Source organism: Neurospora tetraspora (genome assembly GCF_033439725.1).
Source record: "Neurospora tetraspora strain CBS 560.94 chromosome Unknown B0H65scaffold_4, whole genome shotgun sequence".
NCBI lineage: Eukaryota > Fungi > Ascomycota > Sordariomycetes > Sordariales > Sordariaceae > Neurospora > Neurospora tetraspora.
The window spans coordinates 976,208-1,208,305 of record NW_026944386.1 but is presented as its reverse complement, the minus strand read 5'-3'; the positions used below and the strand labels follow the sequence as shown (position 1 = coordinate 1,208,305).

The 232,098-nt window shown below is 44.0% G+C and overlaps 47 protein-coding genes and 3 non-coding genes across 50 annotated transcripts; 20 read left to right on the top strand and 30 right to left on the bottom strand.

The window, feature by feature from the left end:
* Positions 1 to 16,174: 16,174 nt before the first annotated feature.
* On the top strand, positions 16,175 to 17,148 carry B0H65DRAFT_573271 (uncharacterized protein; the record flags this gene model as incomplete). Its single annotated transcript, XM_062830543.1, has 2 exons — positions 16,175 to 16,258; positions 16,322 to 17,148. The coding sequence occupies 2 exons, from the start codon at positions 16,175 to 16,177 to the stop codon at positions 16,814 to 16,816; spliced, it is 579 nt and encodes a 192-aa protein (XP_062681443.1). The 3' UTR covers positions 16,817 to 17,148.
* A 22,507-nt stretch (positions 17,149 to 39,655) lies between these two features.
* B0H65DRAFT_186711 (RmlC-like cupin domain-containing protein) lies at positions 39,656 to 41,219 on the top strand. Its single transcript, XM_062821583.1, has one exon. It carries the CDS (start codon positions 39,828 to 39,830, stop codon positions 40,974 to 40,976), a length of 1,149 nt encoding a protein of 382 aa, XP_062681442.1. The 5' UTR covers positions 39,656 to 39,827; the 3' UTR covers positions 40,977 to 41,219.
* Positions 41,220 to 41,813: 594 nt separating this feature from the next.
* Positions 41,814 to 42,235, bottom strand: B0H65DRAFT_548590 (uncharacterized protein; the record flags this gene model as incomplete). Its single annotated transcript, XM_062829587.1, has 2 exons — positions 41,814 to 42,022; positions 42,130 to 42,235. 2 exons carry the CDS (start codon positions 42,233 to 42,235, stop codon positions 41,814 to 41,816), a joined length of 315 nt encoding a protein of 104 aa, XP_062681441.1.
* Positions 42,236 to 57,805: 15,570 nt separating this feature from the next.
* B0H65DRAFT_464619 (transcriptional repressor TCF25-domain-containing protein) lies at positions 57,806 to 60,443 on the bottom strand. Its single transcript, XM_062826764.1, has one exon. The coding sequence runs from the start codon at positions 60,150 to 60,152 to the stop codon at positions 57,957 to 57,959; it is 2,196 nt and encodes a 731-aa protein (XP_062681440.1). The 5' UTR covers positions 60,153 to 60,443; the 3' UTR covers positions 57,806 to 57,956.
* Positions 60,444 to 61,361: 918 nt separating this feature from the next.
* On the top strand, positions 61,362 to 63,946 carry B0H65DRAFT_186684 (Scd6-like Sm domain-containing protein). Its single transcript, XM_062821582.1, has 3 exons — positions 61,362 to 61,773; positions 61,832 to 62,072; positions 62,278 to 63,946. Exons 1-3 carry the CDS (start codon positions 61,631 to 61,633, stop codon positions 63,736 to 63,738), a joined length of 1,845 nt encoding a protein of 614 aa, XP_062681439.1. The 5' UTR covers positions 61,362 to 61,630; the 3' UTR covers positions 63,739 to 63,946.
* Positions 63,947 to 68,221: 4,275 nt separating this feature from the next.
* B0H65DRAFT_186634 (putative RasGEF group protein) lies at positions 68,222 to 73,985 on the bottom strand. The gene is made up of 2 exons (XM_062821581.1): positions 73,370 to 73,985; positions 68,222 to 73,309 (listed from the first exon to the last, which is right to left on the bottom strand). Exons 1-2 carry the CDS (start codon positions 73,849 to 73,851, stop codon positions 68,305 to 68,307), a joined length of 5,487 nt encoding a protein of 1,828 aa, XP_062681438.1. The 5' UTR covers positions 73,852 to 73,985; the 3' UTR covers positions 68,222 to 68,304.
* A 2,814-nt stretch (positions 73,986 to 76,799) lies between these two features.
* B0H65DRAFT_573265 (uncharacterized protein) lies at positions 76,800 to 77,929 on the top strand (the record flags this gene model as incomplete). The annotated part of the gene is made up of 2 exons (XM_062830542.1): positions 76,800 to 76,890; positions 77,033 to 77,929. The coding sequence occupies 2 exons, from the start codon at positions 76,800 to 76,802 to the stop codon at positions 77,578 to 77,580; spliced, it is 639 nt and encodes a 212-aa protein (XP_062681437.1). The 3' UTR covers positions 77,581 to 77,929.
* Positions 77,930 to 78,164: 235 nt separating this feature from the next.
* B0H65DRAFT_t272 lies at positions 78,165 to 78,260 on the top strand. The gene has a single exon. It is a non-coding gene; the product is annotated as a tRNA-Glu (tRNA).
* Positions 78,261 to 78,857: 597 nt separating this feature from the next.
* B0H65DRAFT_524108 (P-loop containing nucleoside triphosphate hydrolase protein) lies at positions 78,858 to 82,028 on the bottom strand. Its single transcript, XM_062828816.1, has 2 exons — positions 81,355 to 82,028; positions 78,858 to 81,297 (listed from the first exon to the last, which is right to left on the bottom strand). Exons 1-2 carry the CDS (start codon positions 81,717 to 81,719, stop codon positions 79,095 to 79,097), a joined length of 2,568 nt encoding a protein of 855 aa, XP_062681436.1. The 5' UTR covers positions 81,720 to 82,028; the 3' UTR covers positions 78,858 to 79,094.
* Positions 82,029 to 82,245: 217 nt separating this feature from the next.
* B0H65DRAFT_524105 (uncharacterized protein) lies at positions 82,246 to 83,728 on the top strand (the record flags this gene model as incomplete). Its single annotated transcript, XM_062828815.1, has 3 exons — positions 82,246 to 82,396; positions 82,449 to 83,299; positions 83,340 to 83,728. Exons 1-3 carry the CDS (start codon positions 82,389 to 82,391, stop codon positions 83,726 to 83,728), a joined length of 1,248 nt encoding a protein of 415 aa, XP_062681435.1. The 5' UTR covers positions 82,246 to 82,388.
* A 103-nt stretch (positions 83,729 to 83,831) lies between these two features.
* B0H65DRAFT_464600 (uncharacterized protein) lies at positions 83,832 to 84,837 on the bottom strand. The gene has a single exon (XM_062826763.1). The coding sequence runs from the start codon at positions 84,520 to 84,522 to the stop codon at positions 83,845 to 83,847; it is 678 nt and encodes a 225-aa protein (XP_062681434.1). The 5' UTR covers positions 84,523 to 84,837; the 3' UTR covers positions 83,832 to 83,844.
* Positions 84,838 to 85,592: 755 nt separating this feature from the next.
* Positions 85,593 to 86,818, top strand: B0H65DRAFT_186572 (uncharacterized protein). The gene has a single exon (XM_062821579.1). The coding sequence runs from the start codon at positions 85,705 to 85,707 to the stop codon at positions 86,518 to 86,520; it is 816 nt and encodes a 271-aa protein (XP_062681433.1). The 5' UTR covers positions 85,593 to 85,704; the 3' UTR covers positions 86,521 to 86,818.
* Positions 86,819 to 88,383: 1,565 nt separating this feature from the next.
* On the bottom strand, positions 88,384 to 89,508 carry B0H65DRAFT_186557 (uncharacterized protein). The gene is made up of 3 exons (XM_062821578.1): positions 88,980 to 89,508; positions 88,760 to 88,912; positions 88,384 to 88,695 (listed from the first exon to the last, which is right to left on the bottom strand). The coding sequence occupies exons 1-3, from the start codon at positions 89,321 to 89,323 to the stop codon at positions 88,611 to 88,613; spliced, it is 582 nt and encodes a 193-aa protein (XP_062681432.1). The 5' UTR covers positions 89,324 to 89,508; the 3' UTR covers positions 88,384 to 88,610.
* Positions 89,509 to 90,089: 581 nt separating this feature from the next.
* Positions 90,090 to 91,295, bottom strand: B0H65DRAFT_186579 (uncharacterized protein). The gene is made up of 2 exons (XM_062821580.1): positions 90,889 to 91,295; positions 90,090 to 90,673 (listed from the first exon to the last, which is right to left on the bottom strand). The coding sequence occupies exons 1-2, from the start codon at positions 91,182 to 91,184 to the stop codon at positions 90,193 to 90,195; spliced, it is 777 nt and encodes a 258-aa protein (XP_062681431.1). The 5' UTR covers positions 91,185 to 91,295; the 3' UTR covers positions 90,090 to 90,192.
* A 949-nt stretch (positions 91,296 to 92,244) lies between these two features.
* B0H65DRAFT_425488 (uncharacterized protein) lies at positions 92,245 to 92,641 on the top strand (the record flags this gene model as incomplete). The annotated part of the gene is made up of 2 exons (XM_062824580.1): positions 92,245 to 92,452; positions 92,493 to 92,641. 2 exons carry the CDS (start codon positions 92,245 to 92,247, stop codon positions 92,639 to 92,641), a joined length of 357 nt encoding a protein of 118 aa, XP_062681430.1.
* A 13,500-nt stretch (positions 92,642 to 106,141) lies between these two features.
* Positions 106,142 to 107,941, bottom strand: B0H65DRAFT_186528 (uncharacterized protein). The gene has a single exon (XM_062821577.1). The coding sequence runs from the start codon at positions 107,707 to 107,709 to the stop codon at positions 106,513 to 106,515; it is 1,197 nt and encodes a 398-aa protein (XP_062681429.1). The 5' UTR covers positions 107,710 to 107,941; the 3' UTR covers positions 106,142 to 106,512.
* Positions 107,942 to 109,305: 1,364 nt separating this feature from the next.
* B0H65DRAFT_508637 (P-loop containing nucleoside triphosphate hydrolase protein) lies at positions 109,306 to 111,335 on the top strand (the record flags this gene model as incomplete). Its single annotated transcript, XM_062828244.1, has 2 exons — positions 109,306 to 109,536; positions 109,602 to 111,335. 2 exons carry the CDS (start codon positions 109,306 to 109,308, stop codon positions 111,333 to 111,335), a joined length of 1,965 nt encoding a protein of 654 aa, XP_062681428.1.
* A 4,587-nt stretch (positions 111,336 to 115,922) lies between these two features.
* On the top strand, positions 115,923 to 116,961 carry B0H65DRAFT_573259 (uncharacterized protein; the record flags this gene model as incomplete). The annotated part of the gene is made up of 2 exons (XM_062830541.1): positions 115,923 to 116,377; positions 116,445 to 116,961. 2 exons carry the CDS (start codon positions 115,923 to 115,925, stop codon positions 116,764 to 116,766), a joined length of 777 nt encoding a protein of 258 aa, XP_062681427.1. The 3' UTR covers positions 116,767 to 116,961.
* A 2,493-nt stretch (positions 116,962 to 119,454) lies between these two features.
* B0H65DRAFT_186254 (uncharacterized protein) lies at positions 119,455 to 121,041 on the bottom strand. The gene is made up of 2 exons (XM_062821575.1): positions 120,865 to 121,041; positions 119,455 to 120,770 (listed from the first exon to the last, which is right to left on the bottom strand). The coding sequence occupies exon 2, from the start codon at positions 120,687 to 120,689 to the stop codon at positions 119,580 to 119,582; it is 1,110 nt and encodes a 369-aa protein (XP_062681426.1). The 5' UTR covers positions 120,690 to 120,770; positions 120,865 to 121,041; the 3' UTR covers positions 119,455 to 119,579.
* A 2,086-nt stretch (positions 121,042 to 123,127) lies between these two features.
* B0H65DRAFT_186409 (uncharacterized protein) lies at positions 123,128 to 125,732 on the bottom strand. The gene is made up of 2 exons (XM_062821576.1): positions 124,794 to 125,732; positions 123,128 to 124,266 (listed from the first exon to the last, which is right to left on the bottom strand). The coding sequence occupies exons 1-2, from the start codon at positions 125,328 to 125,330 to the stop codon at positions 123,250 to 123,252; spliced, it is 1,554 nt and encodes a 517-aa protein (XP_062681425.1). The 5' UTR covers positions 125,331 to 125,732; the 3' UTR covers positions 123,128 to 123,249.
* A 998-nt stretch (positions 125,733 to 126,730) lies between these two features.
* B0H65DRAFT_493161 (uncharacterized protein) lies at positions 126,731 to 128,482 on the bottom strand. Its single transcript, XM_062827762.1, has 3 exons — positions 128,120 to 128,482; positions 126,974 to 128,045; positions 126,731 to 126,860 (listed from the first exon to the last, which is right to left on the bottom strand). Exons 1-3 carry the CDS (start codon positions 128,390 to 128,392, stop codon positions 126,745 to 126,747), a joined length of 1,461 nt encoding a protein of 486 aa, XP_062681424.1. The 5' UTR covers positions 128,393 to 128,482; the 3' UTR covers positions 126,731 to 126,744.
* Positions 128,483 to 130,574: 2,092 nt separating this feature from the next.
* B0H65DRAFT_573246 (uncharacterized protein) lies at positions 130,575 to 131,814 on the bottom strand (the record flags this gene model as incomplete). Its single annotated transcript, XM_062830540.1, has 2 exons — positions 130,575 to 130,624; positions 130,782 to 131,814. The coding sequence occupies 2 exons, from the start codon at positions 131,812 to 131,814 to the stop codon at positions 130,575 to 130,577; spliced, it is 1,083 nt and encodes a 360-aa protein (XP_062681423.1).
* Positions 131,815 to 132,400: 586 nt separating this feature from the next.
* Positions 132,401 to 134,259, bottom strand: B0H65DRAFT_524083 (uncharacterized protein). The gene is made up of 3 exons (XM_062828814.1): positions 134,057 to 134,259; positions 132,786 to 133,713; positions 132,401 to 132,695 (listed from the first exon to the last, which is right to left on the bottom strand). Exons 1-3 carry the CDS (start codon positions 134,090 to 134,092, stop codon positions 132,595 to 132,597), a joined length of 1,065 nt encoding a protein of 354 aa, XP_062681422.1. The 5' UTR covers positions 134,093 to 134,259; the 3' UTR covers positions 132,401 to 132,594.
* Positions 134,260 to 134,851: 592 nt separating this feature from the next.
* On the bottom strand, positions 134,852 to 136,609 carry B0H65DRAFT_464564 (ribosome-associated protein (Rap-1)). The gene is made up of 5 exons (XM_062826762.1): positions 136,366 to 136,609; positions 136,261 to 136,280; positions 136,122 to 136,179; positions 135,560 to 136,008; positions 134,852 to 135,495 (listed from the first exon to the last, which is right to left on the bottom strand). The coding sequence occupies exons 1-5, from the start codon at positions 136,455 to 136,457 to the stop codon at positions 135,242 to 135,244; spliced, it is 873 nt and encodes a 290-aa protein (XP_062681421.1). The 5' UTR covers positions 136,458 to 136,609; the 3' UTR covers positions 134,852 to 135,241.
* Positions 136,610 to 136,860: 251 nt separating this feature from the next.
* On the top strand, positions 136,861 to 138,403 carry B0H65DRAFT_186164 (uncharacterized protein). The gene is made up of 2 exons (XM_062821574.1): positions 136,861 to 137,153; positions 137,265 to 138,403. The coding sequence occupies exons 1-2, from the start codon at positions 137,108 to 137,110 to the stop codon at positions 138,179 to 138,181; spliced, it is 963 nt and encodes a 320-aa protein (XP_062681420.1). The 5' UTR covers positions 136,861 to 137,107; the 3' UTR covers positions 138,182 to 138,403.
* Positions 138,380 to 140,007, bottom strand: B0H65DRAFT_186160 (V0 complex, c/d subunit of ATPase). The gene is made up of 4 exons (XM_062821573.1): positions 139,827 to 140,007; positions 139,686 to 139,774; positions 138,722 to 139,611; positions 138,380 to 138,662 (listed from the first exon to the last, which is right to left on the bottom strand). Exons 1-4 carry the CDS (start codon positions 139,856 to 139,858, stop codon positions 138,579 to 138,581), a joined length of 1,095 nt encoding a protein of 364 aa, XP_062681419.1. The 5' UTR covers positions 139,859 to 140,007; the 3' UTR covers positions 138,380 to 138,578.
* Positions 140,008 to 140,282: 275 nt separating this feature from the next.
* On the top strand, positions 140,283 to 142,782 carry B0H65DRAFT_464560 (nucleolar protein 58). The gene is made up of 3 exons (XM_062826761.1): positions 140,283 to 140,418; positions 140,571 to 140,660; positions 140,739 to 142,782. Exons 1-3 carry the CDS (start codon positions 140,384 to 140,386, stop codon positions 142,405 to 142,407), a joined length of 1,794 nt encoding a protein of 597 aa, XP_062681418.1. The 5' UTR covers positions 140,283 to 140,383; the 3' UTR covers positions 142,408 to 142,782.
* A 184-nt stretch (positions 142,783 to 142,966) lies between these two features.
* On the top strand, positions 142,967 to 143,869 carry B0H65DRAFT_588540 (putative ubiquitin-like protein). Its single transcript, XM_062831009.1, has one exon. The coding sequence runs from the start codon at positions 143,059 to 143,061 to the stop codon at positions 143,812 to 143,814; it is 756 nt and encodes a 251-aa protein (XP_062681417.1). The 5' UTR covers positions 142,967 to 143,058; the 3' UTR covers positions 143,815 to 143,869.
* Positions 143,860 to 147,029, bottom strand: B0H65DRAFT_573224 (uncharacterized protein; the record flags this gene model as incomplete). Its single annotated transcript, XM_062830539.1, has 12 exons — positions 143,860 to 145,053; positions 145,143 to 145,202; positions 145,270 to 145,332; positions 145,391 to 145,471; positions 145,547 to 145,672; positions 145,755 to 145,838; positions 145,928 to 145,990; positions 146,068 to 146,133; positions 146,213 to 146,278; positions 146,341 to 146,460; positions 146,575 to 146,630; positions 146,815 to 147,029. 12 exons carry the CDS (start codon positions 147,027 to 147,029, stop codon positions 144,212 to 144,214), a joined length of 1,842 nt encoding a protein of 613 aa, XP_062681416.1. The 3' UTR covers positions 143,860 to 144,211.
* A 2,203-nt stretch (positions 147,030 to 149,232) lies between these two features.
* Positions 149,233 to 150,857, bottom strand: B0H65DRAFT_548566 (uncharacterized protein; the record flags this gene model as incomplete). The annotated part of the gene is made up of 4 exons (XM_062829586.1): positions 149,233 to 149,900; positions 149,967 to 150,483; positions 150,552 to 150,579; positions 150,661 to 150,857. 4 exons carry the CDS (start codon positions 150,855 to 150,857, stop codon positions 149,233 to 149,235), a joined length of 1,410 nt encoding a protein of 469 aa, XP_062681415.1.
* Positions 150,858 to 150,923: 66 nt separating this feature from the next.
* On the bottom strand, positions 150,924 to 151,982 carry B0H65DRAFT_185948 (uncharacterized protein). Its single transcript, XM_062821572.1, has one exon. It carries the CDS (start codon positions 151,610 to 151,612, stop codon positions 150,959 to 150,961), a length of 654 nt encoding a protein of 217 aa, XP_062681414.1. The 5' UTR covers positions 151,613 to 151,982; the 3' UTR covers positions 150,924 to 150,958.
* On the bottom strand, positions 151,498 to 152,273 carry B0H65DRAFT_464550 (uncharacterized protein). Its single transcript, XM_062826760.1, has 4 exons — positions 152,097 to 152,273; positions 151,990 to 152,021; positions 151,858 to 151,939; positions 151,498 to 151,796 (listed from the first exon to the last, which is right to left on the bottom strand). The coding sequence occupies exons 1-4, from the start codon at positions 152,187 to 152,189 to the stop codon at positions 151,770 to 151,772; spliced, it is 234 nt and encodes a 77-aa protein (XP_062681413.1). The 5' UTR covers positions 152,190 to 152,273; the 3' UTR covers positions 151,498 to 151,769.
* A 224-nt stretch (positions 152,274 to 152,497) lies between these two features.
* B0H65DRAFT_508626 (Prefoldin subunit-domain-containing protein) lies at positions 152,498 to 153,043 on the top strand (the record flags this gene model as incomplete). The annotated part of the gene is made up of 3 exons (XM_062828243.1): positions 152,498 to 152,512; positions 152,591 to 152,793; positions 152,851 to 153,043. 3 exons carry the CDS (start codon positions 152,498 to 152,500, stop codon positions 153,041 to 153,043), a joined length of 411 nt encoding a protein of 136 aa, XP_062681412.1.
* Positions 153,044 to 154,503: 1,460 nt separating this feature from the next.
* On the top strand, positions 154,504 to 157,402 carry B0H65DRAFT_427142 (major facilitator superfamily domain-containing protein; the record flags this gene model as incomplete). Its single annotated transcript, XM_062824666.1, has 5 exons — positions 154,504 to 154,855; positions 154,913 to 155,308; positions 155,360 to 155,620; positions 155,709 to 156,849; positions 156,964 to 157,402. 5 exons carry the CDS (start codon positions 154,504 to 154,506, stop codon positions 157,400 to 157,402), a joined length of 2,589 nt encoding a protein of 862 aa, XP_062681411.1.
* Positions 157,403 to 157,840: 438 nt separating this feature from the next.
* B0H65DRAFT_185900 (uncharacterized protein) lies at positions 157,841 to 162,099 on the bottom strand. The gene is made up of 2 exons (XM_062821571.1): positions 160,089 to 162,099; positions 157,841 to 160,038 (listed from the first exon to the last, which is right to left on the bottom strand). Exons 1-2 carry the CDS (start codon positions 161,707 to 161,709, stop codon positions 158,165 to 158,167), a joined length of 3,495 nt encoding a protein of 1,164 aa, XP_062681410.1. The 5' UTR covers positions 161,710 to 162,099; the 3' UTR covers positions 157,841 to 158,164.
* On the bottom strand, positions 162,100 to 163,888 carry B0H65DRAFT_185899 (putative acid phosphatase Pho610). The gene is made up of 3 exons (XM_062821570.1): positions 163,669 to 163,888; positions 163,300 to 163,613; positions 162,100 to 163,213 (listed from the first exon to the last, which is right to left on the bottom strand). Exons 1-3 carry the CDS (start codon positions 163,786 to 163,788, stop codon positions 162,490 to 162,492), a joined length of 1,158 nt encoding a protein of 385 aa, XP_062681409.1. The 5' UTR covers positions 163,789 to 163,888; the 3' UTR covers positions 162,100 to 162,489.
* A 576-nt stretch (positions 163,889 to 164,464) lies between these two features.
* On the top strand, positions 164,465 to 165,513 carry B0H65DRAFT_464534 (DASH complex subunit Dad1-domain-containing protein). Its single transcript, XM_062826759.1, has 2 exons — positions 164,465 to 164,802; positions 164,909 to 165,513. The coding sequence occupies exons 1-2, from the start codon at positions 164,638 to 164,640 to the stop codon at positions 165,179 to 165,181; spliced, it is 438 nt and encodes a 145-aa protein (XP_062681408.1). The 5' UTR covers positions 164,465 to 164,637; the 3' UTR covers positions 165,182 to 165,513.
* A 661-nt stretch (positions 165,514 to 166,174) lies between these two features.
* On the bottom strand, positions 166,175 to 167,128 carry B0H65DRAFT_185870 (POZ domain-containing protein). Its single transcript, XM_062821569.1, has 2 exons — positions 166,601 to 167,128; positions 166,175 to 166,343 (listed from the first exon to the last, which is right to left on the bottom strand). The coding sequence occupies exons 1-2, from the start codon at positions 166,774 to 166,776 to the stop codon at positions 166,190 to 166,192; spliced, it is 330 nt and encodes a 109-aa protein (XP_062681407.1). The 5' UTR covers positions 166,777 to 167,128; the 3' UTR covers positions 166,175 to 166,189.
* Positions 167,129 to 168,492: 1,364 nt separating this feature from the next.
* Positions 168,493 to 170,192, top strand: B0H65DRAFT_185840 (putative RHO4 protein). Its single transcript, XM_062821568.1, has 3 exons — positions 168,493 to 169,196; positions 169,259 to 169,462; positions 169,526 to 170,192. Exons 1-3 carry the CDS (start codon positions 168,834 to 168,836, stop codon positions 169,970 to 169,972), a joined length of 1,014 nt encoding a protein of 337 aa, XP_062681406.1. The 5' UTR covers positions 168,493 to 168,833; the 3' UTR covers positions 169,973 to 170,192.
* A 557-nt stretch (positions 170,193 to 170,749) lies between these two features.
* On the bottom strand, positions 170,750 to 172,803 carry B0H65DRAFT_508619 (Alpha/Beta hydrolase protein; the record flags this gene model as incomplete). The annotated part of the gene is given in 4 exon segments (XM_062828242.1): positions 170,750 to 170,919; positions 171,335 to 171,525; positions 171,544 to 171,927; positions 172,154 to 172,803. The coding sequence occupies 4 exon segments, from the start codon at positions 172,801 to 172,803 to the stop codon at positions 170,750 to 170,752; spliced, it is 1,395 nt and encodes a 464-aa protein (XP_062681405.1).
* A 732-nt stretch (positions 172,804 to 173,535) lies between these two features.
* B0H65DRAFT_493118 (lariat debranching enzyme, C-terminal domain-containing protein) lies at positions 173,536 to 175,621 on the top strand (the record flags this gene model as incomplete). The annotated part of the gene is made up of 2 exons (XM_062827761.1): positions 173,536 to 173,769; positions 173,828 to 175,621. Exons 1-2 carry the CDS (start codon positions 173,710 to 173,712, stop codon positions 175,619 to 175,621), a joined length of 1,854 nt encoding a protein of 617 aa, XP_062681404.1. The 5' UTR covers positions 173,536 to 173,709.
* B0H65DRAFT_464524 (uncharacterized protein) lies at positions 175,622 to 177,243 on the bottom strand. The gene has a single exon (XM_062826758.1). It carries the CDS (start codon positions 176,882 to 176,884, stop codon positions 176,039 to 176,041), a length of 846 nt encoding a protein of 281 aa, XP_062681403.1. The 5' UTR covers positions 176,885 to 177,243; the 3' UTR covers positions 175,622 to 176,038.
* Positions 177,244 to 177,450: 207 nt separating this feature from the next.
* B0H65DRAFT_426812 (uncharacterized protein) lies at positions 177,451 to 178,446 on the bottom strand (the record flags this gene model as incomplete). The annotated part of the gene is made up of 1 exon (XM_062824652.1): positions 177,451 to 178,446. One exon carries the CDS (start codon positions 178,444 to 178,446, stop codon positions 177,451 to 177,453), a length of 996 nt encoding a protein of 331 aa, XP_062681402.1.
* A 2,103-nt stretch (positions 178,447 to 180,549) lies between these two features.
* On the bottom strand, positions 180,550 to 185,528 carry B0H65DRAFT_442274 (uncharacterized protein; the record flags this gene model as incomplete). Its single annotated transcript, XM_062825570.1, has 8 exons — positions 180,550 to 180,631; positions 180,715 to 181,108; positions 181,444 to 182,058; positions 182,302 to 182,730; positions 182,819 to 182,858; positions 183,450 to 184,280; positions 184,720 to 184,822; positions 184,894 to 185,528. 8 exons carry the CDS (start codon positions 185,526 to 185,528, stop codon positions 180,550 to 180,552), a joined length of 3,129 nt encoding a protein of 1,042 aa, XP_062681401.1.
* Positions 185,529 to 186,153: 625 nt separating this feature from the next.
* On the bottom strand, positions 186,154 to 187,100 carry B0H65DRAFT_508615 (uncharacterized protein; the record flags this gene model as incomplete). The annotated part of the gene is made up of 2 exons (XM_062828241.1): positions 186,154 to 186,985; positions 187,018 to 187,100. 2 exons carry the CDS (start codon positions 187,098 to 187,100, stop codon positions 186,154 to 186,156), a joined length of 915 nt encoding a protein of 304 aa, XP_062681400.1.
* A 2,937-nt stretch (positions 187,101 to 190,037) lies between these two features.
* Positions 190,038 to 192,272, bottom strand: B0H65DRAFT_539236 (putative aldehyde dehydrogenase). Its single transcript, XM_062829113.1, has 3 exons — positions 191,809 to 192,272; positions 190,444 to 191,735; positions 190,038 to 190,375 (listed from the first exon to the last, which is right to left on the bottom strand). The coding sequence occupies exons 1-3, from the start codon at positions 191,874 to 191,876 to the stop codon at positions 190,251 to 190,253; spliced, it is 1,485 nt and encodes a 494-aa protein (XP_062681399.1). The 5' UTR covers positions 191,877 to 192,272; the 3' UTR covers positions 190,038 to 190,250.
* Positions 192,273 to 198,542: 6,270 nt separating this feature from the next.
* On the top strand, positions 198,543 to 202,575 carry B0H65DRAFT_185548 (telomere repeat binding factor-domain-containing protein). The gene is made up of 3 exons (XM_062821567.1): positions 198,543 to 200,035; positions 200,087 to 200,605; positions 200,660 to 202,575. The coding sequence occupies exons 1-3, from the start codon at positions 198,637 to 198,639 to the stop codon at positions 202,177 to 202,179; spliced, it is 3,438 nt and encodes a 1,145-aa protein (XP_062681398.1). The 5' UTR covers positions 198,543 to 198,636; the 3' UTR covers positions 202,180 to 202,575.
* Positions 202,576 to 203,325: 750 nt separating this feature from the next.
* B0H65DRAFT_185539 (uncharacterized protein) lies at positions 203,326 to 206,685 on the top strand. The gene is made up of 4 exons (XM_062821566.1): positions 203,326 to 204,225; positions 204,289 to 206,070; positions 206,134 to 206,316; positions 206,421 to 206,685. The coding sequence occupies exons 1-4, from the start codon at positions 203,512 to 203,514 to the stop codon at positions 206,508 to 206,510; spliced, it is 2,769 nt and encodes a 922-aa protein (XP_062681397.1). The 5' UTR covers positions 203,326 to 203,511; the 3' UTR covers positions 206,511 to 206,685.
* Positions 206,686 to 207,198: 513 nt separating this feature from the next.
* B0H65DRAFT_t234 lies at positions 207,199 to 207,291 on the bottom strand. Its single transcript has one exon. It is a non-coding gene; the product is annotated as a tRNA-Asp (tRNA).
* Positions 207,292 to 208,394: 1,103 nt separating this feature from the next.
* Positions 208,395 to 208,479, bottom strand: B0H65DRAFT_t233. The gene has a single exon. It is a non-coding gene; the product is annotated as a tRNA-Ala (tRNA).
* Between the last annotated feature and the right edge of the window lie 23,619 nt (positions 208,480 to 232,098).

Below are 232,098 nucleotides of genomic sequence, written 5' to 3'. Positions count from 1 at the left end.
ACTGAATAGGAAGAATTTAAAAACATATAAAATCCGGCGGATAAGCTCGCGGATATTTAGTTTCACTTTTCAATAATTTCCGCGGAATTAATCCTATTTAGCGAATTCCGAAATTTTTTTTGTAAAGTTATAACAAGGATTCTAAATTTGCCTGGATTATTAAAGTGTTGAAATATATTAAATTGGTAACAGGAGAGCGAAAATTAAAAAAGAGGCTTAATTTATCAGTAGGGCCGTTCGATTTATAGGAAGGTCTACTATACTATATCGACTATTATAATAAAAGAAAATTGTATATTCCGAAATCCTATATAAAAGAGTTCTTAAAATTAGTGTATAGTAAAAAGTATTACTTTAGCGTTAATAGAATAATAGAAATCTTATTTAATTTTTATTTATATAATAAAATTCGGATGGTTAAACCTTACGTTAATTATTACAAAATATATAAATAGAATTAAACGTTTAAATAATTTACCCTTAGTAAATTATAACCTATCCGGCCCATACTCTGTCCGTTTTATATAATTATTATAAATTTAATTATTAATATACTAAAAATAAATATAATTGAATCCTTTTAGGCGCTACTTAGATTTCTTAAATTAAATACTATATATACGGTAATATATAAATGTATTAAAAGGGTATTACTCTTAATTAATTATAAAACATATTGAACGAAGGAATAGGCGGAAATTTTATTAAAAATATTGTAATATTACGATTAGAAATACTTTACGAGAATTATTAGTAATAAGGATTATAAATTTATATCCGTACTATAAAAGGTAATATTCGAATTCACTAGTATTAAACTCTTTTCTTTTACTACCTATTATTTATAAACAAACGGTTAATCAGAATATGCTAATTAGATCGTAGAAATCATTATTCGGATATAGTATACTACTTCGGATAAACTATAAACGCGGACTTTACTAATGATATAATACAATTTAAATAATACGTTCTAATCTATAATTAGTATATTTCCTAACGAATTAATCTATAGATTTAAACTTTAAGCCTTATATAATATAATTTAGGGTAGAAAAATTAACTAAGTGGAATATTAAGCCTTAGAAATTATACGGAAAGGTTTATAGTAAAATATAATAGCCCTAATCAATTTTATTATAATATAAACGAAATTAAAGTATAATAAGAATTATACCCCAATCGAGATTAAGGTAGGTAATACTATTTACTTCTATTTTAGTTCTAATTATTCCCTTCTTAATAAATTGAAAATAAAGTAGTTTTTTTAAAGGTTAGGACCGTATAAAATATTACATGAAGTTGGCCCGCTAGTGATAGAACTGAATTTTTTGCCGAATTTAAAGGTCTACCCTATTATTTCGGTTATTTAATTATAGAAGCTAACGTAGGGTAAAGATCCATTTAAATGTAATATAATTAAACTTAATCCTATTATAGTAAATAGCTAGGAAGAATATAAAATTAAAAGAATTCGAAATAGGATCATCGATAACTACTCCGAAGTACTATTATTAGAATTAGAAATAAACAATAAAGTATAGTATTTAATAAAATAAAAAGGTTAGGAACCCCAATACAATAATTTTATAGTTCGGAAGAATTTAAAGAATTCGCCCGAATTATTAAGGGCGTACAAGAGGAAGAACCCGCTGCCTATAATATAGAAAAGAAGTTAATTTAATATTACATTCTTTCCTTTATATATTTTCGTTATTCCTTTCTCTATACTTATTTATTCTATTTATTTTCTTCGAAGGAGGAGGAAATTCGTATTATATTATTCTCGTTTCTATTTAGTTTCTTACTATACAATATTCTAAATTATTACGTTTGTTTAAAATTCTTATATTATTATTATAAATTTTACAATTAATATAGAGGTATTATCGTATTAGGAATTATAAAGGGTATCCGCTAAGCCTAACGTTAGAAGCGAATTGGTAAGTAAATATTAATAAAAAAGAAAGTTTAAGTAGATCCTAGAAGGCGGTAACGGGTATATTAAGATAATTTAATATATAAAATTTCAGAACCTTTATTATTTCTCCCTTACTCTTTCCCCTACTTCTCTATTTTTAATATTACTTTCCTTAATTCAATAAACTACCCTAATATATCAATTAAGAAGGATAGTAAAATAGCCAATAAAGAAGAAACCCTTTAAAATACGCTCGAAACTTTTAATAAAATCCTTTGCAATTTAGTTAATAATAGTAACGAAATTACCGTCGGCTTTAACGAGTACGAATTCAATCTAAGTCTATTCGTACTTAGAATTATCGAATAGGATGATGAAGATTACTAAAATACTCTTTCCCTGGGCGGAGTCAAAATCCAGGGGAGATAGTGAAGCGCCTACGAATCTATATCCCAGTAGAGAAAAGCTGAATCCACATCTCCGGGAAGACCTACGCTCATTACTCCCAATGCTTTATTACTCCCAATGCCTCAATACTCTTAATGCCTCCCAATACTCTCAATATCTCCTAATACTTTCAATGCCTCAATACTTTCAATCCCCTTATCATTCTCAAACTTAATCATTTTAGAGACTTAATCATTTTAGGGACTTAGTCATTTTGGAGACTTAATCATTTTAGGGACTTAATTATTTTCGAAGATTTAATTATTTTTAAAGTTAAGGGATTTAGTTATTAAAAGTCTTAATTATTTTTAAGGATTTAGGGACTTGATCATTTTAGGAACTTAGTTATTTAGAATAACAATCGTATTTAGGTAATATATTAATAACTAAAACTACCAAAAACTATCTTTATCCACGACTATTACACTAAATTATTCGTATAAAGTATCAAAATACTCAGGATCTTAAGGCGAAACTTTTATACTTCGTTACATTTTAATATATATATTAATTAAAGAGCCGTATTGATTATAAAATGTTTCGTAGCTTGTTTTAAACTTAATCATTTTAGGGATTTAATTATCTAGAATAAAGGTCACATTCGGGAATAGAAAACCAAAAATTATTAAAAAGCCCTATTTCTCAACGACCATTAGACTACACCAATAGCTAGAAGTATCAAAATAATTAGAAAAAAGAGGCGAACATTTTGCGCCTTATTGCATTTTGATACACTCAATTATTAGAAAACAGTATCAATTGCAAGATATTTCGTAGCTTTTTTGAACTACTATTGAAACCGTATCCTACTTGGCGCTAGAATTTCCTTTTTAGGTCTGCCAAGACGGCTATTTTTTTTACATTTTGGACTATAATAGACAGAATCGCCGCTCCTTCCAATTTCGTTGCAATGTAGGCCCATGGACCACGACCTTTAGTATTCAACCATGACACTTTAGGCCCACGATCGCATCTCAACTTCTAGAAGGATGGGCGCTTCAATTATTATACTTTTAATAATAAGATTAAATACGCTTTAATCTTTCTAATATTCCCTATTAATATGATTAAAATTATAAATAAATTCAAAGCGTTTCTATTCTACTATTACGCCCGCTATAGCGTTTAAACTCATTATATCAATTAGGATTTATTCTAACTAAATGATAAATATCGCCCGTTTCCCTATTATATTCCTAAATTTAAATATATTATTAATAATAAAACCAGTCTAATCGCCTACATAAGAATTAGCCCCAATAAACCTTCCCGCCGCTAAGTACCAGCTTTATATATCTACTTTACGCTTTTCATTATAGAAGATAAATATTTACTTTCGATTTTATATTCTACGCTCCTAGGTTCTAATATCCAAATTAACTTTAATTATACTATTACTAATTCTCCTATAAAAATTATTTATAATACAATCGGTATATATACCCTTCCTTATTCTTTCCGGTTATTTCCTTATTCGTTCGTTAACTCTACATTATATTTAATAGAATCGAATCTTTTTTAAATATTTTTAGCGTTAATATTAGATTAATTACTTTAGGAATTATTTTTAATTATTATTTTACGTTAATAGACCAAATAATTCTATTAATTACGAAGGTAGGATATATTATTAAATTGGCGTTTTTTATTATTATAATTAATATTCCGGAAGGTAGTATAGGGCTTGCAATTAATTCCGCCGTTACCTTATTTACTATTTTGAAATGGTTATATATTTTAATAGTGGAATTTAAAATTAGAAATTCGGTTATTATAGAATTAAATAAGAAGATTGAATAGTTATAGATCCGACCTAATTATAGAGGTAATATTATATTATTTATTATTGTTAATAATAATAGATAGAAATTAGCGGATTGTATTATCTTTTAGTTTAACCCTCTTATTAACCGAACGGATAAGAGTTCTATCTTTATAGAAGGAAGGACGTAATATTATAAGAACTAAAAATTATAATTAGATTATATCCGTAAATAGGCTTGTACTAATGTAGATAGGCGCAATATAATCGCTATAGGATTTTCTAACTTATTGAGAGGTAATGCTTTATATTAGTAATTAATATTCCTCTTTATAGAAGAGAAATAAAGGATATATAGTAATTTAGAGGAATTCCTTAATTATATAAATTAGGAATTCGATATTAAATTTAATAAGGTTGGTATTTAATTAGTTAAGAATACTTTTACTAAAATTATAAATAGGAAAGATTCTAATTCTTTTAAATTCTTCGCTAACGAATTTTTTAATTACGTATATATTTAGGGTAATATTACCGAATTATACTTATTAAACCCACTTTAGAATTAGTTATACTCGGAATTCTAATTTAATTATATTTACCCTACTATTACTACCGTTAGAAGAAAGTAATTAACTTATATTTACGAAAAGGTTAAAGGTCTTTATAAAGTATATAATAAAATTAAAGATAGCGTAGCTTTTAATATTAACTTAATTTATAATAGTTATAACGAAGTTAGCAAAACCGAGGATACTAATTAGGGAGAACGTAAAAACGGACGCGTTTAATCTTGTAATTTCTAAAATAATAATAGTTTCGGCTAACATTATTATAATTTTTCCTATAATAAGTATAAAAATAGGAGATTTAGCGGTTAGTATAATAATAGCGGCCATTAGGATTTTTTTTATTACTTTAGTAAATTTAATATTAATTTTAATAATAACCGCCGCTTTAAGGATACGTAATTTTATACTCGCTTCAATTTCTATCGCCGCTAATTTAACGGCCCGGGTTGCTATTTTAATATTAGGGATATAGTTTATATCCTTAAAGATAATTTAAATATATTAATAAAAATGATTTATTTATTTAGGCAAGGACGAGGAATTTATTAAAATAAAAGACTCTACTAATTATATTAATAATATATACGTATACATTTACTTGACGGTTCTAATTTCTTATAATATATTATATATATTATTATTTAAAATTCTAATTATCGAAGCTATTCTAGTACAGAATAATTAGTTTAGGATTTTACTTACCGATGGAACGGTTTTTAATTATAAAAAGATTATTTATTAAAATTAGTATATACTATTCACCCTATAGCCCAAATGAATTATTAAAGTAATATTTAATATAATATTCTATAAGAAATAATAGCGTTACCGGAAAAGAACATTATATTTATAATTAAATATTAAAGCTAACCTTAGTAATAAGATTATATTGATTTATATAAATACCGGAACGTCCTACTCCTTTATAGATAGGAAATTTATTAAATTATTTTCGAAGAATGTGAAATGTAGTACTACTGAAGGAATATAGGTTAGAGGTATTAATTCTACTATTAAAATTAATATATAGATCGAATTTAATTTTTATATATTCGGTAAAGTTAATAGAATCCTTATGGATAGCTATTTTTACGTTAAAGTTAACGTTATCGATGGATTGTCGGTACGGTTGCTATTGGGAATTGAATTTTTCTTAGAATATAGGATTAAGATTAATTTTAATTCGAATATATATTTTTTTAAATTGGTTTTTAGTATAAAAGTTAAAGTATATCTATATTCGGTAGGATATTAAGGAAGTAAATACGTTAGCGATAGTATTAAAAGTATTTATATATAATAATTATATTTTATAATCTAAATAGAGTAGAATAATATTTATTAAATATAGATGTTTATTAAACTATATTAGTCCGGTTGTTAACTTCTCCTTCGAAATAAATATACTAGGCTTATTAAACAGTATTATTAATACTAATACGTTTAAAATAGTCCTGTTTTGTAATAATATTAATTATTCTATATTTATTAAAAAGGGCGCTAAGGTCGGAGAAATTCAAATACCAACGTTAAGGGAGGTCGTAGTATTAATAGACGCTAATAAAATTAAGTTCTTATAGCCCGTAGTTGAAGTAAGGATAATAGTAAAATAATATATAAATTCTATCAATTAAAAGGCGGAGGACGATATTAAAGATATTTTTATAGTAGTATAGGAAAGAAAAGAAGTATTATTGATTAAATAAAAAGAAAGGAAGGAAATAGTATATAAAGAAGTTTATAATATACTATTATAGGGATTTAATAAATTAAGCGACCTATTATTTATATTTTCTAGCGTTGGAATAAATATTTATAATAAGGACGAAGAATTCGCTAAAAAGTCAATAAACTTCTTACATAAATATAGTAATATTTTTTTGCGATTAAAGAATCGTTCCTACAATTAAGAAAAATAAAATGCGAGTTAATTTCGTTAAAGGATAATAGAAGTAACAGCGCGTCGTTAAAATTTACTTATTAAGTATTAAAGATAGGGAATTTTTAAATAAGGAATATAAAAAATATACGTTTAGGGTAAAATAGCTTTTATATCCTAACCGACGCTTATTGCGTACCTAGTCTTTATTATTTAAAAGAAGGTCAATAGTATCGATAAAGACTATATAATTATAGACTTGCGACCTTTTAATAATATTACCATATTAAGTATATATCCCCTTCTTAATTAAAAAATATATTATTAACGTAATAGTAGGTAAGAAATATTTTATAATTTTCGATATAATAACATTCTTCTATTAACTATTAATTTTTATATAGTATTATAATAGGATAGTAGTTATTAGTCCTCGAAGGTGAGAAATGTCTAATATAATGCTTATAAGTTTTAAAAATTCGCTAACGTTCGTATAATAGTTTCTAAATAGGCTTTTCTTCGATTACTAATACTTTATCCGCACTTATATTGATAATATTATTATTTTTAGCGAGAATTAAGAGGAATATTTAAAATATATTATTATAGTATTTAATATCCTAAATAAGATTCGTATTTATATTAGAATTAATAAATCCTTTATAATATACCCTACAGTCTAACTATTAGCTTAAATGATTAATAGTAAAAGTAATACCTATACGGACAATTATATTTAGGTTTTTTAAAAATTAAAATTCCCTAATATATTTAGTAATTTAAAAATTTATTTTAAGATAGTAGGATGATTACGGAAGAGTATAGTATAATTTGAAATAAAGGCAGTTTTATTTAAATATTAGAAATTTAAATTATTGTAGTACGTTCGCAAATCCAGAGAATTTTAATTAGTATTAATCAGAATATATAAATAGTATATATATTGAAAATTAAATTTAACTCGATTAAAGAAGAATTAGAAGCATTTAAAGTAATATAGGAGAATTTATACTAATAGAAAGTTATATACTATTATATTAAAAGTAAATATTTATTTATTAAAATAAATATTAGTAAAGAAGCGTAGGGTACAATATTTTTTTAATTAGCGGGAAATTAAGATAGCGTATTGATACTAAGGATGGATAATATTCCCTTTAACGATATCCGGCTTATTTATTTTTTATTAAAAATAATTACTACGGCGGAGAAAAAAAATAATTCGATAGAGGTAGAGGTCGCAATAATCGTATAGGCGTTAAAAGAAATAAAGAAAATAGTCTAATTTAATGAATATTTAATTAATATTTCAACCGACTATATTTTAATAATAGGGATTATTAAATATAGTTTATTATAAACTATAGATTAGAATAAAGTTGATTTTAAATTTATTAACGCTATTATTTAAGCGTCTTAATTTAGGTTATAAATATTCTATATCCCGGGACCCCTAAATAATATATTAAATACACTATTTAGATTTCTAATAACCGAATAGGATGAATTTAAGGATGTATAAAATCCGGCGGATAAATTCGTAGATATTTAATTTTATTTTTTAATAATTTTTGCAAAATTAATCATATTTAGCGAATTCTAAGAAAAGATCCTAAAAGGCTATAATAAGGATTCTAAATTTGCTTAAATTATTAAGGCGTTAAAGTACGCTAAACCGGTAACGGGAAAATAAAAATTAAAAAAAACAGTCTAATTTGCTGGTAAGGCCGTTCGATTTATAGGAAGGTTTATTATACTACGTTAATTATTATAATAAAAGAAGGTGATATGTTCCAAAATTTTATATAAAAGAATTTTTAGAATTCATTTACGATAAAAAATACTATTTTAATATTAATAAAATAATAGAAACTCTATTTATTTTTGACTTATATAATAAAATTCGGACAATTAGAATTTATATTAATTATTACAAAGTATATAGATAGAATTAAACGTTTAAATAACCTACCTTCAACGAATTATAATTTATTTAATTTATACCCCGTCCGTTCCATATAATGATTATAGATTTCGTTATTAATATATTAGAAGCAAATACTATTAAATCCTTTTGGGTGTTACTTGGCGTTCCTAAATTGAATATTGTATATACGGTAACGTATAAATTTGATAAAAGGGTATTACTTTTAATTAGGTATAAAATATATAGAGTAAAGGAATAGGCAGAAATTTTATTAAGAATATTATAATATTATAATTAGGGATATTCTATAAAGATTATTAATAATAGGGATTATAAATTTATATCCGCGCTATAGAAAGTAATATTCGAATTTACCGGTATTAAACTCCTTTTCTCTACTATTAATTACTTATAGACGGATAGTCAATTAGAACATATTGATTAGACCGTAGAAATCGTTATTCGAATACAATATATTACTTCGGATAAACTATAAACGTAGATTCTACTAACGATATAAAACAATTTAAATAATATATTCTAATGTATAATTGGTATATTTCCTAACGAATTAATTTACGGATTTAAACCCTAGGCTTTATATAATATAATTTAGGGTAAAGAAATTAAATAAGTAGAATATTAGCCTTTAAAAATTGTATAGAAAGGTTTTCAATAAAATATAGTAATTTTAATCGATTTTGTTATAGTAAAGACGAAGTTAAAATATAATAAGAATTATACCCCGGTCTAAATTAAAGTAAGTAATATTATTTATTTACGCCTTAATTCTAATTATTCTTTTTTTAATAAATTAAAGATAAAGTAATCTCTTTAAAAAGTAGGATTATATAAAATATTACGTAAAGTTGGTCCGTTGGTAGTAGAATTGAATTTTTTATTATACTTGAGAGTTTATTTTATTATTTTGGTCGTTTAATTATATAAATTAGTATAGGTCAAAGATCCGTTTAAGTGTAATATAATTGAATTTAGTTTTATTATAGTAGACGGTTAGAAGGAATATAAGATCGAAAGAATTTAAAATAAGATTATTAATAATTACCCTAAAGTATTATTATTAGAGTTAAACGTAGACGATAAAGTATAGTATTTAGTAAAATAGAAAGGTTGGGAGCTTTAATATAATAATTTTATAGTTTAGAAGGATTTAAAAGATTTATCCGAATTATTGAAGGCGTACGAGAGGAGGAACCTACTATTTATAATATAAAAAAGAAATTAGCCTAGTATTATATTCTTTCCTTTATATATTTTTATTGTTTTTATCTTTATACTTATTTATTTCATTTATTTATTTTCGAAAGAGGAGGAAATTCGTATTATATTATTTACGCTTTTATTTAGTTTCTTACTATACCGTATTTTGAATCATCGTATTTATTTAAAATTTTTATATTATTACTATTATAGAATTTTACATTTAATATAGAAGTATTATTATATTACAAATTATAGAGGGTATCCATTAGATTTACTATTAGAAGTAAGGCGGTAAATAATTACTAATAGAAAAGAGAATTTAAGTAGATCTTAGAAAGGCCGTAATAAATATATTGAAATATTTTAGTATATAAGATTTTAAAACCCTTATTATTCTTCCCTTCTTCTTTCCCCTATTTCTCTATTTCTAATACTATTTTCTTTAATTCAATAAAATACCCTAATATATTAACTAAGAAAAACAGTAAAATAGTTAGCAAAACTTTTTAAAATACGTTCGAAGTTTTCGATAAAGTTTTCTATAATTTAATTAATAATAGTAATAAGGTTACTATTAATTTTATCGAATACGGATTCGATTTAAATTTATTCGTATTTAGATTTATCGAACAAGATAATGATGATTATTATTATTATATTTTTAATAATAAAATTGAATACGCCTTAGTCCTTCTAATATCTTTTATTAATAAAATTAAAGTTATAAATAAATCCGAAGAGTTTTTATTCTACTATTACGTCCGTTATAGCGCTTAGGCTCGTTATATTAATTAGGATTTACCTTAATTAAGTAATAAATATTACCTATTTCTTTATTAAATTCCCAAATTTAGATATATTATTAATAATAAAACCGGTTTAGTTATTTATATAAGAATTAGCCCCAATAAATCTTTTCGCCATTAAGTACCGGCTTTATATATCCGTTATACATTTTTCATTATAGAAAATAAATATTTACTGTTAATCTTACATTCTATATTCCTGGGTTTTAATATTTAAAATTAATTTCATTTATACTATTATTAATTCTTTCGGAAAAGTCGTTTATAATATAACTAATATATATACCCTTCCTACAATAAAAGATATTAAATTTATTAGTTATAGATTTTAGTAAAATTAAATTAAATCAATAACCCTAATATTCTGGCTATTAGAATTTTTTTAAACCTTACCACTATTATTTCTCGCGAATGTATTATTAATACTTTAAATAATATTAATTTATTATTTAATATAAAGTTAGTATTAGTATATAATTAAATTAATTAAGTATTTACTACTATTAAATAAATCTTCGAAAATAATTTCGATATAATTATATTTAAATTTATTAAAAAGTTATTTATTTTACTTATTTTCGGCTAGGGCTTTGACGTCGGTCCTAATTAAATTTAATATAACTTTAATATCGAAGATAAAGTATATTAAATTTCATTTTTCATAATTAACCCCTTTAATATTAAAAGGGAAATTAAGTTAACCTTAAAATACCCTCAAATTAATAAGGATAAATCGTTTTACCTTTCGTTTAATAAATATTTTAAAATTTTTAAAAACAAAGCTACGAAATTTAATATTAATAAAATATTCCTGAAATAATCACCCTAAAATAAAACTTCTATAATAAGTTTAATATTTATTTCGCATCTCTTCTTAAAAATATTAATATTAGCGATATTTTATAAATCTTTAAATTTAATTAATCGTTCACTTAATTAAATTATATTCGTAAAATTAAAAATAATTTTAATACTATATTTACAACCTTCCGTCGCGCTATACTTAAAATAATTCGTATTACTAATTAAATTAGGGAAATACTTTCATATATATATATTTTAATTTTATATATTATTAATATTAATAATAAATTTAATAATATAATCGTTAATACTTTTATAATAATAAAATTTACTAATTGGGCCTAATTGTTTAGCCTTATTAATATTTATAGTATTAGTATAGTATTATTTACTCCCGTTAATATCCCCGCTAGTATTTTTCGTAATAAAATAAATAAAATAATTAAAGAGGAGCGTACAAGGATTTAGAAGTAAGTATAAATTAAAATTAACAAGGTTATAACTTCTGTTCTTCATTAAGTTATCCTTCGTCCGTAGTTACCTATATCCTAATCTTTCTATAATAATTCTCTATTAACTAATTCTATTATTTATTTTTTACTCTATTATTAAGAGCTGTCGTTTTTAAACCGTCCTAAAAATTAAATTATTACCTCTATAAAGCATCGTCCGCTACCGTCTGTCCTTAGTAAAGAAGTATTTAATCCTAACCGTTAATAAATATATTAATCCTATTAAATAGATTTTAATATAGACGATAATAAATTTAAGGAGAATTAGTATATAAGTATATAAGTATTAAATAGGAGACTATACGGTAATAGGGATTTTAATAAAGGATATAAGGTTAACGTATATTACCGTTTCTTCTTTAATGTAATAATTTATTATATTTATATATAGTTTTCGATAATTAAATAGTTAGTCTTCTTTGTGGGCGAGGAGGAGATACTATAATTCGTTTTGGATTATAGTTGACCTACCTTATTAGAGTTGGCTATAATAGAGTTAATCCTACTCCTTATTAAATTAGGTACTTATTATATTAGTATAAGAGGTTTTACTTTATTATTGCTTCCGGCGTTAGCTTTGGCTAGTAATTAATTATTTACTTACTATATTTTGTATAGTTACTTGTAATCGCTGTATAAGGTTCTAGGTAGAGGCTCCTAGCAGTATTAATTATTATCATTAGTCCTGCTGTCATCACGGTTACGCTATATATCATCACGTAATAGGTCGCTGTTAGCTAATCCCTTCACTCGTATCCCCTTCACCTGCAAGACAAACCTTACACGTACTAGGATCCACCCTATAATCAGTCTTAGCATGGCCAATTGAATAGCTTGTATCCCCTGGACCGTACTATAACTAGAATCCTCTATATACCTCATTCTAGTAGCCGCCTCGTACATGGCATCTAGACCCAGTCTGCTAGGGCTGTCATAGAAAGGATGGTCCGATAGGGAAATAGAAAGAGGTAATATAGTAGGGAGATAGAGGGATTAAATAAAGGGGTTGAATGAAATTAAGACTAATGGTATGTAAATATAAGTATAATTATTAATATTTTTAATTCGAATAAATAATTTAAGAAGTAAGTGGTTGAGTGTAAATGGCTGGTGTACATTTAGAGTGTTGGGTAGTGCGGGGAATTGGGCTTTATACATTTAAAAAAATATGCTGTTGAATAGATCTATATTAATTGACTAGCAAAATAGCGGTGTAGGGAGGTACCCCCAGTTTCAAGTACGAATCGCTGGCCTTAACTAGGGGGTTTCCCGCTAGTCAGCCGCCGATTTTGTAGGCCTGACGAGTAACGACTTCACCCGACGTTGTTGAAAGAGTTTGAATTTTGAGACAATTGGCATCCCGTGACCGTGACGTGAGTGTGCTTTGTCCCTGGTCTCATAACTGACACTATCAGTTTCGTGGTACTCGTGCATATCAGCCTCATGGCAGCTGCTGGAATGGAGACCTGCAGGCTTCCACCAGTCTGGCGGATATGCCCTTGCTAAGACACATCGTAGAGTGATATCTGCATCCAATTGTTTGGTATCTTCACAATCCTCGTCTCACTCAATATAACGGGCACTCGACTTGTGGATGTATGAAGCCGTCTTGAGCAAGGACGATATCTGCTCGGTCAACAGTCGGACATGGATGTTGTGAGACCGCGGAAAACGGAAGATGTAGGAGGTTTGTTTGAGTAACGTCAGCCCCTATTTCCACTTGGCGTGTATCACCTTTGCAACTCTGTGATGCTCTACAGTCGACACAGTCAACGACGAGGGGAGATTCACCTTGTTGTTGTAAAATATTGAGTCGCAAACCGGAGATACACGGCTTCAAGCTGGATATTTCTTTCTGATTTCTGTGGCTTGCATATGTATAAGGTCGAGCCAACAACAGAGCGCGGAGCCGGATGCCAAAGTCTCCCTCGCGGGCAAAAAGAGAGAAAAAACTGTGGATGTTGGTCGTCTCGTCGCTTCCGTGGTCTGACATGTGAAAGTGGTATGACACAGGCCATCCCTGACAACCAATCACGCCAATCCTCTTAAGGGGTTAGCGCTTGCTTTGGTGGTGGACCTTTCAAGTTTGGATCCACGCGGAAGGTACACAGTACACCCGCAACCCAAAAATGTCAGCCCCTGACCGTCTCGGGCTATAAAATGTTTCCGAAACTGAAATCTTCCACGATTTTTCAACGGGGTCGACTTTGACTCTTCAATTGGACCTCATGGTGCACGTGCCGGCGCCTTCGATGCGAGTCAATGTCCAAAGTTGAAGCTCGTTCGTCTGGGCTCTGCAAGGCCTTTGTGAAGGAGCCAACTGAAAAGCTTACCACAGTCGCCTCGACCACAGTTGGTGCTGCGAGGCAACACTGCAGTGCGTGCTGCATTACTTGCATTGCTGGCTGTAGTCGAGCCTGACGCCCCGCTGAGCGAGGCAACCTTGGTAGAATCGGTTGGATGTCGAGCTCTTGGTCTGTTGTGAGCGTGAAATTGCTTCCGGTGCAGCCGAGGAAGTTGATATTTTTGAATTGTTCATCTTTGAAGTGAAGATCATCAACCGTTGAAAATGCGAAATTGAAGTTTTGCAACCGAGAACGTCATCCTCCAAACTTGGCGCTGGAATCTGGAATCTGGGTTACAGTCTCATACGGATGATGAACCGGCGGCAACGGGTAGAGATGGAGTGGCGTGGGGGGTCGGTGTGAGGGTCATTCCTCCCATTCGTTCCGAGCCTCACCGGTTGTCACACAAGATAATTGCTTGTGTACGAGTCCATGATGGGACAACGAAGACAAAAACGGCTCAGCGGGGGAAGCTGCGTCCGAAACCTCAGAATCGGAGCAACAACCCCGCCTGGGATATGCATGTCATTTATTTCGTCGTTCCTGAAAATCTCCCTTATCTTCCACCACCACGACGAGCTAGTGGCGTTATAAGAGCCTCTTCTGAGAGAATGATGTCACGGAGTGATAAGGGATTTCACGTGAAGGATTGTTTCACTGAATCGAGTCGTCAAACTGTCAAGTCTCCTGTTCAGCATTTTCCAACATCTCACCTCCATCTTATCGAGTTTGTCTGTGACGGCCTCGGTCGCCTCCGTGACTCCTTCACTGGTGTACGACACCAGGCAATTCCATCGGCTGTTTTCCTCCAAGGTGACTGAAATGGATCAATCAAACCCCGGTGGTGATCCTGACATGCGGGTGATGTTTACATTTATTATACCAGGGATGTGCATGCTATGGCTTTCAATGTTTTGGCTTGTGAGCTTTCACATGTCAGAAGGAGGGGTTGCCACTTTCTCCCTCCCTTCGTTTGACTGGCTGGCAGCGCTTGCTTGACAGTCTGGGCAGGCCGGGGGTGTTGGCGCGACGCATGCAGCCTTGAAAGCGAGGGGCCCCACTAGACTCTTATCAGGGCACTTCGATTGTTCGGTTCATCGAAGAAAGAACAGGGGTCGAGAGGCCTGTTCAATGTGTTCAAGCCCACTTTGGGCATCCACACCACCTTGGACTTCACTTCGTGTTTTGACGCACCAAGATTTGGATTCGGTCATGGAAGACGAGAGCGGTTCTGTGTCACTAGTACCTGCCGTGTATCGCTCAAAGATACCGGCGGGGAGGCAAACTCGCTCGGCTTCCACGCCGTAGCTGGGCCTTAACATCGGAGATGCCATCTCTATCAGCTTCCCGCATGGACTCTCGCAGCTGGAGACAGGTACAAAGACTGTTACAGTAGTGATTTGCGTCAAGATCATGGCAGGTTTTGACAAAGCTCAGGTCTCTTTCATGTGCGTCTACCAAGTCTCAGCAAGGTACAAGCAATGACACCCATGACGAGGGAGGGGTGCCCTGAGGGTTCCTCTAGCAAACGGCTCAGCTTCTCCCATCGCGAGTCCCCAAGCTTCCGACTTGTGTTCTGATAGTGCTCCTAACTACTCGCAATAGCCCCATACTAGTGGCGTGCATCGGCTGGGCTACCAATCTGTGAGGTTTCACCGGAGTGGAAAGACGTCTTCCACCCCTCCACCCCGTCTCCTTCCTCTTGACCCAGGCAGTTGCCATTTTCAAATTCCGTCTCCTTCCAAACCACCTTCCATTCCTCTGCTTGCATCATTTTCTCCTACCTTCTGCTCGACGGTCCCGAACTCCGATACCACCTCGTCTTGTTTTAAAAGACCCTTCCGATCTCACGCTCGGTCCCACCCTTCTATCCTCTCTGGAAATCATACAAATTGTAGAGTCCGCCTGTCTCACCTGTTCTCAACTCCTGATCCTTCATTCTTCCTTCGTGGCACTATACTCTCCAGCATCTAACATGACTCACCAGAAGAAGACCAAGATGTCCAACAGCAGCAGGCAGGTTAACGGCGATGTTGCCCACAACTCCGCGGTCATCGAGGTAAGCTCATGATGTCCCCGTCATCCCTTGTGTGCTTCATGACCAAAGCTAACATGTCGACAGCACTTGCTTGGATACCCCATCGTCGAGTCCAGCATCTCGACTGTCAAGGCCAACCCCTACGGCCAAAGACTCCTCGAGGTTACCGAGAAGGTGTACCAGACCTTTGGAGCTCCCTTCCTCGGCTACCTCCAGGGCCCATACCAATACGTCTCCCCATACGTCCAGAAGGCCGACGACTTGGGCGACAAGACGCTGTCGAAGCTCGATGAGAAGTTCCCCATTGTCAAGAAGCCGACAGATGAGCTCGTCCACGATGCTCAGTCCATCATTCAGTTCCCCATCCGCCTTGGCCAGAGCGGCAAGGAGCATGTCCTCAGCACCTACAACACCGAGCTCGAGAAGGTTGGCGGCCAGGGCTTGACTGCTTACTACAAGGCTGCTCTCACCACCGCCCTCACCCTCGGCACCGAAACCTACGCTACTGCCGCCAGCTTCCTCAACACCCAGAAGGAGAACGCCAAGCAGCAGACGGCTAACGGTCAGGCCAACAACTAGAGGCTGGTCAAGACACCGTTGCTAGCGGACCAAGGCTCGACTTCGTTACACCATTCGGATATGGTCACTCCCCAACAGATGGTCGACCCAGCTGGCAATGATATCACACCCGGGGCAGTTGACGAGAGATCACCAGTTCCCGTCTCGCTTTGGGGCATGGCCTTTAGTTCTTGCGACTGATGCGACTGCGAAGACGTTCCTTTGGATTGAAAACGCAGTCATACTACACAAATCTCTTCTCACCTCTACACCGACGTCGTAGGCGAGACTGAGGGCTCGCTGAGGGTGTGAGCATGGGGTTGAAGCATACGAAAAGCATGCTTATCAAACATACATACAGGAATAACGGATGATATCACTTTCGGGAGGGTAAATGGGTGCAATTGGGTTTCTTATCTTTTCATCATGGCCATTGTTTAGACGTCGAGTTATCTTTGCTCTTCGTAATTTTTGCGTTGTCGGCTTGCGTGGGTTGCGTACTGGTGGATAAAAGAAGAAGAAGGAAAGATGATGCTGATACCAGGGAGGTGCAACTTGCAAGTGCGTGGTTCTGAGCGCTTGATACCTTCCTAGCTGATACCACAAGCCAGGTGTTACTATTTGCGCTACCGCGGCTGGCAATAAAGAAGTCAAAACCATTGCTCAATCTTTCACGCACCTGTGCCTTGTTTACTCATGCATTTTGATCGAGGCGATGTCCACAGATGAGTACGGTTATGCATTGCTGGGTGGTTGTGAACTTGACATCATTGAGCATGCGAGCACGCAACCATGGAACGAAGCCAAGTATAATCATTTTGTACTTCAGTCAACCCTGAGAGATCACCGCCTTTCTCATCCTGGCAACAACATTGGGCCTCGCCCGTAATACTCGTCAGGGCTAAAAACGCCTCAGTCTGACCCTGTGCTTGCATAGGGTCAGGTGCATGGATTCGCGAAAGTGAATAGATTCGCGAAAGTTTTAGTACTTTCCTCCCTATATAAATTAGCGCTGTAACTATATTATACCGCCTTTTTAAAAAATACTACATTTATGCATGTAATATCTGTGAACTTAGTAAATATTCTTATATTAGATTAGCTACTCTATAAAACAAGGTCCATATTTTTATTAGGAATTTTAATAATTTTAATATCGCCACTTTCTAGTATAATACTATTATAGAATCTTCTACTATAGAATTTAACTATATACTAAAATCTTACTCTTCAATTAAATCAAAATTAGGAAGTTCCTAACTATAGCTTAGTCTATACGTAATCGTATCAATATTAGCTTTGCGTAATACTTTTATATATCTTTCCTATATTAGTTTATAAAACTATAATTCTTTTTCTTCTTCTTCGAATAGAGGAAGCTAATCTTCTTCAATCTTAATAATTAATTCTTTATTAGAAACGAAAACGGTAATAACCTCCTCGACGATAATTTAGATAAGTATATTATAAATCTACAACGTTATAAGTTTCGAGTGGTTATTTAACAATACTTAATAAAGAAGGAGAATTATATCTGTCACGCACGTAGATCTCGAAGCGGGAGTGCACACGAATAATTTGACGTTATCGATAAATAACTAAAGGTGAGGAAAAAAGAAGAAAGAGGAAGAAATGCAACCTCGAAGAGAGTACGGTTAAATACATTAATGTAGCCAATAGTATTACACGGAGGGATGCAACCAATCAGAGGGAGCCTTGGCGTGAGCATGGACCAAGCTATGATCTTGTAAGGGGGACAGCAGAGTGCTGTACAGCTGTTGGGCTAAAAAGAGATCGATAAGGTTCTATAAAGAGGAAAGAGGGGAAAGTCAGGTTGTAAAGTAGAACTATAGACTATAGCTTTTTAAAGGGGGCTATAAGTACGTATACGGTACTATAAAGGCGTAGTGCCGTACTATAGGGTATAAATTATAAGTAGTTAGGTTATAGAGTTTAATATAAATTTCTAAGCGGTAGTTTTATAATATTAGCCCCCCTCTCATAATCCGGGTTATTCTAATAACGAATAATATTATAATTTATATACAGGTTATATACGTCCCTTTTAATAGTATGCGTCCTCCTACCTTCATTTAAATTAATTTATTTTATAATTGTCGCCCCGCTCCAAAATATAAAAAGTTTTCCTCCCGCACTTCCCTTTTCTCTTCCCTTCTTTCCCTCTTTAACGAAATTTTAATAGCCTTTTATACGTTCCCCCCTTTTTTCTGTAGTACTATAATAATTAATTTATTTTATAAATACGGATAAAAATTTTTTCTATACCTTCTTTGAATAAAAGAAGAGAGAGAATGAGGAAAAAGAAAAATAAGAGCGCGTTCGTATTTAATTTTCGATTCCCCGTATTTCTAAGGCTTTTTCTAATTATTATAATATTCGTTCTACTATTACTATTACTACTATTCCTATCGTCGCCCCTTTAACTCCTTTAATTTTCTGTATTTTTACTGGTACCCTTTTTCTAATTATTTTTATTACCCTTCCCTCTTATACTATTCCCGCTATTCCTAATGTCCGTTTTATTCTTCCGCCCTTTACCCCCTCTATTCCCGGTAATTTTGTATCTTTTTTAACCGAAGCCTCTAATTTTTTAAAAGATAAATTGGTTCTATAGCGTTATAGCCCTGTAATTTCTACGGTTAAAGTAGTTTCCGTCGAATTCTGTAATATTCTCCCTTCTCTACGCGCTAACGACTTTAAAAATTCCTTTACTAACCCTAAAGAAATTTAAGAGGTTATAGCGACTTATAATATTTATATAAATCAATATTAGCTTTACCTTATTCGTAAGTTTATATATTATTATAATTAGGATAGTTCGAATTATCATATCGCTTACTAATTCAATTTAGCGAAAATTTATACGGCCTCCCCTCTTAAAGTTTAGGAAATATATTTGGAATAGAACCGCTAAGAATACCCTAATATTAAGGATAAATTCGAACCCGCTACTACCTTTGCTCATAATAATGTAATTTCTATAAATAAAAATTTAAAATACTTTCCTAAATTCTAAAAGATTAATATTTTTAACCTTAACGCCTTCGATTTATTATTCGCTAATTTTAATTCCTCTTTAGGCGCTACAATTTATATTAATATTTATATAACCCCTCCCCTCGCCGTTTCGGCTTCCTATATTTTCGCTCCCGTTATCGAAATTCCTGCTACTATTAATTTTACTAATACCGATTTTACTATTATTTCCGATACGGCCCTTTTTATTAAATACTTAGAATTTATTTAAGTGGGCGTAAACGGTTTAAAAATTAAAGTAATTAAATTTTTAAATAAATTCGCCGTACTAGAGAAGAACGTAAGAATTTTATTAATTTAAAAGGCTTAGAACAATATTATTTACTATAAGCGTACTTTAACTCTTACTTATGGTAAGAAGTACAAAACTTTCCCCCTCCCGAAATTTATATATAAACGCCCTTTTATTTATATTATTACGGCTATAATCATTTAAATTAATTTTATCCCTATTACCCCTGTTACCTCTACTACTCTTATAGCCGCTAAAAATATTTTATCAAATATCTTTAATATTATTAGAAGAAATAAAAAATTGAGCGAATTTAAGGAGGCTATTATTATAGCTAGGCCTTCTAGTATTAGTACTAAAAGTTTAGAGGATAGTAAAGAGAATTTGAAGCTTTAAACGGGCTATTTATATTTTCTATTCTCTTTTTTTGATAATTTTATATAATAATTTTTATATAGGGGGTTAGCCTCTACAGGTCCCTTTATTTCTTCGGGGAAAGGGACCCTCTAATTTCTAATTTATTTAATACTATTTTTACCTACCTAAACGCATTTATCTCCTATTTTACCATTATTCTATAGGTCTTATATTAATATCTATAAGCTTATATTATTATTTAAATTTTTTTAGGGTAATAGTATTTTAAAATTCTTCTAAAGGCTCTTATATGATTTTTCTATACCCTTTCTATTTAATAAAAATATAGCCGGTTATAACGTTTTTCTTATTTATAAAATTATTTATATAAAAAATATAATCTATTTCCTATTCCTTTTCTCCTTTAATTATAATAGCTAGGGGTTAGGGGTCTATAGTAATTGAATTTAATAAAGGGTCTTTTATAGCTCTCTGGAGGAAATTAATATAAAAAACGTTATAAACTATAATAGGTAGGCCTTCTAATTCTACTATATATAGGGAAAGGACTTTAGAAATTATATACTTTATATATATAACGTTTAAATTTTTTTAGAGCGTTTAGAACTGTAATTCTCAAGGTTTAACTAAATTTTATCTCCGACCTAGAAGTATTTTACTAAATACCTCGAGTAGTTAGTAAATCCTTCTTACTATTAAATAACGGTCATTATAATAATTTAATATAAATTTAAAATTTATTATAGTTTTTTAATAAATTCGTAGGCCTTCCGTTCTAGGGTACAAGAAATAAAGAAATTTATAAATAATTTTTTTGCCGTAGGAATAATAAAATTAATTTTATACTTATAAATTATAAAGAAAGGGGTTATACTAATAAAGGTATTAATTCTATTATTAATAGTTAATTATATTATAGGGGTCTAATAGTCCTAATTGTTTTATAAATAATTAATATAAGTTTTAAAGAAGGCGTAGATTTTTCAATTTATTCTTTCCGGGCCGCCGTTAATCTAGGGATAATATACTGTATTAAGGAGCTATTCTATATATATTAATTTATAAAAACGTTTGTAGAACCTACCTATTTAATTAGTACCCTTATTACTAATTATAGAATATAGCTAACCGTAGTAGTAGACGAAATATTAGAAAAAACGTTCTACGTAAAGGTTTATATCTATTAAAGGTATAGGTTCTAAAATAATATTTTTATTAAGCCGGTCTTTAATAATTTAAAAATAAATATTATTATTTACTTTTAGGAAGTTAGTGATAAAATTTATTTATATAGCCTTATACTATTATTGTAGAATTAGCAGTAATTATAAAAGGCCTTTCTTTCTTTCCTTCTAAACTTTTATAATTTGTAAACGTAGTAATTATATAGGAAGCGCCGTATATAAGAGTTAAGGAGTAGTTAATAATATTTTTTTATAAGGGTAAAGATTATTCCTTTTTTTTAAAGTAGTTAAATATTAAAATTTTATATATTTGTTAGATTATAGTAATAAATAGGGCGTCGAATTACTAATCCTATTTAATTATCGTTAATATTATAACTTCTAAGGAGGCTAGGGCTCCCGGGATCTAAAGCTGCCCTGTATGGTGTAAGTACCCTAATTTATCTATAAAATAACTAACGATTTATATTTTTAATTAGAAAGAGGGTTCGAAGGAGTGGGAATTTTCCTTAATTATACGTAGGATAGCTTAGTATATAGGATTTCGGTAGATTACCTAATCTTAAAATTATTATAAATCTAGATTTTTAAAGATTTATACGCCCTCCCCCGAGGAAATAAAGGAGGTAGAAATTCGTATATATTTCTATAGAATTATTTAGGGAATAAATTATATATTTCGGGTTTTGAAGTCTTTTCTAAATGGCTAATCTTAATTTTTATAGGATAGGGTATCGGGGATTACGGCGTTTTTACCCGGGCGGTAAATGAAATTGAAATTAAAGCGGGAAAAGTATTTTACTTAATAGGCTTACTATTTAGAAAGCTTATAGCGCTCTATAAAATATTTTAAATTATGATAGTCTCTTAATATAATAAAAGCTTTATAATTACGGAACTCTATAGACTATTTTTCGAAGTAAGAAAGAATCGCTAATATTTCTTTATTATAAATAAAATAATTACGCTCAATTATAGAGAGTTTCCGAAAGTAGAAACTTATAATATAATGGGTACCATCTTCTATTTTTTAAATCAAGATTCCGCTTAAAGTGTAGCTACTATAATTAATTTTCAAAAGGGTTTTATAATTAGGGTCGAATTCTATAAGTATAGGCGCGCGGGTAAAGAAGTATTTAAGTATTTGTAAAATTAAATTGTATTCCTTTATTTATTCGAAAGCGATTCCCTTACTTATAAATTTCGTTAAGGGTATAGTTATTTTTAAGAATTATAATATAAATATCCGGTAATAATTTATACAACTGAAGAAGCTATATACGCCTTTTTATAAAATAAGAACGAATTATTCCAAAATTATTTTAATCTTCTCAAGGTCTGCCTATACGCCTATACCCATATAGATTATAAATTTAAGATATTTAATCACCTTAATTAAAGATTCGTATTTATTTAAGTCTAAATATAAATTATATTATTTAAATCTCTTTAAGATTTATATAATCTTCTTCTTATAATTTTCTTCAAAACCCTAAGAATAAATAAGAATATTGTTTATATAAGCGGAATAGAAATTATTTAAAAATTCTTACAAAATAGAATTAATATACTATTAGAAGGAGGCTAGGGCCCTAAATAAATTAAAGGGGACTATTAACTATTCGAATAAACCGTAGCGTATATAGAAAATTATCTTCCTTTTGTTTCCTATAATTATATAGACTTTATAGAAGGCTTGTATGATATTAATTTTAATATACTATTTTATTCCTTTTAAAATTCTAAACGTTTTACGGATAAAAGGAAGGGGGTAGCGGTTTATGCGAATAATAGCGTTAAAAGCCTTATGATTATAATAGAAATATAAATCGCCGTTAGGTTTACATATAAATAAGACGGGGGCTCTAATTTCTAAATTATTTTCATAGATATATCCTTTATTTAAAAAGTGTTTTAACGGTTTTTTTTAAAAAATTAAAAACTTTTTTCGAAATATATTATATAAGGGATCGAAGGGGAGCGGGCGGTTTTAGTTGTTTAAACCTCTTTTAAAAAGAATTTTATAATTGACGCTGGGTTTATTAGAATTAAATTTATTAGTTTCCTCCTTTATTTATAAGGGTAAGAGGTAATAAAAATGTTTAAGGATTTTCGAACGGAGTTAGGCCTTTATATAAATTTTCTTAAAGAATAAAATCTTTTTAATATTTTTTAAATTAATTATAAAAATATAATCTTCTATTATAGCCCTACTATATTCTTTACGTATATAATTAATAGTTCTTACGAAGTTAATTATTATAATGTATATTATAGATTTAACCTCTTTAATAAATAAGGTATTTTCTTTTTCTTCCCTTCTAACGTAAAGGATTTAATTGCCCGCTATTCCTATATAGAGGCATTTTTTATAGGGGATCAAATAGGCTTAGTGTGTAGCTAATTAAGGCTTTCCTAGAATTAGGGGGTATTCGAATTTTAGAATGATATAGGCTACTATAGGTTTAATATAACCGTTTACTTATATTATAAGTTAAGTAAGGTTCTTAATAGAAGTACCTTCCATAGTTATCAATACGCTTTTAATTTAGCATATAAAAATCGGGATTGTAAGAATTTTAAAATCCTATATAACTTTTTTTTTAATTGCGGTATAATATTAGTAACCTTGGTCGATAAAGATGTACAATAAATCGTAATTATTAACGATAAATAGAATTAAAGTAGGCTTAATTTCTATTTTATTTTTTAATTTAAAATTTTCTACTTTATTATTTAATACTTCTAGAGACTTTAATACCTAATTATATATTAAGATTATTTTTTCTCTAATCCTCTAGGATTAAATCGTATTATTTATCCTTATCCTCTAATATGGGAAGGTTTGTAACTATTTTAGTTAAATTAATTCCGACTTTATTATTAAAGCTTATTATAAGGAGGTATAAATATTATATTGCGTAGTAATCCGAAGTACCGTACTTTATATAGAAGTTATTTTTATAGCGCCTTTAGCGTTCTTCGTTAGAGACCTATTTAGTACGACGAGTAAGGCCGTTACTATAATTTCTGCAGTTACTGCTTCGCTTATAGGCGGGGCCGGCTATAATCCTATTTATAAATATATTAGTATTATTATTAATATCCTTTGTACCCGGCTTATTAGAAGTAGGGTTAGGGCTACTTATATTATTATTTTATAGAATAACGGCTTAGGAATGTAGGGCCCGGGAAATAGAAAATTAATTAGAAGGGGCTTAATTAAATTTTTAATTCTTCCCCCTACTCTAATAATAATTATTCTATTACTTAAAGAGTTTAAATATCTCGGTATTTTTATAGCGAGTAGTATTAACTTAAAATACTTCGATATAATCATTGTATTCGTTAAGGAGGATAATTATAAAAATAGCGTTTATAAATTTAATATTAAAGGTATTATATAGAATACCCAATTTAGATTCGTTATTTTACGTAGCGCTTTTAACTTTAAAGAATTTATCGTCTTAATTAACGTAGAAGCAGGAAAAGGTCTAGTTATTATACTATTTTATAGCGTATAGTTGGGCGAAGGCTATATTGTAGAGGTAATAGGCGCTAAAAAAGCGGTTAATTTATTCTAATAGGAATTGAAAGTTTATATTATTATCGATAATATATATAATCCAAAATCCCTCCAACTTCTTTCTCTTATTATCGGAGAGGGTATTAAGGATTTTAATTTAAGTAGCGATTCTATTTACGTAAAGACCCGCTTTATTATCGGTATTATATATTTTAACAAATAGAATATAATAGAATAAAGAATTAATTACTAATTATCTTAAATAAATAGGATTAGAAATTTCCGTATATGTATATATCCGTTATTATTATTATTGTTACTAGCTACGGAGTTAGCACTAACTATAACTGGGGAGAAATTAAAATTAGGCTCTAAAACCGGGGAACAATTCGAAGTAAAGTTCGTAACTATAAAATAAAGGACTCGTATAAAGTCCAAATTATTAATATTAAAGGTATTAATAATAGCCGTAATAAGGCCGGTCGTCGTCTTTTTAAGGTCGTATTTAGGGGTAATACCGGTAATTTCTATAGTTCCTATAAGACCTTCTACAAAGCCCAAAGGGGTATTCTAAAAAGAGGAAATAAATATTATTTCTTTATTGATATTTATAAGCAATTTAAATTTAATTATTCCAATAACTAATATCTAATATCGCCGCGTACGAAACTATAGGTTTTCTCTTACAAAAGGAAGATAGAATCTAATATAAGGAGGATAGTAGAGTGCTATATAATTGTTAGGCTAAAAAGAGATCGATAAGGTTCTATAAAGAGGAAAGGGGGAAAAGTTAAGCTATAAAGTAGAACTATAGATTATAGCCTTTTAAAAGGGGCTACAAGTATATATACGGTATTATAGAGGCGCAGCGCCGTACTATAAGGCATAAGCTACAGGCAGTCAGGCTGTAGAGCCTAATATAAACCTCTGAGCGGCAGCCCCGTGACAAATATTACCCCCCCCCCCCCCTCCCCCCCCCGGGAAAAAAAACTCAGTCCCAAAATTGACTATATCTATCATCCATCCATTTATCCATGTAAAAATTGTCTATTAAGGTCCTCAATCCCTAAAACTTTATTTAGAACGTTATTATCTTTTATCTTAATATCCTAACCTATTATTATAATATTGGCGTTCTAAAGTCTTTTCAAGATCTTTAAATAAATAAGAAGCGCGTAAATTATAATTCTCATCCGAATCGTTACCGTTACCTAAATCGTCGTCCAATACTAAAATAGTATTAAGGTAAGTATGTGAAGTCGATCCTAAACCCGAGGCCTTAATAATAATATTAATATCTATCTCATCTTTATTTTTGGCTTTAGATAATGATAATAGAAAACTATACTTATCCTCTTTTTAATATCCGGTAGCCTCCTTAAACTTTTGCAAATATTCGTTGTACGTCTTCGGGATAGGCTAAATTAACTGCGTTCGTTTATAGGTTTAGTCGTTGAAAATTCGACGAAATAGAGAGATTTTTACTATTTTTAATTAAATATTTGCCTTTACTTTATAAAGTAAACTCTCGAATTTAGTTAAGAAAATGGAAAAAATATTATCTCCTTAAGTAATTTTTTTATAAGGCATCTTCGGCTTCTTAGACTTTATTTGGATTATTAAAGACTTTAGTAAAGTAATTAAAAAGGTTTGAAAGGTTCCAATTATTTATATCCGTAGTTGTAGCTAGTTAGGATATTACCAAAGCCTAAACTTTACTATTAAGACGGGAATAAACGTAGTAAAACTAAGCCTTAGCGTTACTAATTGCGGCTTTGTCAATACGGAGCTTAGCTTCAATTGCCGGAAACTATATCTTAAAAGAAAAGGGTACTCTAACGAATTTTTTAAGATTTGGAAAAGAAGCCTTAGGTTTCGAAGAGCCTTTGTTTTGAGTAACTAAAATAGCTACTTAGCTTATAAAATTATAATGTTCATTTCGTAAGATCGTTACAATTGTTTAGAGTATAGAAATTTGGTTCTATAGAACCGTTGCAGGTCTTTAGCTATAGTAGAAAAGGTTAGATAAAGTTTGCGAGATGAAAAGGAGAGAATTGGAGTTAGAAGGGGTTGAAAGTCGGAACGATTTGAATTGAAATTTATAAAATAAAAAGAAGGAAAGAAAGTATTGAATTTTAATATAAAAAGGGGAAAGTTAGAAAGGTTATATATAAAAGTTAGGAAAGGCGGTATATATATATATATAGATCTAAGAAATTGAGGCTCGGTTGGACCCGAGCTGGCGGTTTGGTTTTTTAATGCCGAGATGAGATTGCTTCCGTTATTCTAACGTTACTATAATTGGTAGTACTCTGCAAATTTAATTGTAAATTAGTCGCTCCTTCTAATTAGGGTTCAAGCCTTATCGTCCGGACTATAAATTTGGTTTTACCCGTCGGTATAAAAACGATTAGATAAAAATCCGGGTTCCTAAAGCAGTTGGAAGAAGGTTGAATTGAGTTACGACTTTTAAAAGAAAAATGAGATGAAACCCAAATTGAGTTTAGCTTTAATCTTTGAATGAAAGAAGGATTTTTAATTAAGTATTACGCATATAAATTTCGAAGCGGGAGTATATACGAATAATTTAACGTTATCGATAAATAACTAAATATAAGGAAGAAAGAAGAAAGAGGAAGAGATGCAACCTCGAAGAGGGCACGGTTAAATATATTAATGTAGCCAATAGTATTATACAAAGTGATGTAGCCAATTAGAGGGAGCCTTGGCGTGAGCATAGACCAAGTTATGATAATATCCTTTTTTAATTTACCTAACTATAAAGCTTTTATTTATATAGTTTTTCTCTTCGCTTTTAAATAATAACCCTAATGTACTTATTAAATAGATTAATACTATTTAAGAAGCTACTTCTAATCTTTAATATTATTTAAAATTAAATTAATTCTTATATTTTATTCTATACGTAATTTATTAACAAATCGTAATTCTACCCTTTTATTTTAGGTTTTATTCCATTACTCGGTTTTATACATATTAAGCTACTTTTATAAAATAATCCGTTCAATATCGAAATTCTTCTTATATTAATAATATTTTTTTTAATATTTAATTTAATTGTATAATATTCGTCTACTACTATATAAAGACGAATATTATTAATTTGAATAGGATTAATACGAATAATAAAATGGTTAATTGTACGGCTTTCCCTTGTAATTACCTCCTTAAGCTATTAACTCTTTTTATATTACTATACTTTAATATTAAGAACCCTTATTAATGGGATTACTTTTAAGAATTTATCCTTTTTAAATATTATATACTTTATAATAAGATTGAAAGGTATTTTCTTAATAATTAATTTAAATAACCCCTCTTAAACGTATATATTATACCTTAAAATCGTAATTATATTAAGAAGAATGGTTATAACTGCTACCTAATCCTTTTTAATACGAAGTATTCGTAGGAATATTATTATACTATAACTTTTATAAGAATTAGTAATATTAAAGGTTTCGAATTATTAATTTAACACGGGATTTATAAATTCCTTCTCCTTCTCTTATATTTTTAAAAGAAATTCAATTATTTATAATCTACTTTAATTTAAACTAACCGGTTGAAAATTCTATACGAAGGGAAGGTAGAATTTTAAATAAGGTTGACGAATACCAGGGTAAGGTGAAATTATTAGGGATTTAATTTTTTGTATCCTTTATAATTATTATTAGAATTGAATTTTAATATAGATTTATTAGGATAATGGCGGCGTAATAGATATCCTTCGTAGGCTTTTTATTCTTAATAAGATTATTTGCCTCGATGCGGAAAAGGAATTTTCTTCATTGCTAATCGATTTTGGGGTTAAAATTATATAATTATAAGTAATTAAGAATAATATTAACATTAAGAGAATTAATAATTATAAATATTACTCGTTATTACCGCTTAATATTGAAGGAATTACGTAGTTTAAAAAACTAAATAATCGAATTATATACGAGAATAAGTTTAAGAGAGAAATTAAGGAAATGGTAATTTATAGGATTAATTTAAGTACTTTTAGTAAATAAATCCCGACTGATGAGGTTTAATTCCAATTTGGAATTTATTAATCTATAAACCGCCTATTAATTCTAAGGCTTCCTTGTTTTTAATTTTGTATTTAAATACAACTTTGATTTACTTACAACTTTTTTAAGCTAATATAGCGGTTATCCTTACTAATATGATCGGTTCAACGTTCGCTTCTTAATTAGAATTAATTCTTAAGGAAGTATATTAATGTCACAGGATTACCTGTGACTGCCTTGCACATACACGGCTCCCGCTATAAGCAATTGAGCCTCGTGCTATACTATTACTACCATTGGCTAATAGTACGTTACGTATATATGTATGTATTCTAGTCCCGGCTCTAAGTATAATCTTCGTACTCTACTTTATATTATTAAATTTATATATACTTCTCTCCTTCTCTCCTCATATAACTACATATATCCAACCTACCCCTTAACCGCTGCTTTGCCCCGTAATAATTAATTGTATTTATTATTATGTTACGAGCGTATAATTTTATTTAAATTAATTGCTGCCGTTGTAAAATTTTCTGGCGTGCCTACGATCGTCGTATTACGATAGGAGTCCGATTTCGAGTCCGATAAATACTATAATTGTATTGTAATTCTCCTAGAATACTATAATTATATTGCGATTCTCCTAGAGCGTTTATAAGGTAGTACGCTATTCCCTTAGTTATAAAGTAGCCTTCCCCTTTTAGTTTATTAATTGAATTAATTAATATCGTCTATTATTAAGATTAATATTCCGATTTCTATTATTGGTTTAATTATTAACCCTTTGTATAAGTAGTTATTTAAGAATATTATTAAAACCCTTAACGGTAATTACAACTTGGGTAACCTAATTAAGTAATCCGTTTTCAATTTCGCTTTATAGTTTATTGGCTACGCTGCTTTCCTTTATGTAATCGTTGCGCTTATTTAATTTATTTACGAGGACGTAGTTAAAATTAATACTTTTACCGCCGCCGTAGAAGACGTATTTATGAATAAGAATATTATAATTACTAACTTTAATAATAAAGTCGCTTACTTCAACAAGTAATTTATAATTATTTAGAATAATTTTATTAATACTAATACTTCCTTTAACGACGTTAAGAATACGTATAATAAATTTAAAAAAGACGTTACTTCTAAAATCAGGGAGAAGAACGATATTATTAAAAGTTTTAAGAAAGTTATCCGCTTAAAGGTCGTCCCCCTTAAATTTAACCTTTTATTCAATAATAATAACGATATATTTACCGCCGCCCCTAAATTGGGGATTAGTAAGGACCTCGAAGCATTTATTAGCGAGGGTAGTATTGTAATTAAATGCGTTGAATCCTATTGTATTTAGCGTACTAAAATTGAATTTTATTAGTTCTAGGACTTATAGTACTTTAATACCGACGAGCGCTTTAAATTTATTTAAATTATATAATATTTAAATAGCGCCGCTTTTTACGCCTTATTCTCCTATATTATATTATTATTAAAGGAGGTTAATATAGATAAGAGGAAGTAGAAGATTAGCGAAGACTTCCTTGTTTGTTTAAATATTAAGTACCACCGTATAGATTTAATTTTAAAATTGCGTTATAAATTCGAGCATTTAAAAATACGATACGGATAAAAATAGTTTAATTTTAAAGATAAATTTATTACCTTAATCGATTGATATAATTTAAATAATACTATAAAGACTTATTATTTAAAGATAAAGGTTACCGACGATATTTATAATATAATTGTGTACTAATAAAATCTTCCCGCTTTTAATATTTATGAAAAATAATTTACTCTCTATTATACATTCGGTATTAATTTCGAAGATTATAACTAGCGTAATTAGAATGTTACCCCTTTCTATAAAAATAATTCTAATAGTGGAAGAGGAGGTAGTAATACCTTTACCGCCGAATATACTACTATTTAAAGTAGTAATGCTATAAATATCGACGCTATAACTATTTTTAATATTTTATTAGTTAAAATAATCGATAAGGCTATTTCCGATTATTATTTCTAAAATAACTTTTATAAACGCTATAGTAAGGAAGGTTACTAGGCTATCGATTATTATAATAATATTAGTACTAGCATCCTATGTATTAAAAGGAATAAGAACTATTATAATAATTATAATTATAGTAATAATAATAGTAATGCTAGTGCCGTTAGATCTACTATAGGTTAGGTTAGTTATAGTAACGCCGCTTACGTTAACGCTATAGGCGTTAGAAAGGCCGCTCCCGCCGCTCCCGCTGCCGTAATTATAGTTACTCTAGCCCTGGCTACTTATATTACCAAATATGATGTAGGAAATATAATACCTCCCTACTAAATTACGTAGAGAGGCCATCGTTTATAACGATAATAAAAGAGGAGGATATGGATTTAATAAACTTAGAAGTAATTTAATTAAAGAATTCAATTTTAATAATTATAATAATAATTCTATTCTCCTTTCTATTTATATCGTTTATAGATTATATAATACTAAAGTAAATATATTGCTCTCATCAATAGTAAGTACTTTACGTTCGCTTTTATCAACTGCTCTTTTACTATATAATTAACTATACCGCTTATAAAATTCCTTAAGCTAAAGGCGTTATATTTTGTTAATAGAGTATTAAAAGGATTAATTACTAAGTATTATTTAATTTAATTAAAAATTGAATATGATATAAAGATAATTTTAATATTAGTTTATAATTTTATAATAGATTACCCTATTATTCTCGGTATACTTTAGTTAAAATATTATAACCCCGCGGTTTTATAGCCGGAGGGTTTAATTACTTTTATAAAAGAGTATGCCGGCCGATATTTGTTAATAAATTTACTAATTACCTTTCGGCGAGTATTTAAGGTATAGGATTATAGTAGATATTATAATGAAATTATTAACCGAGTAATAGTTTTAATTCCGCCTACGGAAATAAGTAGCCTTAAGTCTTAGCCTGAACCCGAGCCCGAACCTATTATTATTGAAGACTTCGACTTTATGACTATTGGCTGCCTTATATCCGCTTAACGAGTAAGGAGAGCTGTAAAATAATAGTTAGCGAAATTAGAGACGCGCCGGATATATTCTAGTACCCTAACGCCCGCTTTAATACCCTTTACTATTTTAGAGCCTACTACCTAACCGGTTATTAAATTTGTAATTTGCCACCTAGTCGTTGGAGCGTAGAGGTCTAATGCGGATTACTATATTTTAGTTTACCAAATTTATTATTCGAGCGACCCTGTTAATTCGGGCGATATTAAGGATTTTAATGCGGCGAGTTTTAGTTAGTTTTACGAAATATATAAATTAAGAGTATTTTGGATTTTATATACGGAAATTAAGGAAATTATTAAAGAGGTTAGGGCGGAAGAGGAGGTTTAGACTAAAGAGAAAGAGGGGAGCGCCTTAGACTTTAAGGGAGGAAATAATAAAAGTATTATTAATAGATGGGTAAGGATAGGATGGATAAGTTCGTTAACGGATTTATTAATAGAGGAAATAGCGAAGGAGATTATAGTTAGTAAGGGCGCGAAATATAAAATATTATTAAGGAAGCGCTTCTATAGATAAATTAACGCTTATATTGGTAAGGGTCCTAGGGTCGTTGTACGCGCTACTAAAATCGTTAATAAAATATATTTAAACGGTAGGGAAAGATATTTCGAACAATACGAAAAAGCTATTAAAATCGTTAAAATTATTGAAGAAGACGTTATTAAATTCTATAAGAAGGCTGATAAATTTCTTAAGACTAATTAAAGAATTAAAGAGAAATTCCCTAATTAATATTAGAAATATATTAACGTTTTTAGGCTAGAGAAGGTTACGGTTATATTTTTATATTGCGCTTACGATTTAAAGATCGAATTTAAACTGGGCGAATAACTGCTATATTTTTAGTTCCGCTTATTTAACCTAAACGAGCTAAATATTATGAAGAAATAGATTAATAATAATTTTAAAAGTAATTTTATTCAGCCTTCCTAATTAGAGGCCGCTTCCTTTATCTTCCTTATAAAGAAATTAAGTGGAAGAATATATATTTATATTAACTACTAAGGGATTAATAATATTATTTTTAAGAGTAAATATTCTTTTTTATTAATTAAAGAAACCTTGAACGCTATTTATAAAGTAAAGATTTTTACCAAGTTCGATATTATCGCTGCTTTTAACAGTATCTGTATTACGGAAGGGTACGAATGGTTAATAATATTTATAATACGCTTTAAGCTTTTCGAATCCTTAATATATCCCTTTGGATTTTAGGGCGCCCCCGGGACTTTCTAGAATTATGTAAACGATATTTTATATAATATTTTCGATATATATATAACGGCGTATTTAGATAATATTTTAATCTTTTCTAATAACGAAATAAAGTACGAAAGGTATATTAATAATATTCTAAAATGGCTAATTATGGTTGGCCTATAAATAGATATCGATAAGTGCGAATTTTATATTAAGAAGATTGAATATTTTAGGCTAATTATTATACTTAGAAATATTAAAATAGATTTAAAGAAGGTTAAGGCTATTACGGACTAGTAACCCCCTACTTTTAAAAAAAATTTATAAAATTTCCTAAGCTTTACTAATTTTTACTATCGTTTTATTAAGGGATTTTCGTCAATAGCGGTACCGTTCTACAATTTTATAAAGAAGGATATAGAATAGAATTAGACTCTAACTTAATAAATTACTTTCAAAATTTTAAAAATAGTTTTTAATAGCGGACCTACTTTGTATATATATAATTAAATAAAGAAAATAATTATTAAAACCGACGTTTCCAATTAAGCTTCTAGTAGCACCCTATTATAATACGGCGATAATAAAATTTTATACCTAGTAACCTACTTTTTATTATAGTGTACTATTTAAAAATATAATTATAATATTTATAATAAAGAATTATTAATTATTATTAAAATATTAGAAGAGTAGAGGTTAAAATTCGAAGGTACGTAATAATTATTCGATATTTTAACGGATTATAAGAATTTAAAAATTTTTACTACGAATAAATAACTAACTCCGCGTTATATATAATAGTTATAATTCTTATTCCGTTTCGATTTCTTAATTTACTATACTCTTAATTTTAAAAATCTACGCCCTAATATTTTAAATAGGAAGCCCGAAGACGTTCCTTTAAATATAGAGGACTACTACCTAAAAGTACGCAACCGCAACCTAATCATCCTAACTAAATTCGAAAATGGATACTTAAAGTCCAATATAGAGTTGGAGCCCAATATAGAATTAGAACCCGATATAGAATTAGAGACTTTATTTAATATTTCCGTTAAAACTTTAAATTTTGAAGAAGGCGTTTTCTTATTCGCCTTCGATACCTTAGAGGAGTTAGAAAAGTCGATTAACGATATTATTAATAATACTTATATAAAATTAATATTTATATAAGAGATAATAACTTACCTATAGGACCCTAACTAATTAAAGTAACGGTTATATATTAAACAGAGGTTAAAAGTAGCCTTCGTAGAGTCTTTTATAATAGGAAGTAAAGTTTATTATAAAGGAAGAATATTTATTAACCCCAACGATATTGCGATTTATTTATAATTAATTTATTGCGCTTATTCTTCGCTAATAGTAGGATACTTTAGTAGGGATAAAATTTAGGTATAAATAAACAAATATTAATATTAGTTAGTATAGTAAAAGCCGTTAGGGTTTATTGTAAAGGATACCTTGCTTATTCGAAGACGAAGGTATTACGATAAATTAAAATTAATTATTTAAAGTTAATATTAGCCGCCTTCGTACTTTGATATAATATTAATATCGACTACCTTTTACCCCTCTTAGAGAATTTTTATTTAGGCTAGAGGTTTAAATATATTTTTATTATAGCAGATCGCGTTATTAAAATATAATATTATATCGCTATTAAAACTATGGAAGTAGAGGACTTTACCGATTGTTTTATCGACTATATATATATTCTCTATAACCTTCTCGATACTATAATATTAAATAAAGGCTCCTAATTTATATTAATATTCTAGGCTACAATTTATAAAAGGCTAGCTATAAAGAGACTATTAAATTCTACTTTCTACTCCTAAACGAATATTTAAATAGAGTGTATTAATATAGTAACAGAATAATATTTACAAATATTTATAAATTAAGTATAAACGGATTAGGTTCGTTAATTCCCTTTAATAGAATTTATAAGTAATAATATAATATTAAAGATTATAAGAGTAACGTTGTTCTTTATTAATTACGGTTTCCACCCTCGGATAGGTATTAAACTATTTTTAATTATAATATTACAGTTATCCCTAATTTTAATAGAAGGAATACCTGAAAGCTAACGAGCTATTAGTCCGCTTCGAAGCCATTTAGGACTATATTCAAATTTTAATTAAGAAGGTATAAAACTGCTATAAATTTAATATTAACGAAAAACGTTCGGATATACTTAAATACTGAATTAGAAACTTAATTATATTAAACATAATTAATCTCGCTAACGGCCGCCTTTATAATAAATTGTATTTTTAGCGGAAAGGCCCCTTCAAAATCAATTAAGTTAAATTATATAATATTAAATTAATATTACTTAATAATATAAAGTATTTATTAATATTTTATATATTAATAGTCAAACCTTTTAAAGAAGGCTTACCCGGTTAGGCCGATATATAGAAGGATGTAAGAGTTAACGAAGGTTGGATAATAACGAGAACCGATAATTACGAAGAGGTTGCTAAATAGGAATTCGATGAGCTTTTAGTATACTAATAGAATGGAGGTAATTATTATTAGTTCTATATAATTATATAGACTTATGATAATCTAACTGAAGGACTATTAGCTAATATAATTAATACGAAGGAGGCTATTAAAACCTTCTATAATAATTAATTTAATATATTAATCTTACCCGAAGTAAAATAGTAGTTAAAAATTTAAGCTATATTATAAGAGAGGGCGCTATCCACTCTAATACTCCGCCTTATTATTACCGTCACTCTAGTACCCTAGCTACCGGCCTTAGTACTATAACCCGCCCTAGTACCTATAATACCTACGGTATCGAAACGCTTTAGGCGTATCATAGATTTGAAGGAGTAGATTAATTCGATTGCGGAGAGTATTACGACCAGTCTACCGATTAGCTAATTAGTAAGGGAGGACCCCGGCGAATTAATAGAAGGATTATTAGTAGAGGATATAAGAAAGATAAATAATATTTTTAAATAGATTTTTAATAAATTATTAGAGATATATTAGAAGAGGAGGCTCCTTACGAGGAATGTAGTAAATAAATTAGAAGTAGGGATATATTAGTAGGGAAACGATGATTAGGGATTGGGTAAAATTAGGGATATAAGGAGAGTCTGGAGATTACGAGCGGAGGAGTTTGAATTACGGGTAGAGGAGTTGGAGGATAGGGATTGAGAGATAATTTATTATTTTATATATATATATATTTTGAAATTTTAGAATTTCTTTTGTAAGGAAGTAGTATTATAGGATTATTTGTAATTGCTTTGTATATGCACGGCTCCCGCTATAGGCAATCGAGCCTCGTACTATATTATTACTACCATTGGCCAATGGTACGTTACGTATATATATACGTGTTTTGGTCCCAGCTTTAGGCATAACCTTCGTACCCTACCCTATATCGCCAGACTTGTGCACACCTCTCTTCTTCTCTCCTCGTATAATTACGTATATCCAACCTACCTCCTAACTGCCGCCTTGCCCCGTGATAATTAATACGCCTTATACTTTTTATTATTGTATTTATAATAGATTTTATTAGAGTAAATAAATATTAAATATCCGATTTAACTATATGTAAAATAAGTACCCCTCGCCTTCTCCTCCCGGTATTAGCTGTAAATATAATTGCTTTAATAGTAATTACTATAAATAATAATCGATTATATCGATATAAAATTCAAAATAGGCAGGATAGGCAGGATATTAAAAGAAATAAAATTAGGGATAGGAATAGGATTAGGGGATAATAATTAGGAGCGAAGTATTTAAGGATAACGGGATTACTATTATTATTATATGAAGAATTAACTTTTAAATCCCTAGATTCTCTTTATATATATTATAACTTTTTATAATATATTAATATTATAAGCCGATAGGATTCTTTGGTTAAAGTAAAGTTATAATTGGTTTATTTATTACGAAATATATTAAAATTCTGGTTAGGTATACGATAAGTTGACTTCTTTAGTACGGAATTATTAATAGAATTTGTATATAATCTTAGTCGGACTTTATTATATATTTTCGAAATTGGATAAAGTAGTACGTTTATTAGCTTAGGTATCGCTATTATATTTTCGTTCGAAGAATAAGGGAAGTTCTTTTTGAGTAGGGTCGTTACGAATATAGTTGTAATTAGGTTACTATATAATATATTAACGATAATTAATTTAGGAGTTCTTAGGATTTCCTTCGAAGTAAAATTTGGCGAAGTAGACGTATAATTATTCGTTAACGTCCGAATCTAATTTAAAGAAAATATTTTCTATATTATAGAGGAATTCCTTTAAGCGAGCTAAATTTTTACTTTTATAGGAAGGGCCGTTAATTTTAAAGCAATTAAATAAGGAGGACGAAGATTTGTTAGAAGGCGCCGGTTAAGTAGAAATAGGAGAGAATAGTTATATAATTTGGGGGGTAACGGGGATAATGTTAGTACGGGGTTAATTATTAAAAAATTAATTTTAATAAAGAAAATTATAAAGAATAAGGAATAATTACCGAATTAATTATAAGTAGAGAATTCTATAAAATTATTTTATTGTTAAAGAGAAAGGTATAAGGGGAGGGTAAATATAAGGAATTTAATAGTTTTAATACGAGATTTATAATAGGTTTCTTTAAATTTTATTTGAAAGTTTTTAAAAAGGGGGTTATAATATATACGGGAGGGGTAGGAATACTAATTATCGTTAGAGCTGTCGTTATTTACTTTTTTAATAGACGGTTAGTAATATTAAAATGAGAGGAGAGGTAAATAAATAGTATTAAATTCTATAGCTATATAAATAGTAGGTACGTTAGAAGGAAGTTCTTTTTACGGAGGTTATTTTAAGGGAGTATTATTAATAGCCTAAGAGACGGAATATCTGTTATATATTTATATCCTATTAGTAATAGTTTAATTCTCGGAGGGTAGAGATATTAATATATTAGAGCTAGTAGAAGAAGGTAGGTTAAGGTATTTACGGACGGAGTATTTATATAGGGAGCGATTGCGAATTAGGGGTATAATAAAGGGTACTTTAATATTTAAACTGTTCTTTTAAAGGAAGAAGCTTTGATAGCTATTTATTTATATATTAAGACCCGTTTTGTAGTGACGTAGCCCGCAAGATCTCTGAGCCGTTCCGACGCTATACAATGCTAATGCTTAGCGTTCCTATTGGAGCTCGTTGGAATCCTTCGGTTTAAGTGCCTGCCGGTACGGTGTCAGCCCTTTTAGAGCCTAATATATAGTAGTAAATGGAGGTTGAAATGTAGTTTCGTTGAAGGTTATTACGTAACGAAAAAAGATGGATTTCTAGGAGATTCTAGTTTATTTTCAGACCTCTAAAGGATAGAAACTAAATTAGAGTATTTATAGTCGCTTATACACATATAATTAGCCATTTGGGTAATATAGGTCAGAAAATTTACTAGAACGGTTTTTACAGTAATTTATTAGCAAATCAATTATTAGTCATATCGTACACAACCTAGAAAGAACGGCTAATAACATTTACTAGAGGCACTTATTACTGCATCAGACACGCCCTTATATAGTCGTGTAAGTTAAGATTGCTTATAGTAGGTATATAAAAACACAGATATATATTAATTTGCTAATAAATTGTATAGTTGGCCATGTACCTGGATTTTTTCGCGAATTTATTCACTTTCGCGAATCCATGCACCAGACCCATTGCTGCGCAATGGGTCTGAGAGGCGTTTCTAGCCCTGACGAGTAGCCTTATTCAGGACTTAGGGAGTGACCGAGTGAAGCGGCCAACGCACTCTGATGACATGGTCAAAGCTTTTCCAATTCCACGGTAATTGGCATTTGGGAATGATGACCGACTTTGACGTAAGCTATTGCGCTAACCTCATCAGGAAAGGCGCGTCTTTGTGCTTCCCTTCGAGCCCCACCACAGCTCTCTGCTGTTTCCAGCTTTGTAATCATTCGTCGTCGAGGGGCATCATTTCAGTTGTTTTTGCAAAGTGACTGCGACAGTGTGGATGGGCGCATTGTCGAGTCCATGTCCAAGAGATCAGTGGCGGGAAGCGAATGAGCAAGCAATTGGAGAGAACTGACCGATCTGGCATGGGCGGAAGTTTCGTGATAGTTCTATATGATATTGGGCAATTCCAGATCCTTTTCCTGGTTACCTACTGACTACTCTTCTCACCGTGATTTCCAGTTGCTTACGTTGACCTTGATAATCTCTTAGACCATCGTTTTGTGAGCAACCAAGTCATAAGTGGACGCAAAGTTTTAAAGTCGAAGAGCCAGACCCAGCATATGGATTCGATCCTATAAGTATCCTCCTTACTTCCAACTCCTAGGTCATGAAGAACTTCTTTCTTGTCACTATCATCTCCATCTTTGTTGGAATCTGTTCCATCTTCCTACTGCGCATCGACCTCCTTCTACAAGTCACAGACCTCAATACACTCACAAACCAACTACTCAACTACACCAAAACCAACATCATCAACACCTACTTCGCAACTCAACAACCCTCAGATATCTCTACATCAAACCCAACCACAACAATTATCACAACCCCAACCGCAAACATGTCCGTCCCCCGCCTAATCCGCAAAATCTTCCTCGCCACCGAACAGGCGGAAGGCGCCGGCGCCCGCGTCCGCCGCTCCATCGGCACCCCCCAGCTCCGGAACTTCTCCCCCTTCCTCATGCTCGACCACTTCTCCATCCGTCCCGGCTCCGGCTTCCCGGACCATCCTCACCGTGGTCAAGAAACCATCACCTACCTCTTACAGGGAGGCGTCGACCACGAGGACTTCGCCGGCAACAAGGGCACCATTGAGGCTGGCGACCTGCAATTCATGACGGCCGGAAAGGGGATCATGCACGCGGAGATGCCGCGCCAAAACCCGGATGGGAGCGCGAACGTGGGACTGCAGCTTTGGGTGGACTTGCCCAAGGAGCTGAAATCGTGTGAGCCGCGGTATAGGGATCTGAAGGCTGAGGAGGTTCCCACGGTGGAGGCTGATGAGGGGCGGGTGAAGATCAAGGTGATCAGTGGCAAAAGTCATGGGGTGGATAGTGTCAAGAATCTGGCGTATACGCCCGTGTGGATTTTGGATGTGGAGGTGAAGCCGGGCGGCAAAGTGGTGCAGGAGGTGCCGGAGGGGTGGAATGCTTTTGCTTATACTTTGGAGGGTACCACCATCTTCGGTTCTGGGAAGGAAGGAGGAGAAAAGAGGACGGTGGAGCAATACCATAATGTGGTGTTTGAACCGCAGGGTGAGGCAGTTTATGCGGAGGTGGATGCGGGCGCGGAGAAGAGCGCAAGGTTTGTGCTGGTTGCGGGAACACCGCTCGATCAGAAGGTGGTGCAGTATGGCCCGTTTGTGCTGAATAGTCAGGAGGAGGTGTATCAGGCTTTTGAGGATTATAGGACGCATTCCAATGGGTTTGAGAAGGCGCTGGGGTGGCAGAGCGAGATTGGAAAGTCGATGAGGCATTGAGGGGGGAAAACGGGGAGTTGAGAGACCAGTTTGTTTTTCGTTTGTTATAGAGATGGGTCTTGAAGAGTAGGGTTAGCTGGGAAGAATAGGTTATGATGCGTTTTCTGACCTTTGTTTGGTCTAGTTGCTGTGATGCTATATCCGAGGTGTTCGACGAGGTTCATACTCTAAATGTTAACGACTTCGACGAGGCTCTAAATGGGAACATCGAGCTTGGCCACAACATAGCCACTCGAGACCGGTCCTTCACCGTTCCCGGCAGGGAAACCGGTCGGCGGGGGACAGCCGCCGGCGGACAAAACCTGCCGCTCCGTTCCCTGACTGCCCGCAGGCAGCCAGCTCCCAAGTTTCCAATCGTAGCGGTTCTCACCCACCGCCTCGATGAACAAACGCTGACAACACTGAACATGGCCATGGCCTCCGCTCCTCTCATCCCTACTCTCCTTCCGTGCCTTCCAACACCACCAACTTCCACCGCCATCCCGTTATACTATCGCCGCCTCTCCTCCCATCTTCCACCGCTCATTGTCAACCCATACCATCCCTTCTTGGCTCGTCTGGAAGCTTCCTGAATGACGAGGCCGACAAATCTCAATAGTTATCCAAAAAGTTGACGCACAAACAACTTTATTGTAAATGTAAATAGGTATCCCAAACCAAGCCAAGCCATGCTCAACCGAGCAACCCAAATTCGTTCGTATGCAGCCGAATGCAATCCCTCCACCGCCTGCTTTCTCTTGTTCTATTTCATATCGTATGTTCTTCCGCCCACCATTTTGGGCGTGGTGTTGCCCCCAATGTCTTCCCCATGCGTGTATCGTTCCCGTCTGCATCCCCTTACTCGTCCTTAACAGGCATGTCACGAACCTTGTTCCCATTTTTGTCGAATTCCACGCAGGAGTTGACCGCCTTGCCAGTCTTTTTGATTGTCTGGAGGATCTTTTGGTAGAGGAGAGGGGACTCGTCATCGGTGGTGACGTTGGCCTCGTGGATATCCTTTTCGATATCGAGGAGGACTGTGTAGGATTTGACCTGTGTTTCGTTTTCTGGTTATTGTCAGTTATGCATGCTTCTTTGGGATTGGGCGGCGGACCGGACAATTGGGTTATGTTTAGAAGGAGAGCTTGGGTGGACATGGACGAAGACAACAAACCTTCGAGTCTCTTGAGGACCTTGTTAACAGCGTTGGAGCAGCCGCCGCACATCATGCTGACGTCGAACTTGTAGGTGAAGGGGGCGCCTTCGACGGAGCCGGACATTTTGGCGGTTTAGTTTCGTTTGTTATTAAGGTTCAGGTGTAGGTAGTCGAAGATGTTCAGATAGCAGTTGTCAAGGTGCAAGTTGCGACGATGGTATGCGATGCGATGCGGGGCAGTTGTAGGTGTTCGCGGATCGCGGGAATGGGGGAGGGGACTCGGAGTTGGGAGGGGCAGCACTTTAAATGAGCTCCGCGACAGCAATGAGCCAAAACGGGAGAAGCGGAACTTGGAACTACCTCAGAAACGACTTCAGGGATATGTACGGGCAAAAAAAAGAGAACAGATTGCAATTAAAACGCAATCACCGATAGGGAAGGAAAGGAACAGAAACAGGAGCATTATTAATCTGCTCACTATATAACCTCGTGCTCACTGTCAGGCACGCCAGCCAGGTACCGCTACGCCGCTCTGTTCTCAGATGATCCCGCGATGGTGTCAGGGGCTCCGTGTCGACCGCAGATCTCCCAAGGAGGGATTCATGTGTGTGTGTGTGTTTGAATTTTACGTCTACTTCCGCCTCCCGAGGGGCATAAGACGTACTTAATAATAAAGTCTAGCGTATAAAAACCAGGCGCTTTAACGCCTCGGGCGCCCGTAGGCGCCCGCTACAACGTTTTTCTATAGGCATTTTTTCAACTACGTTTTTATAACCTTATAATCTAGTAAATAAGTAAATAAAGACCTAAAAAAATCCAAACGTCAAACGCGAACCCTCGTATATAAAAGGCGGAAATCCATATAGGAAAAAAGTTAAATAGCTACCCCTTAAATAAAATAAAAGAAAAGATAAAAAGAAAAATAAAAAAATATTAATCTACTTCTATTACTTCCCGTCCCTTTATACCAACCTCCTTACTCTATATCCTAACTATCCTCCTATCCAATTCGTCTATTACTACCTAAATTTTACGATCCGGGCCTACTTCTACGCCCCATTAATATAAAAAAGTAAAGAAATTATCGATAATACTATTAAATACTTAATATTATTATTAGAAAGGTTATTTCTGTAGTTTATAAAGGTAAATCTACAAAAAAAATCTAAATATTTATTTTAAGCGATAAATAATTATTAATTAATTCCTAATATAAACAATAAGGTATTACGCCTAGCCGCCTTATTAATTACCGGCCGAATACTATATATTTTATGGTAAAAGAAAGGGTAGACTAGGGTCTTCTACTTATTATAAGAATAAATAAATAGGGTATCCTCGTACTAAAAACGTTCGTAATAGTCCTTAAAGTCCCCGTACCTATTATAAGTAATAAAAAGGTAATAAAGTAACCGTTTATTTAATCCTATTAATTCGTTTATCGGAATAAATTAGGCTTTAAAGATATACCTTTAATAGGGTTCTAAATAATTAAAGGTCTACTAATCCTTAAAGGTTACTTTCGCTTCCTTCTTAGCGACCCTTTTAAAGTACGCTAAGGTCGCTATATCTTTTTTTATTAATTTGCTACCTTTTACCCTCGCTTTAATTATAGTATTAATAATTTCGTTATTAAAAATATCTTTATAGCCGGGAACCTATTTAATATTTACTTCCGCTATATATATATATTCCGTAAATTAAAAGTCTAGGAAAATAATTTGCAAAGACGGGGAAGGAATACCCTATAACCCTTTAATAATAGTTGTATTATTTAAATAAATTATAATATAAGAGAAAGGAAGGTTTTAAAAGAGTATAATAGTAGCGTAGAGTTTAACCCTAATTCCCTCCCCTTTTATATTAAAGATGTTTATTTATTCTAATTAATTATAACCCCGGGCAAATTCGATTTAACTTTGAAAAATAATATAATTAAAAATAATATATTTATTAAAGAGAAACTCCATCTGTACGTAGGAAAAACTCTATCTGCACGTAGATCCACTTTTTCCTGTATATATTGTCCTAACCCTGCCCTTCTCTAATTAATTATATATACCTTTGATACAAGAAACCTCTAGTTTCCTCTAGAACCTTATAGAGTAGTCTAGCTAGTTTTTGGAGGTCCGTGAATGCCAGGCTTAGGACAAAGGTTCTTGGAACCTTTATACCTAGCTTAGTACTTAAACTGGGCCTTGGGCTCTGGATTCCAGACCTTCCTCTTCTTCTTATCATCATCATTACTTAGAATACAACAGATACACTGGCTTCATCCCATGGCGCCCCGTATCCAGTATTCTTCGTAGATCCCCGTGTCAACCTTTTAATTCCGATAGCGCATTTCCAATACCGAACAGCGCATTCGCTCCCTAATATAGCTCCCGACAACGCTATTCGCTCGCGTGATAAAATATTCGCATTATATTTATATCGTATATTAATTACAATCGCTATCGTATATCATTCCCTTTCGTTAATCAATTTCTTCTATTATTTTGATCGCTCTAAAGGAAAATATATATTATTAAGTATTAAAATTACAAATATAATATTAGAGGCCGTATTAGGGAGTAAATACGCTATTAGAGGCCGTATTGGGGAACGAATATACTATTAGGAGCTATATCAGGGAGCGAATATACTATTGGAGGCTTTATTAGAGTACGAAATGCGCTATTAAGAAATCGAATGCGCTAAGGTACTTTGGCGGAAAGTATTGGGTAGTAGGGTTAGGGATTTTTATATGGAAAAAAGTAGATCCACGTGCAAATAGAGTTTTATCCACGTACAAATGGAGTTTCTCTTATTAAAGGGCTTATTATTTACGTCTGGGTCCTTTAAAGGAAGGCTTATTTACTTATTGAATATAAAATTATTAATATAAATAATAATTTTCAAAGGATTTAACTATTCTAATTAATTCTAAAATTCTTAAATAGCCTGTTTCTTAAATAAGTGGACGGCGTCTAAATATATATTTCCGTTATATATTAGTAAATATAATATAGAGTAAAGGAAAAAGAGAATTAAGCCCTTAATAGTTTAGAAGGAGGTAAATCGGTATTAGATTCTACGCGGTATTTCCTAAATTTAGAAAAAACGAACTATAAATAAATAAATCAGGTTAAAAGTAAATAAGTAGATTAAATATTTGATGCGGGAAACCCCGCTCAGGCCGATATGTACTATAGCGCTACGTTAACGTAGTAGGTAGTCGCTGCCTACTTGACGCAGGAGGGTATATAAGAGACCCCAGATTAACGCAAATTATCTAGGAGAACTCTCTCCTCATTATCATCATCACGAGAGTTAATCAATCAAATTATTATATTAACGCTAAATTCTATACATCAATATTAGCGTTGGATAGCTTCGAAAATCTAATTAATAGGGGGTAAGTAAGCCTCGTAATAAAGGGTAACTAAGTGGGTAATTCGCTATATAAGTAAGTAGACGTATATAATATTATTAAAAATAATTTAAATTTTATCTATTTATTCGTAAAGACTATTATTAACGAAAATATAGTCCCTGCCCTTTTTAACGTTCGAACACCGTTTAAATCCTAATTATTAAATTTTAAAATTAAAGAGGGCCTTAAGGATAATAACCGCTTTTATTACTTTAATTATTTATTTTAAGAGAGCGTTGTAATATATTTAATTAAATTTATAAATATAATTAATAATTACCTTAGTAACCGCTACCTGTTCTTCGATATATTATTTAAAATTTAGCTGTTTAATTAATTAAACCCCGAATTATTATATTACTAATTACGTAATAACGATAATATTACTATATTAAAAGGTAAAGAGGATAAGAGGGCAGCTACTCTTATAAAAGAATTATATTTCCGTTTTATTTAGTAAAAATTTAATACTGTTTTCGCCTCCCTAATTAATTATGTTATTTAATTCCGTTTGTATAATAGCTGCAATCTCCTTTAAAATCCATTTAATCGTTGGAATAATATAATTATTAATATACTTAAAATATTTAATTTCTTCTCTTAAAAATATATATAGTATTAATATAAAGGAAGTAAAAGATAAAAGAAATTAAAGATCCTTATACTAGGCTATAGAGAATTTTATTTATTAGTATTTTACTCCTTAAGTATTTAGTGTAGGCTTTCTGTAAAGATATAAAGGAAAAGACCTATTTAATTAAGAAAATTAGTTAACTTTACTCCTTTATACAAAAGATAAATTAATAGCGAAATATAATATTAAATATACCTTTCGCGTTTATAATTATTCAAATAGTTATAAATCCGTAATCGAATACATTTTTAATATTATAAAAAAGATTATTTATAATATTAATTATAAATTGTTTTAATAAGATACCAGCTATTTACAGGTAAATACCGCCGAATTAAATAACTATTTAAACGACCCTATAGGCTATTAAATGCTCTAAACTTTTACTAAAGTATAAAAGAAAGGAAATAGGCCTCTAGCCTTTAATTATAATTTAATCTTTGCCCAGCTTAAGGATAAGAATTACTTTTATATACTGAAAAGGGCGAAAATAATATCCGAAACGGAAATAATTATAATAGAGCTTATAAATTAATTCTTTTATAACTTCCCAAATAACTTTTTTTATTTTAATTATAATACTATCCATTCCGGGGGAAATACTACCTATTCCGTATAAATATTAGTAAACCTTATTAATTTTAATATTTATAAATTAGGGGAGAATCCGCTATAAGACTATTAAATATTATGGGTCTTTAATATCGTCGCCCTATAAAGAGCGTTCTAGAGGTGTTTTATATAAAGTTAGGGCCTTCTTCTATAAATTATTTATATAGATACTATCTATTACGAAAGCGGGGGCCTCTATCTAGTTCTTAAATTTATATTAATTAATAATACGAAAAATATTTTTATCGGAAGAAGTATAAGAAATAATATCCCCTTAAAAGTTGCGCTTAGTTCATTAAATAGCTTTCTTAAATTCTGTTATAGAATTCCTTTAAACGGCCGCAATTAGGAAAGGGGGTCCTACAAAAAGCTTGGAAAGCTTTAACGAATTTTTTTAACCTATAAATTCTATTATTTAATATATTTATTAGGTCGGGAAGGTCTAATTATCGTTTTAAGGGCTTTATTTAATAATTACGTAAATACCTCTACTAGAATATTTAATTTTAATTCAATCTAATAAATTAAATCGATTGAATTTATTAAATATATAATAATTTCGGCATATTCTTTAATAATTTCAAATTTGTCTCCTAAATAAAGCCGGCGCTAAGGGGACTAGAAGGAAGATGTTAAGATTTTAAAAATAAATATATAGTAATTTCTTTCCAAATTTAGGTCCGTAATTATTCTAATAAGTGTAAGAAGGATGTTAATAAAAATAAAGTTAATAATATTATTTTTATCGTAAATAAGGACCCCTAAAAAATTTAATAGCATAAGGCTAGTATTATCTATATAACTTATGATATCGTTAATACTTTTAGAAATATCTATACTAGATTACTATATATAATACCGGGCATTACAATTATTATTTACGAAAGAATATAAGGTAAATAACTATATCTAAAAGAAATTAAAAGATATTCAATTAGAAATTTAATGGTAAATATTAACGAAAATATATCCCTTTCCTTTAGTTAAAGAAAATTTTTAAAATATTAACGACGGTTATTCCCGTCCTGTAAAAAATTAATTTCGGCCATTAATAGACTTTAATGGATATAAATAATTATTTATAATTCTAATAAAAATTCTTCTATTATCACAGGCAAAAGGTGGGTATAGATATGAATATATATAATTGTACGAAGGAGAAAGGGAATAGTCGCAAGGCTAGGCCCAGAGATTAGCCTTATGTAGGCGCCCGAGGGTGGGGCGCTGCATTAGCTAGTTAGCTAATAGACTATAGCAATCTTAGAAGCGGCTACAGTTTGGTACAACGTATATAAATAGTAATTGGCCAATTACATACAATAATAATTATAAAATTAACCCTATAATACTACCTTGGACTAAAGAAGTTATATAGCTAATTAATAATATATAAAATAATTAAAAACCCTATCAATCGATTAATTTAATCCCTAATCCTTTATAGAAAATTACCCTAAATACCTCTCTAGCTATAACCGGTCTTATCCCCTAGGGCGACCTCCTTAGAATTCTATATTCTCTTTTCGGCACTTCCGCTCCTACGCCCGGCCTTTCAGGCCCCTAGACTTCGAACATCCTCTTTCTCTGCTTTTTAACGGTCGCTTAGTCCGGTAATATTAGAGCTTCCAGGTATACTTCGTAAAAATTTCGTACCGCGTCCGGGCATATTATTACGTTTAATTTCTTTTACCATAAAAGGTTATACGGTAGTACTTATTTAACGTAATATTCCTATTATCCTTTATCGTTCTTCTAATAACTAATAAATTTTTCAAATTCTTATTCTACTAAATCCTTCCTATTATTAATACATTTTATTACTCTATTATAGTTAGTACAGATATTTTTAATAGCTTCCTACCCTAGAATACCCACTTCGTTCTATAGCTTAATTATACTAATATAAAAGGTTAGATTATATTTTATATTAATTAGAAATTTGAAAGTGATTCTATAGCTGTCCGCCTTTGAAATTTTAAAAGGTTTTTCAAATAGCAGTGTAAATTTAGTATATAGACGACCAGTTTCGAAGTTTTTAATATTAAATAATACCTTGTCCCCTACTTTATACTTCGGAGCGTGCGACCATTTAATATTAATATTTTCTTTATATTACCGTTATATTTACTTTATTTATATTATAATATAATCTAATACCTTTCTAAATTGCTCTACAATTTTATTAGCCTTAAAATGTTTATTTATTAAGCTTCAAAAACTTCTAGGGGGTATAATCTAACTGGTTCAACTCCTATACATAAATAATAATTATAATTAATAAAAAAGGAAAAAACGTTAATTATTTTAAATATTAAATTATTATTAGCGAACTCTACGATTACCAATTAGTCTACCAAATCATCTTATACCTAATTAATATAAGTACGGAAATATCATTCTATTTTTATATTAATATATTCAATTTATCCGTTCGTAGCGGGGTAAAAAGCGGAGAAAGGCTTAAGGGCTACTTCTAAACGTAAAGATAGCGCTCTCTAAAACTATAAAATAAATTAAGAATTATAATTAAAGATAATAAAATCGGGAAGACCGTAAATATTATAAATACGTTCAATAAATTAGTTCGCTAATTCTTCGGCCATTAAATTAATTATTAAAATAAAGTAATATATCTTAATTAATTTATCTACGACAATAGTAATATATTTAAAGTCTTATCTCCTTTAGAGGTAGGGCGTAGATAGGGTAATATAATCTACGAAAATACCCTTCTATAGAGCGAAAGGTATTAGTAATAGTTTTAATAAATTATAAGGAGAGTAATATAATAATTTGGTCTTTGTGTATTGAAAATAAGTTTTATAATATATTTTAATTGCGTTATATATTCCCGGCTAATAGAAAGATTAGAATAAGAAAAAAAAAGATTTCCTTGCCTAAGTATTCCGCCGACGGCGAATCGTAAATATAATAAAATAATTGTAATTAGAATTCTATATTAGTAGGGTTTAAAAGGATAATGTTACAATAGTAAGCCTAGCCCTAGAGCGTTCTATATTTTATAAAAGAGACCTTCTTTATATATTTTTTAATTTCTTTAGATTATACCTTCCTTATTGGATTTAATAAATAAGTGATAATATCTTATAACAGGACCGACTTCCTATAGTTTTCTATTACTAAATTATCTATTGATTTCTTATTTATAATTTCTAATTTGTAAATATATTCAGTTCCGATAAAAACTCCTCCCTCTACTTCCTTATTTTTTAGAACGAAAGCCTTATTAATAGGGATATTATAATTTAATGAAATCTTATTCTTTATTAGTAGTTTTTCGTTAGTTTCGTCCTTAAGAATATCTTTTAATTTCCTATTTAGTACGTTGGGGCGTACTTATAGTAACCCCGGCCGGTATTAAATTATAAAATTAAAATATAATAAAAATTAGAATTATTGTATATAATAGAGGGTAAATTGTTTATTAATTATAAAAGATTTTAAGCCTTTGTGGTCCGTTAAGACTTTAAATAATTATTATACCCTTTCCAATTCGGGGCGTTACTCTTTTAGTACTTTAATAATTACTAATAACTCTTTATTATAAATATTATAATTATACTCTACTAACACTTGGACGATGGAGAGCAGGCCGACCGCCTCCTCGGTTGGGTATTGAGATTGGGACGGCTCCGAGAATACCGTCTAGCAGTTAAGTTGGAGGAGGAAGGAGTCGGCGAAGCCGACCCTCAGGGATAACACATCAGTCGATGGTAAGATATCGGCGATGCGTTAACGTCATTATTCACCGAGCGGTGGGTGAGCACCGCTAGGGTAGGAAACGCAGGTGCCGGCCTCGCGGCCGGGCAAGGGGCGGGGGTTTTTATCTGGCAGACGGAAGTATGTACGGTTTTCCCTCCGAAAATAGGTGAAGGACCCCATGCTCATCGGGCGCTTAGTATATAGTTACTAGCATAGGGAATAAGACTACTACTACTATACTCTACTAACGAATATTATTAATTAAAGTAAATAGTAGGCTAAAGGATACCCTCCTTATCGTATTATAATAATATTTTATTATAGATTTAATTAGAAATATCCATTTCGATTACGGTTTATTTAGACAAATTATAAATACAAAGGACGGGTCTATTATTAAAAGCCTTCTTTAGGACTTTAAACGATTTTTAGTATTAGCTATCCTAATATTAATCCTCTATCTTCTTAATTAATTTATGGAAGGCATTTATAATAATAAAAAAATATTTAATAAAATAACGATAGAAGTTAACGAAATTTAGGAAGCGTTATAGCAACCTCTTGGAATTTAAAACCTCCTATAATATTATAACGGATATTTTCTTAAGGTTTATTTTGATACCGCCCGGGGTAATAATTAACCTTAAGTATTTTATTCGTTTTATATAAAATTTGTATTTATTAATATCGATTTATAAATTAATTTTAATTATATAATTTAAATTTTCCTTAATATAATTAATATATTCTTCCTTATTTTCTAAATAAATAAGAATATTATTAAAGTACGCAATTATATAAATATTGAGAATATTGTATGGTATATTATTAATATAGTTTTAAAAGGTTCCTAGCGCGTCTTATAAATTAAAAGGATATATTAAGGATTCGAAAAGGCCGAAACGTATAATGAATATAATAAATTATTTATAGCCTTCTTTTATACAGATCTTATTGCATATAGCGATAACGTTTATTTTAGTAAAGATTTTTATTTTATAAATAGTATCGACAATCTTTTTAATAAGCGGTAATAAATATTATATTTTTATAATAACGCTATTAATTCTACAATAATTTATATAAATATAGATTCCGCTATTTAATTTTTGAATTAATAGAATAAGTGAAGCGGCTTCGGATTAGGAAAGCCGGATAAATTTCCTTTTTAAATTATTATCGATCTATTTTTTTATTAATAATTGTTTTAATAGGAGATATAGGGTATAAATAAATATTAAGGGGTTATTCGCCCAGTTTGAATTTAATTTTATAACTATGAGAGTAAATTAGGGGTATTATATTAGCGAAGTGCGATTAAAAAGTAGCGATTCTTATATAGTATTCTTCAAGGAATCTAATTTTAATTTTTTTATTGGTTCGATTAGGGCGGTCTACCTTATCGAAAAGTTTCTTTGCATCCTCGTTAATAATCTTAAATAAATAAACGCGTCGAATAATCTCTTTGTAAATAGGCGCGTCTATAGCTAAGTTTCTAATAAAAATTATAATTTTTATAATAAGGGTGGCCTCCTATTCTTCCTATAAAGCGGATTGGCTAATTAGATTATTAATAAAATTATAAAGATTTTTAGGAAGATTATCCTTATATTACCCTCTATTACCTTTTATAATATTATTAATTATTTCCTTAATTAAATTTAAATTTAATTCTACTATGCCGGTTAACCTTTTTAATTAGGTATAATTCGTAAAGTATAATTATAAACTCCGTTTTTTATAGAAGTAATTAAAGGTAGCGGCGTTTAATTCGTAAATATTATTAAAATTAAATTTGTTGTTGATTTAGTTAAAATAGTACATTAGGGTATAATATATATTAGTAGATATTTATTTACTATTAATACGAATATAGGGTTCGTAAACCGCGGGGTTTTTAATCTTAATAAGTATAGTTATTGTTCTGGAGATGCTTTGGACTTTGGTACTTGCCTAGCGGGCTACGAGTGCTTTAATAAGTACGTTTACGGTTTGGGTAGGTATTAGAGAGTCGGCGGATATTAGAGAGTTAGCGGGTATTAGAAAGGGCAATTCTTCGGTCTCCTCCTTCTAGAAGTTAAAAATATCTTCCACTTCCTTTTAAAGGGTAATTTATTGTTGAAAGCCCTCTACCCCTCTAGAACTAATATTAGCCTTAGAAAAGTTATTAGGGGAAAGAAGAAATGGAGGGGAAGGTTAGGGAATAGCCTTCTTATATAAACGAACTATAATTATGGAGATTTGACTAGTAAGGGTATAAAGTATTGCCGTTTATTCGTTTATTAGATTAGAAGGTAAATAACGGTTATAGTAAATAGAGTAATTAAAGTATATATTATACTTTTTATAATTAATTTCAGGTTAATGGAATTGTATTTAGGGGAAGCTTAAAATAATAGGATAGTTTTTAGAAATATTATAAATTAGAAAAGTTATTATCTCTTTATAAAAATCAATGTAAAACCTTGTTTTTACCTCCTTAGAGAAAATGTTTTTAATAACATTATTAATTAAAATGAATTTTTTGGGACGAAGTAAATAAAAATATAGAAGGTTGTATTTTTAGATAAAGAAATAATTAATAAAAATAAAAGTAGAATATATATTATCGACGAAAAAAAACATAATAATTTTTATATAAATTAGTTATAATATAGGAAAATAAGAGTATTAAATTTAAAGATAAATTATTTAATAATTCAATTTATACCTTTTCTAAATCCTTTAACTCTAAAGAAGAGTTTGAAATTCGTTTCTACAATATTAATAATAACCGGTTAGGCCTTTGTACGCGATTGAATATAAAAGCTAGTCGTTTTCTAGGTCGTTATAGTATTTACCGCTGGTAGCGGCCTTAGTAGGGGCGTTGGCGTTTACGGCTACGGTAAGCGCAGTATTGGCGGCGCGGATTTAAATTTATTAATTACCTTTATAACTACTACTTCTATATTTTCTACAATTATTCTTACCCTTATTCTTTCCCTTATTCTTTCTTTTTTTCGTCTTAATAGTTTTTAAAACCGTAATTAACCGAAATTAGACAATTATAGGTAATATAATTAGGTTAACTATAACGTTGGTATAATCCGTTACATTAACGCTAATTTAAAACCTCTTAGTAAATAATATTAATAGAACTGAAAGTATTGAAATTTATTTAATTACCTCCTTAATTAACGGAGCGTTCATTAAAGTTACTACTTCTATTGCTATTAATATTATTATTAGTGTCGGCCTTATAGAAATAACTGGCTATTTTATTACAATAATTAGCATCGTTGAAGTTCTTAGAAATAGAATAGTAAAAATTGAGCTATTTAACGAATTCGGTCTCTCCGGGGGGGTTATAGTAAATTAAAGCGCCGTAAAAAGATTTATTAATTTTATTATGAAAATAATAAACTTTTATAGTGTCGTCAAATTTATATTAATTTATAAGGTTAGTAAATTCGAATTCGAATTTAAAAAACCATTTATTCTTCTAATAAAGGTTCATTAAGCGGCGAATAGCGTCGAATTTAAAATTAATATTATCGAAGCATTCGTTGAAGTATTTTATAAAATTAATACCAATCTTTTAACATTATTTTTATTATTAAGCTTTATTAATACTGTATTAAAATTTAATTGGAGGCCAAATAGTAATTTAGGGCCTAATAATATAGCGGCGCAAAAGATTTTAATATCCTCTTTGTAAAAATAGAATTTATTGATTTTCTAAGCGGTAACAATATAAAATTTCTAAATATAGAAAATTCTATAACGGCGAGCAGGGTTCTTTTCTTTACTATTAAAAATAGGAGGGTTTTCGAAGGTACGTTTAGGTAGAATATTGGATACGGATATAATTATTTATAAATCCTTAAATTTTTATTTAAATTAGACGTATTTAAGGTTTAAGATATTAAAATTAATTTAATTATCGTTAGCGATTTAGCGGGCAATAAAGAATTCATCTTCGGAGTAAACGAAATTTGTAGCGATATCGTCGTTATTTTTAAAAATGGAGAAGAAAATACGATTAAAAAATTCAATAATAAATTAAAAAGTAGGGTCGCTAGCAATTTGGACAGCGGCTGCGAAAGAGTTGTAAAGGATAAACCTAGGTTTATTATCGTTATTAAAACCTCTAAAGAGATTCTAGACGTTATAAATAGGCTCGGCCTCGATTAAAGCGGTATAATTAACATTAATATTAGGAATATAGTCTTCTGTGAGGACGTTAAGGAAGTGGCTGAGATTGAAGGGATTGTTGATAAGTTTATTATATTTTGAATTAGAATTAGGGTTAGCCGTAACGAAATTGGATAAAGTAGCGTTGTTATTACTATTGCTAGAAAAAGAAGGGTAGTTGCTAATATTAAAATTATTATTATTATCGTTATTATTAATAAATAACATAGGGAATATAATAATAATTTATCCTTATACTTAATAAAGGAAAAATCTCTTATCCATTAAATAAAGAGAGTAGCCTTTTATTTATTAAATAAAGAGGGGAGAGAGTTAGAACGCTATAATACGAAGGCGCGATTTGGTTTAATTGACGGTATTGGATTTTACGACTCGATAATAATGACGCGATTTTTATACGGGTAAATTGTATTATTAATTAATAAACGTACGATTCTACAAATTTTAGAGTTTGCGCTGTGAATATAATAGTTAAAAGGTATAATTAATTATTACGGGCAAAGTGTAGGTATAAATATGAATATAGGTAATTATATGAAGGAGAAAGGGAATAGTCGCAAAGTTATACTTAGAAATTGGCCTTATATAGGCGCCCGAGGGTGGAGCGCTACATTGGCTAATTAGCTGATAGATTGTAATAGTTTTAGAAGCCGCTATAGTCTGGCATAATATATGTGAATGGCAATTGGCCAATCACGTACGATAACGATTACAAGGCTAACCCTATAACATCCGTCTAATTTTGTAAGGGATAAAAAAGGGAGAAGGAAATATATATATAAATCCTACCTTAGCCGGTATATTTAATTATTTAAATATTAAAGTCTTATAATAGAATAATATTTATATTTACTATTATAGTAATAATTAAAGCAATATTATAAACGTCTAATAAACGTACTATATTAATTTAAAAGATAATAATTTATTATTAGGACGTATTTAAGCCCGCGCTAGAAAGAAGGAAGCTATTTATTAAGAAGCGGCCTTCTTAAAAAGCTTCCTATTTCTTATAAAGTAGTATTTACCTTTACTATTAATAAATAAATTAATTATTGTATTATTAATTATGATATTATTAATAGAGGGTTAAATTTAGGCAGGGCTATTAGAATTTTTGGGGCCGGAAGGTACTGACGATAAGGGGTCGGAAGAAAAAAGGCGGTAAATAAGGCCCGTAAAATAAATATCCTTCCTACTTTCTATAGGGGAATCTTTTCTATAGGCCTTCTAGAAAGCCTTTTTACTTTCTTTATACTTTTCTTAGCGGCGGTCGTATATAAAGCGGGTATAAATACTACTATAGAGCGTAGGCCGTACCGGGCAAATATTATCTTTAAAATTGTAAGGGCTAAAATAATTAATATATTAAATATAATAGTTATAAACTTCGCCGTTATTAATATAAGAAAAATAGCCGCAACGGTAGTAGGCTTCTATACGGACGTAAAGCCTATAACTATATTAATTAAAATAAAGGGTATATTATCGGAAGGTCTAAGGCTTAGAAATAAAGTAATTATATTTATTAATATCGAAGAAATGGAAAGTAAAAATTAGATAATTGAAAATGATTAATTAAATAACGTAAAATAGGCTGGGGACGTAATATTTAAAGATTTTTATTTCCTTTAAGAAAACGTCAGTTTGTATGAGGATTTCTTTATTAATAGCTTCGGTAATGAAATTAGGGGTTTAATTAAAAAAATATATTTATAAGGACCCAGGGGACTATATATTAAATCTATTTAATAGAAGGTTCAACCTTTTTAATACCGAATAAGTAAGAAATTTTAACTTTAGCAATTAGGAATTTATTTCGTATTTTATTATTTTTAAAGACGAAGGTAAAATTAGATTTAACTTTATAATATTTAATAATATTATTTAATTTGAATTTAATTTATTTTACATTTTCTTTCCGATAAAAAATTTAAAAGAATTCTAAAAGGGATTAAGGTCGTCGTAGGGGATACAAATAAAAACGCAAGAATTATATTTAAAGAGGGTGAAAATTAAAGAATTATAAATCCAGGGTTATTAAATTTAGAATAAGGCAGGTATAGTTGAGTAATTAATATAAATACGGGAAATAATAGTAAATCGATTAGTAAATAGATTAATATACAGGGTAAATTAATCGGTTTAGAAGGTAAGTAGGGTAATAACGAAAATAAGTAGGGTAATAAGAGGGGTAAGTAATAAAATCGAAGAAATTTTTCTACCAGTTTCGGGATTAGTAATAATAGTTGTAATAATACGAGTGGCGAATTCGCGGGCAACGGTATTATAATCGGCGGAAATAATTGTAAAGTAGGATATTTCGGTTTAAAGGATGGAACTTATACTCCGGGTAACCTCCGCGCAAGTAATAGCAGCGGTGGTAAAGCGTTCAGTAGCGGCGGTAAGTTCGGGGAACGCAATTTTGGGAAGGGGGCGGCTTTCTTCTATAACCCAGGGCCGTTTCGTAATTTCTAGGGGCTATACCGTTTATAATAAACTAATTAATATAAATGGCAAAGTTTGCGATAAATTTAGCGTAGGCGTAGCACTAGGAGGAGGTATTGAAATACGAAAATATTAAATTAATTAACCATAAAAACAGCGTTTTTGAATAGTATTAACAATTTGGCTAAGGCCGAGTATAGTGCACTAATATTTGACGCCAAGACTTTTAGATATAAGAGGAAAATGAGGAGGGATTCATGTTGCTTGGTGAGACGTTGCGCGGTGGCGTCAATCAGCTTTCGCACTGTCCTGTTCTTGCTGCAAGTTCCACGTTAAAGGAAGCTTGTACAGTGCGGCGCAGACTGTAGCGCTCAATTCGATGTCTCCGCCACGCGCGTTTAGCAACTCTCGGTGTAAGCGACGGACTGGCTGCCGCACCTTGGAAGCTTGAAACTTGCTCACCGAGACTGTCTCATGTCTTCTTATCCTGGATATTCTCGATCGGCTCAAACCGAACGAAAAGACACAACCTGTGCTGCTCCTTTGGTTGTCCGTTGACCGTTCATGCGCCGTAGAATATTGGAGGTTCAGGGGTTCAGGGGTTTCGGTCTAATGCCATGCGAGACAGGTACATAGTGGTTCACGACATGTTTTGAGGTGGTCCTGCACTGAATGTGAAAAGCTGATAGTTCTATCAGCATTTGCCTCATAGAGACACCCACTCCGCTCTAGCTATTCCTTGCTACACTGTCCAAGATGGTAGTCTCCCGAAACCCCATTTTCACATTCTCCCAATGATAATAGCATCCGGGGGAACATCTACCTCCGAGCAGTCTCCTCATCATCGCTATCCTCCGCATCCTCAACCGTCGCCCTCCTGTTGGGTGTGCCACCCGGTCCAAACTCCAACTCGAGCTCAGGATCAAGCTGGTCCTCATACCAGTGATCCTCGCCATCAAAGTCATCATCACCCCATCCCTCATCGAAATCATCTTCCCAACCCCCAGGCATGACATTACCTCTCTGATCACCTTCACCTCCTTCCGCGACGCCTCCTGCTCCGCCTGTCCATCCTTGACCCGTCAAAACATCCACTATCCTCCGCCACACCCCGCGCTGCTCCTCGTCGGCTTCAGGATCGTCGATTCTAGCACGAGCATCATCCACCACGGCGCGGAGCTGGTCTTCGTTCATGCGGGCTCTAGCCATCTGCAGCGCAGCTTGCGCCTGTTCATGCAACCTCGTCTGTCTATGCTCGCCATCGCCCTCGGAAATGCTCCATGGCATCTTCTGCGTCGGGCTGGAAAAGATGTTGTCCTCCTTCGGGGGCGGGAGAGGGTCAAAGTCAAAGTTGGGAGACGCCGTGTGCAGGATCTTGCGCGGAACGGCCGACATGAGCTCAGGTGTGTTGTCCAGGTAGACGAAGCGGGCTGTAGCGAGCGAGACGACCGGGCTGGGAGGCAGGCCAAAGAAGTCCACCTTACGAGCAGCGTTGGCGGCCTCGGTCAGGAGGGAGGTCGCGGCGGGATTGTTCCAGATGTCCTTGGCTAGGTGGACGTAGAGCTTGGTGTGTAGCGCTTCCTCCTCGTCCCGGGGCTGGACACCCCAAACGGAGCGTGGGGTATCGATGTTGAGAGCACTGAAGAGGGCGCAGAAAAGCCAGGGGAGTCTCTCAATGCTTTCGATGGCAGCAGCGCGCGCTCCGGCGTTATCCTTCAGTTGAAGCTTGGCCAAGGGGAGGGTAGCCTTGACGTAGCGACCAATGTCCGTGTTGGCAATCAGGGGTGAGTTGCACAATTCAATGAACCACTTGGCCTCGTATGCGCGGATAGCTAGAACGTGGATCCAGTTCAGCACGCCATAGGGGTCGTCATGGTTGACACTGAGGACGAACTTGGCCCATTCCAGAGCCGTGCGGTAGGTTCCCTTGAGGACCAAGTTCTTGATCTGGTTATAGCCAGCCAAGAAGAACTGCCTGTTTTCGGGTCGGTTGAAGTCCAGTCTTGCGGTGCCATCTCCCAACCGCTTGCGAAAGTCGCTCAGACTGACCCTGCCAAAAGTAAATAGGGCTCTCTCGATGAGGTCGTGGGCTAGGTACGAGTTCTGGTCTTGGTGGGCAACCTTGCTCACTTGGATGAGCGACGAGACGTGGTAAGGGTACCTGGATAGGAAGTAGACGAGTTGCATGGGATCGTACATCTGAACGAGGCCGTAGAAGTTGCCCTCGAGGGCGTCGTATGTCTTGTCATGCGCAAAAGCGAACTGGGCGACACCAGGCTCACCTTCGCAGGACTCGGTGACACGCACCATCTTAAGACCGCGAGTAGAGTCTCTAGGCCACGTCTTCTTCCCCTCAATAAAGGGATTCGTGCGCAACACAGTCTCAAACATGCTCCTCTTGCCTAGCCGCTGCTGAACTGCTGGCGGGACCGAGAGGAAGGTCTCGAGGTCAACATTCTGCCGAGCAGCTCCTCTTTGCTGTTGACGGCTGTTAGCCTCAGCAGCCTGTTCCGCTCGTGCTGCTTCAATGGCACTGCCAAACAGCTTCCGCATCTCGTTAATAGCCTTGAGATGCTGAAAGTTGACGCGCAAGAGCTCGTTGATTTGACCGGTCGACTTGGCAGCATTGGAAGTGGCGGTGTCCGAGACAGAATTCTTGTTGTCTTTGAGATTGAGCTCCTCAAGAACGCGATCTATCTCATCCAGATCATCTTCTTCCTCCTTTTCCGCGGCAGGTGATTTGCCCTTCTTCTTCTTCTTTTTTGACTTTTTGCTCTTCTTGGCGGGGGCTACCGGTTCTGGGACGTCCTCGACTTCTTTGGTTTCCTCCTCGGTGTCTTGATCGTCATCGTCATCGTCTCCCCCTCCAAGAGCGGCAAAGCCTGCAAAAGCATTGGGCCTGGGCTTGGTAACAATGGGCTCGTCCTCGGATTCGTCATCTTCCCGATCTGCTTCGTTCTGCAGTCTAAGAAGCTCCTGCTGCTTCTGCAGCTTCCGCATTTGCCGTGTCGCCATGCTGCAATATGAGAATGCTTTTCAGAATGAGATGATCAAGGTGCTGGACTGTGGCCGCGGGGCAAATCGAAGGCTTAATAACCCCACCAGCCGAGAAAGGTCTTAATAATGCGACTGCCGGGGTGAGTGACTTGGTTGGCGCGCGTTGAACAATGGTGCTCTGGTGGAAGGTGAGCAACACCTGGGTTCTGTCAAACGGCTATTCTTCACTGAATTCGCTGGTGTAATCAAGTTGCTGCTTGCCTTTGCAGAAAGTTTATCAAAGAACGGAAGTTGGAGTGGCCGATGGAGTCATCTTCCCAAGCACTGGAATAAAAGTGGGCCTGCCAAGCCCGTGATGTCGACGAAGTACAGCAACGACGCTCTCTTTGCATGAGCTTCCAGCATTGCATAGAGGTACATATGTACAGAGATGCATCGGTCGATAATCTCAGGTGGGCAGCTGCTTATGACCTGGCCTGCTTGCTACTCCTCGAAAGTGTTGGGCTTTCCTACTTGTTGACGACATGATACAAGAATTAACAAGTGGTTTCACTCCACGGCATTGCGACTTGGAAGCTTCGAAGCGATGGACAGGTTTGCTCAAACAAGCAATAAGGCCAGGTCACAGGTAGCAGATGGCAGGTTGTAGGTTATAGAAGGTAGCGTGCAGGTTACGGGTGCTTCAAGCTTCCGACAACCATGACCACTCTTGCAGTATGCATACCGCATGGTTCAAATGTTATTTTGCAGCCGGGTTGTAGAATCATATATATATCATACAGAGCTCGACAACGAGGTGGTCTCAGGATCACAAAACACGACATCTAGCGCAGATAAACAATACTCATTTCGACGGCGTGCTACCACTGTCGAGAGTCATTATTCCATGGCCGTAAAATAGACGAATGGCAACAAATGGCAGCCGACAGGACTGGCATTGACACTGACGAGAGCTAGTATATCAGACCGGACTCGGGAGGCATTCACTCAGCTCGTCACCAACCCGAACTGAGAACATCATGACACGGCAAGGTTCGGGTCGGCCCCCGCTAGGCCGATTTCAGCCTCCCGCCCTCCACCGTGGCGGTGCACGGATGCCGGAGAACAGACGCCGAAGCTGCCCAGAGTGGTGACGACGGGCGCAATGTGGGGTCACAACACACGAAACAAGGAGGCTGAACTCGTTGAGTTTTCGCTGGTTGGCTGCCTTTTTACCTCGTTCCCTCCCGCCAATCCTTCCCTTTCTTTCTTCTTCCTCCTTCCTCCATGCGAACTATGAAACCCCCGCCATGACAACTCTGCGCACACTTTCCTGTCGTCGTCTTTTACTCCCTTTCCACGTCTAAGATCTGCGGTCTTTAATTCTTTTTTTTTCTTCATTTTCGACTCGATTCAATCTGCTTCGGTTTTCTTCTTTTCACCGCACATCACACGCGCATACTGCATTTGACGCTGTTGCAGCCAGCGCGCTTTGCCAATGTCTGAATTTCTTGGGTATGTTGGCCACTCCCCCCCGCCATCACCTGTTGGTGCTAGTCACCATCCTCACTCTCCTCTCACCCCCGACAATGTGTCGTTTGCTAACAGTTCGCCCGTCATTCAGCTCTCGGATATCCTTGATATCGAGGAGCGACATCCGGTAGGCTCTAGCCTCTGCATCCTGCTAGGCTTGGCAGCCCCGCTGACCGTCATTTCAGCTATGTCGGTACCTTGCACAACATCAACTCGGAGGAGTCTACCGTCTCCCTAGAGAATGTCCGGTCATTCGGAACAGAGGGTCGCAAGCACAATCCCGATGAGGAAGTGCCCGCCTCCGACCAGGTCTACGAGTATATCGTTTTCCGCGGCAGCGATGTGAAGGATCTCCGCATAGAAGAGGGGCCTTCGGCTCCCAAGGAGAACAAACCTCCGGTGCCCGATGATCCCGCTATCCTCGGCGTAAGTCTCCATTCCCGCCATTCACTCCACCTACCAAGCCCACATCATGATGAAATATTTCCGGATGTAAAATTTTACTTTTGTCTGAAAAGCGCAAAAACAATGTTGAGATTTCCGTTGCCTTCCTTCTGATCTGTGGTTCAACCATACCCTTCTTTCACCCTCACCACACCGGCTTCCACAGTTGCTAACATGGAATGCTTAGGCTCGTCCGCGTCAGGCCAATGTCGCACCTGGCCCTCCTGGACCTCCGGGCCCACCCGGTCCTGTACCCCCCGGTCCCATCGGTGCTCCCGGCCACCAAGGCCCGCCGCCGCCTCCTGGCGCCCCTGGCTTCGGTTACTATCCTCCTCACATGGGTGGTTGGGGCCGCGCTGGTGCTCCTCCCAATGCGTTCGGCGGCATGCCGTATCCCCCTCCTCCCGGATGGTTCCCTCCCGGCCAGGAGTTCCCCATGGGCCACGGTCCCGGTCCGTGGAACAACTACCCCTACCCGCCTGGTCCTGGTGTCGCTCCGGGTGGCGTTCCGGGCCAGGGGGGTCGCCAGTCTGCGAACCAGACCCCGAGCAACCAAGCTCCTGGCCCGAAGCCTGCGCCCATCGGTCCCGCGGGCGACAAGAAGCCGTCTACTCCATCTCAGCCTCAACAGCAACCCCAGCAGCATGAGCTGTCTGCCGATGTACTCAAGTCGTTTGGTCAGCAGCCTGCTGCCGGCGCCCCCTCTTTGCCAAATGATTCAAAGCCTACTGTCGAAGAGGTTAAGGCCACTGCTGCGTCTCTGAACAATGCTGCTCCTGCTGGTCCTTCCTCCCAACAGAAGACCATCCCTACTGGTCCCAAGGGCAACACCACTCGTCCCACGCAGATTCTTCCTGCTGTCCCCCTTCCCGCTGCCCTTACTGCGAGACCCATTCAGCCGACGGCTGGATCTGCCAAGCCTACCGGTGAGATTGGAAGCGGACCGATGAGCGCGGCCCAGTTGCGTGACGCAACTCAGCAGGCTAGAGCGGCCGTCGCTGTTGCCATGGCTAATATGGTCAAGCTGGATGGCCAAGTCGCTACTCAGCAGCAAGTAACCGCCGCTGCTGTTGACAATCTCACCAAGCGGGTTAACGAGATGAACGTCAACGCCGCTGCGACTGCTTCCGCCCCTCGCGCCCCCTTGACCCATAACGCCGCCACTGCGAACCGCGGTGGTCGGGCTCGTGGTCCTCGTCCGGCCAAGGTTGAAGTCCCTGACTCTGACTTTGACTTCGAGTCCTCTAATGCCAAGTTCAACAAGCAAGAAATTGTTAAGGAGGCCATCGCTGGTTCTCCCCTTGGTGAGGAGCCGGCAATTGAATCGGCTGCTCCGGAAGCTGTTGCCGATGTCTCTGGTGTTGCTCAGCAAGCCTACAACAAGAGCAAGTCATTCTTTGACAACATCTCAAGTGAGGCCAAGGACAGAGCTGAGAACAATGGCCAGAAGCCTGGCGGCCGTGAGTGGCGCGGCGAGGAACAACGCCGCAACATCGAGACCTTCGGTCAAGGCAGTGTTGATGGTGGCTACCGTGGCTATCGCGGTGGCAGAGGTCGTGGTCGCGGTGGTCGCGGCCGTGGCTTCCGTGGTGGAAGAGGTGCGAGCAACGGCTTCCCTCGCCGTGATGCGCCGGCCGCTGCACAGTAATTTCGCTTTTCGTGACTTGCCCAATATTTGACGGGCTCTGTGGCGCTGTGAACGAACATTTCCTTTTTCGAAGCCTCTAGGTTTGGGACTGAGCATGATTTTTATTGAACGGAGGCAAAGGCTTGTAGCCCGGAGTTTCATTGGGAGTTGTGGCATGATGCTATGAATTGGGACGACCCAGGGCAGGCGATATAGCGAGAGTGATTTTCCAGATTCTAATCAAAGGGATGGCGGGAGTGGGCAGCACTCTCGTTGAGGCTGGCCGCAGCACGGCTACCGCCGTGCCGCTAAACCGCGCAACGTCTTTTACCCTCCAGCCATAACAGCATGGAGGATGATAATCACTGGATAGATGCGACCGAGAGGCATCACCTACGTTGATTGGTATTTTATTATGCACACAAATCAACAACAGCATGGTCTGTATGGGAAGGGTTTGTTTGCCCTCGAGATGGAAGCGCAGCGGGACTGGTGTCGGACAGACAAGAGGCAAGCTGCTGCCCTACAGACACATGAAACCGATGAATTCGGAGGACATGGCCATCAGGTTGACTTTAAGGACGCCTTTGCTGCGCCGGAATAATCAAAGCCATCAAACCCTCCTTACCTCACCAACTCGTGCAATCAATGGGCCGTATATGATGCAAAGCTTGAGACCATATCATGTCTTGGTGCATATTTGCCGCCTTTTTCTAGACATAGCATCGCACGTTATAGTATCCTAAATGAAGTTACAGCCACTTCCCCTTGATCCTCATGATATGTTGTTTGTGGCGTGAAGTGCAATGGTTGATGCCCAAGTCAACGTGTATCCAACTTCTCATCGTGGTCCCTCGATGATGTTTCTGTTGTCCAGTTTCTACCAATGCTCGATGAGGGAAGCTTCGATTTGCTGAACTACTTCTACCCGGGTCTCCAACCGTATTTCAGAGATTATCTCCGTTGCTCGGTTGTCTAGTTTCTGTCAAGTGGAATGTTCTGTGAAGCCAGCTTGGCCATGTTGACCTGTTTCCTCAAAGCCCACTCACTACCCAGATTGTTTCTATGGATAGTTCTGTATCAATACCCGGTTCTCAACATCCATGACACTCATGAGAAGTCATGACGAGTGAAAGCGACGCTGTACCAAGTCACTTCACTGTTCAATCCTTTGTCGCTGCTGCTGCTGCTGTTGCGACGTGATGGTTTCGTGAGGTTGTTATGCTTTTATTCGCAATTTCTTGATTCCTCCCTCCATGTCACAATGGGTGGTGGCAAAGCAAAATCATCAACAACAACTAGCTCGCGTCAACTACATTAAAATATTTTTTTTTGAAGCTACAAACCCCAGGATGATGTTCAATCCTGGTCGCAATTAAACAAACAAGTAGGGAGACCGACACACACACACACACACACACAAAACAAGAAAACATGAAAACAAAAAGGAAGGAAAAAAAGGAATAAAAAAAGAAAAAAAAGAAAAAGGAACATACAACACCAGGGATTCGCTGGTCGTCACCGACCCAACTACTAGTCTGGCCCTCACTGGCTTATCTATGGGAGAGCGGACGGGATCCCGAGTTTTCCAGTGGGTATGGTCGTATGTAATTAATATGACCGAAACACACACTTATAAAAGCATTGTCAAAAAACTGATGTCGCAAGGAAAAGAATGAATGAATGAATGAATGAATGAATGGAAATAACTCACCTGGAAATGGAATGCCCTGCGCTTGGGTCACCTATCATGAGGTGCATGGAGAGGACAGTGCAGGCGGCAGGACGTGGCGGCAAGGAATGAAGATGACAGCGACATGGCATCCGGCAGCGAGCAAAGAAGAGGACAGTGACATGGCATCAGGCAAGGAGAGGAGATGGTAGCGGCATGGCGGCAAGGAAAGCAAAAGATAGCGCACGACATGGCGGCAAAGAAAGAAGAGGACAGTGACATGATGGCAAGGAAAGCAGAGGACAGCGACATAGCACCCGTCAAGAAACCACAAGAAGAAAAAGAGAGGGGTGCTGTAAAGGGGAAGGGTTCAGCGAAGCATGTCAAAGATTGTGAAATGTGATTTGATGCTGAACAAGAAACCAATCGACAACTGAACCAAGGCGTGGAGGCCGAGGGGAGCCCAGATCATATACCGCGCTACCTGGCCATTCGTCTCCCTCCCGGCCTCCCCCTGTCCTGGCTTCCAGTCCGCGCCTTCTGGTTCACCCCAGGCTAACTGCAATATTTACTCTTCCTTAGGTCTAGACGGGTTGACTCACTGATTGATTGCCGTGGCTTCCCTCCCTCGAGCCTCGAGGTGATAACGGGATGCCTTCCTTCCTTCCTTCCTTCCGGACCAGAGGCGGGCATCAGGCGCCTTCCCTTCCATATAACATCGATGTCCCTGGTACTTGCCTTCCCCCCATACACCCGACTTCTACCAGATCATGACGCAGGAGATCCCACCCCGAGCCCTGGTACACCTCAGGGCCGGGGTACAGTGTCGCACCTGCTCCACACCTCTACCTCATAGAGGTACCTCTAGCACAGTAGCTACTGACCTCTATCCGCTCCGCTCCGAGGCTTCGACGTCCTGGCAGCTGCGTGGTAGGTTCTCGTCTGACGGACGACGGAAGGACGCAGGCCTGAGGTACCTAGAAGAGACGGACTCTCGTCGTTTGACTTTGTCACATATAGACGACGGACTCGACTCTCCCTAGAGTAGGTTAGATATTACGATTAGTATCGTCAATCAAGTGGAATAAATGAGACACATCCACATCCATCAGGTAGGGTCCTTGTACAGTCGTACCTGCCTGCCTGGCGGCTTCTGTAAAGTTGTGTTCGTTCAGGCTGTAGTACGGTAGGGAAACCCAGTTTTGGTGGCTGTAAGGTGCAGTCTTACAGCTGCACTTTTTGTGTTCGGCTGGATTTCAGTAAAAATATGCAAGTCGCTGCATTACCCCAAATCCATGCAAGGCATGCATCTGACCAATCAGAGGCCCAGATTCCTTACTGAAATGGCCGGATTTTTAACATTTTTAATAGTCCCAGACCCTATGTATAAGACTGCAAGAACCGAGCTCTTTAGCGCACCACACCCCCCAAACCCCCTATAATTACAGCACTCCGTATTTCGCACGACTTCTTACAGCCCAGTACTAACGAATACACTGCTGTTATAGAGAGTTTTGGCTTGTGTTACCGTTGCATTACCGTACAGGGAATGTAGCTGCGGGTCATGTACAGTAATGCAAGGCCGTGGTACAGCTGCTCCGAACACAACCTAAACCCCGGCCGCTCGGTCCCGACAGCCCAGGTGCATCTTTGCTGTCAGGAATCCCATTGTTTTGACATGTTCAGATTCCCTTCCTTGACTGGGTAACTCGTCTGCGCTCGAAGCGCCTCTTGATTTTGCTTCGTGGGCGAGAAAGGTCCGTCACAGGCGATTCGGGCTCTGACGAAAGAGTGATTGCGAGAGCTTGGTTGACCAGATTCACTGACATCTAAGGCCGAGGAGACATAAACACAACCAATTCACACAAACTCAACCACGACTGGACCTTGAAAATAAGCGTAAGGTATCACTTCGCATTCATTCATCTTCCCCAGGGGCAATTCATCCGCTCACTATCTCTACTTGGTATATCTGCTTCCCTTCCCTTCCCTTCCCTTCCTTTCCCCACCAAACCATCCCGATATCCTTACTCTCCTCCCAATTGTATCCTCTCTTCTTCTTTTTTCCTCTCCTCCCTCCAAAGAGAAAAAAAGGATACGGGGTATAAAACCTATGATGTCTCCTCCCCCCCCTCCCTCTTCCATCTCGCTATGACTCGACTCGCCAGAATACCAAAAAGCGTGTGTAACAAAAAGAGAAAAGAGGAACAGAAAATTGATCAGGCTAAGTTAAGACCGCCCACCGCCCACCGCCCACCGCCCACCGCCCAAACCACCCATTTCAGTTCATGTCCGTACGGTTCCGTTTCGATCCATTTGATCCTTATCCCTTTCAATTCATTTGACCCTTCCTTCCTTCCTTCCTTTCTGCCCAAGTGCAATACGCTCAAGATGATGATATGCCGAGCAACCCGGAAGATGATAAGTCCTGAGTGGATGATCACCCTTCCATCCAAGACGACAACGAAGGAAAAGAAGAAAAGGGTATATATACAATAAGTTTGAATGGAAATATGCGACTAGAAAATAGTAGAGGTAGCATCGGTTTTGGTGATGATGATGTCGGCGATGAGGGAACCGAACAGTAAATGAGACAGTTATGATTATGGCTTGGTATGGTATCGTTTAGTATGATATGTTGGTTGTAATAGGTAATGGAAGGTAGGTAGGTAGGTAGGTAGGGTATGATGGTTTCGACATGATAAAACAGTTTAGGTGTTTGTACAGGGGTATAAATGCGATGATGCATAGGCTTGCTGGAGTTTGAAGGTCCAAAACAAACGCAAGATAAAGAAGAAACAGAAAACAAAGTAAGGGAAAGAAGCGTCTGTTCGCTGTGGTTGAGATAAATGACGAGCAGTATGGTGACTGGTGTTGGGGTTCGGTATTATCAGCCGTGGACAAAAAGTCCATGATCACTCCAAGCTCCCACCCAACCTTCGAATCTCGTCATCATGCAGAGCACCCATCCATAAGCAACGCTCAGTGATACCCTCAATAGGCTGGAACGAGTAACGTGAGCTCGCTTCAAGAAGTCTCAGCAGCGTCTTGACCACCCCGGCCGCGATCCTACAACGCTCGAAGTTCACCAAAGGAGCAGTAGTGGGCGAGCTCGCAATCTCGCTCGGTCGCTGGGCGTTGAAGAGGAGATCGTGCGTGTAAATGCCCACAAAGGGGATACATCCCTCGTCAGCGGTCTTTGAGTCACTGCCCTCCATCTCTTTGCGCAGGTTGTAGAAATTCCTAGTAGGCGACATCAACGTCTCCAAATCCTGCACCGTTCGCTGGTCACTGGAGGGCACCATCGCCCATGTCTTGTTAAGACGGCCAATCTCATTGCTCATAAGCGCAATGGTCAGCTGTGCCATGGTGGCAAAGTTGCGGAAGCGTCGACAATGCGCTGCAATGTGGATGAGCTTGATGATGCAACGAGCCCTTTCCTCGATGTCACGAGTCAGGACAATTTCGGAAATAGCCCATTTTACCATGATATTGAAGCGGGCAATCACCACCTCGACGCCATGCGCATCCGTGTCCCTCAAAAATGAGACCCAGCTGCGCGCGTGGACGCCTTTTTGCTCGGCATTCTTCCACCTCATGTCAATCAGTTCTCTCCAGTCGATTTCATTCAGCGCATCTTTCTCGATGAGAGTAAATTGCTCAGCCAGGATCTCGCTGTCGAAAGCCAGAATGAAGGGCAAGTGGGCTGAGAGTCTGCTATCGGACGCTTCAGATAGCTCACCAGCTTCCGGCAACGGCGAGGGTATATCAAGCTGGCGTTTATTGCGGGGCGTGTCCTTCGGAGCAGTGGGCTGTACCGGAGATGAATGTTGATACTGGCCATAGGGAGCAGCTGTTGTGGTCGGAGTGGTATCAGGTGTCGGTGGCAAAGGCTTCTGCCATCCTTCTTGCTGCTGATATGCGGAAACTTTGGCAATATCTGGAGGCATCTGAAGCGCCTGAACCAGAGTTATGGGTGGGGATGGCGGGTTAGAGCCGGATTGATTCTCAGCGAGGGGATATGCCGGCTGTGTCGAGAGGGCAACGCCAATTGCCGAAGGAGAAATGACACCGTAGTCGTCAACACCAGCATCGAATGGTTCCGCGGACATTTCCGAAGACAGGTCTGTGTCATCTTCACTTTCCATCGTCAAGAAAGACTGCTCAGCGCTCATACGCACCGGCTCTGCAGTGGACACTGCGTCGTCGACCTTGACAGGCTTCATACTGTCCGTCTTCTCCACAAAATCAAACGAAGTTGTAGAAGGGTGTTGGGAGCTTTGTACGCTCTGCCCATCGGATGAAGGAGGCTGCAAGACGGAACGGTCGGTCCACGATTGCAGCGTATCCTGGTTGACACCAGAATCGTCTATGATTCCTCGCTCCAGCAACGGGATAGAGTTGTAGGAGTCTCTGGAAGTGGCGGAAATGAAGGACTCGGCATTAGTGATCCGGTACTGCCGGGGCGTGACATCCAGATAGCTGTCAGCTATATCCATTGGTGCAGGTGTCGTAGGTGAAGGTGGGACAAGGATATCCTCCCCAGCAACATGTACGTGCCGATGATCCTTCTTCTCCTCTTCTGTGACCTCCTCAGGCTGCGTCGGAAGGGTATGAGTTGTCTGTGCGACCTTGAATGTTGGTAGGTCCATGGACAAGCGAATGGTCGACCTCCTTTCATATTTCCCTTCCAACTTGAGCAGTGCGGCTTCAACACCGCCATCCTCATCATCGTCGGGAATTTGCGCCAACTTGATCGCCTCAGCCTCGAAGGACGGGCGCATAACCGGCTTCGATGAGTGAGTGCTAAAGAGAGACATGTGGCGTTTAGGATTTTGCTCGGCGAGGGCTCCGAGAGAAAAGACTTCTTGTCGATTATAGTCACTCGTGACAACATCCACGAAGCTGCTGGAGTCTTGGTGAGCCGGGCTTCGTATAAACGAACTCGCGAAAGAGTCCGTGTACGTTGTGAGGGATCCAACCGAACGGGATGTTCTCAGTGGCGGATGATCCAAATCGCCAACGTTTGACACAGCGCGAAGGTCACCTCCTGGCCTCCTTCGGAGAACACGAAGCGGCTGCGGAACCAGGACTTGGGACGAGTCATCAGCCACGGACTCCTCCGAATATGTCGTAGCATCGAAGCTCCTAATGGTTGGCTGTGGCATAATACCGCTAGTATACGACGCGAAGCGTCCATGCCTTGCCGACCAAGTCGAGTGCTGTGATCTGCTTGAAAGGTTCCTGAAATGTCCACGCAGTCCGCTCCGAGGAGTCTGATTAACGTCTTGCATGACATGATCAATAGATGGCTGACCGAACTCTTCTGATGGGAGATCTTCCCCTTCTCCAGGAGTAGAGTCAGGTATAATCGGCGATTCCTGGTCGGCCGAGACCGAGTTGCGAAGGACGTGTTGACCTAGGATGTATGAAGACGTTCTCGGTGTTCCCAGTTGTTGATCTGGCGGCGTGTTTGGTGGCGTTGGATCTGCAGTGATTGGGATGAACGAATGAGCAAATGATGCCGATGAACTGGCAGCTGGCAACGCTCCGGACATTACAGGCTGAAGGGTGGTACCATCGACAATGACAATCGAGTCGCTGCCAGATGATATCCCCGTATCACTCCTAGGTTGTGCAGTTTCAACACTGGGAAGGTTAAACACCGTGTCCATGTGTGCAGCCGAATACTCCATCGGGTTCCCGTGAGTCCTTGCTTCTCCGTTTCCAGTTGCCGGAGGAACTACGTATTCGAGTTTCTCGGCTTCCACAGCTGCATCTTCGCGTACTGCTTTCTTAAAGTCCTCCGCGACTCCAGCGCTGAGCAGATCAATACGCACAGGTGGGCGGGCTCCGTTCTGACGAGCTTTCGACTGCGGTACTATCGCTGTCCCTGGAAGCCGGTTCGTTGTTGCGCCCTTTGGCCCGATGGGCGAGATGTTGGCCAACATTGTTTGGTTGGATGGATATGTTGGCGTCTTATGGCTCAACGCGCGCCGGACGCCTCCGAGCAGCTTCTTCATTCCATGGCTGGACATGGCTGACCCCATGAACTTATCCTTCCGCACCTCTACCGGTTGAAAGACAGTGGTCTGCCTGGAAGGGTCGCCCATAGCACTATTTGGACGTACCTCAACAAAGGCTTGCCCAGGCGGAAAGATGTTACCTTGGATAAGGCTTCCCGCATATGGCAGCGTCAAAAGGAATTCCGCATTTTTGTACAGAACCTTTTCTGTCACAGTGGCGTGATCATGAAGAGAATCACTCAAGCTGTTATTCCGCTTGTGGGAGGAGTGCTGAGGTCGGACACGTTTGCCTGTAAGGGAGCGAGGAGTAGTCGCTATACCTTCGGTGGCGTTGTATACGGAGCTGGGGTCTGCTGGGTGAGCAGTCAACGGCCGGTTGGATCCTATTTGCGTATGTCGCGAACTCTTAATCGGGAATGAGCACGATACGACCTCGACGCTTGTGATACTGGTTGGCGAGGCTTGATTCCTCTCAAGTTCATCGATCTCCGGGGCTTCGGGGGTTCCTGGCCTGTCACCGACAATGATGGAGTCAATATGCCCTGCCTTTGCGATCTCAGCGTAGAAGCTCGTTGGTCCACGAGGGGTCGTCGGGACGTTTAGCTCATCCAACTGGGGTGGTCCTTTGTCGTATTTGACCCAGAAGCTGGGAGTCAAATTCGGGTCACGATGACCTGCGATACCTCCTGGCGTGATGGGGATGTCGGATGCCAACGAAGCGTCAAAGTCGGGTCCATCCCAAAACTGCGAACAGATTCTCCTCCAGCACTTTTTGAGCTCAGGCAGAGTCTTCATCTCTATCTTGTGCGCCTTGGATACTTCAGCCCACTCGTCGACAACATCGTTCAAGAGGTTACAGAAAGAAACGCGCAAGTCGTAGTCGACAACGAAATCGTCCATGAAGTAGTTGAGGATCCAATGCCGGAGGGCAACGAAAGTACGAACACGCACCACCGTCCCCAAGTCACCCTCTCTTGCCAAAGCCCATCGAAGGCGCGCGAACAGCATGGAAAGCAAGTCGTGAGAATCGAGGAACTGTCGATACGTGAGGAAGAAATCAGACACGAGGTCATAGTCCAGAAAGGAGGGCGAGGTAATCTCTGCAACTAGACGAGGGGGCGTAGCGGCAGTTACGGCACCGGTGTTTGGCGAATACCTAACAATAACCCGATCATCGCAGGCAGGTTTGAAGGTCAGTTCGTCGAACATGGCGGGCTCAATCACTAGGTGAGTCGACATGTAGGTTGAGCGCAGCGGCAGACCAGAAGCAGGAGACGTAGACGAGACAGGATTGTCCAAGATATGGTGGTCGCTAATAGCAAAATCCATACCATGGATGGGGCCTGTGCCTGGAGTCGCCGAGCAATTTGCCATGGTGCTGTTGATGCGACGGTCCTCAACGGAGGCGCTGCTTGAGAGTATCTCTTCGGTCGGGGCATATGATGAGCCACGGATAAAGGGCGTTCCTCGAATGCTGAATCTGGGAGTCCCTATCCTCCAGGACGGTATAGCTACTTCCAACAATGGCGAGCTGGTCATGTCCGTATCCTCAACAGTCCTGGGTCGTGTGCCTTCGCTGGGTTGGGTGATGATGACCTTGAAGCCCCCGGTTTCGGGTTCGCGAACCACATTTCCATCGGCAAGGGTTTCTGAATCAGACGCGGCTCGGCGATGTCCTGGCCTTCTAAGACTCCCCAGGTAGTCGCGCCTCGTGATGGGCGGGGTAGGGAGGTCTGGCGTTGAAGTCCATTGGTTGTCGAACATCTTGGTACTTTCTCCAAAAGTGTCATCATTTTCTGAAGATGAGTGCTCCAGGCCAGCTGTGCCGGGCGGTGTCATGGGAAAGACGAAGGGTGGTTGTGGGTAGCGCTGGTTAGCCGGGCGGACAGTTGGCCTACATGATTATCAGCATCGACGGCAGAGACACGGTCATCATGACTGCATGCATGCATACCTCAGGTAAATGCGCCCATTATGCCCGACATTCGCTACGGCAAAGTGTCTCCCCTCGCGTCCTGCAGAGCCTCCATCTGGGGTAATGTCGAAATCGCGACTCCCCTGGCCATATTTCCGCCGTGTACTGGTAGGACTGGCTGTGTCGTTTGATTTGCGCTCCGAAACTGGGAGCAACGGCTTGGGTGTTCCTGAGCCAGTGCCTGGTATAGGGGGTCGCGACTTGGGCGTCTTTAGTCGTTCTGGGCCCGACGAGGCATACATGGGCATTGTCTTCCCTCCATCTTTTGATCGCTTTTGCGAAGGCCTGCGAAACCGCAGATCGCGCAAAGACCTGGTCGCCTGAAGAGTCGAAGATGTCGGGGTGGGAGTGGAATCCGATCGATTTCTCTGCAAGGGTTTTTGCTGTCGAAGTCGTGGGGTTTGTGTTGTTGTTTTTGGGGTGCCCGCAGTCGGAGGAGCCGATGGTGAGTCGGCCTCCATTGCGGTGGCACCAATGGGCAGCTGAATTATAACTCGCGATAGCGTCCAAAACTAGCTGCTACCGTTGTTGTCGCTGGCGACGATTTGGGACGGTATCGAATTCCGAGTCGGTGTCGGTGTCGGCGCCAGCGTGTGTATGGGGTTAGGGACTGTTTCTGGATCGAGATCGGGGCCGTCGTCGTCTGTGGTGAAAAAAAACATAAGGAGTGTTAACGCCTGGTCGCCTGGCCGTTCGTTCTTTCGTCTCGCGCTGCGGCGCTTCCAAGGTTCAAGTTGAAGTTCGTCTCTTCTTCTTTTCTTTTTTACTGTGCGACTTCCCAATCAGCCTCGAACCAGTGGCGGTCTCATTGGCCCGGGCGAGGAAAGAGCGGGAGTATCTCGGTCGGCGAGGCTGTCGTCATAATCGCATTGGAGGAGGAAGGAAGGACATGTCTTGGAAAGCAGCCGGCGGGTGTTGCGCGAGGGACGGCTGACCCAAAATGGCGAAGTAAGGCGAGGGAAAGAAGGGAGGGCGGAATGCAAGTGGGAGAAAACTCGAAAGGAAGGAACCTGGAAGTCACGTACCGAGCGTTGTTACCTGTCCTGGAAATACTGGACAGCGCCATCAAGATTGGACGGTGCACTCTGGTCACACACAGCACGCTATTCCGCGCCTGTAAGTCCAGGTATCTGTACCTAGAGGTACCCAGTCCACCTGCAGGTGCCTGAACAAAATAGGTGATAGGCTCCCCCAGAATGATGTTCACCAGATGGAAACCCTCCAGTCCCTTTGACGCCTATCACGCCAACGGCTATCTTGAGAGGGAGTCAAAAGATGGAGAAATGGAAATGGGTACCTAGAGTTTGGATCGACAGCGTGTCAATCAAGTGGAAGAGCTGGAGGGAGCACTGGGGATTCCAGGGACGTGCAGCTGGAGACCTGCAAGGTGCCTTCTCCAAATCCTCAACCGCTCAAGCCGCCCTTTGACCACGGCTTGCCAAGTGCGAGATTGCTCGCACAAACATGGGGTGAACCGCTGGACAATGCTTGGTCGGCCCAGACACGAGCTTTGAATGGACTGGATGGGGTCACTACTCACTAGACGGGGCTGCCTTCTAGACCTCGCTGGAATGGCTTTTTTTTTTTTTTCAGATTCTTTTTTTTCTTCCTCCTCCTTTCTTGTTGCGCCGACCCAATAGATGGGCTAATTTACATTACAGAGTCTTCCACTTCTTCCTCGCTCCCTCGCTTGTTTTTCCCCAAAAAGTGTTCCTGGCCTTCGCGCGTCAGGGTCAGGGTCAACAGTGAGAACGGGGCTCTGGCCGACAAGGGCACCACGCGTGGGTCCTCTTTCTTGTCAACGGGAAGACGATCCGGTTGGTCCCAGATACGGTTTGCTTCTCCACTTCTGGTTCCGCCCTCGATTCCATTCCCTTTCGACTTCAGTCCGGAATTCAACTCGATTCCCCCGTTTCAACGTCTCTGCAAGCCCGTCGCAATGACTGACAGCTTGGGTTGCGTTCTACAACGTGCCGTGGACTGCCTCGAGACGGCGTACCTGAATGGTGATGCATGACATCTTGCACAGAGGGAGAGAGGCAAGGCACATCGGCCGCATTGAACAAGATCACGACAGGCACAATCCTCCAATCACCAGTCAGCCATTTTCGCTTTCTTCACGATTAAGTCCTGGTTCCATGCACGGGACGGCACCCATTGACGACAACCATGGACCACAAGCGACCATCGAACATGATGGCGACAAAACAAGGTTCCCTGGCTGTCTCGATCGTTCAACCATGCGATTGCGGAGCAAGGGCGGGTCAAATCCGTTCTCCTCATTCTCGCTTCGGGCACTTCATCGGGCTTCAGATAACCACTTCTCTTTCAAAAGACCCTGAAGGATCTTCAACCACTTCAACTTTCTTTTTTAAGGAGCAAGCCCGCCAATTCACAAAACAGTAGCATAAATACTTGCCGGGTAGGTATCTCACGGGAACTCTGTATTCTACCTGCATAGTACATACTCGACATCACACGCGTGCCACCGAGCCCATTCTCTCATCAGTCTTCGAAGCACCAAACACCATGGTACGATGCGATACCCGAGAGCCTGGTTTGCCTGGTCGCCAATGGGTCCTTCCAACATCTTCATTTCCCAATCTGCCGGGTCCTAGGACGTTCGATCGGCCACCAAGGTCTGGGGCAGATGCAATTCCCCTGCCCCACACGCTAATAACAACTTGACTTCTACCCTGAGACAAATACGCTTTTCTTCTCTTTGTATATCGAACCATGCAAGATATTAAGAAACCAGAATATGAAACGCAGGGCGAACGCAAAGTCAAACTTGACAGGTATCGGACAATTAACCAACTGCCACTGGAAGCTCCCGCCAATGCGTGCTGCAAGATGCATCACTTGCAGCGGCTTTTACAGGGTGAACCACTGATGTTAACGCGCAGCTATCCAATACAATCGCTCTTGTTCCTGCAGCGACCATAAGCGGACCAGCAGATCAGTGACAATCATGCCGTCACTCGATTCAGTCCAGTCGCCTATCACCGGATGCCTGTCCAACGACATTCGGCTTTTTTCCTACCTTTCATATATCAGGCTTCTTTACTCCTCCTTCAACTTGTAGAGCCAAGATCTTGGAACTCCGAATACCATCACGTCACACTACTTGACCTTCCGGCACCGTGCTGCCCAATGACGATTAAAAAAGCGTCTACCCGTTTCCTGTTCGACTTTTATCTCGAGCCCCGAGTGAGATCCCCCGAAACAAGCGCACACGCAAACACGGACACAGATACAGACACACGGTTTTGAAAGACATGCCGCACAACGGTAACGGTAACGATCGCGGTCCGCACTCAGATAGTGTTGTGACCCGAGCGAGACTCGAGCGTTTGCTTGTTGGAGAGAAAGTTTCTCGTATAGGCCTCAAATGTGGTGATGGGTCATCATGTCTCGAGCTGAGACCTCCGAGACTTTCGAGACCGTTGTTGTCAGTCAGTGGCTTCGGCTCTTTTGGAAGACTCAACAGCTCGCTACCAGTTCCCCTCCCTTTTTTCCTGTGGTAGGCTCGTTTTTGAACCAGTAGGGTTGGGAGGAAAGGTGTGATGGCAAACCGTCTTGGCGGGTTCTGTATCACACAGCAAAGTCTGGTAGAGCTACTCGACCTCTCGGAGCGCGGAGGTGGGAGGCACACGGAGGCACACGGACGGGAGGGAGGGAAACCGTTTACACCACCACCGGATGTTGAGCCATTTGCGGTTTTGTTCAGACTTCTCATTTCTGTCTACCAGGTATTCTCTACTCGCATTACGTCAATGCCAACGGTAGGTTACCTCTCATCCCTCCCAGAGTTCAGCGCTTCAGCTCATGGCCATGCAAACGATCTCGACCACCTGAGTGGAATGTCACACAGTACCTTTCTGGTGCTCTGGTACCCATCCTTCTTGGCGGACCTGTCGGCAGTTGCAACGGAACGGTTACGGTTTGCTGCAGCCGTTGGAAGACAAGCTCACAAAAACTTCCCAGACAGAGCCTCTTTCAAATCATGCACTATTCACAGGAGTGACAGGATCCCATACACAAACTCCGACGCCAATCTTTTTCACATGCTGAGTTTCTCGGCTGTCCTTCTCCATGATTCCTCTACGCCCTACCTATCCCAGACCCTCCAGAAAACAGTCGTCTCGGTTTCTTTTCTCAGAATCCGGCAAACTCCGGTAAACGGTTAGCGAGTGTAACGGTCTTTGATGAGGTTAGGTATACTTGACCGTTCCAGTGACAAGCCCAGGACCTCCTCCCTGTAAGGTAAAGCTAGTAGCTACTGTAGTTAACTACCAAAACAGCATTCATTCGATGAGGAAAAGAAGGTTCAAATTGCAGAGTGTCGTTGCGTTGGTGGTGTTGATCAAACGTTATTGATGTTGTTATGACGATGACTTCGGGTCAAAGGATGAGGATTTTGAGAGGGTGATGAAGTTGTATTCGTCTACCGGGAGTAGCAATATCGGTAAGGTTACTGACTGGGTGGTCACTTGACAGGAATCACCTCGGATGATACCGAACACTACTACTACAAAGAACCATTCTTTTGCATGTGAAAATTTATTCATCCTCTCAGGACTCCGCAATTCGTGATACTCAGAGAACATCCATCATGTTCACAAAAAAGAGTTAAGGACAGCCGAGACAAGTCAAATCCCGTTGGACTAAGTAACAGTTGACAAAGCTCGCTATAGGTACGCTGCACTGTTTGCATTATAGGATCTCGTCCTGTGGCGGTTGTCAACAAACAAATCGGACCATATCAGTTCAATCGGGTATGGTGTAGCGGTAACATCGTTGACTCTCACTTCCTCAGGAGTGACTGCTCTCTTCTCAACAGCCCCGGGTTCGACTCCCGGTATCCGAGTCTCTAACAACATCTTTTTTCGCAACTTTTTGTTCTATACATATTGATTTTTTTGTCGATTGTGCATGATGTTTTTTTTTTCTCTTTTCTCTTCTTTACCTTTCTCAATAGCCTACCGTAAAAATCAGCGACGGGCTCTGTTTATTTAGAGGTCTTCCTTCGACTTATTTACTCAACTTCTATTTTTGCGCAATTCTATTTTGCGCAAACTGGAGATGTTATTTTTGAACTAGAACATTCTGAATCTTCATATCACATGGATGGAACTTGATGCTCGTTCAAGCGTAGATGTGGGCTCTTGGACGTCGTCGCATGACCACGAACACAATATCAGTCACAAACCAGTCAGACATACTTATAGTGATATCAACTTCTCGTTATCGAATCCATATCCAACATATCAAATCTCATTTAAAACCCCTAGAAAATTCGACAAAAAGCCGTGGGCAGATAAACTTTGTGGTAGTGAACTGTACAAGAGGCTCAACGGAATCTTATTACTGGGGGTTGATAACATGAAATAGAACCAAGTAGACACTATCATTCAGCCCATTAGTGGAACCTGGAATCAAGAGGAATATTAATGCATGATCATCACACAAGAGTCAATAGATCAGACGAGCGGCCACGTTTGATGTATCCTCATACGCGGGGGCAACACTCAAAGCAAGAGCGAAACAGCAACAAGAAAGTGGTGGTTCTATTAACCTATGCCCAAAACCTATCATCCTCTATATGAAAGTCGTCCACCTCCTACTACGGACGTCGCCATTTCTACAACATCTCAAACTCCCAAACACCCTCACCCTCACCCTCTACCTCTCCCTCTAGGCTCTACCTAACATTATACCTGGCAATCAACCCCGCCATCTTCTCCACGAACCAGCCCTTAGGATCGGGACTCGTATCCGCGCTCTCCGCCACCGTCAAAATCGTCCTGACACCCACACCCACGCTATCCGACCCGGTATACTCCCGGAGGGTATTCAACACCTCTGCGATGGCCGCCTGATCGCCACCAAATGCTCCGACCTCGTTCAACACCGCGCCCAGCTCCTGGAGGTTGTTCACGGCGGGGACGGCAATCTGGTAGTCGAACGACTCGGTCACATCGAGTTGTTCCATGACGGTACGCTGCGAAGTCGTGGCGAGGATCAAGAGGCGGTGGCCCTTGGGTGGCGGGGTGACGAGAAGGGTGACGAGGGCCTGGAGGATGGTGTTGGACAGGCGCGGGCCGACGGGGTTCCATTCGATGATGCGCTCGAGATTGTCGATGATGAGGAGGGAAAGCGGGGACTTGTAAGCGTCCGTAAAGATCTTGTGCAGGTAGTCCTTCTTGGCGACCTCGTCGCGGAAGCCGACCATGTCGGAGGGCGTGATGAACTTGATGAAGGGGAAATCGGACTTCATGGCGATGTGGGCGGCCAAAGCGGTCTTTCCGGAGGCCGAAGGACCGTGAAGGAGGACGGTCATGTGCTTAAGGCGCTCGAGCTTGCGCACGTTGTTGACGTAGAGCATGCCATCCTCCAGGATCGAAGTGATGCTCTTGGAGTAGTGAATGACGCCGTAAGCCAGGTGTTTCTCGAGCTCGGACTCATCGGCGCCGAAAGCGGGCTTGACTTCTTCGAGGGCGTTGAGGAAGTCTTGATGGTTGACCTTCATGTTGGCCACATCTTCAGAGACGCCAGCCATGGTGCCGACTTTGATGTGTCGGGAGAAGGCGTACGAGGTGGCGGACTTGACGAGACCGCTGAGCTCGGCACCGGAGAAATTCTTGGTGAGAGTGGCGAGCTCGGCAAGGTCGACGTCGTCATCCATGACCTTGTTCTCCTTCATCTTAGAGGTATGGATCTTGAGAATCTGGCTACGGCCATGCTCATCGGGAAGCGAGATTTCGATTTGGACCTCGAGACGACCGGGACGAAGCAAAGCGTCGTCGATCATGTCCTTACGGTTGGTCATTCCGATAAGGAGGATGTTGTTGAGCTGGTCGACACCGTCGAGCTTGGAGAGCAGCTGGTTGACGACGCTGTCACCGACACCGGTGCCGCCGCCAGCACCAGAGCCTCTCTGCTTGCACACGGCGTCCAACTCATCGAAGATGATAATGTGCAGGCCGGACTCGTCTCCCTTCTCCTTGTACTCCTTCTCGGCATCGGCGAAGAGCTTACGGATGTTCTCTTCAGACTGACCAACATACTTGTTCAACACTTCAGGACCGTTGATGACCTTGGGTTCCCTGGCGTTGAGCATCTTGCCGATTTGTCTGGCAATCAGGGTCTTGCCGGTACCAGGAGGACCATAAAGCAACATGCCCTTCACGTGCATGATACCGAGCTTCTCGATGAGACCAGGAGGGAAGATACGAGAGGCGAAGGCACGACGGAAAATGGTGGAGAACTCGGTATCCAAGCCACCAATACCCATATCCTCGAACTTGAAGTCCGGGGCGATGATAGCGTTGGCCGCTGGGCGCTTGTTGGAGCCCTTGAGCTTGATGGGTGACCTAGCATCCTTGTAGAAGCCAATGCTGGCCTGGTTGGTGAGAATACCGCGTGCTCCAGGGTCACTGCGTGTGGGAGCCTCGCCCGATCCGGCCATGGTCAGATCAACCAGAGTGACAGTCTTGACCATGACAGCCAAGGGGATATTCTTAACGTCGAGAAGGAACCTCTGACCAGGAGCAAAGATCTGGTTCTGGAAGGTCTTGACGAAGATCTTGGCCAGCTCATCCTGGTCATAGGGGGTATCGATGATTCTGTTGGCTGACGCAAATCCGATCTCGACATCCATGGAGCCAATGTAGGCGTCGCCTCCACGGGCAAAAGGATCGTAGACCTCTCCCATCAACTCGTCCATCATGCCGACTCCGCACCATGTTCGCTGAGGGTCTGACAAGCTAATATGACCCTGACGGAATCCGGGGGTAGGGCGTGCCGTCACGACGTAGTCTCCTCGTAGTTGTCTTCCTGTCAAACGGATGTATAGATCGGAGCCGTCACGGTTCGGGGGGAAGTCGTCGGGCGATACGGCGCAACTATAGTCCAAGGTTAGTGGCTTGAATCGCCTGACGGTAGGGCGCGTAGGAACTCACATGTTGCCAAAGATGTAGAGACTCTGCAATGTCTTGTCATCAACTTTTGCGAGTCGAAGAGGAACACCGCGGCCGGCTGACTGAGAAGGGTATCCGCCAGGAGCGGGCTGTCCGCCATAACCGCCGCCGCCGCCGCCGCCGCCATAGCTCTTCTCGGATGGCGCACCTCCGTATCCGGCACCACCGCCGCCACCAGAGTATTGGGGTTGAGAAGGAGCGCGACCACCTGGGCTGCCGTAGTTGGACGGTGGTGCGCCGCCGCCGTATCCGCCTCCCGCTGCTTGTTGAACGGGACGGCCGGGGAGACCAGCTCCTCCTTGTGGGGTTTGGGGCTTCTTGCCAAAGAGATTGCCTCGAATATCCATGGTGACTTGTTGTGTAGATTATAAGTTACGAGTATCGAGGAGTAGGATGGGCGTGTAAATCGGGAGAACCAGTCGCCCTTGGTGGTGTATCTATAGTTGTCGTCGGAGTGGGTTCGCCGCAAGTAGACACGTTGGTATGTTGGTTCGGCGATTGATTGCTTTGAATCGACGTGTACTTTCGCAGATGGCAAAGATGGTGGTGTATGGCGAGATGTATGTTTATGCAAAGCAAAACAATCTATATGGTAATGAGCCTGATCCTGCGATTGAGCTTCAGTTCGGTGTTTTGTTGAGAGGGGACGTCTGGGCTGTTGTGTCAAAGGGAAGGCGAGCTCCCGCTGTCATTGCGTGGTTTCAGCTGTGTCCCACTGACCTTGTACAAGATATACGGTTGACAGCGGGTATTTTGATGCGCATACGGTCAAATTACTTGTAATAGCACCCCTGCCTCAGGTACTGGAAGCGCTAATTCAGTGGGTCCCCGGACCTTGTCCCCTGGCGGCCAGACTCGCCCCTGATCAATGTACGTCAAAGAGCGGGGCACGTGTTGGCCGGCTGGGCGGGTACCAGCAATTGTCAGATGAAAGGTACTTCTACCAATGTGCCGTCGCCGTCAACATCCCTCACATAAAAAGAGAGAGAACCGTTTCATTATATGTGAATATCGATATGCCTCTGTGAGTAACGTCCTGCTCTTGGACGTGCGAAACTGTACTAACAACATCACAGCCACCTGCTCGGCAAAAAATCATGGAATGTCTACAACACAGACAACGTCGCCCGCGTCCGCCGTGACGAGGCCGAGGCCCGTGCTCGCGAGGAAGCTGAAGAGCAACGCATGCAACAGGTCGACGCGGAACGTCGTCTAGCCATTCTCCGCGGTGAAGTCCCGCCGCCACTTGAGGAACCGCCAGCAGCAGATTCCAGCAATCATGGGCGCCGTCATCGTGAACGTGACCCTCTGACGGAAGGACGCAAACGCAAGCGTGCAGGCGAAGATGACACCGATTATGAAATGAGGGTAGCGCGAGAACGTGCCACGGCAGGGGAAAGTGCGGCCAGGGAGCTGTCTGGCCCAGTGAAGTCGACTTCCATCACCACTGCATCGCTGGTCGATAGCAGGGGTCATATCACGTTGTTTGCTGAAGAGGAGCTGAAGCTGGCAGAAAAGGACGAGAAAACAGAGACAGAAGCATCAAAGAAAAAGCGTGAGGAGGCGGAGCAGCATCAGGTACGCTTTACCAGCGCGGCGGGCAGGGATGCGGAAGGCTTGCTAGCGAAGAACGGCCCCTGGTATGCGACACCAGATGGGGACGTTGCTGCGTTGGTTCCATCCAAGAACGTGTTCGGAAAGGAGGATCCAGGACGGAAGGCTCGTGAGGTGGAAAGACTGAGTGCCAGTGATCCGCTTGCGATGATGAAGAGGGGTGCCAAGATGGTGCGCGATCTTAATAAGGAACGGGAGCGGGAGAATGAGGAGAGGGAAAGAGAACTGAAGGATCTGCGGAAGGAAGAGCGGCGACGGGAGAAGAGAAGGCGAACAGAACACCGCAGGGAAAGACATGATAGTAGGGAGCCTGGTGACGAGTCTGACCGCGGGAGGTGGTCTCGGTCAGAAAGGCGGGAACGAGACCATCACCGAGACCGATCGCGAGATAGAGACCGCCACCGTGAGCGTCGCCATGACCGCGACAGAGATCGTGAACGGGGTCGCCATCATGAGGAAAGGGAGAGAAACTGCGACGGAGAACGAAGTCGTGAGCGTGAAAGAGACAGGGAAAGGAGAAGAGATCACTCTCGTGACAGGCACCATAGACGGTCTAGCAAGGAGCGGGACGACCGCGAGCATCGCAACCACAGAGATCGCGATGGTCATGATGGTAAGCATGATCATCATCAACATCATCACCGATCAGAAAGGCCGGGTGACAAGGACAAGCCAAGACATGGAAGAGGTGATCGCACATAACATCCTCATCTTTTTCCAATTTCCAACGTTTGGAACATAAAACCCTAGCGTCAACATTAGGTAAATAGTGAACAAGATACCCAAGACAAATATTATCCATTACCTCCCAACCAAACACCAATGCCCAAACACTGTATCCCAATCCCACCCATCCCATCACCTCTCCTTCCAAGGCAAACTAATCGCCACCTCCCTCATATCCCTCTCCACCATCTCCCTCAAACTCTTCGTTCCCTCCCCACCCTCCTCCAGCATCTCGTTCAAACTCCCCAAAATCTCCTCCACCAGCTCCTTACTCCCCCCTTCCTTCCGATCACTATAAACATCCACCCCTTCCTTCGTAAACAGCGTCGGCGCAAACCACGTAACCACCCACCTCTCCTGTACCTCCCCCGTCTCCTCATTTTTTCTCTCCCCCCACCCCAACACCTCCCAATGACTGCTCACAAAAAACAACCACCCCGACCCGCGCCAGTCCCAACTGGTAGTGTCATCTTTGATATTTGCCAAGTCCCAGTTGCCTGTGTCGATTCCCGCGACGGTCTTGACGCCCCCTGAACCGGAGAGGGATTCGTATTCGACTAGGTCGTCTAGGCGTGGACGGCCGTCTGAGGTGGTGGGAGACAAAGGTTTGTAGGTGATGCGCACGTTGCGGGCGGAGCGCCACATGGAGAGGGTGGAGTGGGTTACGGACCAGGTGCGGTGGAGGAAGTCGAGGGGTGGGAAGGGGATGGTTTGTGGGGGTGGGGAGGAGCGAGAGGGGTGGGAGTATTTGTAGGGGAGGCGGAGGGTGACTTTCATGCCGGAAGAGGTGGTGGGCGGTGTGGTGGCCATGGTTTGGTTGATGAGGCGATGGTCGATGGTTAAGATGACAAACTTGATTATTGTTGTTGAAGGTTGATATAATGAGCAGAACTGATGGATGAAACGGGCTGGTCCTATATATGTGCGATTCTGGGATGAGAGTGAAGTTCAAGGGTGGAAGAGGTTTGATGTCTTGATGATGTTGGGTCGGGTCAGCTGAAACAGTGTGAAATGGTACGCTACTACCGATTGGTTCACTGGAAACACAGGGATGCTTGAGTCCCCTGCCTTGGTCTGGATATCTCAGCATCCTCCAGGGTATAGACCATTTATCAGATGGAAACGGTGACTGGAGATCTCATGGGATTTTCGACATAAGAATTGGAATCAAGAAAACTTCCAACTGATAGTCGTCCTGGCGTCTTGCCCGCGTCAAACCCAGACACTTCAGCTTTGACCGAAGAAGTCATGGAGGCCAGTGCTATGTATCGGGTCAGCCGTCCTACCGGTCACCCTTTTCTTGTTTTCAACACTCTTCCCGTCCTGTCATATCTCACCGACAAGGTGATCTTTAACCGCATCGTCAAGAGCGGTTCAGGTAAGATGTCATACCGTAGGATTTGATCACAGTCAAGTCCAGAAAAAGATCAGCAGTTGAAAAGTGACAAAACTCCAATCGGGAGGGTGACATTCCGAGACAAGGGTTCCATTCATCGAGGTACCCAATTCGGCCTTAGCGCACGCATCCACCCAATCCACTGTGTGCGGCTGTTCTGTTTTAGGCTTTTAGCGGGGAACGAGTGGGGCCCCACAAGGCTGATTCAACGACATGTCTTGACTCCACCTTTTGATCTGTAGAGGTAGTTCTTGATCTTCTTGGCGCGCGTTGGGGCTTGGTCATTTTCGACTTCACATCGACTTCTTCCACTCGTTCACAGGGGACAATCAATGACAAACCAAGGGTGAAAAGGAAGTGGCGATTTAACATCGTACAAAGTGTTATACAGAACTTCGAATTCGAATCACCCTGACCGGAAACATTGCGCTCAGATTTTGACAGGTTCTCAAAATTGCGTACAGCAACTCAACCTCAACCTCAACCTCAACCTCGACCTCAACCTCATCATCAACACCCCCATCTCACTCCATCCACCCGCCGCACCCCCACCCCACCACTGACCAACTCACCTCACCCGAATTCCAACCACCAAAATGACTCAACCACCCTCCGACAACACCACCAACACCAACGACGATGAAATCTTCGCCGACGTAGAGGCGGAAGCAGCCGCCATGGCCGCAGCAATGGGTTTCTCCTCCTTCGGCCAACAAGCTCCCCTTGCCGGAGACTCCGATGCCGACGAAACCTCTGCTGCTGATCCTAACGGACGTCCCTCTAAGAAACGGCGCTACAACTCCCGCGTCGACGCCTACGTCGGTCCGACACCACAGGGTACGGGGGCGAATGACGTCCCTGTTCAACGGAGGGTTTTTGCTTCCAAGAGTGAGAAGGAAGACAATGTTGGGGATGAGAACGAGATCAACCTCGACATCGACGACAACGACAACGACAACGACGAAAATCCCGCTGCCGAGGCTTCATCGACTACCACCACCATCACGCTTCCAATCAACCCATCTCTACCACCCAAACCACCGCAAATCCAAGTGTCGAATCACGGCTTCAACAACAACAACCTTCACAACCAAAGAGGTGGCCACAGTGGCCACGGCGGACGAGGTGGTCGCGGCGGCGTCGGCGTCGGCGTCGGCGGTAGGGGTGGACATGGCGGTCACGGTCACGGACGCGGCGACCCCTCGAAACCTTGGTACACCGATTACTACGACCCATCAAGCAACGAGAACCCCTGGGAGCGATTGGAGCAGCAGCGCGGGATGGAAGCCGTGGGGAGCTGGCTACCTAGTCGGTCTGGAGGTGGCGGAGGCGGTGGCCGTCGTGGAGGGCTCGGGTCTGGGTCTGGGTCTGGGGCTTCTGGTTCTCAGCAGGAGGGTCAGCCGGTCGTATAAGCTGTACCTACTGTACAGCAGGGGCCTTATGTGGAGGTGAAGGCCCTTCATCACTTCTGGTGCACCGACATGATGCAATGTGGATGGTGACGATGATGGCGATGGTGACGATGGTGGTGATGGTGATACAGGAGGAGACGCCGATATCAGTATCGAAAGTCCAAGCAGGGGTTGAAGCTGAAGCTGAAGGTGAAGCTTGGAGTGCGCGCGCCGACGGTCGATGTGTGGCTCCGCTGCTGCTCATGCTGCTGCTCTGCCTGCTGGCAATGTTTATGATTGCCATGGCAGTGGTGGTCAGAGCCATACCAGTTCCATCTGTCAGTTAATCGGTTGGTTTGATACCCTAGTTCTTTATTCAACAAGTCGTGTTGTTCTTATGTTCCCTCCTCAACATCCGCATTGGTCATTCACTTCTCAATACCCCCTTCCTGTGGATGGTATCTAGTTTGTCTGGTGCCTACCCAGCTCCTGTGGGATGTCTGATGGATGTCATCTGAGTCGGGGTAGTCCATGGGTGGGTGATGAATGGTGTCTCTATGTTGTACAACACTTCACTCACTTACCTACACTACCTAAGGGTATGTGTGGTCGCATCACATGAGACTATCCATCATGAGTTTTCCTTTGTCAAGGTCATGTCTACTTCCTGTTACTTTTACTTTCCCTACCTTAAGGTACTCTCGCACTTGCCTATCCACCTTCACACATCACCCATCATTATCATTCATCCAGGGGAGAGTCATCTATAGACCACTCGGCCAAGTGCTCTCCCTACCCGGACCCGGACACTTTCCTACAAAATACACGGTCACAGGTCACGTCACGACACCCACCTCAAGACAAAAAGATCTTTTAACTACCAAAATCAACATATGAAGAAGACTACCTCAAAAACGCCTAGCCAAGACCCGAGATACTATATCCAAAGAGAAGATCAAGCCACAAATTCCACGAATCCTACCCCATTGCCTGTCTGGTACAGGCAAACCCGGCTAGATACAGAAGAGCCATGAGCCATCCACCATCCACCAACCACCCATCACCCCACTGCCTCACCCGAGCAGCACCAACATCTACTCTATGGAGCTTAGCCTCAAGGGGCAATAGTCCCCCCCACTGTCAGAGGGAACATAGGTACCCAGTCAGCCGGCACTTCTGTCCACACTGTCCGTCCGTATCTGGGGACTGGGTGGTCCGTTTTCCTTATGCCGAACGGTCCCCAGACACGTGCCAGATCAAGCCAAGAAGCTGACAAGCCGCCCAGGATAACGGACAGAGGAGGGTGTCAGGCCGGTAGCAGTGGGTGTGTGGAGCTCCTCGCGGGTCTCGGAGTCGTTTTCCGAGTATTTTGGACGAATAGGCAGAGCAACCGTCACTGTCGCTCCCGCTGCCACGCCCATCGTGCTCACACACCCACCACCACACCGGCAGTAGCCATCACATCCTGCAGCCCTGTCGGGCTTGTGTGTTCTGCAGCGACTCGGATCTCCCCTCCCACGGCAAGTGTCTTGCCCCTGCGTCGTCACCTTCCCAAGGATCCGGATTCCCACCCTCCATCTTTGTGAAAAGAAAGCCAAGAAAATGGAGGGGGGTGTGAGTGTGCCTGGTGCCTGGATGCGGCGTCTAACCCAACCCATATAATATCCAGGAAAAGAAAAGGCCCCCAAGGAAATCCCAAAAAAACAGTCCAATCAAAGAAACTGGGCATTTTTTCGAAACGATGTGGTCCGTGGTAAGGGAAGAGCAGGGGGGGCGTGTAGTTTGAACGAGGAAAACGCCGCAAGCTGCACGTCTTGACGCATTCCAGCCCAACCTAACGACCACCCCCGTCAACCGTAAACCTGACTCCGTTTTTCCCTGTCTCCGCTGGGCGTATATCGCGGCTAAATTTGCCGCGTCTCATATGGTTTTTCCAACGTCATCTCTTCCGCAAGGCTGAGAATTCCAAAAGACCTCCAGGACATTTTCCCGTTTTGTGCAAAAAGTAAACATGAAAAAGGGGTATGTGCAAGTATAATCCCTATGTGCTGAATCCGAAGAAAAGAAGATGAAGGGAAATAGTTTTCAGATGCAAATGTGACCGCATTGGTTTAGAAAGCATCCGGAGAGGGGTGACGTGCGCGCGCCTTGCTGTACTCCTTGGGGTGCTTCTTTGCCGCCTTGGCTGAAAGAGCTCTGTTTCGAAGCAGTCAGTTCCAAGTTCGCTCTTTCTTTCTGATTCTCGGAAATCAAAACTCACGTCACTTTCTTCTGTGTCCACTCGAGGTCTTTCCGCACCGCCTGGGCATCTTCAAGCCCCTGGGCAAATCGCGCCCTTGTCCTCGCAAGACGTGCTTGTGCCTTGGCCTGCAGTTCGAGGACCTCGCGGTGCTTTGCGTTCAGACCGCCAGAGCTAAAGTGGATCCGATTAGTAAATAGTCCAGGAGAACACAGCCTCTCCGGTCCGGAAACAAACTCACATCTTGGCCTGCTCGACCGTCAAGCGGTCAAGAGGGATGGGCGAGAACGTATCCGCAAATCGATCTTGCATGTACTCGTTCAGATCGATACCACTCGCAGATCCCGCGCTCTCGTAATCTCCCTGGCTGCTTCCAGCGTAGGTAGAGGCGGGAATGGAATAGGTGGAATGACCCATGCCAGATCCGGAAGTCACTGACGGATCGGATTCCTCAGGAGGAGAGACGGAGTAGTTGCTGTCATTGCTGTTGTAGTAGGTAGGATACGTGGGGTACTGTCCCTTTCCGGAAGGAATGGGAAGCGCGCCAGTAGCCGCGTGATACTGGGTAGAGTAGTTTAACGACATGATTGTGACTGTGTAATGTGTGACCTGAATGCGGAAGACGTCACTGTGGTGGTGGATACCAAGAAGAGGTATGACGGCTTGTGCGTTTGTGGGGTTTCCCCAGGTTCGGATGAGGACTTGTGGGTATTGGGATGTGGATTGATGCAGGAACTAGACTGGGAAGAGTCAAGTAATGGGAAGACAAGGCCAAGTGTCAAGATAGTTGCCAAAAGTGTCTGAGTGTAAACAAGGTCTTCAAGAAGGTTCTGGGTCTGGATCTGAAGACTGAAGATGTGATGGAGAAGGAGAAAGAAAAACTCAACTACTCTGGTCAACAACAACCCCCTTTTATACCTTTCTCAACCTCCCCCCTGTCGACAACTTCGAGCCATCATGATCTCGAGAGATAAGAGTCGGTGACTCTATTCGTGGACAGGCCTTCCTTGACCCCGCTTGTAAACCGGCAGGAGATAGGATCAGGTTGACAGGGACGGGGATGGTGGTGACGACGATGGACTAGTTTCGATAGTGCCTGGCCTGTCATCCACTCTTCTGCCGTGGCGATATGTCCAACGAGCATGAGGATGGCAAAGCCGATGGGGTGATCCCTGAAGCTTTCGACCATGAAGGAAGGCTCGCATTCGCCTGCAGGTGGATTTCGAATGCTCAGAGAAAGGCAATGCATATGCCGAGAGGCAACTATCACCGTTTGTATTGGTGGACCCGGAGTGATGGAGGGAATATCAAGTGAGGATCCTGTCAGGTTTTTCCAGATTCACACCGCATGTAAGTGACAAAGCAAAGGACGGTCCGGAAAGACATCCAAAGGGCGAACGAAGCACCAACGGGGAGGCCGAGCTGGGATAAACGGGGAGCTAGAGGATCGATAATCAAGTCCAGAACGGAGCACAAGGGCATGTGGAGGGGCGTGTGTGCAACAGGTTGTCGATAAAAGGAAGCAGGCATCGGAGGCATAAGCCATTGTAGGTAATAAGCAAGGGGTGCTCTGGCCAGAATTCAGGCAAGGATAGTTCGGGTATGAGGAATGCGTGAGTTGTTGACGGTGTATGACAAGCCGGTGGGCAATAGAAAGTGAGTGTCGGGCCTGATATTCTACCAAAAAAAACATTTCTGTGAGGATGAGTAAATTGTACATAGAGAGATGTATCAGACTTGCGCTGGCCAACTGGAATCGATCTGCACCATGGTACGGAACACGGGTCGGGAAGCAATACTAAGGCACCGGCTTCTTCATAAGCCGCTTCCGTGTACATGGTGCACTGTGTAGGTTGGGAGAGCTTCCCACTTGGGAATTGGTGACGAACGAAACAAGCGCGCTCGTCCGTTAACGCTAGCCACATGGCAAAGGTGCTGTTGGATTCGTCAGCTATAGAACCGTTTTCGTTGGTAGGAGCGATGTTTGAGTTCAAACGGAGGGTGCGAAAAGGTGGGTAAGGCAGTGATGCAGGGAATCGGGTGAGCGATGTGTTGTTCAAAATGTCTGCATCATAATTTTCCCCCTCTCTTCCTCGAGATTCGGATTTCTCCCATTTTGCTCATCTGATTTCTTGGCCTGACATCCGTACCTTTTCAGTGTTCCAGGAGCGTTCTGTTTGGCCTGTGGTTCCCTTAGCTTCGTTCTTTTCTCCCCTATAAGAGAGCGGGAAAGCCAGCAGTACCTTACTGTAAAACTAAACTCAATTCCGAGAATTGGGATAATTCCATTGGTTGGAACGGCGAGACCCCCCAACCATTCAGGCTGACTTGACCCTACAGCAATTGGTTGGAGACGTCCAACAGGGCATTGCTCGCATTGTGCCGAACCTTGGGCAAGACAGCATAGGTGACATAAGTTGGGTCCCGATGGAAATGTCCGAGACATATATACCCAAGTGTTTGACGTCGGGTCAAAAATGACAGAACAGCATTGTCTTTTGGGCCTTGCAGAAGTTCAGGTACATATTGAGATTGTAGTCAACTTCCAGGCTTTTCTTGAAGGTACTGGTCTGCTTGAAGAACCTCACAAACTGTTCTCGTAGGATATTGTGTCGTTATATGGACCGTGGGAGTGAAGCCTCTATGCGGGTCTCAGACGCTGTGATGTTCAAGCTGTTTTGCCTTGCCTAGATGACATGCCGAGGAAGGTTTCGGGAGCCTCCAGCCGTGACAGTTGACATGAGTATGATTCAGAAGGCCACGCAGTTTGACAAGAAGCGGTGCGCTCCATTGCTCTATCCCTGGAGGTCCAGACGAACTGCAGAGATCCAGGGGCGGATGCGTGTGCCGGTCCGTCCTGTGAGGCAACTCCGCGAGGTGACATGTACGACACAGTCAACCCATGTAGGTCAAGGGTAAACCGAAGAAGACATTGAGGCACTTGCCCGAAGGTTCTCATAAGAATCTGAATTGTGAATAAAGGTGATAGAACGAGAACGTGAAGGCCTGAAACCCCCTTACTAGAAGAGACATCCATTGACTTCCAAAGATAAGTAATGGTCCTATCTAGGAATTTCTAAATGTCTTGGAAGCCCAGCGGAGGATAAAGCCCAGTCAGGAAAGAGGCGTCCGAGAGGTCCGGGATGTAGACCGAACCGAACTTTGACGCCTACTGCAGTTCCTTGAACCGTTTTCATCCCGCGTCCCCCAACCACAGTCGGTTTTCCAGACAGTGATTCTAGCCAGAAGGTACCTCGATAAGGTGGGGAAGGAGCATGACTTGCAAAGCATGCGAAGACGTAGCTAGTGTGGTTTTGCCGTCCACCAACAAGAAGCCAGAAGCCATATGGTGTGCTGTCGTCGGGCCACTCACTTGAAGCGCCATCAACCCGGACCCTGCTGGCATCAGAGAAAGGCAAAGCTAGGCCGGCCCAATTCACCTCGCATGGCTGATAGCTGGAGCCGTTTGGGTATGCGAACTTGCGCCCCCGCGAAAACAACCCCCAATGGCGACGCGGGGCATTGCGTCAGAAGTGCCGGTGGAAGTGAAGAGTCCAGCTCAATGGTCAGCTAATCCAGTTGGGAGGAGTGGAGGCGTGGAGGCGTGGATGAAGTCTGACAACGAAGAGCTTGAACGTTGCAACGATGAACCGGTAGAAGAACAGGTACCTGGGCTGGTATGTGACATGACCCGTGGATGTAGGTATGCAAACGGTGTACATACGTACATGACTTCCCTTCGTGCCTAATGCAGGCTCGGGAGGGCAGCAAGGGGACAACGCATCAAGCCTTCCTGCACGTTCATGGCATGGTGCGGCGCAAAGGCGTATCGGTGCAGGGAACGACGACGGCTGGTCGTTGCTGGTGTTCGAGAAGGAAAATGGGTTCCGCGGCTGGATGTAGCCTGTGTGGGGACATTTGGGGACATGGAACAGCGAAAATGTAACCTCAGTGTTTGAGTGGAATTAGGGAAATGCAGTCCGACCAAACTTGCGCCGACGACTGATGACTGGGCACGATTTCATAGGATGAAAGATGCCATAGCCGGAGCCCCAAGGTGCCTGCTGAGAGAACCATGCCGGAAAACGTACATGAAGCGTACATGAGGTGCCAAATCCGCGCCCGGGGGTATGACGGGAAAAGGAAGGAAAAGAAACAAGCTTCCTCTTTGTGTCTTGTGTCGTGACGAGGTTGTTGTTGAACTCTCCGTTTCCAAAGCAGGCATTGATGATTGAGTGATGATGATGACTGCTGGCCCGTCTGAGGGGAAAAAATGATAGTGGATGGCAGCCCAGCTGCATGCTTTGTTGTCCAAGGCAGATTCATTCGGCTTCTAAGATTTCGTCAGGAAAAAAAAGAGAAAAAAAAAGAAACGTCAATAGTAACCGTGGATAAGGCCAAACCGTATGAAAGCGAAGAACTCTTTTGCCGCTCGCAGTTCGTCTACCAATTGCTCGTTCCTGTAGACGTCCGCGCAGTTTGAAACGGCTGGTTTGCAGGCAAAGCCTCAGCAGTTCGCAGTTCGTGCTAGAGAAATGCGGCTAGGGCTTTTCGGTCCATGAAAACTCGCGAATCATATCGATCGAAAGGTTACCAGGCGTGACATGATATCCGGGCCATTCGTGGACAATATCATGTCGTGTAATCTTGGGAAGAACGATGTCGGAGGATCACGAAGGCTTGGTAGCCGAAGGTGTAAGGTTACGGTAGTGAAGTGCGTGTAGAGAAACAAAGTGTCAGATTCAAGGGTGGGGATTCTGGCTAATTCGTTGAGGGTTAGATTCCTAGCCACCTGATTAAGCCTAATTCCTGGGCATATCTGGGCTACCCTAGCACTCCCTATACCTTCTAGAGCGCTCGCTCGAATTAGCTATATATACTCTTTAATTAATTAATTCTGTACCGTTTAATTTGATAATTAATAGTTTGATTTGCGTATTTACGTTCAATCGCGCTACGATAATAAGCAATATCCCTATGAAAAGCTCAACCGCTAACTTACTTTTAAATAACTATATCTTTATTAAAAGAATCTACTGATAAGATTGTTATAGTTATCCTTAAGTCGCCTAACGATTGGCCTAGCTAGTATAAAGCTCTTAAGAGATTCGTTAATAGTAATTAAAAGTTTGGTAATTGGTTACTTAAGGGAGGACTTATAATTTATTAAGTTTTACCCTTTAAGCCGAAAGACTTTTTCCTTACGAAGTAGGCTAAGGACCGCCTTTTGGCGGTAAAGAAAGAGTTCGTTAAATTTAATTATAGAATCCGAATTAAGAAGGTTATAATTATTATTACGATAATTACTATTATTATTATTACCAATATTAATAATACGAATATTAATATTATTATTGAAATTATTATTATTATTTAAATTTAGTAAGAAGCTGTTAAAAGTGTTAACGATAAAGAAGTAGAGGAAGAAGAAAATAAAGAGGAAGAGGAAGATAAATATTATATTAAATAGGATATTCTAGAGGATATAATTATTAATCCTACCGTCGGTTTAATAATTGCTAGGAAGGTAGTATATAATTAATTTAATAATACGTATAATACCCGCTATAAATATTAGAAGGATTTTAATAACGCTAATACCCGAATCCGTAATTAAATAAATATTTATATTGCCGCTTATTATATTAATTCTTCGTTCGAATAAGATTAATTCTTTAAAGATTAATTTAGAGAAATTAAGGGTTAAATTAATTACCGTCCTATTAATTAAATGATTAAAATTTATTATAATTATTAAACTTTTATTAACGAGACTTAGAAGAAGGTTATTAAAGATTTTGAATAATAATTATCCGAATAGGAGATTTTTATAATTATTTGAAAACGTTTTAAAATTAGCGATTATTCTATCCCCACTTCGTAATTTACCAATTTCGTCGATATAATCTGGCTATATAAATTTATTTGGGTAGTAAATTTATAGAAGTTTAATACCGAATTTGAAAATAAAGTTTTAAATTATAAGGACGTATCCGTTAATTTTAAAAAGGTCGGTATTCGGAAATATATTATCGTTGTAGTTAGATTTAATAAGAAGGTTATTATGTACGGCGCTTAAGTTACTAATTATTTTAGTTCGTCAAAATTTGTATTGGATAAGGAGGACGCTTTTAATTTTAATTATAAAAAGAAATAGAAAGTAAATATAAAGAAGAAACGCGGAGCGGATAAAAATATTAGAAATTTTCTATAGCCGAAAAAGAGAGTGAATTCTTTATTATAATATAAAATTTAGGCATAAAGACTTTATTTAATAATATATTATTAATGTTTAGTATTTAAAATTAAAGATAACCTAAAGTAGAAGCCTGCTCCTTTAATTTAAAAATTTATTAACGAAAATTTCAAAAAGTATTTAGAAATTCGTAAGAAGGTCGAGAAAGTTAAAAATTAAATACGGGACCGTTTTATTATTTCTACGTATAATATTATTACCGCCTCTAAATAATAAAGGAGATGAAAAATCGATACCTACAATTTAATATTTTTTATTAAATAAAGTACTTTTAATATAGGTAATAAAGGGGAATTTTACCTTCTTAAAAATTTTAATATTTTCGATTTTAGTACTTCCTTTTATATTTTTAACGAAATTATTCGTTTTTTTTTCGTTTCGAGTAGCGTCTTTAAAGGATTACGTTTAGGCTGGTAATTTTTAAATACCTATTAAGGGTTTTAAAATTGTTAACGTAGAAATTTAAAGATAGAAAGGACTTCTTCGATTGAAGTTGAAGGAAGTAGCCTTCTACCCTAATTTTACTATAAACTTTATATTTCTTTAATTATTTTATAAATAAAGTTTTTATTAGGATTATAAATTATTTAATAATTGCCTTCGTTGATTAAATAGCTCTATTTTTTATTATTTTCAAAATATTTATTATTGAACGGTTTTCGAATACCATCCTTTCTCCTTTAATCGCGCTACCTTCTTTACCTAACGAAATTGTTTTAATTCTTATATTAGCCAACGCACTTATAAAATATTAGTGAATTTATAGTACGGGAGATTTAATTACCCGGGTTTTTAAGTCTTTAAATATTTTTATAACGTTAAGGGTATTAAATTTAAAGGTTCTATTATTTATTAATATAATACGTATAGTATTTCGAAATTTAAATAAAACGTTATATAAAAATTACGTAACTAAGGATTTAAGCCCGGCGAGCGTTTTATTATTAATATCTTCGATTTTAAAGAAAGAAGAGGCTGTTATAAATTAATAGTATTTATTATATATTATTAGATTAATTTCGTTTAGAATATTTATATAGCCGACCGGTAAATAGTTACGATCGTTCGAAGTTTATTCGGTATTGTCGATATAATTTATTATTAGTATAACGTTAAAATTAAATATATTAAATGCGATAACGAATTTAATAATTAATACGTTAGAAATTAATTTGCTATCCGCTTTATTATTTTCGAGCCTTTACTATTTGATATTTAAATTTAAAACGGCGGTACTAAATATTTAGGGGGTATAATTAAAAAAAAGTTGCGTATAATAATTAAGAGCGCGAACTTCCCTTATAACTTCTAATTTGAAATTATTTTAACTGTAATTTATTTTAGTAACCGATCGTTTAAGTACTTCTATAATTAGAAATTACTATACGAACGATTCTATACTTTTGTCGCCTATTGTAAGGGGGTATAAACCGAGCCTTATAAATTTAATTTTCATTATTTTTATGTTTATAGATATAATGTCTATACGATAATAATTATTGTTTAAAAGAAGGAGTAGAGATTTAAGAAGCTTTAATTAAAAGTATAGATTAGATTTTTTATTGGTTATTTTGCTTCCTTTATTTATTAAATTTGGAATTTTTAGATGAGTTGTATCGTTTATACTTATAATATATTATTTAACGAAAATTCGTTCTATTTAGGGAAATTAAAAGACTATACGACCGTAGAGAAATTAATTATTAATAAAATTACTAATTTCCTTAACCGAATCGATTAATTACTTTATCCTTTTACGTGATACTTCGAACTTTTTATTATTAGCTAAAATATAGAAGATAATAGTATTATTTTACTCCCTTTATTATTTTTCGATAACGAGCTTTAAGAAGATAGCGGTAAGATTGAACTAATAATTATAAAAGTATTAGAGCCTACCTTTTAAAATAAAATATTTATCGACTTTGTATTTATATACTTATTTTTATTTGCCTCGCCGCCTACTGCTCTTATTGCCGGTCTAATTATAGATTTACTAGAGTTTATATCCTTCCCGACGTTTGAATTATAGGAAGCTACCTTTAACGTTAGGAGACTCCTTTAATTAGTAGGATAGCGGTAGGGTAAGACTATTATTAAGGTCGAGATTAATTATTTAATTATAAAGGGTAGTAGGTTGGATTTTATTAAATAATAAAATTTCATTCTAATATTAAAAATTTATTGCGATTTCGAATATTATAACCTTGGTAATTTCTTTAAATAAGTAAAGGAAATATATTTTAATAGTTATAAAGAAATAAAGTTATAGGTCGAAATTAATAAGGACGCCCCTTATATTAAAGGTTGTTAAATCCTCGATTGTATATAAGTACACGTATATAAATTTAATAAGTACGGTCGATTCTAAAAGCTTAAAGTTCGCTTCGTCGTTAGAGGCGATTAATAATATAATTATAGTAAGGAAATATATACTGCTATTCTCGCTAGTTGGTTATTTCGATTTATTATTACTTAAATTATTCTATTTAATTTCGAATTTATTTAATACAACGTAGTTAATACCTTTATTAATACTTATTTCGATAAAGAAATTTATATACGTATACCGCTTAGGTATTGTAAGTACAGTATTATTTTTAGATTTTTTAAGGCCTTTTACCAGCTCTGATATATTCCCTTACTATAGTAGAGAGAATTTAATAGTACTTTCGAAAATTTTAGGTTTAAATTATTATTCAAAGATTTATATATTTTTAAGCGCGATAAAATCCTAATCTTCTATTACGTCGACGATATTATATTTACTCTTAATAAATTATAGTACAATAAAATTATTTTAATTATTAAGACGTTAGAAGAGAAGTATAAATTTATTGGAAGTAATAATTTTTAATAATTTTTAGGTATCGAAATTATTCGAAACCGGGAGAAAGGCCCAATTTAATTAATTTAATAGGAATATATCTATAAGATTATTAAACTAATTAAAAATCCTTATACCTTCGCCTTTATATCGATAAATAATAAAGAATTCCTACCTTTCGATAGCGTAGTTACTTTCGATAAAAATTAAAAATACTAGGTCGTTATCAGTTTTATTATATACGCTATTATTATTACCCAGCTAAATATCGCTTTTGCCGCTAATACTATAGGGCTTAGGCCTGGGCTGTAACGCTCTAGTCATCGACTAGAGCTATTATGAGACGCCGTAGCTATATTTATATAGCCCCTATTTAAACCTCGCATCTCCGGTAGAACCGCTTCTCAAATAGAACTTTCCTTCTTTATAGAACCTCAATTAAACTATACGACTAATACCTATATTAACTATACTATCCTCATTATATTAGGTTCTATCATAATAGACCCAATAGAATAAAATAAATAGCCGCTACAATAGTAGTAATAGGGCCTACCCACCCAAATAGCTATAGCTAGAATTCTTATAGAATTTTCCGCTGCTATAACCGCCGCAGCCGCAAAATAAAAAAAAGTTACGAAGAGAAAAGCCGCACGCCTCGTATAAGAGAAGGAAGACTTCATTAGAATATTATTTATTAATAATGTATTCGCCCAAATAATAAAAATAGTATTTAATATATAATTTACTATTTAAAATTAATAAAACCCTTTCAACGTTAATATAATTACTATAATAATTATTACTACCCTAAATATTATAATTAAAATTATATAAGAAGCTATTTCCTACTATAATTCTAAATATAAGAATATCCGCTAACCGAAATAAGACGGAATCCTTTTTATATTTAATTTCTATATTACCTGACTATACCTTATATACGAAAAAGAAAAGTCAGCGGGAACTATTACTAACAATAAATCGGGCTAGTTAATATTATTAAATACCCTCCCGGCTAATAAAATAATTAAAATAGAAGCCTTCTAATACTATAGTAGTATTAATAATACTTATAAACCTAAGGATTTCTTTAATTACTTTAAATTAATCTTCGGTAATAAAAACGAAAAAAGATTAACCCTAACCTACTTACGTACTATATAATAGAGAGAGAACTAATCCTTATCGAATTAATTCCCTACGTTCGAAGAGAACTTTACAAAAATTAGAAGCTTTATTTAGGAAAATAATTCTAAATTAACCTAATTAAAAACCTCCATATCTAACGCTCTCTATAATTAATTAATTATAATCCGTATACCTGAAACCTATAACCTCTATATTGAATAGTTAAAAAATATTACGCAAAAGTTTAAAACTAATAAAATATTCCGTAATATTGGGGGTAATAATAAAAAATATAATAATTATTACTAAAATTCCCTTTCCTGGCGCAACCCTACCCCTACTCCTAAACACCCCAAAAATATAAATAGTAATATTATAATAGGCTATACTGAAATTAAGGCAACCCTAATAATAAGAATACTAAATATATTAAATAAATCTCTTAGGACGAAAGAAATAAATATTGTACTTTAAATTTCTATTTCCGTTACGGAACTAACGGATATATAATCGGTAACTATATATATCAATTAACATAACGTCCCGCTATAAGTATTAAATTTATTAAAATTAAGCTTAAAATAGAACCCGTATTAAAAAATAATAATAAATATTCTTCCTTTAAAAAATCGGAAAAAGAGTAGCTCCCTTATAAAATCGAATAAAGGAATATTCTAAAGTACTAAGTAAGGAAGTAGGAGTTAAAAACTTCTTAAGACCTATAAAAATAGATATTATTGAAATATTTATTGCTATTAATAATAAAAATCGTTTTTATACCTTCGTCGATAAAAATTACTAATATTATATTGTAATTAGTAAAAATATTATTAAAAAATTAAAAACTTCCTATTATACCTATACCTAAAACATAAATACAAGGAGCTTCAATAAAAATAGAAGGGGCGGAAATTAAAGATATTATTTATTTTAAGGTAAATATCTTTAAATATAAATCTATTATCTACACTTACGTATTCCCTAAATTAAAATTCCCTATTATTCTAAAGAAATTATAATTAACCGCTATAAAGGCCTATTCTATCCCTTATAAATACAAATTCTAATATAGAATAACCGATTACGAAATCCTATACTTAGGATATTTCCCGAAGAATTTCTCCCTAAAGGCTAAAGAATTTAAAAAAACAATATACTATTTAATGACTACGTTCGTAGCTATAATAAATAGGATTAGGAAGAAAAGTAGCTAGTAAGCTGCGGAATTAATAATATTCGTAGTAAACTTATAAAATATCAAAAAGGCCTTTAAACCCAAAATTAATATAATAAATAAGGAATTATGAAAAATAATCCCTATAAAAATATATTATTACCTATTCGTTTAAAAGTAAAAAGTAATTAATAAAATCAATCCTAACCGCCCAAGCATTAACTACAAAATCGAATTTAAAGAAGACGAAAACGGTAAGGAATTGCCTGTCCTTTATAATTATTTTTATAATGTATTATAAAAAGAACTTTTAATACTAAAAAAGAAACCTTAAAAATCTTTTTAATAAAGGTTTTATCCGTATTAGTAACTTAACTACCGCTATACTAATTCTCTTTATTAGGAAACTAAGAGTAAGTCTTCGGTTTTATTATAGCTATAAAATTCTTAATATTATTACTAAAGTAAATTAATACCTATTACTCTTAATTAAAAAAATATTTAAAGTTATTACTAAAGCGAAATAGTTTACTAAAATAAATATCGTATAAATATTTTATAAAATCCGTATAACCGAAGAAAAGGAAGCGAAAATAGTATTTCGAATTTGATATAAATTATTTAAATAATTAATTATACCTTTCGGACTATTAAAAACATTAGCAATATTTTAATAATACATTAATAATATTCTAAAGAATTACCTTGATAACTTTACTTCAATATATATAGATAATATACTAATTTTCTCGTTAGGCTCTAAAGTAAATTATTTAATTAAAGTATATAAAATTATTAAACGTATAATTATCGCTAGGTTCTATTTAAATTTTAAAAAATATAAATTCGTAATAAAGAGTGTTAAATATTTAAATTTCATTATTATTACAAATATTAATATTCAAACGGACTTAAAAAAATTAAAGTAATTATCGAATAAGAGGTACCTACGTTTTAAAAAGGGGTATAAAGCTTCCTTAAATTTACTAACTATTACCGGATATTTGTTAAGAATTTCTCTTCGGTTATAGGACCGTTAATAGCCCTTATAGGTAAAAGGGTCCCCTTTAAATAAACTGAACAATAGAATATAATTTTTAAACAATTCAAGGAATTATTTACTAAAGCCCCCATTCTTACCTAATAGGATCCTAATCTACTTACTTTTTTAAAAGTAAATTATAATAAATATAATTTCGGTAATATCCTTACCTAAGAGAATAATAATAAAAGATAATAATTACTTCCTATTCCTAAAAGTTCACCCCTACTAAATATAATTACCCTATCTATAATAAAGAAATATTCGTAATTATTAAATATATAAAAAAATAGTCTACGGAATTTAAAAACTATAAGAAATTCGTTATTGTTACTAATTATTATAATTTCGAATACTTTATAGAGAAATAAAAACTCTCTAAATAGCAAGCGTAATAAATTAAATTTCTCTTACAATTCAATTTCAAAATCCTCTACCGCCTAAAGAAATTTGCCGTAATTCCTAATACTTTATTCCGTCAGGACTAAAACCGCCCTAACAAAGAAGACGCAAAAATTAAAAAAAATATAATTAATTCCCTAATCCGCTCTTAAAAATTATATTCGTATAATCGCTTCCTCTATTACAATAAGGGAAGGCGTAAAAGTATTTAAAAGTCCAGATTTACAACAACTCTTCGAAAAGGTCTCTTAAAAAATAAAATCTATTAAATTATCTGCTAAACCGTTATTAATAAAAATAAAACCCTCTTAATTTCTATATAAAACCTAAAGGTTCAATTTAATAAATATACTATGAATGGGCTAAGTAAATTATACTATAAAAACCGTATTTAAATTCCAAGAGCCTCCGCTATTACTAAGGCTATAGCCTTATATATATCCCTAAAAAACGCTAAAAAGAATATTCTCTGCACCCGTATTATCTAAAAAATATACGACTCAAAAATTCTTAAATACCCCAGAAAAAAAGTATTATTTATACTATAAATAAAAACTTCTATTAGCCGCTAATAAATATTTATATCCGTCGGTTCTTAATTAATTACAATATTTATAGTAAAGTAAAATATTAAAAAAATTAGAAAAAAAGCTATTAAAACCTCTTTCTATCCTAAATTAATTTTTTGAAAATATTTAAATAGACTTTATTACTAATCTCCCCCCTATAAGAGGCTATATAAACCTCCTTACAATTAAAAATAAATTTAATAAATCGGTAATTCCAGAACCAATACCCTCTATAGAAGCAAAAGTAATAGCAGAAGCTTTCTTTAAATACTTTATACAATATCATAAGTAGCCGCAATCTATTATTAATAATAAAAGTATTAATTAGACCAACCGATTTTAGAAGTATCTCTATAATTTATTAAACATCGATTAACTTTTAAATACTGCTTTTTACCCCTAAACCGATAACAACCCTAAAAGAATAAACTAAAAAATATAGGCCTTCTTAAAAGTTTTTGTAAATTACGCCCAAAATAATTAGGATTATTAATATCTAATAATATAATTAATAATTAATAACCGAATTAATATTTCTGTTAGTATATTTATATTCTTTATTACTTATAATTATTATCCGCAATCCCTAATAACCCTAATAATTCTCCTAATAAAAGCAAATTTTAAGAACCTATAAGCAAGAATCAAGCACTTTATTGCAATACTACAATAAATTACAAATCTATATTAAGTAACTATAGTAATCTCTATATAAAGTAAGAGTATTTCGCTAACTATAAGAGGTAATTAATTAAAATCTTTAAAATAAAGGATAAAATTTAATTAAATTTTAAAAATTTTATTATACTGCGCCTTAAGAAAAAGTTCGATTAAATTTACGCAAAATATATAATATTTAGAATTTTTAACCTTTTTGTAATAGAATTTTCTAACTTCTCTTCAAGAATTTTTAATAAATTTTATATAAATTTACTTAAGAAGGTTCGTAATAACCCTCTACTGGGCTAAATTATTACTAACTCTCAACCGCTAACTATTATAATAAATAAAGAAAAAGAATACTTCGTAAATAAAATCCTTTATTATACGACTAAAAAAAGTCGTAAAATAATTTTAATTAATTAAATTAATTAGGTATAATAATCTTAGGAGTTGCTAGAAAAATTCGCTAATATAATAGCCTTAAACTATTTCAAAATAAAATATAGCTTAACCGATATTAATAATAAATTAATTAAATATTTTAGTACGGAATATACGAAGTAATAGAAATGGTAATAAAGGAAGAAAAAAAGAAGGTAATAAATATCGATTTTAAATTTCTTTAATTTTTCTTCGGTATTTTACGCTTCTAATTATTCCTAATCTCTATAGCCTCCAATCGTTTTTTAAACAATTTAAAACAAGCTACTAATTTTATTATAATAAACTCTTTAAAAAGGAGGGCAAGGGTCGGGGGAGCGGCCAGGGTAATAGGAGCGGTAAAAGTCGGGGGAACGGCGGTAATATTATTAAAGGCTAAAAAGAAATAATTATATTCCTATTTAAAAGTTTTAATTAATTAAAATTTATTTTTATTAAAGTAAATAAAATAAAAGAAATTTATAAAGAAATAGCGCCATCTTTATATAATTCGGTAATGTAACGTTAAATAATTATAATTCTATAAACGTACCCAAAGGCCTTTGTCTTCTCCTTACTGGAAGTCGCCGCCTCCTAGATTATAACGAATTTCTAGGTTAAGGACGAAGCCCGGTTATACTATTTACTATTATTATAGTAGACTATATACGCCCAATTTCCGGGTTTAATATAGTATTTGTACGGGACGTTCAAGTACGAAATATATAGGATTTCGAAGAGGTTACAATCTACTTAAAGAATAAATAAGGTTAATAACGATTTCTTAAATAAAGAATAATAAGGAAAATTTACTAATAAATATTTAAATTTAATAAATTTAGGCTTCTTAAGGGTAGCGACGGGGTTCTTAATACGTTTATAACGGGCGGTGGCTTCCTAGGAAGGGGATTAGGAATTATATAATAACGGCGAAAACGAAGCCTCGCTTTTAAATAGTTAAAATGAAGACGGGGATAATTCAGACGAAATTAAACAAAATATTTACTTTAATTAAAAAGAGTAAGCGAAGAATTAATTAAGGAATAGTAATACTTACTTTAATAGTTTGAACAACGGTTAGAAAGAAAGGAAGAAAAGAGAGAAAAAGGGAAAAAAAGTCGGGGGAAGGGTTTTTATATATAATTCTAAAAGTGCGTATATACGTACGCTATTACTTATTATTTACTACCTTCGTCGGTCGAAATAGAAGGAGTAAACGTATAGAGGGGTAGGAGGAGGGAGGAGAGGGGTAATATTATAGGGCTAAGGCCCGGGCTATAGCGCTCTAGTTATCGACCAGAGCTATTATAAAGCGCCGTAGCTATATTTGTATAGCCCCTATCAAAACCTCGCATCTCCGGTAGAGCTGCCTCTCAGACAGAACTTTCCTTCTTTATAGAACCTTAATTAAGCTATACAACCAGCACTTATATTAACCGTACTTTCCCTATTACAGCTAATAAATTAGTTTGTTATAATTATAATCCCGGTCTTTAATATTATAATGCTATTAATAAAGTCTTATATTATTTAAAACTTTACTCTAAAGTTTCCCTTTATTATAATAATTCGAAAATATTGGAAATAATTTCTAATATACTATACGCTAATAATTCCCTTAATCAAAAGAGCTTTTAAAGTTTTACTATTAAACTATTTGGGGATATAGTCTATTAGGGTATTATTAAATAAAAGACAATTTCAATTTTAATTACTAAAGTAGAACTACTCCTTTTCTCTAGCGTAATAAAGGAAACTATCGCTATTATACGCCTTTATAAGGAAATGAAAATTCCTTTTAATATAAAGGTACCTATAATTAATTATAATAATATTTAGACGATCTGGGTATTAACCGTTAAAATAATTAAATTAATAACTAAATTAAAGTATATTAATATTTATAATTATTAATTAAAGTAGGAGATTTAAATAGGGAGGATCGACGTTAAGTATTTAAAAACGAAGAAAATGCTAACTAACGGATTAATTAAAGTTTTAGGATAGTAGGAATATAAGAGATTCTGGGAATTAATAGGGATAGCGAATACGCTAGCCCGTAAGGAGAAGGAGAAGGAGAAGGAAATTAGTAATACTATATTAGAAGATATTCATAATTTAGCTAGGGAAAGCGAAGTACTAAAAGAAAAACTTTATAAATAGCTTTACTTTTACTCGTTTTAAAAGGTTTATAAGTAAGGAGGTATATTAAATTCAAGGGTAAGGATTCTAGCTAACTCGTTAAGGGTTAGATTCCTAACCACTTAATTAAGCCTAATTTCTAGGCATATCTAGGCTACCCCAACACCCCCTATACCTTCTAGAGCATTCGCTCGAATTAGCTATATACACTTTTTAATCAATCAATTCTGCACCGTCTAATCTAACACAAAGCAAAAGCTTCCCACTTGTCGATCACGATGAGAGGAGGTGAGGTGCTGGAAGAAGGCAAGTTCCGTTGACGGAGGACAAGAAAAATCAGAGTCGAAAAATGATACCAGCAGAAAGGTGAAACCGGCAGGCGCGAGACAATCCTTGTCAAAATGCATCCCTCCCCTGCACTTTGCTGTCGTGCTTCGCGGGCTCGCTCCTTCCCCGGATCTCACGACATCCGCCCGTTCTTTCCGCCTTTCCACCGTCTGGCTGCGAAAAGGAAATGAGACTCACCGCCTACCCTGATGTTCGACAAGCCGAGCTGAGTCAATGCATGACATTTCGAGGTGCGGACACCGCGTGACAGATGCAGGCAGACGAACAGCCCGAGGCAGGCCCTTTAACGTCCGGCCTTGAGGTTGTCAGTTCCACCATCCTGGACCACATTATTCCGACTGACCCCGGGTGATCCCGGTCCTGAAGACAGCAAAATTCATTATCGGATCAGCAACATGTTCTCCGAGTCCTATTTAAAGATGCAGAACGAACGGGGATAGGCCCTTGAAAGCTTCACAATATTGATGGCTGGATGCTCCCGACACGAGACGTTGGAGGATAGCTGCAGTCTTGGTTGATAAGAAATATACAAAAAGTGGTGAGATATACAGGTGCAGCTGGGTATGAGCGTACATCTCTAGACCTGGCTTATGGGCCTTTGCCCAGTCTCGCCGCAGAGTCCATCCATTACAAAAGTGTTATACCACCGACATCAACCGCCCATCCAAACGTTGAATAATCGGACTCCTTTTAACCCCTTGCCGCCCCAGAACGCCGGTGATATGCATCGTTGACCACAGTCAAGCCAAGGTAGATGTATCAGGTATTGTCAATCAAGCTCGTGCCAAATCATCCATCATTTAGCCAAAAATCTTCAGGAAGCCCCAAATACCGAGACCGCTCAGGACGGGGATCGTGAGGTTGTCATCCAGTCCGCAGACGTTAGCCACCTCGCTCGCCGCAGCGACAAAGCCAGACCAGATGCTCATGACGCCCAGAGCAAGGCCACCCGAGATCGTCGCCTGAGCCGGGGTCAGCCCGACCGCTTCCGACAGGAGCTGGGGCAGGCGAAGGGTGCCCGTGAACATGAAGAGCTCGTCGCCGGGCATGGGACCCTTGGTAGGCACCAGCCAGCCCCAGAAGAAGGCAGAGGTGCCCACGCCGACCAGGAATGCAGCCAAGGACCCGGCAAGCGACTTGCCGCTTCGAATACGGGGTGTGTAACGGCCGTACAGCCGTCCAAAGGTGCTTGCCGCAGTGTCACACCAGCTGAGCAGCAGGGTGCCCACGACACCGACGTCCTTGGGGAAGAAGCCCAGGACGATCCAGGCCCCGAGGAGGTAGAAAATGACGCCATTGTAACCCGTAAACTCGCTCTCACGCATCAGCGCCCCCAATACCTTAACGTAGAACCGGTTGAAGGACGCGTTGTGGTGCCGGAGAACGTCCACCGCCGCGATGGGTATTAGGGCACCCATGAGGTAAGGGCACACCGACAGTGTCTGCGTTCCCGATAGATAGAGCCATACGACGAAGAAGCCGATGGACACGTGGAGCGCTTTCCTCGGAACTTCGTGCCTGTGTATAAAGGCCCTCCAGTGCCTGTGGATTGGGATCAGGCCAAGCGGGCTCGGACTGCGACTAATGTCTTTCCAGCCCCAGCCTGTATAGCCTGCCGGTTGTGGTGGCAGCAGATGGCCGTTCGATACCTCCTTCGCTTGCTTCTCGGACACGGCCATGTCTTCATTGGGCGCGGCTGTTGTCGAGTCTGTGGAAGTCGTGTTCGCATCGGCAATCTTGGTGGTCCTCTTCTTGGACGTCCGCCTGCCGGCCGTTGGGCGCGTCTCTACCGGACTTCTGCTCCTTGTACGCGCTCTCCGTCGACCGGGCACGTCATCCTCCTCGTTGCCCTCCTCACTAACAGGTAACGGTGTCGCAAGCCGTCTCCTCGCGGCCCTAGTCATGGGCCCCGTGTACTCTAGCGCATCGCGCTCCGAAGGCGTCGGGCTGGGCGAGATGATGCGCGGCGTCGCCGGAATACTGCTACGCGTAGGCATGTTGTAGGGGAAGGGTGGCAGGGCGGGCAACGAGATGGCGCCCGAGAGGATATGTTGCAGGTCGTAGAAGCGCAGGGGCCAGAAGGAAGAGTGAATGTGCTTATCTTTTCTAGACTCGCGCGCGCCGGTCAAGCAGTCGTATGCCGAAGACCAACCAGTACAGGGAGGGGTAGCGGGTTGTTGGTGTTGGGGGTGTTGGTGTTGGTTTCGGGAAAAGAAGGACGCTACGTGTTGGGCGAAGGAATCCAGCGTGAAAGATGTAGACGATGCGGCGGAGTGTAACGACTCCACCGCATGGCTTGCCGGGGAAAAAAAGGTTCAAAAAGTCCGGGAATTTAAAAGATGACAAGTGGAAGAATGCGATGGCCCCAACCTCCAAGCTGAGCTGAAGCGGGACGTGGGACCGGGGGCCGGGGATAGGTGACTTGTAACCGATGATCCGGGTTAGCCAGGTAGGGCAATGTCTCAGCAGATTAAGGAAACCCGTGGTAGCATCAAGACGAGTAATGATGCTTCTGATTGGTAAGAGTTGATTTTCTTTGACAATCCTGCCGAATCGATAGGATATGGAGGGTTGAGGTCCAGGAAAAAGAAGGGTATCTCGACAGGACAAAAAAGATGCAAAATAGAAAAAATGTACTTGTGGCTGAGGTGGCACGCTGCCCTGGCTGTGACTTGGTGTCGGATCCAATGATGCCGTGGCTGACGATCGTAGACGAATGACGGTGGTTCGGTGTTTGTGGAGAAAAGAAATTTCCGGCTGTTGCGGATGGCCATGCGTTGCTCTTCAGGTGGTTGCACCGGGCTCCCCAGCTCACTGGTCCGTTACCCCAACTGCGGCAAGGCGTGATGACATGGGTGGCCTCAACAGCAACAACAGCACATGTGACAGGAGTTGAGACTGAAGGGAAGACGGTTGGACGTGAATGCCGTCATCTTCGGTTCTTGGCTTCACTCGATATATACCTATGGCCATGTCTATTGAAACGAGACTTCGTACTTGGGTCAACCGCTGACTTCCAATCGCTGAAAAGTTGACAGACTTAAAATCTGGGGAGCTTGGTCGAGCTGAATGTTCACGTGCTGACACCTTGTCACATTAACACAAAGCAAATTGGACAAAGCCTAAACAGGTTGGGCTCTTCGATGAGACCCACATTCTGACATCTCATTATTGCATTAATAACAGAAGATCGTGAAGATCTAAAAGCTGTCTCTCAACAGAGGGTGCATTTACAGATCAGTCTGAGCACTCATCTGGAACATACATAGATGGTGAGGTGTTCAACAAATTCTTAATGCCAATGAAAGATTCTGGGCTTTGGACCGATCAAACTCGAAAGAAGTGAAAGGGATCACGTCAAGACCGGTCCTCGCTTTCGAGTTGCTGTGGGACTACTGATCCTTGCATTCAGGTTTATGCAACTTTCGAGGCAGCGCTAGCCTTATCGATAGACCGATAAGATAAGGATTGTTTAGACGGGATGGTCGCCAATTTTTGTTTCAACAGCATCGCATTGCCAGCACAACAGGCAATACGCAGAGCTTCAGGGACCGATTACAACGCCCTGATACTCCACCAAGTACATAATCAAGATGGCGCCTACACAACCACAAACCAAGGTCCGGAAACCTCCCAGGTCTTGGGACGCCCTCACGCCTCCTCTTGCCCAATGGATTCTCGACTACCTCTCGTCAATGGGCTTCACCCAGCCTACTCCCGTTCAAAAGTCTTGCCTTGAGCTCTTCCGTGGAAACAAGGATGTTGTAGTCGAGGCCGTAACAGGCAGTGGAAAGACACTGGCCTTCTTGATTCCTGTAATTGAGGTAAGCCAGATCTCTGCCAGTCCACCAGATCAAAATGGCCGTATGCTGACCAACCCTTACAACAGAAACTCCTGCGCGGCGAAGAACCGGCCAAGCGACACCATGTCCAAGGCATCATCATCTCGCCCACCCGCGAACTTGCGACCCAGATTTACAATGTCGCCACTACCATCATGAAGTTTCACGAACCCTCCGCCGAAGCCATGTCCCACGCCAAAAGCGACGAGAAGCGCCCAACAGCAACTCAACCTGTCGTTGTCCCCCAACTACTTGTCGGAGGCACCACCAAGGCCGCCGAGGATCTCGGCACATTCCTTCGCCTTTCCCCAAATCTCCTAATTGGCACTCCCGGTCGCCTTGCCGAACTCTTGTCGAGCGCATACGTCAAGGCTCCCGCGTCTACCTTCGAGGTTCTCATCATGGACGAGGCCGATCGCCTTCTCGATATGGGTTTTGCGAACGAGCTCAACCGCATTCTCGGCTATCTCCCGAAGCAGCGCCGTACCGGTCTTTTCAGTGCCTCGCTCAGTGACGCCGTCGAAAGGCTGATTACCGTCGGTCTACTATACCCACACAAGATCACCGTCAGAGTCAAGAGTCTCAAGGACGGTGGCATTATTCAAGAGAGGAAAACACCAATGTCTCTACAGATGAGCTATCTCGTCACCCCAGCCAGCCAGAAAATGCCAGCGATTGTCCAGCTCCTCGAAAAGCTCGAACCCAGGCCGCAGCGATCCATCATCTTCTTCTCTTCCTGCATGGCCGTCAAGTACTTCAGTCGCATCCTCGGCGCCGTCCTGCCCGCCGGTTTCTCCGTCACCTCCCTGCACGGCAAGCTCGAACCCAAAGTCCGCGAAAAGAACTATGAGCGTTTCGTCAACACCACCTCGCCCATGGTCCTCCTCACCACCGATCTCGCCGCCCGCGGTCTCGATATCCCCCAAGTCGACCTCGTCATCCAGCACGACCCGCCCACCGACACCAAGGTCTTCATCCACCGCTGTGGTCGTGCCGGCCGCGCCGGCCGTCGCGGTCTCGCCGTCGTTCTGCTCCAGCCCGGTCGCGAGGAAGGCTACGTACAGCTCCTCGAAGTCCGCCAAACTCCCATCGCGCCCCTGGAGAAGCCCGCCATCACCGTTACCTCGGATGAAGTCGAGCGCGTCTCGGCCGCCTTCCGGTCGCAAGCCCTCGCCGACCGCGAGATCTTCCAAATGGCCCAGCTCGCCTTCGTCTCCTGGACGCGCTCCTACATCGAGCACCAAGCCTCTTCCATCTTCCGCATCGCCGACCTCGACTGGCTAGACCTGGCCAAGGGCTACGGTCTTCTCGAGCTGCCCAAGATGCCCGAAGTCCGCGAAGCTAAGATCGACCGCTCTTTGGGTCTGGGAATCAACACGGAAGAGATCCCCTTCAAGGAGAAGGTGCGCGAGAAGAAGAGACAGGAAGAGCTGGCCAAGTGGAAGGAGGAGAAGGCGAAGCGCGCCCAGGAAGAGAATACGGGCGACAAGCGCAAGAAGAACGAGGCGTGGAGCGGCAAAACAGAGCAGGAGGAGACGAAACTGCAGAGGCGCGAGAAGAAGAGGAGAAAGAGGGAGGCCAAGAAGTTCAGCGAGATGACGGAGAAGGAGAAGGAGGAGCATCTGAAGCTGGAGCAGATGATTGAGGAGGTGAGGAAACGGAACGAGGCCAAGGCGGCGGAGGAGAGGGCGGCTGCGCTTGCGGCGAACCCGCCCAAGCCGAAGGCGCCGGCGAAGAACGTGGATGATAGTGATGATGAGTTTGGCGGGTTTGATGATTGAGTTGGATACTTAATTGGGGGTTGGACGGGTGCTTAATGTTCTGAAAACGTAGAGGCGTATGAGGCGTATATACCCTTTTGATGAAATGTCATTTTCTTGGTTCTCGCAACAAGCTACCTTCATCGATTGGAATTGTGATATAGTGATCACGCACACCCAAACAATGAGACTTATGCGCTTGAAGTTCTCATGCACCAACATTTCTCAAGTGGTGTTTGAGAACACCTGGAGATCGTTTACTCCCAAAACTTCCAAAAGCAGCTTCTCGAACTTTGGACCTCTCTGTCCGGAAATTTGACCTTGGAACCAAAACATTTCCAACTCGCCCATGGTTGGCCTCGAAGTTCATTCCCAAGCCAGTATTTCCAGGTCGCATTTCCGAGTAGTCCATCACGCCACTGTTTACACTAATATAGTAGTCGAAAATGTTGAAAAGGTAAAAAGTGACAAAAAAGTTGTTCAAAGGTTGTCCGGATCCAGGTTCGAACGAACCGCTTCTACTAAGGAGATAGCGAGCCAAACGCGTCACATGGTGACGACTACGCTACCAACCCCACGGTGGTCTGGTGACTGTACCTTCCAAACACAGACCTTAAGTACCGGGTAAGGTAGCTATCAGACTTGGTCTTGGCTCCCCAGTATAGAAACTGTTTGCCTAAGGCAGGGAGGAGCCTGGAGCTGGAGCCGGCACCCATAGTACCATTCACTTGGGACGAGATCCACCATTCACTCCGGTTCTCTACCCTCCGAGGGATCTAGTGAAGATCACGGCCCCGAAATCTAAGCCTATACCTTGATATATACACCCCACAGAGCTCGTACAAGAATACCATCTTGATCAGTGCCCGTCTCTATGGATACCTCTAGGTACCTAGTGAGATCCCGGAAGTAGAAGAGACTAGGTAGTCGGAACGGTGGACAGTTGAACGTGCAACCGCGGACACTCAAGCAGTCCGCTGTCAAAGTCCAACGGACCCGCCCGGTGCCATCACAGTCCAGCCCCGACGACGCCTGCATCCAAAAGCCAATCAAGTTCCACTTCTGCCGCGACCTCCTCCTCCTCCTCCCGGAAAGCCCCCTTTTCTCCAGAAAAGGGTTTGGCTACCTACCTCTAGCCTAGAGAAGTGTCGCACCTCCAGAATATTACGGTGATACTTACCTGTCATCTTCAAATTCCTCGGTAGTGAAGACCACGAATGGAAGGTAGGTATATGACGGACTTAGGTTGGCTGGAACGAAGTCAAGCACAGCGCTCTTACCTCTACGGTTATCGACTCCCCTAGCGAGGTAAGAACAGCAAAGCCTTTCATGGGGAATATAGGTACCTTCCCGCGCTGCGCCTTGTTCATTTCCGGACAACGAGACAACGTCTTGATATCATCTGGGGCTGTCATGGAGTGGATTAAGGTAGATTCCTCCTGCGCGGTTTACTGGTTGTAGAGATGGGAATGGGCGGGGTGGAATGATAGTGTCTAGCTACTTCTATTGCATTTCACAACTGCCCAGCGCGGAACCCAATTCCAGTTGGTCAACAGTCTGCGCCTCTTTCCCCTCAGCAGCCTTCTCTGCCTTCCACTTCTTGTCATCCCCTTCGGTAACCACAAAGCGCCAGCCGAAGATGTCTTGCCAAGCTAGATGGATGCCCCTGAGCTGCGAGAGGAGCTTGAGGCAGATGTCGCCGGTGTCCTCCTGGTCCTTGGGGATGTCAAGTAAGTGAATTGTCTCCTCTACGGCGTGCTTAGTTTGTTAAGCCATAGGGGAGGGGATTCCGTCAAGGATTCTGTGCAAGACATTACCGCGAAGTTTATTTGTCTCAGACGTCTCGTCCAATCTTCTAGGCGTTCTTCACCAAGGTTTATGTGTTAGATTCGGCGATGAAGGGTTCAAATCAGTGTCGGTACCTTATGTCTGGTTCGAAACTCATTACATGTTCTTGCTCAATGTTTAAGTGTAGAGGTAGTCAAGTGTTACCGAGGCCTTTTGGAGGTTTGGGAAGGATTGGTGGGAAGTATCGAACCGATAGAGTGCAAGAATGTTGGGCTGTGGTGTTGGAAGTTTCCTTCCTCTTCACTGTTTTGTGGTTTGGCAGTGATAACTCAATATCATTTGGACAAGATTCCTTCCCGAGGCATTTCCCGGCCTGTTTCCATCCGTCAATCCGGGGATCCCCCTTCCGCCATCCGTCCATTCTCCTTTCTGTTATTAGTTGTAGGTTCCTCTCCTATCTACGCCGGTCCTTGCGGTTTCTGGTGCCTGTATGACTTGATAGAAGGCGCTCAATAGCCGAGGAGGAAGGCATCGTCACCCCAAGGAAGCTACGGCAGCGTGGCCGGGAAAGAGATCCTGCATAGACGCACGTCAGGAAGCAAGTCAGGAAGCCAGAAAGCAAATCTGCATGCAGACTGGAAGCCATGAGGGGGCAGATGGCCAGGTATATAATCTGGGCTCCCCCACCCCTTTGACCGGATTCTTCTCTTCTCCAGATTCAAGCACTTTTCCCAATCTTTGACTTGCTCTGAGCATTTCCCCTTCTAGACTGGTGCGCCAACCAACCGCGAATCGAACGCCGGATTCATTGATGGCAATCATGAACTTTACACTGTTTCTTTCCTCTCCGGTTAAAAGCACTCGCGCTGCTCACCCCCGACAAACAGAAATCAACATCATGGGACGCCACATCAACCCGTGGACCGTACGACATTGACAACTCCAGTAGCAACGAAGACGACATCACCCAGCGACATGCAACTGAGCTTGCATGACCAGAGGAGGCTCATCTCCAAGCACCACCTCGCCCGGCACCAGCCTATACACCCCCTCCTACCCCAGGCTCGTGCCCTCTGGTATACACCACTGTCGAGATTACCGATGCGGATCGCCAGATGTTCTTGCACACGATATGCCGGCCAAGCTCTTCGTACCATTGGTTCTTCCTACCAAACAAGGGAATTACATCTCAGACTTTGAGTGCCCGGAATGCCCGTATACAGCATTATGGCATGACATGAGCCTCCATCTTCCCGCCTCGGCTCATCGGCACCAACTCAGTAATGCTTCTTCTCTTCTTTCGTCCTACAACTCAAGTCAGGGACAATTCCAACAGCGAATTTTTTTGTTGAACAGAACGCAAGCCTTTTTCGCGCTACACCAACTACCCTCACTATGCCAGCAGCCCATCGTATTGCCTTAGAGGAGAGATCACGGCTTAGAGCCCTGCCAATGCCTCCCATCATCTCGCGTATCCTCAACATCGTTCCGAAGGTCCCAATCTCGACAACCTTTCCGTCTGTTCATCGATCCATCCAACGGACGAAGAAGACTGGTCATCAGATCACTCTTTCTTCGACAGCCCAATTCCAGCCGTCAAGAAGGAGCAGAAAGAGCGCACTGGACTCTTTCTTCTCTCATCATCAAACACATCATTTCTTCTTTGGATACATCATCAACATTCACACTCTGCATCAACATCCAACTTTTCCGATGTTTTACACCAAGTAGTGTTAGTCTTCGGCGGAGCTCTTGTCGCAAACTTTACCACCGTCAGTCTACACGGCATCTTACATCCATCACACTTCTTACCATCCACGCCCTGCCACGCTCAAGTACCAGCAGGCAGCTAGACAAGTCCCTCATCATCAAGTAAGGCATTCATAGCTAAGGTACTTATCATATATATGGCTGCTAACACTTGATGACTTCCAGTCCCAGCCAACCTTTCAAAACCCCAAGCCAGCAGCCACCATGCCAAAACCTGTCATCATCTCCGAACCGATGCGCACAGCACTTCTAGAGTACTTCCGCGCTGTCACCCGTCTAGTCCGTCCATCCAGGACTGCGCCATCAACTCGTTCTCGTTGGCAGTGCCGCGAGCATTGCCCATTCCTCGGTCCAGAAGACTGAGGGCGTGGATGTTGCCGCCCCTTCCGCCTCTTCAACTCATTTCTAACATGTAGTCACTCGCAGTGCTCGCAACGACATCGACCTTCTGCCGCTTCCAATCTACGATGGCGTCGACTTGTGATTGTCGGAACGAAACCGTGTCCGATGTATCCGATCCCTGCCGCTCACACCGCATCAGAATACCAACAGGAGCTTGGGTAGGGATCGCAGTAGCATCGACCTCGCTATTGCTGAGTCTCTTCGACTTCGCTCAAGCACAATCTATCAAGATTTGGAGGACAATCTGTCCACATGATTCGCATTCTCCCCAACGGCTGCAACGACATTTGGTGCATTTTTTTTGCTTGGTTGTCTTGTTCATCATCGTCTGGCCGATATTCAAAGGGCATCAATTCTACAGATACATGAAGGGCCATATTCTGACGCAAGCCCCTCCGGCCCCCAACGTTACAGATGGACGACCATCTTACGCGGATCCGGCTCCAAAAGTCACGACCGGACCGCCGCCGTCCTACGCGGACGCGACGGCACCAGGACCAAGGGAAACGGAAAATGAATTTGCATGATGTGATCAACTGACCGGGAAGAGCGTTGGTGTTTTTGTTTCTTTCGTTTCTTTTGTTTTTCCGGTCCCAGGTTAGGCGATGTTGCCTTGTTTGAAGAGTGCATCTCAAAGAACAATACATGATGGCCTCGGAACCCGTCGCCGCCGTCGCCGCAGATGCGACGACTTGGTTGGAAGCACTGTTACACCTCGTCAGCACCATGTCATTCAAGGCATGGATGCCGTTTGTTATTGTCGTGGTATACTACCTCTGTTCACTAATATGGCTTTCAGCCAACGTTGACGAGGTCTACGACCATTTGTTCGGACCCGCCGCCACCGATAACATGTCCGGCCTCGAAGCCTTCAGGCTCGCGTGCAATGTCATGCAAACTATTGGCTTTGCTATAGAAATGGCATCCGTGTGCCATACCATCTTCCGTATCGGCTCCCCAGATACCAGTACGGCAACACTGCTGGACCATTCCACCCAAATCACCACGAGTCTCAAAAATTCGACATCATCCGCAAGGCCAGTCACACGCGATGAGAATGAACTGCTTGATACCGCAAACAAATGCCTCGAGGAGTGGATTAGGTACGCCAGCTATTTTCGCTGCCCAAGTTGTTTCTGCTATCGCGACTTTAACTGACGAGTCTCATAGATCTGATCAATTGAAATCCATCAATCATGTCCTCGACCTCTTCATCACAGACCGCGCATTGCTGCTGCTCTTGCGGCGACCCTTGCAAATATTTCATACCAAAAAACCTCCCAAGGTGTATTTAGACTACGCTGCATCCCTCTCCTCCCCTCGATTCTTCTCTTCCTTCGGCTTGCAACCAACTTTCACTGCATCGACAAGTTGTATTGATACTCAGTACCCGTCCACCATTATCATACTGCACCCGTCCGTCCACTCGCACACTGTTCGCTGCACCAACTGGATCCTGGCTTTCCGACTGGAACAAGCCCCATCCATTTAATTGCAAACCAAACAGTAACACCCCAAGGCCCAAACCACTTCGGAAGGGCAAAAGGTTGCCCCGGTGCTTGGTGAACACGATCCTTCAACGCGGCAGCGGGTGGAGCAGGTCGGGCAGGTCGGGCAGGTCGCGCTGGACTTGGACAAGATGATGAAGCAGGACCCCATTAGCCCCCATCCGGAAGACATCGGCAATTCCCCACCCGTCACCTCAGAATAGCAACAAGACTGAACGGGTCTAGGAAACTCACGACGGAGCTAACGATCCTGAAAACCCAATTTTCGTCCGATGATGCATCGAGCTGCCGCCGCTGGAGAACGAGTGGCTACCTTCCGCTCCGCTCATGGACCAGCAAGACCAAGGGGCCTAGGCGACCCCCGAGGACTTTGAATGTGTCGACTCGCCAGCCTACAAACAACACCCGTCGAAACTCAACCGCTGGGTGAATACGGATTACCTTCTGTCATGAACTTAGAGCCGCTCGACACAGATTGGCTCTTTCGGCTGTCAGATCTCTCTTCAGGTTGCTCCAGGTCGCCCGCTCGTTACTCCTCGCCTTATAGTTCTGGATCGTAAGCCCACTCATCTCTCTGGTTCCTCGCCTTATAGTTCAATCGTCAGCTGTGACGCTTCGGATCTCTCTTCGGAGATAGATTGGCTGTCCCTCGACGTTAGCGGTGACGCTTCGGGTCTCTCTTCGGAGATAGATTGGCTCTCCCTTGATTTCTCGTGACTTCGCTGATCACGGCGTACGATGTCCCATTTTTGTATACGACAAGCTTCGAAAAGGTTTGCACCATCAGCTGGCAAAACTCAGGTGGCATCTGATTATGAGCCCCAGATGCTGGTTCGAAATTTCGATCAAACTCCACGCGAACCCGGCCAGCATGGATTGTCGAGCGCAAGAAACCCTCGGTCGGAACTTCTTTCATCAACTCCTCCACCCCTGTCCGTCACACTCCAGTGCGGTCACAGGCATGTTCGGTACACACTTACGTGCTGGACATGGCGCCATCAGATTGGGATTCTGAAGATGACGGAGCCTAGAGCACTCCTGATTTGGAAGGTCCTAATTTCGAAACCATATCGGTACTCTCGGGCTTCTACCCATCAGATGACGAGATCGACTGGTTATGGGTGACTTGCTCGCGCACATCTAGCTACCTACTCAACCGACTGGAAATAGTTCAGGTATCTTCGAAAACTAGGTATATGCACACGTTCGAGCCGAAGAGACGTACGGCGCGACGGAATACGCAACACCCTCATCCATCTTCACAAATGGTGCCCAATAGACCAAGAGACTCAGGCGACCTCCGATGACTTTGAATACGTCGACCTACCGCCGCTGGAAGACGAGTGGCTACCCGCTCCGCTAATGGGTAACTTAGAGCCCCTCATTATTGAGTACCCGAAGATGCGACCCATTGTGAAATAAAAAATGATTCCTTCTCCAACGGCCATATGCAGCCACTCTCTCGTCGTAGAGGAAATGAAAAGAAGCAAAAGATGCTGTTCGGTCCCTGGAAGGAATCAAAACCGGCCAACAGTCTATAACGACCCGGCTCAACCAAAACCATTCAATCTTCTCTTTTCTTCTTCACATTGACAATCGAAGTCGCAATTCGGGCCATCGCGACAACGATAGTCAAGCTCTTCCAATCGATCGCTGCCGATTTCGCCAATATCCGACAACAAGCGTCGACTTTTGGCGCGTCTGTCTCCGAAGAGAAGGTGGACGGCGAAGGGACCTAGACGGAACCGGAGTCTAAGCCGACTCCGAAAGAGCAGTATCCTCTCGTGAGGAGGGTAACAAGAAGTTCAAGGAGATGGGACGCGGTGGCGGTTTTAGCGGGGGCGGCGGCGGCGGCGAAAGCAATGGACGTGGTGGAGATGGCGATGGCCGGAGCGAGAGAGGGAGCCGGAGCGGGAAATAGCACGTAGAAAGTTTATTAGATCGAGTTCTGGTCAACTTGTCTAGACGTCTTTAAATCTAGTTTATGTGTTTGGCTTAACAATGTTGGCTTAACATTAGTGTCAATATGTTAATGATGATATAGGCAATGCATCTTGGGTTTGAACTTGGGCGTTTTACACTGAGTGACCTTGCCGCGTTTCCCAACGGGTTACATGTGTCTCACTGGAGTACGAAGCTAACAGGCAAACCAGTATTGGGCTGTACATACTTACTAGTATTACATGTACATAACTGGGTGATTGAGAGGTGGGAGGCTAGACTGGGTAAAGAAGTCAGGTCTGTATTCGATGAAAGTCCATGGAGAAGTGAAGTTAAGCGTCCGGGTACGAAAGAGATAGCGGCTGTATGAATAATTATATGATCAAATTGCCTTCATGTTTGTGACCAAACACTGTAGACTTCACAGCAACCATGAATAAGTGTGCACGAGAAGACAAGTAGCGACTGTAGAATTGAATTATCATTACCAATACTAGCGAGTGTATGATGTAGAGTAAGGTAATGAAACGTGGGTATATTCATCAAACAAAGCATGTACTGGCAACGAGCGATCCCATGGTCCAAACCGAAGAAATCATTTCCCATTATCGCTTTCCCGTACCATGCCTTCCAACTGAAACTTCAAACGAAGCAAAAACCAAGGCAAAAACATCCCATGGGTATCCTGCAAAAAGAAGATATGTACCGTAACGTGAAGAGAAAAGTGAAAACGGCTGGAAGGAGACGCGAGCAATAAACAGAGTGATGTTGCTAGAGCAAGCCCCTGATTAAGCTCTAGCTGAGCAGCGGTAGGCCGGAGTGTTGGGTTCATATCATAACTCCTACCCCTGGGAGACTATATGTTCTCAACAATGTGCGCGTTCAACGCCTGCTGGAACCCCCCATCGGAAGATCCGAAGTCGTGGAACGAGGTCGTGTCCTTCTTCGCACCGCTGCCCTCGCCCTGGTTGAAAGATCCCGGAGCATCCAGTGACGCATTGAACTGCGCCTGACTAGGCATCGTTTGGTTTGTAGCTGGCAAGAAGATGACCTTGCTGTTCGCCGACTTGGCCATAGCCTGCATAGCCTCGAGGTACCGAATCTGCATGGCCGGAGCGCTTGACAGAATATCGGCGGCCTGCCTCATCAGCTTGGCGGCCTCGACCTCGGCCTTGGCGGCAATGATCTTGCTCTCGCCGATACGCTTGCTCTGGGCAGCCATGGAGAGGGAGTCTTGCAGCTCGTGGGAGAAGATGATGTCCTTGATGAGCATGCTCTCGACGGCGACACCCCACTCGGCCGCGACATCCTCAATGATCTCCCCGATGGACTGAGCAATCTCTTCGCGGCGCTCGATCACGTCCTGAAGCACACGGGCGCCGATGACGTGGCGCAAGGTAGTCTGGGTGCGCTCGATCAGGGCCTGCTTGACGTTGGTGATACCGAACGCGGCCTTGTGCGGGCTGACGATGTGGTAGTAGATGACGCTCGTCAACTGCACCGTCACGTTGTCCTTGGTCATGCACACCTGCTGCGGCACCTCGACGATCTGGATCTTGACGTCCACCTGGATCAGTTTCTCGGCGAGCGGGTTGACTCGGACGAGACCCGGGTCAACGGCCTTGTAGAACCTGCCGAACTTGGTCACCAGGCCGACGTTGCCTTGCTGGACCGTCTTGTACGGGTTCGGGCACACGATGCAGCACGGGATGGCGCCGATGGTGCCGATGACGGCGCCGAGGCCGTTGATCATATAGCCGTACCAGTCCTTGGGGTCGGCTTCGTGGGTGATGATGCTCGCGTAGGATTTCTGGAGGTCTTCGGCCTTGGGAGGCTGCACCGTCATGGGCGCTTGAGGGCGGAAGCCGCCGGCGCCGTTGGTGGTAGGCTCGTGCTCGTGGTCGTAATCGATGAGCGCGGGGCCCTTGCCCTTAAGGGGGGTCGGGTCAGTCGAGATGGAGCTCATGGTTGTGGTGATGGGGAGGTGTGTGTTGGAAGAGAGTAAGTGGGGTGACCAATGGTTGTTGATGTTATTGTGGTCGTTGCACTTGGTTGGATGATTGGGTGTTAATCATACAAGTGTAAGTGGTAGATGGAATGTGGATATCCAGAAGGACGATTCGAGGGAGGGGGACGGTGACCTTTTAAGCATTCTCGAATCCAGCGATGTGCCAAGGCAAGAGGACAGAGTGTGGCGGCCTGGTTGGTGATTCAGTGGCATGTATGACTGCCTCGTGGTATCTGGCCCGGATACAAAGGTAGAAACGAAGAAAGAAGGTGGTGTGGTGTGCTCAGGCGTGGTTCCTGTCGTGTAAGCGATAACATTTCCCATGGCGCTGGGGTTGTCCTGCAAGGTGCATTTTAAGCGGTCGATTTGGGGATCAGTGGATGCTGTTAGTGCTGCACTGTGGAGCCATTTCCCCGCATGTATCACTTCCTTTGTTGTTTTCATCACTCCAACACATCCGCACGCACATTCATCCGTTGGCTGTATCGAACACCGACCGAATAATCGCCATCTATCTACTATCTTCAAGTCCCCAAATTCCCGCATAGGCAAGCAACTTGCCTCCTTCCATGCACTGCCTCGTCAACGTCCTCAGAGTCATCACGGGGTCCGAGTGGCCAGTCGAAAGCGAAAGCACCGCACAACAAAATCCAGTTGCCGATATCCGACCAACCGACCTGACAGCCTTACATGCTCTGCACTGTGTAGGAATCTTTGATATTGGGGTCTGCTGGCACGCCACCCTAACAACGTTATTGGGCATCGAGGCCTCTATGACGCACCGCCCCTCGCATCGAATCCGTCTTTCCGCCACGACCTCTCCCGCGCAAGAACGCGTTATTCCCGCTATCATACAACGAGCACATTTCTGGAGGAGCCGCCTACAGGACGCCCCAATCGTCCTCAGCCACTGTCCTGCACTTGATTGCCCTTCAAACTGCCTGCTCTGTCACTCGGTGTGCCCTCCTGCTAACGAATGTATCAAGCCAGTTATTCACTCATGACACCATGAAAATATCTCAAGACTCCTTGATAAGACGGTACGGCCAACCGAAGCCAAGAACCTTTCAGTCCGAACCGACCCTAGGCCCCGGCCCCGGCCAATTGACCCTTTTTGACGGACGACCAACAACAACCCATCTGACCCAGCATGGCCACAGACCCGCTAGCTTTTACGCCAACAATGCCACCTGCTTGCACACCCAATCCGCTAGCCGACGGTCGGCACCAACATCATCAGTCTTGGGTGGCAGCCTGATCTCTTGGCCTTTTTGATCCTCGATACGTACCTACGAGACATGGACACGAGACAAAGAAACAGCCTCTCTGTGTGCCTCGATCTTCTCATCGCCATCAGGCTGTACAGAGATGATCGGCCAACAAAACACCATCCAATATTGACGAATCAACCACCGGCCCTGGATATGCTTGGAAGTTTACCCGTTTCCTTCTAGACGCCCATGACTCGTGGTGGCTGTCCATCCCAATCCGTCACCGAGACCCTGTCATTCGTCAACCCTGGGCACATCTGTCTACCGTCACGGGAAATGTTCAGAGACTAGCACGACAGTCCAAGATACTCCTTGCAGGAACACTGCCCCTTCACGATACCACTCGTTTTCTTCGTTAATACCATGCAAGGTCCAAGCATCGAGTCGGACAAAGTCATTAGACCAATGTTTGGGTACTCCTGCATTGTTCTAGCCTCGGGACCACTCGACTCGGACCACTTTGACACTTTGCGAACATGGGGATCTTGGCCTTTTCACGTTCCCAGTCTGGATGTAAGGTCATCGGCATATCATAGGAAGGCTGAGCGGTTTACGCTCTGAAGATAACAGCACTAACAGAACCAACCACATACTGACGGGATATTAACTTGTCATAGGAATTTCTTTTCCCGCCTCATCACCGGAACAGGACGCTTAATGGTTACATGATGTTTCCAGACCAACCACTCGGGACACGATCGCTGCTTTCCAACCATTTACCTGGAGAATCCTCATCACGAAGCTCCGGTTTTACCCCTCCGCAAGCATTGCCACGATGGAGTATTGCAAGCGTATTATTCTCATCGACGAGAAACCATCGGGCTTCCAGGCTCTCCGATGTCCTGCTTATGCTCGGCTCGATGGTAGACATTAGGTCGTGTCTCAAGCGAGATCAAGCCGCGAGTGGCTAGCGAGTGTTGAACTCGAGCTCATCTGGTATGTGGAATCTGACTTGCACAAGTTTGAAATGATGAGCCTGCTGGCATGGGGCCTGAAAGAACCTCGCATGAAGTCGATATAGGTTTGGTGCGTTGCTTACCTGGGTTACTGTGGAGTGACTCTATGACCCTCTCATCACCACGCCTACCAGACTGAGACCTTGTAGGGGAACGTCCACTCTGTCTCTGACACCACTTTCAGTCTGAAGCCTAATTTTATTGCCACTTTGGCGTACCATTTCTGGCCACGGACTGACGGGTGAGATTATCCGTTAGCTTTAACTCATTTATGCCATGCCTAAAACGCTCTCAGTAGATGACAGGAAAATAACTGCGGGCTTGGTCCAGTAGAGGTAAATAATTTTCCAACAACTTACAAGCCTTGCCCTCGTACCACAATTCTACCTGAGCGGCCCCTTTTGACATGAGTACAGGGATAAGCTCGAGATACAAATTCTTGAGATACGAATTCGTATGATTCCAAGGCCCCTCGAAGACAATCAGTTCTTTCAAACCCGTATTATCCGGATGAAGCCGCAGCCCCCTACTGAGATAAGGGAGTGACAAGCTCCTCAAGTTAGGACATCTCTTGACGAAGGCATTGATTGTATCTGTTGGGTCTTCGTCAGGCTTGAATCCTCCACCAATGTTGCAGCCTGATAGCGTGCAGTAAAATGATCTAAGATTTGCACAGAGCTCCGACGACACGCTCTGCAGAAGTGAAGCCAAATCACAGGCAGGGGCTTTTAGCCCAAGAGTAGTCAGATTATCAAACCGGTTAGTAAGCGCGTTCTTCAAGCTTGTGAGAAGATACCACGAAGGTTTCATTTCAGAAGTTGACGTGCCCACGGCCTCGTGGCGACCTACTATGCTGATATCAAGCTCTTCCAGCTCCGACAGATCCGTCAGGGAAGACATCAATATCTTGTTAAGACGCCTGATACCATCAAGATGGTTCTTCACATCAGGCTCATCTGCGTAGCGTGAGTCAAAATTCCAACGGTCGAGCCCCTCTGGATTGAAGACAATGTGAAGTCGTCGTATACGGCCCGTTACGGGACGATTCTCCTGACGATTCCAAAATTCAGCGAGGCTAGACCAGTTCTTGGAATTAAGGGTATGAAAGCTGAAGGGAATATATTTGTAGATATTCGCCATCGCTGGGTCGTAGAAGGCCTTGCAAACGAGAGGTAGTTTGCGGAGTTGTCGTATAGCGCGATAGATCTCACCTCTCCCAACATATCCCCCCTGCCGTTTTGATGGCGCGAGCTGATCGTGGAGTATGTCAGACCGCAGGGGAATGGGTTTGCAGAGCTCTTCGATGATCTGTGTTGTATGGATGGAAACACAGTGGTGGGTTAGCCATCTTGGAGCGGGAATGTGGGAGTGGAGTGGTACAACGACTAAGAAAAAGGGGGGAAGAAAGTAGGGAGAGAAAGAGAAAAGATAGAACCAAAAGGAAGAAAAAGAGGAAAAGAAGGGGGAAAAAAAAGGAAAAAAAAAAGAAAAAAGGAAAAAGAATAAAGGGACACAAAAAAGAAACAAGAGAAAAGGAAAAAGACACCTCCCATGCGACCACACATACAAAATCGACACAGAACAACAACAACAACAACAACAACAACAACAACAACAACAACAACAACAACAACAACAACAACAACAACAACAACAACAACAACAACAACAACAACAACAACAACAACAACAACAACAACAACAACAACAACAACAACAACAACAACAACAACAACAACAATCCAAGAACCCAAGAAAAATCCTAAACAGGCCCTAGAAAAGGCCAGATAAAAAACGCCAACATATGAACAGAAGAAAATGACCTGCAAACTAACCAAATAAAGAATATCATAAGGCAACTGATCCAACGTTAAACCCCTTCTACCAGTACCCCCACCAGGACCTGATCCCGATGTCATCATTGACTCAGGTCCTAGCTCAGGTTCAGTCCGAGCAGGCTCTAGCTCGGGCCCCAGTAGCTTGGGCTCGGGTTCCGATAATCCTGATGATGCCTCGTGCTCCTGTGCTGATATCCCATAGCTTGTTGCTAACTCGAGTTGTAATAACTGCTGTTCTAATGAGTCGGATTCTGATGATGGCTCCGGTTTTATAGAGTTCGGTTCTTCTGGTAGTTCCGGGGGCGATGGTGGGTTCGTTGGTGGCAGTGGCAGTGGTACTTTTTCATGCTTCTTCCCAAGTTCGGGGCAGCAGCGCCTTTTCCTCCTCTTCTTCTTTGGTCCTAGCATGGGGTATTTGTTTTTCTTCCTTTTCTTCTTCTTGTCGTTGTTGTCCTTGTTCTTGCTCTTGCTCTCGTCGTCGTCCAGGGAGATGGCGTCAAGATTTTCTGCTAGTGTTCGGGTTCGGGGTGGCATTTTGACTTGGTCGGTTCGGTACTGGGGTTAAGGAGGACGGGGTGGGTAGGCTTCCGGGGCTGATGGAGATATGGAATAATCGAAGAAAGGTGTAGGAGGGAAGTGTGTGAGAATTTTTTTTTCGGATTTTTAGAGCTGAATTGTCAGGATGGGCGGGAGGGAGAGTGAGCGAGCGAGCGGTTAGAAGACAATTGAGACTGGGTTTTATATGGGGGTTAATTCGTGCGGAGCGAAGGAACCAGAACACTCCGGGGTGGGATGACATGCTGGAAGTATGGAACCATATAGAGGTATTGATGGATTCAACTTGCTAGATAACGGTGCCTAAGGTGTACCTAGGCATAAGAAGCAAACTCAAATCTTCTGGAACTGGCGTTTGGGATAAAGTATGTATGTATGGCCTAGAAGCGAGTGGACTACAAGCAAAGACTGACTGAAAGCACGGCGAGACAAGGCGGCTTCTTTCGCCGCCGGAAAGCCACCGGGCTTGTTCATATGCACCTTCTTTGCAGAGTACAGTCGGAAATAACAAAACAGAGAGAAAGACGGCCGCACTTGGGGAATATACGGAAAGAATGAAGAGAGGAAGACAATAATAGTTGGTATCTTTCCCCCGGCTCACAGTCATCAACGCTCACCAAAGGGGCCAAGAACTACCAATTGCTACCTTATCCGAATCTTCAAGAAGGACTGTGAACTTGAGTAGACTGTAACTGAAGTTATCTCCGAATCTAGAATTGCCGAGAGTGTACAAGCTACATCCAAGGGTTTTTGGGTGTCTCTGGTATGGCATCTTGGTTTGTAGTTCGTACCACCAGGTATGACACAAGCGAGAAGCAAGAACACGAAAAGGCCAAACACAGCACGAGTGACACTCGACATTTTCTCCCTCTGAGATATGAATTTACCTACTTACCTTACCGAACAACCTTTGTCGAACATGTGAATGAACTTCCTAGGTAGCAAAGCTTGATAAAACCGCAATGCATCATTCGTCGATTCATAGTACAATCTAATGCTGGTTTGTTTGTTAGCTTGGTACTCCTGGTATATTGGACGAGATCTATCCCGAATTGTCCCAAACCTCACAAAGATAAAATAAATGGCTAGGTACGGATCGGAAAGGCATTAACAAGATTCAATATGGCGTATCAAATTTTCAAAATAGTATATGTAAGGTAAGATCACGCTTTGGTTGTGGAAGGAAACGGATTAATTAGATAAATAAACGCCTAGGAAAGTTGACCAGAGGTCTCGAGCTAACAAACAAACCAGTATTGTACTGTATGCAGTCATTCCGAAAGAATTGTGTAAGTGATAGGTAGTTCTTGTTCTCTTTAGGGGGCATTGATGACTGCAATAAAGAGAAAGCACACTGGACATCAACGTGTTTCCGTAGAGGTACTCATTTTCCCTATTTTGTACCACGCTTGCGACGTCCGTTGCCCTTTGGTTTAGGGTAGCATTGAACGCCATCTCCAAACACTTTCAGCTTGCGTCCTAGCGCGTTTTCTAAGTAGACGAATCTCACTAAAAAGTGGTGATGTTTTGCGTCAGCTTCCATTTTAGCCACTCTAGTTGACTCTACGCCAACACAAACATTTGTTGGGACTCTCAGAGACGTGAAGTTTCTCAAAACTTACCAAGATGAGCCTTCGATGTCGGAAGTTTTCCGCCATGTAATTCTAGATTGACCACCCCTCTGCGGGTCAACCTCTTCATAGAGTTGATATCTTCAGTCGGTTTAGCCCGTGGAACTGGAACGATATCAGTTCCTAACACAGCCAACCTCTCCAGACCGATGTTCTCCGGATGCAGCCTCAATGCCCTGCTGAACAGGGCCCACTCGGGAATTGTAAGATCTCTAAGTTTGGGGCACCTCCAAACAAGGCCAGCTAGCAATTGTTTCGAACCAGATTCCCGAGCTTTGAATTGCCCATCGATGTAAACTGTCTTTTTCCCCGGAGTCTCCGGGAAATATCTGGGGTATTGGACAAGCTCCTCAGGCCGCCGTTTGCAATAGAATGATCGAAGACTTGAGCAAATCTCCGAGGTCGATACGCTACGCAAAAGCGGGACCAAATCGTTGGTAGCAGCCGTCAACCTCAGACTAGTCAGGCCGTTGAAGTGGCCAAACTCGAATGCCTCTCGCAAGTCCGTCATTAACCGACCTAAAATGGCTGGAAGTATGGGGATGATGGGGCCATTCGAATGGGTGTCTATCCGAATATCCAGCTCCCTCAAGGCTGGCAAGCCCGCCATGGGCATTGCTAGCTTTTCTCCAAACCGTTCCATTTCCCACATGAGCTGATTACCCCTGATTCCCACCTCACCCCACTCCAGTCCTACTCCCGACTTCTTGCTGGGCCTCCCATATATTTCACAATTTCTGCCGAGCTCATCCATATCAAAGACGATACGAAGACTTTGGATACGGTTCATGACGGCGCGGTTGGACTCATTGTCCCAGAAGTCGAGGCAACTGGACCAGTGTTGGGGATCACGGTGAAGTATGAGAGGGATGTGTCTGAAGATATGCGCTTGAGCTGCGTGGTAGAAGGTTCGGCTGACGAGAGGTAGTTTGAGGAGTTGGCGGTGAGTAGACTTAGAATAGAATTTCCCGGATTTACCCTTTGGAGGGCGGAGGGAAAGGGGGGCGGAGGTGGGCAAGTGTTCGCTCGGTGGAGGGAGGTCGGCGCAGAATTCCGAGATGATCTGTTTTGGAATGGGAGTGAGTTACTGGAACATTGGTAAAGACAGTGACAAAAGACGAGGAACTTCTGACTGACCATGTAAATGACATCGTAAGGAAGCCGATCAAACGTGATACCCGTACTTGGCTGTAGCTCTGGCTCTGGATGTGGCTCTGGCTCTGGATGTGGCTCTGGCTGTAGCTCTGGCTGCGGTTCTGGCGGCACTTCAGAGGCCGCAACGACTTCTCCGCCTTTCTCACGGTTGGCATGCCTTTTTCTTTTCGGTCCAACCATGTGATATTTGTTTCTCTTTTTCTTCTTTCTGCTTTCTTGCAAAGAGGTGATCTTCTTCTCTCTTCGGGCTAGCATCTTGATAAGTGCTAGTGAGTGTTGACTAGGCGAGAGGTTGACTTGGGCGAGGTGTCGGTAACCGCGGGGACTGGAAGAGGGACATGCTTACGCTGAAGTTATATGGGCATGTCTCGCTAGGAGACACCATTGTACTCAAGTAATGGAAGGAACCCGACGAAAGTAAGTGCCAGTATCAGACGCAGGAATGGTGATAATTCGGGCAGCGAAGAGAAACTAGAGTGGAGATTTATTCACTTCTCGTCAAAGCGGCCGAACTTGAAGAAACTAACCTTGAAGAAGGGGAGAAGGGTGGATGTTTGCAAGTTCAATGAAATGGTCGAATCAGTTGAGTTGCTTGAATGATCGAGAAGAAAATGGATCAGGCGGAGGAAGTCCTGACTTGCAAGGTGTCTCTTGTCGTGCCTGAAAATCGCCTCCAACCGCCTGGCCTCTTGCTCCTTCTCTCTGTAGGATGTCGATGCTTTGGACAATCGAGATCTCCAGCATACGGGAGCACTTTCCATATCCTACTGTGGTTCCGAGCAAAAGAAAACCCCCCCTGTCAGGTATCTGGCACGGACTACCACGGCCAAAATTTCGGGGTTGTCGAGGTGGGCGTAAAAATAAACCGAATATGGATAGTCTAATACGGCTCGCTTTGGCTAGAAAAGGCCGTTACAAAACTGTGATAGGGATCACAATAATTTGAAAACACATCGGCTAGAATCACTTAGGGATTCTTCCCTTTAGAGAATGCCTCGAATTTAAACTCAAAGGTATATTAAATACGCTAGGATATATAATATACTAATCGTATTATATTCGGTTTATTCTTACGACTATTCCGGGTGTGTAAAGTTCGGTACTCACCCCGCCTATTGAATTTACCCATCATACCAAGTACACCCACCACATTGTCCAGGCACCGGGTTCCAGCAAATTTGCCGCACCTACCCGGGCCGCTGCTCCTTCCTTCCTCCCTTCCACTTCCATCTCATACCAGAACAGACCGCCTAACGAGTATTTAATTCACCTCCTTGGCACCTTCTGTCACCAACAACCGCTTGGTCGAGTGGCGTAACGGTTAACCGTCCTAACACCGCAAACCAACCCCCGAAAAAGATACCTACCGGTTCGGGAACGATAATGTACATTCAAATAACCCAAAGAGCGTTCCACATCGTAGACCGCGTCCGTTGGCTAGGATCTGTAGGTATGAGCAGCGACAGAAGAAGGTAATCGATTACCAATATATAAATAAACGACAAAATCAAAATAGTTTGAGGTGTTTCGATGGTTCGTTGAAATGCCACTCGAACGAGCGGTTGTTGGTCTTTTTTTGTACCTTTTTGTACCTTCCCCGGAGGGAGATGAAAAGGGGACGGGTTGAGCAGGATTAATTGCTTTCATGGCTTACGGACGCGGCATCAGGGATTAAATTTTCTCTTAAAGACCTCTTGCTATTTAGCAGAGCCATTTGGAGCATTTGAAATGGCATGGGAAGGAAAGGAAAAGGCATGTATGAGTAGACAATTGACATTATGGAAAGGATTTTACCTCTAGGCAACCAGCTTGAGGATAGTTGGTAGATGAGCGGGAGGTAATGCGTTCAACGGCGGTTGAGTCTTGCCCTTTTTTTTTTTTTTTTTTTTTTTTCCTTTCTACTTTTCACGGCACTCTTTTGTTTCACAGGCTTGCTTTGCTGTACAGTCCAATGCTGGTTTGTTTGTTAGCTCGAAACCTAGGTCAATATTCTCAGGTGTTTTCAGACCCTGTTCATGCGTGTCAATTCATAATTAAAGTCTGATCGGTCTTCGAATATCCCAATTCTAGTACTGAATATATCATATTAAATCTTGTTAATGCATTTTCGATTCGTACTTAATTAACCATTTCAATACGTCCTTGCAAGGTTCAGGATAGCTCGGGATAAATCTCGTCCAAAATAGCAGGAGTATCAAACTAACAAACACACCAGCATTAGATTGTATGTATTACTTTGCTCTCTACCTAGTTCCAGCCCTCATATCCCCTCCGGTAGCATTCTGATGTCAGTCTTCCACCTTGTCCATGAGTGCGACCTACTGTCCAAACTAAGCGATGCTTGGCCGTGCATCCAGATTCTGGCATTTGCTCCTTACTATGACCCTATCGTCAGCCTTAAAAACCTCCAGGACCATGTCTTGACCCTGAAAAACCTTCACGCTGCGGCACCCGGTCTTTTCTTGTAGAGCAAGACACCAGTTTTGACTATCTACTGTCGGGTGGGATTCCGCGTTAGCTATGGTGTCCATATATCGGGTAAACAGGGCATTCAAACAGATCTATAACCAAGATCTCTAGAGAGACTCCGTCGTTGGTGCATTGAGAAGAAGAACGGCAGAAGAAAAGAAACCCGAGAACTTACCATCCGGTCTCAACGGCCTTCGAACCAAACCCCCCGGTGGACGCACAATCGCAGTCACATCCCTAAGCTGAATCTCCGTCTTTTCCGTCGCCAGCTTCTCCAACAACATCTCAAGGCTTATCGGCCCCATGATCATATAAGTTTCTGTCACACTCAACACCTCCAGGCCCCGCTTTGCTGCTAACGGATGCAATCTCAAGTGCAGCTCTCGCGGACGCCAAACCTCCAGCCTCTTCAGCTTCGGACACCTCGCGACAAACATCTCAATCGCCTCTTGACCGCTCTTCACTTCCACCTCCCTCTCACCTGGAATCCGAGTAACCACCCCATCAGCTCCAACAACTTTGGCATCATCAACTTTCAAGTTAACCTTCCACGGCAGCTGCCTCAGCTTGTCCATGTCGTGGGTATACCTGCCACTGAACTCTTCTAGGTTCGCACACAGTCTTTTCTGATCCGGCCTCGGCACGGCTTCGAATGCGGTGCACAGCAGCGAGACCAAGTCATTCTCCGGGGCTGTGATGTGCAAGGTGGTTAAATTACCGTCGAAGCCGCAACGAAAGACTTGCTCGAGGCCCTGGAGAAGTGCGCAGGCTCCCTTCCAGAGCTTGAAGTTGGGGCCCTTCCTGTAACCGAATTCGGGCCACAGGCAGCTTAAGTTGATGTTTATCTGTTTCAGCCGCATTGTGTAGTTGATGCTGAGGTTGTCGGTGAGATGGCGTATGGCGGCGCGAAGTCGTTGTTCGGTGGCCTGCTCCTGCTGCTGACCATGCTGGTTTCGGTTCTGATGCTGGCGCTTATACGCGGATCCGGAGCGAGTGCGGAGGATGTGAAGGTCTTGCTGCTGCTGTTTCGCTTTATTGTCTCTCTCTGCTGTCTCCTTGCAGTAATTAACAAACTCCCAGTTGTTGAAGGTTATCGAGAGCTTTTCGATGCGGTTCATCATGCCACGGTTATTTTCGTCGTTCCAGTAGTCGACCATCCTCAGCCAGCGTTCAGGTTTGTCGAATGTCAAGGGGATGTGCTTGGTCATGTGTACCAGCACTGGGTGGGCGAAGGCTCTGCAGACAAGCCGGAGTTGGGGGAGCTGTTGGACGAGATCGAGACTGGACCTAGAGACCCATTTTGTTTGAAACCATGAGTGTGGCGCTTTGGTATACTCTGCATCGGACGAATATGAGAGAGATAATTTACAGAACTCTGCAATGATCTGTGTTAGATCGGCATACTCCTGTTAGCTCAATAAAGGGTGGATGACTGAAGGCTTCAACTTACTTGGTAAATCACATCATATGGAAGTCGGTCCATGGTGGAGAGAAGTACTGTAACCGAGTGATGACTCTTCGGAGAGCCCCAAGTCAAGAGGGCTGACACTCGTCCTCAAATATGCGGAACTCCCTCCCAGACTGGAAAGGACATGTAGAATCCACTCAATGGCCGCTTACGAAACAGAAGGAGAAAGAACCCCCCCACACATAATAGCTTAAGACTAATACCACGAGCAACTCAGTGTTGGTTGTAGAAGCAAAAAGATAACGCGAAGCAAGAGAAGGGTCATCAAGTCTAAAGAACAAGTCAAGACACCATGTCAAAAAGTTAAAAGTGACATTTTTCCAGAAGTGCCAACATGATCTTTCTCATTAGGAGTCTGGGAATATGCAAGGTCTGACTCACAATCATCAACTTATCCCACCTTTGCAATCGAAAACAACGACCCGTGATTCCTCCGAAGGGAATCATCAACCAGCTACTCCCCTCTTCTCTTCTTTATCGGCAAAAGGGCTTTCGGCAGAAGTGATGTGGGTCTCCTTTGCTATAACTCAAGAGGCTCTGGGAAGACGAGCTTAACTCCTTCCATGACCTGTAAGCTGTAGCAGTGTAGCTTTTTTTGTAAGGTCTTGTATTCGGAAGTTCCTGTTACGTGGGCATTATACATAGGTTAGTCATGATCCCTTGTAGCTTGAATAGCTAGATGAATGTTAAAAGGGGCATATTATCACCAACCAAGGTAGTCCCGGAAGTGGATATCTATGAGTTCCACTGACGTATTCCTCGCCACCAGATTCTTCAGCCATTCGAACGGCTTCCAAGGGATACAAATATTGCACAAGATCAGCTTGTCTAGGCCTTTGTTTTCCGGATGAAGCCGCAGCTTCGCGAGCACCCCAAAAGCAATAAGTTCTTGCAGGTTGGGGCACAGCTTCACCAAGTCCGGGACCGCATCATCGGACAAGATTTCTTCCATAACCTCCCCATCGCCAGTCCACTCTCGCAGAAGGCAATGAAGCGATTTCAAGTTCGTGCAAAGCCGCTTCGATCTTGCCGCGCTCAACACAATCTCCGCAAGCTGGTTGGCAGTCGCCTCCACCCTCAGGCTGGTCAAGTGGTCAAGCCTCCCGTCGCTCAAGGCGCACCTAAAACCCCTGGCGGTTCTGAGCACAAGGTTGGGCACGGTTCTGTTGACAATGAAGTCGTCATTATGGACGGTGATGGATTCGTCAACGCTAAGACTCAACTCCCTCAGACTGGGTAGGCCAACCATAGGTAGTTCGAGCTTCTCCATCAACTCCGTCGTACAAGTTCGTAGTTGACGCTCCTTGGTAGCAGAAAGAGCCAGCGCTTGATCCGGTGGGGTGTTATCTTCGACAAGGCATTCGATTGCAATCCGACGGCTCCGCACAACAACTTTCAGCTTCCTCAACCTCGCCCTCAAGTGCTTCGTCTCTTCACTAGACCAAAACCGTAAAGACTGTGGCCAGCGGTCAATTTCTTCATCAAAGGTCAACGGAACGTGCTTGAGGATGTGCGGCGTGGCGGCGTGGTAGAAGGCGCGGGAGATGAGACGCAACTGCAGAAGTTGTTGGACGGAGGGATCAATGAGAGAGTGATTGCCTCCGGAAGGAAGATGGAGGAGGCAGAAGTGGTGGATGACCTGAAAGGAGCTGCGGTGTTAGCGATCTCGTCCCTAACAAAAAAGCGGAAGACCTTGTGCCCATCACCCATGAGCGATAAGGTCTCAAATTTTCGGTCATGGACGAGGCAATATAGAGAAGACGGGCAAGATATTGGAAGCATTCGGGAATTGGGAGAGTGGCTGGTGCTGGAGCCGACAATCTCAAAAAATGGTTCGAAAGTTGATGGTAAGTTGATTGAGGAGAACAGGAAGTACGAAGTAGACCTTCCGCCAAATCCCAGAAGTTGTACCCCTCATTTGGAATAGCCATATGCTCCTTCCCAAGAGCAATGACAGGAAGGAAGGGCAGGGAGTTGCTTACTTGGTAGAGCACGTCGTGAGGAAGGAAGGGGCTCATGTTGACAGAGGTAATGACTGCAATGATGCCACCCTCCGATGCCGAGTGAGTGATGAGCGACTTTCCAAGCACCTGTATTGGGCCAACCTAGGTGCAACATATATGGCGGTGCCGTGGACGGATGGCGAGTGACCAGCAAGTTCCAGCAGGAACTGACATTATCGACGAAAGTGCCGCGATAGTCCATAATGCATCGAATACTGTTGATCGGAAAGACATTTCTGGAACGAGATACCTCGGGAAGAAGTCATCAAGGCGTGAACCTTCTTCACTCATCCCTGGCATGCTTCCACCATGCTGAATGCACCTCGTATGTACAGTGGTGCCAAGAGGAGGCGATAAGGAGGTAGATTCGAGACGATGCTGTCGCAACTACGAACAGCCCTTTTGATACAATAATTCGCCGTCATCTCTTGAATCCTCCAGCGGGTTTTTTTCGGTCATGAGCATCATCTTGCCAGCTTCATGGACAGAGCCGCAATGCCCTACCCATGTTGGGCGAAGCTGTTTAAAGGTCATTAACGTTTGCCGTCGTATGCTGGAGAAAGCAACTATAAAGGGATAACGCACCATCCAAAGGTCAGGCCATACATCTCACAAAGGCCAGTCAAGAACATGGGCCATTCCTAGGTTGAAAGTCGCAGCCCCTGAATGGTTTGTTTACTTTGGACAATCTCGTAGGGCCATGATTACATAATCCGAGACAAGGGGATCTGGAATACGGCCAAGGTCATCATATCACAGGAGGGAAGCACACAGTAGGGTCGGGACGTATCCATTCGGAGCAAATCTCATCTGTTTTAAGATCCCCAAACTTCACAAATCGCACCACATGGCAAGGGCGGGATAACGATTAAGTCCACCCCTTTTGACCCCACAGGGCATTCCCTCTCTCCAGACAGCATATACAAGAGTAGATGGCGCCAGATCGAGTATCTTTCCCTCATTAGTGCGGTCAAATTTGACCCATTGCCAGGGGATAAGCGGTTTGCAAGAAGCCAGAGCCAGATTCCATTGTTGGGGGTATTCATGATCAATTCGTGTTGGAAATCGGTGGGCGAGGTTCAAGCCACAAGTCCAGTCTCCATCACGCCTCCATTACGCCATTCTTGACCCAGAAACCGAATGTGTTTTTTCGATTACAACTGTTTACCAGCTGGACTCCTTGGCCTCGGTGGCGGACCAGTCAGCAGTGGTGGCAGGGGCAGTAGCGTCCCAGTTGGGGGCAGCGGCACCGGGAGCGGCATCGGACCACTCACCGGTGGCGGGGAAGCCAGCGGGGGCAGCCTCCCAGTCACCAGTGGCGGGGAAGCCGGACTCAATGGCGGCAACACCCTCCTCCTCAACACCGGGGAGCTTCTCCTCCTCAACCTTCTCCTCGGCCTCAGCCTCGGGGTCGCGGTCTGTAGGTTAATAGTTAGAGACATTGTCCCACAAACGGTCACGGGGGCTGCGGGGGATACATACAGAAGTAGAGATCGACCATGACGTCCCAGGGGGTCTCGCGGTTGTAGATGGTACCGCGGAGGCGGAGGACCTCACGGGCAAGCATCCACCAGACGCAGCCGATGGCGTGGCGACCCTTGTTGTTGGTGGGGATGGCAACATCGACGTACTCGGTGGGCGAGTCGGCATCGCAGAGGGCAATGACGGGGATGTTGACGTAGGAAGCCTCCTTGATGGCCTGGGCATCAGTGCGGGGGTCGGTGACGATGATGAGGCGGGGCTCCTTGAAAGAGCGGGTGATGTAGTTGGTGAAGGAACCGGGGGTGAAGCGACCGGCGATGGCCTGAGCACCGGTGTGGGCGGCGAACTTCAGGACGGCACGCTGACCGTAGGGACGGGCAGAGATAACGCAGATGTCGGACGGGTTGTCGATGGCGGCGATGATGCGGGCAGCAAGGACGATCTTCTCCCTGTGGTGAGCCAGCACTGTCAGCCATTGTGGCCTTTGTTTGAGGTATCACGGTGACCAAGTATCCTCCTCCACTTGGTCACCATCCACTCGTGCGATCGATCCTCCACATACCAGGTCTTGCCAACGTTCAGGATGTTGACACCGTCGGCGCGAGTCTTCCAGAGGTAAGCTGCAGAGAGAAGTCAGGTCAGGGATTTGTCGCAAGGCGTTGTTTCGACAAGTGTGGATATTTCGAGGGAGGAGTGCATACGCTGCATGTGAACACCGAGGCTATTCGCAATCGCACAAAGTCAGCATTTCGTGATCTCTTCTTCTCGGCCATGTCGCCGGCGAGGTGGATTTCGCAAAAACGCACTTCTTGGAGCCGATGTGGCACTGAGCAGCAAGGAGCTGCTCAATATCGGTGCTCGTGGCATTGAAGATGGAGGGGAGGTTAGCGGGCGCCATCTTGACTGATCTCTGGCCTTGCGGTGTGAGGACTGAGGAGGTGTCAGGAAGACGGCGTGGAGGTTGAATATATTTTTCTTCTAATTCAACCAGGCCAGCCAAGGCGCGGGACGTCCGAGCTTCTTCCTCTGATTTTCGCACACAAATTCAATTTTGTGGAGTGCCGCGAGTGCGCCGACTGCCCCGCCAGGGCTGTGCAGTTGGTTGACAGTTGACCGTGCCAAGCCTTTGGGACACGGTACGTACTCTTCATCTTGACGAAGGCGCTGCACCCAATCAACAGCTATGAAGAAGCTCGGCCCCACCAGATCTCGACTTTGACGCAATGTCTTTTCTGAATCCCACGGTTTGCTTCACTCTGGGTGGTCGGACTTTAGAATGGCCGATGAGCCACTCCACTTCACGGTTCGCAGCCCCAAATCCAGAGATGAGCTAGCCTGATCCCAGCCTAGCGCAATTGGAACCCAAAATTTGGTCCAGGTGCGGACCGACACGGGAAGTTGTTCAACATCGGCCGGAGCGTGACCTGGAGGGACGAGGAGGGACCGCCGGGCCAAGCTGCGAGACTTGAAGAAAGTTGTTGCGCCGACTTGCACCTCGAGACCGACCACGCCGGTGCACCTCCACCACCACCACCACACCCAACCACCATGCCTCCCAGGCTACCTGGCCCTCAAGGGCTTCGCAGCCTCACACGTACGTGAGCTCTTATTACCTTATAAACTTTTCTCCTGTGTCTCTTGTTGTTCCTCTCCATGATGTCCCCCGCCAACATAACGTACTGACATGTTGCTGCGGAAACGACAGTATGTCTCCGCCCCGCCGTCGCCTCTCCGGCGCAGGCCCTGCAACCTCTCATCCAAACCGCCAACATCTCCCAGAAAGAAAAGAAGCGTAAAATGAAGCAGGACCCTTACGGCTGGGCCCAGGCGCAACAGCGCAAGGCCGTCAACGTCAAGCGCCAGGCGGAGCTCCAGGCCGAACGCGACGCCGCATGGGGCGACCCGGTCAAGGGCATCACGACCCCCTTCGTCGAGTCCTTCGACAGCGCCGGCCAGGCCCCCGTCTCGGCGCCCAAGGCCGGTCCCGACGGCCAGGTGGTTGAGGAACCCAAGCCCCTCCCGACCTCGCCGCACCTACGGAACTACCTGCTCAACAAGGACGAGTTCGACAGCGCCATCCAGTACGCCGAACACATCTTGAAGCCCATCAAGGCCGAGGACCGGTCGACGGCCGACCCGGAGAAGGAGGACGAGGAGGCTCGCGAGCACGCCGCCAGACACGCCAAGGCCGTCGCCGCCCTCGAGCGTATCGCGAAGCTTGAGCATGGTGGTGCCAAGGACCGCAAACACGCCAACATTCGCCGCTGCATCGAGACCTTTGGTCGCCACAACACAGATCACACCGTCGAGAGGCCGACGCCGCCGCTGGCGCGCGGAGTGGAGCCAAAGCCCCAGCCGGTGCGGGCAGGCCCGGACACGGGCAGCAGTGAGGTGCAGATCGCCATCCTGACGTCCAAGATCAGGGCGCTCACCAAGGCGCTCGAGGGCCACGGCGGCAACAGAGACAAGAACAACAAGCGCAGTTTGCGGAGGCTGTGCCACAAGCGCCAGAGGCTGCTGAGCTACATGGAGCGCAAGGAGAGAGGCAGTGGAAGGTGGCATCACATGCTCGAGACTCTGGGTCTGACGCCCGCCACCTGGAAGGGTCAGATCACCCTCTAATACATTCAACGCACCCGGTCGGTTGTCGTGTGTGTTTGTGTGTGAGTGAGTGGAAGAAGATGTGATTCCCAGTTGTAGCAGGAAAGCGTGTGTAACAAAACAAAGAGGCCTTCTCTATGTACAATACAACAATAAACAATAACCGGAGAAAACCAGGGGCGCACGCGGGGGCAGGGCAATGCTGATGATGATACCCCCCTTTGTGTTCCTCAAGAGTCCAGATATAATACTTTGGCCATTCGCGCCCAATACGCCTTTTCTCCCCTTCCCATTTCTTGATCATTGATAACATGCAGACTAACAACCCCGGCTCAAGGAAAACATAGGGGGAGGACGAGGTTCCTCTGATAAAAATGCAACCTAAAAATCAAACCTCATTACGACAACTGACTGTCCTTTAGAAAACGCTAATGTAGTTGTTGATCCTCTCCTTCTGCTTCTGCGCTATGCACTCGGCGATCCAAGTGATGTTGCGGATTTCCTGAATATCGCGTTAGTCACCAGGTTTTCAACCGACAACGGGGAAAACTCTGAACTCACCTGCTCCCTCAACTTAACCCACGCATACACTATGCCATAGGTAAACTGCCTTGTGAAGGCGCCCTTGGAGATCTCCATCTCCTTCTGGTAGAACATGTCTTCCAGACTCTTGCCCTCACTTCCGCCACCACCCATGTTACCGGGACCGCTAGGACCGCCTCCGAGACCAGCAGCATCGAAGAAGGACTTGTAATCAGCCACACCCTCAACAGCCAGTCTCACGCCTTCAAAATCATCCGCCCGCGACAACATGAGCGTCCCCTCCGGATACAGCTGCCCAAAGTTAGGATAGAGCTTCTTACGGTCCGCCTTGGACAGCTCGGTGCCGAACGAGTTTAGAGTGATGTTGATAGCCCGCCTATCCGCCTCAAACTCCAGCAACTCCGTCATGACCTCAGCAGTCGGGGTCCCGGCCATATCGGGGTGGGTGTTGACAAAGTGGTAGAAATCCTCCAGGTAGTTCTTGTACAGCGTGTTGCGCACAATCTCGATGTTGAGCTCGTCCAGGTCCTGGTGCGACAGGCTGCCCTTGAAGTAAGGGGCCAACGGGGTCTCGATCAGCACGCTGTTGTACAGCTCCTCGATGTTGGTGGCCACGCAGAGGACGGGCATGGTCTCGAACCAGCCGAGCGGGTGGCAGCGGTCGAGCAGCTCGCGCGTGTCGCGCTCGTGAAGGGTGCCCGTGATGAGCAGGGCCACGTTGTCGATCATGTAGCCGTAGGTGAGGTAGTCCATGAACTTGGCCAGGGAGCCGGTCGCGTTGGCGCGGACATAGCGGAACTCGGACACCAGCTTGTCGGTGGTCTTGGCGGCGAGAGCGGAGGTCGAAGGCTTGGGAGGGAGAGAGGCGAGGAAGTCGCCGTATGCAGGTCCGAGTTGGAGTTTGAGGTCTGTGGGCAGTGTTGTTAGGGTGATGTGGATGGAGGTGCTATGGGTCGGGGATGGAGATGGGAGGAGGGCTCACCATCAATCGACTCGCATTGCGTCATGTTGGTATAGTTGGCGCCCGTCAACAGGCTGTTCCTGTATCCACGGACGATACCCTCAATGTAGCTATTGATGATGGTCAGCACTTGATCTGCATATTAGGAACTGGAAAACATACCCATTGTTGACGTTGAATAATAGACCCTCCATGTTTGCGGTTGGAGTTGGAGGTGGTGATGTTCGAGCGAGTGAGTGTTCAACAACAACAGATGATGCTTGTCGTTGTTGGAGCTCCAGTTGTCCATCGAGGTCACAGGCACACTCTCAGCGACAGGGCCGCGGGAAGGCTGCAACAGGGCGCCGCTCTCCGCGCTTCAGAGAGAGGGTTGGACCGTGCATGGCTGGTCTTGGCATCTCCAATTCAGAGCGGCCAGAGGCGAGGGTTGAAGGAGAGAACTTGCCAGGAAAAAGATACGTACAGTAGCCGAGCTTGGGCCACCTTGGCCTATTCAACCCCACACCGGGCTCTGATTGGGGGAAAGGGCGCCGTTCAGTGGGCAGGCAGAGTGGGCAGAAGTGGGTGCTCCAAAGTCTGGTGGAAAAAAATTGTTCTTTGCTCTCGACTTTTTTCTCCCCTCGAGGCTCTTGGTGAATATCGCAAAAACAGCACACCCACTTGCTGTTTCCCAACGACAATTGACAGCGCGTTCGGGATCCAAAGACCAAACCGCAATCATGCCTCTCTTTATCCTAACAGAAACCAGTGCCGGGTAAGTGCCATCACACCAATTCACGTCCATGCACACGGCCTCGTCCATGCATTTGCGAAGGAAGTTCGAATCGTCCAATTCGGCTGGTCTTCCGTCTCGAACTTCAACCACACTGTCGAATAATAGTTCATATGTCTAACACGTCCCTACAGTTATGGCCTGTTCAAGGCGGCAGACAAGAAGCTGCTGTCCGACGACAACCTCGCCGAGCGTCTCAACAGCGTTGAGAAGATCACCAAGGAGTAAGTTGCCTCGTCACATCATGGCAACTCCCAGCCTGCCCCCAAGATCCAACAATTGACCAACACGCGTCCCTACAGGATCAAGTACAAGGAGTTCGCCAAGTTCGAGAGCGCCGCCTCTGCCCTCGAGGAAATCGCTGGTGTTGTTGAGGGCAAGATCACCCCCAAGCTGAACAGCCTGCTTGCCGAGATTGGTAATGAGAAGAAGGTCACCCTCGCCGTTGCCGAGAGCAAGCTCGGTGCTGCCATCAACAAGATCCCCAACCTCGACATCCAGCCCATTGCCGACTCCACCACCACCGACCTCTTCCGTGCCATCCGCCAGTACCTTCCCGAGCTCATTCCTGGCATGCTCCCCGAGAACTTCAAGGAGATGTCCCTCGGTCTCTCTCACTCTCTCTCCCGCCACAAGCTCAAGTTCTCCCCCGAAAAGGTCGATGTCATGATCGTCCACGCTGTCTCGCTCCTCGACGAGCTTGACAAGGAGCTCAACACCTACGCCATGCGTGTCAAGGAATGGTACGGCTGGCACTTCCCCGAGTTGGCCAAGATCCTTCCCGACAACCTTTCTTATGCTCGCATCATCGTCACCATGGGCATGCGTTCTAACGCCACGACTGCCGATTTGTCCGAGATTCTTCCCCACGAGATTGAGGCTGCCGTCAAGGCTGCCGCCGATATTTCCATGGGTACTGAGGTTTCCGAGGAGGATCTCCAGAACATCAAGTACCTCGCTGAGCGCGTCATCGACTACTCCGTCTACCGCAAGCAGCTCTCTGACTACCTCGAGAACCGCATGCGCGCTATTGCTCCCAACATGACCGAGCTCGTCGGCGCTCTTGTCGGTGCTCGTCTCATTGCCCACGCTGGCTCCGTCATGAACCTTGCCAAGAACCCCGGTTCTACCATCCAGATTCTCGGTGCCGAGAAGGCCCTTTTCCGTGCCCTCAAGACGAAGCACGCCACTCCCAAGTACGGTCTCATCTACCACGCTTCTCTCGTTGGCCAGGCTTCCGGTGCCAACAAGGGTAAGATGGCTCGTCAGCTCGCCTCCAAGGTCGCTCTTGGTGTCCGTACCGATGCTCTTGCCGAGTTCCCCGAGGATGCCGATGATGAGACTCGCGCCAACCTTGGTATCCGCTCCCGTGCCAAGCTTGAGAACAACCTTCGCCAGCTCGAGGGCAAGCCCATTGCCAGCAAGGGTGTCTCTGTCGGCCCCAACGGTATCCCCGTCGCTTCTGCCCCCAAGTGGGACATCAAGGAGGCCCGCAAGTACAACATCGATGCTGACGGCATGGCCGCTGATGCTGAGGCTCCCAAGAAGCCCCTCATCCAGGAGGTTGAGATGAAGGATGCTCCCGCCGATGAGGATGAGGAGATGAAGGATGTCTCTGAGAAGAAGTCCAAGAAGGACAAGAAGGAGAAGAAGGAGAAGAAGGACAAGAAGGCCAAGAAGGAGCTTGACGACGAGGACTTTGAGCGTCTCGCCAAGGCCGCTGGCATGTCTGCCGACAAGTTCAAGCGCCGCTTCGAGCGCGGTCAGATCAGCATCAAGGAAGACGGCACCCTCGAGGTCCTCAGCAAGAAGGACTTCAAGGGCAAGGCCGAGGTCGAGGAGGAGGCTGAGGAGGAGGAGAAGCCTGCCAAGAAGTCCAAGAGCTCCAAGCGCAAGGCTGAGGCCGAGGAGGAAGAGACAACGAAAGAGGAGAAGCCCAAGAAGAAGAAGAAGAAGTCCAGCAAGGAGTGATTTCCTTTTTGAATTCTCATCTTCGGAGTTAATTACCGCTCCGTCTTCCCTTCTTCTTGTTTGTTTGTCTGTATGATACACCTCCCCGGCAAAATTTCGGCTTGTGGTTGATCTCTGGCGTTGGTAATGGGCAATGTGACGGCGTACTGGATGGAGCATTGATTTGAGTTTTAGAGAAGAATATGGTTTTTATGTTGTTTATAAAGCGATCTCGATTCTCATTTGGATCTAAAAAGGGGCATTGAGACAGGTTCAGCGGTGGTGATACGCTGCGGCCCGGTTCTTGTCAACGGTTGGCGGAGGACCGAACTTGTATTCCTATCTACCTAAATAGCCTCCGTCTTCTGAAGCTTGAATTCGATTGACAGTCAGTAATCCATTGTTAATCGCGAAGTGATCTTGTATTCATCTTGAATTGACCCTAGTCATCGTGTGTTTCCCATGGTGTTGACGTCCCAATTCTAGATTTTATGTTCCTTATCTTATCGCTCCAAGCCAAGCACAATAGCCCCACTAAAATTCCGTCACTGAGCCAAGGAGCGGTCTCCAGCCAGCAGTCGAAGGTCCCTTGCTGCCTTCGTTTATTTACAACTGAACCGTCCCTCTTTCTTCCATTACATCAACAAACCCAAATCCCCCACAATTGCCATCATGGCAGACTCGGACCGACCACGGTCGCGTTCGCGATCACCATCGCAAAAACCTAAAATCAACACGGGCGGATTTAAATGGAAGCAGAAGTCCAGCACCAGCAACGATGACAACCAAGACCGCGCCGGTCTGCAGCGTGGCTACAGGGATCGTTCACCCAGGAGGAACCGTGATCGGGATGATGATCGTACCAGAGACAGAGACTCGGGTCGGGACCGCGACCGTTCAGCACGCAGGAGAGATGACCGCGACCGTGAAAGGGACCAAAGAGGAGGAGGAGATCGCTACAGGGGCGATAGCTACAGAGGCGACCGAGATCGCGACCGCGACCGTTCACCAAGGAGAAGAGACGACCGCGACCGTGACCGCGACCGTTCCCCACGACGCAACAACCGCTCTCCCCGCCGCGACCGCGACCGATCCCCTCGTCGTGACCGCCCCGACCGGCCCAAGAAAGAAAAGAAAGACGACAAACCCTCTACCGCTCCCGCTCCTTCAGCAGGAGGAGGAGGAGGAGAGGAAATGATCATCGTAACCGTCAACGACCGACTGGGCACCAAGGCGCAAATCCCCGCTTTCCCCTCGGACACGATCAAGCAGTTCAAGGTCATGGTGGCGATGCGGGTCGGTCGCGAGCCGCATGAGATCCTGCTGAAGAGGCAGGGTGAGAGGCCGTTTAAGGATCAACTCAGCTTGGCGGACTATGGAGTTAGTAATGGGGTGCAGATTGATTTGGAGGTTGACACTGGTGATTGAGGAGGTACGTGAGGAGGATTGGGCTGGGGAGGGGGGAGGAGTGGAAAATGGAGAGGGGGAGAATGGGGGTGGATGTGGGAGAGCGGAGATGGGAATGGCCGGTACCTTCGTTGATACCAAGGTGGGCGACAGCTCGTGTCGTAGTGGCAGCAGTATGGGCAAAAGTGTCGGAGCATTGTATGGGACCTCGTGGATTTAATATCCGACAGAACATGAACGAAACGAAGTGGTTTGGTATCATCAACCTAGCTACTCGCTCAACGAATAGATAACTCGCAAAAAGCCCGCCCTAGATCCATTAATAAACCACCCCAAACCAACCACCATGAACGCCTCATGATATCGTGATCATACTCCATCATTCATACCCTCCCACGAACAATTCTCCACACACCTACTACCACCCATCACTATCCTCCCCCTTCCCTAGTCCTTCCCCCCCAAAAGATCCGGGCACTCCTCCCCCAGTACCTTCCCTCTCCGCCCTCCTATTCCTCTCCCTCTCCCTCTCTCCCCTTCCACCACCTCCACCCCCATTCCCCGTCTTCGTCACCTCCCCGCCATCATGCCCCTGTCCAACACTCACGATCGAACTAGCAACCTTGCTGTACTCCGGCGGATCTCCTGGACTTCCGCCTCCATTGACCAACGAGCCGTTCACCCCCGCCCCGATATCGCCGCCGTCTGAAAGAGCTGAGACGGCTTCGCTCGATCGGGAACTTCTACCACTGCCTGTTTCTTTGATATCATGGGGATTATTATAGTCTTGCTTGTGTTGACTGCGGTGGGTTTGGTGGCTTTGGTTGATGTGATGGCTGATGTGACTTAAATGGCTGTTCAAACTACTTGGATTCAAATTCGGCAGATGGTCGTCAACCTCATCGTCATCTAGATCAGGGTCGGGGTCATCGACGTGGGCTTGGTGTTGGTGGTCCAAGAATTTAACCGGGTTGTTGTGGTGGTTGTCGAGGAGTTCGTCGGGGTGTTCATCAGGTGGAATAAGGATCTCGTGAGCGTGTCCGTGGAGGAGGACGGATGTTGGGCGTTGGCCGGGACCGGGACGGATGGAGGCGATGGATTGTTGGGAGAGGCGGCGGGGGAAGTTTGGGGGTTGAAGATTTGCGGCGACTGGGCCGGGGCCGGGACGGGTGATGAGGGTGGTTGATGAGTCCTTGGAAGAGGAGGAGGAGCCGCCGCGGGCTTTGAGTTCGCCTTGGGTAATGTAGTGCGCTTTGAGGTCTGGCAGGGTGTGGGTGTTAGTTCTGTTAATAAGAGAGAGGAGGGGAAGGGGGGGAAGGAGTAGAAGGGGGTTGATAGGGAGAACGTACGGTCAAGACAGAAGCCCTCGACGATGACTTCTTCATGGCATTTGGGTTTGGAGCAACCGTCTGTTATGTGGTCAGTCTTTCAGTTCCTGGCTGTACAAAGTGGTGGGCGAGAAGAACTGAGACATACGAGTCCTGCAAAAGATGGCTAAGCGGTCAACGAACTCAGGACAATCCTGGGCACGGCAAGTGTCTGTACCTCCGTCAGCATCTCTGATCTTTAAGGGTCTCGAACTTTCGGGGTGACCTACGCAGCGGACAGAACTTCCCCCTCGCATTTGGACTAGCTGCCCAAGGCCTTGGAGACCGACAGTTGACCTCCGCGCAGCAGTCTGTGTATCATCATATGTTAGTCGCAATCCCAACACTTTGAAAGTTCTCATGACGGGGAGAGGACAACAACTCACGCTCACTACAAAACGGCTTTGACTGACTACTCTTGCTACAGCCCCTTTCCCTACACGTATGGTTTGCGCAGTAGAGGGATTGTTCGATCTTCAAGTCTGTGCAGCGGTTTACTGCGCAAGTGGCGTCTACACACGTAGAGACAATCGGAGGTCAATATTTAGGTCACCAGCAAGGATAGCAGGTTAAAGAGGAGGGAGAGAGACTCACGATCGGTGCAGAACCTTAGGTAGTCCTTCGTCCCTGAGACGTTGTGTCTTGCCCTATTGCAGTTGCTGATATCGCATTTAATGTCTTTGCAAAAGATTGAGTGTCAGCCGATGAATGATGGTCGGTTCCCTTTGAAGAAGAAGACCGGGTCATAAGGTCCTTAAGACACTTACGAATTGCGCAGTAGGAGAATTTCCCCTCGACTATGGTTCCGCAACCATCTTGTTTGCATTGATCTGGACAAATCGAATGTTGTCAGCCTCATGGACATGGACCCCGAGATGTGGTACGCTAGGGGACGACTGCCACTCACGCTCTTCACAGCAATTATGTTTTGAGTCAAGTCTCTGGCTCTTACAACCATCCGCTTGACACCCATCTACATGCTCACACCACAAGTTAGCCCTTTCTCGAGTGTGTTTTTGGAGACAATCCAGAAAACAGCATAAAAGACTTACGATCCTTGCAGTAGATGGCCTTCGCTGACTGTTTTCGACGAGGACACCTTCGGATGGTGCACTTGTCTATACCACTTCAACATCAGCACACAAGTCCAACAGCCTCTCTGGACAACAGTAAGACTCACGATCAGCACAATACTCCCATCTCTGATACATCGGCCCAGTATCGCTATGTCTTGACTCGTAGGCGGGATCCAAATACTGAAGCCTCGCCTGGTTGCACTCGGGAACGGGACATCTCGCGTCTATCACATCACATCGCTAATCAGTCACGAACTCATCCGAGAGAGAGAGAGGATGGTAGAATAGTAGTAAACAGGCATAGAGGTAAGGGTATCTAGAGGTAAGGTGTATCTTACGATAAGCACAAACAGAATCATGCGCCGGCTTCAGTTGCGTGCAAGTCTCGTCATCTCTGAAGAAGTGGGTGCAGGTATCTATTTTTCAGTCACAGATGTTAGAACGAGTTTTCAAACTCCATGTCACATACTAAGACGTCTCTTCTAAGCAACAAATAGATAGAAGCAGAAGCACGGATCTTGACACACAAAAAATAGGGTGGCTAACGAGCTTGACAAAAAGGCGAAGCAACAGTCGACGCCCCGGCATTCGAATATCGATGTTGATGACCATACCCTCCCGGCCCACCAGCCGGCGACCCTCTGCCCTGCAGAGGGTTGTTTCTGTCTCTGATACCGCTGGCCCGGCGCTCGAGAGGGTCGACGTAGCCTCCTCCGTCGACGGCCTTGAAGAGGACTTCGTGCGGACATCCTTCGAGTCTGCACATGAGTTGGCCTTTGCTTCGGTGGTTCATGATGGCGGTTTACTGTGTAGTAAAGGATGCGGTGGTGATATTGATAAGATGTGGTGTATCAATGGGCTGACTGAACTGGCCTCGATATGGTAGTACCGGACCGGACCGAACCAGTGGCCGAATATTTGGGTCCTTTGGGTCGGTCGTTTAGGTCACCGAAAAAGAAGAAAACAGTAAACTAGTTGGAGAAGAATGAAAAACAAACGGACGCAAACAGTGGCCGTTGCCAAGGTCGATAAGGTCAAGGACAAGGTCAGGTGAGACGATTTGGAGAAGAAGTCAACTCAAGGGAGGACGAGGGTCATGGACCTGGTGATATGGCTGACCCGGACCGTTGGATGAACAGGTTACTGCGTACCTGAATCCTGGAGATGTCAAGCAAGGGGGAAGAGATAGAAGAATGTCAGAACGCCCACAAAAGAAAACAGGAATGAAACACAGAGCAATCAAAGCCGATAGACCACTCATTTCCTCATGTTCATCTTGAACCTGTCAAGTCAGTCATGAGCCTCTCGTGCTCTCGGTAGAGCTACAGTATGTACCACATCACGTTGTGATCAGCCCTGCCACCCCTGCCACCATCGAGCCCCCCGTAGGAGCTTGTTGATGTTTGACTTGCCGTTCGGAACCACATTGGCGGGGCAAAGCATCATAAAAAACGGTAAAAAACACACCTTCTGCGAGCCTGTATCGATTCAAGTTTTCTCTTGCGTAAGTGCGCGCCCTTGTCTTCATTTGTCCTGTCTCACTCGAAAGAATCCGGGAAAATGACAAGAGGACGAGGAGCCAGAAGGCACCCAGGGGAGCTTAGGAAGTCGGTACAGAAAAGCGAAGGAATGTGCCCTGAGCCTTTTGATTGTTTACCAACAAAACAGCACAGCACAGCGTCAAGCATTTCTTCCTCTGATCGTCATCCCCGCTCATCACCCGTTGCCAGGCCGGGCGCTTGCACTTTTATGCTCCTCATGTCGCACCCTGCTCTCGCCATGGCATCTTTGGCTTTAAGCTGGCTCGGCTGGCTCATTGTTTGGTTCGACTGAATGTCAAAACATCACAAACAAAAAATCCAGGAGGCCAGGACACCCTCTTTCTCGGGACGCAACCTCTTTGATGCACATAAAAAGCATGCGAGTCGATTGGTGGTCACGACGCCTCCGGGATCTCTGACACGGTTGTTGGAGCCATCTGACGGGTATCTTCTCCTTCCCCGCGCCCACCAGACGCATGATCCATGGCATTCGGGGCGTTTGAGAAATGGCTGGGGATTTTGGACAGGAGCCAATGGAAAAGCTTCTCAATGTTTTTCTTGAGAGAAAGATGGCTCCTTCGACCACAGGCGAGTTACGGGAAGAGTCCCCGGCCTCCGATATTCTTCTTTATCTCGCTGCTGGCGGCGACTAGTCAAACGATGTTGTGCTGAAAGGTGCAGGAAAGATGCGAAAAAACAACGGCGTGCTGCCGTTCGGGTGTGGGGGAGGGGGATGGTCGCTTAACGACGATGATCTTGTCCCGAAAGAGAGTGGAGGGATGCAAGTCATATCGAGGTCCCCATCACGTGAGAGCGTATCATCCTCGTGCTGAAGGCCGGCGCGTGTGCAAGTGGTGAGACGCGCTTATCTCCGACCCGGTCAGTATGGTGTGGCATACTTCAAAAGCAACCACTGGAATGCCGTCAGCACTTGACAAGTTCTGTCCACCCCGATCTAGTATAACGACAGCATGTCATAAAGCACAAACACAAACAACAGCAATGCTCAAAACCAGACGCCTCATCAGATCCATCGTCAATTCATCCTTCAGCTTCATTATGGTACATCCACATCTTTCTTGCGTCGTTCTGGCGACGCGCCCTTCTTTTCCTTCTTTAATCCTTTCTCTGTCGTTATCATGCAAGTTATGTCGGGGCTAACAAAAAACAAGGCTGGCCACCATTTAGTCATCCGTTTCTCCGTAACCCCTTTGCGCTTGCCCAGTTTTTAATGTACAATACAGACCAATGAAGCAAAATCCATGTTAATGCGCAATATGAACTTTTTTGATCATGAGAACGCCCAAGATCCCAGAGCAAAAACGCATACGCCCACATAAACAGATGCCAGACGAGATCAAAACGAGAAAATAAAGACAGTTAAGCTTCAACAGGCCAGCCAGATTCAACAGGCCAGCCGGATTCCATCGCGACAGGCTCGGAACGATTACACTCCTAGTGCTGCTCGTCACCACCCGCGCGAGGAGGGCGAGGGCCTCCACGACCACCACGAGGACCGCCACGGCCACGGCCACGGCCACGACCATCACCGCGTCCACGGTAGCCGCCACGGCCGCGATAGCCTTGCTGCTGAGGACCACGGTTGCGCTGAACCGACTGGAAGCCGTCGTTGGCATCAGTAGGGGCGCCGGCAGTCTCGGGATGGTCGTCAGCCCAAGACTGGGTGTTGGCAGGCGCGGCAGGGGTAGCCTCAAGGCCCTTCTCGGTCTCAGCGGGATCGCGCTGGACCTCAACCCACTCCTGGGAGCCAGTCAGGTCGGCAGAGGCAGCGGCCGAGCCCGAGACATCCCAGCCACTCTCAGCAGCAGAGTTGGCGGTGCTGTCGCCGGCATCGGTCTGGGCGGGGGCGCCGCCAGTAGCAGGCTGCTCTTCGGTGTTTCCGTTGGTCAAGGCAACAGCGGAGCCATCGTCGATTTCGGTAAGGCCAGCATTGGCAACAGTAAGATCGGTCTGGGGCTCCTGCTTGGACTCGACAGCCTCAGTCTCAGCGGGCTTGGTCTCGGCGGGGGCCTCGGTCTCGGTGGCCTGGGCAACGGGCTCCTCAGCGGCGGGCTGGGAGAAGGGAGCGGCATAGGCAATAGCGATCTGCTTAACCTGCGCGACTGAAGAGGGAGTTAAGTTAGTATGTATGGAAGGCGGCCTACATGTGCTAGTGGAGAGGTGCTTACAGGTAGTCTTGAGCAGCTCACCAGTAGTGCTGCGAGTCTGCTCCTCGGCACCCTGGACGAGCTTCAGCATGTTCTTAACAGCATTCTCGTCGCCGGAGTAGATGTGGAGCAGAACACCCTCGAGAGCCATATTCTCGTCGGCAGTGCTGTCGGCATCCTCGGCGCGACGGGCCGCGGCGAGGCGGAGGAACTGAGAGAGGTGGAGCAAGCTGTCGTGGAGCTTCTTGTCGGCATCGGCCTCGGCCTTCTTCTCGAGCTCAGCAACAAGGTCGGCCTTCTCCTGAGCGAACTTGTCGCTAAGGGTCTTCTCCTGCTCGGTCAGGTTGATCTTGTGCTCAGCATCAAGCTTCTTGAGGAGAGCAATCTGCTCGTCAAGCTGGAAGAGCTGGGCCTGCAGGGCGGGCTTCTTGAGGTATGCAGCCTTCTGGTCGGCATTGATGATCTTGAGGGCCACCAGGTCGTCGAGAGACTTGTTGCCGTGCTCGGCTACCAGATGGTCAATCTTGGCAGCATTGGTCTAGATTGTGAAGACGATGTCAGTGTCTAGCGCAACCGGGTGACGTTTTGGTGTGGGTGGAGACCTACGATCTTCTTGGAGACATTGCGGATAGCCCTACAGAAGAGAAGAGGAAGTGTCAGTAGCTAGTAGGTGACGGGATGAAACGAGAACGGCGGCCAGAGCTGGGGAACGCACTTTTGAATCTCACGGATATGGGGGTTGGACGAGTCGCCCTCCTGAGACGGCTCGTTGCCAGCAGCGAGAGAAGCGGGCTTGTCTGGGGTCGAAGAAGTAGCAAGGGCGGGGGACTCGGTGCCCTGCTTGGCCTTCTTCTTCTTGGCCGACTTGGACTCGGTCGCGACCGGAGGGTTTTGGACAGCGGCGGGGGCCATTATGTGTGTTTTGGATTCTTTCAAGCTTAGGGGGGGCTTGTTGTGGTTGCGCGGTGAAGGTGCCTTGTTTGCTTGGGGACAAGGCTCCAACGGTGTTTTGGTTATGATGCTTCCTTGCGGGGTTGCTTTGCTCGACTGATGATGCGGGGAGGTGATACCAGCGGTGTCCTCGACGTGTTGGGGTGGTCTCTTTCTGTTGTTATTATGGAGAGGTAGAAAAAGGAGAATGGCAGAAGAAATTGTTGTTTACGAAGGATGGATCGAGTGGTGGTGAGTTTGTTTTGTTGTTTGGCGGAAGGAGGGTGGGCGGGACAGCTCAGCTGCTGACGTTCACACACGACAGTTTTGGAGCTCTCCCCGGCCAGGAGAGGTCCCGCCCCAACCAAGTGGAGACCCCGATCCCGCCCAGGCGGGCCGCGGCACCACACCACCCCAGAGACGGGCAGTTGTTGATGCCTTTTGGCGGGCGGTCGACGGCTGGGCGGAGGAGTCACAACGGGCCTCCTGAAGCTACAGGCGGGTGAGGCGGTATGTTTGCTGCCTTGCCATCGGGTCTGGGGTTGGCCGCAGCTCGGCGGCTTCCCGTCGACTGGAGCCCACTGACGACAGGCACAGAAGCCTGCAGAAACACCAAGAATCTCCATCACAGGGGCGGTCAGTACAGTATTGTATTTCACAAAATGTAAATATCCATACCATGGTATTTTCCACTGGTCATGCCTGAAATGGCCATGAACGTTGATTTTTCCATTCATATCATGTATGAGACTGTTGTCACCACGTCCACGAATGGGAACGTGTACAAGTCTATGCACTCATGCCTTATTAAATACCGATAGGTCATTATCCCGTTTGCTTCACCTCCAACTGAATCGCTCTGACTGCGGGGGTAACCAGTGTGCTGTTACGACCTCAACCCTTGAACTTTGCAAGAGTGTCCTGTTGCAGCAAAATGTCAACAAAAGGGGTCAAAAGGGGGTTGTGGGGATAGGGAACGTACCGCAGTGACCTTCTTGACACTCCGACCTGTGATGCCCCGTTCACCCCCTTGCTTGGCTTTGATGGTAGCCTCTTTCATGAGGCTGTTAGATCGTTAGCGTAATATCATGTCAGAGCTGGAAGTGTTTCGTACGTCTGCATGAATAAAACATAATCCAGATAGATCTGTATCAAATACCATGTTAGTTTGCGACGCGTTGGATTTGGGAATAGTGGCATTTTTGTGACAGTGCCGCTTACCATGACATCGACGTTCTTGCTAACATTGCAGTTAGCGTGGGCCTTGACAATCTTCTTGACTGTCGCCCGTGGATATGCCTTTTGACCAGGCATTTTTGCTGCACAACTGCCGGATCACTGCTTTGAACAGGCCGGGCCAAAAGTGCTTGTTGTCGACGGGTCGCCATGTGTTGTTTTGATGTTTTGGCGTTTCTCAGAGAACTTAGCACTAACACAAAGGTTCTGGCCAATCGGGTAGCAACGCCGCAACCCCACCATGAGGTACGCCCTGGCGTCGTCGAACATGATCGATTCCAAGTGGGGTTGGAGCTTCGACGTCGCTTCGGGCCCTCGTCACCACGTCGGCCAACGCCCAACAACTCTACCGCCAACAAACATCACCAACAAACCCCACCGGCACCATGAATCGTCGCATGGTAAGTCATTGGCAAGGTGCTGGCCGAGTCAACCATGTTTTCTGCCTTATTGCGATCCTCGCTAACCACCCCAAATAGTTGAGCAAAGAGGACGAGGAGGCGGCCGGCGACGAGATCGAGGTCCGTCGCGAGGACCAGGACAAGATCAACAGGTTCAGCCGATTGCACCAGCGCGAACTAGGCATCGAGGAAGAGCTCAAGAACAAGCACAAGGAGAAGGAGGAACTCGACGACTTGGATACCGAGCTCGAGCTTGTCGAGGACGAGGAGGAGCTTGTCCAGTAAGTTCGCGAAGCCAATCATCACCCCGACAGGCAATTGCTGAGACCCGACAACAGGTACAAGATTGGCGATTCCTTCTTCCACATTCCCCACGAACAAGCCAAGGAGATGCTCGGCATCGCGGCCGCAAAACTCGAAAAGGAGATCGAAGACCTCGAAGACAAGCTTGAGACCATCCGCAAGGAGATGACCGGGCTCAAGGTGGATTTGTACGCAAGATTTGGAAAGACAATCAACCTCGAGACATGAAAACATATACCCAAGCTACATCACTTCCGACGAGTGTGAATAATCCTTCCGTATACAACTCTGGCAACAGTCCCATCAGCAGCCCACGCCACCAAGTTGTATCACGTCGACAACATGGCCATTCGTCCTGAAAAGTGCTGGGCTATTGCGCGGATATTATGTCACTGGAAGCCCCTTTAGGCATGCTGCGGTATCGGCGGGCCAGACGCCGAGGAAGCATTAAGCAGCTCGCAGCGCCTATACCTCAAGCCGCCCGTTGCCGCGCCTCGGCTCTGCCATCCTTTTCCACTGGCAGCGGCTGTCAGTGGGAACACGATAAATCTTGTAAGCAATTTCACGCCAACACAACGGCTTCATCCCGTGCTGTTACTGACTGAAGCAGGTAATGGATCCACATGGACTTCTTATATAGGCCGCTACATAATGCCACAATATGAACTTGCTACCAATCGAATCGAGGTGCACAAGCCTCATGTCCCACGCGCTTTGGTATGTACCCCAAGCAGGAACGGGATTTGACGCCTGAGTGTTGCAGCTGCATATGTATCGATCACTCGACATTCATTATAAGCCCCCTAGTCCTACTCCATCGAACCAGGTTGTTGCCGTCAGACATCCAAGTGACGATACTCTGGAAAGACTCGGTTGAAAAATACAACACCCACAATGACGCTTTCTCTCCGCAGGCCCCATCGAACTCTATGTGATGACCGAGTCGGCGCCGTCCTCATTCTCCGGCTGGAGACAATTCCTCGGCGGCTGGGATAGATGGGGTTGTACATCACGAACGTCATGTTTACGTCAAGATCATCCCGTTTGTTTCCCCTGAAGTCCTCCTTTTCACATGCCCAACTCAACTGCTCTCGTGCCACAGGCTACCGCCATGTCGGCAACGCCAGCAATCCTCTATCAACCTTGACCATCCAGCTGGGATGCTTGTCTTCATCCAGAAAAAAGAAGTTACCCAGAGCTCGACCAGGGGACTTGAGGTGGGCGTCCCTCGCTCAACGAAATCACTGGTCATATGGAACAGTAGAATGACTGATTGTCTTACAAAAGAGTCGACTGCCTGATGGCTTGTTAGTTCCCCATAGCAAGGCACCAACTATTACGCTACATATCCTCGGATATTATCACTTCCACCATGAAATCGCCCTCCCGTCATGCATACACTGTTTCTGTTCAAGCATGCATGACATATTTCTTCTTCATTATGAGTTTTCAAGTAAGTGGAAACACATGCTTCGATATCTTGTTGACAAATTCTGTTGTCATAGTCAACAAGATGGCGTTGTATATCACCTCTTTTGCTCCGTCGCTTGTCCCCTGTTCATATTTGGGAACTTGGCCCCTTTCCTGTTCTTACCTTGATCATTATCGGAACGACTTCGCCTACAAACACCCCTCCCTCGACCTCTCCGCTTCATTGGGTGGTCTGATGACCTCCATAGTCTCTCGCCATGTCACAACCCTACCCCGACGATGATGGCCATCAGCAATCCCAAACCACGCAAGCAGAAGAGGGCATTTCGAGATATGAAGAGCGAGTCGATTCTGGTTTCTTACAACGGCATGACGCACCACAGTCCAGCAAAGACAAGGAGGAGCCCCTTCATAGAAGGAAGTCTCCAATGCCGGGGAGGTTCTATCTCGGAACATCCAGCTCAGAAGACGATGAGAGGCACAGTACCGGGAGCGAGTCCTTCTACTCTTATGAGTCAATGAACTCTGAACAACCCTTTCACTTGGGCGAGTCCAATCCACCCGTCGAAGAGTCTCCACCTCCTCTGCCTATGCGGGACAACACAAGTGGTGAGCTCACATATCTTTCTCTCATCCACATAGCCGCTATGCTAACCGATTCAACAGCTCCAAGAACAGCCAGCTCTCCAGACCCGGCAACCATCCCCATTAGCGACGAACATGCCAGATCTTCATCCTCCTCCTTCCATGAAAAGCCAACCACTGTTGAGCAGCCACGAGGGATCCCCTCCCAACTTCTCCCCCGCGCCAGCAGCATAACCAGCTTCGGCTTCATCGACGACGGCGAAGACACCATCATCTCGTGGGAGGAAGACGACCCAGAAAACCCGTACAACTGGTCCTCGGGCAAAAAAGCCGCCATTTTGTTTACTGCCGTCATGCTGATTCTCAACTCCTCCATGGGCAGCGCCCTGCCGAGCAACGCCATCCCCTTTATCGTGGAGGAGTGGAAGATCGAGTCGGAGCAGGAGAAGGTGCTTCCGATTTCCATCTACCTAATCGGTGAGGCCTTGCACTATTTGACCTACTTTTCGCAAAAGCTGACGGATTCAGGGTACGTGATGGGACCGATCTTGTGGGCGCCGCTGAGCGAGCAGTATGGACGGCGGAGGCTGAGTATAGGGACGTTTGCGATGTTTACTGGGTTTACGTTGGCGTGTGCGTTGGCTCCGCATTGGATTTCTTTTATCATCTTTCGGCTGTTTTCGGGGATCTTTGCTAGTGCGCCGATTGCGCTGGTGCCGGGGATTATTGCGGATGTTTACAATGAGCCGAGGAAGCGTGGGAGGAGCATGGGGATCTTTATGGCTGTTAGTTCTCCCCCTTTCCCTTTCCCTCCCCTCGCTTTCCCTTCCCTCCTTCAACTCCCACTAACCCCCCCTCTCCCACACACAGACGACAGTCTTCGGCCCCCTAATCGCCCCCATCCTCTCCGGCTACGCCGCCACCACCATCGGCTGGCGCTGGGCCTTCTGGATCGGCCTCATGTACGCCGGCGCCACCCTCCTCCCCCTCTTCCTTTTCCTCCCCGAAACCTACGGCCCCATCCTCCTCCTCCAGCGCGCCCGCCACTTACGCTCCACGAACCCCAACGCCCGCGTCATCGCCCCCCGCGAACTCGAAGACAACCAACACTCCCTCTCCGAACTCACCTCCATCGTCCTGACCCGTCCAATCCGCATGATCCTTATGGAACCCATCGTCTCCACCTCGTGCGCTTACATCTCCCTGTGTTACGCAATCTTCTACATGACCTTCGAAGCCTACCCCTTCATCTTCATCGACCTTTACGGTTTGTCGCCAGGCGAGTGCGGGTTAACCTACCTCGCCATCGGCGTCGGCTGTCTGATTGCCTTACCGATCTTCATGACCTGGGACTCGATCCTCACCCGCGCCAGGCAACGCAACGCGGCCTGGACAAGACAGGAAGAATACCGTCGCCTGCCGCTGGCTTGCCTGGGAGGACCCATGTTTGTCGTCAGTCTCTTCTGGCTGGGGTTCACTGCCCGCGCCGAAATCCCCTTCTGGGTGCCCGTGTTAAGCGGTATCCCCTTCGGCATGGGGTTCATGTGCGTCTTCCAAGCTCTGTTGAACTACCTGACAGACGCATACGAGATCTTTGCGGCGTCGGCAAACGCTGCAGCTTCTTGCTCGCGCTCGCTGTTGGCTACCGTATTGCCGTTGGCTACGGCGCCCATGTTCCATCGCTTGGGAATCTGGGGGGCGTGTTCCCTGCTGGGGGGGATGAGTTTGTTGATGACGATGATGCCGTTTATTTTCCTCTGGCAGGGGGAAAAGATAAGGAGGGGTAGTAAGTTTTGTTTGTTGTTGAGGGAGCGGAGGGAGGAGATGGAGAGGAAGATTGATGAGCAGAGAAGACGGAGGACGGGCGTGGTGTCTGGGGTAGGAAGTGGTGCCGGGTTTCGGTTCTCGGCTTATGGTGAGGGAGCGGCGAGGGCGGAGACGAGGGGGGAGGGGAGGGTGGTGGTGGGGGCGATGGGAGACATTGAGGAGGGAAACGAGGGGGATGAGAAGGATACGGGGTATGAGAAAGATTTGGAAAAGGGGGAGATGGAGAAGGGAAGGGAGATGGAGAAGGGAAGGGAGATGGAGAAGGGAAGGGAGATGGAGAAGGGAAGGGAGATGGAGAAGGGAAGGGAGATGGAGAAGGGAAGGGAGATGGAGAAGGGAAGGGAGATGGAGAAGGGAAAGGAGATGGAGAGGAAGAGTCTGAGTGGCGGCTCGAGCCACAATGAGGGAGGCAGTCAAGCTGAGGTTGCGCATGGTGGTACTGGCGATGTGGTGAATCATGTTAACAGGGAGTACGGAGCTGATGAGGTCGGCGAGTCGTCCAAATCGTTCAATCATGACCATGATCCTCCGCCTGGTTCAGGTTCAAGAAGTGGGTCGTCAGCTACCGTGGCAGTTAGTCCGCCTCGGATGAGTGCTACACCTGATGATGGAGGGAGCAGGATGGAGATGGGGTTGCTGGAGGCCAGGAAGCAGGCTAGGAAAGAGGCCAGGAAGGAGGCCAAGAAGAAGGCCAGGAAGGAGGCCAAGAAGGAGGCCAGGAAGGAGGTCAGGAAGGAAGGATGAATCGCTTTGAGATGTGGGGCAATAGTGTTAACACAAGGAAACAGAGTAAGAGGTAGAAAATGTAAAATTAAAGCACATCATCGTTCCCGTACCGACAGGTATCTTTCTCGGAGGAGGTTTTGAGGATCAAGGTGTTAGGACGGTTGACGGCTGCGTCATCGGCCAAGCGGTTGTTGGTGAAAGGGGAGGCTGATGGGGTAAATTATATACCCGTTAGGTGCCTCGGGTGCCTGGTGTGAGACGGAGGGAAGGAAGGAAGGAGCTGCGGCTGCTGCGGACGGCTGGAGCCTGGCACCTGGCATCTGGTGAAAGAGTGTCACTGGTGTTCGATATAGGATGAAAGGGCTCTTGAATACGTGAATGGTGACTTTAGGCCAAGGATCGCTTGAATAGCATGTCTCATTCTACTAACATGGTTGTTTTCAAGTATTGCGATACCTGATAGACAACCAAATAACAGAGAAAGCTTGACATCACTCGTTCTTCCATGCAACAAACGAGAGCATACAACGCAGAGATGTAGTCCTAGAGGCTCGATTCAGCCCGGTTAATACATTCCTCTCTGGTATGGGCCTCGTTGAAACCTTCGAACTTTTTGCAGAAACATCAAACACTAAACATACATCTTGAATCTCTCCTCCGCACAATACCTAACCCATGGGATCCCCTCATATGATACAGCCAATAAGACATTAAACATCAAAAGCAAAGATATGCTTGATCACCATAAGCACCAGCAATACTTCACTCCTTCCCCTTTTCCTACACGTGGCCGGCGGCTATCTGTTGGATTGACAGCGAGTTCTCTGGATGAGATCTCCGCTTGTTGTTGTGAGGAAACACATGTTCACTGTCATCTGAATCTCTTGCCTCATCGGTAGTCTGAAAATCATTCGGACCACTCCAGGTATTGTACTTTGAGGAACCAGAAGTGGCCAAATCAGTCTGACCCTGGCCGTTCTCATCAGAAAATCTAACCTGGTGCGTTTTTAGCACCAAGGTTGTGTCGCTCTTGACCGAAGTCATGTCGGTAATTTTGATCTCTGGCAATGCTGCTTTGGTCAAAATGGGGATAGACGACTGACGTCTAGACTCTGGCGAATTCGAGCGCGGAAAGGAGTGAAACGAAGCATCGTTGAGAGAGGGAGAGCTGAGTGGCGTAGCAAACTTATCGGTAGCAGCTGATGAATCCCTTCCACGACTTCTGGGTAGAGTTCCTGGTGTTGTTAAATTCCGTTGACTGGCGGTATTGAACTCTTGAGAATCATCGCCAAAAGCAGCACCGTTGGCTACCCAATTCCTTTCACCATCTTCCACCCACTCCCCCGACATCGACCGCTTCAAGCGTCTGATCTCCCGCCCCAATGCTTCGAGCTCTCGATAACCAGCTTCGGTGGGATGGAGTGCAAGCTCAGGGTATTCCATTGTGGCTCTTGCCTGGTCGCGATGTGACCCACCGCATGAAACATCTGATGCTCTGCGGGAGTGAACAAGCTTGTTGAGGCCGGATTTGAGAGCCTTTCCGAGTTTGCTTGACATCGAATTCTTCTGTCGATGACCCATGACCCCGTCACCGTAGCGTTTGGGATTGTCCCTAGTGATAGGGGTTTGTGTAGTCTCTTGGGTTGGCAGCCTATAAGAAACCCATGGAGCGGACCTAACTGGGTCCGCGTTGTCGCCATGATCCGCATTTCGTTCTGCACGATTGTGTGAAGGAAACCTTGCCCATGCCTCAGGAAACTTTCGAGGCTTCTGTGACTCGGGTCCAGGGCTGTCAAGCGACGACCTGCGCACAGCTTCGGCATCCGAAACACTATTGCTAGGCACTAGATCACTTTGGCGTGGTTTGGTAGGTACTTCAGTGGAAATGGATGCGGTACGACTGTTTTGGTCTTGGCCGCCGGGGCGCGCTCCTGGGTATGGATAGGGATAATAAGTTTTGGGTGGAAGGTCCTCTGGTAGCAAGAGGTCAGAGGAAGAGAAGAGGATGTTGCTGCGTTTTGTTCCAGCGCGCCTGCAGATCTCCTCCCTCACGGCACGTTGCCAAAGCTCTACTGTGCTATCATCGCAGTCGGAGAACGGAAACTCGATTCCTGAACGAAGCGATTGCGGACCGACATCACTGAGCGTTGATTTCTTATGCCTCCGGGAATCAGCAGGACGTGATGTAGATGGCACTGCCGTTTCTTGTTCGTCGTCTACCTGACCGTCAAATGTATGCCTCCGGGAATCAGCAGGACGTGATGTAGACGGCACTGGCACCTCTTGCTCATCATCTACCTGACCGTCAAAGGCCGTCGGGGGTAGTTTGATTCGTCGGGGTAGGCTCAAATGCAATCGTGCGAGCAATGAGCGCTTCGAAGGTTCGGCGCGTAGTTGCTTGGGTTCGGTGGTTTTCTCGAACCGTTTGGCGATAGTGGACGGTGCCCCATGTCCTAGATGGAAACGGGCAAAGCCCCTCTCAACCTTGTTTAGCTTTGGTAACGACTGCCGTTTGTTCATGGTATTCGATACCGCGCTGGGAGAGACCAGCCCCGTCTGAGTGGCGGTGCCTCCAGCAATAGAATTGTCAAGCGAGTTCCTTCCCGTGGCCGTGTTTGAATGGCTTTCACTAAAAGGATTGGGCGAAAGGAGCCCTGTGATCAATTAGCATCTGAACAAAAGTCGTCCACGGCGGACTACTCACATCTCAGTGGTGTCGCTGCAAACAAGTTATTAGGACCCATGACACCTGACGGCAGATGCGATGAAGAATTGCCTGCGCTTGGGTCGGCGCTATTTCCAGCTGAAGGATATGCCGATGATGGGTTGGTAATAAGGCCAGCTTGACCGTTGAGCTGCCTCTGTGATGTTTCAGATTCGTATGCAGCTGTCTGATCAGAGCTGCCGTGTCTCACAGGATACCTACGAACTGTGTTTTGTTCCGACTCGGTATTTGCAGGGGATTCCTCAGGGGTGTTGAGAGTTTGTGTAACCAGTTGTCGATGGATATCCATGTCATGAAGATGGACAATCTCAGGGCGCTGAAGACCAATGTCACCGCCAGCATGGTTGGGGATTGAGCTGCATCTCTTGAGCATGACCACTTTGGCCTGCTCTACGCTTATTTCAGGATCGCCGTCTCTATCCGAAGTCCTACCCAGGGAAATTGATGGCGAACAGGACCCAAGACCCTGGCTTCTGAGCCAGATACCCATTGGTGACTGATCCAACACACAAGGAGTTGCATTCCCAGGCGTGCGGGCTGGGGAAGTGCGTGGACGAGTCTCTGACTTGGACCGGCGTAGAAGCGGTGCTGAACGTGAGGTAGCTACCCTCGAAGCTGCTACTTTGAGGAAGGACTCGGCGTCTTTGGATGAACCGTCTTGATCGATGAAGCTCAGAAAGTCTTCGAGCTGAGTAGCGCTGTAAGAAAGCCTCCAGGAGCCCAGGGAAGAAGTGTCGATCGTATTTGAATAGCGCTGCGGAGCCAAGACCGGAGAAGCTGGCATTTCCGGAAGTGAATTGCGTTCTCGAATTGGCTTCTGGTTGAAAGCAATTGTAGGATATTTGAGACTGTTTGCCCGCGGTCGACTATTTTCCTTGTCAGAAGGGGGAACCGCCCCTGATGGGGAGATACTGGCACCGGACTTTGCAATGGTCGAAGAGGTCATGTCAGGGTGTGCCTCCTCCTCTTCTTGGGCTACTGAGAACTCCAGTGCATCACGAGGTCCTCCACCTGGAAGGTAGTCAAGTGAAGAAGATCTGGGGGGTGGCAGCACAGACGAGACCTCACTCTGAGAGCGCTCGTGGGATTGCTCTATACGGAGTTCCTCTTGTATCCTTTTGTGCATCAGTCTCTTCAGCTCGGCCCGTCGTTGGATTTCCTCCTGACTGCTACCAACGGCTGAGCGAGACTTTTTCTTTGGCAACGAGTCTTGGGACAAGTGGCGACGAATATTCTCTTTGACGAGCTGGAGAGTGCTGGTACTCTTGCTGGGCTCGGTTGATCTACCCGGTAGGTCATCATCGGAATCTTCTACTACAAGGTCGCTCAAATCGGCTGGCCCAATGGGAACGATGACAGAAGATGTCGCTAGCTGCAATGATGTACCAGACTTGCTGGGGGAGTCTCGATGGGCGTCAGCGGACAGCGGAATGGCGATGACTGGGTTGGATGTAAGTGGTCCTGCAACAGGTAAGCGAGCAGGAGGAGGAAGTGCTGGAAGTGCACCCGAGGGCTTCGGAGTCTGGTTCTGGGGACTCAATGTTGACGGCGTCGCTGTCTTGGGAGGGCGAGGTACCCCACAACAGCAGAAGACCGTCATCGTCTAGACTGCTATGTCGAGATGGAGCAACAGATCATTAGCTGCTAATGAGGGTGTGGCCTTGCTGGTGTTCTGCGGCTTGCTAAAGTTGCAATGTTTCCAAAAATGGAGTGGTGTGGTTTTCGCTGTGATGGGTTGGACAAAACAGGGCCATCAAGACCCATGAGGAGCAGGTCAAGGTAAAGATGTGAAGGTGAACAGCTCAACAACTGGAGGAGAAGGGAACGAGGGGAAGCGGATAGAGAGAGAAGCAAAAGCAGTTGCACAGAGTGTCGAGTCGAAGTTGACGGGCGTAGATGCTACCTTCGTCCAATTTCCCGGGAGTCGTGGTCGGACTGAGGGACTGTTCCTCTTGACAACGAAGGGAAAGCTAAGGTGGGGAGGGGCCACAGAGATTCTCTCATGGTTCAACTCACTCCATCGTGCGACTTTGGACAAGTTCTGTGATTGGGCAGAGGAAGGAGCGTCAGGTTCGGTGACGAGACTGAGGGGATGGAAAACCTGAGTTGACCATCACTCTTTCCCTATTTGCTCATTTTGCTGTTTCAAGGAAGAGGGTGCCTGCCTTCAGCGACGAGATATCGGCAGCGCTGTGGAAGGTGCAACAACTTCAACAACGTGAACGGCAAGTGCAGCTCACCACGACATATAAAGATGAAAGACGGAAGTCGCGTGCTAGCATTGCTCAAACCACAAACTTGCAACACCAGACTAGCTGCATGCATTAGCCCATCTAGCGATATCTCGGCATCTTCTCGTGGGGGAAACCATAGAACTCTCTCAGTTCGCCACCGCTGGCTTGTAGATAGGCATGTTCTTGCCGCCATCAAACACCTTCCCACTCCCATCATACGGCGTATTCCACGGCACTCCATCTTCAACGTGCCAGATCTTCTCAACCGCCGGCAACGCACCCTTTCCTCCAGCACCCCCAAGCCTCCAATTCGGGATCGGTATGGGCAGCCAAGTCTCGTTGTGCAGAAAGCCCGGATACGACACCGAGTTGTTGAGTGTCGCCAGGTTCGTCGGGTCCCTGTTTCCTCCGTACCTGGCCGTCTCCGCCGCGAATCGGAACACATTGGCTCCGACGTCGTACCTACCGAGATGGGGTAGTCCCCAATTGTTTTGCACCGATGACAGGATGCTGTAGTGCGTGTAAAAGGTGTCGTCCTGTGTGCCCCTGAGCTCCTTGGGGACGGCATTGCCCAGCAGCAGGGAGACAATGTGGTTCGGCTCCTCGTAGTTCTCGGACTCATCGAAGGTGAGCAGGATGAGCGTCCGCTCGTCAAAGGCCTTGTCGTCCAGCAAGGGCTGCAAGAACTCATGCGACCATTTGGTTGCCGTCTCGAGCGACGTGTTGTGTCCGTCGTGCATCATGTTGGGCGACATAAACACAAATTGCGGCACTCGCTTGGCCACAAAGTCGTCGTGGAATTCGTCAAAGGACTGCAAGCAGAGCAGACGCGTTCCGTTGGCCGTGACGCTGTCAAACGACACAAAGGGACTGAAAGATAACGGAGGTTAGTGTTATGGTAACAGAGAGGGGAGGGGGGAGGGGGAGGGGGGATCTTGTGCAAGGTGTCGGTTTACTTGTGCTTGCGGACATAATCCCACCCGCCGTTGTGCGTGGAACCATCGCTGTAGTTACCCATGAAGCCGGGGCCGGGCATGTCCTCAAAGTATCCGCCCCATGAGATGCCACGGGTATCGAGCAGGTCAACTACCGTTGACACATTCTCCGGGACTCTGACCTCGTTGTCATGGTTGAGTCCGAAATAGTCACCCGCGATGGCAGCGAGATAGTTTGGCTGGCTCGGGTGTGTTTGCGCATAGTATCTGGTGAGCAAGACGCCCTGCTTCTTCAGGTCGGCAATGCTTTTGTCAACCGCAACCTTGGCGAAGTCCTATGTGAAGAGTCAGCCAATAGGTTAACGGGACGTATCATGAAAGGCAACTCGCCTGGTTCTCCAGCCAAATGGTGATGAATCTGTCAAAGACCTTTCCCTTGACAACGTCAGCTGCAGCGCCCACAGTGTGTAAGGCTGCCAGGCCGCAGAGGGCCAGAAGGAAATTCTGCATTGTGATTCTTGTTGGTCTCTTCAACACATGCCCACTTCCCGATCAAGAATGGTGTGAGAAAAGCTCAGTTGATCCTTCTCATGCTCTCATGAATCTCATGATAACCTAAAACGGTAAAAAAAAAACCACGTCGCAGTCGGCAGGAGAGCGAGCAGTTGCCGCCAAGCACCCTGCAAGATTCTGGACCCATCGTCGGCCGCCTTACCACGCTTGTATTAATGGCACAGCATGGTGCACTACGACTCGGACGGCCGACCCCGACTCCCGACCCCGAGTCGGTCGTTCCTGGTTGGTTGGTGTCACCTTGGTCACTTTGTGATCTACACCGAACGACCGAGTACCTAGAGGTAGGGAACACGGAGCATCAGATTTGACAGTAAACAGCATCTTATCTTTTGTCCTGGAGATCTCTTGAAGTCTTGAGACCGTGACCGATTCTCCGAAGCGAGGTGGTCTCCCTCCCACCCCCTGGCCAGGTTGTCTGGACATCTGATCAAGCCCAACATAAGGCGCTAACAGATCTGCATTGGGTTTCACCGCCATTACTGTTAGCGACAAGGGATGATGTCGTCATTCTGACTGTCGTTTGGACCCCTATCAGGCACACACTTCACAGCGTAACAGCGGTCCCCTGTAAAACTCCAGCACTGACTGCACAGTGCACCTCCCTGGGCCTGACCTGAAAGCTCGCCCCGCATTGCCCCAGATCCCGACAAGATCCATCCGCCCACAGTCCGTCGTCGCGTCGTCGCGTCTCCCCGCATTGAACATTTCCAACTCCCAGTCTTATTGTCCATGTTGAACCCGAAGCGCCATTCCGCTCTGTAAACAAAGGAAAGAAGGAAAAAAATGGCCTCCCAAAACTTCCTAGGCGCCTCCATCACCGGCGGCACCCGGGAAAAGACGTACTTCGAGCAGCAGCGCGAAGCGCTAATCGGGGACATCGCAAATAGCTTTGAGCATGTGTTGGCAAACATCAACAAGCTGAATCGCTCGTTGGAGGCTGTTATTACTGTATGTGTGTTTCCTCCGTCCTCTCGCTCTCTTTTTCTATTCTCTTCTGTATGCAAGTCCAGTCAGTTGGATACTAAAGGTTACGTGACTTTGCGATTAATAATAGGTTGGCAACGAATTCTCCTCCGTCGAAGCCCTCTGGTCGCAGTTTGAGAATGTCATGGCGAAAGATCCCGCAGAGGCACAGGCACAGGGACAGCAGCAGCAGCAGCAGCAGCAACAAGCGCAACAACAACAACAACAACCGGAGCAAGAAACAACAGCAAGACAACAAGAGCAGGGACAGACAACACATGGCGAAGAAGGACAACAAGAAGAAGATGATACCAAGATGGAGGTGGATGAGGAGGAGGATAGTAAGATTAAGATGGAGAGGTGAATCGAGCACAGCACCGGCCGCGATGAAACGACCACCGGATACATAACGAGAAGGGAAAACGACTGATACGGAAGAACAAGGGGTTTGCATGTTGGCATGACTGCCACCGACGGAGGACACGGAACGACATCCAAGACAACATGTCACGTCCGAAGAATGGACGCCGGACAGCTGGGGCGACGGGCAACGGAGACGGAAAGGGAGCGAATGGGTGATATGACAACTTTGGATTGTACGAATAATCACACGGAAGGATGGATAAGATACCCAGACAGTAAGGACAACGGAAAAGCAATTCAATTCAAGTCAGAACAACAACAGCTCGGTTCACACACACACTCAGGTACGGCAGCTGTCACACATGGTTGTGATATCGGTCTCGAAGATGCGGCGAAGTGATTTGTGATTTTTGACGTCTATCTGATGTGTCAAGATGTCTCCTCGTCTATAAAGCGAAAACTCAGTAGGAAAAGAATTGAGTAGAAGCAGATCGCGAAGGAAGGTTTTGCTCTTCCACCTCTTTTTAAGACGTCGTACCCATGGGAGAGCTGGGATGACGAGATGCTAAGATGGATTCGGAAACCCGTCTCGGCTAAGAATGGTGTTTTTTTTTGGTTTCCAAGTTGCAGTTGCAGGGCTTGTGGGAGAGTATCACGGGGATGCTGTTGGCGAAACCATCAGGCTTCGATGTTGATGTTCGCTTCTTCGAGACAATGTCCTCCGAGCCGACCCTGTACGGTATTCCATCTCTTGAAAATAGTGCTTCCTTCCATCACCAGACTGTCCATGACATGTCTGTGCAGGCGTGACGTTTGGTCTTTCGACATCGAACACCTTGGTGCCGCCGATTGTCTTTCCAAATATCGTTTGTCATATCTCATGGGGAGGTCATCATATCCGAATCAAGTCCTCAGACTTGCTCTGCAGGTAGAAGAAGAAAGGTTAAGCAAAACGTATCCACGTAGCTCAGGTGTATAGAGTAGGAAATATGTGTGTGACGGGAATCACTCAGTGTGGCTTACTGTCCATTCCGAGGTAATCCGCGGCAACGACGAGCTCAAGGCAGTTCTCAACGGGAATCTCCATATCAGGAACGTCCTCGCGGTCACGGTACTTGTACCAGTAGTGGAAGTACTCGACCACCTTTTCAAGAATAACGCCACTAGAGAAGAAATGGTTAGCAGCTGGAACTTGGCGGACCTAGATATAGTGAACGAGCAAGCGGATTTGGGTTCGTGAAAAGCTATCAGATCAAGTGTAGTTGATAATCAAGCAGTCCATGCCACCTTTTTTTTTTTTTTTTGAAAAAGGAAAAGCTGGTCTGTCATAAAGAACGCAGCAAAACTTCTTTCATCACGCAGCTTGTTGTGTCGGAGAGCAGAAATGGATGGGGATAGTGTGACGGGGGAGAAAACTTACTTGATGTCCTGAAGCTCGCAACGACCAGTCCTGGCCTCGGTCATGTTGTTACGCAGCATACCTCTTATGTAGTCACTGCAGAGGGTCGCCTCGCGGAGCATAACAAACTCGAATCCGTCCTTGGAGACGAGTGTGATGTACTTGCTGGCGCCGCCGTTACCGTTGGTGGCGTCCATCTTGCAGTGTGGGTTGTGTGGTTTCCGCGCACTTGGGCAGGTGGTTGGGTAGAAAATGAAAATCCTGACAGGATGGGGACACTGCGCAATTAGTTTGTAGCAGTCAAATAAACTCCCGGTAGTTTCTCGCAACCGTCAGTGTTGTTGTTCTGACGATGATTGTGTAACAGTGAGAAAGGGAGATTGCGGTTTTGTTGCAAAAATTGCCCCTCAACGCGTGCCAGACGCGGTTTGTAGGACAATGGGCAGAAAATTTGGTTGTTGGCGGGAAGACAAGGGAAGGGAAAGGAAAGAACGTGAGAGAAGCGGCTGCCGACAGTGAAGAACCCGCAGTCTTTGCAGTCGGGCCCGCACACCCCGGAGCCGATGAAAAGCCGGCCGGCCAGCATGCATGCACGGGCAGTGGAAACGCTCAGTGACGCACAGGCCACATGATTTTTACCTAAGCTCATCCTTGAAGCTTGGAGCTCTTTTCTTGGCGAGCTTGGTCCAGTTCGTGCCTGTTCGTCCAGTTCGGACGACAAAGTGGGTCTTTTTCCCCTTACCAACCTCCCAGCCTCCTCGAGGTCCCAGCTGAACATGGACAAATACATGTGGCTATGGATGATAGGCCTCCGCATGTGGTCTCGGGGACGAGAAAAGACGCACACAAAGGGCGTGTTTGAAAAACAATTTCATTTTCGTGAATCTTACAGGAAAGCGGTGTTCTGGAGGGCCATATGATGTCCCATATGATGTGCTGCTATTGCAACTACTTGCGGATTCGGTACCTGCATTAAAACAGGCTTTCCCGGATGCACTTGAGAGATGCTCTGACGATCGACCAACGCGATCTCTTGGAGTGGACCAGGTTTACTTTGAGAACCAATTTTAGCACTGTTTTTCCAAGGTCGAACCGCTGTTTGAGCAAGGCTGCGGTCGTCTACGAGTTTGTCTGGTGCGACTTACTGCGAGTCTGCTGAGTGCTGAAGCAGTCAAAGTTGTGTCATTGCCAAGCTGTTTGGCTGCAATTCATGTGGAAGTAAAAGGAGCCAAGGCAAAAGGGGAAACGGTTGCCCCGCCGACAGTTTACAAACCACACACCCTCCTGAGTGCTGGGACGCTGACCCTCTCCCGCCGTCGCGCCTGCCCTGCCTGCCTCCCGCTGGCTGCTTGATTGCCTTGACCTTACAAGGGCCTCCATATCCACCCACAACAACCAGCGGTTCAGTCCACTCTTCCGTTGTCTCTCACCATTCCCATTCGCACACCACCTGGCACTCTTCTCCAACAACCCCTCGATCAACATTGATTGACCGCCGCGATACGATAAGCACAGGCACACGGAGGCCCAAAACAACATCTCCCCCAATCTCCTGCTACTGTAGTGCTTGACCGCCTTGGCCGCCTCGCAGGCCCCCCGTCACAACCTCAATTCGCGCTTTCCAAGCACCTTCTGCGACTTCCCAAACACCAGACCAGACCTTCGATTGCAGCTTCCGAAATTCTGGAAAAAAAGGAACCACCAGTCCGGGTGTGTTGTTGCAACTAAGCAGGAGCCTCCCATCGTCAGTCACAACAGTTCGGCAGCCGGAATCGCAAAAGTCAGGCACCACAACAAAACATTCCCGTCTCCATCCACTTTCTCCGCCATTCGCTCCTTGCTTTGCGCACATTCACACATACAATTTCCGCACTGCCGCTTTCTCCCAACTCGGTGTGAGTAAGCTTTGCCTTCAGTGCTGCTTTGTTTTGAATCTCTTCTCTTCGTCTTTGCACCACAATCTTTACCTGCCTGCCTACCTAAGGTACCTACCGAAGAACCAAGAAAGAGAGCAAGCAACAACCACCAAAAAGCTCCCAAAACCGTTTCCGCTCGTTGAGGAGTCGTTGTCGTTGTTGTGGTTGGCTTGGGGAGAGCTATTTGGGAGAACCGTTGCCGGACGCTAAACCACGCCAACTTTAACGCCGTCAAAAACGAAAAGTTACGGGGGGGCGGTGACCGAATAACAAAAACAAACACCCCTACTCTCTACATCCCTCACCTACCCGCAAATACACACCTCAGCCTCGTTAGCATGTCGTCGTCAAGCAAGTTCCGCAGCTCACACCACTATCATTCGCAGTCGGTGTCGTCCATCCTAGACAGGCACGATAGCACCAGCCCCGGCGCAGGACTCCAACGACGACCGACCACCACCTCGTCCTACACATCCACTGGTAGCGCCAGCCGACGAGTACCACGCGACAACGGGACGAGATCGAGTGATGGGACAGTGAGTACCATGATGAGCACCACATCGTCGACCGGAAGAGAATCAGCAGCAACAACGGCCATGACCGAGGGTCCGGCATACTCCAAGAAGGTGGTGGTGGTGGGCGATGGTGGTTGCGGAAAGACATGTCTCTTGATCAGCTATAGTCAGGGATACTTCCCAGAGGTATGACGTTCCATCCATTAAGGTACAGCTGCGGTTGGCGCTAACTGTCATGTTGCAAACAGAAATATGTCCCAACCGTCTTCGAGAACTACATTACCTACCCAACGCATCCACCGACCGGTAAGACCGTCGAGCTCGCCCTATGGGATACCGCCGGCCAAGAGGAATACGACCGCTTGCGACCGCTGTCATACCCAGAAACCGATCTTATTTTCGTCTGCTTCGCCATTGACTGCCCCAACTCTCTCGAGAATGTCATGGACAAGGTGAGTCATGTTGCCGTCTCTTACCCCTCCTCTCTCCCACCCTCATACTAACATACCTCCCAGTGGTACCCCGAAGTCCTCCACTTCTGCCCGTACACCCCCCTTATCCTCGTCGGCCTCAAATCCGACCTCCGCCACAAGAAGACGTGCATCGACATGCTCAAGACACAAGGTCTCACCCCCGTCACCACCGAACAAGGTCTGGCCGTCGCCAAGAAGATGGGCGCTCAGTACATGGAGTGCTCGTCAAAGGAGATGAAGGGTGTAGAAGAGATTTTCGAGCAGGCCATCCTCACAGTAGTCGCCAACGACAGGAAAACGCTGGAACAGGAAGCCGCGAGCGGCATGCTGGGTGTTGGCGCGGGCTCGGGAAGCGGAAAGGGCAGCGGAATCTCGTTCAGCAGTGGTGACAAGCCCGGTGCCGGGATAGGGCCCGTCAAGGCGGCCGGTGTGGGCGGCACGGTTGTTCCGAAAACGAGGAAGAAGAAGAGAAAGTGTGGCATGATGTGAGGAAACCAAGGGAAGGAAAAGAAGGGAGGAACAGCAGCTATACAGGGATCGACACCCACACCCACCCTACCAAGACCGAGCCGAGCCGAGTTCGACAACCCGCATACCGCATACCGCATACTATTTCCGATACCGCTTTGCAACGGATGGAGGACACAGCTTGGATGTATGGACGGTTTGGATGGTCTGTGAGGGTTGGATTGAAACAGACAGAGGAGGATATGATCGAACAATGTCGAATTGGCGATTGATGCTTGCATAGCGAAAAGCGGCTGGGTCTATGGTTATAACATGGCGAATTTGGTGTTGTTCGTTTGCTGTCAGGGAGTATAGGGAAGAGGAAAGGAGGCAAGAAATTCAAAGACAAAGGAAAGGAAGGAAGATGAAAGGGGGAAAGGGGAGGGAAGGTAATGACACCTGACTGGACTGGCACGCATGCATGATTTGCAACGAACTACAACCACACACTTACACTACACTACACTTACTACTGCTACACTACCTTATTACTCGTTTTATTTTCTGTCTTACTTTTGCCCGTTTTCTCATAAACATTTTCTTTATCATTGCAGTTAGCTTCTCTTGTTCCTGTTTTGTTTTGCTACTACCTCATCTTCTTTTACTCATCTAGAGAAATGAGGGGAGAAGCCTTTTCTGTTTTCGTCGTATTCCCTGCCTAGGTTTCACAGGGGGGACTTTTCTCATGCGGCGGCGGCGGCATAGCATAAGGGGCGTGCGTGACTCGAAAAAAAAGAATTCGGTTACTTACTTGGTACTTCATTTTTGAGTTCTCATCGGGTTGTACGTATACCTTTCTGTCTCCGAGTTAGGTTTGATACCTACGTAGGATAGTGAAGTGGAGAGACGATCAGAGGAGAGAGCCGAAGCAATGAATGACAATAGCAACAGGTTTGGTATTGGCGCTGACGGTGCATGAAAACGTGTCCCTGTGTGAGTCAGTTGTAGTAATGAGTCTGTGATGAGATGAACTGGACAGGTGAGATGACTCCCTTGATGACTTCATGAGATGTCTCTCCTACTCTAATCATAGGTACGCCATGTTCATCACGCACTACTACTCTCCATCCTGCGCACCACTTGCTTTGTGACGTACTTCATGAGGAAACAGACTGGAAAGTGGAAGAGGGGATTAACCATTAATAATACATTCAGTATACATCATCCGTCGCCCGTCTCATCTAGAGGTAGCCACCAACCAAAACCACACAAAACCACACACCTATTTCTTGTTGCCGTCCAACAACAAGCTACTACAGCTCCCTAACGCTCTCAGACACGAGCGAGGCTATCAAAGCAGCTGCCGATAAAACCCCAACACCTTCCTCGCCCCGACCTCCCAACCCACATCATTCTGGCAGTGATGTCCCGCCCCGGGAACGATTGCGTACCTGACCCCCATCCCCGTTGTGTCTTTCGATGACCCCCCTGAACCCTCCACTTCGATGCCGTCATCCCTCTCAATCTCCTCCTCGACCGTCTCATCCTCCTCCCTCACCACAGCCCCATCAATCTTCTTCCCCTCCACCAACCTCCTATACGCAGCACGATACCACCCCGCCAACCTCTGCATAATAGGCTGCGTCATGATTACATCTTGCTCGCCCGCAATCACCAACACCCTTTCTTGTCGCTGCCTTTTCCCCGGTGTCTGTGTCCGTATCGACGTCTCGCTCCCCCAGCCAGATATTTGTAATAATACCTTCTCCGGATTGGCAAAAGAGTAGCACATCCCCAGCGGCCAGAGGAGGGATTCGTAGCGGTTCATGAAGGACATGAATCGAGAGAGATAGGAGTCGGGGAGTTGGTTGGAGGAGAAGAAGATGCGGCGGACGAGGGAGGGGTGGGAGAGAGGGGAGTTGGGGTGCCAGAGGTGGAGGAGGAGGCGGAGGGTGAAGAGGGGGTCGAGGGCGAACCAGTTTAGGTAGACGGGGAGGCTGTAGGGGGTGTTAGTTTTGGGGGTTGGGATGGGGGAGAATGGGATGGGGGAGAAGCAGGAGAAAGGGTGAGGGGAAAAGGGAAGGGGGATAAAAGGGGAGGGGGAAAGGGGAATGGCGAGGGGAGATAAATGGGGGGATAAGGAGGAGGAGGGAGGGGAGAAGGGGGAAACGAGAAGGGAGAAACGAGAAGAGGGATGGGAAAGAAAAAAAGGAAAAAACCTACGACCCAAACCCAGGCATAGCACCCATCAACACCAACCCCTTAACCTTCACCCCCAAGCCGCTCAAAAGGTCTGCGCTGCTGAGGATGTACTGCGCTTGACCTCCGCCAGCGGAATGCCCGACGAGTATCATTTCCACCTCCTCTTCTTTCCCCCTTTCCACATCCCCCCTCTCCTTTCCATCCCCACTGGCCCCCCTTACATTTCCCTCCTGGTGCCCTAGCCCCAACCGCTCCCTCTCCCTCCCCACCGCCCATTTTATTCCCTCCACAACATCCCCCGCCAAATCCCCCTTCGTCGTCCCATACACCATCCTCAGATAGGAAGGGTACCAACTCCCTCCGTGGCCGCGCATGGAGATGGCGTAGCAAGGGATTTTTGGATCATCCTGTGCCGAGAAAAAAGTGAGGTACTCGAGCCAGACGGAGGCGGAACCCATGCCGCCGTGGATGAAGAAGAGGGCTGGTTGTTGGGACGAGGTAGAGGGGGAAGGGGAGGTGTGAAGGATTTCGAGGTCGCCGTGGGGAGTAGGGATGAAGGAGCGGGAGATTCCTGGGGGGAGAGTGGGTAGCGGTATGGGAGAGGAAGAAGAGGAGGAGGGGTGGCGGAAGTGAATGTTTTGGTAGGAAAGGTTGAGGTTTAGGTTGAACATTTTGGCGATGTGACGATACTGGTCAAGGATGGGGATGGGTACGGTATCCGAATGTTCGAATTGAATTTCGTGTGAAAGCTGAAGAAGATGCTATCAAAAACACGAGAGGAAGGTATAAGAAAATGGTTGAAGTCATCAGAATATAATCCTTTCATATAGAGTCTAGACCGCGGTTGCGGCTGAAAACGGCGACTTAGCTCCGTGATCCATACATTGTATCCACAACCGCGAACATTCGTCCGGGCGGTTTCGGGGACCGTTCCGAGCTGTCATCGTTTCGTGGCTTGCGAAGCCGCCCTGGGCCAAGATGACCTATATATACCATTGACACGACGTTGCAGCATCTTGCTATGGACAGAGAAAGGAGATGTCTAATATGACACCAGTGATGGCTTCATGTCACCCCAGCCGTAGAAGGGGTCTCTGGGCGTCCAGATGGACGTTCGACCGTCGAGAGAAAGTCGTAGATGGGAAGTATTACGACGTCAATTTACTGAAGTGCTGGGATCTCGACAACTTGGTTCTCAACTTGAAAACATCCCAACATCGTGCTTCCCAGTGATGGCAGAGCTGGTTGCCGTCATGTCATTCGGTCTTTGTTGTTGAGGTGAAGTTGGCTCGCGCGGTTGCCTGGGGGGCCGGTGCTAGAAATCGCACTGTAAATAAGTGGGTCCAACAGTTTGATAGTGGGGAAAACTGAAAGGCACTGTGAGTGAAGGCCAATCTCGCTCAACTCAACACCAGCATCGAACTTCTTTCCCATTTCGTCATCCTCATCGCATAGGGCCAGATATCTCAAGTCATTATCTGAGTTGCCCTATGCTCAAACGGACTTTCATCTGATTCATCACACGCCGAAAAGCAATCACAAGAACTTTCTATACGCAACCTCCGAGTCGCATCGCCATGAGCATCGACATTCAAACCACGACCCAACAGGGCGTGCGCATCGCCGTCGAGGGTTGTGTGAGTTTTTCATCTTCCCTACATCACCAATTGATACGCATTCTAATACCAAAGACAGGGCCACGGCACACTCAACGCCATTTACGCCGCCACAGAAAAGTCCGCCAAGGAACGCGGATGGGATGGCGTCGACCTCCTCATCATCGGAGGCGATTTCCAAGCCGTCCGCAATGCCGCTGATCTGAACGCCATGTCCGTACCCAAGAAGTATCGCGAGCTTGGAGATTTCCACGAGTATTACAGCGGCGTGCGCAAGGCGCCATACCTCACCATCTTCGTCGCCGGCAACCACGAAGCCGCTTCTCACTTATGGGAGCTTTACTACGGCGGCTGGGTGTGCCCTAACATCTACTACATGGGCGCCGCCAACGTTCTTCGGTTGGGCCCCCTGCGTATTGCCGGAATGAGCGGTATCTGGAAGGGGTACAACTACCGAAAGGCGCATCACGAACACCTGCCCTTCAACGACGACGACGTGAAGAGCTTCTATCACGTCCGTGAGATCGACGTGCGCAAGCTACTTCAGCTGCAAACTCAGGTGGATATTTGTATCAGCCATGACTGGCCAAGGGCGATTGAGAAGCATGGAAACACGAAACATCTCTGGAATATGAAGCCCGATTTCGAGAGGGAGTCGGCTGATGGATCGCTGGGGAATCAGGCGGCGGAGTATGTGATGGATCGGTTGAGGCCACCGTATTGGTTTTCGGCGCATTTGCATTGCAAGTACTCGGCTATCAAGACATACGATCCGCCGAAGGAGGCGGTGGCAGATGAAGGAGAGACAACGGAAAAGGTCGCGGCAGAGGAAACATCCGTTGCTCAGCCCCAAGAGCCACAACCTGCGCCAGCGACAGCGAACCCTGACGAGATCGATCTTGATATGGAGGACGAACCCGCGCCAGCACCCCAGCAAGCGGCACCACCCGCAGCGACCTCAAACCCTGATGAGATCGATCTCGATCTAGACGACGAGGAGAAGCCAGTAACAGCACCCTCTCAACCCGCTGCTTCATCAACACCTGCCGCCACCACCGAAGAAGACCCAACCGAAGCCCTCCGCTCCCTCCTCCCGGCGTCCTTTTCGAATCCCAACCCCCAAGCTTCTTATAACGCTCAACCCCACGGTGGTAACAACAACAAAACCAAACCCGGCCAACCAGTTCCCCCAACAATTACCAACACGACTGTCCGCTTCCTCTCCCTCGACAAATGTCTTCCCGGCCGCAAATTCCTCCAACTGGCCGAGATCGAGCCCATTAACCCTTCAGACGAAGAATTGCAACGCCCCCTCCGCCTCTCCTACGACCCAGAATGGCTCTCCATAACCCTCGCCTTCCACCCTCTCCTCCGCTCCGCCGTCGGCAAACATTGCCCTTCGGACCCCAACACCCCCATACCCGTCGACCTCGGTGAAGCCGGTTACCGCCCTTTGATTGAGGAAGCGAGGAAATGGGTAGATGAACACATCACGGGAGAGAAACTGTTGGTGCCGGAGAATTTCGTGCAAACTGCGCCGCCGATTGACTTGGTCAACAGGCCGGAAACGGGAAATATGACGGATGAGATGCCGGTGGAGTATACGAATCCGCATACCGCGGAGTTTTGCAAGTTGTTAGGGTTGGAGAATTATTGGGATGCTAGTGAGGAGGAGAGGGAGGGGAGGAGGGTGCAGGGACCGAGGCCGGCTCAGGAAAGGTTTGGTGGAAGGGGTGGTGGAGGACATGGACATGGAGGACATAGAGGTGGTGGACGTGGTGGTGGTGGGGGATGGAGGGGCGGAAGAGGTGGAAGAGGTGGAGGAAGGGGAGGTGGTGGTAGGGGTAGGGGTCGGGGACGTGGTGGATGGTGATGTTGCGTGGTTAGTTGTAATGCCAGGGCGCGCGACTTTTGAAAATTCAGGGCACGGCTTTATTTGTACCTATCGGTTGGTGTTGGTGTTTTATTGTGATGTCAGAAACATTGTGTCTGGTGATAAGATGCTCTTGATGGTAGTTGAAGGATCATCTTTGTGTCTTCTCGCCAAGTTCCACAGAGCCAGTCACCGACTGCATGGCCAGGCCCTTCCATACTATTTTGGCTGGTGTGTTTTCTTTCCAGAACCAAACACTTCTACCCACCTGTTCGACTTGCTCCGTACGCTTCGTCTGACAGACAGTATGGCAACAGTAGAGGTATGTAGCACATCTTCCCTCCGTTCTTTGTATGTGTGTGATCCTTCTCTAGTTCTCACTGCTTACTTTCGCATTTGGCAGTCATCCGACCATACTTAATGCTGCTTCCTCTCCAGCTCCTCCACCTTGTCATCATACCTCCTAAACGCCATGTAACCCTCAAAGAACACACTGACCATCCACTTCAACCACGTCAGCCCACCCATCGGAATCTTCTCATTCTTCGCTAGCCTCGACCGATCAAACATGACCATCTCCGTAATATGGATCGCCAACACGGGCCAAAACATGGCATTCACCAACCACTTGAACCCTCCCGCACCTCCCAAAGGCCACCATTTCTGCGTGAACTGCCACGCCCACAGCCCCTGCTCCACGTACCCACCCCGAACAGCCGCATAACACCCGAAGAAGAAGGCAACGCTAATGGCCACGGCGCCGTCCCAGAACAACCGGGGAGCCAGGTACGTATCGACCAGGGCACCTCCCTTCTCCCCCTTCCCATCCTTCTCCTCCTTCTTTCCCTTCCCTTCCTCGGGCAATTCCTCGACTGGAAGCCCCAACCCCTCCCTGGCCTCCTTCGTCATCGCCACCAACCTCTCCCTCCTCTCTCCCCAGCTCTTCATCGGCGGGTAGATGGGGATCGTATACGCAATCGTCCGAAACTCCCCATTTGCATCTTTCACCGCCCCCTTGGCGCGGGTCCGCACTTTCAATTCCGACAAAGACATGTCGACGAGGCGGATATCGACGTCCTCGCCCCGGAGATCGCGGACCAGTTCGCGAATGGGTTTTTCAAGATCCAGGGGAAGCTGTAGGAGGGCTAAGGGAGAGAAGTGGATGAGCATATGCAGGAGGTCGGTGGCGTGGTCCTTGTTCATGTGGGAAAGGGTGCGGGCGAGGGAGGTGGGGTCGATGCCGTCTTTGTTGGTGGTGGCCATTGTTGCGGTGGTGGTTGCTTGGTTTGTGTTTGGTTTGGTGGGCGGGTTGTCCTTCGTTGGGAGACTTTGTTCTTGGCTGGTGGGAGGAGAGGTTTGATGATGCTCGACGGTCTGGAATGGAAGGAGGGAAAGGAGAGGTGAGGTTGAGATTAGGTTGGAGCTTCCATGGGGCGCGCTTCGCTGGCACGCTGCCAGGTGGTCCGATTGGGCACATTATAGGGGAACCACAACTGTGGGTCGATGAGATCAGGCTGGCAGGTCGGGTAGGGGTGACCCATTGCGGAGCTTGCAGGCTGCTGCAGCTGCCGCCGAGCCGCTGACGGGCACGCCTGATTTAATTGTTAGTGCATCCTCTGAACCGAACTTCAACCCAACGTCAAGTTTTCTTGGTCCAACAACACGATTCACTTCACCACTATCGTCGCCTTGAGCAAAGCAGCAACATAACATCCGATTGATTACAGCCTCTATCTCATCTGACCCAGCTTCCTTATTTTGGAGGCAATCCTCTATTCACCGAGTTATGTACTGCCGATGTTCGCCATCTCAGTCCCATCAACTCTCAACTACCACAGGCAGTCGAGCAAGTCAGGTTCTGGATCGATGTAGGTGGATCTCAGTCCAGCCTTGATGGTCTTCGTGACCCTTTTTCTACCCTCTTGGGCGTCGATTATGTGGCTTCCCTTTTCCGCGCACAGCACGGCCGCCACATATTGCCTCAGAATTCTACCCCCATCCAGTCTCGCCTTCTTCTTTGACTCAGGCATCTCTACACAGGAACAAGAGGCCAGTTGAAAACGGTTGGCTGTAACCCAGAACAGGTGTACCGTGGCCGAGAGGTAGGCCCTGATGGGGTCGATCATCAATACTTTCAGAGGAGATTGAATCTTGTTTCTGCTGTTGAGGTAACGGTTCAGGCTCTCTAGAAGCCTCTTGAGAAGCTTGACTTTTTCCATCTCTTCCTCAATTTTCTCCAACTCCTCCCTCAAGGGCAGCGTCCCCGGGCTTATCTTCGCCCTTCTGAGGACTTCCTGGAAACGCTGACAAATTTTTATCTCCACGTGTATGGCCGAAACAAGCGCTTCATCGACTTCCTCTCGCAAACTGACTTGCCATTCTGGCCCAGGCACTATCACCGGAGCACGGCCTGCCTCCTCTATCCAACCCTCTTCATGCATCCGTCTCACCATGTCATATTCCGACATCGCCTCTACTTGAGCACGGGATCGCTTTGTCAAGTCGGCTTCCTCCTTCTCCTCTTTGTACAATGCAATATCGCTGCGATTGGGGAGACACCATAACCCGGCCTTGTCCTTGAACATGGCCCCTGCCAAAACCCTAGGGAAGGAAGGGTGTGTTCGGGCGGAGATTCTATAATGGCCCTCTGGCTTGCCGCCATGTTCCTCCAGGAGATCGACGAGGAAAATCTCTCGGTTGCGTACCGACGCTTTTGCTCGGTTGAGATCGGGGCGGAGTGCTTGGCCTCGAAGCCGCGAGAACCATGCTTCTGGGTTGGCGTCTACGAATATTTCCAACGCGGCTGTTGACACCGGCAGCGCCATGGCGATGGGTATGCGCTGAGTCCTCTGGATGATCTTAGACGAGGTGTGAGTATGGGCAGAAGTTCTTGAGCTCAAAGCGGAAGGGCGATGATGGGTCGGCGATTAACATAAACCAGCTGGAAGACGGACAAACGTCTGTCCTTTATACATCGGGGTCATCGCTTTGTCGCTTGAAGTTTTTCATGAGAGGGAAACATTCATGGAGCAATCCTCGCGGCCTGAACGACATTGAGTCACTCGACTGGCGCCATGGTCGTCTGCGACATGTTCCGCGATCAAGCAACCACTACAATTGACAAACGTGACGGAAGAAATGTTAGTGCGCGAGACAAGCATCCAGGCTGGGCGGCAAGGTTGATATTAATGCTCCAGACGAGACGGAACTGAAGCAAACTACCCATATCATGAACAGGAAACCGACAGCACAGGCACGAAATTGAATATGCCAACATGCTAACACTCGTCGCAGTAAACCACGGAATCATTCGACTCCTATAACGACTGTCTCAACGATCTTTCCACCGGTAAGCCCACGTGGGAATCTCATAAATCACTCTCCAGCTTATCCTTTGTTCTTCTATCCACCTCACAAATGAACTTGAATATCTTGATCGGATATTTCTCTCTTCTGCCAAATGCCCATCCTACACCTCTGCTCCATCCAAAGCACAAGCATTACATAGTTCCGAAAAAGCACACCCGGAATATTCCACGAGAACATATGTCCTGTTTGGGACAAGATGTCGAATACCATGACCGAGGCCCAAAAAAGGTGAAGACTGACAGAGAGATAAATCTCCTCTGTTCGGAAACAGGGTGGTTTTCCATCCTCACTTTCATTGGCAATGTAAATGCCAAGGTAGCTGACGAGCATTACCATTCGATTTAGTTCTTCACGTACGTGAGTCGGATCGTTTTCGCAGTAATAGCGGATGGTTCCGATCATGATCTCGATTGTATCCCTGAGACTCGCAGGTGTAAGAACGTCGTACACCGTAAACTCCGGCCTGGCGATTGTCTCCTTTGCCCAGAACAGCAAATGTCTTTCCGTCTCCTCGTCTCTAATCCACAACAGCCTGGTATAGGTCTCAACAGCTGACTGCTGCTCTTCAGAAAGATATTTATAACGTGCCGTCTTCTGGAGGCCACGTAGGTCGCAGTCCATGATGATGATTAGCCTGTTGACGAGCGTCCCGATTTCAACGAGCCCGTTGATGTCGAGACTGCTCCAGGTGCTGAGAGTCACCGAGGACAACCTGATCATGCGAGCGTTCCACCATTTCTTCCTCTCCCCGTATTCCTTGTTCCGGTCATCGACATGGTCCCTGATGAACTTGAATAAAGGACGTTCTGGATCTAGATCCCTCACTCTCAATCTCATCCTCGAGAGTTTTTCAATCGACCCTGGAGGTGGTTGAGAGGAACGATGTTTGGCGACCTCAAAAGTGGACGTGGTGGGGGGTTTGGCAAGAATCGATTGGTGATTATCGAGAAGATCTGCCGTGAGGATTGGAGAGGAAGTCCGGCTTTTCACGCACATCACTCGCTTTTTCTTCTGCGACACTCGACATGGAAGGAGCGCATGGTCTTCGTCAAGACGTCAATGATTAACACCCTGGTCGCCAACCATTTCCTCAAACGCCCGCGGAGCTTCGGAAGGCGTAATGATCCAGCACCGACAGTTGTTTGCGGACTCAAGGGAGGCTCACGCAATCTCAAGTTACCGAACCAACTGCACACCCGGGGCGGCTGGGAACGAGCACCAACACACCAGACAAAGCAGAAGCAGAACCAACACGCCAAGAGTCAGCGGCAAACACCGCAAATAGCAGCAAATGAACCGCACAAAAATGGAAATGGATTAACTAATGGTCGCAAGAGCAGGTTGCGGCACTATGACGACGACTCCCATCCCTTGACGCCCTCCTCACAATGTTGCGAGACCGGCTTCGCAATCCCGTCTACCTCCACCTGAAAGCATTCCCGCGCATCCTCGAACTAAAAGAAATCCGACGAACGTTCCCTCCGCAACATCATGGCCGCCGCAATCAGCCTTACACGAATTCCGATAACCGGTCCGACGTTACCAGACAGTGATGAGCTTTAGAAAGGCAATTCACCTCTAAACGCTTCTTCTACATTCCATTCATCGCAATAATCGCCATATTCGGTATATTTTTTGGTCCTAGATTACCGAAACAAGAACAACGTTAGAGAAAACAACATCTTTTGGACGGGTTCGGAAGCGGTTTGTGCGGGATGTTGTACGTCACGGGTGGTGTCCCGGAGTCTCCAGGCTTGGCCTGCTCGGTCTTGGATGCCTCAGCCGTGGGTGCCTCAGCCGTGGGTTCCTGAGGCTTAGGTTGCTCGGTCGAAGATTCTCCAGTTCCGGGACTCCCGGTACTAGACTCCCCGGTGTTAGACTGCTCGCCGTTGGACTCCCCGGTTGCCGTTTCTCCGACCGCAGATTCCCCGGCTTTGGGCTCCTCAGCGTCGGACTTCACGGCGTCAGGCTGCTCGGCCTTGGACTTTTTGGCGGCGGACTGTTCGGTTCCAGATTCCGTGACGGTAGATTCCTTGGTCTTCGACTCTCCGGCCTCAGCAGAGGTAACACTCGGTACGGGCTTGCGCGCAATTTTGTGTCTCAGGAATTTGATGTCAGCTTCGCCGACAAGACCATTACCAAATAGTTCCGCAAGAGTTTTTCGGCAATGGTTCGGGCTTCATCTCGGCTCTTTTTATACGAGTCGTCGTCCGGAAAGATTGACCAGGCATCCGCCGCAGCCCAGAAAAGGTAAAGATTTGCCCTTATATAGTTGTCAAGCGTCTCTCTCTCCCAGTGTCCCACCACTGTGCCCAAGTCTTGGATGAGGGGAAAGAGATGCCAGTGCCGGTCTTGATCATACACGTCCCTTGGCTGCTTCACATTTGGCAGCGTTTCTAGTCGCTCATTGATAATCTTCGCCAGGTGCTTGCTCTCGTCTTGTACTGACCTACGCGAGAGCAGGTCATGGGACACAAATCCGGCCCTGTCATTGATGCACTGCATCCAACGCTCATCCACCAGGCGACTCACGATCGTTTCCTCGTCCAGGTCGAGAATCGCATACTCCGCTTCTTGTAGTTGCATCTTTTCTATTTCTCCTCTGAAGCCCACCGGTCCTTGCAGTTCTGGAGTTAGGCTGGAGTTCTTTATCTTGTTCATTCTTGCCACAACCAGGTCGGAAGACTCGTATACAGGTAACTTTAGCTCCCCAAACTTGTCCGCAAGCATTACCTTGGCCAGCACTTTTGCAAAAGTCTTAGCGTCGGTAAGTGTGCCATTGTCTGGCAAATATGTGGAAGGCTTGGCTGACAGCTGGTTATTGCGGGTAACCTCGATCAGCTTGTCGCCGACATCTTTCGGAAGTCGATCTTTGAGGACCTTGTCAAGTTCCTCGAATGGTATGTCCAGCCATATCTGAGGCTTCATGAGGCTCTTGATCTTTGACTCGATAAGCAGGGACATGGCCACGTAGTTTCTGAAAAGAAGCTGCATGGCACCAATGACCGACTCCTCCGCCACAGCCTCGTGGGCCCCCAGTGGGCTCATAAAGTCCACAATGTCCTTTCCTGCTCAAAAGAGAAAAGTAACGACGGAAAGATAGGCCTGGATCGAAACACAGTCTGTCATGCTTCGAGCCAAGTCGTTAATGAGAGCATGAAGTGACTTGAGGTGATCCACCTTTTTCTTGTCCTTTTGAACAGCTTGCTGGACGCTTCCGATAGCTTTGGCCAAAACTGACACAAGAAGGTCTTTCAAGGCATCAAGATCACACAAGGCGGTGTATGGGAACCTTTCCCTCCTTGATTGACTTGTCGGTAGGGTATAGAATAGATCCTCCAAACGCGACTTCATTTCGTCTTCCTTCATCCCCTTTATTCGTTCCAGGGCGAGTTTCCACTCATCCTCTCGATCACCGTTGAGCACTTGCTGATCGGGCAGGTTGTCGCGGTCGACAATCATGGCCTCGAGTAGAGCTTTCTCGAATGCTTCGTCGTCGTACTTGTCATCATCGGCTTCGAATATGCTGGAAAGAAAGGTCTTCCGTTCAAGCAGCCACTTGATAGTTTCTTTCGACTTGGTGTTCTTCGCTCGTTCGCTGAGGAGCTTATCAACAACTTCGTATGGTTTGGGTGGAGGTGACGACATGGCTAGGTGGCGTGGAGCGTTTGAATGAAACGACAATTGAGGAAGGTCTGAGGCGATGGTGAGTATCTTGAACAAAATGGCGATGCTTGGGACTAATGGACGATGGTAGACCGGTCTTGTCTGGCATCCTCCCACCAGGAACTCAGTGCCTGCTTCATCCTTATATGCCCGGTCTCCTACCTCTTCGAGGGACCTCTCGTTTGAAAACCTTTGTCTTCGTCTTTCATCCTCATGAGTTAAGCGCCCTCAAGTCACCAGGCCCCTCCCTTACCGCTCGGAGAGGTGTTGGTGGTGATCGAGAGAGATGAGCGCGGGAAGAGAACCAACACGACCGTCTTGATCAGGTATACTAACATTATGGACAAAGGAAACGTTTGAGCCAACAACTAGGGGAGTGGCCAGCTGCCAATGACGTTTCGATTCGACCGGGGAGGGGGGATCTCCTCGTCCTGGCCCATTCCCTCATCTCTGGGTCGTTCACACAAGACACTTAGAATTTCATCGTTGCTATCACTCCAGAAAAGGCAGATTCCCGAGATACTAAGACTTGTATCAAATTTCTACCCCTACAAATACATCCCATTTATCTCCATCCCTTTGTAAACTTGAACTATAGCTGATCCGCCTAGCTTCACTCCTCTAGGGCCTTTCCATCCATCGATATCTGCTCCCCAAGCAAGACCAGCGCCACGTAATTCCGAATGTACTTTCGTAATATCTCCTCGCACCGCCACAACTCGTCGGAGTCCCCCCATGAATTTCCAACTCCATGACAGACATCAGCTGATGCCCAAAACAACCAAAGACTCACTCGCACGTAAGTCGCCATATCCGAGCACTGAGTCACGGCTTTCTCGAGGCTGAGAAAGAGGCGTTCATACTTGAACCCATCGCCATCGTTGGTGAGCCTTAATTCATTGGGGAGATAATGCCGGGCAATATGCGCCATCTTTTTTGCTAATGATCTCATCGTATCTGACCCTGCTGCGACAGCTTTGTTGTCGGGGCTGTCCTCACCGATGGGAGGAAGGTCGGCAGATGTGAAGATATGGACCTTGTCGTTTTGTCCGTCTTCTATCCACTTGATCCAGGCCCTACGGCTATTCAGCAAGCTCGCTACATTCTCGACGCTCTTTCCGCGGATGCATTGCACGGCACTATCTCGCCAAGATTTGTGCGGCTTATCGTCGTCGTCGTCGGTCAGATCCTCCAAGGGAAGATCTCCCTCTCTGTCCGAGACCATGATCATGGCCAGAATGTCGATCGTTCTCGGGGAGCTCGTCTTAGGAGCGTTCACACCAGGTGAGGATTCTTCATGGTTGATGTGAGTATCAGATGATGCGGAAAGAAAGGGCTGTCGGTAGAACAAATGGGCAAGAGGCGTCTCAGAGAATGCTTTTTGTTGCAGGTCCGACTTGGGTGTTCGGTCCAGGATGAGCTGATGCCACTCCTCTTTGGGTATTTCCAATTTGGCTTTCATGGTCGACGTTAGGTAAGAGTTCCTAACCAAAAGTCTTTCACAATTGACGAGTGTCTGATACAGGGATGTTTGGCGGTGTGGACGTATATTCAGCGATTCAAGGAACTTGATTGGCAAACTGGCAATTTTATACATCCATCCACTCTCGTGCAAAAACACTTTCTACACATCAGACGCCGTCAAATTCTCAAGTCGCGACTGAGCCGTGCGTCAGAGCCGCGAGCTACGGGCAAACAAGTCGGCGGGGTACGGGACCCGGAACCGACAAAGACCGACGTCACTTCACCGAACCAACAACCCGCGCCGCACACACGGAGGGTGTGTGAATACGCAGCACCGGACAGCACAAAGCGGTTATGGAACCAACAGGCAAACGAGAACATTCCGAAAAGCATTGGAAAATTTGGGATAGGAGCGGACCCCCCAGAATCAGAAAGATCAGATTGCATTCCCCCCTCCATCAGCACCACGACTGTCCGTCAGGGTCAAAAGTGGCCCCCAGACTCGAGCCCAGCGTTGAGAAAAAGCCACTTCTAACCTCGCAGAGGATTCTTCATCCGTTTGATGACACCGCTTCTCCGAGTGCCCGACTATCATATACCATCCCGAAAACCATCAACGAGTCGATTCCACCAACAACCGCGTCGCTACATAATTCCGCAGTAACTTCCCCGCACGTTCCCGCGAATCGAAATCTATCTTGTCTACCGACATCCATAAGTCCGTTGCAGCCCAAAACATGTACAGAACGATTGACGAGTGATCTTCGATTGACCTGTTGTTCCATAGGGCGTCAATCAGGTCATCCAACAAGGCTTTCAGTGATTCTTTCTCCTTCAGAAGTCTGATTCGTGAATTTGCCCAATACTTGAATTTTGTTGCCGTGTCAACAAGCTCATCAATTGTTGGGAGGTCAGAGGCCGTGAATTCACATCCACCGGGTGTGAATGTGATGTATCTCATCCAATTGTGGGCAGACGGCTCCTTCATCAGCCGCATGGCAAGATTCTTCGCATCCAGCTGTCGGATACTATTGAAAGCATCTCCTCTAGAGGTTTCCTTTGGGGTTCTGTGTGGATTATGAACAAATGGGACTTCGGCGGATATGTCGGGCACCATAACTTCGGCTAGTGCGTTGGCGAGGTTTTGGATGGATTCAGCGTGTTTTGGAAGTGGTCTTTGGTAATCTTCGTCGTCGCTTCGTTCTCCGGGGTCAAAGGCAGACCTAACAACATCTGACAGACGGGCTCTGCCTAAAACTCGGGCAGGTAGTGTGGCCGGTGCCTCGTCGTCCTTGTCGGATCGATGGGATTGTCCGGAGAGCTTGCTGTTAGCGCGAACAGCTGGATCTGAAAACCCAGCGAGGATGCAGGCGCGTTCCTCTTCGCTTATGTTCAGAGTAAGCGACATCGTGAGGTGGACAGAAGGGAAACCCAGGAGGTAAGCAAGTTTTTCGAGATGCTTTCAAGAGCAGTGTAATGAAGACTCGAAAGCTAATCTCAAATGAAGAGGACGTAAGCCTTCTCTTTATGTTTCAGAGTTGCCAATTCTAGTCATTCTAGGCTGAGCGCCCAACCGCATTATGGCAAGCAGTACCCAGTACACTTCGCAACATCTTCTGTTCCTTAGCCGCCTGCAAAAGGCTGGAGTCATTGAATCCATACGTCATCAGGTCACGAGTCGCAAGCGGTTATGTCCCTGCTCCTGCCACCAACATATCACAGCAAAGCGGCTCATCAAAGGTACTTGAACCAGGAACGAACCGATGGTAAATTCCCCCAGAATCAGAAAGAGCAGATTGCATTCCCCCTTGTCCCCCCCACCTCTTGCCTGTCTTTCCCCCCTTCATCGCCATGGCCACCTTCCCCTCGCTCTTATTACCACCTTTTCGAGTCCCAAGCTAAGTACACTGATCCAGAAAACCATCAGAGAACTGTTGAATTCCGTAACTCTGCTCCCTCACTGGGCTTTCCATTCCTCGGGCCACTCCCTCGGTCTTTCTATGCTACCCTAATTTCGGTTCTCCCCTCATCCGTTAGAAAACAACATCATTACCCTCATCTCCCGTCTTCGCCTTTCCATCTCCCTCAAAAACTGACTCCACCAGCAGCACCGTCGCTACGTAGTTCCTCAGAAATACAGCTACAGACTTAGCCGCATGTCTCGCCGGTTTCTCTTGCAACCGAAGAACTTCCGCCGCCCCCAAGAACAGCATGAGACTGTTTAACAACCAAGCCTCAATCGATTCGCACTCTTGTATATCATTCGCCAAAATTTTCATCAGAGCCTTCAGTCCTTTGCGTTGTTTCTCATCCCCCTCCTTGCATTTCCGCACATATCTTGCGAATGTTTCCGCCATACTAGCGAGATCACAAGGCTTTTGAAAGTCAGAGCCTGTGAAGGTCCGCCCATGCATGCCGAAAGCCAGATATTCGATCCAGGGAAGAGAACGTCTGGGTTCTTTCATCAGGCACTTGCTGAGTTGCTCCGCATCTAGCTCCTCAATTTCCCAGTACTCTGCCTCGTCCTCGCGATCTGTACCTGCGCTGCTGCCCCTAGAGTCGGGGACTTCCATGAAGTTGTGAGCAACCATCACTTCTGCGAGAGTGTTGGCGAGTCTTTTGAGCCATTGCTTGCGACGGTATTCCCATTCTTCCTCTTCTTCCGAGTCGAAATCTTCTTGGAACTCCCAATCGCGTCTGACAATGTCCAAGAGACGAACGGTGCGAGAAACCTCGAGTGATGGTGGAATAACCGCTGACTCCGGGTCGAATTTTTCGGCTGATTCTGATTGTGCGAAAAGTTTACGGAAGAACGGACGGAGCGGCTCTGCGCCCTGAGTGAGGAGGCGGTTGTGGTCTTCCTCGCTGATTTCAGACTCAGCGAGTAAGAGATAGACTTTTTGGGTTGACTGGGGATTGCGGAAGTAGACATGTTGACGGTGTTACGCTCGATGCGCGATGCTCGGAAACTAATCTGCATTTGGGAAGGGCGAGCCTGCTTCTTATGTTAGTTTTCCGGTTTCGAGTCATCTTCGACGCCTTGGCTCATGATGCATGAACCGGATGTCCATTGATCAGACCATCTTATCACAAACTATCAAATTCACCAACACCTTCCAAGATGGCAGTCATTCGGAGAAACACGGTATCGGGTTACCCACTACAAACGGTTTTGTTATTAAATGCCGACAAGATACCACAGCAGATTAGCTCAACAAAGTGACTCGAGCAACGAGCCGATAGCGCACTCGAATCACCCTCCTTCATACGGTCTTGACCAGAATTTTCAGGGAACTGAACTCAATGGCAAGGACATGATAGCAGTCTTAACACCTAACACTGGCCCTAAACTGCATGGCGAGCACCAAAAGAGAAGTCGAAGTGCTGCTTGGTGCACAACGGATCCGGCAACGTAGAAAGAGTGCGGTAAAGCAACTTCACTCCCTCACCAAAGCCACTCGTTTTACATCTTATGACGTGCTGGTTTTGCCAGATGAAGAACTGGCCCAATGGACTGATGGTAAACCAGACATGTTCGCCGGACGGGACTCATCCCTCGAGAAACACAAAGAGCTCGCTGGCCCAACGAGCCGACAATCACCTGTGATGGACCAGATATCACTAACCGCCCGTGTTGATGGTGAGGGCCATCCTCGTGCCGTGCCAACATCAACCTAATGTTTCCGCTCGAGTCTTTGAGCTCCGTCTCAGCGTTGACTTCCACCAAGACCAGGAGAAGATACATTATGCAATCTCTACCTGGGGATGGCAAGTGGTCAAAGACTTTCAAGGACATCCATACCAACACCATAGCAAACTATAGTACCACAAAATATACCATATTTCCAACGTTGGTGATGGATTCCACAACCCGTGCTGGCGACAAAGACTCAAAGGAAGCAGACTGTCTGTCAATCGTGTCCATGCCGTGAGCCTCCAGCAGAACCCAAATTCCCCGATGAGTGTTTTTCTATAAAGATGCCTCTCCTGTCCTCACGTTCCACCTTTTTCTCCAGCATCTTCGAGCATTCAACCACACCGAATCGAACAGACCAGCACAAGTACCAGCCCTCCAGCAAATACCTCACCTCACAAACCTTAAACTCACTCATCAACACTCGACAACCAGTAACACTCATCAACAAACACCACTCTCCAGCTCTCCCACACCTTATCTTCACAATGTCCACCGACGTATCTGCACTCATGGACCGCGCCCTCAAGTTGATCGAGGGCTACCTGGGTTTTGTCGACGGCCAACTCCAAGGCGTGGGTCTAGCCAACGACAGTGCCGAGCGCGAAGCCCTCCAAGCGCAGCTCAACAATATGCAGACCTTGATCGCCTGCGTCATGGACAACGGATTGAGTGGTACGGGTGTCGGGGTGTGCTGCGTGATCTTCCGACGAGAGTTAATGCTGGTGAGGACAACCTTTTGCCTTTTGCATGTCAACCGTACTACTGTATATGCTAAGGTTTTGATCACTCGGTAGAATCGTTCAAGATAGCATTCGGTGAAGATAACTTCGAGAAGACTCTCGATGATTTCGATAAGAATGTCACCAACATGAGAGAGGAGATCGAGGCTATGCTTTCGCCGGAGATTCAGGAGAAGCTGAGGGCAAAGCGCGGGAGTGCTTGATGCCTGAGGGGATGTTCCTCACAGGCGGGTATTGAAGGCAGTTCTTAACGGGATACCTGACGCGACTTTGGGATTAGCAATCGTGGCAGGACCACGTAAATGGACAGGTTAGCTCGGCTAGTAATAGGCACGCACTTGGTTTGACATCAAGTCCAAAACGGAGGAAAAATATGAAACGTGACGTTTCTCACTACCTATTCTCACCAATCATGCTTTCGTGCAGTATCACCGAGTGTCTAGACTGTGACGAACCGTTACAAGCACAGGAGTGATATCGCTGGGAATAGTAAGAACAACGGTAGTAGTAGCCGAAAGAGGTACTCTATTGCTTGCTGAAGAGCCAGATATCAAGAGGCCTGGGGAGGCCGTCTTATATATGTACTGGTCTTCATGGACCCGATATACTGGACCCGTGGACCCGAACCTTCGTCTCGGGTCCAACCTGATTGGTCTTTCTGTTGGTTCTATCTGATCTAGCTTACATAAGGGATCCCTAATTGGATCGTAACATAGACGTACCGAATGCGTCATGATGTGAACCTCTATGGATATGTTCACGAAAATTGGAAGGCCCATTTGGCCTTTGGTATTCTGGCCAAAAACCGCCAAGTTTAAGACCACCCGGTACCGGTGCCATCTGGGTTGTAGCTCACAGAATAAGGAGGATATGACAGCATTTTTGAAGGAAGCCGTGGCCGCCCAGGCTTAATGTTAGATAGTGGCAGGATTGAACAACAGACAGGATAGCTTCTTGAAGGTCCCTTTAAGTTCTTTTGGCAAAAAAACAGAATCCTGTGCAGTAATTCGAATTGCATCTTTGCCCTCCCGTCTTTTGCCATGATGTTGAGCAAAATGTCAGCAAACCAGCAGGGCGAGGCATAGTTTTCGTGTTCATCAAGTCTTTCCAATATGGAAGTCTACGTACGAACGAGACAATGAATGGCTGATCATCTATACTGCCAGATTTCAGGAGCTTTGTACGCAGTGGTGGAAAGTTATCGGCCAGTGTCTGCCAGTGTCATGGAGAAAGGAGGGTGCGTGTAGTATATCCGGGGTAGGTGCGGGTAAGTGGTACATCCCACATGATATCCATTGGCAACAATTGAGACCCTTATCTAGCTTGAACATTCCATGGAAGTAAGAGGTTTTCTTACCCGTCACAACGCCTTTCACAATCATCGAGTGATCAACGAGGAAACTTAGCGCAAAGCGACCGGACACAATGGCTTTACAACATCTCAAAACGAAGCAAAGCAGTGGGTCAAGGCACAGTAATTGTGGTCATCAAATTCATTGCTCTCATATGGGATATCATAGATGTCAAGTACAACCCTGGCCCCCAGGTTTGTCCCCCTTTCCGTAGACACCAGGTAAAAATAACACCTGACACGAGTTCTGTTCATTCCTCGCTGTCCATCCTTCCTGTCATTATTGTATTTTTGCTGTTTTACTTTTTTTTGTGTTCGTGAAGTCGGCTACCGTTTGATTGCCTAGTTGAGCTTGATAGCAACGGACTTGCACTGGGTGTAGTTGGCCAAGGCAGCCTCGCCGAGCTCGCGACCGATACCGGACTCCTTGTAACCGCCGAAGGGAAGCTGGTGGTGAAGGGCGTTGTCTGTTGGGACACATTTTGGTTAGCACGATGAAACGTTACTCCTTCCGGTACAAAGCAGGTATACTCACATTGGTTGACCCAGACGGTACCAGCCCTGAGGTGGTTGCTGACACGGATGGCAGTGTTGAGGTCCTTGGTGTGGACGGCAGCAGCAAGACCGTAGTTGGAGTCGTTGCCGAGCTTGATGACCTCCTCCTCGGTGGAGAACTTGGCGACGGCGACGACGGGGCCGAAGATCTCCTCCCTCATAATCTTCATGTCGGGACGGACGTTGGTGAAAATGGTGGGCTGGATGAAGTAGCCCTTGTCGCCGTGGCGCTCACCACCGGTTGCGACAGTAGCACCCTCCTCCTTACCGGCCTTGATGTAACCCATGATGCGGTCATACTGAAGCTGGCTGACCTGGGGGCCCTGGAAGGTCTCGTCGTGGAAGGGGTCGCCGACCTTGTTCTCCTGGGCGCGCTTCTTGAAGGCCTCAACGAACTTGTCATAGATACCCTCCTGGACGTATACACGAGAACCAGCGCAGCAGGTCTGGCCGTGGTTGAAGTAGATACCGAAGTTGACCCAAGTAACGGCCTGCTCGATATCGGCGTCGTTGAAGACAATGTTGGGGGATTTGCCACCAAGCTCGAGGGTAACCTTCTTCAGGTTGGACTCGGCGGCAGCCTTCATGATTTGGCGGCCGACCATGGTAGAGCCGGTGAAGGCAACCTTGTCGATGTCCATGTGGGAGGAGATGGCGGCACCAGCAACCCTGCCGAAGCCGGAGATGATGTTGAGAACGCCAGGAGGGAAACCGGCCTCCTTGACGAACTGAGCAAAGACGAGAGCAGAGAGAGGGGTCTGCTCAGCGGTCTTCATGACGATAGTGTTACCGGTGGCCAGGGCGGGGCCGACCTTCCAGGCAAGCATGAGGAGAGGGAAGTTCCAGGGGATGATCTGACCGCAAACACCGAGAGGCTCTTGCCTGGTGTAGTGGAAGGTGTCGGGGGAGATATCGATGGTCTTGCCCTCGATCTTGTCGGCCCAGCCGCCGTAGTAGCGGATGCAGCCAACGACGGCGCCGATATCGCCACGGGCCATGGTGATGGACTTGCCATTGTCGAGAGACTCAACAGCGGCGATGAGGTCGAGGTTCTTCTCGAGCAGGTCGGCGAGCTTGAGGAGGTAGATACCACGCTGCTGGGGAGTGACCTCGCGCCAGACACCCTCGAAAGCCTTGCGGGCAGCGGCGACGGCAATATCGACATCCTTCTCGGAGGCCTCGTGTACGGAGCAGATGACCTCCTCGGTAGCGGGGTTGATGACCTCGAAGGTCTTTTTGTCGACACTCTCGACGAACTCGTTGTTGATGAACCTGGTAGGGTTTTGTGGTTAGCTCTCGAGCTTGGAGAGTGACTGGGAGGAGAGAGCTGTGGTGGGGAACTTACAAGCCGGTGGGCTGCTTGTAGGGGCCGGTAAGCGGCGTCTTGAGCTCAACAAAGACGTTGGAAGACATTTTGACAGGAGCTAATGCAGAAGTGGGGTAAAGAGGGAAGAGAGCAAGGCTGGACAGAACACAAACTCGAAACTCTGGAGAGTGTTCCGGTTAAATACTTTTTTAAAGAAGAAGAAAGAGTTGATAACTGCCGAGAGAGATGAGAAAAACAGCACGACGAGGTGGTGGGAGGGGGAGGTTGAAGTAGTCGGCGCAAGTGCAGTAGACTCAGCTCGGAGACTTGGAGCGTATTCGGCAAGCCTTTTTTTAGCGTTTTATCGTTTAAGAGGCTAGCGGTCAGAACCGTGTATTGGCTCGCTTCTGACTGACTAGCGTGCCAGTTATATGCTAAAATGGGCTTCTAAACGAGGGCATCCCAATAATCGATTTCTGGCCAATTAGGTCTCTAGAATCCTATTGAACGAGATTTTGAACGAGTCAATAGCCAAATGCTGTTGACCCCCCTTCTGAACCATTATTTTTAAGGTGCACGTAATCAAAAAATTACGCAATCCGGGTAAGGTCGTAAGGAGTACCCTGCATATATACTATATTTTTAGTACATTATCCTAATATACTACCCCTTATCGTTAGAAGTATTATATTGCCAGCTATTAATATTATAATTTTAACTAATATAATTGCGATGGATAATTATATCCAAAAGAGGGAAGCTGTTAAGAAGTTTACGATATTGATTGTTATTACTAATTTGTTGCCTAAAGACCCTTCGATCCCTATAAATTTAAATACGAAGAAGGGCGTACTAATAATAAGGGAGCTTTTCGATAGCTACCGCGGTCACTTAGAATACCTTCTACGTATATAGTCTTTAACTATTGATAAATTAATTAATTAGTTTGAATTAAATATTAGTAATATATTAAAGTGGTCAAAGTATATGGAGGTTAATGAAAAGGTCGTAATTTTTTTCCTGATTATTATATAGGGTATTAATTTTCGTTTTATTGGTTTTATTTTCGGTTATAGTCTTAATACTATATACCAGTTAATTTTATTCCCTATATATTAATTAATATAATTAGTAATTAATTTACCGTTTTAATAGGACCTTCTACGTAATCTTAAAGGTATATTTCGAATTTGTAATGTATACAATATAACTTGTAAAGATAAAGACCTCTAAGAAAGTAGAAGAATCAGGCAAATTCTACTTATATTTTCGTTACGCGCTTAGGGCTCTCGATAGTTTGTACTTTCTTATAAGAGTACATATTAAAGCTTAAATTATTTAGAAGAACCGTAAGGGATAATTATCTATGAATGTATTAATTACGTACGATTTCGAGGGTAAAATTACGTATATTTTACCCGGTTAGGAGGGATTTACTAATAATAATCGTATATATAATAATATAGTTAATAGAGAACTAGTTATATTAAAGAGCTAGTATTATTTTGCCGACGGTAGATATTTTAATTCGTAAAGGTTATTTACCCTCTATTGTGACGAACGGTATTATTTATAAGAGTCAGCTAAAGTTAGGCTTCGTCCTATTAATTACTACGAATTCTTTAATTTGCGTTATAATTAAATACGTATTATTATTAAGAAATATTTTAGTAAATTAAAAGGAAGTTTTAGGATTTATCGCGTAAGTTCCTCCTTTTCGGTAGAGGTTTAAAACCAGGTTATCTTCGCAACCGTTGTATTATTAAATTAATTATTAGATTACAGGGAATTTAACGACGGTTTCCTTTAGGACATTATTATAGGCAAGACTGGGATTAAGACTGAAAATAATTTTACGCCGTTAGAAATATTTAGTAGAGCAAAGGGAGCGTCGTTTAAATTAAGAAATTAAATCGCGAAGTCGATGTAGGTTGATTACGCGAAGTATTTAAGGGATAGAGGGGAGGTATAGAATGGAAATGTAGTATTTAGGGGAGAGATTGGTTAATATAGATAAAATCCTAATTTAAAAATAAATAATATAAATTACCCCTCTTATAATAAAATATATAATTTTTTATCAAATTAATTAGAATCGATTATTTATATTAAAAATTTTAAAAATTTTAATATATTAAATATAGTATTTAAAAAGCAAACTATATTATCCTACGCGGGAACTAATATAATGCGCAAACCTAAAAAAAATTTTAAAACTACTAAAATAATAATTATATTTATAAATAAGTTCGTATTGTAATATACTCAACGGCAATCGATTTAGAATCGTAGCGCGAATAAATATATTTATTTTCTATGTGGTGAAGTGTAAGATATTTATTTATATTGTAATGTTGTTAAAATGTTGAAATTCACGCTACCTTAATACCTTTATTAAATTCTATGCACTAATATAGTGTAAACCAATTAATATAGTAAATATAGCGTATGTACGTTGTAAATGCTTTGTAATTAATACGTTGAAATTAATTAGAATATTCCTATTTATCTTCCTTGTTTAATTCCCTTCTTAAACTTTCGAAATATTTTTTATAACTATTGCTAAGTAATAAGTAAAACCTTTTTGCTGCTCTTTTAAATTCTTTCTAATAATTTATCGCCTTTTCCGCGACTGTTGCATTAATATTTTTATAATATTAGCGGTTATAAATATCTATCGCCTTCGTTAATTATTTAGTATCCGTATTAATAAATAACCTTTTACTATTAAAGGAATTAATGAGATGGGTAATATATATAACGAGTACTTTATTGTAAAAAACTTTCTACTCTTTCTTAGGGTCCTTCCTATTATTTGCCGACCACTTTTAACTATTAGGAACATAAATAGGTACCGGTATTTCTTTCTCGTCATCGTCTTTAAAAAGTTGGGGGTCGATTAATATATTTTATTTACATAATAGTAAATCTACTATAATTAACAATTAGGAATTATTTGCCCTACGGTTGTTAGCAAATACCCCTTTTATAAGAAATAAGTTAGTAAGAGGTTTAATACGGAAAATAATAATCGAAGGGTATTTTTATACTATTAAAAATTAATACGAATTTATACTATAAGAGGATTACTTAATAATAACGTACTTTTATTAATTCATTTTAGGAATTACTAGAAGTAATAACGATACTAATCTTTAAATTAATATTGAAACTAAAAACACCTTATACTAGTTGCTAAATATATTATTTTATTTTAAAGTAGCTAACTTTATTGCATACTTATACCTTATTAAACGTATAATTACCTTTAAGTAGTAAATTAGTAATAATTTAGCTATAAATTTACTCTTTGAAGCTATTATACCCAGCTTGACTAACTTCGATTATACGTAAGAGAATTTTGAGGAGGAGCTTCTCCTACGCTTCAGTCTAGAAGGTAACCTCCTTCTTATTGGGGTTATCCTTCTTTTTACCCTTCTTATTACTAATTGAAAGTATAAATAGGAATTAGGAAGAGGGTATACTTAACGGTTCAATTATTTAGGAGGGTGCTATGGCTTAAGAGAATACTATATATATAGTATTACCCTATACGCTAGAGGGTTAGCTATTGGCGCTTATATTAGATATTAACGGTTATCGATTATTACCTCTATAGAATATTCTATAAATATACGACCTCTACAATATTTATTTTCAACTTTACGGACTATTAATATGCCATATTCAGGAACGCTATTATTAATAATAATTGTTAATGTGATTATTAAGTAGATAGCTACAAATACTAAATAGATGTTTGCGCCGGTAGTTAATTAGATATTTTTTACTAAACCGACCGCTAATAATATTACTAAGTTAGTATAATTACGACCTTCCCAATTTGGATTAACGTGGTAGCTTTAGGGGATTCTATTACTGGATATACTTATGAAGTTCGATTTTGACTGGGTGGTGTAGATTACGAGATTTTAGCGTATTATTAGTTCAGAAGCCTAGTCAATAGGTGGTCAATGCACCTGTTGAAGCAGGTTCAGAAAGATTATAATAACACCGCTAAAAAAGGGCTTGCCGAACACGCTCTTAGTTTCTGGGCACTCCCCCCAACTTCCAAGTACCGTCTTGTCCCTCTTGGCGCTCGGGTGGATCGTGGGATTGCGGGCGTCGACCGCAACACGGAGCGGGGTCGTGTATGGTGCCGGGCGACGTTAGTGTGGGCGGCTGACGGTTGAAACCAATCTGAAAATGGCTTCAGGTGGGTGTGACCAGGTGCACCTCCTTGGCCAAGATACTAAGCCAACACTACGGAGATATTCGTCGTCCTACTCCGAGTTGTTCATCGGTTTCAATCCTTACCTTTCAGTTGACTCCCTCCAGTATACAAGACAACAGGATACGGACGGCAACCGTAGAGGTACCTCCTATTTCCCGAAAAACGGACAACTTGTCCTGTCACATGCGGGGGAAGAAGAGGTTGCTCATTGCCACATTGTCGTGGGATTACCAAGCAGAACCTAGTCGGATCGGCATCGATGGCCGCGTCTGTCATTGTTTTCCGTCGTCGGCATGTCCCCTCTGTTCCCCACTCGACCCCATATCATTTCCCCGCGAGCCTCCCCCGCATTATCATGGCGGAAAAGGGGGTCAGCCAGTAAGCTTAAAGTCCGCTCCAGGATCACCCACGTCACCCCGCCGTTGGTCGATGCTTTCCGTCCAGAGTTAAGCCGAGCTTGAGCGCAGCCAATCACAAGTCTCCACTCTGTCCTTGGACTAGGATCGTTAGGAGCCTCTTCTCGACCATCAAGGATTATTGACCGCAAAGGTGTATCGATCGGATGAAGGGGTTCATGCACATTGGACAGGTTCCTCGAAGAAAGAAAAAAAGAAACGAGGAGAGACACGAGAGGCCAACAGTTGGCGGCTACAACAGCCCCATTGGATGTCATAATGCAGCGCTTACCCCGCATTTTCCTCAGGTCTCGAATTCCCCCAAAGTCCACCCCTTGTTCCACCCGTTCGCCCATTCATCATCATTCATCGCATCCATTGTCATCATCCAATCCTCGTGCTCCCAACCACCATGCTCTTGAAGAGGTTAATCGGTATTACTCAGATGCATATAAGGAGCACCGATGGTCTGACATCGGCTGCCTCGACATTGTTTTCTGGCTTTCGCTGAGAAGAACAAGGAGCCTTGTTGGAGTTCCGGTTTAAAGTTCAACGCTCGGGGTAATGATCAGCGAGGCGCCTTGTTCAAGGGGTGGAGTGTTGACCATGTGCGATGCCGCTGTGGACTCTCTGTTTCTGACGACACGACAACACCAACCTCAACAATACCCAACCCCCATGCCAGCTAAAGTCCAAATGCTGCCTTGACGGCGATACTTCGGATTCGGCGCCCTTCCCCACGGACGGATACATATGCAGCCACGAGGCGTCATCACTTCCGGCTCTCCGAGATCCTTCCCTCTCTCCGGAGCATGGGGGCCATGTGCGGGATGGCGGTGCCCAATCCAGACGCCATGCCTACCAACCAGTGTCAACTTTGCTTCGTCTAACTTATCACGGTCATAATTGTACATATGACGTCCTATGGCACAAGGCCATCCCTATACCAACCGTAACCAACGAGCCTCCAGGTTTCTATAATATGGACCAAGTAAATGGGAAGAAGGCTTAAAAGGCAACCCGCAATCGAACCATATGGGATGGATGTCGTTGTAGATGTTTGATGGACTTTGGTAGGAAGCAACTCAAAACCCTCAAGCAAGATTGAAAGACTATATCAACACCAAAGTCACCGGTGATCACGAATGCTTGGAATCCTCCACCTTGCCTTTACCTACCTTAGAACGTGGCATAGGTAGGTTGAGCAGAGTTCGTGCATCGTACTTTCAAGGACAAGAGATCATACCAAGAGGAGAAATAACAAACATATTGTACCGCACCTGGATGTAGATATAAGAAATGTCTATCCGCCATTAATGACCGGTATTACCTGTCTGTGGGATGTATTGTTTTTTGGAGATCGGTTCCTACTGGAACGACCAGTTGGGTGTCTCGGTGTTTTGTGATCAAGCATGAACAACCTGCTTTGTCATCAGCTCAGTGAGGTAGGCACTCACATGTCAAACCTCTTCCGCTGACTTTGCTGTCGTTGAACCTTCTCAGCATGCACGATTACGAAGTGGAGCCAGCGTCTTGTTAGTGAATGGGGCGGAAGCGCTGGCTAACACGACCCTAACAGTATACCAGCCTTTTAACACATGTAACTGCTAACAGATGTTTAGTTGCCGCTACAACACCCAACACCTAATGTCGGTACTCGGTGAGGAAGGCTCGTCTGCATCACGACCAGCGAGGCAGCTGCGAAGGAAAGAATCGATGGTGAAATTGGGCGGTACCTACTTTATTTTTGCTGTCTGATAAGGCCAACGAAACCTTGAACGTCCGGTTCAGGTTTGCACAGTTTTTGACGTCTTTCCGTTGCGGCCAAATGCCATTTTCTAGCAACCGCCGCCCGTCGCTCTGCATTTTTGACGCGCCTCCCAAAATTTGCCAGCATTGCCTGGACGTTGTGTATCAACCCATTGGGGCTAGAAATAAGGGCAAAATTTTTCTCCGACCAGCTCCTCCAATCCATGTCCGAACACCTCAACGGCCAGCAACCAACGCCGATCCACGACCGACCGACCGCCCGACCGATTGATTGACCCATCTTTATGCCGTAGCATCTTCACGTGTACCATTTACCTCGACTGACTCGATCTCTTCTCGCGGCCGCTGATTGTTCCGGTCGACGGCTCAGGAGGCCGCTGCTCCCTTGCAACAAGGGCCAGAGTCTCCTTCAACGACCGCCGTTCCGTCATCGCGTTCAATGGGTCGAGGTCCTCCCTCTGCTTCACCATGGCCGACCTCAACTTGACAGCGGCCATCGAGGCTAACCTCCTCGCTGCCCTGAGCAAGCATACCGAAGAGGCTAAGAGCCCGGCTCCAGCTCCGACTCCCGCTCCGGGTCCAGCTCCCGTTCCCACGCCGACACCAGCGTCGATACCGACCCAGGATGTTGCTCCTCCTCCTCAACCAGTGCAGCAACAACCACAATCACAGCAGCCACCGCTGAACCACTCCGTACAGGCGTCTCAAGGACCCCCAAGTCAGACAATCCAGCCGCCCCAGCAGCACTTGTCACAAGCGTCCTCTCTCAGCCATGCTCTTCAGCAGGCTCTACAAAGCTCGAATCCCCCGTCTTATCAGACGCCCTCTACCCACCAGCCTCAACCCCCCTCGACGACCGCTGCGCCGATCTCTCAACCACTTGTACAAGCCCCGCCGCCCCAGCCGAACCCTCATGCAGCTTCCAACGTGCCTCCCCAGGCGTCTCCCGTCCTGGCAGAACCTTCGAAAAAACGGTCTCGTAGCCCCGATCCCGAACAAGACTCGAATGGTAAACGCCCCAAGCTTGAACACGTTGGTGAGATGGACCAGGACATACCGTATGATATCAAGGTAGCCCTCGCAACTGCGCTTGGCGATTTCGAGAAACAACACGGCCAAGTAGGCAACGATAGCTCGCTCGAAAACCCATCCGGGTCCAGCTCAGCCCCTCCTCCGGCACCCGCCATCTCTCTGTCTGCTACAGCTACACCGATGCCCGAGAAAGGAGGAGATAAGCTTATGAAGGCATCATCGAACTCGACTTATATGATCCGTTCAATGAGTCTTCCGGTTCTCGGAAACCTGGCTGTTCAGATTCTGCTCCGATTATCGCAACAACCACGAAACGAAACATTATCACTTCTTTCCGAAACCGATGCCGAGTTTCGAAAACACTATGACTTGTTGACAGAGTCGTTCAAGTTAGCCAGAAGGGGTTTCTCCGACAGTCCTGTGCTTCTCCCAGACGAACTAGAGATCAACGATTCAGAGGACCGCGAGACGATTCGGGTTGCAAACCTAGCTACGACGGCCATCAGTGTATTCGGTGCAAATGATGTTGCTTGCAAGGATTTGGACGACTCTTTCTTCTCCATCTTCGTACCAGAAGATGGCGAGTTTAAAGATACTTTGACCGACCTGCTCCTTAGCCTCAAAACGCAGGCCTTGCTGGATTCCTTGGATGAGCATGCGACTCCCCAGCAGGTTACAGAACAACTCGAAAAGTTCTTCCCCGATAACTTCGAAGACTGGCTCAAGCAACGCAATCTTGAGGTCGTTACAGACACTGATGCGGACCAACTTGCCGTGAAGGTCAAGGAACGCAGGGAGCTGTTGTCCACAGTCGCCAACAATGAACAGCCCAAAAGTATGTTTGAACCCATGCCTTGTCAGTGAATGACATGCTGACGTGCAAAAGAATCTCTGGAGAGCAAGTACCCATCCGATACTTTTCCCGAGACTCTCTGTGCCTTTTTGCAAAGCCACATTGGGGTCGTCGTTGAATACGCCGAAGAATATGGGGTCAAGATTCCAATCAGTGAGGAGCCGATTGTATCGGACCCAGTTCAAAACGGCAACAACGTTCAGGACGAACACGCCGACTTGGCCGCCCTTTTGCAGTCCAAGATTGTCGAGAACGGCGAGCTTAAAGACTTCCATACGGGAAACCTCAACAATGAGGCGTCCGTATCGGCTGACGACAATTTCGATCTAAGTAAACTTATCGAGCAATCTCTCCCCGACCATATCAATGGAATGAAAGACGGGCTTCTGGAGCAAAATGGGCAGGGTGAATCAAGCGGGCTTTTTGACACAAAGGATCTGGCATCCCTCATTGCTGAAAAGCTAAACGATAATCTTGAGACACCGGTTCACGGGATCCCAAATGTGCCACAGAACTCCTATGAAGATACCATGCGGGAGAACCAAGGCCAAGGTAAGGCTGAACACACCATACTGACGGGCCCCAAGACTAACCTTGACGTGTCAGTACACCCCCAATATCATAACCTCAATCAGCTACAAACACCGACCTACCATCAGTATCCTCAAACATCATCTTCTAATATCGGAATGGGGACAACGGGGGAAACGCTACCGCCTAACCAGTCCTGCCCCACCTCGGTTCTATACGAGAAGGCAAGGCAGGCCGCTGTCGCCAAGTCCTCGAGCACGACTCGCAGGGAGGGACTGCATTCGACTCGCCGACCATGGACCCCCGACGAGGAAAAGGCTCTCATGATGGGTCTCGACATGGTGAAGGGTCCTCATTGGAGTCAGATTCTTTCACTCTTCGGGGCTCATGGGTCCGTTTCGGACATTCTCAAGGATCGCACGCAGGTCCAGCTCAAAGATAAAGCAAGGAACCTCAAACTGTTCTTTCTGAAGACAAACTCAGAGATGCCCTACTATTTACAAAGTGTGACGGGTGAGCTCAAGACTCGGGCGCCCGGACAGGCTGCTCGCAAGGAGGCGGAGGAAAAGGCACGCCTGAATGCGGAGGATGAACAAGCACGGTTGGCAGGTATCATGACACTGGGTGGTCTGCATAATAACCACCATCAAGTTGCCGGCAGTCCGATTGCGCCCTCTCCTGCTCGTCCTCACACCGCAACTCCTGGACCAGGGACTGGTCATTTGAATGGGACGCCCACGCCCACGCCCACGCAAGTACCGACAAACCAGCCTGCGGCTCTTGCCCCTGTCCCGATCTCGCCAATGGTCAAGAGTGAGCCCGTGGACCACTCAACGCATCAGGTCAGCAACCTGCCCCAGATTCAGCCCGCCCCGGCTCCTCAGTCGTTGCAGCCGGCGTTGAAGCCTCAGCCGCAACCTCAGCCGCTACACCAGCAACAGTCACAGCAATACCTACAACAACACCCTCAAACAAACGCTCAACAACACCCACAACAACACTCACAGCAACACCCGCAACCTCTACAACCACTTCGACCTCAACAGCAACCTCAACAGCTACCCCAATCCCAAATGCGCTCTCAAACTCCCCAGACGCTGGCGCCAGCTCCAGCGCAACAATATCAAAAACAACAACAACAACATCATCATCATCAGCCGCAAGGGCAACAGCAGCACCAACAGCTGCACCAGCAGCAGCAATCACAACAACATTTACAGCAACACCAACAGCCGCAGGCGCAACCGCAGCCACAGGTACAGGCACAGCCACAACAGCAGCAACAGCAACAGCAGCACCATGTGGCTACGACTCCAGTATCAACACCAACTACGACGACGGCAACACCAGCAACAGCAGCTGCTCAACCCCATGTCAGTGTTGCCGCGACAGAGTCAGCACCGGCAAGTTCGACGTTAAGCAATCAAGCCACACCGAGCTTTGGACTCCCACCCATACCTCCGAACCACCACTCAACACCGGATCAAGCTCAAGACGTCAAGTTGTTTGAGACACTCCAGGCTGCAATTGGTGCAACTTCACCTGCTCACGAGAGCCATCCAGCTGCGACTGTGTCAGAAACATCTGCTGGGTAGAATCCAGACCCTGGGAGTGGTGAGGACGTGGAGAATGGTATAATTGAGTTGGGGAAGCGTTTGACGGCAGCGGCCTTGTGAACTACAGGTGCATGATGGATGTGAGTACATGCGGGCTTGAGGAGATTTTTTTTCTTTCTTGGCACGAAATTGCAATGATTAAGGGATTGTCATGATCACCATTTTTAGGCGTTTAGGTTTACAATATGGGTGGCAGGAAGAGAGTGTTGGGCGTTTTTCAGACATGCTTCGAATTCTCAGGGGCGTTAGGCCACTGGTGGTTATACCAAAGAGACGGTGATACCAAATATGGGTTAGACAGTGCTGTCTTTTACCTTTTATAGCGGAGGTTTTTATTCTGATAGCGAAACATTAAGAAGGGCTTTCAATCACCTGCTCTCTCGTGTTGTCCAAACCGGCGAGGTGTGCAAGTTGCATAAAGCTTTTATGCGTGACCCCCTCTTTATGTACCTCTGCCTGCTAAACTTGCTTAACGCCGAGGTTGATGCCGAGTTGGCCAAGATTGGGCAGTGAGTTGACTCATGACTGGCCAGTGGGCAGCAGGGAATGTGCGGGGCTAAGCTCGGACTTCCGACTTAAATAGCTGATCATGCCCAGCACACTTTCCCACACTCTGTTGGACTCGACCATCCATGTTCGTCAGCGCCAGGAAGGAGACATCGAAGCCAGAAGGTGCCTGTAAGAAATTTTACTGGGAAAGCACTGCCAAAATCCAGGCAACGAGGGGCCTTGTTGAAAATTATTCCATCCTTCCACGCTCAACATTCTTCAACTCCACCTTTCCTTGGGACTTGTTCTGTTGCTGTGGACATTTTTATTTTCCAGCGAACGCCACGTTTCACATCATTTGCTCCATCAAACCCCTACCCCGGATCTTCTGGAAGGTCTGGGTACCTGTTCCTTGGACGGAAGCACACGACGCGAGGCGAGACAGTGTAGCTCCCACCTTCGGATTGAAGGGTCCTCAGGTGTTTATCAGATCGATTGATAAGAGGACAGGCAACTGGCAAGGAGAGCTCGGTTTCGGTGATCGAATACACGTCCGCAGCACTTACCAAAGCATCCCCAACGCACGCAACGTCATTCTCATCCGATCCTCCGGTTCCATTCCGACAACCGTTTTCCTCTTGTCTCTCCCCTGTTCCACCCGCCGGCAAAACACCGTCAATCATTGACTGCACTGAGCAGACCCTGCCATCCACATCAGGCTGAAGGGCTGAAGGGGCCAAGACCCACCAAAATCTCGGCCGTCTCCGAGTCCAGGTCCGAGCCGCCCTCGTTTTTACTCTCGGACCTCCGCTGCCCTCCATCATGTCGGAGCCTAGTCGGGGCAGCATCGAACCTAATAGTGTCGAGCGCAGTGTCGAGCGGAGTCACTCCCCTGCCGCCGGCCACAAGCGCGACGGGGTCAGCCGAGACCGAGACGAGTCTCATGACCCGGACGACGACCATCACGACGGCAATGGCTCCCGCCCGCCCCCACGCAAGAGGCAGCGTGTCCGTCTCTCGTGTCTAGAGTGCCGCAGGAGGAAACTCTCGTGTGACCGGGAGTTCCCTTGCTCTCGCTGCATGCAGTCCGGCACCCCGGAGCGTTGCGAGTACGAGACCCGGCCCGGTCTGGCGCCGCCGAACAAGCTCGGCCTGTCTCATTCGGCCCTGGCCGGCTTTGACTCCAGGCTGTCGTTGCCCAATGGCGGCAGCGGCGACTCGTCTTACTACCGCAAGGATGCCCGCGAGTCTGAGAGGATCCGTCGTCTCGAGCTGGAAATTGCCCAGCTGAAGAACATCGTACTCAAGCAGCACGGCTCGCTTGATGGTAGCACCGTTACGGACAACTCACCTCCCGTGCAGAAACTTCACACCGCTCCTGACGAGAACCTAGAGATTGGGGCGCCGTTTGGGTATCATAACCAGTTTGCCGATGCTGTGAACGATGAGTCCAAGGAGGAGCTGCGATTTCTCCGTGGCAAGGAGTTCAAGACCCGGTATTTTGGTCCACATAGCGCATCCCGTGCTTTCTCGGAGGTATGTATTGGAGTCGTGACAGTGAGAAAGTGGGGTGTCCTTCTTGCTAATCACCGTCTCTAGCTTGCTGGTCTTTGTCACTTTATGAAAGAAACATCTGAAGAGTTCTTCCGTCCGTTTGCCATTCCTAATACGAAGGACCGACGACGGCGTGCAGAGGAGAGAGAGATCCGGTTCCATCAAGCGGATACGTCGCTCGAGTCTTTGCTGCCGTCTAAGGAGAGGACGGATTCCCTTGTGACCATCTACCTTGATCAATTCGAGCAGATTCATCGCATCGTTCACATCCCCACCTTCCGCAGGGACTATGATAAGTTTTGGGACCCTGCTCAAACAAGATGTGCCTCCTTCACTGCTCTCATCCTGGCCATCTTGGGCGTTTCCAGCTGTCTCGGTTCACACTTTCCCCAAGAGTTCGACAAAATGATCAGCCGCTCCCATGCTGATGCACTCAAATGGATTGATGCCGTTGATGAGTGGCAGCAAAAGCAGAGTCAAAAACATCGTCGTCTCATCCATTATCAGATCGCATGTCTGGTGTACCTCGCAAAACGCGTCAACACGGTGAAAAAGAAGCGATTCTGGAAAGGAGCTGGCGCCATGTCGATGGATGCCATCTCGGTCGGTTTGCATCTCGAGCCCAGCCATAATATTACCCCCTTCAACCAGGAACTGAGACGCAGGATATGGGCAACCATCCAGAGCTTTGATCTGCAAGCATCTTTTGATATGGGCCTACCCAGCATTCTCGGCGCCTTACATTTCAACGTCGAACCTCCCCGCAACATCGACGATGACGAGTTCGACGAAAACAGTAAAGAACTTCCTCCTTCCAAACCACCCACCGAGTATACTTTTTCCTCCTACCAACATCTCAGCCGGCAAAGCCTCGACCTTCGTCTCGAGCTTATCCGCGTCCTCAATGGCCCAAGCGAGAAACTCGATTACGACCAAATAATTCGCTACACCAACGAGATCAATCAAGAGATCGACTCGTTACCCTCATGGGACGTCACCGAAGCCGATGCTCCCACCGGCGTGTTGAAGAAACCTCTTCTCGCCTACACTCTCTTGCACATCCAACTTCGACAATTCATCATCAAGCTCCATCACCCCTATCTGAAACTTCGCAAAGACAACTCGAAATATCAATACTCCGAAATAATCTACTACAACGCTGCGCGCGACATGGTCCTTCTCAATGACAAGCTCGCTCAGCAAGGCATCCGCACCCTCAACTACCTCCGCGAAGACTGCCTCACCCTAGCCATCAACCTCTGCAGCGTCACAATGCTTCAGCCCCGCGGCTCCACCAACATGATCATGATTAACTCTCAGCACACGCTGCAGCTTCTGGAGAAGTGCTTGTCCATCAAAGAGGATCGCATACTCTGTTGCGGCAACAACGAACCGTGGGGGTACTCGATTATGTGCGCTGCGGTTGGATTGCTGGAGGCACATCTGGGGGTCAAAACAACAGAGCAAGCAAAGGCGACGAGCGCTGAGAGGTTTATCAAACTGCATTGTAAACTCGTGCCGATGGCACCTGGAGGACCGGGTGGGTCGAATGAGAGTCAGCCTAGCAGTAGTCAGGAACGCGGACAGCAGACGCCGGCTGGGCAGCGTGGGCATCAGTGTGGTGCTGAGAAGCAGGCAGACGCGGAGAGGCCGCCACAGCAGCCTGGACAGGCTGGAGATAGGGGATCTGTGACGCCTGTGAATGGTCAGCCTTCTGGTGTCTCTGGTGTTGGGAATAACAAGGTAGCGCCGAATGGTCTAGCGACGCCTTCCAATTCGCAGTTTCTGAATGGGATAGCGGCGGATTTTATGGCACAGCGATTAAGGGTATGTCCTTGTCCCCCTCCCTCTCTCACACACATGAAAGCTAACCGTCAAATGTTCTATCAGCCCCCAACGCCCTTCCTTCAGCCCGGAAACACGCAACAGCAGCAGCCGCCACAAGCACCCATGCCACCAGCCTCGCTCGGTCCGGCGGCAGTAGACATTCCAGGCACACCGTGGAGTGTAGTTCCCGGTGTTGGCCTCACAGGTTCTGGTGGCGAATGGTCTACCGCTGGGGGTTTTCAGTTTGTGAGTATCTCTCCTCTGCCTATCGTACATAATATTTTTTTTCCTCATCTTCATCTTCCCTGGTATGCGCGCGCAACATGCTGATCAGATACAAACCAACATAGCCCAACACCATGAACTCCGAATTCGACATCAACCAGTTAGGTGCTAGCATGGGCGAACTTTGGCCGTCTGACTTGTGGGACTTGATGTAACATCCATGGGCCTAATCTTCAGAGAACGAAATGCGGCAACAATTAGGAGAAGGACTTGAGCAATAAGAAAGAGGAGGGACTGAGCAATTGTCATTGAGCGAAGGAACTGAGCAACCAAATGATAACCATGGGGGGGTTAGCGGACAAGCCAGGAGAGAGGCAGCATATAAACATGCCTTGGGTTAAAGAGGAGGCATGACTTGAAGAAGAAGAACAAGCGCAATGGACCATGAAAAAAAGCAAGAAACGAACGTGAAGACAAAATTGGGGTTGGACAGCGAAAAAGACGGAGGGAAGAGAAAATACACTAGAAAGAATGGATCACACGATAGGATTGAGGGAAGAAAACTTTAGGATAATGTATACTTTGGAGTAGTTATCAATGACGAGGATGGGGTGCGAACGTTGAGGTGCGTCTTTGGGTTGTGGTGTATATTGGATATAGATACCGTTGAAAGGGCACAGCGGAGAAGAGCGACATTAGTTGATACACATGAACAAGGAAACAACTGACATAACTTGAATCACCGTCTCATTGCAATGATGTTTCTGTAGATTTGGTTCGTTCGATTGGGAAGATGCAACAACAGATCTTTCAAAGAAAAAAATGAAAAAGAAAGAATCATGAAAAGAAAGGGAATACGGAAGAAATCAAAAAGAAAAACAGGGAAAAAAAAGAAATGCTGGTCTCTCCCGCCGGGAATTGAACCCGGGTCTCGAGCGAATCGAACTGATGTTCAAGCTTGACAAGCTCACATACTGACCACTATACTACGGAAGATGCTACAGTTGTGTGGCAACTGTCGTAGTTCGTTGTTGGAAGCAGGCCAGAATTCTGACATTATATAGCCAAAGTGAAGAGGGGCAGTAGCACCTTTACAACATCCTCCGCGAAAGAGAAGAATGGAAGAACGCACCCAGGACACTCCGTAAGTTTGTACACATCGCTTTCTGAAAACAATCTTTAATGTTCTGCTTCGCGTTTAGATTGTCCAAAACTCTCAAAATTGAATTTACTCTGAGTTGGAGCTGTGTAATGCAGTCGTGATTGCAAAGTGACGTGAAGACTGCAGCACCAGCGCGCAATGCGTGGAACTGCCTGCAGGCCTTGGGAGCAAAAACGTCCCGCCATCACTTCACGTTTTGCACTCCTTCTTCCTGGCCTCGCACTTTCCAAGTTCCAAGAACACTGGCAGCTTTTTGTTTTCCCTCCTTGTTCGAACACTTCAGCTACTAAGCAGTCTGCTCTGTCTACCATCCACCCACTCGTCGCCAAAACCTCCAATTGTTCGACCGCCGTGCTTCCACTACACTCGTTCGCACATCACCTTTGCTCGCTTGACTGCTATCAAGATACTCGGCTAAAGCTATCAAGGCAGGTAGGGTAGCTTGCCATGATCCTCACGCAGCACGCTTCTAGATCCCAGTTTGTCCAACCTCTAGCGATGAGGCAGAAGTTATTTTCGTGGGTGTATGTATTCCAACCTACCTAACGAAGTTCAACCCACTTAAGTTGATTCATCAACATTTCGCAAAAAAAAAACCGAACACTTGCCCAACTTCCATCCTTTGTGCCCATAGGTAAACTGTGTTCATATATCGCAAATTGCCGATCTGAACACAAACCACGGACAACGACACTGGCCCTCGCTCATCATTCAAATCATCAAAAACAATACCGCGGACCAATCAATCAGATATCACGAAAGAGGATACATACCAGTTCGCCTTCTAGGGGTCTAGGCTTGACATCACCTCGTACCGAGCAAAAAAAAAATGAAATGAAAAGAAAAGAAAGAAAGAGGATACGATATTTGCACAAACAACCAAAAACAAAATATTTGACTGTTCTTATTACAAGTTCGTATCATAAAAAAATGATTTTGGACGAGCTGGGAATCGAACCCAGGACCTTTCGCATACAGGTGAGTATGCTAAGCGAACGCTCTACCAACTGAGCCACACGCCCTTAAATGAAGATTATTTGAACGTCTTCCAGTATATCTAACCTGAGTCATTTCTTTGTTGGCAGTTGTCGTCGCATCCCCACCAGATTTGACTACTACTTGTTTGGTTCCCACAATGACGTCCAATTCATCTTGGATGACCGTCTGTAGGTAGGTATCCACTTCCCTTCCTCATCTCTTAGAATATTCCTTAAAAGTAGTCCCAAGATCAAACTCGGATCCTCGGCCTCATTTCGGACCGGCCTAGTCTTCAGCCTCCGGATCTCCATTCGATCTCCGGCGTTCTTTCCCAGACAAGACCTAGAAAGCCGGTGGGAACTTTGCGAACGGTCGACGGTGACTGATCCGATCGGACTGGACCCAATTGTCTCTTTTTGTGCTAGGGTTTGGTGTTAGTGTTCCTACGTACGTTGGAAGCTTGTCAGTTGTTGTCAGGATCCATCTCCAAACACCAGTCTGTTTCGTCTTTAGGTTGTGGCTGTGGCTGATTCTTGCCAGGAGCTTTTCTTGGAATTTGTTAGAAAGAGCAGTCCAGATCGAGATGGCAAGTGCTTGAGGCATTGTTGAAAGTGAGGAGATCTCATCACACCGAAAGCGCAGGAGACTCCTCCGTGCGAATCGCGACTGGGAGTGTGAGGAGAGATGGAGTTGTCCAGAACAGTCAGAGCTCCCGTCAACATCGCGCCTGGTAACACCCCGGCCACGGCCCCGGCGACTTGCTTTTTCCACAGGGCTGGGGCCACCGCAGGCTGGGGCTGGACCTAGACCGGCCGGTGGCGGGTGGACATTTTAGGTGAGCAACGGGCGGACGGGAAGGTGGAAGGCCTGGCGTGTTGTTGGTGCTGGGTTTTGTGTATCTTACAGTTCACCCCTTAAAAGTTCGTTAGCGCGGGACTTCACTACGCACTCTTCGCAACTCAACCACCATTCCACCACAATTCATGCAAGAAGTTGGTATCAACCAGATGCGTTTTGGAGGCTTTATACACTTTATCCAATTTTCCGTTTTGAATGTGGTTGTCCCGTTGTTTTTCTGTGAAGTTTTGCAGACCCCTGTCACAAGAACCGCGCTAACAAACTTTTAAGCATTGAACTGTACAGCTCACAATCATCATCCTTACTGCTTAGACCGGAGCAGACAGCTATAAAACAAGGGCGTATGATAAAAACCCTCCGACGGTTCACTCAAACTGTGTGATATGTGAGATACGGGGTAACCGGTGTGTAATTACGGAAGGAGGACGGAGAATAGGATTTCTCCGGCGGTTCAATGTCAGGTTATGACAGGTGAAATGAGTTGGAGAGAGGTTGACAGAGGTGGATGTCCGGTCAGGGACAACTGACTGTCTGAATAAGGGTCTGAATGGGGATAAAAAGAATGCAGATTAGTGATGGAAAAGGGCTGAAGAAGGGTAGCAACAATGACGCAACTGGCGTGAAAGATAAACGGGGATATTGATGCTGTCATCGCTGATCAATCTCAGTTTTGAGTTCCTCTCAGAGAAATCGCAGAAGATCATGATGATGGAGTCGTCCTTCTCCGGACTTCAGCAACGTCAACGTCGACGTCTGTCTTGAAACGGGTGACCGACCCCCGGAATCCACAGCCAAGCAGCAAGCGAAATGCGACCAAGGCTTTAGGCAAAACACTTGTGCCAAATAACCGACAGTAGCGCAGCCTCTCGATGCGACGTTGACGTTAGCTGGTTATCCGCCGAGTTGTCCAATCAGCCCTCGTTCAGTACGGTCCTGACAGCCTGTCTCACCTGTCGACAGGCTGTCACAACGTGGTCCATTGAAGAAGGGACCCTGGTCCGGTGTGCCTGGTTCCTGGATTCTCCCCACGTGCCAAGGCAAGCCATCGGGATCTGTCATGTCACCGTGTGGGACCCGACAATGGAATTGGAATTGGATTTGGGGTTTGGAGTTGGGGCGCACATCATCCTCGTCTTGCCGGGGTGGATGAAAAAGGATTGAGAGGACTGTTACTGGATGAGGAATTGCGGGCAAGGCAGCCAGTTATCTGAATGCAGCCACCCCCGGTTATTCCTGCCTTAACTGATGCCGTCCGTGTGGGGTTAGGATGAAAGGCACACTCCGTCCGGCCCGGGATTCAGCAGGGTAGGGGTCTATCTGTCTTGGACTGTCTGGCAGGCAGGAGCAAGCAAGCCTGGAGACGGAGCGGAGTGGACTCCGGGTCTTGCGGTTGGCAATCAGCATTCCTTTGCAGGTGCAGATCTCGACCGGCCTTGGGGAAACTAAAGAAGAAGCAATGCATGACTGCAGTGATGCTGCCAAAACCACCTAACTGCTGCAGGGTATTGCCATGATTCCACTTGCCCCTGCAGGTATCCTTACTGCCCTGAAAATGCTCGGAGAGATATTTTTGTCTTCATGCTCCACGCAGATCGGTGAGCTTCTTTGGGTATCGTCACTACCTCATCCAGTTCAGCATCGAGGATCTGCGCCGAGTGAGCGCAAAAGCTAAGGTAGGTACAATTAGCATCAGCCTTTCCCATGCGCTCTTTCCGCTAATACCAATAGTGAGGCAGCAGCTATGCTGTGTCGTGGATGAAAAGCGAGTGGCCACATGGTATTCTGGCGGGAAAGTCCGACCTTACCTAGGTAAGACTCTGACATCTCCATGGAGCCTCTATCTCATGTAAAACCACTCCGCCACTTATGCGACAACGTGCCTTCCCTAGCTCTTTTGGGACCTGGGCTTTGCCAAGCTGAGTGCCTGAAAGGGATCCAAGCGGGAAATGAGAAAGCAGCACAGCCTTATGCACCATGAAGTTACGCGTACTCCCTTCCTTCCTTCCCCTTGACCTCTCAGCTCGGCTCCTTTCAGATTGGAGATTGTTGACGTTTGGGTTGGCGTGGCTGTGGCGTTACACATATCACGCCTTCAACGCTTCCGGGCCATCTGTTTCATAGGTACACTACTCACCCGTTTCTTTTTCAGCATTGCTCGGAATGTTCATGGTGGTCCGGGTAGATTGCCTTATACGAACTTCATACCGGCTCACCTTGCTCCCGCTAGGCTTGAAGTACATAGTGCAACTGGTTCCAACCACGAGATATGTAGACAACACGAGGACAAAGACAGAAATGAGGCTGGACCTAACGCCGCTGTCAGTCTTTCATGCAAGGTACACACTGTCTTCAGGGTCCAGTCCATCCACCCTTCCACAGTCTTCAGACTATCAACGGGAGAGAAGCACAAAGCAGGTCAATGACCCGAAGTGTTGAATATCCCTCCTATCCAGTCAGAACCGAGCACTCGATCAGCACGTCTCGGTTTCGGCCCGCTGAGCTCTTGCGGCCTGCAGAAGTGGAGCTTGTGGCGACTCCCTGTTCGAGGTTCGGTGACCAGAAGGGCAATGAGTGGTTCTGAATGAATGGTCACGGAAGGCCGGAGCTGTTGGGGCCTTGTGAGAACTCCTTGCGCCGTTCTAGATCGACAGAGCTCCTGCCTGTTAGTCATAGATACCGCGTGGCCTGCTGGTCATGATGTTCCAGACCAGCTGCTCGTGGTGCCGAACTCCGGGTGAGAAGCGTGAGATTGAGACATCGATGTGGAGCTCTGGACCACCTCCTTTCCACTTCACGCTTCTCGGGCTTTGTGATGGTTCATCTCACCTACTGGCCATAAAGGCTTGAAAGCACAGGGAGGGGGGGGGGTGGGTTTCCAAACAATAGTTTTCGGGGCAAGATGATGACGAACTCCCTCCTTTCACAACATCCACAGCGTCTACGCGTGAATCAGTGGCTCTCTCCCTAGAAGACTGTCTTCTTACAAGGCTCAGTGGCGACAAAAGCTGGTCAAGACAAACTTGACGCGGGCCAGGCACCAGCATACAGGTACCAAGGCCTACTTCGCAGTTCATTTTCCGAAGCTAGAGGCGCAGTAAGCCGATGACAGCCTTAAAAGATAACCCAGGAGCACTTGTATCATCTCTCAAGGTCCAGAACTGCGCAGAATTTGCCACGACGACACGATGGTGGTGTTCTGGGTCGTTGAAGCTCTTTGCGAACCATATCGTTTTTTTTTGGGAGGAGGCCAGATAATGCGAATATGAGACCCACTGTGATAGGACGCTCCTAACCTCTGAAGGTCTTCGGAGCTTGAGTTTAGTGCGATTAGCTGCGCTGTCTAGATCGAGCGGAAGCGGGGGAGGGAAGACTACGTTTGACTTTGCAGGAGGGAATGAAGTGATTGATGGGTGCAAGGAACTCTGATGAGACACTCACCTACATCTCACCCAGTATCTGGGTGGATGAAACCAATCTTCTCTGCAACATTCTGGCACTCAGGGCCTCTGCGGCAGATGAGTCGTGGGGAGTTACTCTCTGCGTTGGCAACTCTGTTCTGGTCGAGTGTCGTCTTGAGAGTTGCAGACCGCCTCATCCGCCTCGCAAACTCTGTACAGATTCGTCTGCCGAACGGCACAGCAGCATATGCAGGAACGGTTATGTAGGAACGGTACCACTCAGCTGAAGATTTTGTTTTTTCACATATTCCCATCGTATTGCTTTCTGCCGCTCCAATGCGAATTCGTGTTCTTGTTAGTCATTTCCAAGTTATGCAATAACATGGTCTGGATCTGCGTGTTCCATGTCCATTGAGTGCGCCCCCTATAACTGTCATTGAGAAACATATCTAGACGTTGATAATATCCAGTCGTTGGTATTGAGCCAAGTCCTTTGGCAGCCAACAGCAGCAATAATGCAGCATGCATAAGAGCGGTCAGACAAGGTGTGCCATTCATGACAGCAGCAGTTGAAGATATTGGAATCTCAAATCGGTTTGGTCTTCAGCAAGCTGTACATACCTATTTCTCCACAACTTGGATAATCCGAGACATCGAATTAGGTAGCTAAATGTAGGCGTGGTTGTTTCGTCGTGATGAAACATATCTCTGCGTGCGATCTGTCAGGAACGAGGTCGTAGTCGTTTACAACTCTCGTCTCTCGTCCCAGATGCGTTTTCTGTAAATAGAGGTTGTATCCAAGATGCGTCTGCAATGCACCATGTAATATGTGTGTGTAGTCACGGTAGTGCACTGTGGTTATTGCGTGGAAGGAGTGGAAGAATGTAACGCCAATCGGCACGCAGTGTGACCCCGTGAGTCGCATCTTGGCACCGCGGTTTCTCTCAGGTCAAGCAATGAGCGAAAATGTGTGTATTGTGCTGTTGCGGGCCGCTTATGGTTTGCGGGATTACTGTTGGAGTTGAAGTTGGAGGTTGGTTGCGCAATGCGATTGACCAATCATTCGATGATTCCGAGGCACGACGCCATTCTCAATGGGCGTTCGATTTTGGCCGTGCTCATCTTCAACGTAGACAAAGCAGGCCCGAGCTGTTGAAGTGAGGAATTCTTGATGTAAAGTTCCTAGTCAGTTCGTCTTCAGAAACAGTTAGTCGTAACTGTGCCCTAGACTAGAACATGTTAGCCATCAGATGAGGGTCCGTGGATTTGCCATGAGTGAACGCTTGGTCAATGTGTCGGCAAGCAGGAAGGTGACCGTGCCCCGATGACATCAATGTGCCAACCTCAGATTGTCACCTCAGATTGTCTATGTATTGATCTCGAAGCCCGTATCTTCATGATATGTTGTTGAAGATCAAGTCGTACATGGCGAAGTTGATCGGTGGTACGGGCCGGCAGTTCCAGCGGATGACGCCACATCCCATTACGACGGGACTCGTATGCCAGCTAATCATGTTGCGTACCAATAGTTCGTTCGTAGAGGTATACAGTATGACAGCGTATTCTACATATAGAGAGACGTTGGTTATGCAAGATGACTAGAAACAATTTGAGCTCTCTCATAAACATGGTCATATCCATCCTTTGCTGTGACAAAATAAGAGATGGGGGGCCCTGGAAATGCTGCAACGACTACTAACAAAAGGCAGGGTACGTACACATTCCAATACATATGTGACGTGTACGCGTGTCTTCGTGCCTTGCATCGCATTGCAGAATGGCCTAGCGAGGCATGATCACGAACAGGCAGAAGATGCTGTCGAGATGGTCGAGGTGTTTCAGCGCAGTTTCAGGCCAATGAGGATACGAACGTACCTGGACGCTATCAAACAATTGCAAGCTCTCCTTCCCTCTTGATCACGACGACGACGACATCAACAGGCGGGGTTAAACTCAGTTGGGAACTTCCCCCCTGCAGCCCCCGCTAGCCAAGAAGGGCCCCTTCTTCGCGTGCGGCCCCGTTGAGGACCTCACCAACCCCCAACGAGTTAAGCTGAAGAAGATCAAGAAAAGGAAGGTGGTTGGAATGATGGTCGCTTTCTAGAACATGATGATATCCACGCTAGAAGAGTTCCACCGAAGAGGATCCGACACCAAGTTTCGAGCTTAGCCTCGTTGAAGCCAACCTGCGGACGCCCAGTGGGATGAACTAGCTTCTAGCTTGGGATATGTTCTAACGAAGGGGGTGGCTGTGGAATAGCTTCAAGCTCACCTCGAAATCTGTAGTAGCATTTCCGGGGGGCAGATGGTATCTCCGGAGGGTAGTTCTGGATATGTTGAAGCTGCAAAATAGCTTGACCGGCGTCGCCATGGCTGCGCACCCGCACGGGGATCGAACGAGTGCCGGCTGGGTCGATGAGCGAAACACATCAGAACCAAACTTTGGAGAAGCAAGGTTCATCAGGACAGGGAATGCGCGGCCGCGAAGACGATACTATCTCCAGATCGCGCGGCAGTTTGTTCGATGGGTTTTTGAGGGGCGATGACGACAAAGAGGTTGACGGTGGAATTTGAAATGGGTAAAGGAAGGTTTCCAGAGCCATAAAGTGAGAAGCGTTAATCTTCGCCCTCAATACAGCATCGAGATGGTTGTCTGGTGGTTGTGTGTAGCGTAGGTTGATGGCGGGGGACAAATGGCTGCAGGTGGTCACCTGGTCCGCTGCAAAACATCATATCAGGGCACTCACTAATGACCCACCTGCCGCTTAAAGCACTTGCACTTTTTGTGGGGAGAAGAGGGCCAGCCCCGCCAACCCCTCAATTCATATCCTCTTTCAGTCTTCCTTCCTTCCACCGACAAACAATCAATGCGACCACACTTCTTCACCAGGACGGACACTTTGACAGAATATACACAAGCCGTAATGCGCACGTTGAAGCCATCTTGATGAGACGTTCTTTCCAATGGCCGAGAAGTGACGAGAGGTGATCATCAGTCACACAGTCAGCACCTAAAAGTCTAAATCGACCACTCGACGTCGGGCGACTACCTGCTTCACCTTACCCTCCAGGGGCAGATTCCAGTCGTTGTGCTACCTACCTTATTCAATTGATCATACCGAATGATGAAAGATCGGCGCCCAATTCCGAAAAGCGGCACTTGGACTTCGTCGTTCCGAATTGGGGTTCAGCGTTCTTTTGATCCCTCGAGACAGGCTCAAAGCATGACAGACAACTCCCCGCGCGCAACCCCAAAGAGGTGCAATTACTGCATCACAACGTATGCTCTTCTGCCTCGTTGACTCCCACACTTTGCATCATCATCTCTGCATCGCATGCGACTAGCTTCCCGCTTTTCCAGGCACTCGAGAATCCTCTTCAGGAACCTCAGGAACCCCGGCACACCGGCACCGGCCCCACCGCACTACCGGTCTACTTGACGCGGGTGAACAAGGTAGCCATGGAGTGGCCTCCTGGTCCAATAGTTTCTCCTCGCCGTATACCACCACAACCCTACTGCGCACGGACAGAGTTCTCAACGACGACATACTTGCAGGTTGGAGGTGACCAGGGCTGCTCAGGGTTGTGATACGGAGACATGTATGTCCGCGAAACCATGAAACGTTGGGGAATCGCGGGTACACAAACACTCCGGACCGGGGGACTGACTGTCTGCGAAGGGGTTTCAGGTTTTTTTTCCGAGGCTATGAGACAAATCGCGAGATTTCACGCTGACATTCAATCAATAGAGGCATGTTCTTCGCTTGGCATCCCCGGTACCGGCCAGCAACCCAGGTCACAGTCATAACCATACTGGATATGGCTTTGAAGAAGATTGAAGAAGGGCACTCGATCTCACACCGCCTCGAATCTCAAGAACCAATATACAAGCGACGTGCAGAGACTTGGCCGAGTCTGGTGAATGGCCCGGCACTACGAGCCGCGTCTGCATCAAGACTGCTAAGCTTCATCCACTGTCCAGGCTCGCCAGCGGCTCATGTCAGATTTACTGGTGATTTTTTTGATTCTGTGTAGTGTGTGAGACTGACTCGAGCGCTCTGGTATGGGGGGTTCTGGGGGTAACCTATATTTGCCAAGACCTGTTAAATCAGGTGGCTGGGACTCTGGCATCTAGCCTATATCTGGTTAGAATGCTACCCTAGAATTTGATACACTCCTTGACTTATAAACCTCTTTTTCCTCTTTGAGGTTAAAAGTAAAGCTATTTATATATTGATTTCGTCGTTTTATATTTCTAGACCTAATATTTTATCTAGATTATCAAAATCTACCTCTCCCGGTACTGGATTATCTCCTCTTCTGCTATCTTCCCGTAGTAGCACCTTAGTTATCCTTAATAACTCCCTGAATCTCCTATATTTTAGAATACCTAGTACCTTTATTGATTTATCTATTAGCATTAACTTTGTTTCTAAATATTCGATATTAAGAGTCTTTTTCTCGAAAATCTCTCTTCTTAACTAATATTTATAAATATTTATATACTTCATCTTTGTATTGAAAGTAGGCGTTTCTTCTATAAATGCCCTAATAGTTTACTAATTATTATAATGTAGAGTAGGAATAGGATCCTCTAATAAGTTCATCCCTAATACCGATATTAGTCAGTTTATAAAGAGAGTTTTTTTGGTTACCTTCTCGATTACGTATAGTTCTGCTTCTGTCGTTGATGTAGTAACTATAATTTATTTAATTATTCCCTAATGAATTAAACTACTATATAGTTTGGACATATGGTCGGCTCCAGAGAGAAAAGGAGGCACGAAGAGGCTGAGGGCGAAGACCCTCGCCCCCTCTCTAAAGCTAAAAGCTCACTCCTCATCCAAGCGCGGACAGAAGTAATCGGGCTCCGGTCCTTCCTATTTAAAAGGAAGGTCCCCGATATCGAAACACCATACTGCTCTTGCGGGACGGGCAAGGAGACCTTTGCACACTTGGTTTACGACTGTCTATGGACATTCAACCAGCGAATAAGGGAAGAAGAGTGGCCGCACAGCCAAGAGCAACTGGCTGTATACTTGGACGACGGAGAGCAGGCCGACCGCCTCCTCGGTTGGGTATTGAGAGTGGGACGGCTCCGAGAATACCGTCTAGCAGTTGAGTTGGAGGAGGAAGGAGTCGGCGAAGCCGACCCTCAGGGATAACACATCAGTCGATGGTAAGATATCGGCGATGCGTTAACGTCATTATTCACCGAGCGGTGGGTGAGCACCGTTACGGTAGGAAACGCAGGTGCCGGCCTCGCGGCCGGGCAAGGGGCGGGGGTTTTTATCCGGCAGACGGAAGTATGTACGGTTTTCCCTCCGAAAATAGGTGAAGGACCCCATGCCCATCGGGCGCTTAGTATATAGTTACTAGCATAGGGAATAAGACTACTATCACTACTATATAGTTTGATTGTAAGTCTTTAGGAGTTTTTACGGTTATTTTTATTGTTAGTAAACGAAGTATTAAAAGTAATCTCGAATTTATTACTCTTATTAAAGTAGAGTACCTATATCTTTATTATTTTTAAATACTATATAACCTTTTCGCTCGCCGCTAGGTAGGAAAGGTTGAGATTATAATTATTTAGCTAATCTATTTAATGAGAACGCAATATTTAATTAAATATTAATTATTACGTACAATAAAGAGCCTATATTAATTTAATACGCTTGTATTTTTACGTAGTTAGTAATACCTTCGAAGGGTATTAATTCCTTATAGCTTATAAGTACTAAAGTTAATCGATAGCTAGATTTAAATAATTTAGTAATTTTGTTGATATATACCTCTTAAAACAATTAAATCTTTCGTTAGTCTCGATTACGTATAATTTTAATACTTAAAAACCATTAGAATTTATTTCCTCCTATTGAATAATATTGTAACTACAATTCTATTATATATGTTTTAACTTTATTTATTTTACTTTTATTGAACGTAAACACGATATTATTAATATAATATAATATTAAAATACTATCTTTCTTTATAATATATAGGTCTTTAAGGATCGCTTCAAATCCTATCGATTTAAATACCCCGCTTAATTCTCGTTACTATAATAAGAGAATTCGTTGGAAATTATATAAAGCCTTAATAAATTTAAGAACCTTCCCGGGTATTCGATACCCTAGTAGTATACGTATATAAATTTCTTTACTGAAGTAAATATTTATAAAAGCGTTAACTATATTGTATTAAATAAGTTTAAAATTTAAAGAAGTAGCGAAAGTAATAATAGTACGAAATAATCGACCTATAAAAGTAAACGCGTATATATTAACTATTATCTTTTTTTATTAATTACCTTTTACAATGAGCTTCGCTTTTGCTTTATTGAATATCCTATTCTTATTGAACTTATAGGTATAAACCTATATATAATCGAAGATTTGCTTACGTTTAAAATAGAGAATATTTTTATCTACTTTAATTTACGTTTTTATATCTTTATAATTTTTAAAGTAAATTTCTTCTACTTCTTTAAACTATTAGCCAAGTACGTAGTTATCTAAATTGTAATACTTCTTAAATATTAGGGGGAAATTATATTAATATACCCTATTAAAACGATTGTATTTTATAATTAACCGTTCGATTTCCGTTTTAATAAATATTTTTTCGTTTATTTTAACTACTAATTGGGCTAATTTACTAATATTAAAAGCAACTTCCTATAATTTTTAATAACGAATGTACTAATCGATAGCTCGGTCGATAGAATAGCTAGTATGAAGTACGGTTAGCGAGGTAAATTGAAATAATAAATATATACTTATAATATATTCAATAGATATTTTAATATTAATAAACTATCAAATTAGTACCTCCTATAATTAATTACTCTTATCTTAGGAAACTTCTTAATTTCTTTAATAATTTTCCTAATTTTAATCGAAGAAACTTAATAGGAAAGGTTTAATATTACTATTATTAACGTTATTTAATAGCGTATAACTTTCAATATAAGATAGTTCAAATATCCCTGAAGGTTAATTAGTAGGTTCGTTTAATTTATTAAATAAATTAGCGAATTCCCCATTGGTAATTTTAAAGTTGTTTTTAAGCTTTTTAACGTTTAAGTAGTAGGTAATATCCTCGTCGAATATTACGTCCTTAATTTAAACGATCCGATTTATATAGGGATTCTATATATAGTAAATTAAAGTTGTTAAGTAACCGATAAAATAATCGATCTACGCCTTTAGGTTATATTTCTAAAGTCTTTACTTCTTCCTTTAGGTAGCATTTATTATAGTAAATGCTTTATGCCTATAAATTCGAAGGTGGCTTAAATTTAGTCTGTATAATTCTTATTAATTATATTAGTTTATGATATAGGTATAGAATCGTTCGAAGGGGGATTTTTAATTATATAAATAACGAGGAGAACGGTTCATGAGATAAACGGACGCGTAAGTGATTTTTAGCTATAGACTTTCTAGTATTTTTAAATTTAATAATATCGTACGGTATTTCTCTTTGACTATACCCCCTAAACATTCTACCCTTCTATTCTATACTTGGGTATTAGGAGTAGAAGGTTTAAGAACTATATTATACCGGGCGAATCTATCTTTAATTTTATTATTTATAAATTCGTTATTATATTCGACCGTCTTAACGTTAATATTATATCGGTGCTTAAGCATTTCAATATAATTAACTAAAGTATTAGTTATCATAATAGCTTTTCGGTTCGATGAATAGTAGTCCTAAATTAAACCTAATTATTAATAAGTAATTAAAAAGAGGTAGTGTAATCCTTTAAATTCTAATTTAAAATTAAAGAAATTAATAGCGAATCTTTCCTTTAGGCCATAGCCTCGGTTTCTCAAAACGCAACTAATTTATCATTTTATTTTTACTATATTATATACGTCGTATTTAATTAAAAGTATATTACATAATCGTACTCTATTAACGTTTTATAAATAATTAAGTACTTAGGGATTTAGGTAGCCAAACCGTTAATACTATATTTCCGCTAATTATTTCGAAGGTTATTGCGTATATAAATTAATTTAATAATAGCGCGCTACGAATAAGGCTTTAGTAAATAAAAGGGAGATAATTTTAATAACTATTTAATTATAGATAGTATTTAAATAATAAAAGAATAAACCGTTAACTTTCTTTAAATAATTATTTGGTAATCGATAATCCTAATAGAAACCCTACCTTCGCAATTAGAAATAAGAAATGAAATTAGTAGTAAAATTAAAGTAAAAGGCGACCTCCTTTAGCTGTAATTTTAAGGAACCGTTCTTACTCTTAATAATAATATCGACCTCTTTAAACCCTTTAATCTCTATTTAAATATTGCTAACTTACAGAAATTATCCGGATTAATATAATAAAAATAAAGGAAATAAATAATTTTATTAAATATATAAAGCGAATTACTTAAATTGAATATTATTAAATTTTTAAGAGGGTAAATTTCGTCTCTAATTTTAAATGAGAAACTCTATTTGCACGGCCATGTTTCTCTATCTGTACCGTACCCCACTTTTTTCCCTCACTTCTAATCCTAACCCTGCAGCCGCGTATTGACCCCGCCTTAAATTCTAATGCATTCGCATTCCCAATAGGGCATTCGCGCCCCCGAACAGCGTATTCGCATTCTCGACAAGGTATTCGCATTACTATACAGAGTATTTGCACATTATATATGTCGCAGGTCAATTACAAACGCTATCGCATATCAGTTTCTATTGTATATTAATTTTTTTTCGTCATTTCAATCGCTCTCGAGGAAGAAATACCTTGTCAGGCGTCGGGGTTACGAATACGTTGTTTAGGCCTGTGAATGCGCTGTTCGGGGTTGTGAATACTCTGTCGGGAATGCGAATGCCCTATCGGCAAAGTAAATGCGCTGACTAAATGATAGAAAAGTGGGGAGCGGAATGCAGCGCTTTTGATTGGTCGGATGGGGTGGAGTACGGTACAGATAGAGAAACATGGCCGTGTAGATAGAGTTTCTCTTTTAAATACCCCGCTAATTTAAAAAGTTAGTTTGTAAGCCCAATTCGATAATTATATTAATTCTTTCTTTTCAATTTTCTCTTCCTTCTTAAAGAATTTAATTACTTCCTTAGCGAACTTTAAATTTCTCGTAAGGTTGGTTTTAATAACGCGTTTAATAGAAAGGTATAACCTAAAGTATAAAGGCTTCGCGTTTAGATTAACGTATTAATAGCCTTTAAGAAAATAATAGTTTCTTTCGTATATTTTATATATTATACTGTTACCCTTCTTACGCAATTAAATTACGAATTTATCCGACGGGAACTTTCTTTTCCTTACGCCCTTAGGTTTTTTATTTTTACTATTATAATGAGCGTTTTTATTTCTAATATAATTATAGTTATTACTATTATATTTCTAACTATCGTATTCAATACTAAATTTGCTAATACTAAAAGTACTACAATAAATTCCTCCTCTTCCTCCGGCGGTAACCCTGCAACGAACGCTATTGATATTATACCGCTTAAAGTCTTTATAAATTTCTATATATTTAAAAGTATTGGCGGCTATCTCTTTATTAAACTTTTAAGCGCTATTATACTACTTAGGGCGGACGATCCTAACTGCGTTAATAAAATCAAAATACTATAAATTCGCGACGAGAGTTTTACTAATTCCTTTATTCCACCCGTTATTTATAGCAGTAGACTAAGTTTATAGCTAATTAATTTAATTCTTAGGTTCCTTCGTAAGAATAATAACGGCTTTATAGTATATTTTCTTTATTTTAATTTGGTCGTCGACCGTTTTATAGTTCGTTATTTATTTGAAATTTTAATATTATTTGTCGGTATCCTATTGTTCCCTTATAATTCTATCCTATAATTTATAATTAATTAACAATCTTATTTAGGCACGTACAGCCTTATTGTTAGCTACGAACTCCTTCCAATCTTTTTTATTATTGGGATAGAAGCTAACCTCTAATTTATAGAGCTATTTATTAATAAAGTCGTCTTTAATAACGAAGGTATCAATTATAATTTTGTTTTAATCGCAATATTTAATAGGTTCTTTATAGCTAGTCCTATCTTTATAGATAACAAGTTGGGTATTAATACCGCCGTCGAAACGTATAAATTCCGCCTCTATATTATTAATACAGGTCTTTACTTTCTTAATTAAGGGGTAGTAATTGGGATAAGGCTATATTAGTACGGAAAGCTTTTTAATCTTTCCCTAGAGCCAATCCTTAAGGGTATTAAGGATATACTTCGACTAAAATATAGGCTCTTATTATGACCAATCGTCGCCGTCTTTAAAGTAAGCGACGTTTTCTTTCGTTTTAGTAGGCTTTAAGAGGGATATTATAATCCGGTTATTATTTACTATTTAAACGTACTAATCGTCATATTAATAGGTTACATATTAGACTGTTAATTGTCAAATTGGCACCACTATACCAAACTAGCAAAATTAGAGCTCCGAACTTGTCAGAGTAGTAGCTCAATTAGCCAACCTATAATCTAACATATTAAATTCTAGGGTAGCATTCTAGCCAGATGTGGGCTAGATACCAGAGTCTCAGCCACCTAATTAACAAGTCTTAGCAAATATAGGTTACCCCCAGAACCCTCCATACTAGAGCGCTCGAGTCAGTCTCACACACTACACAAAATTAAAAAAATCATCAGTAAATCTAATAATTAATAGTCTAATTTATGCTCAGGGGGTACCAGGTTCGAATCGCGTTGAGGGCGCGAGTTTTTCGACCGAAACTCCCACTCAAATAGACATGCCTATCCACGTAAAGAAACCCCAATAAGGTCCCCGAGGGGTTTTTATTGCTAGCTTCCAGCACAAATGCTGTTTAGCTGGGGGGGTGTATCAAATTATATGTTGGCTGATTGAGCCACTACTCCGACAAGTTCGGAGCTCCAGTTTTGCCAGTTTGGTGTAGTGGTGCCAATCTGACAGCTCATCACTGCGCCGGGCTGGGTGCGAGATGAAGAGACACGGCGGATTCGGTCAATCCTTGAACCAAGTCCAAAAACCGTCAGCTCAAATTGGCCAAAGCAAATGTCTTGCCACCAGATTAGGCAGGTCTATTCAATACTCAAAAACCTTTCCCAAAGAGCCGGCGCTTCTCCCGGGCCCAGCTCCGACTTCCCTTCTCCCCGCATTGGTCCGTCCGGCTCCGTCGTTCGTTCGGACGTTCGGCATCCGGTTCCACATGCCTTGGCGGCGGGGGCTTCCGTGGAGCCGTCCGTGGATCCGTCCGTGCGTGCAAAATCCGGGGAAGACACAGTCTTCATTTTGACAGTTATACTCCACTTACTATGGTCCGATGTTGTCTTTTGCAGCCCTTCGTAGATGAGGGCTGTATGTGTTGAGAGATGAAAGCGAGATTGAATGATATGACTGAAGCCGAGAGTTATCGTTAGTGGAAAACATCTCACTGACTATTCCCACACCAGTCACTTTGGCAACAACGTGCCAAGATTGTCAGCAATGGAAACAATATCTCCGGTCTACCTACGTAATAAGCCCGATGCGAGCTTCGTGGTTTTGGTATTTGAGCTGAAGCCAAAGAAACACGAAGTAAATCACGAACGACGGAAATACCGAGACAATGCTTCATTCAGCCGCAGTCTTTAGTCACTGGGCGCTATACACTCCAACCCTGGTTTGATTGTTGGCGTGGTACTTCGACAGACACTTTTCCTTCTGAAGTTTAGTTTGGTGGACTTTGACGATAAAAGTCCTGGAAAAGCGCTGGAACTATTTCGCTTTTCGGCATTGCCTCTGGAATACTGAGGAGGCTGCTCTGAAGCTCTCTGGTTTTTCGACCATTTGGACCAATCATATCCTCTAGATTGCACGTTCAAAGCCGGAAGAAGTCCCATGCTAACAAACAAACAAACCAGTATTGAACTGTAAAGCCTCATGATGACACTGGAGAAGGGATTCCACCCCTTTAATCCCATTCTGGTGTTATGCCCGCTTTGAGGTGTCACGACTTCTATTTACGCTAGGTATATTCTTCCCTTCCGAAGCTTACGTGGGCACCCCTACCCCTACCGGGGCACGTGCCCCGGGAGGGATCGCCAGAAAAGAAATGAAGAAAAGCGTGCTCCCTCTTCCGTGTTCCGAAGGAATTGCTGTTCGTGCCGACACCCTTCGGCAAACTCCCGAGACACTCGCGAACCGAACTCCGGCCGGGATTCCGACAAAGGTGATATTGGGACTCATGAGGTCCACAGCGGCACCGGAACGGCCACGCAAGCTCTACCTATGCTGCAACACATCCAACACTATCATGTGCGCACATGTCCGCTCAACATATCGTGTCGCATCGTACTTTTTTAAAAACGGCGTGAGGGGTAATTTGATAAATCGTGCTTGATATTGATATCGCGACAGCAGGTAAGTATAGCATGGAAGTCGCGAGACTACCGTAGCACTCAAGGACCGTTGGAAGACATGGCAAAAGCGGAAGGTCGTTTGTTAGAAGGCAGGTATATCAGGTTGAGTGCGACTTGGCCATCCACTCTCCGGAGATGATGAAAGCTCTTTGCGGAGCTTTTTGAACGAAGAAGCGCCGCGATTGTTCAGAGGTTTATATCGCGAGGAGATAAGCATGGTGATTTCCGGCGAGTCGCATACGATACGGTGTCGATTGTGCGACGTGAAGACGGACACACAGACAGGAATGCAAGCGGGCCGTTGACGGAGCGGGAAGATTACCGCAACGGGATGGTCGGTTGGCTGGAGTTTGTCTTTTGAATCGATGCATTGTTCAACAAGTCATGCCCAAAAGGCCGTGAATCTTACACTCTGTCTGATAACATCAAGGATGTATCCATGGTGATAGCAGATATCAGATTGCATATGAACGAAGCGAGGAACGAACAGAGGAGGTGTCATTGAACTATCTCGCCGTTGGCGTGGAAGGAACATTTAGTATAGAGGACCCTATCGCCCTTGGGATATTAGCAGGCCCCTTGTTTGAAGACTAAGGGCCTGTTTGGCGCGTCTGAAATGGGGTTTTGAAATCTTTTGACAAGGGTATTTCAGAGTGGTGTTTGGAAGTACTCTGAATTTTTTAATATTGAAATCGCTGCAAAAGTCGGTCTCTAAAATTCCTACCCCCACATTCGTATCCTAGCCAATTAAATATCGTAAATCTTCTAAAATTGATTTTAAACACTTCAAAGGCCACATTTCTTCTAAAATACACCCTTTTATACCAAAATTAGTAACTCACCTTTAATACTACCTAATAATATTAATACTTAGATCGATTACTATACTCCCCGCTGTACTAATCCAACGTCGTAAGCAATATACACGTCGTAAGAAGCTAATATTAAAGCTAACGATAATACTTATTATTACTTTATTAATACTATAGGCTGCTCGTATCCTTATTAATCGTACTAAGAATAGTTAGTTTACAATAGTAGAGCTTCTATACAGTTATGCGGGACGCTTCTAGTTATTGGTGAGAATGACGTTGCGTACGTTTTATGGGTTAGTAATATAGTTGGGTAGTTATATTAAATTATCTTCTTCGAAGATAATTTCGATATACAAGAAGGTTTTGTTATTTTTTTTTACGGTAGTATAAGGCTTGACTTTTTGTATAACCGTATATACCTTAGGGTTTAGTTTGGAATTAGTATACCGGTTAGTATATATCTATATAATAATAATAATAAAGGGTATAAACTAATTAGAATATAATTTCTTTTACGAAGTTCTTAATACGTACTTTATATTTACGCTTAAAAAGGTTATATTTCTTCCCGCCGAAACCTATTATAAGATTAAATCTAACCCGAAATTCTTTCTATATTTTCGTAAGGTGTTAGGAGTTTTCGATGGATTATACTTCGATATGAAGGTCGGCGTAAATGAATAGAAAGTTTAGCGTAATTATAAGAGAGGTATTTCTATAAACGTTATATTAGTATATAACTTCGACGGTCGTATTATATATATATTATTTGGTTAGGAGGGTTCTACTAACGATATAAGAGTAATGAATTATATTTTCTATAGGGGTTTACTATCCCTAAAGGTTACGTTTACTTTGTTAATGTAGGTTATAATAATAATTCGAAACTTTTAATATTATATTGCGGGGTACGATACTATTTCGTTAAATAAACTCGTATTGGGTTAAAATTAGTAACCCCTGAAGAGTTATATAACTTTCGCTATTTTTAAATTCGGATTATTATTAAAAAACTTATTAATTAGTTAAAAGGGACGTTTAGGATTTATTGAGTTTTTCCTTCCTTTATATTAAAGGTGTAGGTGAAAGTGGTGTATGCGATTGCCGCTCTGCTTAATTAGATTTTAGATTGGAATGGCGAAAGCGAATTATTATACAATAAAAGAGAAGAAATGGAAGCGCTTACTCTAAATATTGCGGGGTATCGAATTGTAGTAGAGACGGTATTGCTTCGCTCTAATATTACTGTAATGGAGGATTGGGAGAGGATTGGAGGAATTTATAGTTAAATAAATCGGTATTGCAATTATATTATAAAGAGGATGTAGAAGGATTATTATATTAAGTTCGTGAGAAGGGAAGAGGTATAGAGGAGAGAAGAGGAGAGAGGAGGGGGGATTAGTAAATTAGGGAATAAATATATACTTCTAGTGCTAGCTGCTTAAATTACTCTTCAATTAGCTTAAATCGAATAAAATTATATTTATCGAATTATAAATTTAAATCGTTCGATTACCCTTTATAATATAGCCTTTTTTATAATATTAGTACTTCGAATATAAATATATAAAGACTATAATTGCTTGCCTTCGAAAGTTTTTAAATTTAAAATATAATAATATATTTAATATATTAATGAATTTTAGCGCCCATTAGCGCCGTTAATATAATTTTAGCGACTTATACTATTAATCGAGGGTATTTATAGATTTACTTATATTAATTATAAAAGAGCCTTAAAGTTGATATAAAATAAATATATCGATTCGATTTAATTTAGTAATTATAGCGCTACCTTTTTTATGTATATACGATTTTTTTTAGTATTAATGTTTCGGTATAAAGAAAAGATAAAAAAGATAATGAAAATTAAATCCGGGGTCGGTCCTATTTCTTATTCCCTCCCGTCTATAGGTACCCTATTTATATAAGTAAACTACTATAGTGTGTTGAAATATAGTATATTTATAAATTTGGATCGTTAGATTATAATATAATCGAGTATAATATTGGGTTAATTAAATTAACGTTAAAAGAATTATCTTCCTCTTATAACTATAACGTAGGCAAATCCTCCTCCTCCTCCTCCTCCTCCTCCTCCTCCTCTTTATCCTCTTTTTCGCTTTCGATAATAAGTTTCTTATTTAAAATCTTGAAATATACTTACTTTTTTTTCTTATTAATAATAATAAAACGGTGCGCCTTCGTTTCAGATTTTTCCTATTCGTGTAGAGTCAATTTATTAATATCCTTATCGACCTTCTTATTTTAGTCGCAATTAAATAATTCGACCGCTTACTTCAACTATGGGTACGGGTCCTCCTCCTTCTCTTTATTATTAATGAGCGTATTTACTAAATATTTGAACAATTCGATAATAGCGTCACTATTATTCTTCTTCTTCCTCTTCTTGGGATTAATGGCTATAATAGTTACCTTCTTTTTGCTATTACGTATATAAATAGGAATTGTAGCCTCTTCCTTTACTTTAAAATTATTAGAATCGTACGGCGCCGCTATAGTGAGTAGGTCTTTACGTACTAGTAGAATACCGAACGTAACGGCTTAGGTCCTAATAGCACTCTAATTATTAGTAAATACCTCTTCTATAAATTTACAATAGGGTAGCCGGTTATTTTTGAATTACGTATACTCTTTATAATTTTGAAGTATTAGTTTGGTAAATTATCTATTTATATTTAACTAAATTAGGTATAGTAATTTCGTAAAATTAATTTTAAGAAAGGCTTTTTAAATAGAATCTTTTGTGGTGTATATCCTATCTTCGTACCCGAAACCTAATTGGCCCACCGCCTTAGCGAGAGATTGCCAGGCCCGCTACTTACGTTTGAAGTAATTAATTTTATTCCTCATTTATACTGAGTCGAGTTTAATACTGTGCTCTTAGCGAAGCACTTTACAATACTACTCGTCTGGGCTCGAAACGCCACAGACTATTAGCCGAAACTAATAGTTTAGTAGGGCAATTAGCAAAACTAGGGCAATTAATAATAAAATTTGGGGTATATAGCCTACCACCCAAAAAGCTAATAAATAGAAGTACTATAGATTTATTGCATATTTGTATATAAGTCAAGATACCCACATTTTCAAATCTGGCCATATTTATATCGTCACCACATTTCTTCATAGTCTTTTATCTACATTATCACTACATTATTATATAGTATTTATTCGTAATCTTCCTTATTATTTTAATCCTCATCGTCTCCCCATCCCTCAAACTCCTCATAGTCCCATTTATTCTCATCATTATTAGCCTCGTCAACAAGAACAACCTCGTCATCGTCGTCTTCAAACTTAATAACTTAACTAGCGTTAAGATTAATACCAATAAGAAACGCAGTAAACACTTACTCTACCAATACCTCTCTCTCTATATCATAAATCCATAAAAATAATAAACTACCACTAAATAGCCAATTATAAGGTAGCTGTGACGGCGCTGGCAGACTGGGTCTAGGCCTAGGTGCCATGCGCGATGGAATAAGGTACATAGAGGTTCTAAGTATAGTACGGGCTAGAGGATACAAACTATTTAATTAGCTATACCAAAACTAGTTACAAGGTGGAGCTTTAGTACGTATAGGGGTTAGTCCTACAGGTAAAGAGGATGCGAATAAAGGAATTAGCTAATAGCGACCCGTATATAGGTCCTACTATCGCTGATACAATTAGGGTATTTATTTAGGTTTATACGCTTATACCTAATTCTCTTCCTCTTTTCTTTCTCCTATTTAAAATCTTCTATTATAAATAAAATTTTAACTTTACCTTCGATTTACTTATACTATGCCCTTATATTATTTTAGATTAACTTAATAATTACTTAGGAAAGTTAAATCCTAAACCGAATAGAAAACTAAAAAGATTTATCGTAAGAACTCAAAGCACCGAATATTTATGATAATAATACAATAGTGCTACTACACTAAATACACAATAGCGCTAATAGCCGTAAAAGTACTAAATAGATTAAGAACTATAATAACGACTGTCATAACGACGACGTTTCGAATAACAATTTTTTTAGCGAAGTGGGCGAAAATAACAACGGAGAAAAAGGCCCTAACTCTTCCGATCCCGACCCTTTATAAAAGGAAGATACAGTTATCAAACCGAAGCCCAAGAAGAAAATTGTCGTTAATAATAAAAAGCCTACTCCCAAACGCTAAATTATTAATCCTATTATTAAAAATAACGCGCGCAAGGCCGTACATTTTAATAAAGAGTATTATAATAACTTCTACTCCAATAAGGAACGCTCTCATAATAAATTTATAATCTTTTATAAGAAATCCTTATATTATATATATTATTAATTAAAATAACCCAATAAAGTACTAGCCGATATAATCGCTAAAACGGAAGAAAATAACGAAGAGCTAAAATTATCCTTTAACCTATTCGATTAATATATTACAACGGCGGTCGAAGATACCAAAACCTTCGACGCTCGCCTAACTAAATATAAAATTACTAACGACTTAAAGTAAAAGATAAAAGAATTTACTAAATTATTCATCCACAATTCCATTCCTAACGTCCCCTTCTAAATATTATTTCCTTTTAACCTCCCGATTTTTAGTTACCTAATTGAAGAGAAATTTATTAAACTATACTATAGAAATCCTTAAATTATATTCTAAGAGGTTAAATTACTATTTATTATAAATATAGCGTAAAAGGAGTAAATATTGGAACTTTATTACTTTATTTCCTATTTAAACGTCAAATTCAAAATCATTTACAATTAGGTCCCCGCTTTAACCAATTAATATAATAATACTAGCGCCGCTATAGTCTAATAATTAAAATATTCCCTTATTAAAAAGGAAAATACTATTAAAAAATTAAAGGACTTCATTACCGATTTAAATATCGGTAAGGGAATAATTAAGAAAAAAAATAAAGGAAAGGCTAAAGAAACGGTACTTCCTAATATTAAGAAGGACGTTAATAAAGCTCCCTTTAAAACTTCTACCTACTTTTTGATTTTATTTCCTAAGACCGAGCCTAATAATAGAGAGCGCTCCAATAATTCCCGCTACCATAGTACTAAATAAACCAACCTTACTAAATATTATAACTAAAATAAGGAAGACAATATCCCTTTCGAAGCCTAATACGACTTAATCCAAAATAAGCTCGAAATTAATACCAACTACTACCCAACCAACTACAACAAATTCCTATACGTTAAGAATCGTCTAGCTGGCTATACTTACCGTCATTTAATATTATATTTACGCGAGACCTATTCGGGCTAAATCAAAATTTACTCTAATTTAATAACTTAATTATAATATTAATATTATAATCCTAATTAGGAAGAAAACGCGCTCTAGAATTTTACTAAATTAAAAATAAAAATTAATAATAATTTCGACTTTTTTTAAAAATAAATTTATTCGGATAGTTAGCTAATACTAACGTGCTAAAACCGAGTAGAAGCGAAAGCTATTCTAACGCCTTCTAACTGAATATAAGAAATAAATAGGCGCAAAGTATTGCGATTTATTTATTTTCTTTGAATTATATTATATATATTATTCCGGTTTTAGATAAGTATTAAAAATTATCGCTAATAAGAATAAAGCTATTTTTAAATCGAATAAAAATAATAATTCCAGCGGAGGTAATAAAGGATCTAATTTTATTTTTATTTTTAAGCCTACTAATAAAAATAATAGAGGAAGTACCGCTCGTTAGAGTAGCGACCGCTACGAAGAAACCACTTAATTATTTAACGAAGGTAAATATTTCCTCTATAAAAAAAAAGGTTATACTAAATACAATTATCCTAAAAAAGAATATTTTAACCGCAAACGCTATAACCGTATTATTACTATTATTAACCGTTATTTAATTTACGATAATAGAAGTAACTAAGAAATTCTAACTATTCCCGCAATTTTAACTAATAAATAAGGAAATTAATTACCCTAAGTAAACTAAACTCCTTCTTAAGGGAAGTATCGGTTATATAGTAGTAGAAAAAGGATAGACAAAAATATAAAAGAAAGGAAGAATTTAATTAAATACCCTTTCTAAGAGGAGACCCCTTACTTATTCAATATATTTTAATTAATAATAGAATATTTTTATCTATATTAAATACTTTAATTAATATAGGAGTAAATAGTTATTTATTTATTAATACC

Excerpts from the sequence above, each read along its gene's own strand:
- B0H65DRAFT_186711 (XM_062821583.1), top strand. The coding sequence starts at position 39,828 with ATGAAGAACTTCTTTCTTGTCACTATCATCTCCATCTTTGTTGGAATC.
- B0H65DRAFT_464619 (XM_062826764.1), bottom strand. The coding sequence starts at position 60,152 with ATGGCGACACGGCAAATGCGGAAGCTGCAGAAGCAGCAGGAGCTTCTT.
- B0H65DRAFT_186684 (XM_062821582.1), top strand. The coding sequence starts at position 61,631 with ATGTTGGCCACTCCCCCCCGCCATCACCTGTTGGTGCTAGTCACCATC. Across the intron at positions 61,774-61,831 it reads ATATCGAGGAGCGACATCCG|CTATGTCGGTACCTTGCACA; the intron begins GTAGGCTCTAGC and ends CCGTCATTTCAG. Across the intron at positions 62,073-62,277 it reads ATGATCCCGCTATCCTCGGC|GCTCGTCCGCGTCAGGCCAA; the intron begins GTAAGTCTCCAT and ends TGGAATGCTTAG.
- B0H65DRAFT_186634 (XM_062821581.1), bottom strand. The coding sequence starts at position 73,851 with ATGGAGGCCGACTCACCATCGGCTCCTCCGACTGCGGGCACCCCAAAA. Across the intron at positions 73,310-73,369 it reads AATGGGCGCATTTACCTGAG|GCCAACTGTCCGCCCGGCTA; the intron begins GTATGCATGCAT and ends ATAATCATGTAG.
- B0H65DRAFT_524108 (XM_062828816.1), bottom strand. The coding sequence starts at position 81,719 with ATGGATATTCGAGGCAATCTCTTTGGCAAGAAGCCCCAAACCCCACAA. Across the intron at positions 81,298-81,354 it reads CTCTACATCTTTGGCAACAT|TTGCGCCGTATCGCCCGACG; the intron begins GTGAGTTCCTAC and ends CTTGGACTATAG.
- B0H65DRAFT_464600 (XM_062826763.1), bottom strand. The coding sequence starts at position 84,522 with ATGGCCACCACACCGCCCACCACCTCTTCCGGCATGAAAGTCACCCTC.
- B0H65DRAFT_186572 (XM_062821579.1), top strand. The coding sequence starts at position 85,705 with ATGACTCAACCACCCTCCGACAACACCACCAACACCAACGACGATGAA.
- B0H65DRAFT_186557 (XM_062821578.1), bottom strand. The coding sequence starts at position 89,323 with ATGTCGTTAAACTACTCTACCCAGTATCACGCGGCTACTGGCGCGCTT. Across the intron at positions 88,913-88,979 it reads ACGGTCGAGCAGGCCAAGAT|CTCTGGCGGTCTGAACGCAA; the intron begins GTGAGTTTGTTT and ends GATCCACTTTAG. Across the intron at positions 88,696-88,759 it reads TGGACACAGAAGAAAGTGAC|AGCTCTTTCAGCCAAGGCGG; the intron begins GTGAGTTTTGAT and ends GCTTCGAAACAG.
- B0H65DRAFT_186579 (XM_062821580.1), bottom strand. The coding sequence starts at position 91,184 with ATGTCTCGGACATTTCCATCGGGACCCAACTTATGTCACCTATGCTGT. Across the intron at positions 90,674-90,888 it reads GCTCCTGGAACACTGAAAAG|CACCTTTGCCATGTGGCTAG; the intron begins GTACGGATGTCA and ends CGAATCCAACAG.
- B0H65DRAFT_186528 (XM_062821577.1), bottom strand. The coding sequence starts at position 107,709 with ATGCCTACGCGTAGCAGTATTCCGGCGACGCCGCGCATCATCTCGCCC.
- B0H65DRAFT_186254 (XM_062821575.1), bottom strand. The coding sequence starts at position 120,689 with ATGAGCTCCATCTCGACTGACCCGACCCCCCTTAAGGGCAAGGGCCCC.
- B0H65DRAFT_186409 (XM_062821576.1), bottom strand. The coding sequence starts at position 125,330 with ATGCCACCCCGAACCCGAACACTAGCAGAAAATCTTGACGCCATCTCC. Across the intron at positions 124,267-124,793 it reads CTTATGATATTCTTTATTTG|ATCATCGAAGAGCTCTGCAA; the intron begins GTTAGTTTGCAG and ends CATACAACACAG.
- B0H65DRAFT_493161 (XM_062827762.1), bottom strand. The coding sequence starts at position 128,392 with ATGCTAGCCCGAAGAGAGAAGAAGATCACCTCTTTGCAAGAAAGCAGA. Across the intron at positions 128,046-128,119 it reads CTTACGATGTCATTTACATG|ATCATCTCGGAATTCTGCGC; the intron begins GTCAGTCAGAAG and ends ATTCCAAAACAG. Across the intron at positions 126,861-126,973 it reads GACATCGAAGGCTCATCTTG|TGAGATTCGTCTACTTAGAA; the intron begins GTAAGTTTTGAG and ends ACCACTTTTTAG.
- B0H65DRAFT_524083 (XM_062828814.1), bottom strand. The coding sequence starts at position 134,092 with ATGAGCCCCTTCCTTCCTCACGACGTGCTCTACCAA. Across the intron at positions 133,714-134,056 it reads CTCACGACGTGCTCTACCAA|GTCATCCACCACTTCTGCCT; the intron begins GTAAGCAACTCC and ends AGCTCCTTTCAG. Across the intron at positions 132,696-132,785 it reads CCACTTCCGGGACTACCTTG|GAACTTCCGAATACAAGACC; the intron begins GTTGGTGATAAT and ends CCCACGTAACAG.
- B0H65DRAFT_464564 (XM_062826762.1), bottom strand. The coding sequence starts at position 136,457 with ATGGCGCCCGCTAACCTCCCCTCCATCTTCAATGCCACGAGCACCGAT. Across the intron at positions 136,281-136,365 it reads TGCCACATCGGCTCCAAGAA|CCTCGGTGTTCACATGCAGC; the intron begins GTGCGTTTTTGC and ends GATTGCGAATAG. Across the intron at positions 136,009-136,121 it reads CTGAACGTTGGCAAGACCTG|GGAGAAGATCGTCCTTGCTG; the intron begins GTATGTGGAGGA and ends GGCTCACCACAG.
- B0H65DRAFT_186164 (XM_062821574.1), top strand. The coding sequence starts at position 137,108 with ATGCCTCCCAGGCTACCTGGCCCTCAAGGGCTTCGCAGCCTCACAC. Across the intron at positions 137,154-137,264 it reads AGGGCTTCGCAGCCTCACAC|TATGTCTCCGCCCCGCCGTC; the intron begins GTACGTGAGCTC and ends CGGAAACGACAG.
- B0H65DRAFT_186160 (XM_062821573.1), bottom strand. The coding sequence starts at position 139,858 with ATGGAGGGTCTATTATTCAACGTCAACAATGG. Across the intron at positions 139,775-139,826 it reads TTATTCAACGTCAACAATGG|CTACATTGAGGGTATCGTCC; the intron begins GTATGTTTTCCA and ends CATCATCAATAG. Across the intron at positions 138,663-138,721 it reads GGGTTAAGTTGAGGGAGCAG|GAAATCCGCAACATCACTTG; the intron begins GTGAGTTCAGAG and ends CGCGATATTCAG.
- B0H65DRAFT_464560 (XM_062826761.1), top strand. The coding sequence starts at position 140,384 with ATGCCTCTCTTTATCCTAACAGAAACCAGTGCCGG. Across the intron at positions 140,419-140,570 it reads CTAACAGAAACCAGTGCCGG|TTATGGCCTGTTCAAGGCGG; the intron begins GTAAGTGCCATC and ends ACGTCCCTACAG. Across the intron at positions 140,661-140,738 it reads GTTGAGAAGATCACCAAGGA|GATCAAGTACAAGGAGTTCG; the intron begins GTAAGTTGCCTC and ends GCGTCCCTACAG.
- B0H65DRAFT_588540 (XM_062831009.1), top strand. The coding sequence starts at position 143,059 with ATGGCAGACTCGGACCGACCACGGTCGCGTTCGCGATCACCATCGCAA.
- B0H65DRAFT_185948 (XM_062821572.1), bottom strand. The coding sequence starts at position 151,612 with ATGAATGGAAAAATCAACGTTCATGGCCATTTCAGGCATGACCAGTGG.
- B0H65DRAFT_464550 (XM_062826760.1), bottom strand. The coding sequence starts at position 152,189 with ATGCCTGGTCAAAAGGCATATCCACGGGCGACAGTCAAGAAGATTGTC. Across the intron at positions 151,940-151,989 it reads TATGTTTTATTCATGCAGAC|CCTCATGAAAGAGGCTACCA; the intron begins GTACGAAACACT and ends ACGATCTAACAG. Across the intron at positions 151,797-151,857 it reads GTGTCAAGAAGGTCACTGCG|GACACTCTTGCAAAGTTCAA; the intron begins GTACGTTCCCTA and ends TTGCTGCAACAG.
- B0H65DRAFT_185900 (XM_062821571.1), bottom strand. The coding sequence starts at position 161,709 with ATGACGGTCTTCTGCTGTTGTGGGGTACCTCGCCCTCCCAAGACAGCG. Across the intron at positions 160,039-160,088 it reads TGCAGCGACACCACTGAGAT|GGCTCCTTTCGCCCAATCCT; the intron begins GTGAGTAGTCCG and ends AATTGATCACAG.
- B0H65DRAFT_185899 (XM_062821570.1), bottom strand. The coding sequence starts at position 163,788 with ATGCAGAATTTCCTTCTGGCCCTCTGCGGCCTGGCAGCCTTACACACT. Across the intron at positions 163,614-163,668 it reads CCATTTGGCTGGAGAACCAG|GACTTCGCCAAGGTTGCGGT; the intron begins GCGAGTTGCCTT and ends CTCTTCACATAG. Across the intron at positions 163,214-163,299 it reads GATTATGTCCGCAAGCACAA|TCCCTTTGTGTCGTTTGACA; the intron begins GTAAACCGACAC and ends GTTATCTTTCAG.
- B0H65DRAFT_464534 (XM_062826759.1), top strand. The coding sequence starts at position 164,638 with ATGGCCTCCCAAAACTTCCTAGGCGCCTCCATCACCGGCGGCACCCGG. Across the intron at positions 164,803-164,908 it reads CGTTGGAGGCTGTTATTACT|GTTGGCAACGAATTCTCCTC; the intron begins GTATGTGTGTTT and ends GATTAATAATAG.
- B0H65DRAFT_185870 (XM_062821569.1), bottom strand. The coding sequence starts at position 166,776 with ATGGACGCCACCAACGGTAACGGCGGCGCCAGCAAGTACATCACACTC. Across the intron at positions 166,344-166,600 it reads TGCGAGCTTCAGGACATCAA|TGGCGTTATTCTTGAAAAGG; the intron begins GTAAGTTTTCTC and ends TTTCTTCTCTAG.
- B0H65DRAFT_185840 (XM_062821568.1), top strand. The coding sequence starts at position 168,834 with ATGTCGTCGTCAAGCAAGTTCCGCAGCTCACACCACTATCATTCGCAG. Across the intron at positions 169,197-169,258 it reads GTCAGGGATACTTCCCAGAG|AAATATGTCCCAACCGTCTT; the intron begins GTATGACGTTCC and ends TGTTGCAAACAG. Across the intron at positions 169,463-169,525 it reads TCGAGAATGTCATGGACAAG|TGGTACCCCGAAGTCCTCCA; the intron begins GTGAGTCATGTT and ends CATACCTCCCAG.
- B0H65DRAFT_464524 (XM_062826758.1), bottom strand. The coding sequence starts at position 176,884 with ATGGCCACCACCAACAAAGACGGCATCGACCCCACCTCCCTCGCCCGC.
- B0H65DRAFT_539236 (XM_062829113.1), bottom strand. The coding sequence starts at position 191,876 with ATGTCTTCCAACGTCTTTGTTGAGCTCAAGACGCCGCTTACCGGCCCC. Across the intron at positions 191,736-191,808 it reads TACAAGCAGCCCACCGGCTT|GTTCATCAACAACGAGTTCG; the intron begins GTAAGTTCCCCA and ends AAACCCTACCAG. Across the intron at positions 190,376-190,443 it reads TACCGTCTGGGTCAACCAAT|ACAACGCCCTTCACCACCAG; the intron begins GTGAGTATACCT and ends GTGTCCCAACAG.
- B0H65DRAFT_185548 (XM_062821567.1), top strand. The coding sequence starts at position 198,637 with ATGGCCGACCTCAACTTGACAGCGGCCATCGAGGCTAACCTCCTCGCT. Across the intron at positions 200,036-200,086 it reads CAACAATGAACAGCCCAAAA|AATCTCTGGAGAGCAAGTAC; the intron begins GTATGTTTGAAC and ends GACGTGCAAAAG. Across the intron at positions 200,606-200,659 it reads GCGGGAGAACCAAGGCCAAG|TACACCCCCAATATCATAAC; the intron begins GTAAGGCTGAAC and ends TTGACGTGTCAG.
- B0H65DRAFT_185539 (XM_062821566.1), top strand. The coding sequence starts at position 203,512 with ATGTCGGAGCCTAGTCGGGGCAGCATCGAACCTAATAGTGTCGAGCGC. Across the intron at positions 204,226-204,288 it reads CATCCCGTGCTTTCTCGGAG|CTTGCTGGTCTTTGTCACTT; the intron begins GTATGTATTGGA and ends CACCGTCTCTAG. Across the intron at positions 206,071-206,133 it reads TTATGGCACAGCGATTAAGG|CCCCCAACGCCCTTCCTTCA; the intron begins GTATGTCCTTGT and ends ATGTTCTATCAG.